The sequence below is a fragment of the Thamnophis sirtalis genome, unplaced genomic scaffold, assembly GCF_051295495.1.
Source record: "Thamnophis sirtalis isolate CommonGarterSnake01/CBP01778 unplaced genomic scaffold, rThaSir2_p1.2 scaffold_14, whole genome shotgun sequence".
Classification (NCBI taxonomy): domain Eukaryota; kingdom Metazoa; phylum Chordata; class Lepidosauria; order Squamata; family Natricidae; genus Thamnophis; species Thamnophis sirtalis.
This window is the reverse complement of record NW_028261394.1, coordinates 49,225,870-49,453,881: the sequence shown is the minus strand read 5'-3', so window position 1 is coordinate 49,453,881 and position 228,012 is coordinate 49,225,870. Positions and strand designations below refer to the sequence as shown.

The window sequence follows — 228,012 nt, the reverse complement described above, 5'->3', positions numbered from 1 at the left end:
TTTTATGATTTAATATTGCTGTAAATGCAGGCTGTATTTTTATTGTTAAGCTCTTCAAATTTGTTCCATTTAACTTGGCTACAAATGGCATAACACACACACACACACACACTCACTCATATATACACATGTACCTACCTAATCATATGCCAATAGTTTTTTTCTTTTGTGGAGCAAATTCTACCCAGAAGGCAAGGACTGGAATGCCAACTTGAAGAGCCAAGGTGGCGCAGTGGTTAAATGCAGCACTGCAGGCTACTGCTAGATCAGCAGGTCAGCGGTTCAAATCTCACCGGCTCAGGGTTGACTCAGCCTTCCATCCTTCCGAGGTGGGTAAAATGAGGACCCAGATTGTTGGGGGCAATATGCTGACTCTCTGTAAACCGCTTAGAGAGGCCTGAAAGGCCTATGAAGCGGTATATAAGTCTACTGCTATTGCTATTGCTATTGCTATAACTATAACTCAGCATCCTTTTGACAGTTTAACATGACTGTTAGTAATATTCACAGTAGATTCATTCATGGAGAACAGGGTGCTGCAGAGTGACAGATCATGAAGAACTCTCCTTCCCTCATTTTTCATGGTTTCCCCCCTATTGGTGGTAATAACAACTGGCCTTCAAGTGTGACATGGATGCCAAAGACATTCACTGGTTTTCACTGTCTTCCGACTATACAGTCGTGCTCAGTGTGAAAAAGGAAGACTTGTGCTGATATGGTCAAAATGGACAGAAGCAGTTCATCAAAACCTATGCAGCTCTCTCAGCTTACTTTTCTGTTAGCAAGTAATATGTTAAGACTGACAGCACTTAGGGTTGTCCCCAAACAACAGTTTTTAAACAACATTCTTAAAAGTTTGCATATTTGTGTGACGGCCTAATAAAGACATTGCTGTAAGATGGATTTGGGGATTTTTCTTATAGGCAGCAAAACTCAGTTGTTTTAAAAGACTGTCAGAGATTGAAGTTGGTCCATGCCATGTTTGGATTTTTTAGACTGTAGCTAATGTCAAAGCATTTAGGATTCAAAAGAAAAACCAAATGGCTTAAATCCCAGGATTGTGAACCAAAACATGCTAGACAGTTTGACTATCTGGTCGTACCTTAAAGAGAACATATGCTTACTATTCATATATCCACACTTTTCAAGGAGAACATGAGGTATTGTTTTGAAGACCTTCCTGTCCAGAAGATAGGGGAACTTTGTAATGAAGTCAGTTGTTAAGGATTAATGTGAAAAAAAACCTGCCAAAGATTAAACAACAGAAGATGAATGTCAGTAGACAGTGGAAATTGCCAAGAGAATCTGAACCTGAGAGAGTTCATGAAAGAATTTAAGAGAATTGTAGGGAGCAATTAGCAGTATCACATCTGTGAAGATGAAACAGACATGTAAAAACAATGTTTTCCAAAAGATCTCTTACCTCAAAGTTTCAATCTCAAATTGGTTTGCTTAAAGATGCAGTTGACAAACAGTAAATAATTTAGCAAAAGTGGAAGGAGATTCTATTTGGTAAGGATAATTACCATCTGACAAGATATTCTTTATATGAAGCTCTAGTGCTAAAGTGTTTTTTTTAATATTCTGTAAGCCGCCTTGAGTAGCCATGGGCGAAGAGGGAGCAATATAAATTTAATGATTAAGTTGCTAGGGATTAGATGACTTAAATTGGGAGCAATTACTAAAGATTTTAATTGAACTACAGCAAATTTGGAGAATGCCACAGTGAACACCAGGCTGAATGAGTTCATTCTACACACCAGCACCAAAGATAGTGCAAACTGTTGCACATTATTCTTAATTTCACATTTAACAAAATAATTAAGATAATCTAGCACAGAATGGAGTGGGAAATGTCAGATGTTCAAGCTTACATTAGAAAAGGCAGAGGAACAAGGCATTGCAGATCCATATTGAATAACTGAGGAATCAATATTAAAAAGGGGTGTGCTTAATTGATTATAGGGAAGCCTTTGGCTATGTTAAACAAGGGTGCTTAGGAAAATGGCAATCCCAGAACATCTTAGTCTTCACATGAAATTTACAGGAAGCCACATTCCTGAAAGAATGTGGAGAGAGACTGGCTACATGTCAAGGAGACCAACAAGGTTGTATACTCTTCCCTAATTCAACCTATATGCTGGATATTTATTGAAGATCAGATTGGAAGATGAGTTTTAAAACTGGAGGAAGAAACGCCAAGCATCTGTGCTACATTGTTGATATTACTCCAATAACTGAAAAAAGGAAATGTTCTGCAAACTCTGATCAAAGTCAATTGGCTACAATTAAATAAAAAGACAATCTAGGAATAGGAATAGAGGCCAGCCCTAGAACTGCCCGTGAAGATCCTGAAGTGCCGTGGATTACTTGCCTCTTTCAGAATTGACTGTCAATAAAGGAACATGCATCACAAAAAAGTAAGCTGCAGGCTAGCACTTGGTAGGCAGCAATGAAGTCTTTGGGGGAAAAATGTTCTGATGTCATGATGTATCAAAATTAAAAGCTGGTTGGATGACTTTGGGCCAGTCACTCTTGGCCCAACCCACAGGGTTGCCAGGAAAATAGGAATATTGTATGCTCATTGCCTTGAGTTGCCTCTGTTTTGCAAGGTGGGATTTAAAAAAAACCCATATGGTAGGTAGTGTTTTTTCCTGTAATACTATAGATGTGAAAGACTACTGATGGTGTGCAGCCAAGAGGAGGAGAGATGTAGTCTTGAGCCTCCCAAGAGCTCTCGGCTTCCTTCCACAGACTAATGCAACCAGCACACAAGACCAGAAGCATGGAACACATACAGGCAATTTATTATCTCCCGGCAACCCACCATTTCCATTGTAACCTGTAGCACCCATAGAACAGAAGCAATTTGCAGGCCACATTCCAGGTCCACTGGCACAGTAAAAAGATCCAATCCAAAGAGCTCACAGGGGAACGGTTCAAGGCAGCGTGCTGGGGCTTGGCTCCTCAAAGGACATTTTGCTGAGCAGCTGGCTGTCCAATTCCATGCCTCCCCCAGGGAGCGGGAAGAAGTTCATCTCAGCAGCCAGTGCTGCCATTGCCGAGGGGTCCTGGCCAAATTGAGCACGCAGCATCATGTCCATTTTCTCTAGCCGCCGTTTGAGTCGCTTTGCTTCACGTTCTCGGATGAGGCGAGCCTGCCGCTTCTCGGGGGTTTCGTTTGCACGTTTGAGACGCATGGCTTCGCGATCCCTCTGCAGGCGCCGTGCTCGCTGCTCGTCTGTCTCCTGCATTCGCTGTAGGCGCTTAGCCTCCCTGTCCCGCATGCGCCTCACTTCCCGTTCCTCTGGTGTTTCACTGTCCCGGCGGCTTTTCTTGGCTGTACGTTCTCGTTCTAGGCGCTGCAGCCTTGCTTCTAGAGGCTCGTTCTGCCTCCGTAAGGCCCACTTGCGCACCCCTGGGGCTTGAGCCTCCAGAAGTTTGCGGTAAGCCACACAGCTGTTGCACACGAGGAGGAGGCCAGCAGGATACACAGCAGGGCCGAGAGCAGCAGCTTTCTCTTCAGTGCTAGAAGAGCCCTCTTGGGGAGGAGCAGGCAGGCAATCTCCAGACAGCACTTCCGGCACTTTCTCACTACAAGAGAGAAAGAATCAGCGAAGGCAAGAAGGAGGACTCTCCTGAGCCAGCTTGCATGTCCTCCAGGGAAAGACCATGAATCTCTGAGGGGAAAGATCTCTCGGGCGAAGCTGCTTTTCCACCCTCCACCAAGGCTCTACTAGGATATCCTATAGCAACCTCTGGGCCAGGAACCTCCAGAATAAGACCTCCGACTTCCTTTTGCCGCAGTTCCTCACCTGTTGAAAGTGGCGTGGCTGGTGAAATGCGCCCCACATACTGCACAGTTGGACAGCTGGTCCTCTGAGTGGATGAGGAGGTGCCTACCCAGCGACCCTGGGGAGCTGAGTGCTCGGCTGCAGACAGGACACAGGTAGCTCTTGGCACTGACTGCAGCCGCTGTGTGCTGCAAACGAGGCCAGGCTGTGAGGTGAAGGCCTCAACTGCCCTGTCCCTACAAGGGCAGGCTGAAGCCAAGCCATGGAAGAAATCCCTCTTCCTTGGGACTGGAGGAGAAACACCCACAAGGCATTCCCTGAGATGGCTGGCGAAGTGGCATCCCACAAACATCTTTCCCAACCAGGATGAGAAAGCCTGGAGAGAAGCAAGGGCGGGGCAGTCAGCTGGCAGAATGGCCCCAGGCACCCCTCCAGATAGATACCTGGTACACGTGAGTCACAAGCTGTTCCCTGCTGCCACATTCCAGTTGACAAAGAGGACAGCGGGAGAGTCCCATCAAGGCATCTGGGTTAGTGCTGAATCCCAACTACAAGAGAGAATATTGATGGAAAAAACAGGCAGAATCATGGCGGCTCCTAAAACGGTCTGAGCTAAGTAACCACACAGGAAAGTCAGGCCGTTGTAAGAACAGAAGAAAAGACACTTCATCTGTGGTCAACTGCACATTCTCAAGCAAGACCACTAACCCCCCCCCCTGGCCTCCCCACAACCTGGCGACAGGTAGGGGAGGAGCACTTGCCTCTTGCGCTTCGATCCCGGGGTTGCCCTCCCCAGGCTGCTCCGACGACCCCTGCTCCTTTTTCACGGCAGCCCCCCTTGTCCCGTCCTCCTCAGAAGCCGGAGAAGAGGCCTCGTCCTGGGTGGTCTCCTCCTCGCTCTCACCTGCAACGCAAGCCGAGGCTCGGAAGGGAGGGCCGCGAGCGCGCAGCCCCCCCCTCCCGCGGGCTATCCCTGCGCGCCCCCTCCCCAAGCGGAGGCAACTCACTGCTGCTGGAGGCTCTCCCCGGCGGGGGCGACGGCAGCTCCTGCCCCGCGACGGCAGGCTGGACGCCCAGCAGCCCCGGGAGGCTCTTCCTCATGGCGGCCCGCCGCTTGTGCTCTTCCAGCCCGGCCAAGACCTGCTCCCCTACGGACAAAAGCGGCAGGGCGCGTCACCCGGACAGCCCACCCGGCCCGGAGGCTCCGCGGCCCCCGGGAAGCGGACGCGGAGGGGCTGCCCGGCCGTACCCGCCCTCCCGCCAGCGCCGCCGCGGCCACGGGCGCTGCTCCGGCTCGGAAGGCGGGCGCTGGCCGGGCCCCCTCCCGCAGCCCCGCCCGTTACTCACAGCGCACTTTATTGGGGGTGGCCTGTTTCCGGCGGGACATGGCTTCCCCCCCGCGGGGGCGCCCCTGCGGAGAGAAGAGCCCCGCGTCACGCCGCGCCGCTCGGGGCCGCCGCCCGCCCCGCTCGGGACCCCGCCGCGGCTCGGCCCTCACCTGGCGGCGGCCACCACCGCCGCCGCCCTCCGTCGCCGGGCTGGGCTCGTGGCGTGGCAGCAGCGGCGGACAAAGAGCCGCCCGGCGGGGCGCCAGCAGAAGATGGCGGCGCGGCGGCGGGAGCGCCCGGCTCGTGCACGGGGACCCGCCGTCTGCCGGGCGCGCGCCGCGCTGGATCCTGCCTCCGCTGGCGGGACGCGGCCTCGGCTCGGTGGAAGCGCAGCCGCCGCCAGGCGCTCGGGTAGGGCGCGGGGAGGCCGGCGCGACGCGAGCAGCCGGAGGGAGTTGCTACCTCTCCTCGGCGGCGCTCGAGCGCCTCCGGCTGCCGCCCCCGCCGCCGCAGCATCTACTGGAGGGCACCGGCGCAGCACAGCGCCCCAGGCGGGGCAGGCGTGAAGGCGTCCCCGCCGCCGGAACTCCGCACCGGGAGCCGAGGCAGCCGCCGGGGCACTGAGGACGGTGGCGCACAGCCCCAGCCTTCCTGCTTCCGTTCCCCTGCAGGGGGCGCCTTCCGCGCGCGGCGCCTCCTCCTCCTCTTCTTCCGGCGTCCGCCCGCGTACTTCCGTGCTGCGGCCCTATCGGAGGTGAGGCGTCTGGCCCTGCGCCGTCGGCGGGACCCCCCCGGCCTGTCCCGGCCGCTTTCCTCGGGAGAGCCCCGGCGGGGAGGGGGAGGGGAGCCAGCCCAGGGCCCCGAGGGGTTCGCGTCGGCGGGTAGCGCCTCAGCCCAAGCAGGCCGGGAGCGACCGGCGTCGCCTCTCCGGGTCCTTCCCGGAAACGGCGGGGCGGTGCGGGCTGCGCAGGTCTCGGGCGCGGCTGACCGGCGCTTTCTGCCTCCCCCACCAGTTGCCTGACTGGCCGGGATGCTGGGCTCCGGGTTCAAGGCCGAGCGCTTGCGCGTCAACCTCCGCCTCGTCATCAACCGCCTGAAGTTGCTGGAGAAAAAGAAAAGTAAGCGAAGGAGGCGAAGCGGCCTCTGCCGCCCTTCCGGCCTCCCTCCCCCCTGCGGTGGCGTGAGGCTCTTTGCCCGTCCGGACCAGGGAAAGGGCTCTGGGCCCTGAAGGCGAGGCCCGGGGGAATCCCAGCTCCAGGCCCCAGGGTCAGAGCAGACCAAGCGACTTTCCTCTCCCCTGTTTTACAGCTGAGTTGGCCCAGAAAGCCAGGAAGGAAATTGCCGACTATCTTTCTGCTGGCAAGGATGAGCGGGCTCGTATCCGTGTGGAGCACATTATTCGGGAGGATTATTTGGTGGAGGCCATGGAGATCTTGGAGTTGTATTGTGACCTGCTTTTAGCTCGCTTTGGTCTCATTCATTCAATGAAGTAAGACCCGAGTAGCAGAAAGAAACTTCAGGGAGAGGAAAGGCAGTGTTCTGGCAACCTTTTCACACGAAGATCTGCTTTTTGAGATATAAACTGTTTGTACAAACTTCTGCTCAATCCCGATAAGATTGAGTGGCTTTGGATGCTGCCCCCCGAAGGACAGCCTAGACAGTCCATCCTTAACCCTGGGGGGTGAAAATTTACGCCCCTCAGAGCGGGTCCGCAATTTGGGGGTCCTCCTGGATTTGCAGCTGAAACTGGAACATCATCTATCGGCTGTGACCAGGGGGGCCTTTGCCCAGATTCGTCTGGTGCACCAATTGTGGCCCTATTTGGATCGGGAGACACTTCAAATGGTTACTGACGCCCTTGTCACCTCAAGTCTGGATTATTGCAACGCGCTGTACATGAGGCTACCCTTGAAAAGTGTTCAGAGACTGCAGCTAGTCCAGAATGCGGTTGCGCGAGCGATATTGGGTGCACCGAGGTACACCCACATTACACCTGTCCTCCGCGAGCTGCACTGGCTACCAATTGGTCTCCGGACGCAATTCAAGGTGTTGGTTATTACCTTTAAAGCCCTACATGGCTTAGGGCCAGTGTACCTTCGTGACCGCCTACTGCCACATACCTCCCAGCGGCCAGTAAGATCCCTCAGATTGGGCCTCCTTCAGATGCCGTCAGCCAGACAGTGTCAGCTGGCGGGCCCCCGGAGGAGAGCCTTCTCTGTGGCTGCTCTTTGGAATCAGCTACCCCCAGAGATCCAGACCATACCCACTCTCATGGCTTTCAGGAAAGCTGTAAAAACCTGGCTGTTCCGGCAGGCCTGGGGCTGTTGACCTCATTGTTGAGGTCCAGCCCCGATTAGAATGAATGTATGTGGTGTTGTGATTTTAAACTGTCTTTTTTTTTCTTCTCTTTTTTTTGTAAGCCGCCCAGAGTCCTTCGGGATTGGGCGGCATATAAATTTTGATAATAAATAATAAGATAATAAATTGCATAACTTTATGTTGTTTCTACAGAGAGCTGGACCCTGGCCTAGCAGAAGCAGTATCTACCCTCATCTGGGCAGCTCCTCGACTACAGTCAGAAGTAGCTGAGTTGAAAATTGTGAGTAGCACTACTAGCTATGTGAGAGGAAACAGACTCTGGGTTATTGCCCAATTTCCCTTGATAATTTTTTTTATTTGCTTGAGATTTAAAATTGGTTCCTCTAAGCTTAGGCCTTCTAACCAAGAAAGAGCTGTGGTGTTTCTGTGCTTCACTTTAGGGCCAGCCAATGAGTTTTTAATTGTGCTATTTCTGTACTAGGTTGCTGATCAGCTATGTGCCAAATACAGCAAGGAATATGGCAAGCTATGCCGAAGCAACCAGATTGGAACAGTCAACGACAGGGTGAGAATGGGAAGAGCTACTGATGACGAGGTGGCGGCATAAAGTATATCTCAAAAGCAAGTTTTACAGAGTAGGAATTTTGGTGATCCATACAAGCGATAATAAGTATCTTCTTTGAATTTTGTATTTTTATTTTTTGGGTGATTTCTGATAAAAACTGTCAGTCCTGCTTAGCTATCGAGGTAACAGATTGTTTTTCCTCCTCCTTGCCTTCTAGTTAATGCACAAACTGAATGTAGAAGCACCTCCTAAAATCCTGGTGGAGAGGTACTTGATTGAGATTGCCAAGAACTATAATGTGCCCTATGAACCAGATTCTGTGGTGATGGTAAGTGGAAGCTTCCTACTCGTGTGATGTGAGCAGTCTGCTCTCGGCTGTCACTTGTATGAAAAAGAGTGAAAAATTCAGCTTTCCTGTATTTCATTTTTGGAGCTTCATTTTATTAGTTATCCACAAATAGTGCCAAGATTTGATTCTAGCTTTTTAATTTTCACTGGCTAAATAGCCAGTTGTGTGAGTCATGACTGCTTTGGAGTAGCCTTGTCCTAAAAAAAGTCACAAAACCTGTGCTCACCCCATCCCAATGGAAGTTTTCACTATATACATCCATGTCCTCCTGGAAAAAAAAAAGGCTTAAAATAACTTCAATCTGGAGAAGGTTCCAAACAATATCTGAAGTACTGTATGAGGACTCCAGCAATTTATGATTTGCTGATCCAGCCCTGAACTGGAGAAGACAATTTTTGTAAGAGTGGTTATCTTTCAAAAATTCCTCCCAAGGAATTTGTTGCAACATAAAAGCCACACCCAAACAGTTTTTGGGGATCTGCATGCTGGTCGATAATCCCGATTCTGGAAAAAAAAACTCTGGATAGATGGGGCAGAACTTCTGGTGGAATCCATACATTCCAATTAAATCCTATGGCTTAAGATTATTTTAATCGCTTATTAGGTGTCATGATTTAGTTTGCTAATGGGATTATTTACATCATCAAGGAAAGCATAGATTCTGATTCATATCAGAATTCTATGAGAAATTCAGGCCATTTTTCTAAGTCATGTGGCAAGAGTGATCCATCGAAGCAAGCCTACAAGATGGAAAATGGAAAGGAATGCACGTAATATTTTGGTCCGGCCAAGTCAAAGCCACATCCGAACCCCATAGAAATATTGTGGCAGGATTAAAATTGGCAGTTTGTACTAGAAAAGCTCAGCTATTACTGTGCTGAAGCAATTCGTCATAAAGGAATAAATAAAATAAATCAGAATATAGTGATGCGAGAAACTGGTTATCGGTTAAGGAAGTGCTTGGTCCCACTAACTGCAGCTAAGGGTAAGACAACCAATTACTGAGTCATGTGGACAACTACTGTTTTGCAGTGGTGTATGTTGGATGATCTTAGGTAATGAGTGAAACAAGTAAAACATCAGTTTTGTTTCTTATGAAGCTCTTAACATTCAGTAGCAAAGATACACAAATGTTCAGGAAAACCCCAAAGAAGCAAACATTGTATTTCCTTTCATTTAATCATAGCTTTGCTTAGCCACCAATCTGAAAAAGTGACTGTATGCAAGCAGTATCTTTCCTGGTTGTGAGATTGGGCCATCTTGTTTCTCAGGCAGAGGCTCCTGCAGGTGTAGAAGCAGATCTGATCGACGTAGGATTTGTGGATGACTTCAAGAAAGGTGGCGGCGGCGGCGGCGGCGGTGGCGGCTTCATGGCCCCTCTACCTGGTCCTGAAGGAGCCTTGCCGATGCCATCTCCACTTCCTCCTTTCTCCTACCCACATCCGAAGGGGATGGTAATTAACTAAACCTTGATTCATACAGGGCTCTGGAGGCGGATAGTTTTGCTTTTATCTGGTTGCTAGCATGTGAGTTTGCAGCAGCTTTTCTTTCTTGCTCAATGAGCTGCATCTGCTTTGCCTAACAAACACTCTGATTTCTGCAGGAGAGCTTCAATGGGCTACCCGTAGGTACCTACCAACCATTCACTGGCCTTCACCCTCCTCCGATTCCAGCAGCTCCTCCAACATATGAATCTGTAAGTGTCACCCAAAAAAACCTAGTCCTCTAAAATTGCATGAAATGAAAACACAGTTCACAGCTGACCCTAAAAAAAAAGTCTTGTTCCGCAAGTCCTACCAAACTTTCAGACTGGCTGCCGTTTGGCAGAAACTAAATTTATAATCTGAGATGGGAGGACAAAACCAAGGCACATTGTTCCTTTCCCCCCCTTCCTTTGCATAGCCATCTTCCTAGTAGCTCTGTGGAACAGCTCACACCAGTGACAGTTTTATTATATTCTTAGTCTCCTCTGCTGCTGCTTTTTCTTCCTTTCTGCTGCTGAGATTTTGGGCGAAGGCTTTGGGATCAAGCGTTAGTTGTGCGATAGTTTCTCTGCTTGTTTGGGTGCCATAGTTGCTTTTCAGAACTTCCCCTTTAATTTGCTACGTTTACCTGCCCTCGTGCTTTTCTCCCTTCCAATAGTGATAAAATATTTTCCGGGGGGGGGGGGGGGGAAGAGGGACAGACAGACAGACAGACAGACAGACAGAGCCTCTTTCCCCGTTGCTTTTCTGTCCTACCCAGCAATAGAGTTTTGGGCTTTGATACTTGAGGTGGAGAAAAATATGCTTCTGAAATCTCCCAGACTGTACAAATAAACAAAGGTATTTCGTGTGCTGCATGCCATGAGCTTCTGCCAAATACACTTGTGCCTGTTTCAGGTAGATGGTGGGAATACTGACAAGGAAGTGCCATCCTTACATGTGACTGGTAAGTCCAAAGATGCTCAGGGAGCACCGGCCGAGGCCTTTTTTGTCACTCTGGTAAGACACGTTGAGCTGCTGCATTTGGCTTGGGGTGAAGTGGCAGCAATTTGATTCCTCCAGAGCTGTAGAAGCTCACACCAGGCAACCCTTGGGAGGCCTCAAAAGCAACAGCACTCTTGTTAAAGCCTTGGACACAAGAGAAAACAGCAGCTTGCTATACCAGGCAGGCTGCTGGTATGTCAGAATGAGTCTCCTGTTGTCTGGGCATTGTTCCTGCTACCCCCTGGTAATCCTGGGAGGAGGAGCCGATGGTTTTCTGCATTGTTTGGGCCAAGGCTTGTGATGTCTCTCCCTCCGCCCTCTGCTGCAGGTCCCCGGGTAACGCCGGAAGCCAAGGGGCAGCCACCAGTCCCCATGCCCCGTTCAGGCGATCGCTTTGTGTTGCCAGAGTTGCCATCTGTGCCGGATACCCTGCCTGCTGCTTCTGCTGGCACCAGCACATCTGCATCAGATGAGATTGACTTTGATGATCTGTCCCGGAGGTTTGAGGAGTTGAAGAAGAAAACCTAAGAGCTGCATAATCCTGTTGCTGCAGTGGGTGCTCTTTCCTCCTTGTCTTCCTCTTGGCCTTTCTTCTCGCTCTACTTACACACTAAATTGTGCTGTCTTGGAGGGTCCTTTGGAGGCCCTTTCGGTGGGAAGCAAGAAAGCTCTCTCCCTCCCCCCTGTGCCTCAGTCACCCCAGATAATCTCTTTTCTGGAGGGGGGTGACGGGAGCAGCATTCCCTTTGGCTGGAAGACAGCACAGCAACTACAGCAGGATGGCTCTAGACAACCTGCTGGAACGGGGGCACACTGCTTGCCTTCTGGGCATATATACTGTGGGAAGGACTGCCTTAAAGCCTCTGCTTGCTTGATGCAGTTATGGCTTTTCTCTGGGAAAGGAGGCCAAAGCCAAGCCTAGCATGAGGTGGGCAGAGGAGCCAGGCACATGCCACGACTTTAGACCTGGCTCAGAGAGACTGGAAAAGAGACTTCCCTCAGCAGGGCCTGGCAGGCTGGGTATGGGGCCATCATTTGACATTTAGGTCTGCAGCTCCCAACTAGTCCATCTTTGGCCTGTGGGACGAAGCCATAGATGGCAGCCCCACCACCACATAGTGACATCTGCTGCTATGATGCCCCGAGGAAAACACTGCTTTCTCATGTAATGCCTCTGTATGTAATATGTCCACATGGCTTTTCTGGGACAGTTTTGATGGTTGATTCCTTCTCTGTTCTGAATAAAAAATGTGATCTTCACTGAGTCTGTTTTGGACAGTATAATCTGATAATCAGGAGACCATGCTGTTTTCCAGTGGTCCCTTTCCGCCACTGGAACAAGTGGAAAAATGGTTGATCCTCATTGTTGCCCACTTGTATTCTGTCATAACTTGTATGTAAGATGAGGAAAGAATATGACTGCAAGAGATTACAGAGACTGAACCGGATGCTGAAATGGCTAAGAAGCCCTCCGGGGATTGCTTGTTCCCCGTTATTGTGGAATCAAATGGATTCCCTCTGCTGTTTGAGGGGGGGGGGGATTTCCCCAGATTGGTACAAGCCAAGTTCATTTCCTTCACAGGGTGAGAAGAGTCAGCATTCTCCCATCAGCAGGGGATTGTTTGATTTTTGACTTTCTGTGTACAGAAGTTAACTTTCTGTGAGAGGCTATCTTTAAAAAATGGTGGAAATAGAATATCTGTCACAATATTTGGGACTCCTTTTTTAGTCTTTCTACATTCTAGTCCTATTTATATTAATGATGCTGTCTCAGATCCCTAGATGGGTGTGATGTTTTTAACTCAAAGAGGGTTAGGGAGGCGTTTCTTTTGACAAAGCTAGACTTTTCCATAATCTGAACTCCTGAGAAGAGCCGGGCCCTCTTTACCAGAGTTTTCATAGCATTCGGAAGAGGAAGAGGCCACGGACGGCAGAGGCTCTTGAGGTATTCAACTTGTTGGCAAGTTTTGGACCCGTAATTGAAATAGTAGCTTTGGTCGAGGATAAGACCCTTAATTGAAAAATGAAGCACCGACCCAAAACTGAAGGAAAAGACGCAGAGAGAGCAGCTGTCGTTTGCTAAAAGGAAAGCGGGCGAAAGGCTGCGTTGGAAACGGTCGGGGAGCCCGGGTGGGTTGGGCAGAGGGGAGAGAGGTCTCCGAGGAAGGGCACGGGCGGGCCAGCCTTCCGCTTCCTCGGGGCTCCTGACTTTCTCCCCCACCTGCATCGGAAGGAAGCGTCGCCGGGGCGGCGGCTGCTTTCCCCGAGGAGGAGCCCGCACCTTTGGCCGGAATGCGGGAGGGGAAGCCAGCCCGGCTCTCCGCCGGGAGCCCCGAAGGAGGAGCGTTTCGCAGCCTCGCCTCCGATCGCCACCTTCGGCCGGGAACGTCGCGCCGTGCCTGACGCCGCCGCGCGGGGGCGACTGCGGGCCCCTCCTCGGCCCGCGCGCATGCGTCGGAGCGCCCCGGGGGATCTCCGTCATGGCCGCCGGGCTGCGGGTGAGCGGAGAGGCCTCTGCGGGCGCCCAGGGCCGCTCCGGGGAAGGGCGGGGGGCCGCCGGGAGGGGCCTGACGCTCCGCTTCTCTCCCCGCAGCGCCTGAAGGAGGCCGCCCTGGTCCTCGGGGGCGGCGGCCTGATCTTCGCCGCGCACCTGACGGCCAGGGGCGACGAGCGCTTCTACCGCCGGTGGCTGATGCCGGCCCTGCAGCGCCTGGTGGGGCCCGAGGACGCCCACCGGCTGGCCGTGCGCCTGCTCGCCCTGGGCCTCGCGCCCCGGCCCGGCCCGCCGGACTCGCCCATCCTGGTAGGGGGGAGGAGGAGGAGGAGGAGGAGGAGGGGAGGAAGGAAGGGCGGCGGCGGGGGCGGCGGCGGGGCCGAGTCTGAGTTTCTCTCCCGCGACGCCCCTCAGGAGGTCCGGGCGTTCGGGCGGCGGTTCCGGAACCCGCTGGGCCTGGCCGCCGGCTTTGACAAGCACGGGGAGGCGGTGGACGGGCTCTTCCAGATGGGCTTCGGCTTCGTGGAGGTGGGGAGCGTCACGCCGGAGCCCCAGGAGGGCAACGCCAAGCCGCGCGTCTTCCGGCTGCCCGAAGACCAAGCGGTCATCAACAGGTGGGCGCGGCGGGGGCGGCGGCGGGTGGGCGGCGGCGGCGGCGGAGGAAAGGCCCCTGAAGCCCTTGTCCCCACCCGCCCCCCTCCAGGTACGGCTTCAACAGCCAGGGCCACGCCGTGGTGGAGCGCAGACTCCGAGCTCGGGAAGCGGCGCAGCGCCGGCTCAGCAAAGGTGAGGCGGCCCTGTGGCCTTTGGGGCAGCCTAGGGAGGGCTGGGCTTCCCCCACCCCGACTGCTCGTTTATTCACGTTTTCGAACAATTCATCTCCCTCAGGGAGGGACTGAGCGATACACAACAGAATGCTGAAATATAGAAGAAGCAGCATTTAAAAGTTTAGAAAATAACGGCATAACGGAGTTGAAGGGACCTTGGAGGTCTTATGGTCCAACCTCTTGCTAAAGCAGGAGACCCTGTTCCAGGGGCCCCCAAACCCCCCCCCCGTTGCAGCCCAATGCCCGGTGCGGCCCATTGGAACCAGACTGTGCAAGCAGCGCATGACAGGGCGAAACAGCATTTGCACAAGTGGCATATGCGCCAATCTGCCCCCCAGCCCCATTGCTGGTGGTGGTCTGCAGAGCTGGAACGATTGAGGACTGCTCTCTAGACCATTTCAGACAAGGGCTTGTTAAGTGAATTATTGCCATTATTAAGTTAGTAACACAGTTGTTAATAAATCTGGCTTTCCCATTGCCTTTACTTAGAAGGTCACAAAAGTTGGTCACATGACCCCAGGACACTGGGACCGTCATAAATATGAGTCAGTAGCCAAACACCTGAATTTTGATCTCATGACAGTGGGGATGCTGAAATAGTCAGAAGTGTGAAAAATGGTCAGAAGTCACTTTTTTCAGTGCCATTGTAACTGGTCACTAAGTGAACTGTTGTAAGCCGAGGACTATCTGTATAAGGGGATTTCCTACCTTTAAGGAGTCTCTCACTTTGTGTCCATAGGGGTGTCTCCTTGTTTATGCATAAATAAATACTAATCTACCTTTCCCACTCAGATTCTATTTGGGCAAAGGGACACAAGCAAAAGAATCTTGCTGATGTTTACAACTAATGGCTTAGCCACATTCTGCATCAGTTGAAACCTCCAGACAGTTTTCAAGGGTAGCCCCATGTAGAGCATTTTGCAATAGGGCATAAATGACCGGAAAGCCTCCCTATTTCCTTATTCTGGAAAGGGTGTAACTGGCATACAGCAAAGGCCCTCCTCACCATAGTTGCCGCCTGCTCTTCCAGCAGGAACTGTAAATCTAAAAGGACCCCAGGTTATGCGTGGGGTCTGTGGGGCATGGTACAAGCCCATCCAAGACCAAAGGGGATAAATTCCTGGACACAGGGGGGATGCTTCTGCCCTCATGGCATTTTCTTTGTTTTTAGCGGGGATGCCCCTTGGAATAAATCTGGGCAAGAACAAGTGTTCTGTGGATGCAGCTGCTGACTACGTTGCAGGCGTTCGCGTGTTGGGTCCGCTGGCTGATTATGTGGTGGTGAATGTTTCCAGCCCAAACACGCCAGGATTGCGGGCTCTGCAGGGCAGAGCAGACTTGCACCTCTTACTTACAAAGGTAGGGTTCTGCCTTGGCCTTGGAGGTTCTCCTCTCTCCCTTACAAATCTCCTCCTTGGGATGCTCTGCGCCCAGCAGACTCGCATACACTTTGAGCTGCTGCCCACTTGTACTCACTGTCAGAAGGAATGTTGGGCCCCAATTAGGGAACAGGCCACCCACTGTTAGTGAATACCAGAGTGGCCGTCTTTGCTGTCATCTGGTCTCCCTCGCATTGGAAGCAGCTTCGCTTGAGTATAGCTCCTCCTCCTCGCCTTCCCAAGAGCATCTCACCTTGTTGTGAGCCTCTCTGTGTGCTGGTACTGTTCTGCCCATTGAAGAGATGGCCAAAGCCTGGAGCTTCAGTGTCATCTTTGTTTCTGGCAGGTTCTTGCTGAGCGGGATTCCCTCCCAGGTAAGCACAAGCCGGCTGTGCTGGTGAAGATTGCACCAGACCTGACAAGCCAAGAGAAACGGGACATTGCCAGGATTGTGAGTGAGGTACTGAGCACTAGGACAAGGGCAGGCTGTTATTCCCTTCAGGAGTTCCTGACTCAGGCAGCCTCTGCTCTGTTTTCATGCTGCTGGTCAGCTGCATCTTCACCCCAAGGATTGTAAGGAAAGGGGAACCATCTAATTCTTCCTTTGGTCTCCTTTTCCAGCTGGGGATTGATGGACTGGTGGTAACTAACACTACCGTGAGCCGTCCTGAAACCCTTCGTGGGGCTTCATGCAATGAAGTGGGAGGGTTAAGTGGAGCTCCCTTACGACAGCTCTCCACCCAGATGGTCAGCGACATGTATTCTCTCACCCAAGGTAATGAGATGAACAAGAGGCACGAGAGGCCATGGCACCAGTTTCCTTTTCTATAAACGCTTCCTTCCTTCTCTTAGGGTGCATACCAATCATTGGAGTGGGTGGAGTCTGCACTGGCCAGGATGCCTTGGAGAAAATACGGGCAGGTGCCTCCTTGGTCCAGATGTATACAGCCCTCACATACCATGGACCACCTGTGGTGGGTGCCATAAAGCAGGAGCTTGAGGCCCTACTGAGGTGAATGGAAAGCTTAAGTTTCTTTTGGCCTTTGGTTAGATCTAAAATACGAGACTTTATCTTTTGTTCTAAAACAATTGGATTTAAGCTCTGTTTTTGTTACTTCGAAATTAAGATGTTGTGTCGTGTACTATCTGTGAGGGAAAAACAGGCTCTCTTCCATCTACAACTGCTTCTCTTGGTAGACAGTCCCTGTTTCTGTTAATCAGCATACTAACACTTAATCAAGAGCTTAAAAGGATGGATACAAAACCAGGAGAAACCAGGACTTGAATACATCTTTTATTAATTGATTTAAAAATTGCCCCTGAATACTTGTAAGGCCAGGAGGATAGCACCACTATCAGCCAGGTGAGCCCTAATGGGAGGGAAGGTTCATGTTCCGGAGCAGAACTCATAGGAAAGGCAAATTCCCCCCCCCCCCAACACACACACACTTCCTTTGGAATCTTCACTCAATATTGGGATAATCAGTATTGGAAAATTAATGGTTGTACTTGGAGAGGAAGAGACTAGTAGAGTAAGGAAGAACATAATGAGGAATATACATTGAAAGGAATTAGATTCTTGCATGGGGTATTAACTAATTAAAGAAGTGGAGCTTGTGTAGCAAAGAACAACATTTAGGAAAAGATAATTCACAAGAGTTGATATTTTCCTTTTTATCCCCAAGAGGCAGAAAAGAAATCACATAATTCTATTTGCCTTGAGCAGAGAACAAGGATTCCAGAGTGTTCAAGATGCTGTGGGAGCGGATCACAACCTCGGAGGATTCCTGGTCAAGGATTAGTGAACTCCCTGGATCAGCAGTAAAAGAGGACATGTGTTGTCGGAGATCCACTGGCTACTTCCTGCCCTTCATTAATGATGTAGGGGGGATTTTGGACCTTAAAAAAAAAGACCTGTAACAAGGGGAAAACAAGCGTTTGTTGGCATACATCCTCTCCTGGGGAAGCGTAAAAGCTAGAACTTTCCTGATGTCATGAGACTGATGCAAGCAGTACCCCAGCACAAGAAGGTAGAAATGGGTCACAGTCGGCGAGGAACATGGTATCAGTGTTCCGTTTGTTGACTCTCAGTCCCTTTCTCCCTGTAAGGTTGGGAGGCCTGTACCACACTGAGTAGAGGAAACCCATTTTGTTATTCAGAAGTTGTTTTGAAAGAAGGCACACAACAATTTTTAAAAATAAAATATTATTGTGATTGTTTCCTCTGGAAGTTTTGAAATATATGTCTCTAAGCCTATCTAGGCAGTAGAAGATGCTGAGTCTCCTTTGAAGGAAGTGTGCTTTGCACCAGGTAAACAGCTTCAAAAATTAATCTATTAAGGGGTTGGTAACAAAATATCTATCCAAATTTATTGGCTGCTCAATTGCAGTGTACTAGGTGGCATACAAAACTATGCATAGAAGCATCCAGCATTGCCTTTGAAACTTAGGTACCTTAGTAGCATGGAAAAAACCATACTCCCTGAATTCTTTCTGCAAAATGGTTTTTTACCAACTGCCCAAACAACTGCAAGTACTTCAAGCAAAGTGAAAAACGTTTCATTAAAGGGGTTTGTTGTCAAGTCTCTTACCAAGGGTACAGAAATCGTGCATTCAAATTCTAGGAAAGTAAACCCTGGTAAGACAGAGTGGCTCTGGGTTTGGGGTTCGTTGGGAGAACCTTTGCTCTTGGATGGGGTGGTACTACCCCAAACAGACCCTGTGGGTATTCTGGGGGTTCTCCTGGACTCGCGTCTCCTGCTCAAAGAGCAGGTGGCGGTTGTGGCCAGGAGGGTCTTTGTGCAACTGCAGGTGGTTTGCCAATTATACCCTTTCCTGGGCCAACAATCCCTACTCAGTCACTCATTCCCTAGTCACTTCGTCTTTATTGCAACACGCTGTCCTTGGGGCTGTCCTTGAGCATCTGGAAGCTCCAGTTGGTGCAAAATGCAGCGACCCGCATGGTTTTGTGCAGACCCCGGTGTGCACGTGGATCCCCTGCGGGAGCCGATTTGCTTCCAAGTAAAATTCAAGGTGCTGGTTCTCATCTTTTAAAGCCCTTGGGGCTTGGGACCAGGTGATCCGAGGGACAGTCTCTTGCCAGTCACATCAGAGCCTGCAGGTCCATCCCCATAGGAGATAACGCCTGGTGGGATCCAGAAGGACCTCTCTCTGGTGGCTCCCTCTCTGGAACATCACCCCCCCCCCCCGAGATTAGAATGGCCCCCAGTCTAATATTATCTTATTGTTTTAAATGAGGCTTTATATTCTGTAAGCCGCCTTGAGTCGCCACGGGCGAATAGGCGGCAATGCAAACTCAATAATAAATACTAGAAACATTAAATCAGCGGGTTAAACAGAGACAAGCAACGGCGCGCTTTCGGCCAAAGGCAGCTGCTCCGAGGCTCCCCCAGGATCGCCTGGTCTTCCAGTGGAGCTGAACCGCTTCCACGAATGGCGGCTCCTTTTCCGGCCCTTGACTCGTGTCTGGCTCCCCTCCAGTGGGCAGACGAGCCCTTCCAGGGGCCTTTGGGGAAGGGGCTTCGTGTCCGAGAGAGGCCCAGGCTCCTTGCTCACGCCCGCGCCGCAGACCGAGCGGCAGCCGGGGCCAACAAGGGCGGAGCTTGACGGAGGGGACTCCGGGCGGCCCAGGAAGCCCAAAGGCGGCGGCGGCGGCTAGACCGGCCCTCCTCGGCTCTATGGCGGAAGGAGGAGCAGAGGGACGCCGCCGCGAGGCATTCTGGGACAGCCGCCGCCGGCCCCGCTCCGTCCGGAAGAGGAAGCGCCGCGCAGGGGCCCATGGAGGAGCGCGCGGAGGCAGCGGCGGAGGCCTCGCTGCACCGGCTAGCCGGGCTGGCGCCCGAGGGGCAGGTGGGGGGACTCGTGCTGGTCAAGCGGCGCAGCGCCGCCGAGGAGCAGCACGTCTTCAAGATCCCAGCGCCGCGCGCCTCCTTGCTGGGCCTCGACCTGCTGGCCGCCCAAAAGCGCCGCGAGCGGGAGGATCGGCCGGCCAAGAGGCCCCGCGGCGGCGCCGACGAGGGCACGGACGAGCCGGCCCGGGAGCCGCCGGAGGAGCCGGGCGACGGGGCGGGGCGGGGCGGCCGGCGGCGCAGGGACAGGTAAGCGGGGCGGGGCGGGGCGGGGGTCCGGCGGGGCTTCGGGGCCGCCCGGCACGCCGCCTGAGCCCCCGCTCCTCCCTCTCCCCCCCCCCGGCAGGCAGTACCGCTCGGCCCAGGTGGAGACGCCGTCGCACCCGGGGGGCGTCAGCGAGGGCTTCTGGGAGCGCAGCCGGCAGCGGGAGCGCGAGCGGCGGGAGCAGGGCGTCTTCGCCTCGTCTAAGGAGAAGGAGCGCCGGAGGGAGCAGGAGCGCAAGCGCGACCGAGGTGAGCCCGAGCCCGGCGCCGCCCCCGCGGGATCCTCCGCCCACGCCGCTGACCGGCCTTTCTCCGCAGAGACCCGCGACCGCGGTCGCCGCAGCGGCCGCGCCGAGAAGGAGGGCTCCTCGGAGAGGAGCAGGAGCGCCCCGAAGACCGAGCCGGAGAGCCCGCGGCAGCCGCCCAAAGGTGCTTGGCAGCGGGGAGCCCACCTGGCAAAAGGGGGGGGGGCGGTCGGGGGCGGCTGTGCCACTCCTCCGGGCTCGGCCGCTGGCTGACTCCTTCCTTTGCGGTGCTCAGATGCAGCCACGCCGTCGCACTCCAGCTGGGAGGAGGAAGACAGCGGTTACAGCGGGTCCCGCCGCTCCCAGTGGGAGTCTCCCTCCCCGGCTCCCTCCTGCCGGGACTCAGAGCGGAGCCACCGGAGCCCTGCTCAACTGCGGGAGAGCGAGAGGCGGGGGGAACGAGAACGGTACGTGAGGGAGGCTTGTTGGTGGATGGCACTGCATTGGTGGGGCCTGAGTGGGGCGGCGAGAGTGAGTTTTGCGGTGGTCTCTCTTTGCAGGTCCAGCAGGAACAGGGGTCCCGAGGAGACGCCTTTGCCCACCCCTACTTATAAATACAATGAATGGGCTGACAACCGAAGGCATTTGGGCGGAACCCCTTGGCTCTCCAGAGGCAGGGGTAAGCGGAAAATGGCGGAGTGTGGAGAGGCCCAGATTTGCCTTAATCCAAGGTAGAATTGACCTCTCACGAGATCTATTTCCAGGGCGATCTGAGGATGGGGAAGACGGCATTGCCTTTGAAACGGAGGAAGAACGGCAGCAGTGGGAAGACGATCAGCGGGTGAGTTGACAGCTTTAATCCCCGGGGTGGTTACCTTGCTATTTGAGGCAAAATGCCTGAAAGGGAAGAAACGGAGCAAAAAACGTCAGAATGAGAGGGAAGCAAATCTCTGGTTGACAAGCTCGGGGGGGGGGGGGGCTGGGGCTGCTTTTCACTTTCTAAGTGTGGGCTGTGGGATTTTCATCGCTGGGTGTGGCATGACATCGGTTCCAGCTGGCCAACCCTTAGCTAGAGACCTCCCCGAGGCCCCTTGGAGATCCCTTTTTGCCTCTCACGGTGTAATGGCAGCCTGTGTGTGTGCGTGAGAGAGAGAGAGAGAGAGAGAGATTGTCCAATTGCTTGTGGTGTTGAGGAAGGGGCTTCTTTGGTGGTGGTGGTGGTGGTGGTGAGGTATTGCGGTGCTGCTCTTAACAGTGCAGCAGAAAAGACCTCATTTTTATCTGGGGAGACTATAACCTTTTTTTGTCTCTTATCAGCAAGCTGACCGGGACTGGTATATGATGGATGAGGGCTACGATGAATTCCACAACCCTCTGGCTGCCTCCTCAGAGGAGTATGTGAGGAAACGTGAGCAGCACCTGCAGAGGCAAAAGCAGACGCGCATCTCAGCTCAGCGCAGGCAGATCAATGAGGTTGGGCAAGGCAGGGCAGGGGCGTCCTAGGCTGAGGGGCCCTGGTGCTCAGCCGTGACCCAGAGGCAGTGGGTCCGCCTGTTCCCTGCTATTGCTGGGAGCCCCCCGAGGCCTGCTTGGCCTAGAAGCGGGGGCTGCTGCCTGATTTGACCTTCTGCTTGGCAGGATAACGAGCGCTGGGAGACCAACCGCATGCTGACGAGTGGCGTGGTGCACCGGCTGGAGGTGGAGGAGGACTTTGAGGAGGATAACGCTGCCAGGGTGCATCTCCTGGTGCACAACCTGGTACCTCCTTTTCTGGATGGGCGCATTGTTTTCACCAAGCAGGTCAGGTCAGGTGGTGCTTGGGGGGTGGGTGGCGGGAAGGACCTTTGCTGCCTTGAAATTATCCCTTTTTTCATTCTTTCCAGCCTGAGCCCGTCATCCCTGTCAAAGATGCCACCTCCGACTTGGCCATTATTGCCCGCAAAGGCAGCCTGTTGGTGCGGAAGCATCGGGAACAAAAAGAGCGCAAGAAGGTGCTGGCTGAGCCCCTTGCTGTGTGGGGTGTGGGCAGGGAGAGCTGGCTTGGCCGTGTGGTGGAAGGAGCAGGCTAGTGAGCGAGAGGCCGTGTGCTCAGGCCCAGCCTCAGGGTCGGCCTCTCAGCCCACTTCCAAGGGTAGTTGGGGTTGTGGGGGTAAATAAAAGGAGGAAGGTATGGTGGATATGTTTACCGCGTGAGATATTTGTAAAAATAATGAAGGCAACTTTAAGGAAAATAATAAGCAGAATAAACAACACAACCTCCCCTGAACCATTAACAGAAGGGAAGGCAGGTGCAGCGCTCGAGCGGCTTGTACACACTAAAGCAGGGAGCAGTTTCAGTTGTGAGAGCCGAGGGAAATCCTGAAGCTGAGGGGGGTGGGGTGTTGAATGACGAGGAATCCCTGGAGAGAAACAAGTACCGTCCTCCAGGTGGGCCAGCACTTTCCCCAAAGGATTAGGTTTTCTGGACTCATCGTTACTGGTGGAAGCCGGAGTTTCAGGAGCCTTTGCTCAGCTTCGGCTGGCTGCCTTGGCTGGGGAAGGCAGTCTAGGCTCCTGTCACCTCCAGCGAGATTAATGCATTGCCCGAGGGGCAGCCTCTTAAGGTGGCTTGCTTCCTGTGACTGGGCCGCAGGGGTATCACTTGAAAGATGCCTGGTTCAGCAGACGGGCACTTAAGGGGGTTTAAGAAATCCCAAGAAAGGAATATTTTCTCTGGTAGGACCCACACGGCTGGCCCCTTGAGAGCAGAACCGTTGTTTGGAAGGGCATTTGGGGGCCTGTGTCTGTCCGATGACTGCTCCTTTAATTGACTTCGATCTGTAGCAGCTGCAGCCGTGTTGATTTCTACCGCTGCTGCGTGCGTTGGCTCTGAACATTAGTTTCTTGTTGCTAGGCTTGTGATTCTGCGGAAGTGGACCACAGAAAAGCGTAACTGCTTGGTGTTGGTTCTTGTAGGCTCAGCACAGGCACTGGGAGCTGGCAGGTACAAAGCTTGGGAACATAATGGGCATAAAGAAGGAAGAGGAGGAGGAATCGGGGCAAGTCCTGGCCGAGGATGGCACGGTGGATTACAGGTAGGATCAAGGCCACTTGTAAAGGCCGGGGGCGAGGGAGGGGAGGGGAGTGACCTGACAAGGGATGAAGTTCTCTGAACCCTCCCCTTGCAGGACAGAACAGAAGTTTGCTGGACACGTGAAAGAGAAGAGTGAGGCAAGCAGCGAGTTTGCCAAGAAAAAGTCCATTGTGGAGCAGAGGCAGTACTTGCCCATCTTCGCTGTTCAGCAGGAGCTTTTGACAGTTGTCAGGTCTGCACCCCCTCCCTCCCTCCCTCCCTCCCTCCTCCAGCCTCCACCAAGGCTTCTCTTGGAACAGGCAATGGGATGGGAGGGCAGCTGCCTCACTGAAGCCAATGCTACGCTGTTGAGAATCCAGTAGATTCTGGAATGGGCCCAGGCAAATAGAATGATGCGGAGCGCCTGTATTAAACAGCGTGTGGAATATCGAGGCATTTTGCAAATTGAAAACTCCGGGAGGGGGTGGAGGGTCTTTACACGGCATCACTGCAGCCAGTGACAGAGCTTGCTGCCTCCTCCTGACAGAGACAACAGTATTGTGATTGTGGTGGGAGAGACGGGCAGTGGCAAAACAACGCAGTTGACGCAGTACCTGCACGAGGATGGCTACACAGACTATGGCATGATTGGCTGCACGCAACCACGCCGAGTGGCGGCCATGTCTGTGGCCAAACGCGTTAGTGAGGAGATGAACGTGGCCCTTGGGGAGGAGGTGAGTGCTGCAGGCCGTGGGGCGTCTGGGCGAGGCTGTGGGCCAGCTGCCTTCACTCGGAGGCCAGCCGAGGCCTGCTTGGTGAGTTTCGCCTGTGGACCTTGTGCCCGGGCCAGGTGGGCTACGCCATCCGCTTTGAGGACTGCACTTCGGAGAGCACCGTGATTAAGTACATGACGGATGGGATCTTGCTACGGGAGTCTCTGCGGGAAGCTGATCTAGACCATTACAGCGCCATCATCATGGACGAGGCTCACGAGCGCTCGCTCAACACCGATGTGCTGTTTGGCCTTCTGCGAGAAGTAGGTGCCTGGTAGGCTTTGCCTGGGGTGTCTGGCAGGGTCCCCCCCCCCCCCCTGCTCCTATCCATCTCCAACTGCTGTGTGCGTGTGGCTGCGGCTGCTGCTGGGTATTGAAGATGGGAGGAGGCGGGGCTAGGATTAGTAGGACCCAGGCTGAAATGGACTCTTAGGGGGTAAATGGGAAACGGATAGCCTTCCAGCCCCACTTTTAATCTCCCAGAATGGTGGGGAGAGGGGGCTGAGCTTGTAAACACCCTGGGTGTGGCCAGCCGATTGCTGGTGGTGGCAGTTGTGGGCAGGCAGCCCCAGCTTTTCTCCTTGGGGGGGGGGACGGGGACTTCACTGCAGCACAGAAGCCACACCCCCTGAGCCTGCATTGCCTGTATTGCATCTTTCCAATTGCACGTCTGGAGCCCCTTTTGAGTTTATCCTGAGAGGGCCAACTGTGTGTTGCAAAAGCTTCTAATGTGGAGCGTGGTCATCTGTTTTGAGGGCTTAGAGGACGGAGGGATGAAGAGCTGCTTGCTTGGGTTTCAATGAAAGTGGCCCTGGGCCTATTCGGGTCCTTCGCCTGCTTAGGCTGCAATTGCCAGTCTCGCTCAGCCTTTATCCATTCAGCCGTAGGGCCAGCAGGTAGACGCCGCATTGCTGTCGGTGGGCAACCCAGAGCCCTCTAGAGATGCTGTTCCCAATGGCCTGGCTTTATAGGAGCTTCAGAGCGGATTGCCAGTCTGACCAGGGAGACAAGGAACATGAGGAGATGAGCGCACTCTTTCACTCTCGGATAACATGGACGCAGCAGCCTTGAGAGTCAAATTTACAGCTTCTGAGCTCAAGAGAGGGTCCCTTCTGAACCTCTCGTTCCACCCGCTGTACAGCTGGGGCCGAGGCTCCGTTCACTAGGCAGCATCTTTTCATCCCTCTCTAAAGGTCTTTTTTCCATATCATTGGGCTTATTCAAAGCAACAGTTTTGATGGTTGCTTCTTAAATATAGCATGGTACAAAGCAGATGTAGGCTGGACTAGAAGACCTCCAAGGTCCTTTCTAAATAGGGGTTCGTTCCTGTTTAGCTCTTCTCCCTCAGGGTGTTGCTAGTACAATCTTCAGAATGAATCTTTGCTCCACAAATGACTGGGAATTCCTCCTAAAGTCCGAATGGCCGGCCTCGGCCGCCCTCTCTGTAGTGCTGCTGGGTCAGGTTTAGTGGTGAGCACAACTGGCTAAAGGTGCACTGGCTGCCCGTTTCAACGTTTTTGTTAGGAGGGTTGCGAAAAGGCAGCTGAGCAGAAGCAGCCTATTACCTGGGCAGCCATGGTACGAACGTGTCCTTGGAGTCTCCTTGGAGAAGCAGAGGATTTCCCCCTGAAACCCTTTCATGGGGCGAGAGGAAGGAAAGGGGTCATTTAGGATTTTCCTGTCATTCTTGGGCAACGATCCCGTCTTTCCATAGGTGGTAGCCCGCCGCTCAGATCTCAAGCTGATTGTTACCTCGGCCACCATGGATGCAGAGAAGTTTGCGTCTTTCTTTGGAAACGTGCCCATCTTCCACATCCCAGGCCGCACATTTCCTGTTGACGTTCTCTTTAGCAAGGTATGGGGTAAGCAAAGGCCTGGAGCAAGGCCGTCCAGGTGAGCCCCGGATGGGTGCATCAGCCTCCTTTTTGCTCTTTCAGACTCCGCAAGAAGACTATGTGGAGGCCGCCGTAAAGCAGGCCCTGCAGGTCCACCTCTCCAGCGCCCCTGGAGATATCCTCATTTTCATGCCAGGCCAGGAGGACATCGAGGTGAGTTCATCTGTGGGACTGTTTAAGATCCTAGTCAGCCCCCTAATTGCCTCGCCTCATCTTGCAGGTCACATCTGAGCAGATTGTGGAACATCTGGAAGAGCTGGAAAATGCTCCTGCTCTGGCTGTGCTGCCCATCTACTCTCAGCTACCCTCAGATTTGCAGGCCAAGATATTCCAGAAGGTACGGCCGGCTGCCTTTGCACTAGTGACGATCTCGGATTACTTGGCAATGGTACCTAGATACTTGAAGCGTCTAACGTGGCTTCTCCCAAGCTCAAGACGAGTAGAACGATTGGCAAGCAGCCTGATCTGCAGCAAAAAATGAGTCTGGGAAGTAGATGGATTTTGTGCCGTGGCTTGAGAAGTCAAACATCTTTCTCTTCTTAGGAAGTAGAAACTAGAAGCCTTTTCAGGAGCTGTTTGATACAGGCCATTTCGGTCAAAGGGATTGCTAGCCTTTATAGGACTTAGCTGCTGAAAGCAAAGATGCTGGAATCAAAAGCCAGCACCTCAGGGCCTTTCCTTGGGGGAAACTGAGCGTTTCAATTGAAGAGGTGGATTAGGAGCTGCATCCTGAAACTTGGATTCTTGGCAGGCACCAGATGGAGTCAGGAAGTGCATTGTGGCCACCAATATCGCAGAAACCTCGTTGACGGTTGATGGGATCATGTTTGTGATCGACTCTGGATATTGCAAACTGAAGGTAAGGAAGCTTGCTTATGGAGAGCGTGAGAATGCTAGGGATGAAGCCCCAGCTAACCCTACTTGTTACATCTCAGGTCTTCAACCCACGGATTGGCATGGATGCCTTGCAGATCTATCCAATCAGCCAGGCTAATGCAAATCAGCGCTCTGGCCGAGCCGGAAGGACAGGCCCAGGTCAGTGTTTCAGGTAGGAGTTGTACGTATCCAAGGGGGTCTCCTCGCAGCCCGCAGTGGGCACCGCAGTAAATGCTTATCTGTGGCTGCCAAATCTCGTTCTTCCGCTGTGGCCAAGGCTGCTCCCCCCCCCACTGAGGTGGTTGCTCTCTTTCTCGAGCAGACTCTACACCCAGAGCGCTTACAAGAATGAACTGCTGACCACCACCGTCCCAGAGATCCAGCGTACCAATCTGGCCAATGTGGTGCTGCTTCTCAAGTCTTTAGGGGTGCAGGACCTGCTACAGTTCCACTTTATGGATCCCCCTCCAGAAGACAACATGCTCAACTCAATGTACCAGTTGTGGATTCTCGGGGCGCTTGATAACACAGGTTGGGTGGAACAATCCTTCCCCACCCCCAGCATGTGGGTGGGGGGGGGCATGTGCTCCTTCTGTGGGGCTTGGCTCAGGTTCCTGTCCCTGCAGGTGGTCTGACGTCGACTGGACGCCTGATGGTGGAGTTTCCCCTGGATCCAGCTCTCTCCAAGATGCTGATCGTTTCTTGTGACATGGGCTGCAGTTCAGAGATCCTGCTGATTGTCTCCATGCTCTCAGTCCCAGCCATTTTTTACCGGCCAAAGGTGAGCCAGGGTTTCTGTTGGTCTTTGCTCTCAGGAACGGCCTTCCTGGTCTGTCACTTTCCTTTCTGCCGTCACTCTGCAGGGTCGGGAGGAAGAAAGCGACCAGGTGCGAGAGAAGTTTGCTGTTCCCGAGAGTGACCACTTGACTTACCTGAATGTTTATCTGCAGTGGAAAAATAACAGTTACTCAACGCTCTGGTGCAATGAGCACTTCATTCACGCCAAGGCCATGCGCAAGGTGGGTGTTGGGGGAGGCCCAAGGGGCGCAGAGCGACCGTGAACGGGGCTGAACCTGCCCTGGCCCTTGCCTTCCAGGTGCGGGAGGTGCGAGCGCAGCTGAAGGACATCATGGTGCAGCAACACATGAGCCTGGCTTCCTGCGGCACCGACTGGGATGTGGTTCGCAAGTGCATCTGTGCTGCTTACTTTCACCAGGCTGCAAAATTGAAGGTGAGGGATTCTTGGCCCCGTCGGTTGCCTTTGGCAAAGTGGCCTGCTCCTCCCTCTGTGGCCTATTTGGAGTGGGGGGGGGGGGGGCCACAAGGCCGCCTTGCAACGTGCTGAGCTCATTTCCCTCCCCATCATCCTCAGACAGATTCACTTCTTTGTGAGCCTCAGGAGGCCAGGTCTGGATTCTACCCAGCACCAAGGAAGCTCCATTTTATTTATTTATTAATCAAAGTTATGTACATTGGAAGTGACTCTTAGCAGCAGGAAATAATAAAACACAGCGTAAAAACAATTGTTAACAAATTATAAAAATAAAAGCATCATTAAAGATTGAACCACACACACACACACTGGAACCACAATAGGGGAGCCACCTTAAAAGGGTCTCCAAGCCGGATGACACAACCAGGTTTTGAAGGCACCCCTGAATATCAACAGGGATAGAACTAACTTGGGGGTGGGGGGAATGCTGCATAAAGGAGGCCTAACTCCTGGGACCCTTCAAACGTAGGTCCGTCTCTGCCAGGCGTTCCCTCGGCTAATCCGGACCCAGCAGTCCATGAAGGAACGCTCTGCAATGCCATAGCCAAAATCCCAGGGCCCTGTCTCAACATGGAGGGCTAATGACCCAAGGCCCCCTGCCCTCCGGGGTCTTCTGGCTGTTGTTCGGTCAAAGGCCCAAGGGGGAAGTGGGGCCAGGCAACGCTGACCTTCCTGCTCTGCTGCAGGGCATCGGGGAATACGTCAACGTCCGCACAGGGATGCGCTGCCACTTGCACCCCACCAGCTCGCTTTTTGGGATGGGCTACACTCCCGACTACATCGTCTACCATGAACTGGTGATGACCACCAAGGTGAGGGGATGCGTTGGAGAAAGGGGGCTGCAGCTGGAAATGCTGGCGGGGGTGGCCGGATCCATTTGGCTCCGTTGCCGGCTCCCTCACCTCTGCCTTTCCCCTGCAGGAGTACATGCAGTGTGTCACAGCTGTGGATGGGGAATGGCTGGCTGAATTGGGGCCCATGTTCTACAGCATCAAGCATGCTGGCAAGTCTCGTCAGGTGAGGAGGAGCCGCGGGGGAACCGTCCAGTTGCTCCCAAAGAATTCCAGCCGGCACTGATGCCCGGCAAGCTGGAAATACTTAAAAAAAAAAACAGAGGCGCCGCTGCTCATCAACCGAGATACAGACGTGAAGTCAGCGTAGCAGCGTTTGGGTTGGGCCTCGTTTCATAGTTAAAGCAGGATGGAAGACGACGGGTGGAATCTCGCATGGCTGCTTGTTCTGTTCCAGGAGAGCCGGCGGCGAGCCAAGGAGGAGGCCTCTGCCATGGAGGAAGAGATGGCTCTGGCGGAAGAGCAGCTCCGCGCTCGCAGAGAAGAACAGGAGCGTTGCAACCCGATGGGCAGCGTCAGGTATGGCCCTGTGGGCTCCTCTCGCAGGGGAGAAGTCCCGAGCCTGGAGTCGTCTCTGCTCTTCAGCCTGTCCTTTGTGCCCCTTTCCGCAGGTCCACAAAGATTTATACACCGGGGCGCAAGGAGCAAGGCCAGGTTGCCACCCCTCGCCATACCCCAGCCCGCTTTGGCCTCTAGCCACAGATGTCTCTGCATTATATATAGCTTCGTGCCGTCTCTGCTGCCGAGATCGGGATATCATTTTATTGTTTATATAAACATTGTTGCTCCTGGACTCTTTTGGTGGCTCTTGGGTGTTTCTTTCAAGCAAGGGTGGCGCTCTGCTAGCAGTGGGACATCGCGACAGCAGCCACGGATGGGGCACTTAGGCGAGTTCCCTCGATAGCAAAGCCTGGGCTGCAGGAAGGGACCCCAGCTCTTCTGCACACGGTTTGCCTCTGCTCCTGAGCCGCCTTCTCTGGCTGGGGCCCCTGGAAAAGTGGAGGAGTGCAATGGGAATAGGAGCAGCCCACTTGTTCACAACAGGAGTATGTGCCAGAGTTGTTGCAGTGCAGCCCGTGGCTCCAAATCATTGTTGTGGAGAGCCTGCAAGCAGAAACGTTGTATTTAGAACCACCCGATGTTTACTGGGACTCGTGGGACCAGGCCAAACCCATCCTGGCCCACTTGGCTCTTCTAGATGCAAGCAGGAGACCCAATTCTCTCCCTTTCTGGATGAGCGGGAGGGAATCGGGCCACGGGGGAGACCAAGGCTGCTGCCATCCTCCTCTAAGGCTCCTCTGCTCTCCTCATTCCCAGAGCAAAACTCTTCTCAGAGGCCATAAGGAGGCTCCTGTAGCAGGAGGTCCAAGGAGGCGTCCTTGAGGCCAGCGGACCCCAACCCCAACCTGGGCCGGCCATGTGGGGAGGGGACGGTTTTATGTGCTCATCCACTATTTGCCTGGCCCAGTTCCCAGCAAGCCGCAAACTGGTTTCGGTCTGTGGGCCGGGGGTTGGGGGCCCCTGCTCTATACCATCCCCCTCTGCCGCTTGGCCAATGAAGGAAGTGGGGGGTGGGCTGCGTCATCTGCTTTCCTGCCAGCCTCTGGTGGTTCTTGCATTCACCTTGATGCGCTCACATACAACGCGCTTCTCCTTGACTTCGTTCTTCAGCCGCCGGTTGTCCTCTTGCAGCCCCTCTAATAGTTGATGCAGAAGGCTGCGGGAAGGAAGAGGGGTGCAGAGAACCCCTTTGGTTCAGTAACCCCAACCCCCGTGCTCACGGCAGGCTTTTGAAAGGAAAGGTGCCTGGAATTTAAAGGTACCCGTAGCTGTTTTTCAGTCCATCCCAAATTAAGCAGGCACCTGGGGCATCTGATTTCACCAAGGGGGGGTGGGTGGGGGGGTGGGTGAAGGACCCCTCCAAATGCTCCCCTCCGCCTCCAGCCTCAAAGAGCAGCTTGGTCTCACTCACTCTCTCTCGCCGGTCAGCTGGGCAATTTGCTTGATCTGCGTTCGCAGCTTGCGGCCCAGCTCCTCATTCATCTGCCTGTAACAAAAGGAGGCGGCTGAGGGAGCAAATGGGAAGACACGCCTCCCTTTTGCCCCGTGGCAAACTCGGCAGAAGCCTCCCGTTCCTCTGCGGTGACCGGGCAACACTCACTTTTGCTCCTTCACCCACTGGCAAAGATCGGCCACCACCAATTCGCTCTCCTGGTGCAGCCAGCGATGGCCGGCGTGGGATGCCTCCAGGGAGACTCGTAAGGATTCTATCTGCCGGGAGAAGAAGAGAGACCCCTGGGATGGTTGCCAGCTGGATCCAGAGCGCTCCCTCCAAAGGGTCGCCTCCTTTCGGAGATCTCCCAGTCAGGCCGGCCGGGGGCTCATTTCCCTCCCCAGGCCCTGGTTGCCCTCCTGGGGCCAGGCGGTCCATGGGAGGAAGAGCAGGGTGTCTGGGCTGCAAGGAACCGTGGGGCTGTGGGGAGAGGGCAGCTGGGACCTGCTGGTGCTGGGGAGATAAGCAGGATGGCTTCTAGGCAGCTCGGAGTCTCTGCATGGAGGACAGAGGCTCCCTGCAGCACCCAGCACTGAAGGGGCGGCCGGGCCCACCCCACTCGCCCCCTCCCCAGCCTCAGGCCTCTGCCAGCATTGCTCCTGCCAAACAAGGGCAGGCAAAGCGTGCCCCCCCTTGGAAGAGAGGCTGGGTGGGGTGGGAGCCCTGGAGAAGCCAGAGCTGCCACTGAGGCTCCTTCTACCGTCAGGACCCAGGGGCTGCCCAGCCATCGGCCCTCTGGGCTCACTCACAGCGGTTGCCTGGTGCTTCAGCTGCAGCCGGGCCTGCCTGAAGTGTCCCTGCAGCAGCCCCAGCACAGCCGTCTGCTTGGTCAGCTGCTCTCGCAGAGAACGGCGCTCTGCCGTCTGCTCCGCCACGGAGGCCTGCAGGGCCCGCCCTCGCCTCTCGGTCTCCTGTAACTGCATGGAAAGGTGGCCCTCAATGCCAGCCCAGCCCTGTGGCCCCCCCAGAGGCCCTGGAGCGTGGCGCAGGTGCCCTCCGGGACAGAGAAACGGCTCTGGCTTCTCCAGGGGGAGGGCATGGTCCCGTCACCTGCTGCCGCAGCATCTCCAACTCCTGCATGGATGCTGCCTGCAAAGGCGGCTGCTTGGACCTGCTCAGCTTCTCCCTCAGCGCCTTCAGCCGTTCTCTGCCAGAGGCTCCTCCCAAGAAGCTAAGAAGAAAGCAGTGAGTCACCCCCCCAGCCCAAAGGCACGTCCCCTCCCAGCCTCTCCTACTTCAACCCAGGGAAGAGACCTTTCCTGCTCCAGCTCTGCTCCAGCTAGGCAGCCTCTTCCAAGGAGAACCTCCGGCGGGCAGCCAACATCCCCAAGGCGCTGAAGCTCCAGGTCCCTCTCCACCGCCTGGTCCTGGGCCACCTCCAGTGCTGCGGAGGAGAAGGCTCGGGTAGGAAGGGTGCGGGGGCCCGGGCCCTTGGACTCCCGTAGCCCAGCATGCTTGGGTGGGTGAGCATTATGGGTCTGCTGTGTTGCACCAAAAGAAACTGGGAAGCTTTGCCTCATTCCTGCCCCTGTTGGCAACCGATGCTTCAGGACCACTTACCCGGGGGGGGGGGGGGGGGCATTAGAAGAACAGGCTAAGCATCTCTGCATAAGGAAGAATGGAACGATTTCTGCCCATCGGCTGGTGAGCAGGCAAGGAGAAAGATGGGGGAAGGGAAGGAGCAACCCACAAACTGGCCCTCTTGGCCCTTGCCTGGTCCACCCTTCCCGACACGCCTCGAGCCAGCCTCCTTACCCGCCCTCCTGGGCTGTTCCGGGCTCTCGGGCCTCCTCGGCTGCAGCACTGGAGCCCCACCAGGCCAAGAGGCCTCCCGTGAGGCAGCATTCAAGGGATGGGCCTGGTCCCAGAAGAGGCTGCAATTAGCCCTTTGAAGGGGCTTCTCTGGTTCCTGGACGGAGAAGAGGGAGGTGAGCGAGTGTCAGGGCACCCCCGCAAAGCCCAGCAGGTATCCCTGGGCAGATCAGCAGCCACTCACCCATTCCTTCTGTGCACCCAGCACAGGGTGGCTTTGTTCCCGCAGGCCCTGCGCTGGGCAGGCGTGGTGCTGCAGCTGCCGACTCTGCTCTGGCGCTGGCTCCTGGCACAGGCTCTGCACAGCCAGTTCCAGGCGAGCCAGATCTGAAATGAGGCTCAGTCAACCGGGACCCCTGGCTGCAGCAGGAGGGACCGGCGGAGGGGGCCGGAGGGGGGCGGGTCCTCTACCTTTCAAGGTGCTGCTGTTCTGCTCGGCCTCCCTTGCCAGCTGCAGCTTCAGTTCCTGCACAAGGGCCTGGTAGGCCTCTGCCTGCTGCTGCAAACCCTCCTCTTCTGCCTGCCGGAGCTTCTGGGCAAGCCCAACCGAGACAAAGGGAGCCGGGTTTCTGCTCAGGCTATGGCAGCCCAGCCGCCCCCCCCCCCCGCTCACTCCAGCCGGCCAGCACGATCGGCACCTACCTGACGGAGCATCGCCTGGCTGAGCCTCTGTTTCCTGTGCTTTGCGTTGGAGCAGCTGTGAGTCGACTTGTAGGATGCAAACTCTCGGCGCAGGGCGGCCAGGGCTTCCTTTTGCTGCAGCAACTGAGACAGAGCCAGGAGGCCCAAGCGGCTCCATTGCCTGTGTGTCCGCTCCCCACCAGACGAGGCAAACCCCACCGCGCCCTCAGCAGCCAAGGCCGGGGGGGGGGGGTGTAAATAAGACACTCACGGGAACCCACGGACGACCAGGCTCTCGTGGCACACAGCGCAAGCGCCACCAAGATTTCTGTGTCAAAGCCAGGATTTAAATCCTTTTCTCACCACAGACCTGAAGCTTGGCATCTGCTGCGGTTCACACCAGTGTCTGCCCCACCCACCCACCCCGGTGCCCCTGGAAAAGGGAAAAGGGCTCTGGCCACTCTCACCTTCCTGTGGCTGGCTGCCAACTGTCCCTGCAGCTCCCGGATGGTCTGCTCTTGCTGGCCTGTGAGCTGCATCGCCCAGCCCATCTCCCGAGCACTCAGCTGCCCAAGGCTGGCCGCTGCTTGGCCGCTGCTCCAAAGATTGACCACCTCTTCTTGCAGACGAAGCACCTGGCTCTCTAGCTCACCAACTCGGCCCAGAGCCGCTCGGTACTTCTTCTTATAGAGATCCCGGCTGTTTTCCAGCATATGGACAGAAGCCGCTGCTTGCCTCAACTGCTCCCACGGGTGCCGCTCAGCTTGAAGAGCGCCCTCCCTTTCTGGCTCCTGGGTCAATGCCTTAGACTGTCGGAGCTGTGGAGTAGACAGGGGCAGGGAATATAAGGTGGTGCCTCCCTGGCTTCTGGGAGAAGGGAGTTCTGAAGCTCACCTGGGCCTGGAGAGCCTGGCACTCCTGGAACAGCATCTCCAGGGCCTGAGGCTGTCCGTGCGTCCAGCTCAGGCCACCCTTCTCCTGCTGCAGCTGCTGCACGGCTACCCGGACGCCCCGCCTCTGCTCTGGGAGGGCAGCCTTGCTTGGACTCTGTGGAAATAGCAACACCCACGATGGAGGTGGGGAGCCTCTTGCCTCTGGAGGGACCACCAGGTTCCTCCTCCCTGGGCAACCAGAAAGGCTCTCCCCTTGGCATCACCACCTCCCACCTGGCTGAGAATCACCTGAGTGCACAGGTAGAAGCCCATCATGCAGGGCTGCAGAGGCTACCTGGGGAAAGGGGGGAGGAGGAGGAACGTTTGTCCAGTGGATGGAAATCTGGCAAGGAAAACCCAGGGCCTCTCCTGAAGCCCACCGGAAGGTCCATCCAAACCATTGGTCCTGAACAAGTGCATGGAAGAGACCCAAAGCCATAAAGCTGAGAAATAGCAACCCGTCTACAGGCGCAGTCTGGAAAGCTGCTCCCCTGGCTGAGAGCCGGCCTTGCAAGAGGGGAGGCTCTCTGGGGATGAAAGCTGTTGAGGCTGGGGGCCTCTTGGTGTGTAGCCCTTCCTCTGAACTGCTCCAGAACAATGCCGCCAGGGAGGTCAAGGACGACACTTGTGGCATGGCTCGCTCAGGGTAGCCTGGTCAGATTTGGCTGGTGCTCCGATTGCCCCCCCCCCTGCTCTGCTGAGGCTGACCCTCTCTTGGTGACCAGGGCCTGCCTGGCCCAGGAGAAACCAAGACACCCGAGGAAGCAAGCGCCAGTCCTCCTGGACGTGGGCCGCGACAGGCATCCAGACTGAGCCTGGGCAACACTTTTGCACCTGCAAGGAGGCCGCTGGCTTCCCGTGGAAGGCCCAGGAGGAACCCCCAAGGCCTGAGGAGGAGGGGGTCGGCTGGCCCCTCCCGGCCTCCCTCCCCTTTCCTTCCAGGCATGGGCTGAGGGGAAGGGAGCAACGTTCCTGGCTGGGAGGGATCTCTCCTTCAGGGCTCCTGGGAGCCCCATTAACCCTCGGGGTTTGTGGGACGGAAGTGCTGAGACCCAACAACCAGGACGGGGATTTTTCCAGCAAAACCGCCGGTCAGAAACAGTGAAATCAGCCATGCTGCTGCCGCCACCTTTTTCTCAGGGAAGGAACTGAAACCCTCCTGAGCCTCTCGTTGCTGGGCCAAACTGGGGCTGCCTTCAGGCCGCCTTGCAGTTGCCAACCATGCCTTGGAGAAGCCGCCGGCTAGCTGGCGCTATGGAGGCAAAAGCTGCTACCACATCGTAACTGCCTGCCTGTTGGGAAGCTCGAGCCAACCAAGAGCCCGGGGGGGAGAGGGGGGGGCTCAGACGGTCCTGCAAACAGGAGGCAACAGAGTGAAGGGCTTGGCCCGGAGTGTCACCCAAGGGCTGGAGGCAAAAATGGGGGGAGGGGGGGCTTAGATATTCTGCTTATCTGCATGGAGGGGGTGGAGGTGCTGCCCCCGTCCCCCATTCCACGGCTCTGCCTGGCCCTGCTCCTTCTCTGGAAACCGTGTCAGATTTGGCCGTCTCTGGGCTTCAATGCAAATGGCTCCACTCTGCCATGTAAAGAGATTGGCACCCAACCTCCTCCCAGGATGTGGCTCCTTTCCTAGCATTAAACCCAGGCAAGCAGGAGTCCCCTTCCGGGGGGGGGGGACAAATGGGGCTCCCCTTTCCCTGGTACTGACCCGGGAGGGGGAGGCTTGCCATTTTTAGTGCTGTAAGCTGCCCATTGTCAGAAGGGGGAGCTGAATGAACGAACAAATGAACGGACGAATGAATGAATGAACGAATGAAACGCCACTAAGCAGCCCCTGGAGGGAGCCGGGTTTTCCAGGCCTGGCTAAGTGGCCACTGAAGCAGCACTTGCTGGTGGAACCGAGGATGATGACTTCCGATGGCTTCCCCATTGCTGAAGGATGAGGAGACTCTTTTCTCAATATCTGGTTTCTGCAAACTCTTTCTGAAACAAACTTGGCTTGATATCAGCTCAGCACTTTGCTCAAAAATAAGCCTCAAGCAGAAGGAAGTGGGGGGCCCCCGAAATTGGCGTCCGCTGGCGAATAGAACCATTTGCCATACTCCACCCCCGAGGCAGGCGCTTTGGTGCCTGAAAGGCCCAGACCTGATTAACATTCATCTCCAACATCATTAAGATGTTTCCTGGAAAATTAATTGAGATACTCATTAAAAATAAATTAAGAAAAATGTGTTGTAGTAGAGTGCTCGCCCTGAGCTCGTAAATCACAGCTCAAAGCTTTGGGTGGCTGTGCAGACAATTAACGTGGGCCAATTTGTTTTACCCTGACTCTGAAAACGAGAAAGCAGAGAGGAAGATTAGATTAGGGCTCTCTGTCTAGCGTATTTTAGGACAGAACGGGGGCACGGTGGGATGTCAGAAGCCTGCCAGGTCCCTGTCTCAGAGGCACTGACAAACTGGGTCTCCACATCAAGGAACGGGCAAAATTCTTCCCCTCTTGCAAAGTCTCCTCGCTCCGCTGGCAGGTGGGACTAGCAGCATGTTGGCTGGAGGAAAGTGCCGCCCTGGAGAGGGCAGGATACCTTGAGTCGGAAGGGGCCTTGGAGGTCTTCTAGTCCAAATCCCAGCCGAAGCCAGGGATGCCTCCATAAGCCCTTCCCAACCTTTGGTTCCGACCAGGGAACCTGGCCAAATTTGCACCATCTGATTGTTTTTCAAAGAGACCCCAGAGACTGATCGACTTTTGCTCCAGCAGGAGACCATTGGAAAAACTGTACCCTTGTCCCTGTCAATCACGGGTGGTACATTGGCTGGCAACATCTCTCCTCCAAAGCTTTTCCAGAAAGGAAGCCAGAGTTTTGCAGCATCTGAAGCACATCTCAGCATCCCTCAACGTGCCCAGCTTCCCCGAGGCGAGCAAGGGCTCCGGATCTTCTGCAGGCTCCCTGCCTTTGCTCTGGCAGGGGCCCTCTCCCACTGGAGCTGGGGCAGCGGCCAAGTGCCCATCCACCGGGCCTGTCCAACCAGCCATGCTGGAGGCCTGCAGCTCTGCAGGAGGGCAGCAGGGGGAGCCCCCCGCCTGCCTCTGTGTCTTCTCTCCCTCTTCCCCCCCCCCCGTCCACCCACCCCCCCAATCCACCCCCAAATGGCAGCTCTGAAAATACACCTTGATTACTAGGCGTTAGCAATAGCAGCAATAGCAATAGCAGTAGACTTAGAAGCAGCTCATGGCACAGTGGCAGCCTGGCAGAAGGCAGATGCACTAAGTGTCTCTTTCAGAGCCCTTAAAGCCCCTTCCTTCTGCCAAGAGCCACCATTATCTGCTCTCTGAGGCGGAAGGGAAAGGGTTACGCAGTGGGAGGGGGGCACCTATGGGGTCAACTCGCAGGACTGATGGGAGAAGGGAAGAGAGGGGGCAGATGCCACGGGGGAGCTCCTAGCTTGCCCCAGCTGTCTCCACTGCCACCGAGGGTCCTCCACAAAGCAGCTGGAGAAAGGGGGAGGGAGGGGAGGGAGGGAAGGGAGGGAGGGAGGAAGGGAGGGAGGAAGGAGGGAGAGGGATGCCTCTCTTGGGCCTATGGGCAGGAGGGCCGTCCAAGTGACGGTCGCTGTGGAGGGTGAGGTTTCATGGGCGCAACTTCCTTCCCCTTCCCAAGGTTGCTCCCGCTCTTTCCGTCCCCCACTGCCTTCCCTCCCTCACGGAGAGGAAGATCCCAATGGGCATCCAGCGCAAGGCCAGCTCCAGGGCAAGCACAAAGTCGCCTCTTTAACCAACGCCATCGCTGGAGCATTCGAGTATCCCAGAAAAGGGCAGGGCAGGAAGGGGCCACTCCGGGCCCAGGGGCTGGCCAGTAGCCAAGAACACAAGAGGGCCCCCCGTGAGAGGGACGGCTGGCGGCTGCTTTCTGCTGGGCGCCAGGGACGGGAGGAGTGGGTAAAGCCGTTAGTGCAGGGGTCCTCAAACTTTTAAACAAGGGGCCAATTCATGGTCCCTCGGACTGTTGGGGGGCCGGACCGGCTGCGTAGGCGTGGCTAGATGGTCATGTGACTGGGTCGGCGTGGCCAATTGAACAGTCCATTGAGCAATGAACACAAATTAAACTTTAATCTGTTTTGCTCCTGGGGTGTTTTATTTGCTTTTGTTGGCATGTTGCTCCTTTTGGTTGACTTTTCTTTTCCCTAGATCAGTTATTTAGGAGTCTAGTGGTCTATTTCAGGAAACTTAGCTTTGAAGCAATTCTTCTCAGACCCAAGGAGCTCGAGAAGGCTCTGTCTCTCCCTCCCTCCCTCCCTCCCTCTCCCTCTCTCCCTCTATCTTCTGGAGGCAGGGGAGGCCCGTTTTTCACCCCCCTCCCACCTCCAGAACCATTCTGCAGGCCAAAACCAGGCAAACCCGGCTCATTTCTTTGGCCAAAAATGGGCCTCATTTCTGGGGAGAGGCTGCAGTGGGGGGGGAATTGCTAACCAATGTGGCCGGGGACTCAGAAAGAGCCACAGAGGTGTCAGAGTTGGGGGCAGGGCCAACACTGAAAGAACAAATTATTGAACCTCAATATGTCCCAGGATTTAAAGTAGCGGAAGGAAGGGGAAATGGCGGAGGGAGGCCTCTGCTCCAAAGGAACGCCCAAGTCCACGTGCAACTGGAGAGCAGAAGCGGTGGGCCCAAGCCAGCAGCCTTCCTCTCTCATCCAAGCAAGGGTGGCTCTAGGAAAGGCCCTGTCCTTGCCAGCTGCTGCTGCTGCTGCTGCCCTGAAAAGGGGGAGGCGGGCATCCCCAGCGGGCACCTGCCTACCCAGGGCCTCCCGTTAACGCTTCTTCTGGGGTACCTGGGGCAAAGAGCTGCCCCCTCCTCCCGCCAGAGACTCCCGTGGCCCAGTCTGGGGAAAGGCCAGGCCAGTTGGGCAGAAAAGCCAGCTCCACATCCCTTGCCCAAAGCGGCTTTCCTGATCTGGCTCACGGCTGTCCTCCGAGTAAGGCAAGAAGAACAACATGGGGGCAGGGAACCAACCATTCTCTCTCTCCCTGCTTTCTCACAGCCAGCCTGGCTTCCAAAGCTACGTGTGAATGGCCTTTAGAGCTGCACATTCAAGGCAGAGAAGCCGGACAGCCTCCCCCAGTGGGCCCTGGCCGTGTGCTGGCTGGCCTGGTCCGCAAGGCAGCCTTTGAGCTGGAAGGATGGGTCACGCGGGAAGAAGGGATTTCCCCTGCATTGGGCAACCAAAGGGTTTTTCTCTGGTGCTTTTCGGAGTAGAGAGGGGAGGATTTGAAAGGCTGCCTCTCCCAGAGCAGCTGCCTTACCTGCAGCCAGGTGTCTTGGAACCCTGACCACACGCTCTGCCCTTCCACCGAATCCCCATGCAGTTTGACTTGCTCCTGTCCCATCAGATGAGCCCTTTCCATCTCCAGGTTCCTCTTGCAATCTTTCCGGCTGGCCGCCACTTTTCCAGCCTGAGGAAAGGCAGAAAAGGGGTTACACTAGAAGCCCCGGATTCCTTCGGCCCTTATCTGCATGGCAGCCTCCTTGGAGGAGACACCGCTGAGCAGAAGCTAAAGTGCAGGGACAGAGAGGAGGCAGGCAAGAGACCAGCCTCAGACAGAGAACCAAGGGCCAAACTTCAGAATCTCCCCACCTCCTTGGTTAAAGACCTGTAAAACTTTGGCAGCCAACCTGGGAACCAGAGCTGAACTTGGTCCCCTTCCCTGTAATAAAGGCCTGGGGCCGGGCAGGGGGCTTTCAGCCAGGACGGATACCAAGTCTCTTACAGACAGACCCGGCTTCTGCCGCTCGAGGCTAAGGCTCTAGGGAAGAGGCCAGCAAGATCCGGGCAGAGGCCAGTGCAGCTCATGTGGCAATCCCAAGTCGCAGGTCTCCTGTCTCTTTCAGGGGCTCGTCTGATGCCCCCCCCCCCCGGTTCATCTCTCTCCTGATCCATCCCAACCAGAATCCCCCTCCCCCCCCCCCCCCAGGGTTGATGATCCTTGGTAGAGAAATCTATTTTCTCTTATCCATTTCATTTGCATCTTCTAACTCCTGTTCAGTCTTTGGCCTAATTCTGTTTTCTCAAAAAAGGAGCAGAGGGATGTGTCCGTATGGACAGCTACCCTCCCTGATTAAAGCACAGTGAGCCTCTTCCAGCAGGGATCCTGGAGGGATCAGAGATCCGACGCATGGACAAGGGGGACACCAGCAGAGAGACCCCATGCAGGAAGAAAGGCCCAGCTGACAGCCAGAGCTGGCCAGGAACTCCAGGTAGCAGGAGGTTGAAGCAGAGGGCTAGGAGAACGGCTGGGTGCCTGCCAGTTAAAGGAGGTGCTCCAAAGACCCTCATAAAAAGGGCAGCTGGACAAGCCCCCCAAAGGCAACCCATGCTAGGAAGAGTTTTTCGGCTTACAGAGGCATCCCCAGAGCTCTGCCTCACCCTCTCTGGCTTCCGGCCCCCGGCTCTTCCAGGGAAGGAGGGGCTCAAGGCCAGAGAGCAGCCGAGATGGGCTACCCTCCCTCCCACAGCAGCCAGTTCTTTCCACCGGAAGCAAGCAGTCCGATTTCACATATTTAGCAGCCTAATCAGAGATTTCACAAGGATTTCTCACCCTTGGCTGCTGGGTTGGGAATGGCTGTTTTTGGCACTGAGCTCCTAGCCCGAAGAAAGGCCCAGGGACCCTCCCATGCCAAGCAGAGCAGGAGCGAGGGGGTTTCTGGCATAACGCATCCCACAGGCCCTTGGAGCTGGGCTGTGCTTGGGACGGCCCTTGGGAGCGGCTTCCAGAGGGAGGCCGTTGCGGGCTGCCACCTTCCCAGACCCCCCATTGGCCGTGGGGCGCCTGTCAGGCTCTGCTTCCTGCTGATCCAACGCCTCACCCTGCCCGGCCGATTCCTGGCCTGTGACAGGGACCCTCAAGAGCCCCCAAGAGAGCTTCGGAGTGGCCCTTCCGGCCTGCAGCCTCGGCCCCCAGCAGAGGGGCTCACCTCTCGCCAGGCCTTTGCCTGATGTATGTGGCAGGTTGGATCCATGGCCGCAGCAGGTTTTTTTAAATACACAAAATGAAATTAAAGGGCTAAAGGGAAGCATGGAAGCTAAACCCATTTCTGCCTTTTGATGGAAAGATCAGCTGAAAGGCTTGGCTCTTCCCAGCAGCTCTGCTTCCCAATCAAGGGACCCCAGGCAGGAACTGCCCCCCCCCCCCGGCCTTCCCTCGCCCCCTACAGAGCCTGGAAGCAGCCCAGCTGAAGGGGGCTCAGAGCCCCTCGGTGCCTCTCCGGACGCTCTGGCGCTCCAGGAGAGGTTGCAGGGTTACTCTTAACCAGGGATGACCAGGCTGTCCCCTCCCTCAGCACCGAGGGGGGCATGGGCGGGGTCCTCCCGGTCCTTCCACATCAACTGGATGGTGCCAACCGGTTGATAGACACACGCCTGTCGTTTTTCAGCTTTAAAAATCAATTAATCTGCATGTTAATTAAAGCCAAGCTGGCAGGAGGAGGAGGAGGAGGAGGAGGAGGAGGAGGAGGGAAAGAAGAGGGAAGGAGGGAGCGAGGCGCAGAGGGCGGGCGGATGGCGGGATGGCAAACTCATTGGCACAGTGCCATCCAGTCAGTGACAACGCCACACTTGCGTGTGATAGCAAGAGTGGCTGGGCAGAGGAGCTCTGCCTGCTGCATTCAGGCCAGCCCAAAGGAAGCTGCCCAGGGAGGCTCCTCCGAGCAGGTAGCCCTGGGCACAGGAAGACACTCTCGGCCTTCCTCTCCGCTCCTGAGAGCCCATCCGTGGCACCATCAGGTCCCCCACCACCACCATCCCCACCCTCCTCTTCAGCATCCGGTGCGGTGGAGTCAGCACAAGAGAAGACAAAGGCTGCCATCTCTGCCCCCTCGGGAACGGCAGGGGGGCAGCAGCAGCAGCCCTGCCCGTTTGCCTCTCCAGCCGCGTTGGGGCGCCTGGGCACCAGTTGCAGTGGGCAAAATGCCAGCAGCTGCCTTCCTCAAAGCTTTCAATCTGGCACTAAAGAGACAAAGAACCCAAATTTGCACCAAGGCAGCCGACGTCGATGGAAAACTAACTCTCAGGTGTGGCTCTTTCTCCGATGACGACGATCGGCCAACCGTCTAGCAGGAAAAAGGCCGCCGTGCCCACAAGGAAAGACAAGGAGAGAAAGCCGGCCCTGGGCTCCTCGGAGGAAAAGGGCTTTGGGCGAAGGACGTTGCTCAGATTGGCAGGAGCGCCAGCGTGGACACAGGGGGGGGGGCACGAAGAAGACACGCGGAAGAGGTAGGTAGGAGACAGACTCGGCTGCTGCGTCCCCCCCCCCCATGCGTTTGGAAGAGGAGGGAGGGGTTTCCATGGGAGAAGGGCTGCCTGTACGGAGGGATGGCTGCCTGTGACGACTCCTTTTCATCCAGGCCGGGGAGATTTTAAAAAGGCTCCCACCCACCCTGCAGCGTCCGCCAGGCAAGGCTCTTGCCAGGGAGAGGGGTGGGGCTCCAGCAAGGCCAGTGCGACCTCCTCCATGAAGGGGAGGAAGAAGGCTGTTCAAATCTGCCCCAGGAAAGAGGCAGAGCGAAATGGAAAGGGGAGGCCCAGCCCCACCCATGGCGAGGTTTCTGAGGACACCCGCTCCATCGGGCCGCTTGTGCTGCTATCAAACGGAACCCCCAGAATAACGTTAGGCCAGGGGAAGATTACTTAGCTCTCCTCTTAGCAGGAATTCCTCCCACTGAAGGAAGCCCGGGGCAGAGAAAAGACCGGCATGGGCAGAATCTCTGTGGCACTGCCAAGCGGGGGGGGGGGGGGGCTCTCTCCTGCCTGGAGGATTACAAAAGAGACGTGGACAAGGACAGGCAGGTGGGCAGGAGGAGCATCGGCTCCCTCCTTCTTCTCCTTCCTCCAGTCCGCTCCTCAGGGCTCCTGCCAGCCGTGGGCTCTCCTGGGCTCTGCCGAGGGGCTCCAGGAGAAGTTAGGGCTGTCCTCCAGTGCAGAAGGGCTGCTCACCCCCATCCCTCCTGCAGCAGAAGGCTTCTCATTTACAGCTCATTAACGCAAGACAAGCAATTTGTGGAGGCACAGGGCAGCAGCAGCGACACCCGCCCCCCCATACCACAAGCCCCCCCCTCCCTTTGGCACGTGAGCGGCGGATGAAGCCACGTCGTTGTCGTCCTGCTGCAGCAGGCCGTGTCCCCAGGGCCATCACTGGGAACCTCCCGCCTTCCGAAGGAAGAGTGGGGAGCCACAGCAAAGCAGGTGCCCTGGGCGTATCCTTCCTTCTTGGCCCTGCTTGGCAACCCCATTTCAGGCTCCGTCCCAGAGGGGGCTTGGGGGAGCAGAACTGCCCCTGTGCCTGGCTCCTCCTGGCAACAAAGCCCCCCCCCCGTCCCCCCCGGCTGGAGAGCTCCAGAGAAGGGGGTGGGTGGGGGCTGGGCTGAGCAAAGGCAGCTCCTGGCCTCCTTTCAGGCCTACCCAGAGGTCGCTGTTGCTCTCCTGAAAGCTGCTCCAGCCGGAGGGCTCCAGGGGGAACAAAGACAACAGCTTCGGGGAGAGGCAAGCGCAGGAATGTGGGCCTGTCCTCTCCCTACACCCCACATGGGCAGGGAAGAGACGGCCACCTGTAAGACCCCTGGGCTCAGACCGACTCTCCAATGGAGCCGATTCCCTCTCAATGGGGGGAGAAGCCCCCCCCCCCCGCGGGTCCCTGCTGGCCTTTGCAAATGCTCCCCCCAGGTGCGGGAGGGGGGAAATCAAATGGTATCCGCTGCTGCCTCTCCCCCTTCCACCCTGGCACTAAAGGATGAAAGAGCAGCCTTGGTGGAGAAAGCGGGAGAAGAGCCGGAAGGGACCTTGGAGGTCTTCTAGCCCAGCCCCCACGCATTCTGGGCCAAGGGCTGTCCTCCAGCCCCCTAGGAGCCTTCAGTGGGGGAGGCAACCGATCCCACTCCCTCTTGTCCCTGTGGGGAGAGTCCCAGGCTGGGTCTCTCTCGTGTCCGGCCCAGAAAGGTTCGCAGGCAGCCGGCCTCAGGGCCAGCAGAGGCGCCTGCTTGGACCTTGGCCCCCCTGGGCCCTTTCACGCCTGTATTAAACAGCCAGGGGTCCTCAAGCTTTTTGAACTGGGTGTGGCCAGACCGGCTGGGTGGGCGTGGCTAGATGGTCATGTGGCTGTGTGGGCGTGGCCAATTTAGCACTCCATTTTGCCTTTGTCCTTGCTCAACCCAAGGAATCTGTTTACTTAAGACCCCCCCCCCCCAAAAAAGGAAAAAAGAGCCCAAACTTTCTTGCCACTTCATTACAATAGCAGCTTCAGGCTCCTTAAAATAGGCCGTTAAAGAAAAGAATAAAACAACAGGATTTCCTTCAAAGTAACTCCTGATCCTGTGTTTCAGATGACCACACAATAAACCAGACTGGACCAATTAAGATTGCAATTAAAACCCCCAAAAGGGGCATTGAGAGACATTGGAAGCGGGCGGAAGGAGGCGAGAATCAACCACACGCACACCCAGCTTCCAATGGTGAATTGAGGAGGGATAATGGTCCTCAGACTGCTGGCTCTGGTTCTTGAAAGAAAAGGGAAGGAGAGATGGAGAACTTGCCGAATTTTGTCTCCTCCCCATTCTATCAAAAGCCGCAGCTCGGCCTGCCAAGGGCCAACCAGGCGGACTCTCCTAGTCTAGGGGGCCGGTTCTAGCACAGAAACTGGACTGAATGCAGATGCTTACGCTCCAAGGGAGCCACAAAGCGTTTGCTGACCTCCCAGGCCGTGAACTGGGAATATCTTTCATTCCACATTTAGAAAAAGCTTTGTCCGTAAAGAATGACATGGAAGGCGAAAAAAGAAATCAAATGAAATTTAAATAACTGGTTTCCTCTGATGCAAGTGGACCAAATGGCAGTTAGCAGCCAAGAGTGGCTCTTTCAACATCCCTACCACCTTCAATCCTGGGGATTCTCTCCTCTCCTTCACACGCCAACAAAATCAAAGTTCAGTAGTAGAAGGAAACAAAATTATGTGTGAGTAACAATGTGCAATTAAATCTTTGCTTTCGTGGAAGCTCCCCCACCTTTGCTGCCACCCTGTTTCCCAACTTTCTGCTCAGGTAATTCTACTTGCTGGATTTTACCTGCTGCAGAAAAAAACACATGTTTCTGTTAATTGATGGGCAACCCCTCATTTTAACTAAGATGCACAGCATTTCCAAAGCAAGCCAGAGCCATTTCCTTTGCAGCTCTGGCTCAGCCAGACAGAGGAAAGAAACATCTCTCTTCCTGTAACTCTAGGAACTCCTATTTCGAATGTTTTCAAATCAATTAATCAAATGGCCCAAAGGTTGGGCATACAGTATGGAAGGTGAACTTGCTTTTCCAGCAATAGTCTCTATTACAACCTGCCTTTGTGGGGGGGGGGGGGGGGGGGTCTGGCTCAGGGCCTCGTCATCCTACCAACTTCCCTGCTCTTCCCTCCCAAGCAGAAGGTGGACCCAGCCATCCACTTCCAATTAATACGGTCACTTCCTGGCTTCTCCCTGACCCCATGCAACCCCCTGGGTGTCCCTGGGAACAGCCAAGGGGCCCCTGGTCCTTCCCATGTGGCTGTCCTTCAGTGGTCCTTCCCATGTGGCTGTCCTATAAAGAACCTCTCTAAAGGATTCCAAGCCAGCCGTTGAAAAGGAGCGCTGCCCCCCCCACCCCCACCCCCCACCCGGAGAGCCTCCTTATTCATTCTGCTTTTGAGATCAGCAAGGGGCGGTCCTAGTGCTTCTGTTGCCCTGGCAACACACTCCTGTAAAATACAGATTATGAAAGCGCATATTATCCAGCTGCTGCCTGAGCAGACTGGCGTTTCCGAATTCCTTATCAGAAGAATTAACGAGGCAAATTGCAGGTTTGCCAGTCTCCTTGCAAGGTTCCTCCGGCGCCCGTTGAGGATGGAGGGAGGAGCAATTCCTCAGTCCCTGAAGATGAGCCCACCTCTCCAGCAGATTCGGAAGCAGGAAGAGGGCCGGCCACCCCGGCCCAGCCACCTGCAGAGGAGCTCCCCCTTGACACTCGGGAACCAGGGACCTAGGAGCTCCATCCCATTGGGAAGTTGTGCGAGCGTCCTGCTCCTTGCTTGCCCATTGGTGGGCTGGCTCCTGCCCTCCCCCGTGGGGGGCTAAGCCAGGCCTGGGAAGAGCAGGCCTCAAACAGCCTCAACAAGCCTCAAGCGCTTGAGAGCCAGGACCAGGAATGAGGAGGAGAAAGGCTGCCCCCCCCCCCTTTGCAGCTCAGTCACCTGGAATCCTTCCAGCTCTTTCTTTAGAGGGCCCTTTGGGAGGGAGGCACAAGATCTTCCCGAGCACAGAGAGCGTCCGGAGAAGCTTAGAGGGAAGTGCCGCTGCTGCGCTCGGACTCACTCACTGTGCAGAGGGAATTCTGGGGCTTCAGGCCAAGTGAGAGGAAGAAAGGTGGAGGCACCCAGCTGAAGCCACAATGGGAGTGACGGTGGCGGCTGGGGAGAGGGAGAGCGTCTCTTCAGAGACCCTCTCCCAGGCAGCAACAGCCCCAACTACCACTCCATGCCCCCCCCCCAAGGCAGGACAGTAAGAAAAAGCAGATGGTCAAGCAAAGGGAGAGGCAGAAAGGCCCACGGATGCCATGGTAACCCTCAGAAGAACCTCCAAAGCACAGGGCAATGGCCAAGGAAACAGGGAGACAGGAAGCAGGGAAGAACCATCCTGTAGAATTAGAGGAAGGTGGGGGGGGGATCACACCTGCCAGTCATGTATGCCTGCAGCCTGGATGGAAAGACTAAGCTGGCCAGGCCTCTGCCCTCTCAGCTCCTCAAGGCCTGGGCTGGGCATGGAAAGGCCGGAATTCCCCCCCCCCCCCGCCCAGCGCTGCAATTCTAGAGCAGCCCCTCCCCCCTCCTTACTGGAGTTCTGGCCATTGTCCCCCCTCCACCCTTTCAGAAGTGGGAGAAGTAGATTTGTTCCGATGGATTTGTCCACTGAATCCGACTTTTAATCCGTTGGGCAAACAGATACACAATCTCCAATCCCAGCCTTTCCTTGATTTCTTCTTTGTTTACTAAATCTGAATATTATCTTCACTAAAAACATGGAAGTAGTTGACATACTACATATATATATGTATCGTACTACCTAATAAAATACCTCTATAAAATGATAAAGCAGCAGTTCTGATTTCCTTTACTTTTGGAAAAATAGCATTGATCTAGTAAGATTCTTTGACAGTAGGAGGGCAAAGGCTCTGGAAGAGAAAAGACAGCCAAGCAGAGAGCAAGAATCCTTTTTTGATGGAGAGAGAGAAAAAAGCTGCCGGTATCTAAGATAAACAACCATTAAACTTTTAGAACAAGCAAAGACCAGAACACGGAATGGGAATGAAAACTGAAGGAGGCCAAGTGGAAAGACAGCCAAGGCCACACGGGAAACGTTTTCTTGGGGATCACAGAGAAAGGCCACCAGGACTAACCTCTAGCTTAAAAGGGAGCCCCTTACGCTGAGGGCGACGGGCATCCTCCCAGGCCAGCTGTGTGTCCCATTAGGCACAACTGCAAATGCGGAGAGACCGGCGCCGGTTCCTAGGGGGGCAGAGGGGCCTGTGGGGCAGCCAAGGCCGCCCCTTTCCTTGGGAGCCGTTGGGACGGAGAGAGGGAGTCAAAGGGTTCCCTCATCCCCGCCGCTCCCAACGAGCCCCTTTCGCGCACGCGGAGCTCCCTCGCCAGCAGCAGGAGGTCCCCGCAAAGGCCCACATCGGCCTCCTTCCGAGGGGGGAGGCGGGGAGGGGTCTCCAGGCGCTCCAGCTCTCAGGGCAGGCAACGGCCCAGAAGCCTTGGCGCCGCCTCCACTGTCGCCTCCTGGCCTCTGCAGGGGAGCCGCCAGAAGGGCTCCCAGTCCCGGTTGCCGCCGCCTGGAGGCCCAGATTCCGCCCTCCGCCCTTGGAGGAAGCGCAGCGCGTGGTCACCGGGGCTTCTGCAGCGCCAGGAGGGCCCTCCGGGGGGGGGGAAGGGCTGGGGGGGGGCCGCTGCCGGAGTACGGAGCCAGAGCGGAGGCGCTCAGCCACCCACAGCCGCGCTGCGCCAGAGGCCGCCCCCGCCACCACCGGAGCTCCGGCCCAGGAGGAGAAGCCGGGGCGGACGCGGGCGGGGAGCCGAGTTCGGGGCCTACCTGCGCCCGCGCAGCCTCGGCCTTCGGACGGAGCGAGCGCCAGGGGCCCCCGGACGGCTTCCCCGGCGCCCTCGGGCCCTGGCCCCGCCCCCCGCGCAGCCGGCCAATCCGAGCCGCCCGGAGGGGTCCGCGCTCAACGGCCGCGGCAGAGCAGAGGCGCCCGCTGGAGACGCCGCCGGCGCCAGCCAATCGGGAAAGGGAGGCCGCCGTTGCCCGGCAGCGAGAGGACGCGTGGGGGCGGGGCCCGCCGCCACGTGGAACAAGCCGTGCGGCTCTACCCGGAAGCGCACCTGGCGGAACCTCCCCCCCCCCCGGCCCGCCTGGAGCCTCCGGCCTCCCTTCGGGCCCAGGTGCCTCTGCCGGGCGGGGCAGCAGCGCCCCAGGCAGTGTGGGACGCAAGAGATTGCACCTCCCCATGAGCAGCACCATGGGTTTTGGAGTACCCTTGGCCAGGCAAAGCCTCTTCCATTTCTTTGCCCTGAATGCCCGTCTCCTTCCACTCCAAAGCAAAGTCCGGGCTCGACCTCTCTGTGCAAATCGATGCCCGGATACTTTTTCTGCTGGGCTGGAAGGGGCCCCGAGGAACGCGCCTTCCTGCTCCCTGAATAGGAGGGAAATGTTCTCCCTTGGGCATCCCCCCCTCTTCTAGGCCAGTCCGGGAGGCCAGTGGCAGGATTGCCTGGGGCAGAAACCGAAGCCATCCTTGCCTAACCCCGCTGGTGCTGTAGTCCCAGGGAGCTGTGTCTTCAGTTGTCATCATCTTGACATGTTGGCTTCAATCTTTTGTTTTGAAAGATCCTCACAAACAAAATTCTGCCAAGAGTGAGAATGCCATGCTGGAGGAGGGCCAGGGGATAAAAAGGAATAGCCGTGTTCACACAGGAATTAATGCTTTATTGAATTGACTCATTATCTGGGCTCACATCATGCTCTGAAGCATAAACTAGCAAAGATAACAGGGGCCACAGAGTCCGAGCCTTGACTAAGGTTGGTATTGGTTAAGGATCGGATAGAGACTAGCAGGGGATCCAGCCACTGGTTTCATTTAAGGATGAAGACGTGCTTTCTCTTAACAGAGAGGGACTCTGTTGGCTTGAGGGCCACAATGGGCAAGATCAGGATTCACTTGAGCCAAGGTGGCGCAGTGGTTAAATGCAGCACTGCAGGCTACTTCAGCTGACTGCAGTTCTGCAGTTCAAATCCGGCTCAGGGTTGACTCAGCCTTCCATCCTTCCGAGGTGGGTAAAATGAGGACCTGGATTGTTGTTGGGGGCGATATGCTGACTCTGTAAACCGCTTAGAGAGGGCTGAAAGCCCTAGGAAGCGGTATATAAGTCTAATTGCTATTGCTACTTGGGGCAGCATTGGGGACCTTAAGAACACCTTACAATTCATGATGAAGGTATCTTTTCTTTTATGTACACTGAAAGCATCTGCACCAAAGACAAATTCACACTTGGCCAATAAAGAATTCTATCTATCTATCTTACAGCTCTGCAAAGAAGATCCAAACTTCGGGGGCCACTTATCGTGGACACCAGAAAAGGATTCAAGGTGCATAGAAGAGTCGGCAAAGAAAAATGGGTTTTGCATCATGTCAGTCCAACTGACCCAAATTTGCCAGTCCTGAACCTTGGTGAGGAAAAGGAAAATCCAGAAACATTCCATCATCCAAGAGTTTAAATGACAATTTAATGCTGGATGTTTGTATTCCTGGGACTTCTAACTGCCTGTAACCAATCTAGAAACAAAACCATTTCTTGACCTGCAACAAAGTAAACTCAGTTAATGGTTCTCTATATAATCACATTAATTTATAAAGTGCTTTGATTTTTGTTGAGTACACAGTGCAGCTGTAGCTATTCAGGCTGTTTATCCAGGTTTTATGATTTGTGTAATTGCAAAATTATAGTCTGTTCATTAAACGTGGGTAACCAAAACCATGATACCATCTGAACAAAGCCAGCAGGCTCCAATTGCCTTTCGCTTTCATTAGCACCCAAGCAGCTTCACTCCATGCATCCTGCCTCCCTGCCACTTCTTAGCTACTTCTCCAGTTCTTCCCCCTTGTCTCAGGGCTAAGAAGCCTAAAAGGAGCACAGGAATCTTATACAAGTATGAGAACGTGTATCAAATATGTTTTTTAAAAATATTACTTCACTGGAGATTGCTTAGCTAAATTCATTCCAATTGAGAAGCAGCAGTTCCATCTTTTAATTTGTGTGCAATTGTGTACCCACACCCATCCTAGGGAAAAATGCTGCCTCTGCACCTGCACAGGGAGGATTCCTCTCCAAACCGTTACTCAAAGACAGCGCTGAATGGAGCCCTGGGGAGGGGGGGGCATGCAGAAGGCTGGCATTTCTGCCCAATGGCATCACCCGCCCACTTGTTCCCCTGCGATGCTAGGGGAGGAGAAGGCAAGCGAAAGTCAAGGCAAATGAGTGGTTAATTCTCAGGATTGAGGTCTGTGTGTGTGTATGTATATATGTACATATATATGTATATGTATGTATATTTGTGTGTGTGTTTGTGTGTGTGTGTGTATGATTTTCACGGGTGTAGGTATGGTGGTCTTGTTGCATTCATGTCTTTTCCCATGTAAGATTGAGACTGTCTTGGCAACGTTGCGGCCAGGTCTCACTCGCCATCTTCAGGCTGGTGTTTTGGGCTTAAAGCGTGGTTGGAGCTGCCGTCTTTCTATAAATCTTGGTGGAGGTGTGTGAAGTGCTGGCTTTGTTTCAACCTGAAGATGGTGAGTGAGACCTGGCCGAAACGTTGCCAAGACAATCTCAATCTTACATGGGAAAAGACCCGAACACAACAAGACCAGCATACCTACCCCCGTGAAAATCTACGAAAATACACACACACAGACACACACACACACACAGTACTGTGCAAAAGTTATAGGCAGGTGTGAAAAAATGCTGTAAACAAAGAATGCTTTCAGAAATATAAATAATGATTGTTTATTTTTGTCAATTTTCAAAATGCAAAGTGAGCAAACAAAAGAAAAATCTAAATCAAATCAATATTTGGTGTGACCCCCTTTTGCCTTCAAAACAGCGGCAAATCTTCTAGGTCCACTTGCACAGAGTTTTTGAAGGAACTCGGCTGGTAGGTTGTTCCAAACATCTTGGAGAACCACAGATGATCTGTAGATGTAGATGCTTTCTCACCTCCTCCTGTCTCTTCATGTCATCCCAGACACACTCGGTGATATTGAGATCGGAGCTCTGGGGGGGGGGGGGGGGGGCATGCCATCACTTCCAGTACTTCTTGTTCGCTGAAGATAGTCCTTAATGACTTTGGCTGTATGCTTGGGGTCCTTGTCCTGCTGCAGAATAAATTTGGGGCCAATCATACGCCTCCATGATGGAATTGCATGATGGATAAGTATCTGCCTGTATTTCTCAGCATTGAGAACACCATTAATCCTGACCAAATCTCCATTTGCAGAAATGTATCCCCAAACGTTCAAGGAACCTCCACCACGCTTCACTGTTGCCTGCAAACACATTATTATATCGCTCTCCAGCGCTTCGACGAACAAACTGCCTTTGACTACAGCCAATTATTTCAAATTGTGACTCATCGGTCCAGAGCACCTGCTGCCATTTTTCTGCCCCCCAGTTCCTATCTTTTCGTGCACACTTTAGTCGCTTGGCCTTGTTCCCACATCGGAGGTCTGGCTTTTTGGCTGCAACTCTTCCAGGAAGACCACTCCTGGCCAGACCTCTCTGGACAGTAGATGGGTGTACCTGGGTCACACTGGTTTCTACCAGTTCTGAGCTGATGGCACTGCTGGACATCTTCCAATTTTGAATAAGCTTGATGTGTCTTTCATTTGCTGCACTAAGTTTCCTTGGCCGACCACTGCCTCTACGATCCTCAACGTTGCCAGTTTCTTTGTGCTGCTTCAAAAGAGCTTGAACAGCACAACTTGAAACCCGAGTCTGCTTTGAAATCTCTGTCTGGGAGAGACCCTGTTCACGCAGTATAACTACCTTGTTTCTTATTGCTGTGCTCAATCTTGCCATGGCATGAAACTGTCTTTCACAACCTCACCTTGGTAGCAGAGTTTGGCTGCTCCTCACCCAGTTTTAAGCTTCCCACACAGCTGTTTCTGTTTCAGTTCATGACTGGGTTTCAACCTACGTGTGACACACCGATGATCATTATCACCCGTTAGGTATAACTGGTTGATCATACACCTGACTATAATCCTGCAAAATCCCTGACTTTGTGCAAGTGGACCTATGAGAATTGATGCTGGTTTGAAGGCAAAGGGTGGTTACACCAAATGTTGATTTGATTTAGATTTTTCTTTTGTCCACTCCCTTTTCTTTTTGCGTAGATTTCTCCATCTTTGGCTAGTGCTGCTTAAAGAGGAATCTGCATCTAGTAGAAAGACAGCCACAAAGAGCAGCTCCGTTTCAGAGCAACACAAATCCACCCGACACCAAGGTGGTGGTGCTGCTGCCGCCGCCTTTTGCTGCTCTGCTGGATACGGCAGTGTCTGTCCTAAGGCAGGGAGCAAACGGCTCCTCTTTCATGGGGTCCCTCCCAGGAGAGGGAAAGATATTTTTCTCTTTTTAATTTTTGCTATCTCGCCCCCAAAATACCTCCCCCCCCCCCGCATACACATGAGTAGCCAGCCATGAGAAACCATGGCTGCAATGGAATCGTTTGAAATGGACCCAGCAGCCAGGCGGAGAGGCTTCTTTGAGGGACACTCCTAGACTCCAGCAAAGAACCTGCCACTTCTCCTCAAGCCGCCCCCACCCCCTTCTCCCTTGACACGAGCTCCCATTATTCTGCAACAACCTCGCAAAGGAATGAGCCCCTCCCACTTTCCGCCACCGAAGTCGGAATTGCAACATCCACAGGAAACGGAAAAGGGCTCCACCGCCCTGCATCCCATCTTCCCCCCTTTTCACTTCCCTGTGCTTATCCATCTGTGTCTGCGATGATTTGTGTCCTGGTCCAGTTTACAGGGAGGGAGTCCAGGGTCGCTTGGGCTGAATGCTGGTCTTGGTCATTTGGCCACCTCTTTGGAGAGCTCCACTCTGCAGACCGGCAGCTGTTTCTGGCCGTGCTCTGGCCCGTCCCTTCTCCAAAACCAGCACCCAGGAGCCCTGGGAGATCATTGGGCCCAGAGAGAAGCCATGCTTGCTTTTTGGCAAGCAAGCAGATCCCATCACCCAAATCCTGGATTCCTCGTGCCTTTGCCATTGTCCTGTTCTGTCCAGCATGCGGGGGGGGGGGCGTCCTTCCCTCGGGCAGAGAGAGAGACTCTGGCACAGCAGAGACAAGAAGAGCTTTGGCTCATTTTTTTTTAATGTACCACAATGAGCAGGAAACATACTTGATGAAATATTTTCAAAGGAGTATATTCAATACCATCTACAATCAACTTAACTATGACAACAAAGTGTTTTGTGACAAAATTTGTTTGGTTTTTTTTAGAGTTCTGTGTGGTTCTGCTTTTGTCCATCTCTATGTATTTTGGTACAATTTGAGATCAGCATTATTACAGTAACAAAAAAGCTAACAAGACGACATTATAGAAAAACACCAAGAACGTCATTTTTGGTTTCACTTGCTCTAGTTTTTGTACATTGCAAAGGCTGTTTAGAGACTTCACCTCATTTATACTTTCTGTTTTATCCAGTCTTGTCCCCCTCCCCCCAACCAAAGGAATGAAAAAATAGTAAAAAGTTATGTGTTTCACAGTGGGCAGGATTTTCAGAGCCATCCACCCGTCCAGACAACCGACCAACCAGAAAGGATTCCACTTCCTCATGTGCCCAAGGCCTAAGGGCCAGGCCCAGCTGGGCACCACCTTGGAGCCAGCCACGTCCGTCTGCATTGCTAACATTCTTGGGCAGGACTATTCCTGGCCTCCCCCTGGTTCCTCCCGTCAAACAGAAGGGCTCAGAGGCGGAAAGGCCCTCAGCCTCAAGCGCTGGCACAGCCCTCTTCGGAGGCCAGGATCGCCATAGCTGCTTGCTCCTCCCCAGAGGGCCCCAGAGGGTGAGGTGCAATCATGGTTGGGCCTTAGCTTGGCTCAAGGCAGGAGCCTGGTCAATGCTTGCCACTGCCCGGCCAGGGAGGACCCTGCTGCCAATGTCCTCCCCGGCAGCTCTGCAGCGTCAGCTCTGCTGAGTGTGGAGGCCTGCAGGCAGAAGACTGGGAAGGACCTGGGGATGCCCCAGGCAGATGGAGGAAAGGCAGAACGGGAGAAGAGGGCAGAGGGAGGGAACCAGGGCAGAAGATAGAGAGGGGGCCAAAGAGGTCAACGCAAGCAGACCACAAAACTGGCCAGGAAAGGCTAGTGTTAAACTAACAAGGTATATACCACATAAAGAACCAAAGATAAAATGAATAGTCTCAGGATACTAAGTCATGTTCAACAGCAACACACTCTCTCAAACCATGAGAACCCACCCACACCACTTTGGATCTAAAGAGGGGGCTGTTCGGGGCAGTCCCGGCGGCCACTGGGGCACAGGGCAACTCAGGGCAAGGGGTTTCCTGTCAGGGAAGGGTGGTGGATCCCCCATCAAGTCATCAGCAGCTAAGAGAGGGGCAGCAGTGGGGAGGCTGCCTTTCCCAGAGCCCCCTTCCGTCAGTCAGGGGGAGGGTCTGGAGCTGGGAAGTGAAAGGGGTGCAGGCTCTATTGGCAGAGCACTTGGGGGCGGGGGGGGGGGTATGGCACGCAGGGATGGCGGCACTGGGCTCAAAACACCTGGCCGCAAACTCAGCCTGGCAGCCGAATCCCTTTCCCTTTGCAGGAGACGGCCACAGAAGGACATCTGGGCTATGGCTCTCCAGGCTCGCCCTCCTCCTTTCTGAGCACGGCACGCCGTAAGAACCCCCCAAGTGTCTGTCGAGGCTCAGGGCGGGAGAAGCACCGAGGCTCCTTCATTCCTGGGCGCCCAAGGGAGCCTTGTGGCCAAAAGAGAAACGAATCCTCGAAAGACGCCTCTTTTGCTCCTTCTGCACCAGCGGCCGAAAGGGTTTGTCTTTGGGTTTTATTTAAAGCATAAACTTCTTCTGGAGGAAAGAAACAAAAGGCCCCCCCACTCGCCCCATCTCGGAAAGTCCTTCAAAAGGAACGTGGGGGCCCCAAGGGCAGAGAGAGAGAGAAAGGCCAACATTTCCAAAATGGAGCCTTTACACAGGGAGGAGGGAAGGAAGCCGAAAGGAGAGAGAGAGAGTTAAGTGCACAATCGACAGGGATACACCTTAGAAACTTTTGAGCTCCCAAGAAAAATATTTCAGAAGGGATTCCCCTTTTTTCCTTTAACTTTATAAAATAACTTTGCAGCCGCCCTCTGAGGAACGAAGGCAGCGACTGATAAGTGGAAGCTTAGGACAGGATGGCCTGGGGAACGGAGGGACGGACGCAAAAGGGCTGCGGCGAGTCAGACTGGGCTCCATCCGGTCAGGACAGGAATGGACAAGACAACATCGAATGAGAAGCCGCCAGCCGGACCATCTACAAAAGCTAAACATACACAAAAGGGTGGGGGGTGTCTTTAAATCTACCATACTGCTTCAGTTCATTTCCAATGGAACAATCTACTCAACACCAAAAATGGTCATATCTATCATAAATACAGAAAGTCAGTTGTTTAGAACTCCAAGTCCTTAACACTCGGCGTGTTTTCTTTTCTGAAAAGGGGGAGGGGGGCTGAATGGTCCCCCTTGAAATTGGCTTCAGCAGAAAAGATGCCCCTAAAATCCCCAGAAAGCTAACTTACTGTAGTTCACATTGTTTCTCTTGAATACTTTCTGCCCATTTTTAAATTAACAACAAAAAATCCTTTCCTTGGAAAAAATCAAAACCAAAAAAAAGAAAAGAAATTATATATATATTTATATAAAACAATGATTCTGAAAACCGAACAAAGTGTGAGCAATTGACCTGAGAATAAAAATGTTACATTTCTTTTTTTCCTTTTAGCAAGCAAGCCATTGGTATCTGAAGGCTAAGATAGCAAGAAGTTTAAAATGGTCCCGGGCGATCTGCTTTCCCACACAGTTATGCTGGCCTCCACTGTGCTCTCAAGGGGGTTGTGCGGGTGGGGGGGCTGATTCCTGGGGGGGGGGGGGTGACAGCCACCTTTGAGAGAGCCACAGCAAACCTTTCGGCCGCCCAGAAGCAAGCCGAGCTGCCAGCATCGGCCTCTGGGAAAACCACCCAGGCGTTTTCTCCCTCGGTTCGTTTTTCTTTTTTGGTTAGAAGCTTTGGGATTGCAGTTAGTCTATTTCTGAAACCGGTTTGTTATTTCTAGATTCATTTTGCAAGAGTCTGTCTTCAAAGCTTACAATCGGAAAGGGTCCACGCTGGGGAGGCCGCCGTCCCGAGGGGAGCTGGGCTCTAGCGGGCCCCCCGCCTCCGGCCCGCGGCCCGAGTCAGACTCCTCCGAAGAGAATTTCCTTGGCATCAGAGAGGGCTGAACCCCTGAGGTGCTGCATGAGCTTGAGGTAACCGTTGAAGATGAGGAGAGAGGCGGGGGCTTCCCCGGAGGGGAGGCTGCCGGAGGCCAGGGCTTTTTGGAGGAGTGGGGGGCAGCGGCGGGCAGGGGGCCGTCCTTGGGGTGAGCGGTGGGCTGCGAGGTAGATGCGGTGCTCGGGTCAGGGAGGCAGGCAGAGTGAGGTAATTGACTGGGGGGCTCTTTGGCGTTTCTGGCTGCTGCTCGGGGGACTGTCTGGTGCTGTCTGTGGGGGGCAGACTCCAGATGCTGCTGGAGGGCCTCTTCCCCACACACCGTGCTCTCACACGCCACGCACTGGTAGGAGCCGCCCCCGCCAGCGAGCACCTGAAGCGCCATCTCGGGCAGAGTCCCCACCGACTGGCCAAAGCAGCAGAGGGATTTCAGGTGGACGTCGGCCGCCTCTTGGCTCCCGAATCCGGCCTGGCATTTCCGGCACACCAGTCTGTACTGCACCGGAGGGACAATGAAGGGGTCCCAGAGGGAGTCCGGGGCGCTGCTGCTGCTGCTGCTGCTTCCTGCGGTGGCGAGCTCTCTTCGGGGGGATCCCTGGCGGGAGCTGCTCTTCTCTTCTGGCCTGGGGGATTCTTTGGCAGGGCCTTTTTCAGGGGAGAGGCCCTCCGTGGGGACGGGGGGCTGGCTGCCTTTGGGCAAGGGCAGCTGCACTTGCCGTTGCAGCGCCTCCTGGAGGCTCTGTTGATATTGCTGGTAGTGCTGCAGCAGGGAGCCCGGGGAAACGCCAAGCAGGGCCTGCGACAGGGCCGGGCCGTAGGGGAAGACCCCTTCCATGCTGTACATGGGCTGGAGGTATCCACTCTGCAAGGCCCCCGGGAGCTGAGGGGCGTAGTACGGAGAGAAGCCGGGCACAAAACACGGGAGGAAGGGATTGGTCAGCAAGGCCAGGGACTCCGTGTTGAGAGCCGCCTGCAGGGCCTGCAGCTGGGTAGGCTCTGCCGAGTACTCCAGCGCAGGCCCCATGGCGGGGAAAGCCTGGCCAGGGTTGGGCGCCTCCCCTTTGTCCTTCTTGGGCCCCGACAGGGCCTCCCCCCGGGTCTTGGAGGGGCGCTCCTTCTCCTTCGCCTTCTCGCTCTCCTTGTCCTTCCGCAGTGGGAGGGGGGTTGTGGAGCCCACGGAGGTTTGTGCTGGCGGGGGGAACTGAGGGGGGCCGTCTTATTTGGGGATCCCGAGGTGGGAAGCCCGGGCGAGGGAACGCTTGTGCCTGGCAGACCCATCAGGGCGGGTTTGGGAGACGTTAAAGCTGGAACAAAGCAGAGAGACGGGTTCAGGGACAGGGAGAGAAAAAGCAGGATTTAGGCCTAAATGGTCAGCATGGCCCTGGTGAAGGAACCCCCCCCCGCCCCCCATAGTAACTTCCAAACACGGAATGTTTAATCTATTAATGTTCACGTACATATGTATCTCATTCGCTTTCTTTTTTCCTGCTGTGTTTTTCTTTTTCTAATTCTGTCATTTTAAAGTTGTCCTGCTGTTTGGTTTATTCACTAAGCAGACATTTAAAGGGAAAGCCTCCACTCCTATTGCCCCGTCATCTCCGAGAGGGACCCAAAGGGGCCCCACCAGACCCCTCCGGGAGCAGCCCCCTCTAGGGCACCCAGAACGGCAGGATCCCACTTGCAGGACAGTCTGAAAAGCTCAAAGGTTCCCGCTGAGATCAGGAAGGTGAGCCTAAGAAACCAGAAGTGGACGTGATTCAACAGGGTCAGGAGATGCACGGAGGGGCCACACCTCAGGCAGGGCATTGTTTTTTCTCAGAAAACAGACACTCAACGCCATAAAGCTCTTGTAGAAATCCACGTGGCTGCTATGGAGCAACGGGAGGGCTGGCAACGGAGCTTCCCCCATGCCGGCCTAAAGAGATGATAAGAAGCAAGGCCACCAGTAACCTCCCCATCCCACCTGCCTCCAGAGGCAGAGGGCTGATCCTTCTCCTCCGTCCTCGGGCTCCCTTCCCCTCCTAGGCTGCAAGAGGCTCTCAAGACGAGACCCCTCCCCACCCCCACCCCCCCCCACCTGAAAAGGAAGTGCCTCTAGCAGAGACTCCTCCTGCCTCCGCAGGGGCGTGCTTCATCCACGTTCTCCCCTCCTCCCATTTTGGACGGCCAAACTGGGAAGTTCGCGAGACAGGTGCAACTCACCTGTATTGGAAGGAGTGAAGCCAGGCAGGGATGGGCTGTTCAAACCTGGTAACAGGACCGGAGGGATGCTCTGAAGGGCTGCTGGGTAGCTGGCAGGAATGTTCAAAGCCTGCAAGGGGGGACTGTCAAACATGCCTTGTTGCTGAGCCGCCAGGCCAAGGGCTTCATTGGCCTTCTTGAGTCGGTCCAGCTCTTGTTGCGCCATCAGCTGGCGGACAGTGGCCGGGTCAAAATACTCCTTCTCTTTGTCCAGCTGACTCCCAACCGTCTCTTTCACTTTGGAGATGTGCTGCTCAGAGAAGATGTGGTCCCGGACAGATAGGCGGGCACCGTACTTGATGCCACACAAGGTGCACTCGGTTTTTGGCCCCTCGTAGCCACTTTGATTAATGCCAAAATGCTTGGCCATGTTGAGCTTGGCTTTCTTTTCTTTGGCTCGGGCGTTCTGGAACCAGACCTGGATAACTCTCTTGGGGAGCCCAATGTCATTGCCCAGGACCTCACACTCCAGCATGGTGGGGGTCCTGTAATCGCTGAAGCAGGCCTTCAGGACTTTCAGCTGGAGGTTGGTCATCTGGGTCCGGAAGCGCTTCTGTCCTGGCCGATCCCCGCCATCCCCGGCTTTGCCTGCCGAGCCGCTGGTGCCCGGGCTAGGAGAGCAGGGGTCTGCCAGGCTTGAGGTCTCGCTGTAATCCACGGTGCCTTCGTTGTCGTACTCCTTGCTGTGGAAGCTGGGAGCTGGGCTCACCAGGCCCGAGGAGAGTCTGTCTTCGTACTCTGACATGGCTAACATGGCCGCCTTGGTCAGACCCTCGCTTGGCCCCAAGCTCCCCCTGGCTTCTGTGAAGACCCCTGTAGCGCTGTCGTTGTCTGCATTGGTCTCGTCCCCCGTCGTCGTGTCTGTGAGGGCTGTGTTGACGGAAGAGCAGTCGTCGTTGTCCAGCTTGGCTTGGTCAAAGCTCAGGTGGACCGAGGACACCGAGGGACTCTCCAAGTCTTCCACGCCTTCCACCTTGATGGAGGACGGGCTCAGCAGGGTCTGCGGAGACAGCTCGAGAGACTTGCTGCCTGGGGAGAGGGGGATTCCCTGGCTGTCACTGCTACTGCCGGGGGCAGACAGCTGTGCAAAGTTGGCCCCGTCAAAGAGGTCTCCTTTCCCCAGGAGGCCCCCCACTCCTCCTCCTTCACAGTCCAAAAGCATGGCTGACAAGGCCAGGTTGTATCCCGCCCGCTTGGCTTCATGCCAGTGCCGAGATCGGATATGGGCTTCCAGGGCGGTCTTGGCTTTGAAGAGGGCCCGGCAGAAGGGGCACCGCCGGTGGGCTTGAGCAGGCCCCACTGCTCGGAACTGCCCTTTCCTCTCCCGGGCGCGGGTGTTCTGGAACCACACCTGCACCACCCGCTTCTTCAAGCCCACTTCGTGGGCGATGTGGTCGAGCATCTTGCGTGTGGGGTTGGAGTCCAGGAGGTATTTTTGGTACAGCACTTCCAGCTGCTCAGGGGTGATGGTGGTCCGGAGGCGCTTATCCCGCTGGGGCTCCTCTCCCCCAGCGCCGCCATCGTTCCCGACTGGGCTGACCCTGGCTTTCTCCTCCAGCTTCCTCTTCAGGCTGCTCATGGTGGCGGTTGGGGTGGAGGGCGAGGTGGCCGAGCTCATGGGCAGCTGGGAAAGGGTCCCAGAGAGCAGCTGGCTAGCCAGCAGTGGGTTACTGGGGTCAAAGAGCATGAAGGGCAGGTCGAACTGAGGGTGGAGAAACTGGCCCTGAGTGCTCAGGAAGTGCAGCTGCTGGTGTTCTTGCCAGTGCTCAAAGGAAGGGAAGGCCAGCTTGCACTGCTTACACTGATACGGAACAAGCTGAGGGGGCAGGCTGGCCAGCTGCTGCGCAATGGGCGTGGCCAGGGGCTTGTGAGGCAGGTGAGACAGCTGGGCGGGGGGAGGGCTTGCCTGGGGCGGGCCCCCCTGCAGAGGGTGGGCCGGCTGCTGCTGGAGGGGCGGGGAGGCCTTTGGGTGCACCGAGCTCAGCTTCAGCTCTTCTTGGTCCTGCGCCGGGACCTGCCCATCTCGCTTTGGTTGCCGCTGCTTGTCTGGAGCCGGGCTTTGTTGCGCGGCGCTTGAAGGCTCCGGGTGCTTTGGTTTCTCATCGGCAGCGTTTGCTTTAGGCTGGCAGGCAGCAGGGCAGTCGCTATCCGCCTCGGTGGTACTCTGTGACGGAAAGGCCGCGCTGGCGGAGGAGGTGGGCGTGCCGTAAGCCTGGGAAGGCATCGGGGTGCTGCAGGTGGAGCTGCTGGGCGTCAGGAGCTCCGTAGCGTCCATGGAGTCTTCGTTCTGGCTGTCCTCCTGCCCGTCTTCGTCTTCGTCCTTGTAGCAGAGCTTCTTCTGATGTTTGATCAGGTCGAAGATGCGCTGGAAGACTAAGCTGCACTTCTTGCACTGGTAGTTCAGGTTGCTCGTCCGGATGTATCGGTCGTTGGTCAGCTCCCGTCGCTCCCCTTCTTTGCCTTCCCCCTGATTCTCGTAGTTCTTCCTGGCTTTCTGGCGAGCGTTCTGGAACCACACCACGATCACCCGAGTTGGGAGGTTCAGCAGGTTGGACAGCTGCTCAAACTCGTCATCCTTGGGGTAAGCGTTGGCGTCAAAGAAGTCCTGCAGCACCCGAAGCTGGTAGTCTGTGAAGCGGGTTCGGGAGGACCTCTTGCTCCCCCAGTACTCGTGCTTCTGAGGCTCCGGAGAAGACGGCCGGGAGTCCACTTTCAGGTCCTCCAGGCTGGTGATGGGAGGGTTGCTGAAGTTGTACGGCGAGTCCTTGTTGCGCTGGCGCTCCTTGAAAAGCGTATTTCGGAACCAGTGTTTGATCACCTTCTGGGGCAGACCAGATTTCTCGGCCATCTCCTTGATCTGCTCCTCACTGGGGGAATTGTTGATGTCAAAATACTGCCTCAAGACCCGGAGCTGCTCGTCGGTGATTCGTGTCCGTGGCCTCTTGTTCTGCTGCTGCTGCTGCTGCTGCTGCTGCTGCTGCTGCTGCAAGAGGCCCTGGTTGAGCTGGTGCTGGTACAGCTGAGCCAGCTCTGCTGGTAAAGAGTCGACGGGGGCAAGCTGGGGCGGCAACTGGGCCGGCAGGGCTTGCAAAGGCATGGTGGGCATCATGAGTGGCGAGAAGAGAGGCAGCTCCATCGGCAGAGGGAGGGGCTGTGTGTGGGGCAAGGGAGGCGGATTGGGGGCGAGGGAGGGAGAGGTCATGGGGGAGGCAGAGACCTGCAGGGTGGGCGTGGAAGGGGGCTGGGGAGGGGCAGCAGTCACGGCGGGGGCAGGAGGGGGCGGTGGGGCCGGCTCAGGCGTCAGGGACGACCGCAGCGGGTAGAGCTGGTCGTAGTGCTCTCGGTACTGCTGGGCAAAGCTTTCCAGCTGCTGGAAGGGCAGGTAGTGCTGGTGGACGTGTTCCTGGTGGGTCTTCAGGATGAGCACGTTGGAGAAGAACTTGCTGCAGGACTCGCACTCCAGCCTCTCCAGGCCGATGCCCTGCTCGACCCTCCCGGCCGCCTTCTGCTTGTTCTCGTTGTACTGAATGACCAGCTCAAACCCAAAGTTCTCCAGCAAAGCTTTGGTGGCGTTCCCACGAGCATCCACAGCAATGCGGGGAGGGAGCCAAGGCGCCTCCTCGGGGCTGCTCCCGGCTGCTTCTGTGGGCCCCGCTGGGTCAGCCTTCTCCTGGGCCTTGCTGGCCTCAGGCAGGGGGGGCTCTTGGCAGGAGGGGCTTCTGCCGCCCTTCTCTGCCATCTCCTGTTCTCGCTGGGCCTCCTTTTCCTTCGCCACAGACTTGGCCTTCTTGTCCGGGGCCACGCTCGGTGGGACGGGCACACATGGAGGCTGTGACAGTGGAAGCGGCGGCTGCTGCTGCTGCTGCATCATCTGCGGGTGGCTTGGCTGTGGAAGCTGGGGTTTCAGATCCTCCAGCAGGCCCAGCGTCAAAGTGCCGTTGGTCATCGGCAAGCGCACCTCGGCGTTCAGTTGCAACTCGGCGCTGGGGAAATAGAAGGGGAAGAGTAGCTGCTGCTGCTGCTGCTGCAGGAGGGCCTCTGGGACCATGGGGAAGTGGGGCAGGAGCGCAGGGCTGAAAAGCTGGGCCTGCAGAAGCGATGCTTGCTGCTGCAGCTCTTGCTGCAGCTGGGCCTGCATCAGAGAGTTGGGCGGTGGGGGCAGCGGCTGGCGGCACGCAGGCGCATCTCCTGGCTTCTTACGATTGGTCTCTTTAGGTTCTGAAGGACTCAAGGGGGCTGCAGGCGAGTGGCTGCTCCGGATGGGCAGGTTCAGAGGAGGCTGCCCTGTGGGGTCGCAAGAAGCCTGGCTGAGAAGAGGCGGAGTAGAGCCGGTGCTACCCGTGCTTATGTTGCTCTGGGGGGCAGCGGAGGAGGAGGTGAGGCTCGTGGTGCCGGCCCCCAAGGGGCTGGGCATGGAGGAGCCCAGGGAAGCACTGCTGTGGCCACTGCCGCTGACTGCTTCCAGCTTAGCTGCTCGCGCCTTGGTCTGATGCAGCACAGAGCGCATGTGGATCTCCAGGGTGGAGCTCTGGCTGTAGGCCACGCTGCAGATGCTGCACTTGAAGGGCTTGTGGTCGGGGCTACTGGTGGCCTCGGACTGGCTGGCGGAAGACTCCTGCAGGGCCCTCTTCAGCTTGTGCAGGTGGGAAACGGAATTGTAGTGGACCAGGAGGATGTTCTTCTGCGTGAAGGATTCTTTGCAAACGGTGCACTTATAGGGGCGGGCTGGGTCCAGGAATTTTTCCAGGGTGAAATTGGGGCCCTTCCGGAAGGGAAGAGCCCGTTTTGGTTCTGAGCCAGAGTCTTCCTGGAGGGACCCGCAGTCGCTTCCCACAGGGCTTTGCTTGTCTTCCTGGTCGCTGTTCTCCTCCTCTTTCTCCTCCTCCTCCGTCGTCATCACGGGGTGGTCCTCAGCCAACGGAAGGTCCCCCACGGCGAACAGTTCGCCGTTGACCAGCAGTCCGCTGTGCAGCTGCTGGATGTCGGCTTCGCTCAGGTCCAGGTGGCTGGCTTCCAGGTGCTTCCTGAGGGCCTGGAAGGTGCGGAAGCTGCGTTGGCAGAGGCAGCACATGGTGGCTGCCCGGATGGCGTGGTAATGGGAGTGCAGCTGGAGCTTTTCGACGGTCTTGAAGGCCAGGCTGCACTGGTTGCAGCGGTACTTGTAGACGTGGCGATCGGAAACAGGAAGCTGTGGCCGCCTGCCGTGGGTCTCACCGAAGTGGGCCTGGAGGGCAGAGGAGGTCCTGAAGCCCTGGCCGCAGCCCTTCTTCCAGCAAAAGAAGCCCGTCTCCTCCTCTCTGGCCCCGGGCTGCTCGGACGCCGCAGGCTTCCCTCCGCTGCTGCCATGCCTCACGGCCTCTGGCAGCAACCGCAGGCCTTTGCCCCCTTCCTCCGAGCTCTCTGTGGAAGGGGAACCAGAGCAAGGACTGGTCAGTGGTGGGGCACCCCTGTGCTTTGGTCCCCGCCTCCTCCTGGCCTAAAGTCATGTTCCCCTCTTGCCTGGCTCAGCTTCCCCTTTGAGCCCGGCCCTCCCTCCCTCCCTCCCTCCCTCCCTCCCTCCCCGCCCCAATTCTATCCGAGCTCTGTGCGTGTGCGTGTGTGGGCGTGTGCTGCTTCCCAATCCCAGCCCCCTGTGAGATTCTTCCTTTACGCCCCCCCTCCCCCTTTCTGGAATGAGCAAGGCAGAGGTGTGGATGCCAAGGCCAGCTCTGAGCTACCGCAGGCCCCAAGGGCCACCCCAGGGCCGAGGCCATGCCAAGGGCCCCGCCACTCCCTCTCAGGGGACACTTTGGCAAGGGCCCAGGGAAAAATGGGACTGACCGGGTGGCTGGAGGGGCTCCTCGTTTCCATCTCGATCCGCTGCCACTGCCGCTGCTGCTGTGGGGAACACGTTGCTAGGCATGACGGCCTCCGGCGTGGTCACCTGCCAAAGCGCCAAAGAAAACCAGGAGACAGCATTTAAAACCTTCTGCAAGGCGGGGAGCCTTCCAGCCCCAACAAAGCCCCCCCGGGGGGGGGGGTTGCACTTCAGCTCCTTCCGTTTTTTAAACAACATGCAAGCCCATCACGCCTGTCCCTGCGACTGCATTCAGACGGAACTCATGGCATCCACGGAATGAAAAGCACTGATGTTATTTCTCCACTTTGCACGATTCAAACTGAATTTGTAACGGTGTTTCTGCACAATTCTGGGGTATCCTGGGAGGAAGTGAAGCCGAGCGGCTGAGGATGCAAAAAGCCCTTAACTAAAGCTAAAGAGGTGAGGACGCGCCAGAGTCCTCAGCAAAGATGGCTGCACCCTTGTTCCTGGGGGTGACTTGGCCCTAAGGGAGCGCAAGCAAAGGAGCACAGCGGGGTCCAGGAAAGGAACAAGGAGGGAGGCTTCAGCTGCGTCAGCTGCACACGGGAGCAAAAGGAACCCTGGCAGGCCCCCCCCTTCTCCCCACCAATAGGCCCACCACTCAGGCCCCCTTCCCCCATGAACCCTTGGCCTGGGAGCCCACTCTGGACACGGACACACCCCCCACTCAGGGGACCTCCTCCCTCACTGCCACAAGTCCAGACTGTAGCTGGGGAGAAGACGCTCCAAGCTCAGGATTAGAAGCTCTTCCTCCCCCATCTCCCAGGCTGGAGAAAAGGAAGTTCCCTCCCGGGTAAACTCCACAGAGAGAATGGACGTCCTGGGAGGCTGGATCATCAAAAGCTCCAACCAGACCCAGATCTTCAAGCATGAAGACCCCTCACGGCTGCCACAAGTCCCAGCAACTCCTTTGGGAGGCCGGCAGGGAAGGGACCATGAGCCACCGGGGGGGGGGGGGGGGCTGCGGACAGTCCTGCCATGACAGCCAGCAGTAGGAAGTGGGTTGAAGAGCCGTTTGCGGAGTCTCTCCAGCCCTGACGGCTACGGGGGAGGCGGGCAGAACCACTCCTGAAAGGGAAGCCCTGCCGGGGGAACTGACCGCCATCCAGGGTTTCCTTCTGGACGCCTAGGAAAGAGGCCGGGAGTCCTGGGGATGACCGTCCTCCTCTCAAGCGAGTGCAAGGAAGGGAGCAGCCTGGATGGCTGGGCAGCCTTTGGCCCAGGGAGAAGGCCTTTCCCAGGAGCCCAGGGCCAGGCTGCTCCCACTGGGGTAGCCTGAGGAAAGGGACCAGAATCGGGGGCTGCTGGGTCCCACAAACTCCTCCATGCCTTTTCCAAGCCCTCCGGCACAGGGGACCTGAGAAATGTTTTCATGCAGGTTGACGAGGGAAGAAATGCAGGTGGCTACAAGGAACAATGGGAAGTCAGCCAAGTACGGAAGGCTCTTCTCTGCAAGGGCGAAAGGCAAGAAGTTCTCCCCCCCCCCACACCCACCCACGTCCAGGGGCGTCTTCATCCCAGGTCCCTCAGATCCCCACTTGGCTCAGTCGGCCCAGGGCTGCTCAGGCTTCCTGGGATCCCTTCTTCTCACACACACACAGAGGCAGAAACAAACGCAAAAACACACACACTGCTAACGCCCCCCCCCCCCCGAGCACCCATGGCCTCCTCCTCCTCCTCCTCCTCCTCCTCCTCCCCTCCTCCTCCTCTCCAAGGGGGCAAGAAAGGCTCTCCTCTCGGTTCCTCCCTCCCCTTGGAATATAATTGGCCCCAAATAAATTCTGCAGCCTGGAGGGGGAGGGGTGTTGCTGTGGGGAGGCAGCCAAAGGAGGCAATTTCCATCACAAAGACCCCCAGGCAGAGCCAGCCAGGAGGAGGAAAACTTCCTTAGGCACAGCATCAAGGTCGCTTCTAATTTGGGCCTCCTAATTGGCCAACGGGGCTCCAAATTAACAACGGCCGAGGACTTTCTCCACCGCCTCCTATCAGAAGGGGAAGGAGAGCCACCTTGGGTGGCTGGGAGGTCGGAGGACAGCTGACGGGAGGGGCGAGCAATGGGAGCAGGGGAAGCAGAGGGTGGGCTCCCCGCAGGGACTTCTGCCCAAGCCTCCACCCGCCCTCTGCACGAGAAGGCTGCAGAGAACCCAGGCCAGCCCCCAGTCCTGAAGCCAGGGGGGCCACTGAGCCAGAACACCCTCAGCTGGTATCAACAGGGCTCCTCATTCCTCCTCCCCCCTCTCCAGGTGGACTGCTCCCCCCTCCCTGGGATTTCACTATGCCCACCCCCCCACCCACCCCTCCCGCAGCACCAAGGGGGACCCAGCCCTTCCTCTCCACTGGAGAAGCCATGGAGGGATGTTGGAATCCAGAGCCCCCGAGCACAGCACACCCTCGCCTGGCCCCATTGCCCAGGAGGTTCCTGGCTGCAGCAGCACAATCTGCCGGGGAACTGCGAGCCCCCCCCACCCCCCCCGCCCCCGGACCCAGCTGGGTATCTCAGAGCTGAGGCTATTTCCAGGGAGTTTCTCGGGTTAAGGAGGAGCCCTGTCCCAGCAGCCAGGAGGAGGGGGGACCTCTGCCACGCCTGTAGCGGCCGCAGCCTCCAAGTCCAGCCCCGGCCCTTTGCCCAGGGCCAAATTGAGATGGCTGGCAGCGGACGAGGTCCTCTTCCCCAGGGGCCTGGGGGCCAGGACGTTCCCGTGGAAAGGGGCCACCTCCCCCGTTCTCTCCTGGGCCCAGTCGTCGTCCACTGCTGGCAAGCACTGCAGCCCAAACGCACCTCTCGCCTCACGGGGGCAGCCCTGGGCACCGTTCTCAGCACAGGGGTCCTCTCAGGGAAGTGGGGACGAGGGGGGAATCCCTCGGAAAGAGCCCCAAAAGGAGGCTGCGGAGAAGGTCACGGTGGATCCTAGGCCTCCGTGGCAGCCGGAGGAGGCCTCCCGGTTCCACAGCGGGGTCTTCTGACCCCTCCAAGCTTCCCTTCCCTCTGCTTTCCCGAAGCTCCTCCTCTCGGTGCCCGCCTGGATGCCTTGAACGTGTCCTGCGGTGGAGGGGCCCCAAAATCCCCCCCGGAACTAACCGTCAAGAGGAGCTTTTCCACACAGTCGGGAGACACGCTGTGCAGGTGGGTCAGGTGCAGCTTCAGGTGGAGCTTGTTGCTGAGCAGGTCCTGACAGAGGGGGCACCTGAGCATCGGCTGGATGGAGTGCTGGGTCACGACGTGCACCCGCAGCCGGTTGACATCCGGGTTGCTGTACTTGCAGTAGAGGCAGTGGTACACCTGGGGGCAGAAGAGAGCAGGTGCCGACAGGGGTGGGAAGGGGACCGGGTGACAGTACAGCCTGCCCCACCAGCCGGTCCCTCACGGCTTTTCTCAGGGCTCCCTCCCCCTCCCTCCCTCCCTCCCCCTCTGTCCCTCCCTCCCTCCCTCTCCCTCCCTCCCTCCCTCTCCCTCCCTCCCTCTGCATGCTGGCACTGGGCTGCCCAGAGACGCGAAGGCAGGGCATTCTTGCTTCAGCGCAAGAGCGAGGTGAGGCTTCTGAGGCGCCAGGGCCACCCCGGCATCTCACCTGCTCTAGCTTGGCCTCGTCCGATGGCGTGGGCCATCTGGGGACAGGTGACGCCGAGTGTCTTGAAAACGAAGGGTGCTTGGAGGGCAGCGAGGGCTCTGCTGGCTCCTTCTCAGCCTGGGGACCTTCAGCTGCCAAAGAGATAGAAAGACCGCTCTGTGAAAACAGGGTCCGATGGCCTCGGTGGGCAGGGGGAGAGGCTGCAGGAGCCTCGGCCCAGAGCACTCCCCCCCCATCCCTGCCTTCCTCCCACTTCAGCCTCAGCCAAGGGGCTCCTGGGGAGGAGCGCAGTTTTCTGTCACCCACAAGGTGAGTAGTTGGGGCTGAAGCTGCTGCCAGCCTCCCCCCCACCCCCACCCCCGCAGCTGGGCCTGAGGATCCTATGGCCAAAAGCCAGGAATCTCCCCATTCGAGCGCCTGCAAGGGGCTCCTGTCTGTACACAGAAGGACTCAGGCTGTGCCCATCCAGTGAACCAGCCCCACCTCACCCACTGGGTGCCCGGGTCACTGGAAGGCTCCCCCCGCCTTCCCCGTCCCTCAACCACCCCTCCTTTCCTGCCTCTGCCATGCTGGTGGTAGGGAGGGGGCTGAAAAGAGAGAAGCAGGTGGCATTCCTAGACTCTCCTAGGGCTGCTCTAGGAATTCTTCTCCTCTTCACTGGCAGCAGGAAGGGTGGACTGGCCAGGAGGGGTTCAGCCCCAAGCAGCCCTGGGCCTCCATACGTATGAAGCCCCCTCTGAGCCCAAGTCCTGCTCCCTGGGCCCCAGCGCTGTGTGCGTGAAACAAACCGGGCCTTGCCAGGGGCCCTCTGCTGCCCTGCCACCTTCTCTGGGTTTCCCACATCCCACATGCTCAGTGCAATGCAGCCACACGCCCTCTTTGTGAAGCCCCGTGGACGGCTCCTCCCTCTGCCCCGTTCCTCTGCTTGCCCACGGCTGGCTCCGAGTGGGTAAAACACCCGAGGGCGATGTGTGTGAATACAAGCCCCCTCTGAAGGGAGGGATTCGTTCTCCCTCCTTCAGCTTCGCACTAGCCGCTTGACGGACAGATAAAGCAGCACTCAAATCCACCTGAGACCCCATCGGAATCTGCGCTCCGGTTGGAAACACGAGGGACAAGATGGGCGGAGGGAGGGAGGCGTACATGGAGCAGCAGGAGCCAGCAAGGCCTCTGCCCACCCTGCTCACCTGCCCACGTGGCCTGGTCCTGGTCAGCCACGCTCTCCACTTCTTTGGCTGCCTCATCAGGGCTTGTGGCCACCTCGCCGAGTCCTTCCGCATCTCCAATGAGCTCCTCTGGAGGGGACGAGAGCGCCAGAGGCAACCTGAGGCCTCCTGCAGCTGGCTCAGTCGCCGGCCCCGCCCAGAGTCAGGAGAGGCCCTGCCAGGAGCCTTTCCCAACCTCTGGGGGCCCGGTGGCCAGCTCCCCATGCTCCCCAGCCCTCAAGAAATGGAAGCGCCTCTTAGGCAGAGAGAAACACCCCCCCCCCGAGGATTAAATCCCAGCCTTCTGCACCCCCCCCCCCCGAAGCCCTGAAGCAGCCTCAGCAGGCGTTTCCTGAGAGGGAGGGGAGGAGAAGCCCCTGGACTAAGAGGGGGAAGGAAAGACACACAATCAGCAGGAGTCACTTGGGGGGGGGGGAGAGAAAGAGGGAAGGGAGGGAAGGGAGGGCTTATTTCTTGGCCACAAAACCAAGAATTCCCAGAGGTTTCTCGGACGGAGGCTCTGGGGAACGTCAGCAGGGCCTCAAAAGGAAGGAAGCACCAGCAGGGGCCCCTTCAGGGCAGAAGGGAGCCTCCTTGAAGCAGCCGAAGGAGCCCACTTGGTGAGAAACGAGGAGGAGGAGGAGGAGGAGGAGGAGGAGGAATTCCATGGGAAAGGCCGCAGCTGAAGGCTCCAGGAAATGACGACCCCCATCCTGATTCTGTCTCTCTGCAGAAACAGGTCAGCCCTCAGCAGCCCTGCTCTCGGGCCCTGGGCCGCTCTCCTCCCACGGCAGATTCTGCAGCGAGAAGGACAGTCCGGGAAGCGGAAGAGCCAACCCCTTCTCTCCCTTCCCTGTGGCGGCAGGGACAGGGGACGGATGGGCACCCCCCCCCTCCGCTTAACAAATGGAAGCCCCCGACCAGCCTTTCCGCCTCTGTGGTGGGAGAAACCCAGCTGGAGGGGGCTCCTGGGACTCTGCAGCCCCCCATGGGCACCACCCCCTACCTGGGAGCAGAGGGCTGCCAGTCTGGGGCGGAGGGAATCCAGGAGAACTGCCCCAGAGGCTGGTCAACAAGATGAAGCAAAGCAGATCATTAGGATGCTTAAAAACCATGGAGGAGAATGCCAATTAAACGTGGGGAGGGGGGAGGAATTCTTCATAAACTGGACCCTCCTTGCCGGTTCCCTTCTCCGTGCCCGCATTGGACCGGCTGCCCCCATCCGGACTCAGCAGTGTCAGCAGCAAAACTGAGTGCCCGGGAGAGGAGACAGGGGAGCCTGTAGGTGGCCGGGATCCAGCCAGGCAAAGGGCCTTGGAGCCTTCTGCGGGTGGCCCCCTAGGCCGCCACCTTCGTGACAGGCTTTTGGGAAGTGCAGGGCAGAGCAACTGGGGCCAGGAAGCCTTCTTCTCACCCGCCTGAGCAGGGGTTCTTGCATTCCAGCCAGCCCCCTGCATTCCAGGGTGCTGCTCTCAGGGCCTCAGCGAACATGGGGAGGTTGGCATCAGAGGTACCAGGACCCCTCTTTGCCTTTGGGCAGGCTGGCCGGCTGCCCACCTGAAGAGTTTTCAGTGCGGTTGAATTACTGGAGATAAATCCTCCCTCTCAAGCCGGGGCACCGCCAGGCCCTAAACAGGCACACGCTGGACTCGTGTTCCCACGCAGGGAACCCTCTTTTGCCTCTCCCGCCCTTCGTGCTGGCAGACATCCAGATTTTAGGCAGCAGAGCCAGGTCTCCTCCCTCCCTCCCTCCAGCCCAGGGTCTCCCTCTGGGATTCAGGCCTCCTAGATGCTGGCTTGACAAAATGACAGTCCTTACCAACACGGCCAGGCTGGCGTGGCTGGGGAGGCAGAGGGCGGGAAGAGGAAAGTGGAGCACTGCGCTGGCTCCCCCCATAGCCCCCCCCGCCGGCATCCCATTCCAGAAGATTCAGCAGCCGAGAAACATGAGCTGTCACAAACCACAATCAAATTGGGTCTGAAATATTTAGCAGTGGCTTGGAAAATGCAATGGTGCAGCTCTGACAGGCGAGATGGGAACAGACACCATTTTCCATTATAATGGAAATATCCAGCCTGCTCTGAATATGTATAACCCAGAAAAATGTATTGATTTTTCTTTCAGCATTAAAAAAAAATTTGAAATACCCCGCAGCTGTCAAAAGCCTTTTGTTAAAAGCTCATCTTCCTGGAATGAGGTTTACCAGAAACAAGTTTTAATTGTGCACAGGCTGCTTCTTCGAAACGCAGCACCTTCTCCCATCCCGTCTCACCAGAACCAGCCCTCCCTCCCTCCCTCAGCCAACGGAAGGGGGAAGCCCCGGATCCGAGCCTTCCCAATCCCCTGGGCCACCTGCCATGTGCCGAGGCAGGGGAAGAATGCCACGGAAGGAGGGCCGGGCGAGCGCCAGGATGGCCACCGTTTCCCGTCCACCTGCAGAAGGCCTGGAGGGAAAAACGGGGAGCTTGCAGGAGGAAAGGGAGACTCCCGCCTTTTGCCTCTTCTCCCAAGGACGCAAGGACCACCGGAGGAAAAGCCTCCAATTAAGCACAGGGGTTCCTGGTTGCTGCACAAGACGGGCGCAGGAGCCCCCTCCCCCCACCTTCTTTGGAGATGTGATATTTTGCACTCGAGCCCCAGCCTCCCTCGGGGCCTCAAGCAAAGGATTATTTCCACCTCTCTCTTCTTTCTCCACCTCCTCTCCAAACTGCCCAGACTGACTCCCGTATGTGGCATCTGCATCTACAGCAGCCCCTTCCTTTGTTTTCTTCCCCCCATCTTCCCCTCCTCCCCCTCCCTTCCCCCTCACTTCTCAGGTCAGGCTCGGAACAAGGCCCTGAACCACCACTCTGCCTCCCTGCCCTCTTAAATGCCACCAAAGCACCTTCTTCTGATGGTCAACCCACAGAAATCTCCCAACTCGAAACCAGCATCCCTAACAGAGACCCCAAGGCTTTCCTGGAAGACTCCAAAGGCCCAACAAGGCTGGATTCCCAGCCACAAGCAGCACCCCAAAAGGGAGGCTGTCACTCAGAGGAAACCCTTCTTAGGGGCCCCTAGAGGGGGCCTTGGCAACCCCCCCCCCAGCTCTGACTGGCCGAGCAGACTCATCCTGGGTTAGGGTTAGGACAGAGCTGATTCTGTTGTAAGAGTGGATCTAGGTTGGATCCAGACAACCTGGGCTGATCCCTGTGGCACCAGCTGAATATTCCAGGTAACGCTTCAAGGTCATTCCCACAAACATACATTACAATGTCCAGCCACAGCGTGACCAGCGCATCAATAAGAGCAAGCAGGACGCCACTTTCCCAGAGGAGCCCAACTGGCCTAGCCGTGGCCTCCACTGGCTGTGCAGGCAGGAGTCATGAACCTCAAGCCAGCCACCCCCGCGGGAGCATGGAAATAGGCCATCCTTGGGCTCAGTTGGGTTCAAATGCATTAACCATTTAGGCACTAGGATATTAGCAGTTAAAAGTATGTCATTCTGGCAAATTATGGCATTTTCCTTTTTCACACCAGGTGTTCTCTGAGTTGGCATAGAACACAAAGCTCCCCTGAATGGAACAGAGAGGAGGTTCATGAGATCGTCAGAGAGACCATTTCCATCCATTCCATGGCAGCCCATCCAGAAGAGCCAGGAAACATTAGCAGCTCCTGGGCAAATGGCTCTTGGGGGAAGGCAGAGAAGGGACGTTTGGGAAAGACCCCCCTCCCTCCCTCCAATTTATCTATGGAATAGAGGCCAGCCAGCCTCTCCCCTGGCTTTCCCGACATCCCAGGAGCAGGATGTTCACTCTGATGAGCTGCAGCATTCCTGGGCAATCCAGAGCAGAATCCAAAAGGAATGGGGCAAGCAGGAGGTGCCTGGACAGCTTCTGCGGCTTCCTTTCTCCAGCCGCTTTCTCCACTAGTGGCTCTTAGGTTTCCCAAGAAGCTCCATGGGAAAGACCAACCTGCCCCCTCGAGGCCAGAAGGGATGTGCTCCCCTTGCTTCTGTCTGGAGACGGATTCCTTCAGCACGTTTCAACTTCAATGGTTGTGGTGTTTTTTTAGAAGAGAAATCCACAGAAGGAAGCCACACACCAATTTCTTTCTCTTCGGCTAAAACCTGCCAAAGTCCCTGACTGACTCTGGAGAGCACGGCCAGCCTCTGCAGCTCAGCTCCTCCAAGGCAAGCCGGGCTGTGGAGAGCCCCCCCCCCCCGAGGGCTTCTCTGCTGGGGACCCTTCTTCGTCTCCTCCCCCTGGAGTGCCCTGCCAGGCTCCAGAAGAGCCTGCGCTTCTCTTGCCTCTCCGTTCTAGCAGCCCCGTGACTGAAAGGAAGCAGTCAGGCGCACCCAGGCGAGGCTGCTGATGGGGCAAGTGGCAGGTGTTGAGAGGGGGCCGTCTAGCACGCAATCCCCATCGCACCTTCTTGAAATGGGCTCAAGCCAGGACTCACAGCCTTCCTTGGGAGCGTCTTTGGAAGGCTGTCGGAACTGGAGCCACCCATTGGATGCTGTCCCCCGTCTGCGCTGCTCCTCACACCAAGAGGCGTGCTCCCGCGATCACACTTTTTCCCGAGTGCAGATGGAGACAGGGGAAGGCGCTTCCATCACTGTCTGCATGGAGCCCTATTGATCTCACCCAGTGTCTTCAAAATTGTTTATAATCAATATGCAAATCACTCCTAGCATCGATCTGGTATTAATTTTCAATTAGAGAATCCACCAGGGGTCTCCCAAGGTCAATACCTAACCGTGAAAAGGAAGTGCCAGAGTGAAATATCGGTGTTGGTGCTCAGAGACCCTTCGGCAGCTTCCCGCAGGCTCTCGTCTGCCGCCCCCACTTCCTCCTGGACAGAAGCAGCCACCGAATGGCTTCCTCCTCTTTCATCTTCCGCCACTTCCGCCTCTTATTTCCCACAAAGGCAGAAGGCCCTGCTCACACCTGTCCATTCTCAGAGCGGACATTTTGTTTGCTACACCTGAACCCAAAGATTGGAGAGTTTGCCATCTATTTTGACCCATCGACTCCACGGAAACTATCAGCTGATGATATCAAAATATCAGGAAACCCAGTGATGGGAAGGGGTAAACTGTCCTCGTGGTAGTGCCAAAGCAGAAGGCGGCGAGGCCCTTCTTGGTTCAAAGAAAGCATAAATCAATGTGTGATAAATGAGCCCTTCTCAATTCGTGGCTTAAGCAGCTCAGACACCTTACGTGGGAACTCAGTGTAAACCACCAAAGCTTCAATAAAGTCTTTAAAACTCACTATAAATGAAATTGTACCAGTATGCCTATAAAATATAAGCCAGTTTCCCAGTGTCTTCTCGAGTTACACAACGAAGATTGTGCTGTTATAAAATTAATTAGAAGAAACTTTACAGCACCTCAGTGGTAGCTGGAGGATGCTATAAGACGACTCAGCGGTTCTCAATCGGGGGTCCTCAGACCGCCAGGGGGCTGCAATGTCATCCCAGGCTTGAAGAAATGTTGTGATTTAAATCTTAAGTCTTGGGGGGGGGGGCGTCCATGGCCACGAAAGGTATTTAAAGGGGAGGGGGGGGGTCCTCCGGGGTGAAGAAAAGGTTGAGAACCTGTAATAAGAGGCTCTAAGTCCCCAATGAGGAAACCGCCGTAAAGTGGCCTTCCTCTTCTTGCATGGACCCACTAAGATTCTTTGGTAGAATGACCAGGGCATATCGGGGTCCTCAAGACAGGGACGTTTGCCAAATGTGATGACAGCAGAATATTTTCCTTTCAATAAATCTGGTTAAAGGTGAATCGGAGAAGTTTATTGTTTTGTTCCAACGGAAGAAAACGTTTATGGTCCAGCCGTGGAATCCTTGATGCCCTCTGAGCTGTTTGCTTTCAGACGTTTCATTACCTGACTAGGTGATATCATCAGTGCACTGGCAATTTTACCCCGTCGGACAATGAGTCATCTACAAGAAAACAGCCGTGCTCAGAAAGCATCAAGGACTCCACGGTTCTTTTAGATTTTAAGCGGCTGCCGAGAGCCCTGGGCGGAGGGCAGAGAAGGTGGCGGGCAAATGGTCTTAAGTGCATTAGATAGGTTAGCACAAAGTGGGGAGGGGGGGGAGGGGGGGAGGGCAAGGCCGTAGACCGAAGGCTGAGAAAGCTTGGGCCCCTCAGGCGTTTGATTTCTGACGGCCTGTAACAGCCCATGGACCACTGCCTAATTGGTTCAGCTAATTGGTCTACGCATAATGTTAATTACCATGTTTCTCATTAATGGATGAAATCTTTATTGGTTTCATTGATTAGCAGGACTCGTTAGCTAGCTTAACCAATGGCAGATGTAACAAGTTCTCTTATTGGCATATCAATTAGCATAATCAATTCCCTCTCCTGCTCGTTAGGAGCTGAAGCCAGAGCCAAGCCAGGCTTCTCCAAGGGAGCCTCCGTCCCAGATGCAAATCCTGCAAATCCCCGGGTGGAACTCCTTCCTCTGTGGAGAAGAAGGGGCCCTTTTGCACGGCATCCTCTCTGGCCAAGGGACCGGATTTCCTTCCTGCTGCTCAGGACGCCCTGAAACGCCACCCTTGCCGGTCCTTGGTTTCGCATGTGCCCTGTGCGCCTCCCCGCGGATGGGCCAGGCCGAGAGGAGAGAAGGGGAAGCCTTGCAAGCAAAGGGAATCGGGGAAGCTCCCCCTCCGTTCTCCAGCAGGACCAGAATCCTCAAACACCCAGCAAGGCAGCAATATCTCCCTGAAGGGAATTCATAACACAGGGCAGACTCTGGTCCTCCTCGCCATACCCCAAAAGCAGTGGCTAAGCTAATTATCCCGATTATCCCGTCCTGGTGCCAGCTCCAATGACCTTCCTCTCTGCCCAGAGCCTGTGACTGAAGAAGCTACCTTTGGAGCACCGTAATTACCGCTTTCCCTTTCAAACTTCTAACTGGAGATCAATGCTGCATTTTAAGACTCATTGATTTACAATTAGCCCAGCTTTCCTACTAAAGCGTTCTCAAGCAGAGTTTACTTTTATTTTATTCTGAAATCTCTGGGATCTGGTTCTTGGATTTCACCTTCTCTGGAGGCTGAAGAGAGAAGAGAGGCATCTAAGTTAGAGAAGGAAGGCACCTGGGCCACACTGAGGGCCAGCGGAGAAAAAGGGACCCAGCCAGTGGAGGAGGAAACAGGAGCGTCCGAGCATCCCTGGCCAAGTCAAGAGGCCCACCTAATTGACCCAAGGAACGCCAAGCTCTTCCCTCCTCCGCCTGCCTCCCTCGCTAGCTGCATCCAGGGAGGGAGGCCGGCCGCCTTTTGCACAGCAGCAGCAGCAGCAGCAGCAGCAGCAGCTAAAAATAGTCGGGAAGGTTCGGCTGTGAGCAGCCAGCAGCCCCCCTGCGGGTGCAGAAGGGAACAGAAGTCAGCAGAGCAACTGAGCCTTTGATGCCAATGGCTTCTCTGGCACAAAGGGAGCAGCAGAGAGGTGGGTTCTCCTGTCTTCTCCCCAGCTGGGCTAAGGGCGAGGGGCTGAGACCCCAATCCTTGACTGCAGCGAATGCAACGTTCTGCAATTAGCTACCAAAAGACCACCCAAATCTCCTGCCCTTGGGCAGCCCTCCCGACATTCAGGGAAGGGCCGTTTCGCTATCAGGAGCACCCGAAGTGTTCCCAAAAAAGAAGCTTCGTTTGCATCTCCTAATAATCCTGCCAGACACTGCGGTGAACTTCGCACCCGCTTCCTTTTCTCATCACTCGGCTCAACTTTCTTCCCCTTCTGCCCCTTTCATAGAAAACAAACCAACCTCACTTTAAAAATATGGAATTAAGGCCCAGCATCACAGGGAAGTCGACAGCACTGATCTGAACAAGGTCTCTGGGCACAGAATCCGAGTCTCCTTCACCTTCTGTGTCGGTTCCGGTGCAAAACCATTGAAGGAAAGGCCTAGGCGATGCATTCCTTTGCATTCCTTTCACACATCCCCCCCCCCCCGGGCTCTCTCTCCCTCTCTAATGGACTCCTTTCCTAGTGCAATGTTTTCTCTTACTAACAGGAACCCATGAATTATATATTCTCAAAATATACACTATCTGAAATATTGCACAAAATTGCATAATTTAGTATTAATTGGATTAATGCAACCACTTAGCATACTTTGGCAGGAGCATGGCTCTGATATGTGGGGGGTTGCCCCCCCCCTCAGTTACATCTGGAGTGCCGGGATGGCAGCAGGAATACCGAGAAAGCCCAGAAGTCAAGAAGCTGCTTCACTGACGACTGAATGACAAGCCTCAACACAAGAAAAGGACGTCCACGGAAAACAGCCGCGAAGAGCCTGCTGGGGCTTATCGGTGGCAAGAGTTCCGTTTGCTTTTGAGACCCGGATCCTGCCAGGAATAAGCAGCCCCGCCTTGCCCAGTGCAACGATGCAGGGGAAACAAGCTTTGCGAAGGCAACACCACCCACATCCACACACCAGTTTTCACCACAGTTTCTGGCTCTGCACACCAGCGGGGTGGAGGGGAGAGGGAACGGTGCCGCAGAGGCAGCGGGCAGGCGGCCTGGTAATGGGCCACCCCTCCTGTAGAGCATATGAGAAAAGCCTTGGGCCCTTGTCAATCCTTGGACGGAGTCATTTCTGGCAGCTGTGGAGAAGCAGCGAACCTCCACTCTTCAGACCGTGGAAGGGGTGGTCGGCCACATCAGTGGATGCCCTTGCAAGGAGGCCCTCTGCCAACACATGCGGTGGCAGCCCCCCCTCCCTCAAAGCCCTTCTGGGGCGAGAAGCCCGTTGCTCCTCCTGTACTCTCTGCCTGTCAGTTTTCATCAGAAAAAGGACCCCCTGGCCTGCCCTGCTCATTAGGAGGGGCCACAGCCCCCTTGAGCCAAGCTGGACAGCCACAAGGGACACACTGGGGCCACACGGGGAATATCCCCCCCCCCAAGAGGTGAGGGGGGGTCCCAACTGGCCTTTTGGAAATGCGTAACCGTAACCCATCTTTTTAACCTTGAATTTTATCTACCTTGCCTTCTAATACTTATATATAGTTTTTAATGTTTTATATTGTACACTGTCCAAAGTCAGTTTGTGAGGGAGATGGGCTGTTTTCTGAATTTGAGGTATAAATAAATATTATCCAACATGTTTCTGATGGCCCCAAATGGGCCTGTATGAGCAGACTGGTCCAACCCGTGAGCCACAGGCTGTTCGTGGGCCCGGACAGCTTGTCGTGCGGCTCTACAAACCCCCCCAAAATATTTAAAAATAAAGGAAATGTGTTATTTATACACATTAACTATCTTATATATTCAATATGAGGCCCCAGACAATTCCTCTTCCCTCAGTACAGGCCGAAGGTTTGGGCCGCCGTGCTCCAGGGCCGTGCGCTCAGTTAAGCCAAGCCGGCCGAGAGGCTCCCACCTACCCCCCACCCACCCACCCCCCCCGGCCTCCCCGTCCTAACACGGCCAACAAACCCGCCGTCTGGAAGAGAACGGCCGGTCCTCCTTCCCTGCTGGGAAACGCAGCCGCCTCTCTCCTCCTCAGGGCCCGTCCTCTGCAGCCCTTTCTAGGCTACGCGCGGCCGGGCGGTTTGCCTGAGGTGAAGAGAAGGGTTAACGCGGGAGGCACTTCATCGCAAGGGCAACTCAAGCAACACTGATGTGAATCAATGTTCCTTTTGTGAATGCATTATTTGGCAGAAACTGGCTTTTTGTATCCCCCTTAACCGAAGCCGGCAACACACAAAAAAAGAGTGGGGGGTGGATGTCCTTCAAACAAAAGGATGAGGTGAAAATAAAGAGAGACTCGCCTGCACTTTATCCTCTTCCCTAGAAGCAAATGCATTTGCTGCTTTTTATACATTAATCAATCAATATCACTGACTGTACATCAGCAGGGCAGCCAAGTTATGAATGACCTTTCTGGCAAAGAGGACATTTTTAATGCTCACAAAATTGCTCAGAGATTTGCAACTTTCTGAAGTTCTGCCTGCATGGCTGCACCTTAAAAGTGAGACTCTCTTAGCAGAAGCTGCTGGTTGGCGTCAGCTGAAAAAGGGGCCACTGGGCGCGTGTTCCCTGTGTGTGCAACCCTATGCCGTCCCAACCCCCAGGCCTCCCTTCCTCTGACTAGCCAAGGGGATCCCCAGCTCTCAGGGCAGCAGTCTCCCCCGCTCTCCCCATAGGAAACCCACCGAAGGAAGGCAGCTCCCCGAAGGCTGCAGCCGGAACAACCGCCAAGGGGGTGGCCTTGTCCCCACTTTATATTTAAAGGTAAACAGAGATTTAAAAATTATCAGTTTTCCCTGAAAATATTTCAGTATTCCAAACTGACTTCGTTTAATGTAATAAATTTGACTAAATGGTAAAGTACCTTCTAACCCTAAAAGGCATTTAGAAATCAGACTCTTTAGGTCCAAACCCTTTTCTTGCCCTCCAGACTCATTTACAATCAACCTCTGGAGAGAGGGGGGAATGTGCTGCACAGGCATCCGTGGGGTGGGGGGGGGTGCTTGATGTGCACAAACCCCATTTGTGGGTGGGTGGGGGGGCAGCTGGAGACTGAAGGGAGGTTGAGGCGGCAGCTCTGACTGCCCCCTTTGTCCCCTTGGGGGAGGGGGAGGGGGAGGGGAGCAGGGGGCACTTGACAGATGAACTGGCTCATTCATTACTGACTAATTTTAGGGAAACAAATGTTTTTGAATGGAAGGATAGAAATGCTCCCCATCCCTTGAAGTCCCTTCCTGGCTGACACGTTGCCTAGAAAACCATGGGGGGGGGTCTCCCCCCCCCACCCCGCCCCGTCTTCTCCCCCCCCCCTTGAGAGCTGAGAGGGAAGAGACCCCCCACCCCAACCAGGCCCAGATCTCCCCGTAGGCAGGAATTAAGGAGGCCCATAGATGAACTGGCAGAAACTGACATCACCCCAAAGGTTCTTCCGTTTTATTTCTTTCCTGTATTTCTGATGCCCATTTCATGCTTTGAGGCGTCCCTTTGGGCTTTGGGGTCACTTGCCTAGTTTTGACTCACTTCAAGCAGCCCGAGAGGTTAATGAGGACCCGCCGTCCGTCGGCCACCTGCTCTTCCCGGAAGGTGCCGGCAGGGCAGCCATTTTGAGAAGGGCGGACTGTATTTACCCAACCACCTGCTGTAATTCTGCAGACCTTCACAGGTGGGATTCCGCCTGCTTCAGTCTTGCCTGGCAGCAAAGAGGAGGCGCCCCCTCCACTGTCACCCTCCCCCTCCCCCCCCCCCAAGGCTGCCATGTCTGCGATCTCCCAGGCATCCTTTAGCAGACAGGAGGGCCGAGCGCTGGGTGGGGGCCCTTCCAGGCCCAGCCCAACAGGGAGAGCAGCCCACGACTGCCCGGCTGTGGCCAGCAGAGGGACCCCCCCACCCACCGCCAGGTTTTCTAGCCCCGAAATTGGGCAGCCAGCTTTCCATCTGGGTGGCAGATACAGCTCTGGGGCAAGTCGACAGCTCCAGCTTCCCCTCTCGCTGCTTAATGGGCGACAGGAGCTGTTGAGGACAAGCGTGGGGAGGAGCCCCCCCCTCCCTGCTCCACTAGCCCCTTCTTTGGGCCTGGGACACCGTGGCTGCCCCACGGCAGACCCCCCCTTGCTCCTCCTGCTCAGCCTGTGCCTTCTTTCCTTGAACGGGGTGGTGGCCTGGCTGCTCAGGGGGAACGGGACACCCTTGCACAGGCAGGCGCTGGGACGCCCTGGAGGAGCCAGACTTCCGGGGGCTGGACCTGGGGCTCTCAGGCTGGCATGGATGGGCCAGAGGGGGAAGAGACAGAGAGGAGGGGAGGAAGGGCCAGCGCCTGGAATCCTGCTTCCCCTCCTGCCTCTTTCTTCTCCACCCCCCCTGCCCAACTGTGTATCAAGCCGTCAGAAGTAAGGCGAGGAGCCCTGGGGCAATTCCTCCTGGCTGCTGCTGGTCAGTTGACATACACTGGTGTGTGTGCACTTGTGTGTGCATGTGTGTCTATCCAACCAACCAAGCAGTCAGAAAAACTGAGGGAGCTCACCCAGGGATGCTGACTTCCTCAGCCTTGGCCTTTCCTGGCTTCCCTGGGAAAGTCTGTGGACACCCGGGCTCAGGCCAAGGGCAACCGGGGTGGGGTGGGGTGGGGTGGGGTGGGGGGAGGAAGGTCCCAGAAGGAAGAGCAGCCCCCCTGCTCCTGGCAGGCAAGGCCGGAAGTGGCCTCGGGTGAAGACTCCTACAGAGAAACCCAGGTTGCTACCCCTGTAGTTGAGTCCTAACAGGAGCTGAATGTACTGCTCCGTCTTCCAGCGTCTCAGGGGCTGCCCCAAAGAAGAGGGAGTCAAGCTATTCTCCAAGGCCCCCGAGGGCAGGACAAGAAGCAACGGGTGGAAGCCAATCAGGGAGAGAAGCGACCTAGAACTGAGGAGGAACTTCCTGACAGGGAGGGCAATTCACCAGTGGAACAGCTTCCCTCCCGAAGTTGTAGGTATTTTCACCACTGGAGGTTTTTAAGAAGAGACTGAAGCCCCTCTGGTCCGAAACGGTGCCAGGGTTTGCTGCTTGAGCAGGAGGTCGGACTAGAAGACCTCCGAGGTCCCTTCCAACTCTGCTTCCAACTTTTGTTCTTCTGCAAATACTGCTTAGCAAGTTCAAAATGGAAAGAAAACACCTCAAAACATGGAACAGTCTCAAACAATGACATACCTACCCACCATCTTTTGGGATAAGCCATGTTTATACGATCACAGAAAATAAATGAAAAATACCAGGCTTTCTAACATAGGCCACAACACGTTTGGCTTTTCAACTACCAACACGGCATTAACTACATTCAAAAGCAACATCACCAAAAATATTATTTCTACACATCCATTAATGTATGAAAGAAGGAAGGGGGCATTATCACCTTTGCTTGCCCGCTGCCTGGGCCATTTGCTAAGCATTCCATTTGTTCTCATGCATATTTTACTTCCATCATATACCATTCTTACCACATTCGGCAATCAAATCCATATTCGTGCAAAACATTCCATAATTCTAGCCTATTTATTGGTCAAATGTTTTCTCTGCACCAAGCTGCTGCGAGGCTAAAAGACAGAATGATGGAGGGAGAGAATAACCCCAAAGGAGGGGAAAGGGGCAAGAGACGGAGCAGGTCCCCTCAGCTGCAGGGGGAGCCAGGGGGAGCCGGGAGACCTGCTCAGCTCTGCCTCCTTCTCTCTCCTCCGCCTGGGCTGAACAGGAGCCGCTCCCTGGAACAGCCGGGGCCAAAGAGGCCGGGTGAGCCTGAAAGGAACAGCAATTCTCGGCAACCAAGCGTCTCTTCCTCTTGGGGGCAGAAAAGCACAGAGGGACCCATCACCCACCACCATCACCCGCGAGAAGGATGAGCAAAGTTGCTCTGAGTCCCCACTTGGGAGGGGGGGGGGCGTCTTGTGCAGGAAGGAAGCCGGGGGGGGGTGGAAAGCAAGGACAGCGGAGGACTGAGCTGGAATCAGAAAGAGAACAGGGGGCGACCAAGCATCTCTTGGGCAAAGCAACCAGATGCTTGGACTCGGGCCAGCTGAGCAAAACCTAAGTAAACCAGCCATGATGATGATGCCCACTGCAGAGGACCCTTGGCAGCAAGGGGGAGATCTGAGAAAGGAAGCAGGCGAGCCCAAAGGTTCAACGCCAGTGCAAAAAGACTGTTTAAAGGATTGGGGGCTCCCATTTAGACAGCAGGCCCACCAAGAGGGCCTCATGCCATTCTGGGCCAAAGGCTGCCCAGCCTCTCTTTGAAGTCCTCCCTCCATGGATGGAGGCAGCCTATCCTACTCAGAATGGGAGGCACAGGAGAGGCCATACGAGGGCAGCCTTAAAGGAAGCGTCCCACCAAGATGCCTTCGTTTCTCCTTGATTTTATGGCAAAACACTCCATGTTTTCCAAATTCCCGCTCCCCATTCCTTTTTGTCTCCGTGCTGACCCAACGCCCTGATGCGTCTCACTTGAACACCGGACTTCGCTTGGGAAAGGACCAGAAGCCTTTGAGCTGCCTGCAGCTTTCCCAGAATCTGCTGAGGAGGCCGAGGGGCTGGGCTCCCTCTCTCACACCCCCTGCCTTCTACAGAAGGGCCTGACCACCATTGCCAAGGATGCCTGCAAAAGGCCAATCGGCCCAAACAAGGAGGAGCCCGGGGCAAGCGACTGTTTAGCACCCTCGACCGGACTGCAGCGGAGGCCTCTGGAAACCACCGGCTCCCTGCCCCAGACCAGCTCGGACCCCAGAAGCACCGAAAACATCTCACCGCTCTGGACAGACTAGAAATCTTAAGCAGTATCGTCCACATGCAATGCTCAGGGGGGAAAGACACGCGTGGCCCTGGAATCCTACCACACAAGCAATGGGAGCAGGACTGCAACCTGCTGGTCAAGAAGGCCACTCACCAATGTCAGCAGCTGGGCAGTGCTGGATGGTGAAGATTTGGCCCAGGTCCTCCTCTTCCTCGGGAAGGCTCTTCTGCAAGCGCTTCAACTTGTGCAAACTTTCGGTTCGCTGGTGCTTCAAGGAGCGCACGTGTTGAACAAGGTTGAGCTTGGCCTTGGTGGAGTAGTTGCAAAGGACACAGTGGTAGAAGCAGCTTTCCCCCTCCAGTCTGCTCTCGTGCTTCTGAAGGTGCTGCAGGGAGAAGCACAGAAGAAGGAGCCCAGGTGAGAAGCGGAGGAACAGCTGAGCTCCCTCTGGAATCTGCATCTGAACCTCCAAAAGAGCCCAAGTGCCCCTTTGCCCCCCACCCCCCCACCCCCTTGGCACTGCGAGAGTATCCTGGGAAGGACGGGAGCCTCCTTGAGGCAGGCAGGGCGGAAGGATTCTGCTTCCAAGAGACCTTTGCTTCCAAACTCCTCCGTGCTCATCCTTAGCCAGCCAAGGGGGTCCTTGGAGGCTGCTGTCTAACAGCCGCCCTGTTGAGCAAAGGCAGCCTGTGGACCAGAATGACTTCTAGTGAAGCCACCGGTTCCTAGGGAAGAACCTGCTTGGTTTCCAGTCCAGTCCCTTGGAAAGCAGCCCTTCTGCCTCTGGGTCAGGCGCTTGGGACACAGGAGCAAAGGGGAAGGAGAAGGAGGGCAGCAACGGAGGAGGAGGAGGAGGAGGAGGAGGAGGAGGAGGAGGAGGAGGAGGAGGGGAAAGTCCTGATTCTTTGCTGCTCCCCCTTTCAGCACAGCGCCCGGCCTCCCAGGGCACAAAGGGGGGCTCCTCAGGCGCTCTGCCGGGGAGCCGCTTGGTGTCGCCAGGCCCGGCCTCTTGGCCCGACCTCCAGTCAACTGCTGCCCCCCCCCCCCTGTCCATCATCTCCTGCAGCCGGATGGTCGCCCGGAAATATTAGTTTTGGGTGATCTATGTACACACACCATACCCCAAATTATGTGGGCTTTTCCTTTTGGGGAAATGAGCAAGTAGAAAAGGAACTCAACAATTCCCCACCAGAAGAGAAGCCTCCCTGATCTTTGGGGCTGGTCTGGAAACCACTAAAATGGATTTATTGAATCCCCCCCCCCCCAATAATCTATTTTGCCTGCTGGAGGTCATTAGAAAACTCCAAGCTAACTCTGAGAGGACAGGCTGATCACCCCCTTCAGCCTGGAGCGTCTCTTCCTCCGGAGAAGATTCTGGTTAGGAGGTTCCGGGGGGAGGGGAGGTGTCCACAGAATGTCAACTCCGGATCCCTTCACTTCTTTTGCAGCTGGATTGAAGTCCCATCTGATCTGCAAGACGTTTCTGTAACCCCCCCCCCCGCCCCCCCAGCCCGCGTATGGGAGAGGGGCTGCAGCCCGGGGCAGGGCAACCTCTCTGCACGGCACCTGAGTCGCCTGCAATCCCCCCACGGCAGCCCTCAGTGTCCGGAGGGGCAAAGAAGGAAACTCTCCTTGCGCCCACCCCCCTCAGGGCCACCCCCACCACCGCGGTCGGAGGAAAGGGACAGCGGAGATGGCGAAGGAGGAGGGAAGAGGGGATTTCTGCTGTGGGTCAGACTTTGGCACCTCTGCTCCTCCCACCATCCAAGGGCCTCGTGCCAGTCTAGGTGGCTCAGGAGGCGGCAGAGAACCTGCCAGCTGGTGGCTCCAGCTGGAGCCCGGAGGCAGAGGGGTCTCTGCTGCCCTGACTCTCAAGCAAGCAGCACCTTGAAGGAGAGGAGAGAAGCCGGGCGGGCAGGGAGGCCCGTTTGCCCCAGGAGACGGTTGATCAATTTCACAGCCGCTTAGATTTCCTCCGCACCCAACCGGTGCAGTTTCAAGGCCGAGCTCCCCCTTCTGCCCCGCTCCCAGGTGGGGCAGGAGGGTGGCAGTGTGCCAAGATACTCTCAGGTGAGCCCCTCCCCCTAAATAACAGGCCCCTCCCAGACCAGTGCCGATCACTTTTCTCCCCGTGGTTTGCTCCACCTCTTCCAGCCATCAGAGCCGGATTCGAATCCCTCTCCCATTCCCCAGGGAGAGCTGGCTGGTAGGATTTTGCTCCGCCTTCCCAGCCTCATTAAAAGCCTACATTGCTCGGACTCAGGATGGAAAGCTCAGCATAGATTTTACTGAATGTTAAATCAAGCAGCAAGCACAGCCAGCAAACTCTGTGGCACTTTAACTTTAAATAATGCAATAATTATTGAATTTCCTTTTTATAACTGAAGTGCTGGAATGTAAACAATGGGGCTGTAATTGCAGGAAGGGGGGATCAATAGAGGCAATCGTTTTCAGCCATGTTAATTGTAAATACAATTGCTCCAAGATGTCAGCCTTGTTCCTCTCGCTCCAGAATCACCCTAACGGATGACAGAGTCCAACTTTCCCATTATAGCTGTTCGTTCCTTTAAGAGGTTCTCAATCAGGTCTGATCAATCTGTCAAGATAATGCATGGAGTAAGTAAGACTCTTCCAAACACAAATGCCCAATCAATAGCCCCAACCGGCTTAATGAGGAGGGGCTACGGCCCCCGGGGAGGCAAGAGCCAGCTCCACCGGCCAGCTAAGCAGATCAGCCCTTAACGAGGCTGCCCTGTAGGAGGGAAGGCCCAAGCCAGGCAGGGGCCCCGCATTGGTAGCCCCAGCAGCAGCTGGGACAGCTGCTCTCCTCCCATGGCCTCCTCGGCTCCTCAAATCAGCCCTTCAGGATTCGGCCCTCGGAGAATTCTCGCTTTGACTGGTTTGTAAACCCGCAAGGCCTCGGCCTGGATATTATAAAACCAGCGGCCTCCCAACAGGATGGCTTGCCGGATGTGGCCCATTCCTGCTCAGCTCCTGTGAGTTGGCTTCAGACATTCAAACACACCAATTATATATATATTTAATGTATATCCCGCCTTTATTATTTTTATAAATAACTCAAGGTGGCAAACAGCAGCAACCCAGTGAGGTGAGTTGGGCTGAGAGAAAGGGATTGGCCCAGTCGCCCAGCCGGCTTTCATGGCTGAGACGCTGCATCATTCTAGGCTGCATCAACAGAGGGAGGGAATCAAGATCACGTGAAGGGTTGACGCCACTCTATAAGGCCTTGGTGAGGCCACCCTTGGAATCCTGCACCCAGGTTTGGTCGCCACGATGTAGAAAAGATGTGGAGACTCTGGAAAGGGTGCAGAGAAGAGCAAGAAAGAGGATTAAGAGACTGGAGGCTAAAACATACAATGAACAGTTGCAGGAACTGGGAATGTCTAGTTTCATGAAAAGAAGGACCAGGGGAGACATGATAGCAAGTCTGCCAATATCTCAGGGGGTTGCCCCAAAGAAGAGGGAGTCAAATTATTCTCCAAGGCACCTGAGGGTAGAACAAGAAGCAATGGGTGGAAACTAATCAAGTAGAGAAGCAACTTAGAACTAAGGAGAAATTTCCTGACTGTCACAACAATTAACCAGGGGAACAACTTGCCTCCAGAGGTTGTGAATGCTCCAACACTGGGAGTTTTTAAGAAGATGGTGTAGGGATTCCTGCCTAAGCATGGGGTTGGACTAGAAGACCTCCAAGTTCCCTTCCACCCCCCCCACCTCTCTCTCTCTCACACACACTCCTAGAACCTAACAGAATTTATCTCTTAGATACTCCCAATGAGCGGCTGGAGCTTGTTCCAACTTAGGGAAGTTTTGAGCACATGTCAAGGAGCTCCTTGAGGTTCAAGTGCCTCTCGTCACACAAGCCAAGAAAACCGAGCCTTTTGCTCAGGGCCCCAAGAAAGCAAGGCCTCCGGGGCCCAGGCTGCGGGTGGCTGCCATTTCTGTGTGCATCACAAGCCTAAGCAGGTCCACGCGAAGGAAGCTGCCCATCCCGCGGGAAACAAGAGCTGCCCTCACCTGGGGTTCCAGAACCCCAGGCCCAGAAAGTCCCCACACAGATGCGAACACACGAAGGAGAAGCCGCTCAGCAAGAGACGAGAGCAGCTCTGGAGCCCTGGGTGAACTCGGCTCTTTGCCTGCAGGCGTTTCATTTTACCCAAGTAGACAGCATCATCAGTAGGAATGAATGTGGGGTTTGGTCCCTTATTCATATACAGTAGCTTGTCCTGCCAGGGATGCTCCGTATCACAAAAGGGACAATAAAAGAACTAAGAAGGAAACAAAAAGCGCAGAGCGAATCCTTTCCAGCAGCCAATGTCCAGATAAATAGGGGCGAATCACACAGAAAACAATTCCCTAATCAAAGGAATCACCAAGAAGAAAACCACATCTCCACCAAAACTGGAATAGCAAGCTATGGTGTATAAACGTACCTCACACCCACTCACACTGATGTTGTTACCTAGTTGGGCAATAAAATGTCTGCAAGCAATCAAACTCGGGGAGCCCCACGGATTCTACAGCTGAACCTTAAGTTACTTATATTCTTTTCTTTTAGAGACGGACAACTCTCCTTCAAGGAGACTTATATAGCAATGATTCTGTCAGGGCCTCCAGCTGGTAGTGTGCAGCTGAATTCCTTGCCTGAAATAAGAATTATAAATTACAATTACAAGCAATTACATGAACAATCCTGCCTTAAATTCCTACAGTAACAGCCTCTGGCCGGATACAAGAGTTCTGTAATCAAACAGCCTTGAGAATATTTGGTGAATAAAACGGAGGATAGCTACACCTCAAGGTTACGACATTTAAAAACGCCCATTTGGCTGAACCTCAATGAGAATTAGTTGACCCGAAAGGAAGAAGATTGTTGCAGTAGTACCTCTTCTTCTCCTTGCTAGCTCTCAGAAGGCCTAGCGCCCACCATCTCTGAGGAAAAGGGGGTCAGGCAGAAGGAGACCCTAAATGCTTGCAGAAGAGACTCTGCTGAGATACATGGACCGAAAATTCAACCCCCAGCAGGTCCTGGCACTCGACGGAGCCCCCTGACCCTTTCATCGGCCCCCGGTGCTCTAAGCAGCAGCAGCAGCAGCAGCAGCTTTCCCTTCCTTGACATGAGCTCAGCTGTAGCACCCACCATCCAAACAACTGTATCAATGGGCAGGGAGCAGGCCCTTCCCTTGCAGCCTCCAGGATGAAGGAGAGATGCTTCTCCGTATCAAGGATTGGAAAAGACAACGACATGATCTGCTGGAGACGTCTCAGCTCCTTGGTCCTGGTGGAGAAAGGAGCCAACGGATTTTCATTCCTTTTCAGTGCCTGCCTGAGTGGGGTCAGATCTAGCAATGCAACCCCACGTGAGAAAGCGTCTTCCTGGGCTGCCGTTGTGTGCCAAGCGCTGTTTAATTAGAGGGAAGGAAGGAAGGCGGCTGTGTGTCCTTCCGCCTGATGCGTAAGGTCACTGAAAAAAGGCCGAAAGGGAGCAGAGGAATGGAGGCCCTGCAGCCTTCCACGGGAGCCTCTCTCCACTGTCAACATTGGGACCTACTGATGGCAACAAGGCCTCCAACGTAACTGGGTGGACGTCACATTGCGCTTCAGGCTCGACGTCTCCATGGATGCTACAGAGCTGCTTCTGTTTCAGCAGGACAGGCGCATTGCGGGGAACGAGAAAATGGGAGAAGAACCGCCCAGATTCCGTTGTAGTGATCAGCCAAGGCTTACGGCTCTTTAGGAAACTCAGATGCAAGACCGGATTCCTCCCAGACCAAGACAACAAACCAGTTTGGAAGAAGGACATTAATGAGGGAAGCTGGGGGTGGAGGGGGGGGGGGGATTATACACCATGCAAAGCAAAACAGGCTTTGAACTATAACGCCAGCAATGGACAATCCTGAGTAGGATCCGTACGTCACGCAGCCCCTCAGCTGCAGGTCATATAAATCATGGGGATTTCGTGAGAGCTCCGAGGTCCTGAACAGCTGCTGAGACGATATTTCTTCTGGCCAGGCTCTCCGCCAGATTTATTTATTTTATTTACCTATTTTATTACCTTTATAAGCCATCCAGCCCCATGACGACTGCGAGAATCATGCCAAATACCAAACTGAAAGTGGGGAAAAACCCCGGTCTGGAGGAACTGCCCCACAGGGCTGGTTCTTCGGCTCTGCTTTCTCCTTAAACACCCCCTGGCTCAGATTCTCTTGCAAGGGCTCCCTCGGTCCAGACTGTTCAGCCGCTGCTTCTGGACTCTTCTTCCGACCCTCCCTATCCAAAGGGGCACTGCTGGTCCAGCCTGAAGCTGCTTCCAGAGCAGAGAAGCTCCTGTGCCCCCAGCTGGCTTCAAATTCCCCGCCTGAATCCCCCCTTTCCTTCCCCACTGACACTCCTGCCAAAATCGGTGGGAAGGGATTGTTGAGGCGCTCCAGCCCTTGTCAACACTCCTAGTCCTGGAAGACCCCAAGGACATCGAGGCAAGGGGGGGGGGACACTCTCCAGGGAAGGCAGCAGCAGCAAAAGGCAAGCCGCTCAGGGGCGTTGGAGGAAACAGCTCAGCCCAAGAGACGGAGGGAGGGGGGGGGGCTCCTCTCCCAGGACCAGCCACCTGCCTTGTAGCAACCTGGATTACGTTCAGGTGCTCCAACGTCCCCTTTGGTAGGGATGATTAGCGGCCTCTCTCCTACGGGGCTGCTTGCCTCTTTCCCAAAAGGCCCTGTTGGCAGCTAGCCAATCTCCTATTCAAAAGCCGGAGGTGAGCCAGGCAGGGAGTGGAGGACGGCCACAAGTTTGGATAAACACGACTGAAAATCTCGACTGCCCACAAATTGACGGAACAGGGGCAGGTGGCGGAAGAGAGGGGCCGGCCGAGGGGAGGGGGCTGCCAACAGGCCCTGGGAAGGGAGCCTCTTCCCCAGACTAAGAGCCACGCTGGCTGCTCAACCGGTGCGATGCGGACAACGCGCACAAGAGGCCTGCTGGGTCCATGAGCTTCAGAACAAGCAGCTCTCGATGGGGAGGGTCCCCCGTCTGTTTTGGGAGCAGAATGCGGATCCTTTCACTGAGGGGGCACAAGTGACCCAACTAATGAATCTGGCAGATCTCGGGAGATTGGCGCAATCTTTATTCTGCGGCCTAAACCAGCTGAAGCCCCAGCAATGCCATCGCCAGAGCAGCTCAGGCCCTGGACCTCATGAGGACCCAGGCCAAGGAAGGGCCGCCCGAGAGGAAGGATCAGAGCTCTGCCCCCGAAGCAGAGGGACGAGGGCAGAGGAAGGGGGGGCCCTCGGGCACTTCCCAGGGAGCGCGGGGTCACGTCCAGCCGTTCAAAGCTGCCATGAAGGCAGGCAAGGACAAGGGGGCAAGGAAGCCAGAAGGGCCCTTCCCCCACCGCTCCCAACAGCCTCCCTGTCAATAGGCTTCGGGTGGATCCCTGGGCTTAGAGGGATCCCCCCTGTCGATCACCACTGCTTAAAATCTAACAGGGCAAATCTCAAGCACCAGGTTGATCTCCAGCCCTCCAGCTCCACCAGGCCAAGAACTGTTTCAGCAGCTGCACCTGAGCAACCTCCGCTGGGTGGGAAACGGTCCGTTGTGTTGGATTTGGATTTTGGAAATAATTTTATAGATGTCTCCTCTTCATTCAACATTAGGATGATTCACGGAGAAGTTACATCATTCACACTTTGTGTCTGTACTTTTATTCTGCCTTGTTAGTGTGGAATAACAAAACTAATGGACAAAAGGCCCCAAGGCCACAGCAAGGCAAACTGGCCCAGCTCCCTCGGGAAAGGAGTCCAGAGTCCAGCCAGAAGGCCCCCCCTGGAAAGGCCTCCCCCCCCCACACTTTTTCTGCCAGGGAGAATGATGCTACAAGCAAAGGGCTGGGGGAGGGGGGGGCGCAGGGGGCTCCTGACACTGGAGCTTTCTGGAGCATTGCCAGCCACTGTAGGCGGGAGGGACGCGTTGTGTTTCCTGGCGGGCTTCATCTGCGTGGTGCCCGGAAGTTAGGGAGCATCAGGAAGAAAGGAGAATGCCAGGGGGTGGCCTGGCGCTCTCTCTCTCTCTCTCACCCGGCCAGCCATTGGAGGGATTCTCTCCCTCCAAGAGGAGAGAACCTGATTACATCCAGGTAGCTGCACTGTAAACTGATTAGGCAAGTGCCAGGCGAAGGACTCCGTTTAGGAGAGGCCAAGGAGAGCGGAGGGAGGGCTGGGGGTGGGGCCAATGAACCCACAGGTCCCCCACCAGGCCAGTCTGCTGCTACACACACCACAGGCAGGCAGCACCCAGCAGTCCGTCCCCCCCACATAAACCAAAGGGGGAGCTGCATCCAGAGCCACCTCCTTGCTCTCGCCAAGATGCAGAAATGAACCAGCAGGTGAAACCTCTGGGGAGAGAAAAGAGGCTGCTGGGAACCCTCCCTCTAGCCCACAGGATGCCAACATCCTCCCCACAGATCAGAGGTGCCCACTGTGGCTTCTGGGGCCGGGGGGGGGGGGGCTAAGATCCAGGGGCAGAGCCTCCGGAGGGGAAGGGAGGAGGGCAGCAGGCAGGGCTGGGAAGCAGGAGCGCAGCCGGCCAAAGCCCAGAAGGCGACGTGTCTGGGGAGCAAAGCTGCCGCTTAGATTTATCGCAGGTGGTGCCCGATTGTTCATACTAAAGCCATTACGGGGTGATTAGAGGGAAAGGTGAAGCTCGCAGTCCAGGGAAAATCGATAGAAACGTCTGGAGCAATTCTGCCACCCCACTGGAAGGACTCTGTGCTGGGGGGGGTGTGGAGGAGTGGGGAGAGGGAGCTGCAGCCAGGCAGACCCAGCGGAGGGGGGGCGGAAGGTGGCCCTGCGATGGCCCTCATCGGCCTTGGGGGCAACAAGGGCCTCAGCAGGCAGGGGCGAGGAGTGGCGCCTGCTGGCCTGGAGCCCCCCCCCCCCCCCCGAGCCCCTGCCCTCCCACGCCCCCCCCCCGGCCGCCTCACCTTGTACAGCTTCAGGCTGGCCTCGTGCCTGTAATTGCCAGTGTGAAGGCGCAGCTTCTCCAGGCTGTTGGTGTAATAGTCACAGGCGTTGCACTTCAAGTGCAGCGGGTTCCCCATCACCATGCACTTGAGGCGCCACTCGTTGGCCTTCCCACCCTCCCGGATGTGCGCCACCAGCTGGTACTTCTGCAGGTGCTTCTCGGTCTTGCAGTGCAGCTGGAAGTTGGCCTTGAGCTGCGTGCTGTAATGGCACAGCCGGCACTGGTAGGCCTCCCCCACGGCCCCCTTCCACTCCTCCTCAGGCAGGGCCCGCTCCGCGTTCAGGTGCAGTCCCAGGAGGTCCAAGGCGTCAGTGGTGAACTTGTTGCACATGGCACACTGGAACAGCTTCCGTGAAGGGTCGCTGCTCTGGTCAAAGGTCTCCCCCAGGTTCACGAGCTCCTCGGGCAGCAGCTGCCCTCCCCCGAGCGGCGGCTCCAGAGGGATCTCTCCCCCCACTGTGCAGAGAGAGAAGAAGGGCAGTCAGAGAGGTTTCCCTGGCCAACTGCCCACCTCCAGGGGACCCCGGGCTCTCGGCCCAGCTGGAGCGTGCCTGGCTAGTCCCCCACGTGGCTCTCCCACCACAATGTAACCCACGAGCACACTGGCGCACGCCTGCCCCACAGGCCTAAAGGGGGCTGAGGGGTGGGCTGGTTGCCTCCCGTTGGCATTCCACCCTGCGGGGCTATTCGGCATCTCCTCCTCTGGCCGGGGCCCACAAAACCCTGCCACATACGACGGGACGCCTGCTGTGCTGTTCTGTGTGATCACGCTAACATCCCCACATCTCTCCACGTCCAACTAATAGCATTGGTTTACTAGATAGTTTGTGTTTTGGTTTTTATTCTATTCCCACCTAACAAAGATCACACGATGAAGCTCTTTGCCATTTTCTTCCTCAGACATTCCTTGCTTTTTGCACAGAGGCACCTGTCCTCTTGATACGGCATACATTAGAACCGCAATTCCCCAATTGTGGGGAACAACAGCTCTGTCCACTGGTCAGAACCAACTGAGTGCTGGATCCAGTTCTAAGCACCAGCAGAGAAATTCAAACCATTTCAAGAAGGGCAACGAGGACCCTGAGGAGGAATTTCTAGAGCAAGAAGTGAGGAACTGGGTCTGCTCGGCCGCAGGAGAAAGTGGCGCAGTGGACATCGCAGCCTTTGCCAAACCCTCACGAGACCCACCAGCTCCCTCCGCCCAAGGGAGGAGGAGGAGGAGGAGGAGGAGGAGGAGGAGGAGGAGGAGGAGGAGGAGGAGTCGGCTTAAGTCACGGGGAGACAAGCTGCAGCTGCTGAACACGAGGTGGAAAACTTTGGCCAGGAGCCGTTTGAGGGCGGGGCGTATCCCCAGGGAAAGGGGTCCGGAGCACCTGGGCTGCTGCTGCTGCTGCTGCTACGGAGGCTTTAACCCTGAAAGCCCCTTTCCCCTATCCTGCAGTCGGGCCAAGGCGATGTGAGAGCCTGGGGCACCCCGGACCGTCCCACACCCCCAGCCAGCCTGTCCCCCAGAGAGGAGGAGGGGGAGAGCAAGTGGGGAGGGTCTCCCAGCGGCCTGAGCAGCTTCATCTTCGCAGCCCAGAGTTCAGGAGGGGCCATCTGTGGTGCCACCCAATTTGCATAGGGAAATGAGAGCTCTGGGTCCTTCAGGGGACGCTTGGCCTCTTCTGCAGCAGCCGAGTCTCTTCATCTAAAAGCTTCCACAAGCGTCCTTGCCACACGCACAGGGACAACGGGGCCCTTTTTCCTAGCCATGGAATGGAAGGACTCGGACAAGGCAACTCTTTCACTCGAGTCCACCGCAAGCCCTTGAAGCAGCTGCACCTCCAGTTGGGTCTCCAGCCTTCCCAGGACCAGGCCTCCCTCGTAATTACAACGTTCAGGTGCAGGCTTTGCCCAGGTGTCCCTGCTAAGGAACCGGCCCTGGGAGGCTCCCACCCTCTGAACCTTCTGAGCTCCCTCCCCACTTGCCCCCCCTCTCCGACTCTGGAGGGCCCACCAGCCAAGCAAGGCTCCCTCCGTCCCGGCTCGGCTGGCCAAGGCCGGGACCCGGGGGGGGGGTGCTGAGCAATAGGAAAGGAAGGCAGGTGAAGGTGGCAATTAGGAGAAGACCCCCAGCCCTCTCCTCAGGGCCTCCAGTGGCACAAACCTTAGAAGGGTCGTGTCCCTTTGGCTTACGGCAAGAGACTGCACGCAGAGGAAGCCCTCTCTCTCCTTCTCCCCTGGCCCCAGCAGCCTCCAAGCGCCACCCAAGACTGGAGGGGAACGAAGGCGCAGAGGGGTCTTGTCACCACCCCGTGCCCACATGGGCCACTTCCTACTGAGGAGGGCAGGTGCCGCTAGGAGGGCTGGGCGAAAGGTAGTCCCTTCCTCTCCCATTACACCGAGAAACACCTGGACGTCTCACCTAGGGATGGGGCCACAGAGGCCAAGGTGTGGCTGGGCTCCACCTGGAAATGGCTGCCGGTCAGGAACTGCGCCTCGGAGGCCGGGCTGTGGTCCATATTCAGGTTCTGGCCCAGGTAGTAATTGTAGAGCTCAGCTTCGGCGGAGAGGCCGTCCAGGCCGAGGGGCACCTGGCTGCTCTTCTGCTGGAACAGCACCATGTTGTGCATGTGCTTCTCGCTGGTCATGTGGATGCGGAGGTTCCTGGCGACGTTGGTCTCGTAGTCACACACCTCGCATCGCCAGGAAGGCTTACTCTTGGGCTTGGTGGGGGAGGGGGCCCCACAGCCGCCCCCAACACTGGTGGCGGCTGCCGTGGCCACGGCCCCGGCCCCCGCAGCGTGGCTGAAGCCTTGCTCCCCGCTGCCGTTCTGCAGGGTCTGCATGTTGTTGAGATGCTTGTCCGACTGCATGTGGATGCTGAGGTTGCCTTTGGTGGTGGTGGAGTAGTTGCAGACCTCGCAGCGGAAGGGCTTGTAGCCGCAGGTGTAGCTCTCGCCCCGGGCGAGCCGAGGGTGCAGCTGCCCCGACTGGCAGAAGGCGCAGGTCCCTCCCGGCTCCGGGTGCTTCTCCTTCATGTGGGCCTCCAGGGTCTGCTGGTACTTGTAGTGCCAGTTGCATTTGGGGCACTTGAGGGTCTTGCAGGAGTTGCGCGAGTGCATCATGGTCATGTGGCCCCCCAGGGAGCGCGAGGACCCCAGCACGGTGTCACACTTGGGGCACTCCACCCCTCCCCCCGGGGGGCACCCCTCCCCCCCCAGATCACAGAGGGGCCCTCCGTGCTGGTGGTGGGGGAGGCAGAGCCCATCCTCCCCCTCCGGGCCCTCGCTGAGTTCAGGGGCATCGTCTCTGTTGGCACTTTCCTCCCCCGTATCATCGGCTGCCCTCTGGCTGCCCTCCCGGTTAAAGCTCAAGCAGCTCCTCCTGTTTGCACCATCAAAGACGAAGGGAGGAGCGGGAGGAGGAGCCGCGGGAGGAGCCAGGCCCCTCGACACCCCCTGAAGCACGTGAGGCATTAAGGGGGTTATGCTTTGGTTTGAGAGAGCAAGATCCTTCAGGCGGCTGCCACTGTGGGCCACCAACCCCCCGGGCTCAGCGGTGGCAGGAAGCTTCTCCTCCGGATCCTGCTCCAGCCTGTGTGGAAACAGCCCTTGGCCACCCCCGCCAGCGCCTTCCTCCTCCTCCTCCTCCTGATCCTCCTGATCCTCCCCGGGCAGTTCCGCCTTCGCCAAGGAGCTGCCCTGCGCATCACTGCCGGGGCCCCCGGGGCCCTTCCCTTCGGAGGAGGCGGCGGAAGGGCTGGAGGAGGGGGCATCCAGGGGAACTGAGGTAATTGGGGTCTTCAGAGCTGAGCTTGTCAGCCCCCCCAGGTTTAAGAGGCCCCCTGGGGCTAAGAGGTCTGCTGCCTGGGGCTGGTCGCTTGTGCTGGCAGCCCCAGTCTGGGCGCCCCCCTCCCCTTCCATATGAATCCCACTGAATTTGCCGTAGAAACTGTGGCCGGGGCTTATGAGGTCGGTTGCGGAAACTAAAGGGTGTGAAAAGTTTTTGTTTTTTGGTTCCAGGAAGCTCACGAGGGGCTCCTTGTCTTTGCCGATCCCTTGGATGATGGCGGAGATGTTCTTGTTGCTAAGAATCCTCCGCTCCTCCTCGCTCAGAGTCATCCGGTGATCGTGCACTGCGTGGCTCACAAGGGAGCGGACAAAGCCGAAGGAGAGCTTGCACAAGAAGCACATCAGGATGGGCTTCCTCTTCCCGTAGAGGACAAAGCTATCAAATTTGGACATGTCCACATTGTTGGGAACATCTTTGGATACGCAGGAACTTTTGGCAGAACCGTCGCTGTTCAGGTAATCCCTGTTGCTTCTGTGGCGCACGTCAAAGACGCGGAAGCTGTGCAGGACGGGGCTGACCCCCACCAGGGCGGAGGTGCTGGGAAAGGCCTCGTCTGGGCCTTCAAACCACTTCCCAAAGGAGGAGGCAATGTGGAAAGTGTTGATGATCTGCGGGTAGACTTGGGGCCCGGCCGCAGCAGAGTCCCCCGACTTGGCTCCTGGGATGGCGAGAGCAGAGTTCGCCAGCAGGGGCGGGAGCCCCCCACCGCCTTGGCTCAGCTGACTGAGGCTTTCTACAATATATGCTGAGCCGTCCGGTTGGTAGACGATCTCTCCGGCCAGATTCTCGATATCGCTCTCCTCCTCCTCCTCCTCCTCCTCTTCCTCGCCAGTGTCGCTCCCGCAGTCCTCTTGCGAGGGGAGCAGAGGATGGGCACTGGCACAGGGGGGCTCCATGTAGGCCTGTAAACTGGCAAACGAGGCCGCAAAGTCGTTACAGCTGATCTCCTTGCTGCTGGGCTCGGGGCTGCACGCGGCAGCGGCGGCTGCACTTCCCGGCAAGCGTTCGCAGAAGGAAGCCCGCTCATTGCCTAGCTGGGCTGCTGCGGTGGACTCTGTGTCATCGGGTGCGGTGGGGAGGTGGTGAGCGCTGCCAAACTCAGGCCACTGCTGGTGCTGAGGCCCAGCGCCCCCGAGGTCCTTGCCTAGGATGACCGGCAAATCACAGCCTTCCATCGTCAGCCCTGCAGCCAGCGTTCATCGCACCTGGCACGGCCGGGACCTAAAAGTGGGCAGGGGGGGGGAGACAAAGAAAGAAGCACGTCACTCCATGCTCCTGGCCACGCCATGCCCCCAGCCCATCTCGCCCCCCCCCCAAAGCCACTCACAGACAGTCTGTGTTTCCTGCAAGAAGCCCCCCACCCTCCCTCAGAGCCCCTCAAGGGCCGACTCAAGAAGGATGATGGGTGGACCTCCATCCAGTCATTCTCCCACCCAGCAACAGCTTCCTCCTTCCCACACCAAGGGTGGGTGGGTGTCTAAATGCTTGGTCTGAAACCCACGCCCTGGCCCTGACCCACGATGCCTCTTGCGCCCATTCTCAGGCACCTTCGGCCATGCAGAGATCCAAGGAGGAGCAGATGGGAGCTCTGCAGGAGGACAGGGGAGGCCTCCCGGGACCAGTCCTGCCCCTGGTCCTAAGCGCCTCCCTTAGCTCCAGCGGGAGGGCTGAGGCGGCCAGGGACAGCTCTCAGCTCAACAGCCAGGAGCCTGCAAGAAGCAGCGGAGGCAGGGGTGAAATCCAGCAGGTTCTAGCGGAAATTGGGAGTAGTCTGGAGAACCGGGGAAGGCCGCCTCCGGCTGGCCCCCGAGTGGGGAGGGAGTGGAGATTCCGCAGTATCCTTCCCCTGCCACGCGCACAGAACCGGCAGTAGAAAGGTTGGAAGGCCACCCACGACCCCATCTTGCCTTACATTTCCCACTAGGGCCAAGGGGGCAGGGAAGCTGTCCCAGAGGGTGGAGGCCCTGTGGGAAGCAAAGACGGAGGGGGGGGGGTGGCGGCAACAATGAACCCTCCCACTTTGAGAGCTACTGAATGGGTTTGAGGGTTCTTTCCTTCCATGGCCTTTAACTTACATTTCGGCTACTTCTTTACAGAGCTTCTGTGTGTGTATCACTTTTCATCTAGGTGCGACTGACCAATTTGGGATGTGCAGCCGAGGAGCCAAGGCTGCTTCCTGGCACAGCCGAGGCCACGGAGGCCTGACTGACAGGCTGGACCAGGGGGCTGGCAGGGTGGAGGGGGGGAAGGGGAGGGGGTTAACCGCCTGATTGCAAAATCAATGTCATAAATGCTTGGTAAGTTACAGGAACAAGCGGGAAGGGGAGGCCACAATTGATAAAGGGCTGCGGCTTTGATGCTGCACTGGGGACGTGTTTATCGACAGGAAGGCCGATCTCCCCTGCAGGCCAGGCCAGCCGGCAAAGGCTTCCCAATTAATTGGGGCTCTCTGGCCACCCCCCCTTCTCCGCCAGGGCCAGGCAAAGCCCTTCGGTCACCGGCAGGAGCCACGCTCTGCCAGCATGCGAGCACACACACACACACACACACACACACAGCCTGCACCCAGGATTATGCCAAGGGGATCCAGCCTCTGGGAAAAAAGCCCCGGCACTGGACTCTAGATCCCTTGCGTTGTTCCGGGCATCCCACACTCCCCCCCCCCCCCCCCGGCAGTCGTTAAGGAAAGGTAGCTCTTACTCAAGGAGGCAGGTCGATCGGCTCACTGTCTGTAAACATGTTTCCCGTAAAATCAATGATGCTCAGTTAGAGAGCACCGAGACTGGGAACCCCCCAGCCTTCTGCCCAGCCCCTGCTTGGCAGCACCCCCACCCCCACTGCCCTGGTGCTCCTGCAACCAGGCCCTTCTGCTCGGGGTGCCCCAGTTCTCTGGGAGGCTTCTGGGTGAGAGCTGAAGGGCCGCTTCCAGCCATCAGCAGAGCAGGAGCCAAGAGAGAATCGAGGGCAGCGCCCGGGCTGAGCGGATTCACTCTTTTAATGTTGAATTTATACCCTGACTTTCTGTTTATTCCAAAAGTCAAGGCAGATTGCAAAAAAAGAAATGCAAAGTACAAAACTAAAGAAAATATAAATATGATTAATAAATACATACATACATTTTCAAAATCAATTTGGTCCAAACCAGTGTGTGTGTGTGTGTGTGTGTGTGTGTGTGTGTGTGTGTGTGTGTGTGTGGATTTTCACAGGTGTAGGTATGCTGGTCTTGTTGTATTCGGGTCTTTTCTCATGTAAGATTGAGATTTTCTTGGCAACGTTTCGGCCAGGTCTCACTCGCCATTTTCAGGCTGGGGTTTTCAGCTTAAAGCGTGGTTGGGGCTGCCGTCTTTCTATAAATCTTGGCGGGTGTGTGTGGAGTGCTAGCGTTGTTTCAGTAAGTGGATTGATTGGCTGTGTGGCTGTATCATGATTGGCAGATTGATGCTGATTGGTGCTGGCTGTGGGTCCGTTGTTGTTTTGTGTTGTAACGGCCTGGGTGGTGGGTGGGGCTCGTTTGTTTACCAGGGCTGGTTTCCAGATGTCTGGCAGGTGGGAGGCATCGTCATGTTTATTCATGTTGTGGGGGTGTTTCTCTATTTCGATAGCTTCCATAATTATTCTCTTGTTGAAGTGTTCAGTTTTGGAGATTAATTTGGTTCCTTCAAAATTAATTTCATGTCCTGTAGCTTTAAGGTGCTGGAAAAGGGAGGAAGTTTTATCTTTTTTTCTTACTGTGTTCTTGTGTTCTTGTGTTCTGCCATGCGTGCATTTATTCTCCTGTTCGTTTGTCCTATGTATGTTGCAGGGCAGATTTTGCATGGTATTTCGTAGTCTACTTGGTTTTCTAGCTGGATCTTGTCTTTGGGGTTTCTTAAGATGTTGGCTATTTCTTGATCAGTGTTGAAGGCTGTCTTGATATTGTGTTTGTGGAGAATTTTGCTGCTTTTATCTGTGGTGCCTTTGATGTAAGGGAGGAGGGCGACGCCATTGTCCTGTTCTGTGTCTCGGGTTTTTTTTGGGGGGGTGGGGGGAGTCTCCATTTGGATTAGGTTGGTAATTGCTTTTCTTTGGAAGCCATTGGAGATTAATATGTTTGTGAGAGTGTGTAATTCAGTTTCCAGGTGGTCTTTGTCGGCTAGGCGTTTGGTTCTGGAGATGAGGGTCTTGGCTACAGAGTTCATCTGTGCAGGGTGGGGATGGGATTGTGCGTTTAAGTAGCGGTTGGTGTGTGTGTTTTTTTCCGGTAGATGGTGTGTCCTAGGGAGCCGTTGGGCTTTCTGTAGATTAGGATGTCCAGAAAGGGAAGTTGGTTTTTTGCTCCTATTTCCATATAACGTTCACTGAAACATTGCCAAGACAATCTCAACCTTACACGGGAAAAGACCTGAATTTCCACAAGGCCAGCATACCTACACCCGTGAAAATCTACGAGAATATTGTTTTGTATATATGATTGATCGTACAGATTATTAGACTAGACTTGGCATTTTTCTCTGCCTATCAAATCCTTCCCAAGGACCTGGGACAGGCAGGGTTAATAGCGTTAAAGGCATCCTTGGGGCAGGATGGAAGTTGTTCTAAGTGAAGCTCCCTTTTGCAATTGACGGCCAATTATCTCTTCTTCGCGAAGGGTGACCACCTTTCTTTCCACTAGATCTCCCATTGCTGGTCCTGGTTGCTCAGCCAAACCTTCCTTTAGCCAAGAACACCTCACAACTCAACATTGTCAAAAGGGATCCTGCTGCTGCACCAACCTCCCCCTTTAAAAGGAAGCCAATAACGCTGGGAGGCTCTGCAATCCAGACTAGCTGAATGGTCAAAGGAAGGAAATCAGCCCAAGTGAAGCTGATCAGCCTGAACCAGCACAAAGCCCACCTCCGGCAGGTAGGGAAAAGATTAGCTGCCATCATGCCAGCCACAGCCAAGGCTCAGCCACAGGGGTCCCTGTGGGCCACCACCTGATCCTGGCGTCCGAAGAAAAGGAACAAAGAGAACACGCAGCTCCATCCTTCCCTGCCCCAGGATTCCCAGAGTTGCCAAACCAACATGCTTCTCTCTTTGGTCAAGGAGATCGACGGATCCTCAAAGTCAGCACTAAAGAAATTCCTTGTGTTCCAGAAGACGGAACGAGCAAGCTCCTTAGGAAGCCGTACGAATGGAGCTCCCTCTACTCACACATGAAGTCATCCATAAATGGGATACCTGCCATATACGGAACTGATAAAAATGCAAACAGGCCAAGAGATCTTCCAGAGAAATGTAAATGCCTCGTTCACTTGCGGCTACCACCGGCCTAGATAAATATCCAATAAGATATTCGTGTGTCCAGAGAAAGTGGGGAGCCTCAGACGACCGGGGTCCCTGGGCTCTTAATGCATTTGTGTCTCCCCTCCCCCAATCCAATAAACAGAACAGGCCCACTCTCAGTTTGTCACCACCTGGAACCGTCTGCCAGGTAGCAGCTATTCTCCCTGGTTCCCAGCACCGTTTAGAAAGGAACCAGGAGGATCCATGCTGCTTGGAGAATGAAAGAAACCAGAATTGCATCACTTGGAAAGCTGGAGAGTCCAGAAAAGATGCAAGTGGTGGCAAATTCCCGTGATCAGGGACACCAATCAAGAACCCAAGGTGGCCCGTTTTCCATCGCCAGGAATTTGGGATAATTAGCAAAAATACATGAGATCAATTCAATAGGCTCACATCTGAGGTAAATATGATCTAGTGGGAGATACAATTTTAGGCTGTGCCATGAATAAAACGTGAAATCACAGGAAGTCATCGTTCCATTCGATTCGGATTTCTTCAGACTCAGCTTCTCCTTCTGGTTCCACTTCTGAACGTGCTTGTCTCCGGGACGGCCATGTGGGACAACTCTGGGCTTATCACGGGCCGGATTAAGCCCATGGGCCGGGTGTTTCACATGTCCGTTCTAAGACTAAGTGGCTCATTCAAATTCTAGGATTCTAATCATGATTACTGTATTTTTCGGAGTATAAGATGCACCTTTTTCCCTCAAAAAAGAGGCTGAAAATCTGGGTGCGTCATACACTGAATACACTATTCTTTTGCCTGCCTCACAAAACCCCATCCCGTTCAACAAAATGACCATGCATAGCCTTTAGGTGGTTTGCAGAGAGCTCCTGGGGGCTGAGGAGGGCACAAATGAGTGAAAAACGGACCTTTTTTGCTCAATTTTGCGCCCCCAGCAGCACTCTGCATGTCTCTTAAAAGGCTACGCATGCCCTTTTTTTGACAATTTTTTTTTGCTCATTTTTGGGGAGCCCCATCCCCCAGACAGGAGCATTCTACAAGCCTCCTAAAGGCTATTCATGCCCTTTGTGGGGGGGAAAACCGGGCCTGTTTTTGCGGAAACCGGGCCGTTTTTGGGAGAGTGCAAAAACTTTTTTTTAATTGCCTCTTCAAAATCTTGGTGCGTCTTATACTCCAAAACTATGGTAGGCTGCATATATCATTTTCTTCAATAAGAAGCAACCATTTCAGTCAACCGGAAGTGGGAAGCAAAGGGAAGGAAGATTCAACTTGCCTCCAGACGTTGTGAATGCTCCAACACTGGAAGTTTTCAAGAAGACGTTGGACATCCATTTGTCTGAAATGGTGTAGGGTTTCCTGATTAGGCAGGGGGCTGGACTAGAAGACCTCCAAGGTCCCTCCCAACTGTTAGTCTGTTATTCTAAGGGAAGCGAATAAAAGGAATCCCTCCTTTGTGCCCTTTGAATTTGTTTGCTTGCAGGTGTTTCATTACCCAACTAGGCACCATCACTCGTGGTGGTGCTCTGTGCAGGGTTCTGATGATGAACCCTCCACAGAAGAACCAGCTCCAGCCAGGCCCAGCAGATGTGAGCTGCACAAAAGGTTCCCCAGCGGCAATCAAGCTAGGACGGAGCAAGGATGCCTCAAGAACCGGGTCAAAGCAGGAGAAGAAATCTGCCCCTCTGGGCAAGAGCAAATATCCAGTTGAACGACACTTGGCCCAGGTGGAAAACCACCCCTCCCCTTCTCATAAAGCCTGGACAAAGCGAAGCCCTTTTACCAGAAAAAGGCAAGGCGGCAAAGAAAGATCAATGAATGTCTGGCAAGGGTTTCTGGCGGAATCAACCCAGCCGGGGAATCCAAGGCCTCCGAGCCGTGGGAGCCCCGTCAGAAAGTCCGGTGGGCAGACGGCGGGAGCAGGAGGCAGGCAGAGCAGAGAAGTCCCAGGGAGTCCCAAAGCAGGCAGGGAGCAGGCCTCCTCCTGCTTCTCTCCCATCCAAGACCGGCACACGGGACGTGAGCCCCCCCCTGCCCCCCCCATGTAATTAACAGGCAGATTTCACAACTGGGAGACAAAGACTCCATGGGCTGAATGGGCTCTTCTTCATTTTATACATCTCTTTCATCTGTAATTGTTTAAACAATCTGATTTATTCACTTTATTCAATTTGTGCACTGCCCAACTGCCAACGATTCTGTGCAGTTCACAAGGTAAAAATGATAAAAGTATAACAATGTTAAAACGGTCCGGCTCTGCAGAACCATCCACAGATGAAACACCTCAACCACAAGACTATGAAGCCGGCTCAAAAGCCCATCAATCCATCAATCCATCAAAAAGTCTCTTCCATAAGATGCCCGCTTGCCTTCTATGAAACAGATGCCCTTTTGGAGCTGAAAACTTTTGAAAAATGACCAGCAATTTCAGCACCTTCCAGAACAACGTAAGTATTTCTTAATGTTCATCCTACTAGCACTGCAATAGTGGTCATGATAATGACGATAATAAAGATAATGATAATAATAATGTATATCTTGGGGGTGATATCTGTAACATTCACATCTGCCCATCCTAGGATTCGACAGGCAGACAAAAAAGCCAGATCCAGTCTGAATATCATCATCATCACCATCATCATTATTAATACTGTATTATAATTAATAATACATCAAGAAATTGCAGCTTCCTGCAATAACACCAGCAGAACTGCAAAAGATTGCGCTACTCGGAACATTGTAGATTTTAAGAAGGTCCTTGGTTGATCCCTAGGATGCTGGCAGCAACCCGTATCAACCATTAACACCAGTCAATGGTATTTGTGGCACATTTTTGAATGTTCCGTTGACTGAGTTTCATATTAAATGAATGATGATAATAATAACAATAAAAATTAATATTATTTAATTAATTACTATTTATTAATTTATCAAGTGCTGAGATTATTAATATTATTATTAATAAAGGCAACAACAATAAAAACAGTAATAATAATCAGCAATAATTTCTCAGCACTTGAGAAACGTTGAAGGAAAATGTGATGGCAGCCTGGCACGGGGAGGGCTTCAGAGAGGAGCCCTCAAGAAAGGAACGGAAGCTTTAATCCCGGCTGCTCAAGAACCAGCACTGCAGGCCAAGGCCATGAAAGCAAAGATACAAAAATCCACTGACAATCCAAACTGCCGACTTTGCAACGACAAAGTTGAAACTGTTTCACACTTAAGATGTGAGTGCAGCAAAATCACACAAACTGATTACAAAGCTAGACACAATCGAGTGGCTAAATTAGTCCACTGGTCATTATGTAAAAAATAAAACATTCTTGTATCTGAAAAGTCATGGGAGCACAAAGTGGAAGAAGTCACCGAAAATGGGACGGTGAAGATCTTGTGAGATTTTCGAATACAGACGGATCGTCATTTGGAACACAATATGCCAGATATCCCGGTTGTCGAGGGCCAAAGCGTAGAGTTTATTGATATCGCTGTACCAGGAGACGCCAGAGTTGAAGAAACAGGAAAAAATCACAAATATTGCGACCTGGCCATCGAAACTATCCGGCTATGGGTGAAACATGCAACAGTGATGCCCATTGTCATTGGGGCACTTGGTACCATGTCCAAGAATTTTAAATCATCAAGAAATTGCAGCTTCCTGCAATAACACCAGCAGAACTGCCAGAAACTGGGCTCCTGGGAACATCATATATTTTAAAAGGGTGCTTGGTTGATACCTAGGACGCTGGCAGCAACCCATATCAACCATTAATACCAGTAAATGGTATTTGCGATGCATTTTTAAATATTCAGTTGACCGAGTTTCATGTTTAATGAATAAAAGAGACAATGATGGCTGCCTAAGTACATGGAAATTTTGAACTTTTTAAACCTGAATATATCCTGACTTTGAAAAAGAAAAAGAAAAAGAAAACCCACCCCAATCAGAACTGCCTCTATACTCAGATGCTACCTTAATAACGCTTCGGTCCTTGGCTTGGACTTGAATGGTTACCAGTCCCAGACCGTGAATTGAAGATTGAAATAATTAATAAATAATAACCACAAACACAACAAACAATAATTCTTCACTATAACTACTACGATTTGTCATTGCCCTTTTTCCTCTCTCAAAGATGCTGAATGATGCTGGAGGCTCAGTCTCCAACCTTCCCCCGCTGTGGTTGCTGTCGGGAATCCCCAAGCGCCGCTTTCAGGCCCCGTTTGGCTCCCCTCGGGCTCCCCTGGTCTTCCTGTGGCCCTCTGGCCCCAGCTGTGCACACGCACTCACTCAGCCCTTCTTCCGGCTGCCAGCGAAGGAAGCTCAGGGTTAACAGAAGCTGACCACAGTGGCATGGCTGTTAAGGCAATCAATAGGACCAAGATATTAAAGCAGCATAAGCTGCATTATTGATTGCCAAGCAGATGATAAAACTGTTTATACGGATAATTGCAAATCTCCTGAAAGAGCACCCCTTGCAAGGAGGCAATCTGGCCTGAGAGCAGAGGTGGCCAGGAGCCCTCCTCCCACCATGGCTCCAGAGCGCCAGGCTCTAGATAGGCAACTTTGCCCAGCCTTTCTCCACTGGGCCCCAAGGCCTCCGCTCTGAGGGAGGGGCTGGGAACAGGCGTTGGCAGGGGCTGGCAGAAGGGTAATTAGAAGGATACATAAAGCTCCAGGCAGAGATCGCTAGGGACTGGCACCAGATTACCATGGCTGGTGGGACAGCCTGTTCTGCCCCCGTCTCCCAGCCCCTTTGGCTGCTCCCCTGGCACCAGCCTCCAGCTCTTTAGCTGAAGCCCGAAAGAAGGCCAACGCACCCGACTGCTATGGGGGATCGGAGGGCTCGGCCAGCACGAAGAGGGGGCCGGAGGAAGCCAAAGTCTCCCCGGGTGGCAAGGGACACTGCGCCACTTGTCGGACGCCCATCTGCTGGCTGTGGTTAAGGATCCTGCCTGCAGCCCGGGTTACGTCCCAAGGGGTCCATGGGGGAGAAGAGCCATCAAAGCAGCCTCTTCATCTCAGTCCTGCAGCGGCTTTTTCCCCCCCGCCCCAGAAACCTCATTCCGTGGCTGGAGGGCCCTCTGGGCAGCCCCTGGGCTGGCTCTTCCCTTCCTGACTGGGACCCGCCAGATCCAGCCCTGGTGAGGCCTCTGGGAAGCCGCCACCACCACCGCCATCCCCGCTTTAGTCCAAGCATTCATTCCAGTTCAGATGCTGCGGCTGCCTTGCCTGCTTCAAAGGTCCTCCAAGCAGCCCCCAAGGGTTCCCTGCCAAGGGCTGCCCTGGTTTCCTGTTTGAGAGAGGGATCTCTCGTGGCTTAAACCGTCTCCTTGATCTCAGCAACCACATCCTGCTGGGGAAATTACGCATCCAGAAGTAAGACCAGAATCCGACATCGTGATTAGATCTATAAATACATCTGTACCTTGAACAAATGTCACAGAAGCCTCTGCGTGAACACTGATTCCCCCTGGCAGGTTCAAAGAGGCAACGGAAGCCTTGCCTGCGCCTCCCGTCCTCCTGGGACGGCCTCGGAAGGAAGGCTCTGGCGGAGCACCGCCACCTCTCCCTCCGGGTGAACGGGTCAGGTGCACCGCAGGAGTGAAATGGCACTTGGGACACGCTTGCATCCAGTGTCCCTTTCCTCTCCAGCCATGGCTCTAGAAGCTTCCTCCAGGTCAAGAACCCAATTGACGGCCACTAGGAACAAGGACTGGTGCATTGGGCTGGCTTCTTGGCCCCTTGGGAGGCCCGTGACGACAGGGGAGGCGCCTCAGCACAGCAGCCAAAACGTCCCTGAGCACCATCCTCCGAGCAGAGCCCAGGCAGACCAAGAGGTGGTGCAGTGGTTAGGGTGCAGTACTGCAGGCCACTTCAGCTGACTGCTATCTACAGTTCAGCGGTTCAAATCTCACCGGCTCAAGGTTGACTCAACCTTCCATCCTTCCGAGGTGGGTGAAATGAGGACCCAGACTGTGGGGGCGATATGCTGACTCTGTAAACCGCTTAGAGAGGGCTGAAAGCCCTATGAAGCGGTATATAAGTCTGCTATTGCTATTGCTAAGAGTCCCCGCTGGCCAGACCCTCCTTGAGTCCACCACTCTCCGGCTTCTTGAGATAAAGGACAGCTGGTCATCTCCTGTGCCATCTTCTAGCATAGTGTTTCTCCACCTTGGCTCCTTTTAGATATATAGACTTCAACTCCCAGAATTCCTTAAACAGCAAGTCTGGCTGAGGAATTCTGGGTGTTGAAGTCTACACATCTTAAAAGGCCTAAGGCTGAGAAACATTGTTCTAGCATTTCAAACCGGGGGTGGGGCAGTCCAGTCTGGGGGAGGCAACTGGACTGGTACGGCCCATGCTTGTTGAATGGCCACCGAATTCTCACGCAGGGAGCGAAGGAGCCTGGAGCCCCTCCGGCTCGGTTCTCCACCTAGAGACGGGGCAGGGCTTGGGCTCGACGGCTCCCCTTCAACATTGGAGACGATGAACAGCAACAGATCTGGCTCCATAGATGCTTATGGAGTAATCCTTGTTTACTGACCACCACTTGGCTGTTAAGCAAGCAGTGCTTATGGTCTCAGTTCCCCCACTTTACAGACCTGCAAAGGCCGTAAAAGTGAAGATCGTCAGAAAGTTGCAAATAGTCAATGCACAACAAGGCAGCTGCTGAATAGGAACTGCCTGCAGCTGTCCAAACCCACCTGAACAGAAGGGAGACCCAGCTTTCCACCGGGAGAACTCTCCAGGTTCCTGCACACAACTGCACTGCCCCTCTCCTACTCTCTCCTACCTCAGCTCTTGGCCAGGCCCCAAACCTTCTGCCGCCGGCCGATCGGCCCATCCTGGACGCCTGCGACTTGAGAGGAGCAAGAGGAGAGAGAGGCAGCAAAGGGACGGGAGGAAGGGAAAGGAGGTGCCCCACTTCTGGTTCCGACATCGCTCACTGCTGGAGGAGCCCAAAGAGGGGGGGGGTACACCAGGGGCTGCTCAACCCCCTGCGGCTGGGTGCAGCCTCTGTGAGCCCTGCTTGGCTGGCATCCTTTCAGCAGGAGGAGGGCTGGGCAGGGCCCTGGCCTGACCTTTGCTGGCAATCTTCAAACTTTCCGTGTAAAGTGATCTAATGCTGGGCAGAGCAATTAGCACCGCAGCAGTAATTGCGGCTTCTAACAGAGCCAGGCCAAGAGAGCAAACGTTCTCCGCTCGGGTCTGCCGGGGACCCTGCGCACACACCGAGGCATCTACTGGCATTCAAAAGGACAGACTCAGCAACATTTCTGCAAGGCGCTAGCACTTTCTAATCGCTTAATTAAAGGAAGTTGACAAAACGGAAACTCTGGAGGCATTCAGAGCCACCCCCTCCTTCATAGCGCCGCCAGAGCAGCCAGTGGCAGCCCGAAGACAAGAGAACCACCCCCAAAAATGAAAGCTAACCGTGCCCACTTGCACCACAAGGGCGCCGGCCAGGGCAGAACAATGGGGCTGCTGAAGATACTTTGTGGCCCGATACAGCGGCAGCTGACCACACAAGCGCTCCATCTCGGCCACGAGGGCTTAATCTCCCACCGAAAGAAACATGGCAGTCAGCCACAGACTGACTCCCTGAGAACTAAACGTGGGAAGCCAAGATTTATTCCTAGAAGGAACTCCCCCCCCCTCCCTCCATAGGTTCCAATTTGATTTTTGGAGCCAGCACCGCCTACAACTTGCGAAAGAAGGAATTATCTGAAGCCTCTCCTTGCCATTCTAAGAAAGAAACCCAGAACAGTGTATTTTTCATGGCCTGGCATCAGGAGGAGACACGGCAAGGAGGAAGCCCATTCCCGGCATGGACTTTATGCTCAAAGCAAGGCCGGTGCCAGTGCCAGGGTGAGCCATGCCTTCTGGAGGCCGAGGCCAGCCCAGGTGCCCTGAGCAGGACGGGGAGAGAAGACGGGGAGAAGTCCCTGCCTCTCGCCCCGGAGGAGCATCAGGAAGAGCTGATCACGCAGCCTCACAGTCCAGCGGGAGGAGCCTGGTTCGTGCAGCCGGCAGCGCTCCAGAGCAGCAGCCCCAACGCAGCTTTCGGCTCTTGCACCGGACTGGGCTGGATGCCCACAAAAAGCCCTCTCACCTACAGCCTTGAAAGGGGCAGCCGTCTCTTTAGCCCTCCGCAGCCGTGCAAGGGCAGCTCCGCCCCCCACCCCTTGGCTTGCAGAGCAAGATGCCCCCCCACCCCCCAGACCTAAGAAGAGCTGGGGTCTTAAATGCAACCCTCCCCCCTTCACGCCTCTCGTGGATTCTCTAGCAGCCCCTCGCCAGGTCTGGCGGGAGAGAAGCGGCAAAGCCTCCGGGGCCCCGTCCTTCCTCCAATGGCCGCCTGGGCCCTCCACTCTGTCCCGCCCGAACTCTTCGGCTTCTCCAGATTTCACGGCGCCAATCCTTAGTGAAGGGGAAAAAGGGCAGCCCTGCCTGCTTGGGTGAGTGGCAGCAATGACAGGTCGCCCCCAAGAGGAGCCACTCCGTGGGGGAAAGACGCTGCCTTGCCAGGACTCCAGCTGCCCGGGGGCTCTCCTCTGCAGAGGACTCCAGCCACCTGCAGCCCTCATCATGGCGGCTGAATGTTCTTCTCAAACTCAAAAGGGAGAACGGCTTCCTAGGAAGAGGAGGGGGCCTTCCCGCTTCCCCCGGCTGCACTGGCTCTCCGGATGCCCCCCTTGGAAACCCTTCCTTTCAGACGGGGATGCCAGCACAGGAAAGAAAACCTTGAAAATACCCTCTTGGGAATTGGAAATTTCCAATTTTCCAAGATCGGTCAATGCCCGTCCTTCTAACACGGAGGGAAACTGCAACAGGTGTAGGGGGGGAGGGGGCTAGTCCACATCCCAGACTGCCCAGAAAAACAGTCCTAGAGATGTGGCAGCCCCTGGGGGAAGACTGCACCCCGCAGCCCAGGAAGGGAAGTCCCAGCTTGCCTCCCGGAGTCCAGGCGCTGGGGCTGGGAGGCAGCACCGCAGCCGCGCAGGGCCTGGCCAGTCGGCGTCAAGTGTCAGTCAGGAAATTGCTATTGGCTTCTCAATAAGCAGGCGGTTCAGCGGAGGTTTCCCCCACACGGGTGAGCCTCGCTCAGACTCAATACAGCTTATCAATACCAGCATCGCCCGTAATCTCGGCCCCTCAGCGCTTCCCCGCGGAAGACAAACTCTACACGATCTCGGCCCCAAACCAGGGAGCTCCCAAGCAAGCAGACCAGGACCCTCGCCCGAGGACCCCTGGACGGAAGCCTTGCTGACCCCCGAGGGACCCCACTGGCCTTTTGTGAGCCTGAAAGGAAGCAGGCGACTCTGGAGGACTCCATGCCTTGGCTGAAACCGGGAGCCCTGGGAGGCCGGCCGGAGGGTGCCGAGGCCCCAGAGGTGGAGGGGATTCTCAGCTGGGGAAAAAGAGTCTCCATCCGCAGGCCCAGCGGGAGACTCTGTTGGCTGCTCTCCTGCACCAGGGGATGCCTTGCTGCCCACTGGGCAAATCTCGGCTCTGAGGGGTCAGGAGGTGCTGCATCGTTCTGCCTCCCCCCCCCCACCAAAAAAACCCTCTGGTCCATTTTGAAAGAAGCAATGCCAATCACGAGCGTTCTGCCCCTCCGCACCGGAAGAGCCAGGGTTGCTGAGTAGAGCAGCCGATCCCGTCCAGATAGCAGGGATGGGAGCTCACCGGGAGGGCTCCGAGGGCAGCTTTTCTCAGGCACCCCAAGGCCGGGCTGGGGTTGCTTCTGTGGGGAAAAGGGAAAGGGCAGCAGGACAAGCAGGTGCCCCAGCTGCTCCCCCATCCAGTGCAGAGACCCCTGCCATGCCCTCTCTGCCGCCTCTCTTCTGGGCCCCAGACCGTGCAGGGGCTGCCCATGCAGGGAGGCCTGGGGGAAGCGGGGAAGGACCCTTTCTGCTGCCACTGATGGAGCTGGAGTTGGAGCCACTGCTGGAACTCACTTGGGGAATAGCCTTCAGCCAGCAAAGCCATCGCCGGAACCTTTGCCATGGGGAGCCCCTCCCAAGCCCCCCCCCCAAACACCTGAAAAGAAGCAGTTCCGAAACTGGGCTGGGGAGGGTCCCCTCTGCTGCCAGGGCAGGGCTGGAGCAGAGAATGGAAATCTCTGGGGGTGGGGGTGACTCAATGGAGCATTTCCCCCCCTCCCACTCTGAGCATGCTCGTCCCCCAGAAGGCCCAGGGACCCTTTCTGGGTCCCTGCAATGTTGACCTGCCCACTTGGCCAGAAAGAAAAGTCGGCTGCGGAGACCCCGGGTCTTGGCCCAAACCCTTCCCAGGAGCATGAAGGTTATCGGAAAAGCTCCCGGGGGGAGGGGGGGCAGAGCCACCCCCCCTGGAAGGCCTGGTTTTATTCCGCCTGTGCTGCGAGGCTCTCGCCTTCTGTCTTTCCCAGGTAACTGGAAGGCTGTAATTGGTGAGGAAGGCGATTAGAAATATCGGCAGCTTCTAAGTAAGACTTTAATTTACTGGCAGATCAATAGCACTAGGGTTATATTGGCAAAATGTCTACAACTCTATTGACTCCCACAATTCCTCTTATCAATTTATCAGAAATCTGGAGGCCAGAAGATCTTGTTTGGAGAAAAAGGCTGGGAGGAAATGAGCCAACCCCAAACAGAGACTCTGCTGGTAAATGGACCAGCCACCATCCTGGGAGGAGGGAGGGAGGGAGGGAGAGCAGCGGAGCCCCCCCCCCCCCCAATCACTCAGGCTCACCTGCTATCCAGGCAGGAGGGCCATTCCTCTTCCAACCATTCCCCAGATAAGGAAGGAAGTCTTCCTTATCAATTCAGGCTAAGGGCTCCTCCTCCTCCTCCTCGGGCTGAAGGCTCCAACCCACGAAGGAAGGAATGCAGCTCCCCCGGGAAGGCCCTTTGGCAGCCCCAGGAGGGAGACGGCGGGTGCCAGGAGCCCAGAAGCCCCCGGGCAGGACAGGGGGAAACGCTTCTAATGCCATCATCCCACAGCGCCCGGCTCGCTCTGGCCATCCCAGGGCAAAACCTTCCCTGACTGCTTTGCAATCCGACGAGACGCAGCAGACCCTAACAGGAAGTGTGGCTGAGAGGACTGACCACGTGGGTAAGCAGAGGCCGTCTGTCCGGACCCACCGCTTCCTGCTCCAACAGAAGGCCAGATTCATTTCCCCAAATGAGCACTAAATACGTTCTTAAAGTCACCAAGCCAGAATTCCAGAAGCCAAGACGACCACTGCCCTCAACCCACACTTCCAAACCCATCCATACTTTAACAGGACCACAAGCACCCCCGACCCCTCAGCAGCACCAACAGTGGTGGGGTACGGCCGATACACACAGGCGTACCGGTGGCAGCTGGGAGCAGCGGCAACCGTACCGGAACAGTGTTTGGGTGGGCTCACCCACCCTCCCACGTTCCTTACCTGCTTTCTAGACCCCTCAAGAGGGGCAGGAGAGAGGGGAGATGGGTCCTTGCAGAAGATGACCCTGGCCCTAGATTACTCAGGGCAAAGTTGGGAGCAACGGCGCTGGGCCCATCTCTGGAATCCCTTTGGTGGGTCCCAGTGTCGTTGCAGCCACCCAAATCCCAGAGCGCCCCTGGGAACTGCCTCCGGATGCCCACAAGCAGCCTTGGAGCCCTGGCTGAGAAGAGCAGCTGTTTTGCAAGCAGAAGTGGGGAGGAGGAGGAGGAGGGGGAGGAACCCACCTCTCTTCAAGGTTACAACCAGAGGCCCCAGGCTGCGGAAAACTGCCTGCCTTCCAGCTACGCTCTTCCCTTGTCCCCCTGGCCAGGGGGATGGAAGTCCGGAAGGCATTAAGTCCCCACCAGCCACCCACCAGACCAGGGGTGAGCTGGGGACAGCCGCATCCACTCATCTGGCCGGCCAGAGGAGACCAAGCAGCTGGAGAAGAACCCACACATCCAGCTCCCACAACTCTCCCCGTCTCAGGTCTTCCCAAGAAGGACCTCAGCCCCCACGCTCTCTCCACTCTCTCGGTTCGCTTTGGGGGTCCCTCCAGAAGATGCACGGGGCTACCCGGTCCCCCTCCCAACCTGAACCAAAGGGGCAGCAGCAGCAGCAGCAGTGCCAGGAATTTGACCCCCGTCCAGCCCTTCGGTCTCCTTTGAAGTGCAGATTTGAACTTTTCACCCCGTGGATGTCCACAGCTGCACCTCCCTTGTCCCAGCAGGGATATCTGGAGCCATGGGGGCTCTGCCCCATCCTCAAATTTGCAAAGCTGAAGGTCAGGAGGCCAGGAGTCACTTGAGGGGGGGGGGATTCAGTAAGCCCCCATCTTGCTGGAGAGACAAAGCCACAGAGAAGGAGGAGGAGAAGGAAGGCAGCTGCCATAGACAATGCTCCATTCATCGTCAGCCCAGCTTCCGTTCTTGCAAGGGGAAGAGAGCCGCTCCGGCAAAATGTTCAGTGGCTGCAGCCAGAAAACCCACCAGCTCAGGATGCCTGAGGAAGGCCGCGGGTGGGAGGGGGCTCTCTGGGAGAGGCCTCAGCTGAGCCCTGCCTGCAGACCCCGTGGAAGAGGGCCCGGGGGGGGGGGGAGGGGGCTTCTGCAGGACTGGGAGAGAGTCACTTCTCCTTCCTCCAAGCAGCCTCCAAGCAGAAGAGGCAGCCGGCTGGGCTCAGAGAAGGGCCCAGAAGGAGCGGCCGAGGCTTCCCCGGGGCTGAGAGGAAGTTCAGCAGGAGGAGAACCTCCCTGCGCAGCCCTGGGAGAGGCAGAGCAGCCACAGAAGCATCCCGAGTCCCGCTCCTGCCCACGGGGCCTTCCCAGAGGAGCAGCAGAGCCCCAGGCACACGCGCTGTCCGCCAGGTAGCCTCCCCCCTCCCTCCCTCCCTCCCTCCCTCCCCCTGGAACGGAGCCAGCCAGCCCAGCTGCGGAGGAATGCAGCAGGGCAGCTCTGCGCTCCCAGCCCCCCCCCCCGGGTCCCTTCGGCTGCCAGACAAGAAAGACAACCAGAGGGGGGAGGGGGTCTCACTTCCCCAGGAGGCCCTGGCAGCCCCCAGCCGGCCAGACACCCTCCGAGCACGTGAGGGCCAAGGGCAGGATGGAGGCTCCATGGAGCAGGGACCCCCTTCTAGCCCGCTGGCTGGGAGGCCGGCAGCCCCTCCACTCACTCAGGCATAGGGGGGGGGCGGCTCAACCCCTCCTCCTCCTCCCAGCCGCAGCCCGGCCTTCGCTTCACAGAGAAACAGATGTAAACAAAGGGCCTGACGGTGAAGAAGACGGGAGACATGCAGAGCAAAGGCTGGAGCCAGAATTCGGGCAGAAACGGGCACTCCTCACTTGACACCCCACCCCCCCCCCCGCCTGCAAACCACAAGAGATCTGCCCAGTGATTGTGAGGAGGACTGGAAAGGGCCACTGAGGGGCCCCCAGCAGCCCCTCCTCGCTTTGACCCTGCTAGGGAAGGGCCGGCCCAGCTGATCCTGCCAAGTCCTCCCAAGGTTTCTGGCCACTCAACAAAAATGGGCTCTCCTATATTTTAGAGCTATTATTCTCTGAATAGGAAGAACAAACCAGAGGAAAAGTGACGCCCTGTTTTCTGAACCCAACCAAGAGCCAATTCCTCCTACATGCTTACCTACAAATGAACGTAAGAATTACTTCTGAAAATGCCTTTCTTCATTCTTGCAACCACAAGAACAAAGAAACGGATGTTCTGAAATAATTCTTACGTTAATTTAGCAAAACGCGTCCTGTTAAAAGAAATATTGGGGAGAAGCCCCCAGCGGTCCTTCTCCTTGAAAGGCCCCAAACGTGGTCCCTGGAGACCCCCTCGCAAGAGGAAGAAAGCGCTTGGCCGGCAACCTTTAGGCCTCTCAACCTGAAGCAGGCCAGGCTCCACCCAACCATCCCTGGGTGCCCAGCTCCACTGTGAGGGCCTGTCTGGGAAGGGGGTCCACCCTGCGATCGGCTCCGCCAGCAGCAAGAGGGAAGAGCCCCCTTTTCCTCCTGCAAAGTGATCAAAGCACCCACCCCAGGCCCAGCCCCCCAGCCCCCACGACCAAAGCCAGCTGGAGGCCCAACATTCCTGGGCAGAGGGAGCGGAGGGCACCCCCCCCCGCAAGGCCATTCCCCTCCAAAGAACAGGGCGCGCTGGGAGTCCAAGCACACAAAGGCAGCAGCAAAGCCCTGAGCCAGGAGGCTGAGCGAGGGGCCCCCCCAATACAGCGGAGGATCTGGCGCCTCGGCCCTCCCCATCAGCCTTGCCCACAGGAGGGACAAGGCAGGAAGGGGGAGTCCCCCTTCCTACACACACACACGCACACCCCATTTCTCCCACAGCCACGGCTGGGTGGCCCCTTGAACCTGCGAGGGGCCAGGAGAAGAGCCCTCCGACCTCCTTCCCTTGCAGAGCAAAAGGACTCTCCTTATCCACTCCCAGCAACTGCAGCCAGTGCCCGCGGGGGGGGGGGGGGAGCCAGCTGGAGGAAGAGCAACCAGCCTCCCTTCAGAGCTGCAGGAAATAAAGTGAAAAGCACTAATTAACTCAGCAGCAAGTTGCTACTATTTGCATACAAATGCAGCCACATATCACAGCTAACAAGCCAGGACAAGGCAAGCAATTAACATATGTAAATCCACCCAGGACAGCAGCTTCAGGGAGGGTCACTGAAAGGGGGCAGCCTGCCAATTCCCCCAGGCAGAGGAGGAGAGCCTCAGTCTGGGCAAACAGCCATCACAAGCGGCCCAGGCAGAGGGGAGCCCAAGACGAACTGGGCCCCAGCAGCACCCCCCCCCTCTCACACACACACACACACACACACACACACACACACACTCCCAGCCCCCCCCCCCCCCGCCCCAGTGGAGCAAACTAGCCAGGCTACTTCTCTGGAAGAGGAAAGGCAAGACCAGGCACGGAGTTTCCATGCGCCCAGGGGAGTTTCCCCACCCACCCACCCACCCACCCACCGTGGCTGGCAGAGGCTGCCCCTGACCAGAAGGGAGAGAGTGCTCTGCAGGCCTGCATGCTCATCAGAGCCACAGCCATAAGGCCACCCGGTCCACTCCAAGGGGGAAGGAGACGGGCAGCGGGAGAGGAAACAGCCCAGAGCAACGGCCGTTCTTGTCCGTGGGACCAAGCGTGTCTCCGTGTCAAATCAGGCCTATTCCGAATACAGCAGACCCTCATTTCAGGCCTTAAGCAATAACAGCTTTTATTCGCTTTGGAAACAAGACACCAAAGAGGCTGGTTCACTGCTTGGAAGGCCTCCTGTGCAAGGCCCAGGCCAACCCTCCACGCGCTACGAGTCCAGGGTCTCTTCCCCTGGAAAATCCCACCGCCTCCCCCAATCATGAGGCTGGCCCGGTTCTCAGAGGCCCCAAAGGCACCTGCAAGGGAGAAGATGGCACCTCTTTGCTCCCTTTGGGCCAAGAGCAAAGGGCTCCTCCTCAAATACTTTCTCTCATACCCTGATCCAAAAACTGCACCTTCTGGGCCAACATTCCTGAAACGGCAACTAACTTGAAAGAGACGAGTCCTGTTCTTCCCAAGCAAGATTTGAGCAGCCAGCAGGAGATGAGGAGCTCCTGGCTTGCACAAAACTCTCCCACCTCACCTGCATCCAAGGACCCCCCTGGCTGCTTGACTGGTCCGGCCCAAGACGCTGCTTGCTAAGAGGGGGGGGGGCTGCCTGCACTCCCCTTCCCCTTCAATTGTGATTCGCTTCCAGGTGTCAGGCCAGAATGGAGGAGAGAGTGGTGGCCGGGAGGACTTGTTGGGTCAAAGCCCAGCTTCCTCGCCCAGAGACTTTCCTGAGCCGGTCTGAACAGGGAATCCAGCAAGGGGCTACTGGAAGCCAGCGGGAAAGTCTGGAGAATCATAGTCATTGACAGGTTCACAAAATATAAATGGCAACTATCCAATCCATCCATCCATCCATCCATTATAAAAACAAAAAGATCCAGCAGCACCAGAAATATAAATTAAACAGACTCTGGAAAAGGGAGCAGGGGGGCGGCAGCCACAAGGTGAGAAGGGGTCTGAAGAAGGGGCCCACCCCCAGAAACCAAACTTAGGAGGAGGACCCCCACCTCCAGCCAGCTGAGGAGCAACGGAGGCCTCTTAGCTGCCCCTCCAAGAGTTGCCTCCCGGCCTCCCCCCCCTCTGCCCCCACTGCAGTCCGTGTTCCTCCATCGCCAACTGAGAAAGGGCCATTCTGAGACCCCGTTGGCTTTGAGGATGGGAGCATTTAGTGTCCGCTGAGGTCTTCCTGCTTCTGTTTGGGCACATTTTCATTTCTGGTCGTTTATCAATCACCCCAGGACTTTACATCAGACGGAAGAGCCACTTCTAGAAGGCCCTTCAAAGAGGCAGAGATATATTCAGAAACCTCCGAGGCCAAAGGAGGGGAGCGAGGTTTTGAAAATAACAGTGGGAGTCCTCACCCCCAGGACGCGCCCAGCTTCACCTCCAGACGCCAGAGCCAAAACCTGCCTGCACCCCCTTCTTCATCCGCAGCCGGCCTCATTCATCCATCACCCTCGCCCACCTTCTGCAGCTTCCCTTTCACTGTCCGATACAATAAATCTCTCGGGTTTTCGGAACTGGCTCCTCGCATCCATGCTTTCATCAGAACGTTAATTAATCATCATTTCAATAAAGCCTGGTTTCCCTGCGCTCCGGATCTCGGTATCCAGATTTTATTTATTTAAAGAATTTAGATTTCTACTTATTTCATACACTGATTCTAGGCAGCCCTCAACAGCCAGTAAACACAAGAATGAGGGCAAGACCCCGCTCCCAGCCAGGGGCCAGACCAACCCCACGATTGCCCTCCTTTGCCCTCCTAAGCCCACCGCTTGGGGGAAGGGCCTGGAGGCCTTTCCCAGTCTCAGGTGGGAGGATACCCAAAAGGAGCGAGGAGACACAAAGAAGGGGACCTCCAAGGTCCCAACAGATGAAGATATTTAAGGGAGGCAACTTGGAGTGTGCCCACCCTTTCTGACCTAATGGGGCAGAGAGAGGGGGGGGGTCCCACAAATCTTTTGTCCTATACCGTGCAGTGCTTTAAAAATTAAAAATAGCCCCCTAAATTGCCTCTGCAAAGCAACTGGGAACTGGTGCTGCTCATGCAGGTGGGCTGATTCAGAACCAGACGACCTTCAAGGGCAGCCCCGTGTCGAGGAAACTGCAGAAATCCATTTGGGGGTGACGAAGGCATGAGGGACAGTGAGCACAGGAGGCACATCTTCATCCTCTAGAATCCAGGAATCCCTGCTTAGCCCAAGTCTCGGTACTCGGCCACCAGCGGTCTTACTCCTGCCCTACTCGTACCAGCCTAAAAGCCTGAACAACAACTAACCTCAGCTAATGGAAAGGTCTACAGGTAAGTCCTCAACTTATAGAACCCAGAATTTCAGTTGTAAGTCACTGCAGTTGTAAGTCAAGTCATCATGTGACCAGAGTCAATTTTAGGACCGTTTTATGACTGTCATTAAGGATTAAATTATAAAATGTGGCCAGGTGACTACGGGGGCTGCAACCCAGCTTGTAAATGCTAGTTGCTACCCGAGTACGATCACAAGATCTTGGGGGTGATGCGGCAGTTGCAACTTTGAGGACACATCATATATAACTTTGTTTTTAGTCTGCTGTATCTTTGCACTGTCGTTAAGTGGCTGGTTGTAAGTCAAGGACTACTTGTATGCGTGCAGTTTTACTGCAGGATCAAAGGCCAGAGGCAAATCCTAACTGAGCAGAGCAAAAGATTGTTGTTCACAGGAACAACCCTTCACCTTTCCTCCAGACGTTGTGGGAGTTTTTAAGAAGAGATCGGACAATCCATTTGTCTGAGATGGTCCCGGTCTCCTGCTTCAGCAGGGGGTGGGATTAGAAGCCCTCCAAGGTATCTGGCATCAGGAACCCACCACTGGCACCCATTTACACTGGCCAGGGACCCATGGGGATGAAAGCCGTTCCCTCTCCGTGGTGCTTCTAGGGACCCCGGGGCCTATGGGCAGCTCAAGGATTATATGGCCAGGTGATAAAGGTTTAAGGCTCTTGGATGACTCTGTAATAATTAATGAAGTGCCATTAGGTGGTTTTTTAACTATGGATTATTCTAGGCAAAAGGACAGCAAAACAATTTCAGTCAGATGAGAACTATGATATGTTGGAAGTAAGACTCATTAAGAACTTTGATATTTGATATGGATGTAATGACTGTGGAAGAGATGCACAAAAGCTCATTATAACCACACTTTCTACAAGATGTAATGTCAGATGACTATTTTTTTGTGTGTGTTGTTCGTTTAATAAAAATTAAAAAAAAAATTGTATTAAAAAAAAAAGGATTATATGGCCAGGTACGGCTCTGCCCAATCCCACCTCAGCTTCTGCTCCCTAAGGACCCCCCCTCCCAAAACTGGAAGGGGGGAGCACAAGGGGGGACAAAGGGTTAACTACCAAGTCTTCTCAGAGAGTCCCATTTTTAGCTTCCCGGTGCTGCTGCTGCTGCTGCCTTTCACCCACCCCAAACAGCAAAACCAGATCTCCAGGCAGCTGATCCCTCTCCATGCAGGCTTCCTACCGTGGCCACAACAGCCACCATCTTGGCTTCTCCAATATGCCCCCCCTCAGAAGCGAATGAGCCCCCGAGGGTCTGATCAGCACAGCTCCTTCTGCGCAGAAGCAGAGCGCCCCTCCCTGGGGAACTCGCCCGTCCCTCCTCTCTCGCGTCCACTTCAAGCTCAAGAGAGGAAGCAGCCACACTTGGGTCTCCCTCCAAGCCAGGACCACCATTGCTCGATTCCGGCATCCAACATTGTGTAAGCCCAGAGTTTATGGGTTAGCCTGCTCTGCAAAGTCAGGCCCTTGTGCTTGATTCAATAAATCATGGTTATGCAAGTGCTGGCTGCGTGCCAGGGGCAAGCCCAGCTTCAGAAAAGATATTCAAAATGCAGCGGCCGATGCGAGTGCCAGCAGGACGAAGCGGCCCCCGCGGCCCTGCAGTGAGCAATCCAAGCAAGGAGCACCCTTGGCCAGGCGCCCTAATGGTGCTGCCAAGCTCCCTGGCATTGAGCTGCGCCTGCTTCAGAGCGCGTCATTTCCCGGAGCTCACGGAGGGATCAGGGCTGGGAAAGCCTCTGCAGACACGCTTCCTCTGGAGCCCTCCTGCAATCCCCCGCGTGCGACCGAGGGAAGCCCTTTTCCGGGGCACCTGGGTCCCAAGGAGGGCAACAGGCCACGGGGGAAAGTTCTCCAAGCAACCGAAGGAAATGCAGCAAAGGAACCTTTGGGAGCTACGAGGGCAAAACCACCCCAGGAACAAGACGGAGGCCCCAACAGAACCTCCGCAGCTGAGGGTTTTTATTGCTCTCTGAGCCGAGATCTCTGCCTGCCGACTAGGGAACACGGATCGGTACGGAGGACGTTGCTCAGCTGGGCAATGAAACTCAAAGAGCACCAAGAACTTCGTAGATGTCCACCACCAGCCTTAAGCCAAATTAAAAGTCCCATTACCCTTCGGAGCAGCTACAGGCAAGGCAGGGCAGAGGCTGCGGGGCCCCCAAGTGGGGACTGGCCCCTGGGGAGAGCGGCTGCTCTCCTGCATCTATTTCCCCCTGAATTAATCCTGGTGCTTCTGCTTCCCTGATTGCTGCCTGTGAAGGTGTGTAACTCCTCCAAAGCGGGCTAGAAGGGGAGTGGCAGAGATGCCCTGGAGCTTTGGGGGGCAGCTGGACTAAGGGAACATCTGACAGGGTCTGCTGAGCAGAGGTGCTTGCCACAGTGGAGTGATAAAAATTGAGCCATTCGGAATGGTAAAAGAAGTTTGTCCTAAGAAATCGGTTCCAGATACTCCCCCACGACCCCCCAAAAGGGCCCTGGATGCCCTGAGGGAAGGCCTGGCACAGCCCAGGCCAGAGCCAGGGGGGAGAGCCGGGCTCACTGCGGCTGAGGAGAGCCTGACAGGATGGCTGCTCGGACGAGGGGGCTTCTTCTGGGTGGTCAGCAGTAGCCCAGATGATGTCCTCCTTTAGCCTTAACCTCTCCTGCCTTACAACGTCTAGTTTGCCAGCACTTGTTGGGGGGGAAGTGAGTCGGGTGAGAAAATCCTGTCGGACATCAGCAGAGGTCAGCCTAAGGTTACCGGGAAGCTCTGGAGCTCCTCGTGGTACCAGAGGTCCTTTCGGTGCACTTATCCAGCCATGACAGTTCTGCCAGGCACAACCGAGGCTGCAGGTGATGAGGACGGGTCCTCTTCGTGCACCTGCCAGCCAGGAGGAAGGCCCCTGCCAGTCAGCAACAGCCACACGTTGCCTCCACCTTTCAACCCCGCCAGGAGTGTCAACAATCCTTCGAGGGGTTCACAGACCCCAAGAAGGCGGCAGCCCTTCTCCTCTCACACTGAATCCCCAGGAAAAGGCAGGCCTGTGGCCCCTTCCCTCCACGGCCCTCCTCTTTCCCCCAGAGAGCCTCTTGGCCGGTCCCCCTGCCCAGGTAGGGCATCGCCCAGAGGCCACGCCTGCAGCCTGGTCTGTTCCAGGTGAAGAAGGCGCCTGGGCAACACACTGCTATGGCCTTTGGGCCTTTGGGCAGTTGCGATGGCCGTTGTCCAAAAAAGCCCAAGGCCCCAGCTGGGCCCCAGCGCCAGAAGGGCTGCAGGGTGGGAGCCCGTGGGTGTTCCTGGGCTTGGGCCGGAACCAGTAAATGCCTGGTTCCAGCTCTGCGCTGGGCCACAGGAGCCCGATGGCCCCTTATCAACCTGCCTGTCAGGGTCTGCTGCAGAGGCCCAGTCAAGGGAGCCAGGATCTTCCCTTCCCTTCCTGAAGAAAAGGGAGATGATGCAGCCCAGGAAATCACAACTGCTCAGTTGCCAGCACAAAATCATTCAGCCCCTCGAGGCCTTCTCACGCAGTGGGAGGCGGGTGGGGGGGGGACCGACTCCCCCCCCCCCCCCCCCCCGGCCACAATGGGATCAGCTAAGGAGGATTTCCCCAGGACTTGGAAATGCTCAGAAGGAACGTTCCCATTCGAAAATTTAACTCCTCTGGCAACTCCAAAAACCTCCAAAACCCCTCGACACCCACAGCCACAAGTCCTGGGAAAGGCTCCCAAAACAAGAACACGACCCCACCTAATGAAAGGCCGTACAGATCCTAACCAGGCCGCTTTCCTAGTCAGCACAAGGAATGTTCTTCATTTTGCCACCATCATGGAAAAGCAACTTGAAATTCTTCATTACAACAAAAAATGGTGGAACCAGTTGAAGAGCCGCCTTGGTGCCCTGTGCAACCTCCTCTCAAGCCCTCTGCCCAGACCCCTTTCTTGTGCCCAAGAGCGATTGGAGGCAGGCGAGGGCATTGGGCCACACCAGACTCTCCCTCCTCTCCTTCCTGAAATGGCCCAGCAGGAATAAAACCCAGCCAAGGTTGCACCGGCTGCATAGGGCCACATTCCCCGAGAAGCTCCCATCGGCCTCCTCCTCTTCACTTGTGGTGGTTGTGGAGGCTTCATTCACAGACATCATCAGCCCTGGGGGGGCCTGGAAGGAACTGCTGCCCCATCCCCGGCTGAGGTCTCTCTTCGGGGCCAGGCACCGTGTTCCTTCCCTCCCTCTGCTGGGCTGCAATACGGGAGGCCCATTCATCTCTGTCCTTCCTTAACTGGGAGGGGGCCCTTCAGCAATTCCCCCCCCCCAACCAAGCACGGACCACTCTCTTGGCGACCCCAGCTGGGTCTCTCCACACACCCGTAATTACTAGGCTCCTCAGCCAACTAACATCTTTCTCCCACAACAGTCCATGTGTATCCGCTCATTTCTAGAACCACGGCCAAACAACCGAGTGCTTGCAGAAGGCTTTGCCCTCTGATTTTTCGGTCTCTCCTGACACGGCATCTAGTCGACCCCAAAGCTATTTAGGGCCCAGCCTTCCCTGGAAATGGAGCACAACTGCCAGTCAGCTGCGAGTCCATGGCTCAGAAATGTTTCAGCCGCAGCATTTCTCATTCTGATATAGACAACTGGGTGGGAGATGGGATACTTCAAGGGAACCGAGAAAATGAGATTTTGAAACCTTGGGTTGTGGTAGTAATGACTCTTTTCTTTGTAATAAAAAAAAAAATTGCAGCATAATAAGGAAAGCTGTAATGGCAGAAATAACATTAAAGAAGAAGAACACTTCAAAATGTAGAAAGCAGGAGGTCAGGCTTTCAAAACAAGGCCTTGCCTCATCTAGGCAGCCGACGCTGCGTTTTTCCACGGGTCAAAACGACAGCCTGGCCCACGAATTCAGCCTACCTTCCCCGTTCATCCCCCCAGAATTCCAGCACAAGGGCAGCAAGGGAAGAAGGCTCAGCCCCCTCCCCACCAGGCTCTGTTTGAGGGGAGCTGAGGCAATGGTGGGACCTGAGGTTTCCAACCAAGGGGTCTGTTAATTAGCAGCATCTGTGACCATCAAGGGGGATCTGCCACACATCCAAGGGCCCAGAGGCTTCCTAGTTTCTGGTGTCCTGAAGCAGAGCGAGGGGCTCCAGTCACCCAAGCCTGCTCCGGCTTTAGACATCGCCTGGAGAAAAAGGCAGGACAGGATCTGGAAACGCCCTGGCCTGATCCAGGGACTTGCTCTGGAACAATGGCTTCCCATTCCTTCAATAGAATTCATTCAACAGCCCCCCCCCCCACCATGGCACCTGCGAAAGGGGAGAGCCCCCTCCCCAGAAAGAGGCCTTTCAAAGCCCAGGAAAGGTCTGTGCCTTTGACCCCCTCCCACACACACATCGGCCCAGGGCTCTCCAGCCTTCCCACCGCTCTCCAGACCCCCCCAGGCCCCTCTCAAAGCCCACCCCAGGCAGGGGCTGTTGCTCCTCCGTTCCTCAAAGGCAGGAGCGCTGCTGGGGCAGGGAAGTCAACTGGCCCACAACGGAGAAAAGGATGGGGGGGGGGTCGGTTAGAGACCGGGACTGGTGGGGCCCAGGAAGGGCAGCGCCTTCTCTTCGCAGCAGGCGCCGCCGAGGCTGGCCTGGGATTTGCAACTGAATGGAAGTTGCCTTGGGAAGTAGGGAGGGGACACCCAAACAACCACGGCCACAAAGGGGGCATAAAAGGACCCAACACCAAAGGGACATTAACGCCTCCTGACGCGGCGGCGGAAGGCCCGATATTTAGCAGGACTCGGCGGCCGAGCCAGGACTCGCTCCGCGGCGGCTGCCTGAGTGGAAGGAGGCGGCAGCGCTCGCAAGGCCTACTCCAGCCCCGCGAAGGACACGGGCGTCCCTCGGCCTGCGGCGGCCCCAGCTCAAACAACACCGACAACGGCTTGACGAGAGCCGACCCGAACTCCAGGCGACCCGGGGCGGCGGGCGAGGCCTCTGGAGAAGCCGAAGGCTCCGGCCGGCGGTCGCTCGTCCGCGGCTGTCCTGCCCGTTGTCCCTCCCGTTCGCCAGAAGACCCCCGTCTCCGAGCCTCCCCCGGGGCAAGCGGGGCGGGGAGCCCCACGGCCGGGAACGGGGCTTTTGGCTGCGGCTAAACGTCGGGGACCGGAAGCAGCGACAGCAGCAGCCGAAGCCGCCGCACCGAGCCGCCCTCATCAGAGCAGCCGCCTTCCGCACGAGCGTCCCCGGGCGGGAGCCTGTCCAGAGCCGCAGGCGCTCCGGCTCACGGGCAGCTCGGACGGCGACAAGGCTACTCCTCGCCCGGCCGCCCGAGGCCTCTGCCTGCGGCTGCGGAGCCTGGCAATCGCCTGCTGGGCGAGGCTTTCGCCACGGAAAGCCCGGCAGCCTCTTGTGTAACGCAAACCGCAGCTCGGGCGCGGAGCGGGCGGCGGAAAATGCGTGGCTCGCAGCAATGGCCGAGGCTGCCCAGAGTTGCCCGCGGCGGCGGCGGCGGCGCTCTGGCCGAGGCGGCCGGGATTCCTTCCGGCCGAGTTTTGGGCCGCCGCGAAGCGGCTTAGCAAAGCGGCTCGGCGAGGAAGCGGCTCGGCTCAACTTTGCGGTTTTCGGGCCGGTGCGGGAGCGGCGCGGCTGGGGACAAACCACGGCCGCTTCAGCGCAGGCGGGACCTTCCGGTGCGGGGAGCCACCGTCGCCCGGCCGAGCGGGAGCCGCGCTTAGCCCGGGCCCAACTGGCCTCGGCCGGAGAGCGGCCCGGAACGGCCGACTCGGCACCAAGCGCCGGGTGGCTCTCCGGTCGTCCTGCGGAGGGCCGGGGCCCGAGCACAAGAGGGCGGCCGACCGAGAGCAGCCGCGGCCCGACGCTTCCGTGGCTGCCAGATCGATTATGCAGATGGGCCGATCAATTTGGCTGCTCTCGGCGGGGCCCGGGGCGCTCCCGCTCCCAACTGCCCTCCGCAGCCGCCGGGAGACCGGCGCCCGGCCCGGCCCGCAGCACCTGCCCGCGGCGAGAGGCGCCTAAAGTTTCCGCCGGGGGGGGAGGGAGCAGCGGCCCCGATCCGGCGAGAAGGGGCCGGGCCACCCCATGCAAAGCAGCCCGGGCGGGGCGCATCGAAGTTGCCACTTACGCGGCGGCGGCGGCGGCGTCTTCCCTCCTCCTGCGCCCGTCCTCCTCTTCTTCCTCCTCGGCCCCTCCTGCTGCGAGAGCTCCGGCGAGACGGCTAATCCCGGGCGGCGCGGGGGGGGAGACGGATCCCATGAAGGCTGCAGGCGCGGCGGGCTCCTAGCTGCAGTCCGGACTGGCGGCGGTGGTGGCGGCGGCGGCGGCGAGACGAGGCAGAGGAGAGGCGCGGAGCAGGCGCGGCGGCCGGAGCCGGGCGGCAGCCGCTTCCACTTGCGCCACCGGGGCCGCTGCTGCCCCCGCCGCCGCCGCCGCCGCCGCTGCCCAGCAGCAGCAGCAGCAGCAGCATCGTCGCCGGGAGCGGCGGCGCCCCGGAGCGAGGCGGGCGGGGGCCCGGGCGGGCGGGAGCCGGACGGCGGGGCGGCCGGAGCAGGAAGCGCCCGCGTTCAGATCTGCTGATTGGGGAGGAGGAAAAAAACTCTTTGGATCTTTATTCTGCTAATTAGTTTCCTGCAAAAAATGGCTGATTAGTGCAGTGCGCATGTGCCTCATTACCCAGGCACGACGGGAAGGGCTAATTAGCCACCTTCTGGATCAATAAGATTCAGCCCAGGCGGCGGGGGAGGAGGAGGGAGCGCGGGCAGGAGGGAGGGAGGGAGGGAGGGAGCGCGGGCGGGCGGGCGGAGCGGCGAGCGAGCGAGGGAAGCAGGGAGGCGGGAGGGACGGGCGGGCGGAGGGGCGCGGGTGGGAGGGGAAGGGCGAGGGGCGCATTCCAGCCGTTTTCTGGCTGGAGCCGAGCGGGGAAGTTGCCGGGAAAGTTGGGGTTCGGCGGGAAGAAGCTCGGCCAGACGCGGCCCCGATCCGGCTTCCAGCGGCAGCGCCCCGGCCCGGGAGGCTTCCGCCAGGCATCCTCGGCGCGGGCAAGGCAGCCGGCGCGGCGGGGCGCCTCCTTCCGGAAGACGCGGACCCTCCCCGACGCGGCGCTGCTCGGTCTGGAGCCCGGGGAGGCGGCGTCCGGTTCGGACTTGGCCGCGGAGCGGCGAGAAGGCCCGGCGAGGGACCGCCGGAGGTCGGCTGGGCAGCGAGGAGGAGGGGCGGGCGGAGGGGGCTCTGCGTACGGTTCTGCAGGAGGAGTGTCCGCCTGGCCGGCGAGGCAAAGAGCCCGGAGTCGGAGCGCCCAGGGGCTGGAGAGAAGCCCGCAGCCCCCAAGAGCCAAGTCACAGCCGCCGCCGCCAGTGGGCCGCGAGGAGGGCCGGGGCTGGTGGCCGAAGGACACGGAGGGGCCTGGCTGGGCTGCCTTGAGGCGGAGCGGCGGTCTCGGCCGGCGCTGAAGAGCTGGCGGGTCGCCGCGTCCTTGGGCCGGCTGCCTCGCGACGCTTCCCCGCCAGAAGCTCTTCCTGGGAGAAGCGGCTCCGGGTACGTGGCTTCCTTTGCCGGCTGGGGTCGGAGGAGGAGCCCGCTTTCCTCCCGGGGCTTCTTTGCGGGCCGCGGAAACGCTGGAAGGATCGGGGCGAGCGGGTGGCCTTCGCCCCAGACTCCGCCGCTCCCTCAGCCCCAAACGCCGCTTCCTTTCGAGCCAGGAAGGCCCTTCTGCGAGCCAACTGCCTCCCCGGCCTAGAGGAGGCCAAGCTGAAGGGGCAGCCGTTGCTCCAGGCCGGAGGGAGGCCACCTCCCGCCCCACAGAAGCCCCTCCGGCCTGGAGCAGAGCTCTTCCAGCAGTGGGGGGGGGGGGGCGTCCTCCGGTCAGTGCATTTTGACTTCCTCCTAAGGAAGAAATTCCTTTTCCAAATTTCATACAAACCGCTTTTTGGAGCATTGTGGTTATTAGACTATGTTTAATTAACGCTTTTGTTGTAATTTTAATAATTTACAAGTATAAATGGCTTGCAACTTATTTGTCAGAAACCAGCCTTAATGGTGCTCTGGCTTCAGCTCCTGCTGATTCGGAAGAAATGCCTTAGATGAGAGTCCTGGCGTCAGTTTCATTTTATTCTAATAAACGTAGTCATTGATCCTAAGAAGGTTTTGGTTGGTTTTTAAATCAACACCACAAGCTAAGTTCAGCCTTGTATCTAATGCTGAAATACAGACTCCAGCAGAGTCGCTCTTAGAATTATCAAATGGCTGCTTAATAATGTGCACGTTGCTTCTGCTAAACTGCACCTCATCCACATGTCATAGGAAACGGAGGGGCAGCAGGTCCACTCAAAAGGGGGGCCTGGCCGCACTGCTGTCGAGGCTCTTGGGAGAAACCAAAGGGAGCTGCGGACTCTTGGACTCTGGATGCCGGCTTTTGGCTCTCGGCGTCCCTCTCCTCCTCGGAGGAGGCTGCGGGAGAATATATCGATCCCCAGGACAGATGAAAACGATGGAGGAATGTCACAGGCAGGAAGGGGAGCCTTTGAGGGATCGCCCCCTGCTTGCAAGCCCCTTGGGAGAAGCTCTGGGGCTGCTATGGGGGCCTCCAGAAGCCCAACACTTCACAGCTTCCTCTGGCAGTCTGAGCACATGCCCCTCTGGGTGACAAAGAACGCTGCAGGTGCGCCTGGGCCTCTGGCTACCTTGAAGGGCTTTGGAAAAGATGAGGGAGTTTCGAGGGAGGTGCGCTCTGCTGCTGCAGCTGCAAGGAAGACCTGACCGGATGGCTCTGCCTGACTGCCTTAACCAGCTCCATCAGGAAGGAAGGAAGTGGGAGGAAGGAAGTGGAAGGAGGGAAGTGGAAGGAGCTATCTCAGATTGACTGGTGGTGGTTTCAGCAAGTCCCCCCCCCCCCCCCGGCCTTAAGGGAAGCAATCTGCCCTATTGCCCGCAAGGCTTTCGTCCTGCCGGGGCCTGAGCCAGCACACCACCGCCAGGGGCACCCGGCATGCTCCCCAGCTACTCCACCAGCACTTGGGGGTTTGGAAGGGCTCCTTCCTGGGAGTGCGGAGGAGAAGCTGCTCGTTGGTTTCAGCACAGGGACTTCTCGGGTTTCTTCCCTGGAAAAGAATGCAATGCTTGGGCTTCATGCTGCAGCAGCCCATCCAGGCAGCTGGGAGCAGACAATTCAGTGGGCTTTGCAAGCACCAAAATCGTGGCAAGCGGAGAATGAACCACTGGGAGGAATGGAGAACAGACGGGGGTTTGTAAGATGGCCCCTGAGAGAGGAGGCACCGCCAGGAGATGAAGAAGAAAATGCTCCCAGAAAAGCATCGGATTTCAAGGGCTGCTGCGGCGGATGCATTCACACATCTATAAGCAGGGCATAAACGAGTGGGAGGACCCTCAACAGTCAGAGCTTCAACCAGGTTTGCCATTCATCCATCACTGGAATAAGACAAAAGCTCTGATTTCACGGTATGTTTTGCTTAACGCTGGCATTTTGAACTCTGCTCAGAAGTGATGCTATTTAACGTATCTACGGCATCCTTTGTACATTTTATAGTACTTATCACAATCATGACAAAGCAGAAACCTTTTCACTGCACAGTCTGCACATTTAATGTCTCCACTGCCGTAAAAGCAGAAAATGGAACTTGGCTCCCTCGGCCTTTCTGGGCAAATCAGCAGGAGGAGCCCCGCGGCTCCTGCCCAGACAGCCACCTCCAACAGGGAAGACGTCCACGTTGTTGGGTGGTGAGCAGCAATTTGGTGCTCCGGCTGTTTGGGCCCACTTGGGCTGGCAGGGAGCTGCCCTAGAGATATTCTTTCCTCCCGAGTGGGAGAGGAAGGGGAGGAGGTTGGCTCCTCTTGCGGGCAGAGCACCTGCAGGCACCGGATGGGCCTGGAAACTTCCCAGCCCTCCTCAGCCGGGGGGATCCATTGCTTGAGTTGACACAGAGCCTGCCTGGCAAGCGAGTGCCCACATCCAGGGCTTGCTGGGCCTCCCACCAGGGCTTGGTCTGAATCGAACCCTGTTGTTGAGGTTGTTCTCAGGCCAGACGGTTCTCTCGGGCCAGTGTGGCCCCTGACCTCACGCTCATGCATTTCTATGGCGCATCAGAGCAAGTGGATCATGCGTTGATCGTTCTGATGTAGAACTGGGGGGAAGCCCTCCAAAGGGGGGATCCGTGCGCACCTTGCGGGACCCCTGCCATCAGGTAATGCATCATGATGTTTTCCCCTTCACAGAGCTGGGTGTGGCCTGCGTGTGATGCATCCGACCCAGTTTGGCACCCCTGCTGAGGAATCCTCCACCTATCCTGTCCCCTTCCCCACAGCTGCACCAAAATGCTCCCGGGGGGGGGGCAAAATGAAGCGCAGCCAGTCCAGGAAGTGGCCCAAGGGAGCATTTGCACCTGTGTGCTGGATTGCCAGGATCTGCCAGCTCCCCTCCACCTGCTAGACACTGGTGTCCCCACAGCTGCTGGTGGAGATGGGGACACCCCTGGTGACCTAGAAATGAACTGCGCAGGGCTTAATTCTGGGTAGGCCCAGACACGGCTGCTCACCCCCAAAGGCTCTGAAAAACGGTGAATGAGGAAGCAGCAAAAGGCTGGGACAGAACAATTAGAGCCCACGAAGGCTTCCAGCTCAGCCTTTCTCTCTCCCGGCCAGCCACAGAGCTCATCCCAACAGACTCCAGGGAAAAGGGCTTCCGTCCGGAATCTCCCCGGCTCCTGCTTGGCAAGGTCTGTCTTCCCTGTTCCTGAGGCCAAGGTGCCACTTCCAACCTCTGGCTGCGGTGGGCCAGGGGACTGTCCAGCTTGCCCTTGAGGGTCTCTGCAGGAGCCCAGCAGGTCGGTCATTCCGTTGCCAATTGAGGGCTCTCGGGGGGGGGGGGGAGGTTTTTGCCAGTATGCAAACAGAAATCCATCTTCCCAAAGCTTAAACCTTATTTAGAATAATTGTCCAAGAGGCAGGGACGGAGCACCTCAGAAGAGCTGACTCTTCCCGGGGGGGGGGGGGGGGGGGAGGGGGGGAAAACCTGCAGTGCTTCCAAAGGTCCTATACCCCTCCTGGGGTTCTTTCCCAGCCAATCCGGCTGCAAGGAAGGCTGAGATTCTTCTACCTTTTGTCATTCAGAGTTGGCTTTGGTGGGCTTGGCCGGCAGCTTCCTTCTCCTCCTTGCAGAGCGACTCCTGTCCCCTCACTGGCCAGGAGGCCCCATCGGCATTGAGGATGAAGCTGTGCCCCTCCGCCAGCTGTCCCTGCCTGCCCAAAGGAAGACCTGCCAACCAGCCTAATATTCTGCCCCTCCGTCCCCTCCATCGCCCCTCTGCTCCCATCCCATCCCTGGACCTCCTCTTCCCCTCCAGAGTCCATGGGGTCAAGGGTTGCCCTGGAACTCCTCCCTCCCTGCTCTTCTGCAGACTGAGCCTCCCACCCCAGGGGCTCCAAAGGGGCCCCTCCCTTTCTGCCTGGGCTCCCTTAGTGTTCGGCTGCAGGGTCATCAAACCACTTTTTACACCTCACCACCCACAACTAGCAACCTCTCCAGTGACGACAGCTAAGAGGGGCAGGACAGGAGGCCGGCGCAAAGGCTCAGGAGAGGCCCGCCTGCAGGCAGCCTCAAACCCTCCCGGCACCCTCCATGCGAGGGCTCTTCCCTTTCATGCGGGGGAGGCATCTGCCGCCTCGACCCTTCGGCTGGCCCTGGAAGCTTGGCAAATAAAAGCTACACGCTCCCCTCCTCCGTCCCCAGGGAAAGAGAGGGGCCCAAGGGCCTGGGGACTCTTCCCCGGACCACCATGTAAATATGCTGAAAAGGAAAGCCAGGGAGTCCCCGTTGATCTCTCCTGCTGGGGAGAGGGGAGGGCGTCTGGAGGTACTTCCACTCCTTAGGGAACCGTGTCCCTGGCGAGGAGGCCAAAGAGTCTCACGCTGGGCTCTGACTGGCCTCGTGGGGACGGGCCGTTGCAGTCCAAAGGGGGGCTGCCCTGTACCCCATTGGCAGCCTGAAATGATGCCCCTGCCCTGGCAGAGCTCCTAGCCTCGAGGGCGCGGCAGACACACGGCACTCGCCACAGAGGCCTTTGGCCGGCCCTGAGGAGCCTCCTGGTGGAGCCAGGAAGAGCTGCCCAAGGGCAGTCCTGGGGGGGGGGGGGTTCTTCCCAGAAGAATCCACCACCTGCGGGCAGGCAAAGGACGACATCTTCCAGAGTCCCGTTTGCACTGAAGCAGCCGAACTGTGCCCACAAGGAGAGGCAGGAGAATTAAATGAAAATCTCAGCAACTCTGGCACGCCCGCATCCGAATGCAGGTACCCCCTGCCTGGAATCCAGGAGCAGAGAAGGGCCTTCATGGGCGGACGTGGGAGAAGAGGCTGCCTTCCCCAGAGGAGCTGAAGGGGGCTGATCAGCCAGATGCCCCCCCCCCTCTCCAGCTCCTCCTCCTCCTCCTCGCTGCTTCTCTCCACAGCGGATCAAACGTCCTCCTCCCGCAGGCCCACCGCTGACCAACGGCCCCCCTCCCTCTCTAGCTGAGGCACCAGGGCTGCATGGGGAGGGATGCCCGAGAAGCCTGGAGGATCCTCCCGGCTGCAACACGGCCGCCGAGGGTCAGGAGGCCGCGCAGCAGCTCAGCCTCTGCATACGAGGTTTGTCTCAAGCTGGCACAGGCAGCCACCATTCAGCCCGAAATTTATATTGCTAAGCAAGAGAAGTGTTAAGTGAATTTCGCCCCATTTTACAACCTTTCTTACCAGTTCTTAAGTGAATCACTGTAGTTATTAAGTTAGTAACATGGTTGTTAAGTGAATCTGACTTCCCATTGACTTTGTCAGAAGGTCACAAAAGGGGTAACGACATGTCTATAATGGTCGTAAGTATGAAAACAGTCCTGCCACTTTTTTCAGTGGTGTTGTAAGTTTGATTGGTCCCTAAACAAAAGGTTGTAAGTTGAGAACTACTTGTACTGAACCTGCTCATCTATAACAAAGACTAGAGCGGGTACAATCCAGAATCAGCTGAGCAAGAAATCATGAAAATGGCTCCCAGGAGGATCCCTACCTGCTCCCAAAGGCCTGGACTTCCGGCTCCTCCTCCTCCTCCTCCTCCTCCTCCTCGCCCGCGTGAGATCCAGAGGAGACGACGGCAGATCCAGAGGCATCAGGAGAGGGGAATATTGGCTCTTTGGTGTATGTCTGGAGGATTTTGTCAGATAAATCCTTGGATTGTTTCAAAGCAAATGTTGGTTCTTGTCAAAGTTGGGGGCTCTTTCGGTATGTGGCTCTCCGGCACGTTCTGCCTGCTGCTCCTGTGCCGCTCCATGTAGGCCTTCTCCTAGGAGCGCCTCATCCTGAAAGGGAAAGGGAAAACTCAGCTTCCTCTGCGTGCCACCCATCGGCCGGCAGCTCAGGACTTCCCTTGTCAAGCCAGGCAATGCCACGGGGGAAGCCATCGGCGTCAGGGCTGCATGCCTTCGTTTGTTTACTTGCGTGCATTTGTTGTCTTGAGATGCATCGTGCCTCTCTCCCCACATCTAACTTTGAAAGGCAGGAGGGAGGAACGCCTTTCCCCTGAGTGGAGGCAAACCCATCCCACACCTGGGAGCCTTTCCATGCTCCTGGCTACCTGAGCACTTCATCAGAACTTCTGCGCTCTGCTGCCAAGAGCAACACCAAATGCATGCGGGTCACCTAACAAGCCTGGAGCATTTGGGGGCTTAAAACCAACCCCCCCCGCCAATGAGTTTGGAAAGCAGCTGGGAGCCAGAGCTGGTCTTCCAGTGGGAGCATCCTCATCTAATGCATTGTTCAGCATTCCCCTTGCTCAGCTAGGAGCCACATCCGGTGCCTTGTGACGGCCCCCAGGACCCCGGGAAGAGCTGGCTCTGGGGGGCCCCCCCCATGCCTTTGGCCAGGAGAGGGAAGCCCCTTTTGGCTTTGCCACGCCCAACCCTTGTCTCACCGTTACTCACTGTAGTCCTGATGTTTTAGTCCTTGTGAGCGACCTAAAGCAATCAGGAGTTGGGCAGCACGTAAATTTGATTGGGAAATAAATAATCAACCTCTAACTCTAGATTACTCTGTGGCCAATTAACCAGTGGAACAGCTGTCAGAAGTTGTGGGTGCTTCACTGGAGGTTTTTAAGAAAAGACTTGGTGGTCACTTGTCTGAAATGCTACAGGATCTCCTGCTTGAGCACAGGGCTGGGCTAGAAGACCTCAAAGGTCCCTTCCAGCTCTATGCTCAATAAAGTCTTCTTTTGCTCTTTGTGGTGTTATTTTCTGGTCTGATCTATCTAGAAGGGCAAACAATTGTGGTGAAATATGTTGTCTTTATATTCAAATTGTATAAATAAATCTACATTTACAAATATTATGAAAACATGTGCTCATATGTCCATACATTTTATTACTTTGAAATGTGCCTCATCATTGCGAAGGGTACTAGGTATGTACGTACGTGTGTGTGTGTGTGTGTGTGTGTGTGTGTGTGTGTGTGTGTGATTCATTTCTAACTCTCTATTGGCCCATCTGTATCTCAGCCTCTGCGTTGCTGTCGTTCTTCAAGACCTGCCTGCTTAGACAGTCCCACCCATTAAGAAGTGCTTGGGGTGCTTTCATCAGAAGAGACTCTACACAGGTCTGGCAAAACAGGCTAGTTTGGAGGAGCTGGCAGTTGTCAATCGGAAGTAAGGGCTGCAGAAACTGACACAACCACTAGGTGGCAGAAAAGAGATTGAAAACAGCCTTGTTTGCTGCCCTCTACTAGGAAATCTAAAGTTTCGCACCTCAAATCTGGCAGCTCCTCTCACAAGGCAAGAGAGAGAGATAAAAAGGAAGTTGACACCGCAGAGTCAATTTGTAAGTCACAGTTTGCTCAGTAGCTGAATTTTCTGGGTTCACATTACACAAACTGTAAATTTACCATATCGGCTGGATTTGCACAAGATGCTCTACTAAAAAGGGGTGGACTGTGCTTCGTTGGTCATGCAAACAACTGCAGGGGTAGCTTTCCCAAGCACAGTCAATGCAGAGGCATATTTCTATGAGAACGGTCTCCATGGATATCAGTTAGCAGAACGTTACAGAAAGGATGAAGAATGGAGTGTCATCGTAATGCAAGCTCTTCCAGTGTGTGGCTCATCGTCCCTTCTACACTCTCAGGTCAACGGAACCTAGAGGAAGGAGGGCCTTGCCTTCCACGGCTCCAGCTCTAGCAAAGGGCTCGGCTTTAAAATCCCTCTCTTCTTTTTAAACATGGGACGCATTGCTCTGGCTGGCCGAGAAGAGAGGCAGATCATTCAATCCTTTTTAGAGGAAGAGAGAAAACGGAGGAGCTGGAAGAGCCCCCCCCCCCTCGGGCTTGGAGTCTCCCCGGCTGCTGGTCACCTCGCTGCTTCCAAGCGTGGCTGTGGAGCTGCCCGCCCTGCTCTTTCGGCCAAATGGAGTCGGGCTTCCCACCAAACCATTTCTCCACGTCCTGCACTCTGGAGTGTTAGCAAAGGAGACTCTAGGCACGAGGAGGTTTGCATTAGGCACTCAGAGAAGAGCCGACTAAAACTCGGCCGAGTGGTTCGGCCTCTTTCTCGGACTCGGAATCCTTGGCATCTCACGGAGAGCAGCTCCTTTTGCCCTCTAAAGTTCCTGGGAGCGACCGCTCCCTGGGTACCTCGGATTGTCCTACAAACAGCCTAGAGGGGTGAGATGGGAAACCAAATCCTGTGCCCATCGTGAGTCTGACCCCCCCCCCGGGTGCTGCCTGGACTGAGCATTAGCTCCGTGTCCTGCGTGTGGGATCTGTGGGAACGGAGAAGGGAGGGGGGTGCTTAGCTCTCTCTCTTACCTTCCCTGGGTTCTTTTTCTGTACTCTTGAAGGATGCTGCTTGCCCTAGGAGGACGCAGGGGGATGGGTGAAAGAAACAAGCCAGCCTGCTCCACTCTGGGAAGGAGGAGGGGCTCTTTGCTGCCCTCTTGTGGTCACCTGGATTTGGGCAGCACCTGTTGCTCAGGAAGGTTTTGCTTCTGACGTGCTCCAAGGCTCAACGGATCACAACAACTCAACAGTTGGACCACTTCCATCCCGAAGTCCGGTGCAAGAGGCTCTGTGATCGGACTCACTGCCAGACAACGTGAGAGGGAAAATTCCTCTGAAACTCCCCGGCCCCAAAGCCAACACAAGAGCAACAGCAAGAGAGGTAAAGCTGCCTTTTTACCCCTTGATTAACTCCTTTTGGGCACCGCATCCAGCCTCCTACAGCAGTAAACACACCCACCCTGGGCAATTCTGCCTCTGCCCTTGCCAGGAAAATCTATGGGGCCATGGCTGCTCCTTTCCAGCAGGGACAGCCTCCAGTCAGTGGGCCCACCGAGCGCTGAAGAGGGGGCCGAGGGCTGGCACGGATGGCACCTTTGCTCTGGACCTTCCACGGACATGTGAAAGGCGAAGAAGGGACCTTCTCCAGGAGGCTCTGCCTGGAAGGCTCCTGCCTCGGCTCACAGCAGCAGCACCCCGGCTGGGCCTGAATGGCCGGACGCCCATTCCAAAGAAGGGGAGGGCAGAAGCAACGCCAGGATAGGCAGGGGGCCGGAGTGTCTTCTTATTAATTAATTAATTAATTAATTAGACTTATCTACCGCTTCATAGGGCTTTCAGCCCTCTCTAAGCGGTTTACAATTTTTTTTAGCAAATTGAGTCAGCCTATTGCCCCCACAGTCTGGGTCCTCATTTCACCCACCTCAGAAGGATGGAAGGCTGAGTCGACCTTGAGCCGGTGAGATTTGAACCGCTGAACTGCAGAACTAGCAGTCAGCTAAAGTGGCCTGCAGTGCTGCACCCTAACCGCTGCGCCACCTCGGCTCTTCTTTTTCGTCGCATCACGTCCTGCAGGCTGCACGTGTGGCACAGAAGCGGAAGCAGGGAAGAGGGTCCTTGAGGGCCCGAAGCTCTCTCCAAGTGGAGACCTGGGTCATGGACTAGCCTGGGGTCATCGCAGGCCTCACCTTGCGGAGCCTCTTCCTACCTGTTGGAAACCGGACTGATCGATGCAAAGCAAAGCCGCCGTGCCTGAGCTGTTATGCAGTGCTTAGTATCGATCCGAGCTAAAAGCTGCCAATGGGAATGGGGAGGCCCTGACAAGCGGAGAGGAGGAGAGGGCTTTTGCTGGCGGACTCAGGCAGAGGGAAGCCCATCAAAGTCAGGGCTGCTACTTGAACAGCTGCTAACCAGATTTGGGGGGGGGGAGAGGGGGCAGAGTGTTCCCTCTGTTTCAGAAGTGAACTATCCAGCCTGTGCTGGGCATTGGTGGAGCCCAGAAAGATTCAGGGCTGCCAGGGGGAAAGAGCTGAGCCAGCCTACATCCAGGGACGTGGGGCATCAAGAGCCCCTGGCCAACTGCTGCCTTTGCAAAGGTTCCCCCTTGCCCTGATTCCCTGGGAAGGTCAGGGGCATCTGAGGCCAGGGGAGAAGCAGCAGCAGCAGCAGCAGAGAAAGTGACAGCTGGAGTAGACGGAACTGGAAAAGGGGGCGGGAAAATGGAGAACAAACTTTTACCCCAAAACCAGGGATGCCCATTCTATCTGGCTGCGTTCTCTTTAGAATGAAGAGGTGTGGTGCCTCATTCCCAGGCCTTCGGATTTATTCCCGCAGCTTCTCCACCGCCTCAGTGGCCACAGACAGGGGCTTCCAGCCCCACCGGCATCGTTTCGGCTACTTTCTATTCGTGCAGAATAAGTTATTGTAGAGTTGAAAACATTTCTTCTCTTGAACCAAAGTTAAAACCAATGCAGGCCTTATCCCAAGCGACGCTATTAGCCTGGCTGGCCAGGCCACTCGATGTTCTCAAAGGAGGAGAGGCAGGAAGGGAGAAAAAGGACGACATTGGCTGAAGATTTGGTAAGCCAAGAAGGTGGGACGCAGGGCCAGGGTTCGATCGGCTTTCTAAGCTGCATGCAACACGCAGGACATGGCTGGAGGACAAAGCATGGCTGAAGTATCGAGCCGCTCAGGCCATGCTTAGAGGAAACCTCCAGCCGGGGCTCGAGGCCTGCTGGGGTCTCCTAAGGCCTTAAAAAAAAATATTGATGTTTGAAAGTTACAAATGGATTAAGAGTCCAGAGTGATTTAAAATAAAATTTTGACATTAAGACTCTTTCCTGAGGGAAAATGCTGTGGTTTTGATTATTTAAAAAAACAGGATCGGGTAGGATCCTGAAGCTTGGACACTAGAGGGAACCAGAAGGAATTAAAAATTACAATTAAAGGAAAAGAACACTTTTATTTAAGTGAACAATAGACCCAGAAGATCATTTTAAGAGTGTCTGCCATTCTAGATAGAGTCTTTAAAAGATCTTATGGAAGAGGAGGAGGAAGAAGTTTCAGCTGATGAGACTGGTTTCAAACGGGATTTTAAAATGAGGGGCTACACTGGAGATGCAAATGAAATCATCTGAGGCTTTAATAATTAAGAGGGAGAGACAAATAACAAGCCAAAAGAGTCACCTCGATAACTTTCATTTATTGGATTTACAAAAGAAGTTTGCTAAAAGTTTTAAAGGATGCTGTGAGAAGGAATGAAATGTGCTCTTCAGAGAAAGGGGCTACGCCTAAGGGTCTTCCTCTACTTCAGGAGTTGCTAGAAAGAAGAGCCGAGGGGTCCCGAGCAGAGACCCCTTTGGGGATTCATTTAGTCACGGTGTGAGGCTATACCTGGCGGCTATTTTTAGTTAAAAATCAATAATTGAGGTATTATTTTAATTGCTTTTATTTTTTGAATTTTGTTCACTGCCCAGAAACAATTAAGAGACAGGTGGCCATGCAAATTCACAAAATAAAAGACAGAGAAACCACGAACAGGGAATCTGACTTGGGAGAAGAGATTTAGAGACTTCACTGACGGAGCCGATAGGGTGGGTGCATCAGCCAGAGAGAGGAGCGGCTTCGGCCTTGGCCGGGTTCTCCCAGCAGGTTCTCTCAAAGGGCCCCGGGGCCAGCTGGGGCCTCCAGATGTTAGGCACTCCAGGCAGTGGGGTTGATTGGCTCCCTGTGACAGACTATGCCAAAGGGGCCCAATGTGGAGGTCACAGACGGAGCCAAGAAAGGGGACTCCAACGAGGAATCCTTTGGGGGCTTAATGGGCTCTCAGAGAGCTGCTGCACGTACTGGATTTCCTGCCAGTCACCTTACAAGTCAAGCCACAGAATGTCAGACATTGAACCGGAAACTGAATTAACCTGCTGAAGTCTTCAGCGAGGGTCTCCCGTCCCCTTTCTTCTGGCCTCCATGGGGGGCTCCCCTCGCTCCAAGCACTGGGAAATCTCGCTTCTTCACCTTTCTTCCTCCCCAATGAACGGCTGGCGACTCTGGCGGCTGCCCCGGCTGAAGTCCATCTCCAAGCCCAGGAAGTCAACTTTCCACAAAGGCAAAAAGACAAAGCTCTGGGTTAGGGGGCAGTTCTAGCAGGTTGCATTTTAAAATCAAACGCAAACTTTGGAGCAGGGCAGGGAAGGCCCTGGTGGAGACTAGCCGGGCAGGCTGGCATTTTCCATCAATTGGGCAGCTGAGCCCCAGGAACAGGCGCCCTGGCTCCCCCTCTTCTGCCAGCCTCTGTCCCTGTCCTGTCAGCAGGGCCCCCACTGGGCTGCTCCCTGTGAGCCTCCAAAGGAAGGGCTGTCTTGTTCTCAGTTGGAAAAGGAAAAAGCGCACACGCACACACACACGGCGGGGGGGGGGGAGACAGTCTGGTCCTGGCAGATCCCAGGTGCCCCCGCTAGCTAAGGGTAGCTTTATGGGTTCATTGAAACTCTGAAGGATGCAATCTGAGTCAGTCACTGGGGCTAGAGGTTTCGGACTCCTGCTGGGACACATCTGTTTGCCTTTGTCCACTGACCTCTGCATCCCAGCCCCCCCCCCCCCAGCCAGCAGGACCCTTAGCATCACCTGGGAGCAGAGCTGCTGTGCCAAGGAGCCCAGCCAGCCAGCTGTTACATGCCTTGTTTGGGCTGACAGCGACTGTCCCTTTTTTCAGTCGTCCTCCAGCCTAACCTTTGCTAGATTGAACAGAAGCATCTTTGGATTCCAAGAAGACACTTGTCTGTTTCTGGAAATACCTGTCATTGGATTTAAGCTATTCTTCGCTGACGTTGCAGCTTCCAAGTCAAGCTGCCCACCAGACCCCTCTCTTACGCAATCATGGAGAGAGAAGGAGGAGGAGGAGGAGGAGGAGGAGGAGGAGGAGGGAGCGAGGGAGGGGAGGAAGCTCCCAGGCCTGTCTAAAAACCAACCCAGGGAAGCCCACGGAGCTCTACTGAGAAGACCCCACCGCCGGTGAAGAGCTGGTCCTTCAAAAGAGCCAACTCTCTCCTTTTATTCCCAGACACACAAATGCCCGATTCCCACCAGAGCTCTGCCAGCTTTAAAACGACTGAGGGAAACCCTGGCGTGGAAACATTTTTTATTTAAGCTGTTGGGAGCAGCCTGAGCCCCTCGTCCTCCCCAGATGAGCTTTTGACCCAGGGCATGGCGAGTCTCAGAGGAGGAAAGGGGGCCCAGAGGTGGGGGTGGGACGAGGGTTAGGCAGGTCGATCGGAAGACTGACGCTCTCCTCAGGGGGAAGGAGCCTCAATTATCCCACCCTTCAAAGCCCTTTGCCACCCGGACAGCCAAAGGCCTCCCAGAGAAGCCCCGTTTTATCAAACCCACTTTACACGCGGAAGGAGGATCTGAGATTTCTTAGAGCCAGAATAATTCGGAGTGGCAGATACGGGCCATCCCCCTTCCTTCCCCTTCCTTCAGAAGAAAGGGGTCTCTGAAGGCAACCCCATCCTTTGCCGCCCCTTTTCAAGCCTCGGAGGAACAACGTTGATGAGTACAGAAGACGGGAAAGGGAGCCTGTTTCAGGGGTTCTTTCATGAGCCTTCTCCAAGCGACAGAAGCAGCCGTCCTCTGAGACACCCCAAATTAAAGGTGTATTTCTGGGGCTGTCAGCGGAAAGGCCCACCAACATGGCAGCAGGGACCCTCTCTGGGAGGAGGCTGGGCTGAACCCAGCTGCAGCCTGGCAGGGCTCTTCCCGAGGAGAGGAAGCCTTCCAACAATCACGCAGAAGAGCAGCCCGAGGCAACCTCCAAAGCCCCCTCTAAACAGCCTCTAATTAATTGTTATCCTGCTACTCCAATAAGCCCCAGGAGGGCAGCAAGCCAAACAAAGGGGGGGGGGGAACCTCATTTCCTCATTCAGAAAATCTCTGAGGGCAATTCTTCAAAACTGGGCAGCTCCAAAGGAGAAAGTGGGGCCCCCAAGTCCTCCAGCTGGATTTCCCTGCCTTTTCCTTCAAGGTGAGCAAAGGGCAAACAAGCCTTTGTCCTCCTGGGGATCAGGTCAGCTTGGCTTTGCTCCAGCCAAGCCTTGGAGGACTCCGCACACTCCGGGGCAGGACAGCAATTCCCCCACCCCACCCCGGACTCCCACAGTTGGCTCCCAGAGGCAAAGGTGGGGAGAAGTGGGCTCAGGAAGGCCCCCTAGTCACACACCTACTTCAAGCTCAGCCATGATGGTAGCACTTCTCCCACGTTCCATGACTTCAAAAGCCAGACCGTGGAATCCATCATTCCTCTTTGGACATGGAGGAGGCCTTTCCTAATACGCCAGCAAATCAATCCTGCCCTGGCCGGGTACTTCCCTCCACCCCTGCCCACCTTCAGAGGGCTCCGCTCTCTGCCTCTGGCTGACGGACTGGAAGAAGCAGCCTGCCTCTGAGGCCTTTGCCACCTCCCAGGCAAGGACTCGTCCCTCCCAGCCGTGGGGAAATGATGAAAGGAAGGGGACGCCGGACCCACAAGACCTGGAGGCAGAAATCCGTTTCATTAGCTAACTCGGGAGCAGAGCAGATGATCAGCCGGTGCCCACTTAAAGGGAGGCAGGAGAATCTCAAAGGAGGACCAGCGGCATCTCCCTTGGGATCCCAGCTGCATTTCTACCTCTTCCCTGACCAATGGGGGTGATTCTGCTCCAGTGTACAAGACCCTCCTTCCTCTTTGACAAAATGAAACCGAGGCCTCAGGATTTTTCCACCCGTTGCTCTCTTGGCTGCTCCGCTGCAGTACTTTTCCATTACTTATTGATTTTTCAACATGCTGTCTGCGTGGCTGTAATTTACACAGGTTTTGATGGCTCTTAGCAATTCTTAACACCTGAAGGTGGGATCCTGGAGCTCATCCAGGACAGGAAACGTAAAGAACTCGAGTTATAAGAATGACAAAGCAGGACACTTGGTAGCCAAATAAAAGGTGGCGTGAGCACAAGGCGGACCTTACACTAAGCCAACGCATGCCTCCTAATTAGCAAGGCTGGAAAAGGCAATTGACAGAGGGAATAAAAGGAGAGAAATCAGTGCAATAAATTTTAGCTAAAAATATTAGGCAACATCGGACATCAGGAGAAACTTCTTGATACGGAAGGCAAAGCAGTATTCCTTTCACAACCAGGGACCTTTTCTGGTGGGAATCTCTTCTGTCGCAATGGCCTCAGCCGTCCTTCATGGGGAAAGTATTCCGCGTTTCCCATGATGCCAATTCTCACAGCAAGATGTCCTCGGTTGCAGGAGCACCTTCTCTCCCCTGGAGCATCCTGTGTCCCCCCCCGGATGGGCCCACTCAAAGCCCTGACCGGACTCTGCTTTGTCAGAAGCTCCGGAAAGGGGGAAACTCCCTCCTTCTAGGCACAAGGAAGCTGTGGGGCCGCCCGGCTCTGGTTCCCACCCCTGCAGAATCCAACAGATTAAATGGCCAGCAAAGAGCCTGGGTGGTTTCTCTGCTGCAGCACCAAGGCCATTTAGCTCCCCCCGCCCCCCCCACCCCCATATTTCTCTCTCTGTGCATAAAGTGACATATTAAAATTGGTATGAATAATGCAAAGAACACTTTTCAAAAATCAATAGGCTGCTTTAGACTGTTCTTGTTTGTTGAATTTCTGAGTTATTGACCCCGGATCAAGAGCCAGGTTCTGATTTATCAAGTTCCTTTAGTAAAGGAATACTTTCTGCTAAGCCTGAAAACTAGCCTTCTGCTGAAGTCTGCCAAGCCGCTCGGCCTCTGCCCACCCTAAAGCCACTGCCTCTGGCAAGATCTGGGCGAGGGGCAGGATTGGCTGGAGAAGTCTAAGTCGGCCTGTGCCCCGGCCCAGATGGGCCCCCTTGACCTGCAGGCAGCAGCTGGGCATCCGCTCCAACTGGGCCTTGAAAGGACTGGCTCTGCCTTCCCCAGCCAGAAACAGGCCTTGGGGGTGCGGCTTTCCCCACCTTCTTGGGTCGCCCTCCTCTCAAGGCGGAAAGCGCAGAGGCAGCCAGGATGGCTCAGCTGGGATGGTGGCAAAGGAGACCCATTAATTAGGCTGCCCACTTGAACTCCCTTAACCCAGGCCCAGAGGCCCTCCTCGCACTGACCTCTCAGAGCAAAAAGCTGGCTTTCCTGGCCACAGAGCTAAGCTTCCCATTTCCTTTAAGGTCAGGCCAGGAGAGCAGGGCTCAGAGCGAGGAGCAGAGGGCCACATCCTGCCCTGCTCTGCTCTGCCATTCACTGTCCCCAAGCCCTGAGGCTGCTTTGCTGAGGGAATCTTCCCAAATCAATGGCTTTCTGGCAAGGACTCTCACGAGGGTTGTATAAACTTCATTAGCAATGATGAATATTTACAGCTTTAATTCCACTTCCGCCAAGCAGCTTTTCCTTTTTGGTGGGGTCTCCCTGTCGCAGCCCCTTCAGGGCAGGGAGGCTTCTGAGCCGGAGGGGCAAGCCTGCTCCTGCTGGGAAACCTCCGAGCACCATCCGTCCTCGTCCTCCCAGAAACTGAGGCAAAGAAGAGGGGAGATTCTGGAGTCCTCCACCATCGAGGTTCAGTTGTGCCAGACGCAGAAATAAAGGGGACTTTTCAGGATAGAAAAGCCATTTATCACCTATATTTAAAGTTGGATTTGCTGATATTTTATGGTATTCGATATTATTTCTATTAACATTTTATGCTGAAATTACAGAATGATTCGCGAGTGCTGAATTTTTGATTGCCTTTACACTTGCTGGGATACGATTAAAGTTGATTTACGTTAATAGCACTGTAAGAAGATATTAACAATGAAATTCCAAAAGCACTTAGCATCCGATAATTGGAATTAAATGGCAAAAAGAAGATAATGAGGGGGATGGAAAAGGAGCAGTGGGCTTGGCAGCGTTTCCCTCATTGGCCACCACCTGGGCAGGCTCGCTTCAAGGAGCCTCCGATGCCACCCGGGCCGGCTCAGCAGCGGCAAGGAGCTGCAGCCGGCCGCCTGAGACGGAGGGACGCTGGGCTCCTTTCAGGGCGAACCACGCAGCTCCGCTCCTGCCTTCCCGCGCGCTCCACGGCGGCCACGGCCGAGGAGGGCTGCCTCGGAGACCCTCCCGGCGGCACTGGAGCCAGACGGGCGCTGTTGGCGACGGACCGAAGAGTTTCTCGGGGCTTCCAAGGTCCGAGGGCAAGAGCCTCCCGGCGGGGCTCTCCCGGGGGCCGGGCAGACGGAGGCTGCGACCCGGAGGGAGGGCGGGCCGGTCAGGAGAAGGTCGGCGAGGGGAGCTGCGCCGCGCTGCCCAAAGGCGGCTTCCTCGGCAGGCGCCGCCACCGAGCCCAGGAGCGCAAGCAGGGCGCCTTCCCTCGCCAGGAAGCGCCGCTGGAAACGGCCCCGGCCGAAGAGCAAGCGGGCCTCACCTTAGCGCGCCTCGGCGGGGAAGCGGAGGGGGCGCTTCTTCTGCGTCCGCTTCGCACCTGCGGCTGAAAAAGAAGGGAAGTGCTGGTGGACTCAGTTCCTGGGCTTCCGCTACGGCCTCCCTTGCCTTTCCTTTTCCTTTCCAAATCTTCCCGGTTGTGATTTCATCAAAATTGTCCCGCCTCGGAGTGAAGCCCTTGGCTTCTTTGCGGCTTTGCCCGTTTGATGGACTCATTTGCCCTCCAGAAGGTGACTTTCTAACCTTCCCGGGCTCCATATTGTGCCCTTTGCTCAGCAAAAGGACACGTGCGAGTGAAGGCGACTCTTGAAAAGTAACAGAACATTGAAAGCCCACAAACACTGAACTGGAGAACAAGGTCTCTGAAGGCCTTCAGACAACGAGCTGCCTGATAGGACCAAGGCTAAAGCCGAGAGCCTCCCCGTCCATCCCTGGGGCTCCCACTCATCCTGCAGAGGCTCCTGGTCCACTTCTCCATTACTCCCACCACTTCTCCTCTCCTGACAGGCACCCTGGGACTGGCAAAGGAGGTGAAAGGGGGAGGGGAGGGGAGGGGAGGGAGGGAGGGGGGGACAAGGCTATCAGTCAAGGCCTACTGACTTGAAAGAAGAAAGGGGACCAGTTGCCTTGGGGATGCCTTCTTGTCAGCACTGTCTCTTATGGGCTCCTCCTCCTCTTCCTCTCACCATAGGTACTGGCCCTTATCCCGTGGGAGGTCAAGTGGGAGAGGCAGCCCAGGGATGAGCTCTGGAATCTCCATGGGGCAACAACGATGTCTGGACAGCAACTGCTTTGGAAGTTTCCAGCCCCAGGATTCTAAGGGTCTGACGTTTCTCTGTTGGTCTATCAGCAGAAATGAGAGATTCCCTGATTCTTTATCAGACACACAGTGGGGCTACAGTGGGGAGAAGGCTGGACCAGCAGAGGAGACCCAGGAAAGCCACCTGGGTGATTTGGGCCCAGTCAATCTCTCTCACTGGGGGGGAAGGAAGGAAGGGTCTTGAGTTCTTGGAAGTAAAGGAGTAAAGGTCAATCCCACAAATATAATAAATAGATTGTAAAATGATTAACTGCAGAACCAGCTTTTCCCCTCCCACTGAGCCAATGTTCCCTATTCCCCACTACAGGTCCAGTCCTCCAGAAATCCAGCCTCTCTGGCTAAACTTCAAGAAGCTGCGGGCCACCACCGGCGCATGGCTCCAGCCCTGGACCTTCCTTTCCCTCCAAGAGATTCCCGGAAGGAGGGGCCTCCTGAGCCCTGGGGGCCAGCCTGTCATTCAAACCTTTTGACACGTCTTCATTTTTGTTCCTAGCCCAGCAGGAGCAACCAGTCCTGCAGCCCCATGAAGCGAACCGAGGAGCGTTTGATCTGAAATTGTTTTTCAATAGCTGTATCTTCTTCTGTGTTATTGCTTTACATGGCATATGTTTGTACAATATTGAAAATCAATAAAAGTACAAAAATGTTCCATCTTCTTTTAAAAATGAAACTACCTTGCTAGCATTCTGAGCCGACGTTCGGCTTTTCCCTTTTCCTGTTTCTGGGGGTCTTTGAGGGCCCCAGCCAGATACTCAGCAAAGCGGGCAGAAAGAGGGGGCTGCCCTCCAGGCCCCAAGAGCAGCACCTGGCAAACACTGGGCCTCCCCCCCCCCCCCAATTCAGGCTTCATCTTGCAAAGGAGAAACTTTTGCAAGCCTTATTTTCAACACCTTTCAGCCGTTCTTCAAGGGGGGAAGGCCTGCTGCACAGCCAGTCTGGCGGCCTCGTGCCCTTCAAGGCCTTGTGCCCTTCAAGGGTGGGATGGTGCAACCCAACTCCTGTTCAAGAAGATGCCAATCTGGCAAGCATAAAGAAACCTGCCCGCAGGCATTCGGAAAGCTTGAAGAGGAAGGGATCAATTCTGAATGACAGCAAGGGAGGTGAAACCAGGGCAGGGCAATAGCATCAGCCATGATTAGCTTTACCAAAGCAAGCGGAGGGGTGTATATCAGACGCAGAAAGCACCTGGCTGCCACCTCCACCCCACCCCAGTTCCTGCCAATCTGCTGATTAATTGCAGGTGCTCATTGGAGGAGAGAGTAAGGGAAGGGTTTCTGAGCATACCAGACAATGTTGGCCAGAAGCACCCACGTTACTTGGCTTTTCCTTGTGGGGAGAGCACAACGCTGGCTGGTTGCACTTTCTGAAATCCCAAGAGCATGAATTCCCAAAGGCCGGATGCTGAGCGCCAGTGGCTGTGAATTACGGCAAGAGTTTGACTCCTTAGAACTTCTCTGAGCATCTGCCTGAAGCCTTCGAAAATGGAGCTCCTGAGGTCTCCGTCAAGGGTGCTGGACAAAGCAGACCAGGGGGGGGAGGGGGGCTTCGTGGTTGTCTTTGTCCCTCAAGAGAGGCAGGGAGGTTGGAACCATCCCCAGCCTCACCACTGATTAAAATTACACTTTCCTTGGTCACATTTTAAATTATGCACAAGCCTTCAGGCGTCCTCTCTTCCCAAGGCTGCAGAGTGACGCTTGAGACCCAAGGCTGAGATCAAGCTGAATGATGGGCTGGATTCCAGTGAGCAAAACCCAGATTACAGCTGGATCCCATGTAAACACAACTCCTTCCTCCTCCTCCTCCTCCTCCTCCTCCTCCTCCTCCTCCTCCTCCTCCTCCTCCTCCTCCTCCTCCTCATCTCCCCTTCAGGGATGTAGCAGGTGTCTCTTCATTCCCATAACCAACAGGATGGGGGGGAGGGAACCATTTCCCCTGGGCATGGGGTTTTTTTGGGGGGGGGAGCAGAAAGGCCCTTCACTGCAGAGCCCTGTCGTCTCCTACATTTGCTCAGTGAGGACTAGTGTTCCCAGAAAAATAATTGTATCCAAAACCACCTTTAGGAACTGAGGAATAATGAAGATGACCACCCAATTCCTTCAGCCTGGCAGAATGCACTTCTGTTAACCGAAGGGGGATGAGACCAAAAGGTTTGCTTCTACTCAGAGGGGCCAGGTTGGGGTCTCCCTTCCTCGCTCTCCAATCCTCGCCCGGCGTCCTTACCGGAGGTTCTCTCAAGTGCTGCCCATCTGCTCTCAAATTGCCCCCAGAGCCCACTGGAAATTCCCTCCGATGTCTAACAAGCTTCAGACACAACGGAGGTTTAGAAAGACAGAGAAATCAATACAGCGGCTTCCACCAGTCAGGCTGAGGGATTAGCCGTCCCAAGAAAAGCATTGACAGTTGAAGGAGGGAATCATGACTCTGAATAACCTGGGAGGTTTATAAAGCTGGAGAGCCCCCTTTGGCCCTGATAACCTCCTTTGGCTGACCAAGGGAGGCTGTGAAAATATTCACTTAGCTTCCTCCCCTCCTCTGTCAATGAGGGCAGCCCTCCACCCCTGGGGTCAGTCGGGCTGCAGAAGACACCACCACACAACGCCAGGGGGAGAATCACCATTGGTCAAAAGGCCACCCTGAGCTCCTCCCGGCCAAGACTTCAGGCTTCCAGCAGCTGATCCTGGTCTCTTCCCACTGGGGTAGCCAGATTGTGGCATCTGAGAGCTCGGTGGAGGACATGGGCTTGTTTCCATCCATCAGGAGCTCTTAGGCTGGCCAGCAGCAGGGACCCTTTCAATGGGACCCTTGGGGAGCCCTCTCCAATGTGACGCTCAATCTGAAGCCCTTTTACACCAGCTTGGACTTTTCTCTTGCTTCGCCTTTCAGCTAAAACTGAAGCGTCTAAAATGAAACCGTTTGATGTGAGCTGAGCTCTTCCGGGCGGGACTTCCCAGTGGGAAGAGTCATTGCATTTATACCCTCAGCTTTGCCCTGGAAGGTGGTGCAGAAAAACCGAGGACGGCCAAATCAGGGCCCTTCGCAGGTGGCAGCGAAAAAGAAGCCCAGCTCAGGCCTTCCTCTAAAACCTCCCTCTGGGAATGTTGGACGGGGAGGGAGAAAGGAAGACTTGCTCCTCCAGAGTTTCAGCAGCTGCCAGCTCAGTTCCACCCAGGGCTCAAAGAGGGATCTCCTGCCAGGTTCCTTCACACCCTATTTTTCCAGGCGCCTCCTTACTTGAGGAGGGGACCGAGGGTAACGTGGAGCAAAGGTTCTTGACGAGAATGTGGAGCTATAAGCCCAGGACTTGCTAGGCTTCAGCTGAAGCCTCTTGTTCCCCGACTGTCGCCCTAACCTCCCCCTAAGAGGACTCGGGAGAGGAAATGACACCCCCCCCCAAATCTGCCACACCAGGGGAGAGATAGGATGGCCCCCAAGCGGCCTTTGTATGGACGATGGGCGGCAATGTGCCACGGGGAAGGAGTTGGCAGGTGCTGAGGTGGTGTGGATTTTTCTTCTCTCACCACCTGGAAGTGTCCATCCTCCATTCCCAAGAAGCCCCGTCTAGACCACAAATAAAAGAAAATCACGGGAAAGCCACCTGAGAGGGAGAAATGAGCGGCAGGGATTCCCAGAGCTGCTTCTGATATGCCAGGGTCTCTGGAGGCTGGCTGGCAGCCCTGCACAGGTCTCTTGGAGGGAAGTCCCCGGGGGCAGCATCCCTACGGCTCCAGGGGACCGAGGCCATCCCACAAGGCCCCCTAAGAGCTCCTGGCAAGGCCCCCAGGCCGAGGGGGGCGGAGGGGCGGAGGGGCAATGTGCTCCCCGCCTGGCACCCCCCTCCCGCAGCCACTCCCGAGTGGAGTAGAAACAGAGGTGATTTACAAAGTCCTTGACAAATGCCTCTATTGATTGGGTATTAACGTGTCTCGTGATTAATACAGCCTTCGGAGTAATTAGTGCAGAAGATCTCTTACATCTCAAGACGTTTAAAGAACGCATCTGCAAACACCGAGGCCTGCTGTCAGTCTGCCTCATCCCAGCCCTCTTTGGGCTTCCCAAGGCAGGCCCTTTCTCTCTCTCCTAACCGCCCTCTGTAACCAGCAGATACCCGTGAGGGCGGGAGAGGAAACCCCCAGGCCCCGCCTGCCCAGGACCCCACAGCCCAGCCTGGCCCCTTCCTCCTGCACCGGCATTGCTGGGGGTGGGGGTGGGAGCATGAGCCGTATCCCATTTTCCAACACATCTGATCTTCCTTAATTGCCATGTAAACCACATGCTGGTGTGGAAGCTGCTCGGAAGGCCCCGGCATCAGGCAGAGGGGGAATCCATTATCACTTAACACCAGCTGGAATGAATTGCGCGTCTGACGCCTGCACCCCCCCCCCTCCCTCCTCGCAGCAGCTGAAGGAGCGGAACAGCTGCTCCGTCTGGGCCGCCTCTGAGCCCCCTCGGCACCAGCACTGGGCAGCGCCCGGCCTTGGCCAAGGAGAACGGGCCCTGCTGACAGATGAGAGGAGAAGCCCAAGGAAGTTGTGCCCGCTTCTCTGGGGCGCTTAGGACAGTCCCACCTGCCGGGAACTCCTTGCTTCTTGTTCAGGAAGCCTCAGGTCCAGAGAGGCCAGCCGGGCCATGCGGCTGCCTCTGAGGCCAAGGCCGCCTCCCTACCAGCCAGGAAGCTCAGAAGGGGCCCCACTTGCTTGACTCTCAGGGGCTGCAAGGAAGAAGGGCTCCCTCCTCCGAGCAGGATCTCTTCGGTCAGAAGGGCCCTGAGTCAGCAGAAGACACAGTTGTGTCTTTGGAGGTTGCTCTCACTTCTCCACCAGCAGAAATCCCACAAACAGCAACCCCCCCCCACCTTCTCCTCCTGACTCCGAGGCTCTGGCAGCCAGGAGACACTCCCCCGCCCCCCCCCTGGATTTCTAAAGGGGAGGGGAGGGGGTCATCCCTTCCAGGGGACAGGCCGGCCATCAAGGGAGGCTCCCAGGGTTACAGGCGGCAGGAACTGTGGGCGTCCTTGAGGGGCCGGAGCAGGGCAGGCCAGCTGCTCTCAATCCAATCTGCCTTACGCTCCCCCCCCCCCGCACTCGTTACTGGTGGTGCTTTTTACCGCTGCTGACTCCGTGCTCTCTATGCCATTATCCTCCCTTTGCTCCTCCTGGCCCATTTTATTTCATTGCCAGGAGTGAACTTGAAGGCAGCCTTCAAAACACCGGAATTGTTCGGGGTCCCTGACATCAGAAGTCCAGAACAACACGGGACTGCAAACCACTAGGAACGTGATCAGCTGCTTCCCAAAACATGAGCTGCAGGTAAAGGACACCTCTTGTATTTGTGTGTCCCAGGACAAAGCCACAAGCTTCCAGATACTTTAGTTTGCACTCCGTGAGGATTTCCCCAAATCCTGTCTTTTCTACATCAGAGCTCTGGGGGCTGTTTTGGAAGGCCTGCGCGTCTTCAAACACTATGCACCCCAAACCCTCCGGTAGGAAATGACCCAGGAAATGACCTCCGCTTTCTCTCCGGGAATCAGAAGAAGGTCCTCCGGGGAAGCTGGCGCATCTCTGCTAATGGAAGGTTTCAGGAACAGAAGAGCCACATAGGCATCCTGGCGTTTGCCCCAAAGGCTTCGGCTAATTCTTTGGTGCGATGTTTGTTTGTTTTCTGAGTTTGTCATTTAAGATCTTTCTGCTGCTAACAATTAAGAAACTTCCAGCTAATTTTTGAAAACGTCAGCATCTCATTTCACAAAAAAATAAATAATGATGCGCAATCACTGTCCTGTGCTGCCGGAACAAGTTTGTGGTATCATTCAACAGTATCATACTATTGTGTCTCATTTTAATTATACCCTATAATTAGCCTCAGCCATGGATTACACAGAGTCAGACCCTGAGCTAAGGGGAAGGTGATAGAACTTTTAAGAAACCCATTTGGGTTGGCCGGAAAAGGCAGCCTGAAGCGGAAGCGGAAGTGGCTGCTTTCAAGAGGAGGTTGGCTCGGCCCTTTCGGACTGCAAGTAGAGCTCCAGGAGGCGGCCGCTCTTCTGCCCCGTCCTTCGCCCAGGGGGAACATGGACCACGGCCACAACTCCCTTGGGCTGTGTGACGGAGGGAAAGGCGTAGCTGTGGGCTGGGAGAAGAGAGAACCAAACCTTTTCTCCCAGCAGGCCTGGTTGTGTCTCTGGGAGACTCCAGCGGAGATGAAGGCAAGTGAAGCCGTCTTATTTGGGGCATTTTTTCTCGCTTACAACTATTATTTGTTGGTGGTTGAGCTCCTGTATTTGCAGTTGATCTTTTTTTGTCTTAAAAGCATCTCAGCTACTTTGGGCTTATCTATAACAAAAGAGTAAAAAGCGCCTGGGAGAGAAGAACCTTTTTGAGAACCTTCAATACTCTGGTTGAGTCTGCAGGTCCCCAGGCTTCAGTTCAGACACCCAGTAAGACCTTGAAAGATGCTCCCTCCTCCCCTTCCACCCCTCCCCATCTCCCTTCTCGGAGACGTTCAGATTGTGGGTCTCAGAGGGAAGGAGGCGAGGGAGGGGCTGCAGCACAGAGGATGAGCCCCTTGGACTGCCCCTGGAGGACCACTCCCCAGGCAGAAGGCCCCCTTCCTGGCTCCGAGCTGGTCAGCCTCAGCAGTGGGACCTGGTTGCTGTGCAAGGAAAAACGCCCTGGGCTCTGGAGAGCAGAAAAGGCCCTCCCTCCCTCCCTCCAGCCAGCCCCCCTCCCGCCCCACAAAGGCAGGCAGTCATCCACGTTCAAAGCCCTCCTGGAAAGCTAGTCAATGGGAAGCTGCCTTCTCTGCTTACACAGCAACTTCCAGGTTACACCGAAGGCTTCCTGGCAACCAAGCCCCCTTTGCAGATCAAACGGGATGCCACTTGTGGGGCGGGGGGGGAGGAAGAGGAGGAGGATTTCCAGGAGGAGCAGGAGGGGCCCAAGCACCACGGACCCCTCCCCTGCCAAATGTCCCTCCCTCCTCAGGGGGGGGTGTTTAGCCACTTCCTGCCTGACTCTGCCATTGAGCAGCCCACGGCAGGCGCTTGAGGAGGGGGGCATCTGGCAAGGAATTGGAGGAGAAGCAGGAATTCCTCAGCCCCCAAAGCTGCTCCAGCCTCTACAGGCACTTTAGGGCTGGCAATTGGTGGTGCGTAAGAAAGCCACGCGGAACCCTCTCCAGATAAGCAGAGATAAAACTGAATGGCTTTTGCTTGATTTAATCTGGGCTGCCCTGGTGGGGAAAGGGGAAAGGAGGGCAGAGGGGGGGGGGCTGGGATTCATGAGCAACTGAAGCGGAAGCTGCTCCTGCCTTGTTTACATACCAAGCCGTAAGAAAACCACAAGCGACAGGGAAGCGCACATTTCAGCAGGAACAGCCAGGAAGACCTCATGCATTTTGATTCGGAGGCAGAATTTGCACACACCTTGTCCTGAAAATGGGGGTGGCGGGGGGGGGGAATAGTAGGCATCCTTCTGATTATTTCTCTGGTTGTGGAAAAGAGGTTGCCAAGGCCAGGGGGACGGAAGCCACACGGATTCCCTCCCAGCAGAGGGTGACAAAGCTAATGAGCCCCTGGTGGCCTGGGGGGATGTTGAAGGAAGAGAGCAGGGATGGCTTCAGCATCCTCCCTGGGCTGCAGGTGGCACCAAGAGTTCTGCCAAGGCGCATTGGAAGAGTGCAGCTGAGGCTTCTGGCTGAGCCCTCAGGCCCCCTGCATGCAGATGTGCAGGCTGCCGCCCTGTTTCTGCCACTCTCTCGGTCCAGGGTCACTGAGAGAAACGACCGATGCTGGGTATAGGAAGCGGAATTAAAGGGCTGCAAGGGGGAGGGGGGGCTTCCAGGCTGGCAACCTGCAGAATGGAGGCTGGCAGACACCCAATTTCCGTGCATTCCAACCTGGAGATGCTCCTTAGAGAAAGAGAAAAGAGGTGGCACAATGCAGGCTCTCAAGAAAGATAACAGCACTCGCTGTGGCTGCTGCTGCTGCTGGCGGCGGCATTAAGTGTTAACTGTCCGGGAGTAACTAAAAGCCCACTAAATGGTCATCACTTAGGAAGAGAGCGGGAGAACCCGGGAGGAGTAGCGCTCTTTAAAGAGGACAAGCAGCTCTGAGTAATCCAATTTAAGAGAGAGAAGCAGAGGCTGGGAGCCCCGTCCTTTCCCCTCTCTTCAAGTGTCAACCCCAATCCTGCAGGAGTTGCCTAATATACGCCGGAATTGCAAGGTGGGTTTCCGAATGATCAGCCTGGCCCAGCAGGCTTCATTGCCAGTGGAGGCCCCTGTCTTTGCTCAGATGGTGCTGAATCAATGCGTGGCAAGCCGGACAGGCGCTGATCAACCCCAATAAGAGGTTGCCCACCACCCTGGCCTCAACCCCACTTGGCTCCTCAAGACAGCATATGCATATAGATATATATATTAGATTTTACAACCCCCGGTATGCCCAAATATGGGAAAAAATATTGGGTTTCTGCCTGGATGGTCTCTTGTGATGAGCCGAAGGACAGAGAATAATAGCAATAGCAATAGCAATAGCAGTAGACTTATATACCGCTTCATAGGCCTTTCAGGCCTCTCTAAGCGGTTTACAGAGAGTCAGCATATTGCCCCCAACAATCTGGGTCCTCATTTTACCCACCTCGGAAGGATGGAAGGCTGAGTCAACCCTGAGCCGGTGAGCTTTGAACCGCTGACCTGCTGATCTAGCAGTAGCCTGCAGTGCTGCATTTAACCACTGCACCACCTTGGCTCTTAGAATGGAAGTAGTGATCTTCCTCCCATATTTGGGCATACCGGGGGTTGTGACTTTATATATATACCTTTCACCCTGGCTTGGCTGATAAGGAGTCGAGCTCTGTAGCTCAGTGGTTAACACATCTGCCTAAGAGGCAATACAGCACAGGTTCGATTCCCAGTAAGGGTATGGCTAGCTGATGAGAGCTAAATAGCTTGAAATAGATCTATACTAGTCTCCCTTTATTTATTTATCAGCACAAATATAACATATAGATATAGATAGATATAGATAGATAGATATAGATATATACACACACACTAATGAAAAATTAAATGGAACAGGAATACCGACTTTCCATCAACTGATAGTTGATGAAGATCAATTTTTAGCACATCTTGTGTTAAGAGACAAATATCATCTACCAATATTACCAATGGCAGTAATTACAGTTACAACATTTGTTAACCACACTGTTTACCCCAGGAGAATTTTCAACTTCTGAGGCCTCTGAGCTATTAGCAACAGCCCTTAGACTTATATACCGCTTCACAGTGCTTCACAGCCCTCTCTAAGTGGTTTACAGAGTCAGCATATTGTCCCCAACCATCTGGGTCATCATTTTACCCACCTCGGAAGGATGGACGGCCGAGTCAATCTTGAGCCGGTGAGATTCAGACTGCTGAATTGCTGGCAGTTGGCAGACACCAGAATTAGCCTGCTATACTGCATTCTAAGCCCCTAGATATTTTTTTAAAACTAAAAGACCCCCTCCCATTCATTTCTATGAATGTTATAAATAAATCAATTTGACATGAAGATGCTAACAGGTGAGTGGAATAAAGAACTGGCGGTTCTTATACTCCCTGGAAAATGGGAGTGTTTTAACTTCTAGGCAAGACTGTCAATAGGCCTCCAATGACAACTTAAACAACCAAAAGTAAGAGTTAGAATTTATGGGGCTCCTTTACATTTATGTAGAAAAGGACTGTTGAAAACTGCATTTTGCTAGAGATGTGATAAAGATAACGCTCCTTTAAAACATGCTTTTGCAATGTCTCATACTTGCCAAGTTTTGGGGGAAATTATTGGCTTATATAAATATACGATAACTGTGCGACAAAAGCTAACGTTTTTAGGGGATTATTCTCTTTTGAACTATATACCTAATACTTGGAATTTGACAACTGGACGCCATAAATGGATTCTCCGTTCCCTTAAGGAGCCCCAAAGACTGATGCTATGATGGCCAATGTGGAAATATAACTGCATGGATTAAAGGCCTGAATGGACTCGGTGGCATCTGTGAGTGGGACTTCGTAGGTTGACAAATATAATGAAACAGGAGATTCATTTACACAAAGTACAGTTGGTTTAAATGTTACAGTTATATAAAGGTATCATAAATATAAATGTAATTGAATAATAATTGTATTTGATATTTACAGCTAAAATCTATTAGACCTTTTCTTTCTTTTTTTGCTATATTTTTTCACTTAAAAACACTTGATGTGTTTGTTTGTTTTTTAAATTTTCTTTGACGGTGCCTGTGGTTTTCTTCCATTTCCCTCTCCCTATTTTAAGAGCAATAAAAGGGGTTAAAAATGTGTCTGCCTGATGTCCCTCACACAGACCAGAACGTTTCCTGGCCATTTGCTCCCTGCAAGCCCTCCTAAGAACCGAGGCGGCAGGGGGTGTTTGCATTTGGAAAAGTCTTTGGTACCATACATCGGTCATTCTGTAAGGATGTGACAACGGCTGACACAGAAACAGTTCTGTGATTGTCACACAATCAGTCACATGACGGTCAACTTCCTGGCAAGCAGAGGAAATTAAGCATCGCAAGGGGCCAGCGATGGTGGAGGAAGCCTTCGGTTGGCCGAGGACAAAGACTCACTTCGGCCACCTGCTCTAATCCAGTCTCCCACCATCCTTCCAATGGGATGTTCTCCTCTGGACTGACCTTGACAAGGGGAGCTTCCTCAGCATCACCAGTGAACCTGGAGCCAATGGCCATCGCTGGCCCACCTGGGGCTCCAGTGAGAGCAGGAAACTGGCCAATCCGTGAGAAAGACAAGGCGTCCCCATGGGTCTCTTTCTCACGCTGCCTGGCCACCCCCGGCCGACGCGGCCTTTGGCAAGGCATGGCTGCCTGCGCTTGGGGAGCCTTACTCCTCATCCGCGCTGCTTTCTCGGAAGCTGGTGGGAGACAGCCAGGTCCCAGTCCTATTTTTCTGTCTCCAGTAAGCAGGCTGCAATCCATCACCTCAACTATCTCCTGGCATCAGAGCTGGGATTTTATCCTCATGCCTGGTAAATCGGTCTTCATTTAAAATCTCCTCTCTTAGTCCTAAATGGAAATCAATTCTGCAACTTTAGCAAATAGTTAATTACTCCACAAAGACGATTGATTGGCCTTTGATCACCAGAAAGCTCTGTAGTGCTATTAGTCTCTTTCATTTGCGATTAAACCACAGAGAGAAAGAAACAAAAACTAAATTAGGCTGCTCCTGTTGTAGTGCAAATATTTAATGACTGGATCCTCTATGACAGGCAGGTGTGATCAGAGGATGCCTGTTCTGACAGAAACCCATCCTACCCCAGTTCAACTCCAAATCCCAAAATATTTTGGGAGAGAGGCGGGCCAGGATCCTTCCCATGTGAGTTCAGGCTTCCTGCTTTCCTCTCCGCTCCCTATTTGGGGCAGGAGAAGCATAACCGTGGGCCTGCCTGCTTTTTGAGCCCCCCCCCTGCCCAGCCTTTCAACAAGAGCTCAATCCCTCTGCAATTCCCCTGGAGGGATTTTCCTTTCAGTCAGGTTGGAAGTGAATTTGGTTAAAAAATAATCTTGGTCATTAGGATTGTTCTCCCCAAACTCAGGACTGAAAAGGAACGTTTAATTCCTAACAAGAGATTATTAACAGGCAACGGTTATATTAACCTCTAAGCCACAAGCTCTCATCCCTTATCATATATTTAATGCATATACTTAAACATACATGTATACATACATACATATGTTGCTGGGAGCAAGGCGGAGGGAGAAGAAAAGGAGAGTTGAAATGTGGCCAAACATTTTGCAGGGCAAACTGTTCTCTGCTGGGCGATGCCCGTGTTCACACTCAGCTGCCAGGGAGGGATAATGGGCCTCCTCGTGGGCAAAGGACTGCCAACCAGCTAAGCAGAAGGCTGGGCACAGACAAGGCAGGATGGAGGTGGAGAGGAGAATTAAATGTTGCCAAGCGTAATCCGATCAAAAACTAAACGTAGGCAAGCTTTTTTTAAATTTTACTTAACTAGGCAAATGTCTGGTTAAGTAAAGTTAACATCCATCCAGACTGCAAACATGGCTGAACACGTCCGAGTTGCTGAATAACGGAAGAGCTGGCAGAACATTGAAAGATCTGCCTAGATGAGGGATTCTCAAACGGTGCTGTGTAGGGAACCTTCGTCCCCAGAGACGGAGGCCAGGCAGCAAGTGGCACCTGGAGCAGGGGGGTCAAACTCAATTTCATTGAGGGCCGCATCAGGGTTGTGTCTGACCTTGGGGGGGGTGCGTGTGGCTGGGGGGCATGGCCACTCAGTGTCACTCATGTCAGGGGAGCCTGTGGTAGTCCAAGGGCTCCGCCAGAGAAAACGCAATCCCAAGCTCCGTTTCCACTGGTAGAGCCACCCTGGGCCTTTGCTGTTTCCAGGGCGGTCCAGTGGGCCAGATGTAAGCCCTCCGTGGGCCGGATCCAGCTCCGGGGCCTTCGGTGGCACCCCTGCCCTAGAGGAAATAGGCTCCTTAGTACCGGGATTCGGAGCCAAGGCAGGTTCCCCAGTGCAGCCTGCTCACTGTGCAGGAAGGGAGGGCGATCAAATGTTCTACCCCTAAGCTCAGGAGTCCCTCTTTTACACCACAAGAACAGCCCCATGGGACACCAGATTCTGGGTCTGGCTGTGCAAGTTTTTACTTTTTTTTTCCACAGCCAGAAAATATTCTCCCCACACATGGACAGTCTCGAAAGATAGTTTCAAGCAGGGAGCGTGGGTATCCTAGACCAAGCTAAGTTTTAAAAAAGCACGAGAATTTTTGGAAGCCTGGCATTCAGACAAATCAGCCATCAACAGACACACAGAGATAATCACATTTTCACTCTATTGAAAAGAGACAAGGAAAAAAGGAAACAAAAGGACCAGAACACATCCCTTCCAGCAGTCTGCCCACAGATAAGCAGGGATTAACACTAGACAAACAATCAAACAGAAAGTGAAGGAGAAAACCACACCCCCAGCAACACTGGCAGGGCAAGCTACTGTATATAAACAGGAAGTAAACCCCACTCCCTTCCAGCACTTATGATGTTCCCTGGTCAGATAATGAAACATCTGCAGGCAAACATCTGCAGGCTCAGGCAGTAGTCCGCAGTTCCACCTGAGCTACAGATCTTCTACTGGAAGGGCTACGGTACTTCTTTCTTCTCACCTCCGCGTTATCTGTGCATCTGTGGGCCTGCCTGGAGCTCTGGCCCTAAGGAGCACAGGGTCTTCCCCATGGCCAGAGCCCCGAGGCAGACGTGCAGCCCAAATGCTCTGGGCTCCGTGCAGAACCTCTGGGCAGCGCAGGAGACCATTAACTTGCACTGGAATATTTCCACAGCCCTCTCCGGAGTCCGGATGATACATGACTTCTGGCTCAGCTTCATGTCTAACATATTGTGCCTATCATGCGGAATTGATGAGAACCACCCAGAATCAACTGAATGAAGCGAGACACGGAATTCCGTAATAAACGGGTTTCTACATGCAAAAGAGCTGAAGCCAGATTCCCTTCAGGGACGGAGGCAAAGTGGCACCAATAGGGCAGCATGTGCCACGTCTGGTATTAATCTGTCTCATTTAGACAGTGTTTTGTGATCATTATCTCATTAATCCCCACAAGGCCCCTGCCAGGCAAGTAGGTCATCTCTCACAGGCCCACTGACAACAGGGAGGGGGCGGAGGAGGAGGGAGGGTGAGCTGCGTCATGCCAGGCAATCAGCCCACGTCCAAGGGGGCGGGAGGCCAGCCCAAGGACGCCCCTCTGGAGCCACTCGCAGGGCCTCTTACCTGGGAAGGGGTGGAGGTGGGATAAGAGGGCCGCCTGAGCAGGGACCCCGCCCGGACCCTGTGACCCGTGGGCCTCCTGGTGGGGAGGCTGAAAGGGCCTTTCCCCCTTCGCTGCTTTGTGCCTTTCTGCCCCCTGGCACTTGGGCAGAAGCGCCTGCAGAGGGAAGTGGTGGGACGAACTGCAGCTTTCCGGCCTGATGGCCTGGAGAGAAATTGTGAGGAGCTCCGTCTGGTCCCTCTGGGGTTCATTAAGTGACTGGCTGTTCGCGATGGCTTGTCACTTCTGACCTGAAAACATTAACATGAAGGAGGCCAGGGCAGCAAGGCCTTTAAGAGAGGACCTCCACAAAGGGCCTGCAGAGGGACTCTGCCCTCCCACCCCCACCCCCCACCCCCCACCCCCCACCCCCAGGTCCTCAGGGTGTTATTACAGGCTGGATTGCTAATTGACTGGAGATACGCGCGGCTTCTGCTCCAAAGCTTGTAAAAAGAAGGATGCCCAGACCACCATCCTGGCAGCACAAAGGCATTCCTGGCTCCCCTCCAGGCTTGGAAGAGGCCCCAGGATCCCACCAAGGCCTCAAGGCCGAGCTGGGATGCCCGCAGCCCCTTCTCCAGCCCTCCCTTGCTGGACGAAGGTCTCCCCCCACCCTGACCTCAGGTAACATCTGGTGCCCTTCTCTGGGAGGTGCTCCTGGGCTGCACAAAGAACACCTGGGCAGGCATAAGAGCTGGAGGGCAGCCCTGGCAGTATCACGGTGGGGAGGGGGGGGGCTGCACAGGCCCCACCTCTGCCCTGGGCCCCTCCTGCTGCTGGCTGCCTTTTGAGGGGCGTTTCAGGGCGTTTCAGAGGAGCAAATCAAAGAAATGTCCGGAGACTCCAATAGATCCAGTTCGGGGGTCAGGGGGAGGCCTGGAGAATTCACAGCGGGAGGACAAACTTGGTTTCTGAGAAGGGGCTGCTCACAAGTGGACGTCCTGGATAATTTACTCGCTTGCAGTCCTGCAGTCATTGAAGCTCCATGTTGCAAAGTTTGAGCAATGTATGAGGCATTAATTTAAAAAAGGGTACAAAATTCGAGTCTGCGGTGTCAATAATAAGGAAGATTTATTATTAATAGTTCTTCCGATGCTTTAAAACCTATCCTGGTCTATATGAAACACTCTGAAAAAAACAGGACAGCAATCGGATGCCAGGCTGTTCAATGGCGGCTCTGAGGGGAGCTTCCCACTTAGGAAGGCGGCCCATCTTCTAAGAGGCCAAGCCTGGGGGCCGCGGGGGGGGGGCAGCTCAGAGGCCCCTGGCAATAGCCAGCCCAGGACACAGGAGCACCCAGGTCAACAGACCCCCCAGGAGGAAGAGGAGGAGCCGTCATGTCCTCGAACACATGAACCCCCCCCCCCGATATCATTAAGTTTAATTCTTGGGCTCCTAGGCCATCCGGCCCATCCAGTCGCTCCCTAGAAGAACCAGGTGAGGAAGACGCGAAGCCGAGGGAGGAGAATCCGTGGGCCACCCCTTCCCTGCCCTGCGACAGGCAGCTCCTGTGCCGCAGGGGAAAGGCCCCGCTCAAAAGGGGAGGGGGTGAAGGGGGAGGGCAAACACACCTCGCACAACTGACAAAATGACCATCGTGGAAGGAGGAGGCTATTGGCCATAAAGGTCAGCAAAGGCAAGTATTTCTTCCAACACCCTGGAAGCAAGAAATGGGCTAGAAAACCAGGCCAACCCATTTGTCCTGATTTTTGCATGGGATTTTTTAAAGGGTACGAAATAGTGATGGATGGGGAACTGATGATGAGTGGATCCAACGGACGCCCTCCTCCTCCTCCTGGCCTTGGCAATGGCAGCCCACCCCATTTCACCCCCTCTAAGGCGGCCAGACTCCCAGTAGGAAGAACCTGCACTAGCCCAACGGCTCCCGTCAGCCTGACAGAGCCTGGCCCGGAGACCCCGGGAGACCCCTAGGCCGCCCTGCTGAAGGCGGCTCTGCCTGCTGGTCACCTGAAGGGGCCTCCTTGAAAGGCAGCCCTCCTGCGGCTTCCCCTCTTGAGCTTTGGGGAAATACCTCCATTGCCCCCTTTCTATGGTCCTTTGGCTGGGGTGAAGCTTCTGAAGGGCCCTTTCACTGTTTCACACACGATTGTGTTGGCTTTAATTGCTCCTTATTTGTGGGCTGTCCAGAGTCTGTATGATTCCGTACCTGTAAAAATGAACGTGTGAATGAATGTCCAGTGGATTTTAATACACTACTTTATTACATTTATTCTGGTCTCCTGCTCCAGGGGAGGCTGGGCAGCTGATAGTTTCCACTGTTTAAAGGGCAATGGAGAATTTCCAGCTTCCCAAGTGGACGTGGAGAGCAGGAATTGGGTCAGAAGACACATTCACCCTCCCCGGAGAACGCAAACAACCCGCCTGTTTGCAGAGGGGGAGATCTCTGCTTTCAGCCTTCTCTGGTTTTATGCTCAGCCTGGGGCCTGATTTGAACATTTCCTAGATCTGTACAGTCCACTGCGGTGGCGGCACATATTCGCTAAAGAAGATGGGCTGGCCGTACGACGAGGCTTAAAAACACCCACCAAAGATGGAAGCCGAAGAATTTTAGCATGTTATGCCGATACAGCAGCTGGTATTATAACTGGTGAAAGATGCTACAGGAAGCGGCTCATAATGGTGCCAAGACCCAGGGCAAGCCGGACACGGGAGTGGAGGGCACCGGGGGTGGGGAGATAGGATGTGTGCCCATGGCTGCCCTCTTTCTTTAGTCGGGCAAGGGGCTGGCCAGTCGAGCCCCTTCCTGGCCGTTGGGTGGGCCTCTTAAGCAAGGGGAAGGGGAGGAAGGCAAAGAGCAGAGCGCAGAAGAGCTTCCGATGCAAGAAAACCTGCTTTCTCTAGAGCTGTGTTGGGGTGGGGAGGTGGGGCGTCTCCCCCATCAGCAGGACTCAAAGGAGGATGGGCGGGCAGGCAGGCAGGCAGGCAGGCAGGCAGGCAGGCAGGCAGGCAGGCAGCTTCTGCCGGTTGCGGCACCGTCTTCCAGCGGCAGCACGGCAATGGGTCCCTGGATGCCACCCTGTCATTCTGGGGAGGGAGAGGCTTTTGCTGCCCAATGAACCCCGGAGGGAGATGCAGAGCACCGAGGAACAAGGGTGAGGACAGAGGCTGCAGGAGGCCCTCGGGAGGCCGCTCGGCAGGCAACGTAGCAGCCCCTGTGAGTCACGGTTTCCTCTGCCTCCCGACTTCCTTTCCTCCAACGGCCCAGCTCAGCCGGCAATGCAGGCTGCAGGTTTCATTAGCATGAACTGCAGAGCACAGCAAACCCCCACGGCGGCTGTGGGAACAAGGCCTTCAGTGGAGCACAGAAAAAAGTTAAATTGGAGGTCAACCAAGCCGGTCAGGTCAGCAGGAAAGGGGGCTGGAAGGATCCCTTTGTCAAGGCCCTGAGAGCTCCCTCCAGCCCCGGGGGAGCCGGGCCATTGTCTTCAGTGGCCTGCAGATGTAGGGAGGGAGGTCCCACATGCCCAGAGATCCTTTCCCTCCCTTCTAACCCCAGGAAGATGGAAGGAAACGGCGCTGATCCTGAACTGCTTCTCCTTCTCCCAGGTTGATTGCCACGGTCTGATTTCCACTACGTGAATTAAGAATGAGCTGCTCCCTCTGGAGATCTGTCACCATGGAATAACAATCACCTTACGTCACAAAGATGCTTAAAACCCTGAGGATAAACATGCTGGGAGTCTCCAAAGCACCATGGGGGGCCCCCCGGCTGAAGAAGAACCAAGGAAGACGGGGCCAGAAGGCGCTCGGACCTTTTCATTTCTGTCTCTTTCCAAAGATGCCTTTCCTCCTCCTCCTCCTCCATTCCACTCCCGGTGGCTTACAGACTTCATGGAGAACATCAATCAAACAAGCACTTCATTTATAAAGCACCATCCACAAGGAAACAGTCCTACCACTATAAAATTTACCAATTAAAAACTACACAGCACTTAAAAGTACACGAAAGCAATGAAATCACTACACAGCATAATATATTTACAGAAACAGTAAACACAGTTGCAAAGTCCTAAACCTGTACGGTTTATAGCAAAAGAGGATCTCCCAGTCTGGGAGAGAGAGAGGTTCCCGCAGGATGGGCTCCAGACCAGTGCAAAAACTCAAAGACGAAACCTCTGGTCCCAGGGACCAACCCAGATCGGATGCGGCAACATTATCCGCATGCGCTAAACAACAGCCATTCTCACCTTCTCTCCCAACCACTTTCGCCAGTCAGCCTGCTTTATTAAACAAACAAAGTTTCCACATGGAGACAGGGGGGACGGGGGGGGGGGGAGAAGGTTCCTGATCCTGATCCCAACACACACGGGATGGAGCGACCGGAAAGACAGAAACGGAATTAAGTGCCTGTCCTGGGATGGTCTGCATAAATAGGGTCCCACCAAGACAGGTGCTGGGACCGGCAGTGCCTTAAACACCTAACAGCACCTTGAAGGCAGCTCTGGTCTTACACGGAAGCCCTGGTGAGAGGAGGAAGCATGGGGAAAAGTTCAGAAGAATGGACACTGCAAAACCCTGGACCAAGGTCAGCAGACAAGGAGAGAAGAAAGGGGGGCCAGGTGACAGAGCAGCCAGGTCTGAACAAATGGAAGGCTACCGGGGGGGGGGGGTCAAAGGAGAGGAACTGCTGGAGGCAGCTTGGGGGCCTTTGCTGCTGGGAACTCCTCATCCTCGGCCCTCATTCGACGCTCCCCTGCTTCCCAGAAGGACCCAACTACTATGATGGACCAGAACTACGGTTGAGAGAGAGAGAGAGAGAGAGAGAGAGGTCTCCCCTCTGCTACGTCCACCATCAACGTAAGTCTTGCAAGAGTTTAGTACAATCCTGGCCAGGCGGCTACTCTCAGATTTTCGAAAAGTAAATCAGATGCAGACAGGAGCGTGAAAAGTGATATGTGGGTCAGAGGTGGAGCCTAAAGTTGTCCAGCCCAGAGCCAGGCTCCAGAGGGGCGGGAGGGCTGGGGAGTTCCTGGCCGAGTGTCTGAGGACCATGGAAAGATAAAACCCCTGCCTCTTCTCCTGTCTCTAAGCCTGGTAGAAAGAGAAAGAGCGGACGTCCCCATTTGGCATCCACTCAAGGGGGCCTTGGACTTGGGCCCACAGCCTGTGCAGAGGCGAACTAGGAGGATATTTGCGTCCTGCAGGTAAATTCTCACCACGTTTATAACCTACCCAGAGAGAAGCAGCAGCCAAAGGAGAGTGAAGCCGAGGCCCCCCCGGGGTTCCCCAGCAGCCCCTCTGGCTGTGCAGCACCCTTTCCAGCAAGCAAGGCCCAGCCTGGCTGTTTGCACAAGGCTCTTAATTAAATTCCTCCTGCCAAAAGGGGTTCACAGAAGTGCAACAGTGACCGTGGACTTCCTTCAGGGCAGCAGTCAAGGCCCCTCTCTCTGCCGGATATTGCTTCATGTCCAAGTGGGAGGGAGGGAGGGAGGGAGGGAGGGAGGGAGGGAGGAGGAGGAGGAGGAGGAGGCGGAGGAAGAAGGCAGGCTCGTTGCCCGTTGCCCCTGCTTCCTCCTGTAGATTGCGGAGGGTGGAGGCAGAGCAGGTCCCTCCCGTGAGCCTTTGATCCCTCCCACCTGCACTGCCACCCCCTGGTTGTGGCCATGGGGGGGGGGAGTTGAAAGGTCATGCCTGCCCAGTGCAAGGAGAGCCCAAGGAGAGTGGACACGCAGGGCACTGGGGGGGGGGCTGCTTCAGCTGTGCCCTTCTTTGCATTATAGGGGTGGAATAAAATGGGCATCCCCAATTCCTTTGACCGGACCTGATCTGTGACCCTCCTGGGCCCCTTGGTGGTCAGTAGTGACCAGGAGGGCTAACTGGGCTATTTCCAAATCCAGTCAGAGAGCAGCCCTCCAGAGTGGCCCAGTAGCCCCGGGCTTATCCCTCACTCGCCTCAAGGGGGACGGAAGAGATGCTGCCCCCAAACTTTGCAGAAGGAAGGGGAGAGACACGATCCTTGGAGACAGGACTCCGGATCGCCCTGGGATGGGCTTGCAAATATACAATCTGCGCTGCACATTAATTTTAGCTGCTTCTCAGGCAAATTATTTGACTGGCAATCTTAAATATGGGCTTGCCTGTTTTGGCACAAAAGCCTATATAAAATCTTAGAAGAGGATGGAATTCTTCATTGGCGAAGGGCGATTGGAGACACAAGGGATTTGTCTTTGGTGCAGATGCTTTCAGAGTACACAAAGGGAATAAGATACATTGATCAAGAACCATAAGCCCAATGATAGTCTTGGGGTACAAATAAGCAATCAGGGAACAATCGATATCAGTATGAATCATAAGGATACAAGCAACAAAGTTACAGTCCTCCAGTCATCCGTGGGAGGAGATGGGCCATAGGAACGAGGAGAAGACTAAGAGTAGTCGTAATGCAGCCTTAGGGAATCGTTTGACAGTGGTGAGGGAATTATTCCTTTAGCAGAGTGATGGCGTTTGTGGGGGAAACTCTCCTCGTGTCTAGTTGCCTTGGTGTGCAGTGCCCTATAGCATCGTTTTGAAGGTAGGGATTGAAACAATTTCTGTCCAGGATGCGAGGGGTCTGTAAATATTTTCTTTTTAACTCGTGCAGTGTAAGGTCCTCAATGGAAGGCAGGTTGGTAGCAATTCTTTCTTCTGCAATTCTGATCATCCTCTGAAGTCTCCGTCTGTCTTGATGGGTTGCAGAACCAACCAGACAGTTCAGTTTATTAAGTTCAGTTTATTAAACTTGTATGCCGCCCTATTCCCGGGGGGGGACTCAGGGCGGCCAAGAAGCCAAAAGGGAACAGGGGCCATACAAAGAAGGCACTTGGAGTCTGGAAACGGCTATACCTGGGCGGGGGGGGAGGGGGGGAGGCAATAGAACCATCTAAGCTGTTCTGGCAATTTTAAGCAAAGCTGGTGAAGGTTCTTTGACGTCTTTGGAGTAGCCGTCTTTGGAGCTCTTGGCTGGGGTCTGGCACAGGAAAAGGCTGCCAGGAAGCCAGCTGCCCCTCCAGCACTCTAGCCAACCGAAAACCCCGGGACAAACGGATGGGTGCAGGTGGCTGCATTCAGAAAAGACTTAATGAGTAGGTGTCTTCTGCAGTGGTGGTAATTACCAATTTTCTCTATTTATGGAAATGTCACAAATATTGAAGTGTGGCGTTATTATCTCTACACTGATACTGATTTAACATGAATATGGAAATGTATTAATTATCTCAAAAGCTGTTCATTAAATTCTGAAAGTTACAAAACAACATTTATGTCATTTATTGCTGCAAAACCCTACGTTTTATCAGTCTTCTTTTATTGATAGGGGTTAAGAAGAACTTTGCTCCTTATACAGGACAGATGTGAACTCCAAGGCAAAAGTACCAATCACAATGAATTAGGTAACCTATGCTTTTGATTTATAAATAAATAAATAGACAAATAACTCTATAAAATCCAAGCCATCCCTTCAAAATGCATGAAGGCTATCGGAAGAGCCTTCAAACTGGATCCCCTCAAAGGGACTTCTGGCCCAGGACCTTGTCCTTCCTCAGCCATTACTACCAGATGCTTTCTGCACACCCATCCCAGCAACTTTATTCGTTAATTTAATAGCTCCTGAATGTCAAAACTGCATAAATCCACCCAAGTTTTCCGTCATATCCTTGTAGACGCCTTCTAATGTTGCATGCCACCTCTCTTGCTCTTCTATAAAGCCATAAGGATTCCCAAGAGTGATACGGAATCAGGCATGCCGTCTCTCACCCACCTGAAATGAAGGAAATGGTGACTTGGACTTAACAAGTCAAGGAAAACTTCGATCAAATGAAGGCAACACATTAGAACATAGAAGTACGGGAATAATGAACAAGCAAACAGATGGTTGATCAAACAACTAGCATAAACATGGACTCAAGTAACTAAAGCAAAGAAACGCTGCCAAGTTCACCCGTGCAACCGATTTCAAGATCCACCCATCAAACGGCGCCTTCTCCTTCGGCCTCTTCCTGCCCCTCCCCTACACAGCTGGAGTGTCTTCCCCAATTGACCACACCGGGCGGCTTCCTTTCCTCCAGCCTCGGGAAACAACTGAGGTGGAACTTCTACACACTTACGCACCAATAGGCACGGAGTGACGAACGGACGGAGCGATATTCTGGGGGGTCTTTGAAAACCCAGCCCTGTGACACCCCCCCTCAATGCCTTGCATCCTGACTTGACCTCTTCTACTGGCATTCCTGGGGTTTCGTCGGCTGCAACCCACAGATGTTCAGACCTTCTTTTCTGTCCGGGAATAAGGGCACATTCGGCTTCTTGCTGTGGGAGACCCAGGGTTGTCTCCCACTGGGTCCAGCTGCATGTGCTGTGAGCCTGGCGCATTGGGAGCCCCCGCCCCCCTCCTCTGCTTTCCGATGCCTCCCCCCCTGCACCTGAGAAGGTTAGCTCTGCCCCCGCTTGGAACTGCTGGTTGCTGCACCCGTCACGCCTCACCCTTGGCCCCCGGCAGCACCTTCCGCCTTCCCGCCTGCCCACTTCAAAGGAGCCAGCTGGGCACCGTTGATGAAGTTGGGGCTGAAGCTCCTGGCTGGGATCCTAGCTAATGAGTGGGTGATGACAGGCTTTGCTGGCAGTGGAGCAATTTAAAATAGAGGGACCCAAAAAGGATTATAGGCCCTTCTCTGCTATCAATACAGTCAAAATGGATTTACACCAAATCCATATGCAACTGTCTTTCTTTTTCTGAAATGGATAAAGGAATATGCTGATAGAATAAACAGTTTCCAACATTTTAATTGTTAATTCTACAAGAATCAGTATTGTAATGACACCATTTAACAAAAGCAAGGCTGAATTCCCTTATAGCAGCAGTCTTTAGTACATTAAAGTGCAATAGGTAAAATAATTATCAATGAATTAAAAGGCCTATATAAAAGTCACACGGAGTTACCCCATTGGGGAGATGGAAAGATTGGGATCCATTCGGGGGCAGGGTGGCAAATGCTGCGCATCCCCAGGGATCCCGTGGGAGATAGGAGGGACGTGCAGGGGGCTCAACGGCTCCCGCTCCCACCAAGCTGTGCCAGGAGGTGCCACCAGTTTGGCATAATTAAGAGCCATTTAAGAAGCAACCTCCGAATAGAACCAAAAGCACTTTTTAAACTATGCTGATGTGGGAGATTCTCGGCCGGAGAAACGTCCAGGTGCCCCTCAATCCAGGGCAAAGACAGAAAGGAAGGAGGCAGATTACAAACTTCAGTCACATTTGAAAATTTTATGCTACAGTAATTCACTTTATGTAGAATTAATGTGCTTGACTGAACGTTTGTGTGGCAATTTACTTATAATTAGCATTGTATGGGGAACAGATTTCACCATTGCCTTCATGCTGGGAATTCCACGCCAGAGTCAGAAAGAGAGATGAAATAGAAAAGCATAAAATGCCCCCTTTGAAATATTAATGAGCTTTTAATTTACTGCTTTAAAAATACATATTTCATCAATACCTATACATTGAATCATTATTTCAGCTTTTCCCTCCAAAGTCACATTAAGGCTCTCGGGAACCTTGGTGGCCTTTAGGAAGCTCCAGCGAGGGAGGAGGAGGAGGAGGCGGCTCTCGCTTGCAGAAGCAGCCCCAGGGCAAGAACTGCAACGTGGCACCGTTCCTGCAAGGCCTTCCCCTCGGGAGCTGCTGGAGAGGCCTTGTGACGATGCCTTGGCTGCCCGGCCAGAGGTCCAGGGGCTGGGGCTGCAAGAGATGCAGGCTCCACTTCCACTGGGGACTCTGCCCGGCCTACCTCACAGGACTGATGGCAGGAGAGAACACAGACCCTACGTTGCCCCGAGGCTCTAATGAGAGGAAGTGTCCGAGTCCCGTCAGCCAACCCATAGCTGACCCCCCCCCCCAAAAAAAGAGCTCCCAGGATGTGGAAATGCATTTGACCCCAATGTTTTCTGCCTGGCTTTTGTTAATGTATCGATTGTAATGTCTGATTTGGATTTCAATATTATTGGTGTTGCCTGTTTGCGTTTTGTCTTCCCTTGTACATCTTCCCTGCTGCAAACTGCCAGGACTCTGAAGGTATTACATCCAATAACAATAACAGCAGCCGCAACAAAAACCCAGTGAGAATTAACACCCCCCCCCACAGACACAGAGACCCCCAAGAAGAGGCTGGGGCTGAATAGAAGGAAGAGGCGGCCCTGAGGTGTCCTTTGGGGCACTTCAGGTGAAGATGAAAGAGCCCTGGGAAGGCAGAACAAAGGCAGCGTTTCCACCTCTCATTCTTAACAGCTTTCCTGGGATTCTCTCCATTCACCACCTCCCCAATGCACACACACACACACACGCGCACACACACACACACACACACAGACACACACACACACACACACACGGGGTGAGCTTCTGACACTTGGAACAACGGAATGCTCAAACAACAACAGCGTATTTATTCTATTTATTCTAGGAAGCTCTGGAAGTTCTGGAAATTATTACTATTTTCCGGGTAGCTCTGAAGAGTTAATTGCTCTGAGAAAAGGAGGCCTGGTGGCAGGGAGAGGTTAAGCTCAAGAGCAGAGCAAAGGAAATAAACCCAATTGTGCAAAATTAGAAAGCAAATATAGGCGAACGATTCCCTGCAATTTAATGCCCAGCTTTGGGGGAGAGGACGTTCTCTCTTTTATCTGCAAATGTTCCTTTTCAGGCAGCTCTTCAGATCTCCTGCACTGAATTTGGTCCTGAATCTCCTCTGGCCGTTGGCTCTGGAAACCAATTTGCTCAGAGAGAATGGGAAAAGCACAAGAGGCCCCAGAGCCTTTTCCTTGGGGAGGAGGGGCTGCCTTCCCACCCAGGCTGCTTTATATCCCCAGGGTCCTGCCTGACGCGAGCAGGGGGGCGTGAAGAGGTTGCCGCGGGACACCCTCCATAACCGGCAGCAAGGACGCTCCAGCCAAACCACTAACCAACATAGTCAGAGGACGATTGGGCCTAGGCTGAAAAATGGCTGCCCACGGCTGAATCCCCACGGCCTGTTTGACGGCAGATGAAGGATCACCTTGTTTTTTGATCGTGCCGTACAGGAGAGACCCAGGAGGCGGGTGGGAGACCCAGATTTCCTCTGCCTGTCTGGGGCGGCCTCCAAAAAGCTTCCCCCAGAGCCTCCTTCCTCCCCTCTTCTGTAGCACCATCACAGGCATCTCATCTGCCTCGTCCTCAGGAGGACCCAGCCGGTCAACTGTCCCACCCCAGCCATGATTTACGTTTGATTTGTACCAATGGGGAGAAGATTATTTCTGATTTCGATGCCACTTTTGCAATGAGGCGGTTCAAAGCCAGAGAAGGCCCTTCCCTTTGACTGTACGGAGTATTGATCCCAACGCTATTTTCCTTTGCAATAACCATTAGTCTGGTATTATTTGCAAACCTGTAATGTGAACCGGGTGGTGTAATTTACATTTCTGCTTTTCTTATTTGCTTGAGCAAAGCAACCAAAAAGCTTTTTGCCTTTCAGTCCATCTAGATTGTCAATAAAATCAGCGGCAGAGAGAAACTTGTGCATATGCTAAACAGTTTTTCCCAAGTCAACTAGAGAGGATAGAATTGTGAATCTGAATTCCCAATTGAATTGTGAAGTTGCATCCCCCCCCCCAAAAAAAATCCCCAGTATGGCCAAGCTCTCCCCCCAGAGAGTTCTCCAGCTGGGCTGTAATGCAGCCCACCACCCCATTCCTCCCCTGCCTGTCATGTTCCCCGTTGGCAGCTTCCACCACAATGGATTACAAAATCCCAAGTAACCAGGAGTGTCATTGCCCAGGCAAACTCGGGCAAGACCAGGGCTTGGTTTCCCACCCTCCAACCAGCTCTGCCCCTTCTCAACCGCATCGCCAGCGTCCTGACCCCGAGCTCCCTTCGTCCGTGGCCTCCCGCGAGCCCCTTCGTGCCTCAGGTGCAGCCAGCCTGCCAGACAAGTGTGCTTAAACTTTGCATCTGATCAAGTTATGTCTATTGGATCTGAAACCAGCGAGTCAATTCTTCCAAGTCCCTAAGTGGCGATTTGTGGTAATGTCTACATCAATACAAGGAGAGCAGATTGCTGGCTAGTCCATGGAAGGCAACTGCCTGCCGGGCGTCAATGGAGAAGCGGCCTCTGGGCTGCTCCAGCCTAGAATGCTGGGGAGCACAAAGAGGGGCTGGGCAGGGGGTCTTGCTCCTCACAAATTGGGGGGCAGAGCCCCTAAGCTCGCTCAGACCGAAGCCCCTCAGTTCTGAACCGACTACTTCCACGGTCAACCAGATTCCCCCACCCCTCCAGCTGCTTCCAGCAGAGGCCTTCCCGCCCTTCTTGAGGGTGCCCTTCCCTCCTCCTGCCACAAGGACAGGGCTGCTCCAGCGGGTGTGGTGGCAGCTCCTCCTGCACGTGGCATTTGGCACCCCTTTGGCCCTGTGATGGAGGCCTGCCAGCCTGTGCAGGGGAAACGATGGGACTTGGGCAGGCGGGGGGCAAGTCGATGTCCCCCATCTCCATGCAGATGGTAACCAAATCTCAGAGGCCTGGTCCCAATGTAGACCCTGGGAGACCCCCCCTCACTCCTGTTCCTCTCCTGCCCTTCTCCCTCGCAGTGAGCGATTTGCCCTGTTTCTTAATTCCACAACTACATTTGCTCAGGAGTTTTTGCAAGGAATTTTACACTTTATGTCATCTCTCCAAATACTTTTGGAGGCTCTCAAAGAACCCAGTTGTTGATTGTTCTAAAACTTTTCTAAGAAAACGTAGGAATTTCAAATCAATCCCTTATGATTTTATTCCAGTAAGAACAACCTTGGGGCCTGTTGGGCCAACGTGGGAAAAACACCACTAGACAGAACTTTCTGCTGTTGGTTCTCCAGGCCTTCTGTCTCAGAAGGGGCCCTAAAGCCACGTCAGGGGGGAGGAAATTAGTTTTCCCCAGGGGCCACGTGAGAAACCGTGATGGTTGTGGAGGGCCAAACCAAGAGGCTGAAATTCATTCTGTTCAATATTAATTTACCCCTTTATAAAAAGCCTGGTTTTGATTAGCTTTTATTGGCAGGAACTCAGGTTCCCTCTTATTTACATTTGACTTCAAATCTCCGACTGACCTCACACAGGGAGGGGGCCGGATGTGGCCCGGGCATCGCAAAGCGCCCCGGCCTGCCCAAAAGGGATGCCACCCGGAGAGAGCCTTGGGCCTTGGGCCTTGGACAGTCGTCCCCCCACCCCCCTCGAGGTTTCTGAGGCAGGAGAAGCAGCAGCTGCTCCGTTTTCAGTCTCATATTGCAGCCATCATGAAACAGACATGTGGATGCAACGGGAAGTAAAGGAAGCCACCTGGGTCACCTGAGCCCACCTGTCCATTTCGCCTTCAGGTAGGACAAATGAAAAGAGAGACTGCCAGCCTGGCCTTGTGGTGGGGAGTTCTAATCCCGCCTTAAGTACAGAAGCCAGCCGCATGGCTTTGGGCCAGCTTCTTCCTCCCAGTCCAACCCACCTCACAGGGTCGTTGTGGGGAAAAGAGGGGGAGGAAAGAGGGCTACCTGTCTCCACCATCTCCAGTTATTTATACAAAGTAATAAAGCTGGGACATTTTTTTAAAAAATGATATTACTTAGGAAGTTCTAAGAGCATCGTAAGCAGGAATCAGACTAAAAATTACATACAATTGAATCGCATTCACTGCTGGGAAAGAACACGCTTGGGCCCTGCCGTAGCCTTAACCAGTTTAGCCCTCACTCGCTTTCTCTCCCTGGTGCATTTCTGAATGCCAGCAATTCATAACCATCAGTCAATAACCAGGCCAGCCGCACGGCTGCACCCAAAGGAAAGGAGTCGCCTGTGCCCGGGTCCGTCCCGAAAGGAACAGGAAGGCCAGAAAGAGCCCAGAACGAGGCTCCGGCTGTGCTCAGGATGGAAAAGCCCAAGAGGCCCTCAGGCGGAAGGGCCCCTTCGGAGGGGAAGGGAGTGGAGCCAACGCAGGGTCCTTCCAAAGGCAGCCTCAGGGACCTCTGGCCTGGCTCTCCCCAAGCGCTTTGACCTGTCCACACACGGCGTAGAGGAGCCTTTGGGCCTAACCGCCTCCTTTGCTTGGAGGCAAACCTGGGAAAGCTGCCCTGGGCTCCCCCAGCAGGCCCTGGGCGCCTTTCCTGGCCATCGGAAGGGTCAGCGCAGCCACAGCAGAGGAAACGGCTGGGAAGGCCAGACGCCTGGCTGCCCTTCCTAGCCCTCTGTGGGCTTCTGCTTCCCCCCAGGGCCACCCTGCGGGCTCTCTGCGGGGGCAGGGGTGCAACGCCCAACACAGGCAAGGCAGCCGCCAATAAAAGTGGGGAGGCAGCCCCCCTTTCTCTCCGCCAGCCCCAGCACCCTCCCCTGGCCCAGGGCTCTCCGCTCTTGGGCAGGCAACTGGGCTACCAGCTGAAGGGCTTGGACGTGGCTCTGCGGTGGGCAGCTCAGGCCACGCCAGGCCACATCGCCTCCTGCTGCCAAGGGCCACGGCAGCCCTCCAGGCCGCTCCTGAGGCTCCCGAGCACCTTCTTCCTCGGGGGTGACAAGAGAAGAGGAAGAGCTTTCCTCTCACGCACACACGTCTTGGGAAGGCGAAGGGGGGGAAGAGGAAACCGAAAGACGAGGTGTCCAAAGCCCCCCCCCCTCTTTTGCCAGCAGTCATCCTGAGGAGACAGAGACCAGCCGGGTCACCTGCGCACAGGCATCCTCAGGATCCCCGGCTCCCAGCCACACAAAAGGGGATCCTTTGTGCGGAAGACAGCGGCTCCAAGGAGAAGATGCCGAGGGAAGGGAAGAGCAGCACAGAAGGAAAACAGCCGGAGGCTAGAAAGCAAAACACTCGACCCACCTGGGGAGCCAAGGAGCCACAGGGTGACATCCTGGCCAACTCATGGCCGTGGCTGGGAAAACCCACGAAGAAGCTGGACCCATCCCCCGCGATGCTGCTCTGGACGCTCCCTCCATCTCACGGAGGTGGAAGTGGCGGAGGAATGGGGCTGGGGGGGGGGATCAGCTGGGAGGGAGGGCAGCATTCTTAAGATGCGTGCAGCAAATGAAGGAAACAGTTGATACCTTTAGAGCCGTGTGAGGAGGAAAGAGGGAGGGAGGGAGGGAGGGAGGGAGGGAGGGAGGGAGGGAGGGAGGGAGGGAGGAAGGAAGGAAGGAAGGAAGGAAGGAAGGAAGGAAGGAAGGAAGGAAGGAAGGAAGGGAGGGCAAAAGCTTTCTATTATTCTGGACACTGACGAGGCACATGGAGGCTGTTGGAAGATTAAATTAAGTATTATATCTGCTGACCCAATTGCCATGGTTACCGGACAGCGGAAAATATTAATCAAGCCAAACCTTTCCTACTGAGCGTAAAGGGAGGCAGGGGAAAGAATGCTAAATACAAATCTACACCTAGAAGGGCAGGCGAGAAGCCATTTGAGATTGCCAAGATGAGCCTTATTGTCTTCCACCGCCGTCATCCTGGTGCTGGCTACCCCAGAGAAGCTCCGTCTTCAGGGACAAAGATGCAGCAGCCCCAGGCTGCTCTGAGCCCCCTTCCCAACGGAGACCGGCCAGAACGGGCTCCTTTCCCTGCGGGTTGGGAATGGCCGAGAGAGGCCAGAGGTTCTGGGGCTGCCCTGAGCGGCACCACCACCATCCCTTGAAACAGAGGGAGGGTTGCTGCCCCCCCCCTAAACCTCCATCTGCCCAGCCCTCCCTCATCAGCAGCCACGCTGCCCCCCCCCCCCCGTCTGCCCCCCACTGCCTATTGGTCAGGCCAGCACAGGAACTGCTCCCCAATTGGCTCCTTTGGCTTCCTGAATTGCCGCTTCCATTAACCCGTCTTTTTCCCTTGCTTACCCACGATTGGCCTTTCAGCTGAGATTCCCCACCCCACCCGCCCAGCTCCTGCCCATGGACGCTTCCCCGAATCAAAGGCCTCAGAGTTGATTGACCTTGACTGGTCTCTCCTTGTCCCTTCCTGAGTCTGAGTTGCTGCTCCTAGTTGGACCCTATGCCTCCCCCTGAAGAGACCCCCCAGGACAGGCAGGCCTGCTACAACTGCAATAATCCAGATGACCAACGCAGGGCAGCAAAGCAGTACAGAAACGGTTAACTCTTTGCTGCCATCTAGTGGTGAGCTGATTTAACCCTGCAACACGGTTTTCTGGCAGCCACCCATAGTGACTATTCTTGGTTTAGCCCTCAACTGTTCTTGGCGTCAGGGCATGTCTACACCATAAAGGGGGGTCCTCCTGAGTGAGCGTACGTTGCAGATGGCGGCACATGGGCCAACGTGCACATCTCCCAAATCTCAACTAAGTGTTGGGTGGTGATGCACGTCCTACACGCTGATTGGTTGATCCAGCTTCCTGTTGGTGCTTTGCTGCTTTGAGGGCCCATGGCCAGAATATTCACACTTGCAAAAATATAAATGCAACAGCTACGCGACTCTCTCCGAACGACAGACACGTGCATTCCCTGATCCGCAGTAATGCAGGTCCAACGACTTGCAATGGGTGGAGTGGGAGATTGGGGGGGGGGAGAGAAGGCCTTCCTGCACCCCAACGCCCTAAAAAGCACCAGCCTTGCCTGAAAAGAGGACCCCCCCCTCTTTCTCCGGAATAGAGGCTCTCCGCAGCTCACCTGGGGGGGCTGGGCTGTCCAATACTGAATCGCACCGGAGGGGGAGCAGCCTGGAGTGCCTGGTTTGGGCCATTCTATTCAGGATCAGCAACTAGAATTCTAAATATTTCTGCAGGTGTATGCCTGCAAAAATATATTTAATAACAACGTTTAAAACGTTTTCCTGCATTTCCCGTTACAAAATCAGGTCCATAAAATACACGAACCCTTTGCCTGGCTTAGCTTCCAAGGGGAGGCCAAGAACAGAGATGGTCTTGAGGGGTTCCCTGGTTCTTCAGAGAATTTCCAAAACTGCTTCCCAGAGTCCTTGTCTGGTCATAGGAAACCCAGGAGGCTTTGCAAGCGTGGCCTGAAGAAGGAGCAGCCACAGCCAGAATTCGGTGAAATAACAGGGGAGTGGAGCTGAAGAGCCTTTCGTTTTGGCTTTCCTCGGATGCCGGGCAGCTACACAAACGTCTAAGGAGGGGTGCAATTTCCTCAGAGGAAACTGTCCATCTGTTGATCCAGCAGACAGGCAAGGGAGCAGCCAGCTGGAACCGCCAGCCTCCCTTCCGCCTCCTGGCTCCGTCACGGAGCCCCACTGACCTCCCTGGGCATCCCCTGCTCAGGGCCCGGCTCAAGCTGTCTTGGGCTCACCAGTCCCGCCACCCTCTCGGCCCGTTTCCAGACGCAGCCGGGCTGCCGGAGGACTTGGGCCAGAGGCAATTCTGCCTGTAATCCTTTCTTGGCTGGAAAATGATTACCCCACGATGGGCAGTGTGGATGGCTCAGGGCAGCTGTGTCATATAAATTGTCAGCAATGACCATAAGCACTCAGAGAAACCATTTAATTCTTTACTCCCGCCACCGTGGGCTGATATATTCTTTCAAGGTCATTACCCAGGGCTAGACGGGTCGCGTGATAAACGAGTGACAGGCCGGGGGGGGGGCAGTGGGCCTTACATTAATTAGACCGAAAGACTACAGAGGCAGAGGGGCTGGGGGAGGGGAGGGGGAGCGGAGGGCCTTTGTTTCACCTCCTGCAGAGGAGGAGGAGGAGGAGGAGGCTGGCTCCCCCCCTCCCGGCTTCGGGCCATGGCTCTTCAGAGATCCACTGGCTCTTCTTGCTCCAGGGGGGGGGGGGATCTGCCTCCAGAGAAGGGAGGTGCCCGTGGCCTTCAGCCGGTGCAATGAGGGAACGGAGCACTTCAGGGACGCAGTTGCTGCCAAGGAAGAGAACTTCCCAGCCAAACGGCTTTGGTGGAAGCAGCCTGTGGACCAAGCCCAGCAGCCGCCATGGGGAACAGCACAGCCGAAGGCGCCAGGTAGACTGCAGGGGCTCCTGGAGGGCCGGATCCTCAGAGCCCACAGGCTCCTCAAAGCGAAGGTCCACTGTAATCCATCGGAGGAGCTGGAAGGGCTCCCGAGAAGAGGACCAGGAGGACCAAGGAGATCCGGTCATTCTGGGCCGGTCACCGACCTTTTCAGGCCAGTTGGGGTGAGAACAGAATTAGACTCCCGGCAGGGGTGCCAGCTCCGGGCTCCACAGAAGACTGCAGGCTTTGGCAGCCGGGCAAATGTAAGGAGCCGAGCCACGGATGCTGCCCCCTGGTGGCTGGTTTCCAAAGAACCTTCTGGAATGAAAGGAGGCCCAGGCCTTCTCTTCACCTATATACACCTATTTTGTTGGGGATAATATTCTCACCCACCCCGACTTCCTTCTGCAGGCTCCAGGGGCCTTCAGCCTGCCTTGGGCGGAAGAGTGGGCCTGCGCCGACTAACCTCTTTTTCGTGGGTCCCTCCGGCCCACCCTTGTTCCACGCAGCCACTTCGGATCCCACTGATCCCGAGGCAGGAAATAGGTGGGTCCTTCTGATCTGCGCACTCCCCCCCCCCCGGCCTTCCACGGAGGTTTATCCCTCCAGGCCAACTCCCTGCCCTCCATTCCCCCAAAGTGAGCCAAGATCAAAGCCAGGGCTTCCTTTGCTCCCTCCACCACATGAGCCAGAAAGGTTGGCGCCAGCAGCAGCAGCAGCAGCCGTGGCTGCCAAGAGACATGCCAGCCATGCCAGCTGGTCAGAGGCAAAAGAGGGGGATGAGGTCCCCCTAAAGGAACCCCGGAAACCTAAAGGTATGCAGGGCAGGCTGGCCGGGGGCCCACCGTCCCAGTGGCGGAAAACCCCTGGGTGGGTTCTGCACAGAGAAGGCTCCCCATTTGCAGAGCTCCACCAGCACGGAGCCCTGGCCCCTCCCAAGCCGGCCTTGCCACGCTCCGGTGGTCACAAGGGCGGCCCACCCCCCACCCCCTCTGCTCATGCCATCTGGCACACCTGCTTCACCCTCCGTCTCCTAGGAGGGAAGCGGCAGGTGCCAGCGGGTCTTTGCCCTTGTGGGAAGCGCCAATGAAGCGGCTGGCGGGAGGCAAGAGCGGGAACCCTGAAACCAGCCCAGAGCAGGGAAGCTCACCTGTGGCTCGGGAGGGCGAAGGCAGCCTAGGCTGGCTTCTCCTGCGGCCATGAGAGCCAGGCCAGCCGGGCACCTTTGATGACGATTTCTGCCTCCCCAAAAGCCCAATTTTTGCTCAGCAACAGGCTTCTTCCTGTCCTGCTTAGCAAACGCTCTTACAGAAAGGCCTGAACGGAGGAAGGGGCATCCCGGCTGCTGCTGATGCTCTCCTTGGGGCTGGAATGAGCTGCCCATCCTGCTGAGACTCTGCTGGCCTTGCCTGAAGTGGCACCTTCTGGCGCCTGGGATGCCAAGGGGCTGGCTCAGTGCACCTGGATGGTTCTTGTACACCACGTACGCGAGCACGGGTAGGCGGTGCGGGCCCTGCCTGCAGCCGTGGGTGTTTCTAGGCTGCCATTCTGAGAGCCCACCCTCATGGCCTAAGGAGGGGGACCAGCTCCAGCTCCCACAGATGCACCAACCCATCCACCCAGGCAGAAGCAGCCTGGCAGAGGGTGCCACCTTGCCTGCCCTACATTTCCAGAGAAGTCAATGCACAAAACGTCCAGGAGGATTTGAGGTTGATGCCGACTTGCCTCCAGGAGGAAAAAGGCACAGGCGGTTCCTCAAACACATGTAAACATCCCTCTCATCCCACTGGAGCCGCAGACCAGAAAGAGGGTAATAAATAGAAAATGCACTCACACACCCTGGGATGCCCAGGCCAAGCGCCTGCACGGCGGCTTCCTTCGTGGCTGCTCAGGAGATACTTGGAGTGCGGGAACTGCTCACAATCCGGCGGTGTGATCCACATCCATGAGTGGTAATATGCCTGCTCCTGTTTCACTGCCTCTCCCTCTGCCTCCCCCCCCCCAGCCAGCCCATTCCTCTTGTTCTCATGTTCAGTGGTTATTTTAGCTTAATGCAATGAGATCACGCGGCTCCCTTCATTAGAGAGCCTCGCCGGCCGCCTCCTGCACCTATCGCCGCTTTCAAAGGAGATGATTTAAGAAAATCGGCTCTTCTGGGCGAATCGGGCTAAAATGGCTAAAACGCCATTTCATTGTCCGACCACTGGAGCTCCAGCACAGGTCTCGGCCCTACTGGCGGGGGTGGGGGGGGGTGGCATTCGTGTTCCAGTCCAGGGTGCAGGAGTGATAAAATATAGATAGGGGATTTCTGTGTGCCTGGCCTGTGTACTTGGTAACAAAAAAAAGGGGGGGGGTCTTCCTGGTGTTCCCCTTCTTCTGAGCTCAGAAAGGCGGGGCTCCACCAGCCTCCCAGACAGTCCGCCGAGACCTGGCTAAGTCCCGGGGGCAAAGGACAGGCAGCTGAAGGGCTCCCGGGCACGAGGCCGCGTTTGCCAAATGTGGCACGGGCTGCTGAACGATTCCTCAGCCGCGAGAGCGAGCAAAGGACTCCACCCTGCACCGCTCGCTTCTCAGCCCCAAAGCCGCCTGGCGCCGCCAACGGAGATGCTCGGCCCCAATGCGGAGGTCCATCTGCTGCCCGCAGCCCCTCAGACATCTGCGCTCGTCTGGACTTGAACCCTGGCCTCTCACCTCGGGCCCGGGATCGCCCCCCCCCCACCTCTCCCGGCGGCGGCGGCGGCGGCTCCGAGGCTGCCTGGGATGGACGGGAGCGCCCCTCCTGCACCTGCGGGAGGGGCGAGGGAGAAGAAAGGGCGAGCCGATGGCCCCTCCCTCCCTCCCTCCCCCCTCCCTCCCGGCAGGTAATGAAAGGGTTGCTTTCAAGGTTGCGTGGCCAAGAGACAATTTGGCCTAATGAAACATTGATCAGCCGCGCTGAAGGGCGCAGGAGCCGCCGCCGCAAAGCAGGCAAGCGGCGACTATTGTTCTGGCTCGGCTGCGGTTGCTGGGCGAGAACCTGGCCATTTGCTGGCGGTGCCTTTCCCTCCTTGAACGGCGCGGAGGCCCAGGATGCGTCAGGCGGGGCCCGGGGATTAATCGGGGGGGGGGGGAAAGGCTATTTGCACGCGCGCCGCTCTCGTGCGCCCCCCTCCCCCGCCCCCCCCGCTTCTGCCGAGCTCCGCGTCCTCCGTCCTTTCCCAGGAAGAGCCGCCAATGGGCGCCGCGGATGCGGAGGGGGGGCAGGGATGGGGGGGCAGGAAACTGCTGGGGATTGGCGGGGACCCTCCTGCCACTTGTGCCGCCGCAACCGCGCTCTCTCCCGCAATGCCGCCCCGCCAGGCGCAGGAGGAAGGCTCCGTGCCCGGGAAAGGACCGGACGCCAGTCGGGCGCGCGGATGTCCAAGGCCTCCACCTGCCCCGGGACGGAGCCTTGGGAGTGCTCGGGGTCCCCTGCTCCGGCTCCGGCCGGTGGTGGGAGAGGAATGCCGGGGAGGGGCGCGCTCCGGCCCCGCTCGGCCTCTCCTCGGGGAGGGCGCGTCGGTTCATTTCCTCCCCTTGTCCGGAACGTCCCGGCCGGCCTCGCCCCTCGCACCTGCGAGCCCAGCGGCGTGGCTTTGTGCCCTGGAAACCGGGCGGCTCCCGAACAAAGGCCGCCTCCCCGTCACCTTCGCCCGGCTTTTCAAAAGAGCATCTCCCGAACACAAAGTAGCAGCGGGAAATGGCAATTTTATGATTCCTAATCAATCAAAGGGCTTATTAACTCAATGTGAAGCCAGATTAAAATCTTTAATTATAAATCGTGCTAAAAGGAAAAACAAAATGTACTTATGGTACACTGAAAATTCCGGATATTAACATCGTTATTATTATCTCTGGCAATATTAAATTCCCTCCCCTCCCCGCACTTGCAACGGGGCCGCCTCTTTCTCTTCCCAAAGAACAAGAGAACGGAGCAGCACCTCGCCCCCCCTCCCTCCCTCCCCCCCTCCTTCCCTCTCAAGGCTTATTAAAATGTATTCTTTTCTATTGCACACCAGGCAGTTTGCAAGGAAGCCGGCTGAGGGCGGGGGGGGGGCGTTCAGGAAACCCCATTACAGCTGCACAGGGAGAGCGGCTGCGCTTTATTAAGGGAGGCGAGCTGAAGTTGGGGGCTGGGGGGGAGGGGTGATGCAATCAAATGTGAAGCATTTCTGCTAATGAAAGAGGCATGCTTGTCTGCGCAAGGCCCGGTGATTGGCAGGAGTGCAGATTGGGAACCACAGGAAGGGCCTTTCCTCAAAGCCGCGGTGTGAGAAAAGGCGAAGGGTGGGGCTTTTATCAGGAGGACATTTGGGAAATGACCACAGCAAATTTAATCACAGTTGGAAGGAGGCTGAGGGGGGGGGCGAGGGGGACGGGACCGGAGCGGCGCAGAGTCACATGTTTTATTTATCTGTTCAAAGTCACGGTCATCCCATTGTGTGCACCCCCCTCCCTCCCTCCCTCCCTCCCTCCCCATTCTCTCGTTTTGGAAGACAACAAAGGCCAAAGGCTTGGCCGGAACGAGCAGAGTCCAGCCTTTTCATATTCAAATCATAAAAGCAAAATGCATCCCGCATTGTGATGCTAAAACCCGCACTTTCCCTGCATCTGCCTGACTGGCCGCTTGCCTTCGCCCCCGTTTTTATCTCGCTTCTCTTTTTCACGCGACCATTTTAAAAACATGCTTTCCCCCAGTCTGGGTGAGGAAGCATCCCTGGAGACTGCCAAGAAAGGGGGCGAATCGGAAATCCTGCCTCCCTGCCTCCCTCCCTTCCCGGCCTGCCTTCTCAGAGCTGCCCGTTGCTTCCAGATCTCGCGGTCAGCCGCACCAGTTGGGTCTGCCTGCCTCTCCCCCCACCCCACCCCACCCCACCCCCGGCTTAATGGTCAGCAATGCAGATTCTTGGGCCCCGCCCCGCCCCCCACACCCACAGAGAGAGGGGGGGAGGGAGAGATTAATGCTGTGTGTACAATTTTGTATCTTTGTATCCTGAGAGCGTCGATTCCAAAACGGATCCAAATTTGATTTAGGAACAAATGTCAAAACCTTCCTGCTTTTTGGCATTTTGCCCAACCTTAGGGTACTCCTCAGCTGCCAGCAAAGTAGCTGTTGGCTCTCTCTGCAGGTGCCCCGGCCAAGGAGAAATCAAAGCACCTCACAATCCCGGGGAAGACGTGGGAAGATTATCCCGAAGAAAAGGCTTTCCTCGGGGGGCTTTTAGGACCCAGACAGCAACAGACCCGATCCGAGGAAATTCACGCGCGCCTCTTCTTTCCCCCGAGAAGTTCTCCCATTCACCAGGGGAAGGGTGGGCGTATCTGATCCTTCCTCCTCCTAGGGAATGGGGCACATTCTCTCTTCCCCGTCCCCACACCTTTCGGCACCGCGATTGCCCGGCCGGCCACCCATTTTAGCGAGGAAGGAGATCCCACCGGGTGGGAGCCCAAGATGGGTGGTGGCTGCCTCGACCTCTTCTTTTTTTCCCTCCGGAATCGAGGCGCTGGTTTTGGCTGCCTCGGTTTGCTAAACCTGACTTTTGACTTTCAGGAAATCTACGTAGGCACCCAGTTCTAGTGAAATAGCAGGAGCCCTGAATGTTTCTATAAAGTAAAAAAATCTACTTACATTATTTTAAATATTACTGCAGAAGATCATACTATGTAAGAGGTTGAAATAGATTAAAATCCCAAGTAGAATACAGGAGGCTCAAAAATAATAACAAAATCGCCAGCAACATATTTTCACGATAATTCAGAGAAGCAACTAAATGTCAAAACAGTTGATACGCTCAATTTATATTTTTAAAAAGCAACAGTGAAGCTTGTTTTCTCCAGTTTATTTTTGTATTTTATTCCCAGAAATGAATACTAGCTTTAGAAATTATTAAAATATTTGCCAGCATATTAAAAACTAGATTTCCTTTAGTTCCATATTATTCAAATTATATTTCAGTAGAGAGAGAGCATTTCTACTATATTTTTCTTCTCAAAAAATTAATTTTAAACATAAAGATTAGAGATAGGAGTCTGCTCTGCTAATTTATCTGTACAGTGTATCCTGTTTCAATGCAAATATTTAAGAGATGATGACATTTTTACGTGGAAAATAATATTGCAAGAGAAATAAACTTTGTATTTATAGGGCTGGATTAACGACCACTAATTTAACTGGATTTATATTTGTTATAGAAAGAAAAAAAACGTTTCTCTGGTATTTTGAGGGAAAATGACAATGCAGACGTTTCCCCCACCCCACCCCAGGAAAAAACAAATGAGAAAAGGAGATTTTGAAAGCGCTATTTAAAAAAAAAAAAATTAAATGGACCCTTAAAGTATTGCAAGGATTCCTAAGGAATGCGCGTTCTGCTGCCTCCTAAACAAAACCAGCAGGTTTCCCCTCGTTTTCACACACCTATGGCCGAATACGCCGTTCGGAGCATCCCCCCCCCTCCCTAGCGACCGCGGGGCCAGAAGGGAGGCGGCCCAAGGGTTTAATCTGAATTCATTTTGGCCGGTTAAATCTTTCCTTATTGTTATGCAAAAGTCAGGCGCTCTCTCGGTTCGGACTAAATCGTTTATCTTTATCATTTTCCTGCTCCTTGGACAGGCGGGGGGGGGGGGGGGCGTCGTTTCGTTTGCCGTCCGAGGGCAATGAGCCGATCGGAAGGGCGCAGCAGGGGGAGGGGGAGGGGGCTCCGGGGCCGCCAGCAGAAGATGGTCCGAACGAGCCTCGAGCCCAGCAAGGGCTCCCTGAAGGACCAGCGGCGGGACGGCCCGGAGAGCCCGTCCGTAGCGCTTAAACAAGTGCGCGCGCGAACGCCGGGTGGCCAGAGAGCCTTCAAGGGCGCTCGGCTGGCCGTTAGGGCCGCGGATGGAGCAGGCGAGCCACTTCCCAGGCCGCCGGGACGGTGGACTTGACCGTGCCCGCCGGCTAATCCAGCCACAGATGGCCCTGACCTCGCCCGCCGCCAAGCAGCCGGATTAGGCGGGCCGAGCCGGCGCCCCCTGCGAGGGAGGCTCTCCGCATTCCAGAGGCGCCCGAGCCGGCCCCTCGCCGCGCGGTCAGCTCCAAGGCGGGCATTGGTAGCTCTTTCCCGGCGCAGGAGAAAAGGGGAAGGCGAGGTCTCCTCGCTCCTTTTCTCCGGTGAACATCAAAAGCCAGGAACTCGCGGCGTGAACTTAATTTCCAGGAAGACCCACAAACCCTTAGAATTACTAATCCAGATATTTAGACTTCAGGCCAAGCGGCTCCCAAACGAGCCCCAAATCGAGGCTGCTTCCACCTTTTCAACCGGCGTTTGCTCGAATAGGACCCGAGTCCTCGCTCAGACCCGCTTTCCTAAATGTGGAACCAAGCGAAAAGATTGGCAGCCTTTGAAGCTGATCTCCGCTTCCCTTCGGAGAATAAACGGGCTCTGCCTTAAAACCCCGAGCCGCCTCTGTCCCGGACTCTCCCCGCCGTTCCTCCCAAGCCCTCTGGATTTGCCCCGTTTCTCCGAAATGGTCCCATAGTTTTGCAAGCGTTGAAGTGACGGACGGGAGAGCGCGCGAGGCCAAAGAACGGCTTAGCCCCCCCTGGAAAGCACAGCCGGTCCCGCGTGCCTTGGACGGGGTAGGAAAGCACCGGCCGCGTGCAGTGAACGAAGGATGCAGAAAAGAAGATCAAACGACTTAGAAGATTAAACACATTTTTATTCATTTCCCGTTGTTTTTTTTTTTAAGTCAGCTTTTTAATGGAAGAAACTTGTACATTCCGTAATCTTTCCAAGTCGTCCAAATTTAGGTCTGCCTTAAATATCCCACTAATTGACACAACAGCGAAGCTTCCTCGCACCTCTTTTTGTGTGCTGAAAGCGCCGTTGTTACTAAGCAAGAAAAATGCCTTTCCCCAGACTTCAAAAGATCGCTTCGTTTTTCTGGTTTCCGTAAAAGCCTCATTGCTGCCCTTTAATACTTAAATGAGAAGGAAGTTGTTCTTCTGCCGCGTTCTTCATTATTAGCCCCCCCCAAACGGTACTTTCAGAGGGGAAATTGTATCATTCATATGCACACACACACACACATCCAGTGTGAGATTATTATTCTGTTGTGTGTCCCCCCCCCTTGTGTGTGCATCCCTCTCCACATTCATGGATGGTGTGTTCGAGATGCTTCAAGCCCCAGAAATCTCTAAAACGGCTCTTTCCCACAGTTCCCTTTTCCTTCCCTCCCGGCTTCCCCTCTGACAGCTACCGGAGCACTTTTTCCCACAGAAACAGAAAAAAACAGAAAGAGAAAAGAGCAGAGCGCCCCCTTGCCCCCCCCCTTTTAACTGGTCTTCATGAAGTCAGGTCCAATCCGGCATCCTCTGTGACCTTCAAGCAATGGATCTGCCTCCTTGTCCGTCAGGATGGAGAGCAAAGAGGTCACCTAACAGGGCTTTGGAGCTTCATCATCTCCACTGCCTCAACCCTTCAAATTTGTATCATCTGTATCGCCTCTATCATTTTTGTTCTACGTGTGTATTTATATTCCTCCTCCTGCTCCTCCTCCCAACTTACAATGAAGCAAAAACATACACAGCACAACACATGAAAAGAAGTTCAAATAAATAAAGCAGATTATTGGTGGCCTCCAAGCTACACAAAACCTCAGAAGAAAGTGGGATTTGCAACTGATCCCAAACATCACTGACCAGAACTTCTCCAACAAAGAACATTACATTCATGTTCAAAGTAGCAAAGATACATACATTCAAAACAAATCCTTAAATTAAGAACACAAACGCTGTATGAAACGAAGACCAAATTTGCAGAAATGTACATCAACTTAACATTCAACACCCTCTCCCTCAAAGTGCTGCATTTACTCCCAGTCATTCCTTTTAAGCTTAATAATAACAGATTAAAAAGGAAGCCACCATCACCCCGACCTCTCTTTTCAAGCCACCCCATAAGCAGGATCCTTCCACTGGCCCCGATGATGTCCGAAGATGCCCTCCCCCCCCCCCGCAGCCAATCTGGGGAGCGTCTTTCCTATCCCTCCTCAGACCTTGGATGCCATTAGGATGGAATATGAATTGCCTGACTGAATGGGTTGGAAACCGTTTGTTTCTGAAAGCGACTTTTTATTGTGGCCCAGAGATTTATGGAAAGTCACCGAAACAGGATTTGTTCTGGAGGAGTTCCTACCAGCTTTCGCTTTTACAAGCAAATGAAATCACAAGTCCAGTGACATCTTAAAAATTAACAAATATTAATTTGTTGTGACATAAATGTTAAAGAATGATAGTTATTTCATTACTCAAGAATGTAGGATTTACAAAAGCTCATGAAACGATATATGCATTCATCTTCAAGGGGCTTTTGGTTACATTTGACCGTTTCTGAGCCATTTGTTGGTTTGGTGCTGCTCTGGTCCTGAAGCTGCACCGTAACTGGAAGATTCTTTTGCCAGACCCCTGTCACTAAGACTCCCTGTGCAGGGCACAAAGGGCAGCCCATGAGGCTGGGTGGCTGCCTATCCTTTAAAGCAACCTCTGGGGTACAGGAAATGCTCAAATGCCATTCCTCACTTCAGCAGCAAAGAAAGAAACTCTACAGATATTTTATTTCCAGTGAAAGAATAAAATTAAACAATGTAATATGTTACCTCAATTCATTTTAAATATCTCCTTTGAGAAAATAGGTGGACCTCCTCCCTCGGCCAAGAGCCTTGTTGACAAACAAGCCTTACTCCATCTCCCCCCACACACACACACACACATTGTGCATTCAAAGCACAAAGTTGCTCAGAAGTTTTTAATGCCCCCCAAAAGGATTTCTGCTGTGATGCAACTCAAGACAATGAGCCACTTTGTAAACAGAAAGCATTGTTTTTCACAATAGTCCCCGTGGCCTTAGAAACAGTGGATGAGAAATGCAACCTACAGGCCTAACCACAAAAGCTATTCTATGTCTTAGTGAACCCCAAGCCTTTCCGAAAGAGTTCCAGCTTCTCCACAGGTACAGAATTCAGCTCCTTGATTTCTTTGGCAGTTGGTTTTATTTCTCAAAGGCCTGCCAAGGTGAAGCTCATCAGAGTAGAGAGATCTTCCCCTTGAAGGAGCCTCCTCTCCAACCCTCCCACCGGTGTGAGCAGGAGGTTGTGAGACAGGCTAGGGGAGAGGGGAGACCCCCCCCCCAAAGTACTTGTTCATCTACTTAAAGGAGGCACGTTGTGTGATATTATACGTTGTGTGGATGTCCTGGAATGGAGGAAGGGCTGCTCCTCCACCTGTCTCTAGCAGGTGCCAGGATGCTTTTCAAATGTGCCCTTTGCCAGGTCTACCCTTCTGCACAGAGATTTGTGCCGCTGTGTTTTCAGCCCAGGCAGCTGAATAAAAGAAAATACGGGCAGGTAAGAGGGAGTTAAGTAAATCATGTTTTATTCTTTTCTTTTGTCGATATGTTTAGTTCTCTTCCTGCCAAGATTCATTACGCTCCGCTATCTTGCAAGAGACACATATGGTGCAGTGAAATTGCAATCCAAGAAAGCTTGTCCCAGCCTGTAGAGACATCATCAAATAAGATTAAAGCAAAGAAAAAATGAAAAGATAGAACCGTTTTTTTAATTTTCTTTTTTGTCCTAGAGAGAACATCTGATGAAAGTCAGGGAGGCCCTCGAAGGCTTCTAAGGGTCTTTCTGTCCTTCTCTTTCTGTCCTTTGCCTGGTTAGGGAGGAAGCTCCCAGCAAATCTCTCCTTTCTCTTCCCAAGCCCAACAAAAAGGGGGCTTAATCATACGGTTGTCAGCCCCCCTCTGATAAATAGCACTTAAAGGTCCCAAGCAGATGAGACCCTCCCTTCCGCTCTCTTTCTCTCCCCCCCTCCCTCCAGCGCCGGCTGCACCTGGCCAGCCCCTCCCTCGTGCCAGAGCTACCACATCCTGCTTGCATTTTAGAGGGTGGGCTTTGGAAGGAAGACCCTCTCTCCTGCTTAGGAATTGCCCACACAGCAGTGGGCAATTCTATCCAGGAGGGATCTGTTCCCACACAAAGCAGGAAGGATTTAGTTCAGCTGATTTCTGCTTGTGATCAGTTACCCTGCATTGCTCCCTTGGGAGACCCAGTCCGCATAGCTGAACCCACCCACCCACCTAGACTCAAAGCGGGTGGGGGGAGGTCCTGCTTCTTCCCTGTCACTGAAAGCCCACACACCCTCTTGACAGAGGGAGCTCTCTGCCCAGCGAATATTAATATTCCGGAAAGCCCATAGAACGAAATAAAAGAGGAGGAAGATTGGGGAGGAGGGGGTTTGACAGCCACAACTCATACTACCATACCAAATATGAACAAAAAGCCGAGACCTTTTTCATCTGGGCCAAGGAATGCTTCTGCTGTGCCTGCCCTACCACTTGCCTTCGACGGAAGACGGCGGCAGGACGTACTGGCTCTGAAGAAGCTGCCCAAGGGCCACGGGGGGGAGCTCCGAGTCTCCCCCCACCCCCACCCAGCCAGCCAGAGGAGACCCCTGGGAAACCTCAAATACCCCCCCCACCTCATAACGGAGGCTGAGGGGAAGCATTGCCATCTTCCCCATTCCTCGCTGTGGCCTCCCTGCCTAAAGCGGCCTCCTAAAGCTGTTTCAGGTTTCCCTGGTTCATATTTTTAATGTTTGCCAGAAGAAATTATCCTCGTTTATTCCAACTGTAAATTGAGGGCAGAAAGAAAAAGGGAAGGTGTGCCTGGGGTGGGGGAAAGACAGACCAAGTGACCAGTCAGTGATGCTGGGGGTCCCTAAGGGGGTAAAAGGGGCCAGAATTACAAGGGAGGCGAAGCCAGGGTTGGCTCAGCACTGGGGAGTTAGACGTTGGGCAGGTTTATAGGCAGCAAGGATGCCCCCCCAAGCCTTCTTCTTTTTTCCCCAGCGGCTCTGGAATTCAGCTATAATTGGCCCCCACTCAAAACCCCTGGGATTCTGGGGGCAGGGCTTCCTCAGCTTTTGGATGGAGGAAGGTGCCTGCCTCCCAACGCATCTCCCAAATCCAAGACAAAGTGGCATTTGGTGCCTTTTCTGTACAAAATCATGACAACCATGAGAATGGACTAATTTCACAGTAGATTTGGCATGGAAACGTCTTACTTGCCTTCCCCCGTCCACCCCACCCCTCCGGCCACCCCACGTCCTTTGTCCAGGCCAGGCGGTGAATGGGGGAGCAGAGAGGAGGAGATGCCAACAGGGAGGCCACACGGTGAGGAGGACGGAGGGGGATTTCTGCCCAAAGTGGGAGGCAGCATCCCTGAAAGAGGGAATTGCAATGCAACCGCGGGGACCCCTTTGCCCCAGAACCCCTGCAGGAATGCTTTCCCTCCATTATTCGTCTAGGGGAGCCCTCGGCTGCAGCTGCTTCCCACCCAACCCGACTTTTATGAGCCACTCAGCATTTCCCAAAGAGATCCACAAAAGGATCTACATTTTCCGTCACTTTCTTTGGCCGCATGAAAGCCACTGGATCAGGGAAATTCTGGCCTCGGATCCTGATCCTCTGTTCAATAAGTTCCCCCCATGAGGAGGGAGGAGGAGGAGGAGGGAGGAGGAGAGAGGGAGGAGGAGAGGAGGAGGAGGAGGAGGAGAAGGAGAAGGAGAAGGAGGAGGGGGGGAGGAGGAGGGGGAGGAGGGGGAGGAGGAAAGATCTGTTGGTGAATGGGGAAGGAGGATGCCGAGGTGCCCTTCTGCCCTTCACCCAATCTGAAGGACAGGAATGGAGGAAGGCCCCGGATGGTTTCAGACAATTTCATCACTTCAAGCGATCTAAGCCTTAGACAAACACATCGGAAGGCTCAAAGAGAGAGTCCCAGCACCCGGGATTCCTCAGTTTCTCAGGCAGTTTTGAATCAAGTAGTGGCTAGATTTAAAAGCTAAGCAGGGCTGCGCCTACTAAGTACATGGATGGGAGACACCAGGAAGCCTGTAAGTTTTAGCCTAGGCTGGAAGGTCTGAGGAAACCTCCTGCAATCAGGTGAGAACAAAGGGCTTCCACAAAACAGTGAGAGTTGTGAAGCCACCAGGACCCTCCTCTGACCCAGGGACACATTATGGCCGCCCTTACGCCACAGTTGGGAGTAAGAATATTCTAGGCAGAACAACCAGCTTTTAAACCTTGATCTTTCTCAGCATGAAATAAAGCTATAAAGCTAGGAAACTGTGGGGACGGTGTGCCACGTGGGCCAAATTCTGTAGAACCACTGTAGAATGGAGACACCTGGAGCCACCCCGGCTGCTTCGATTCTGCACTGGGGGCCTCTGGGCCTGCACATTCTCCCCTGCGACCCCCCCCCCACGAGCACTGCCCTCCCCCACTCTGGGGAGACCCTGGGGGAGGCCAAGGGGCTGCTGCCGCTACTGCTCCCCCCTCGGTTTCTCCATGCGCTGCCTCCCCCTGCAAGCGAGGCTCCCTCCTGAAGGGGTTTCTCTCTGCTGTTTTACAAGGCAAATATTACCTCTTCTCATTTCCAGGGCAGAGCGTTATTAAAAGCCGGTTGTAATCTTAGAAATTAAAAGGCCTTCCTCTGCGTGACATTTCATCTCTTGAAGTCCCCGGGGAAGGGAAACCTCACACGCTCCTGGTCTCCCTGGCTAAGGACTTCCTTTCCTCTCCCTGGGAAGCCTGGCCTCCCGCCGCCGTGAGCCTTGCTGGCTGGTCTGCAGGGGCACCGGAGGCTCCAGGGGAAGGGAGGAGCTGCAGAGGCCAGGCAGCACATGGTGACCACAGAGGGGCAGGTGAAAGAGGGTCCCTCACCCTGAGATTGCCTTCCAATACAGTTGTTGGAAAGCCCAGGCCATTTTCCTCAGCATTCAGATAGACTGCTCCTACCTAGGATGACCCATTTAGTCATCCCAGTTGATGTGTAATAGGCTTCCCCATGAAAGGGGTACATTTTTCTTCCCTGGAGGTCTTCAAGCAGAGCCCCCCCCCCCGCCCCCCTCCCAACCACACTTTAGCAGGTTCTGCACAAAGGCCGAGTTGATTAGATGACCTCTGAGGTCGCTTCCAACTCCACAATTCTACAATGAAACCCCAATGATTGGAGGCTTCACACAGAGTTCTTATTATTTGGGAATGGCAGAAATTCCGTCCCACTTGGATCTTGTTCCAAGCTCTCCCCCCCCCCCCCACCATCACCACCTCCAAGGCCACTGGGAGATTCCGCGCATGAGGAGGTCAAAAATAGACTCTGCAGCAACCCATCCATAATTTAACACTTACTTCTCAAGCGCCCTCGGAATTATTTTGTAACAACAACAAATTGGTTTCGAAACCATACATTATAGATTCTGAAATTAGGTTGGCCAAGAAACCTGGCCAGCAAACATCAACCTTAGAGGGTTCCACGATGGAAGAGCAAACCTTACGCTGGAACAGAGCGGGGAGGGGATGCAGACAATTGGTCCTCCTCCCCAGTTCCTCACGGGCTCCCTTTATTACCCTTAATCGACATGCTTAACAAGAACAAAGCAATCACTAGCTGTGGAAATGCCTGGGAACACAGTCGCAAAGGGGGCGGCTCTGGGGTTTGGATCAGGCAGGAAGGACCCCTGTGGCCCTCTGCCCCAGCTGGCCTGGCTTTGCAAGGATGCCTCTGCCTTTCCTCATCACAGGGGGGGGGGCTACTTGTGACCTGGCCCTTCCCCAAAGGGTTAATCCCACCACCCGGACCTCGGGTCCAGCTCACCCGCTGCTTCTGCCATGGGCCCTGCTCTTTCTTGGGTTGCCTTCTGTTCCAAGTTAAACATGGCCTGAGTTACAATCCTCTTTCTCCTCCCCCCCCCCCCCAAGATAAGACACAACAGGCATTTTGTGAAAGTAGAGGAGGGGATGGCTACTGATGAGCAAAGCTGGTTTTTCTAAATGTCCTTTTATTTTCAAACTTTTATATCACTTCAACAAGGAACATGCTTCCCTTTTTTGGAAAGTTGCTTTCCCTAAAGGAAAACCATTAAATAAGGTTTTAAAAGAGATAGAAAATTATATCCCTCCTATCAGAAACCCCATAAATTCCAAATGCAACCCTTATTTGGGATGAGCCATTAAAGTGATTTGCTTTGTTAGCCACTCATACTTAAAAGTCATTTAAAATTTATTAAATATGATAAAAACTCAGATCTAAACATTGTTTTAAGCTGTTTGGATTGGTTAAATCCATTCTGATATTTCAGACAAGTGCATTTTTAATTAATGGGGAAATGTAAATTGATTAAAACTACCTGTTGTAGTTTCAATGATTTGGTTGTATATATAAGCTGGGTTTTTTAAAATGGAAGAACAACTTGCAAGCCATTAAGATATTTTAATATGATCAAAACAATACCATGCAGAGCCATGCTCTATTTTATGCAGGCTTTTTCCTGAAAAGGAAAAGAAAACAGAATGGAATTTTAACAGTTTTAATTATGGAAATTCCAAATAAATATAGATTGGCTCACCTTCCCTTTCTGAGTTCAACTGTAAATGGGTTTCGGTCTTCTCAAAAGAAATGTACGGAGTTACATTCTATATATGCATAATATAATGTGGAAGTAATGAATGAAGTTATTTTTAAGAACAGCAATTATTTCTAGTTTAATGAGTATTATCTGAAAATAAATGTTAACGGCTTAATTTTTGATTTCTTTAAAAACCTCTTTTGATGCTATTTAGACTAAAACCTTGAAAAGTGGCATTTGCAAAGCAACTGTTAAGAAACAATTGTCATCTTAAATTTTAATGACAATTTTGAATAATTATAAATGTATATCCCTTTATCTTCAGAGTGATTAAAAAAAACAAATGTTAAGTATCAGATAGTGGAAAGAAGTGGAAAAATAGTTTCCAGACCTTATTTGGGTAAAGAATGAGAACGAAATTAGGATTGGTTAAAAAACAAGCAAATTGCACAGAAACTTTAATGGGTATCTCCATTTGTCATCTGGGAAGCAAACTGGGATGCTTAAAACTTTCTGCTTATCTCAACTTTGGTAATGCCATTATTTCTGTGTGTTCAGCTGCGCACTCGTTTAAAATGAGCTTCACACGCATCTCTTTTATAGAACAGCCTCACTGACATGCAGACTCTCGGTACGGCACCACAATTATTGTTCTTTAAAAAGGAGAGAGTGGAGTGCATCAGGACTGCAAACATCTGGATGACCACTAAATGGCAGCACAGAAGTCCGAAAACCCTTTGCTACCTTCTAGCGGCTGTCCAGAACTTTGCAGTCCAAAGCCAATGGGCACATGAAGGCCATGTTATTGTCCAATCTAGTTTGACTGCATTGGCAAAATAGAAAAAATGCTGGCTCCACTAGAATCCAAAAGTATAAATTATAGGGATGTAGATGTAGAAGAACTATTTATTTTTCTTTTCTGGTTTCCTTCGGAAGACTCCAAAGCAGATTTGCGTGAAAATGGGGGGCTTTTTTGCAAAACGTACTTCCCCACATGGCACCTGTTAAGGGAGCAGATTGCTCTATCCCTTCCAAAGGATGCCCCCACTTTCCTTGGCTCACGTCTTGCCCCGTGGCTGAGCTCCATCCGTCTTCCTTCTGCACCCCAGACAGTCCCGCCAGATCTTCTAGGCAGGCGTGAAATCCTCTTACCTTCGATACCGGTTCGGAACCGGGAGCAAGCGCAGAGCGTCCGTGATGATGTCTAGGCGGGTGGGCGGAGCTTCCCGCCGCCATTACTGGTTCGCCCGAACCAGGGTGAACCCGCATAATGCCAGCTCTGGTCCTGGGGGGGCGCAGGGAGGGACGGCTCTGGTGCTCAGCCGTTCCCCTGACAAGCCGAGTGGGGTGTGAAGCCCTGGTTAGCTTTAAACCTGAACCGCTCCTTGCCTTCGACTCAGAGGGAAGAGACCTCTGCCCCCGGGCGCATCTCAGCCGCTTCCCAAGGAGACCCTTTGCGGCCATCAATCTAAGGCGCAGCGAACAGGCGTTTCCAGCCAGCAGTCGGGGCAAAGGCAGCTGCCGAGGGCGCCTGAAGAGGCTGCCCTGAGTTCTAGTTCACTCTGTGCCTCTTCCACCTTCAATGTGCTCCTTACGCACTGCGGATTCTCTCGGCCGTTTCTCCGTTCAGAGCCCCTAAGAGGAGAGACGTCTCAGGCAAGGCACTCCGCCTGCCACAACGTGGCACTTTCGCTTTGGGGGGCATCAGCACAGGCTGCGCTGAAGCTCTGGGAGCCGGCATGGCCAACCGCTGCCACCCACTCAGGGCCTGGGAGGAGGAGGAGGAGGAGGAAGCTGCGCACCCTGTGGCCACCAAGTCCCTCTTTTAGGTCCCCCCCCCTGGGTGCCCGGAGCAAAGCGGCTTCCGTGCCCAGGTACCCCCAGCAGGCCCAGCCTGTTCGCAGGACAGAGTCAGCATTTGGAATCAATTCCTCCATCTGGAGGGACCAAAGGCCAGAAATGGGGTGGGGGGGGGGAGAGGATGCTCAAGGTCTGGTCCATTTCTTCTGCCGCCATCTGAAGCAGATAAAGAGCAGCTCCTGGTGCCCCCAGCTTCACTTCCTCTTGGTAAGACGGGGGCAAGCGGGGTCCTGGTCCCCTTCATGAAGAACTTAATTCTCTTCTTTCACAGCAGAAGCTCTCTGTCAATCAAGCCTCCCGACGCTTGCAAAAACAAGGCTGTGAGCAGATGTGGGGCTCTCAAACGTCCCGCCAACTGATGCGGGGTCTTCAGCCGGAATCCCAGCCGCCTTCCTGGGCCCCAGGAGATGGAGGGAGGCTTCAAAGCAGCTGGGAAGGAGAAGAGCCAGAGCCACCTCGCTGGTTTGGACAGAGACCGTTGTTTCCAGGAGTGTCCTTCCCTACTCTGGACGCCAGGACAGGGCAGCTGCGTAACTCCAGCCTGCTCTCTGATCAGCAGCCCCAGACTTTGCCTGTGGGGTGAGATCCCAACTGCCGCCCTTGGGCTGCACGGCGGAAGAGAAGCAGAAGGGGAAAAAGGCACCTGGCTTTGTCTGGTCTCCTTCAGCAAAGGAGCCCCATCTATTATGTGGGGAGAGGCTTTTCCAAAGGGGCCCAAATCATCCCTTTTCCCCAGGTGGAGCCAGGATGGGGGCAAAAGAGGAAAGGCGGAAAAGCCACCTCTCCTCTCCCGCCCAGTCTCTATAGCTCCCTGGGTGGCTGGAGGGAAGGTGTGGAGGCTCTTGAATAAGACCCTCGGCATCTTCAGGGGGCAGAAATAGCGCCAAGCACACGAAGCCACAGGCTGGCAGGAGGCAGAGCCCACCCGTGCCACCTCTCGCCCTGATCTTGCACGGCTGGCAGAGAGAGCGGCCTGCATGGCCACGGGTACAGAGGGGAGAACCATGTGCTGCCCCGTCCTGGAGGGACGTCCTGGGAAGGGCCGATGCGTTTCCTCCACTGCTGCCTTTCCCCTCCCTGCTCCAGTCCGGTGCTGGTTCTGGTGAATTGGCCCAGGTGAAAAAGGGGCAGCAGCCAAATCCAAACTCCAAGGCTGCTTCAGAAAAGGGCTTAGAAGGCCGTGCACACACTTCCTATTCACAGTCCAGCTTCTCAAGCATCTATTATTCAAAAAGCTGCACAGCTCATCTTTAAGAGACGCCTGAACCTTTGGTTGGTCTCATAGCTCTCCCCCCTCCCCCCCCCAGGTGGATGTTGCCTATTGATCTGAAGGTCTTCTATCTGCTCTTCAACACCAGGGTAACTCACACCAGGAAAAAAGTGGGGAGGGGGGGAGGGATAAGGAAAGAGGAGGTTTGAGAGACTAAAAGGCAATCACAGTAATTGGCACACAGACACAGATACGCCAAGGAGGAATAAGGCAGCTGAGGCCCCCTCCTAATCCGTTCCCCACTGTAGTGACTCAAGGAGAAGAGGGCAAGGAAAGGTTCTTTCATGCTGCAGCCAAAGTTTAAAAAGCCCCCGGTGGCCCTGATCCTTCGGTCCCAGCTCCAGCCGCCCTTGATTTCCACCCAGAAGGTTCCTTGAAGGCTTTAAAGAAACTTCTCTTGCCTGACAAGATGCGCTAAAGGGCCTCTCTTCCTCATCAGCTTTTCTCCCCTCAACAGAGCCTCCCTCTGCGTGGAGGAGGAAGGCAAAAAACGCTTCCGTGGACCCGGGGAAGGCCGGAAGAACGGTGTTAGCCCACAGTGGGGCCTCCAATTCTTGAGTGGGCTGGGGAAGGACAATTTCCCATGGGGTTCTTCCTCGAGCTAATTCCCCTGAAACCGGAGGGTTTCAAGGCCATGAAATAAGTCCAATTTCTTCTGCCTCTCTGATATTTGTCCCACATATCAGTCACTGTTGACTGCACCACATTCTTTGCAAATGAAACTTCAAGCAAACCTTCACAAGCCACGTTCTTCCTTCCCACAAAGTTTTGTGTTGCAGGCCAGCCACACCAGCAATTTCATGATGGTTTTAAGGAGGCTCCTGAATATCAAGGGACGCCTCCGGTGTTTGATGATGTCCATCCATCGTATTCGAATAGGACCTTGACGTCCAATTGAGGGGACGTTGAGGCTTGGGCGTGAATTGGATTAGAGGGAGGGGGAGGAGCGCAGAGTCCGCCTCCCTCTCCCTTCCCAGATGCCATCTTGCTCCATTAGCGGGACAAGAGTCGAGGCCGCTGGAGATGGGCTGGGCGCAGGGGTTCATCGGGGCGCCTTTCGTGTCTTGCCGTGCTCTTAGCGTGCCACATCGCTTGCAGAGGCCGCCTTCATGACCGTTGTCCTATTCTGGTAGGTTTCATCCACTCAACCCGTCGGAATCTGTCTTCATATGCTCGGGAGAGACCGAAGGTCAATGACCCAACGGCTCCTCTCAGCCTGCTTTGACCAGCCTGTCCAAGCCGTTGCCTGGGGTGTGACCGCTGCGCATGCTATAGCTACTAGGAGCCACAGGTGAGAGCTGAGTGACAGGTGGGGGACCGAAGGTGGACGAGCTGCCCCAAAAGAACACGACATGCCCTTACACCAGATGTGTCACCCATCCCTGAACACCACACACACGCATACGTTTGTTGGGAATCTTTTGGGCTGGAAAGACTTGGTGGGTTTTGTGTCTGCTAAGGTTGGCTGTTGCCATGCCAGTCTCTTCATTGTCAACACAAAATGAAAGCTCATCGGAAAGGATTAGCTTCAGCTTTTAAACATTTCTAAAACATCAAAGAGGTCAACGGATCCATTTCCTTATCCAGCATATTTACTTGATGAAATTTGTGTTAGCGTTGCCTTTCTACTTCTCATGTGAGTTGGCCTTAGAGCTGGACATTGATCCCAGGCGAAGGAGAGCAGACAAGGGCATCCTGGGATGGGCTGGCTTGGCATCAGCCACAGTTTTGGCAGATACGTGTCAGGAACGTGGGAGATTCACAAAGAGCACAGTGTGTGTGTGTGTGTGTGTGCGTGTGCGTGTGCGCAGAAAATATATTAGAGGTTCCACCAACATTAATCATTTAGTTCAAATCACCATGCAGTCAAATGGCAGTTTTATATCCGGTACTTCCCTGAATCTCAGTGGATGCAAATAAGTTCCTATTACTCTGTCGGGAAAAATAAGAAGAAAAGGATCCAATGTTTGGCTTGACCTTTGGGAAACATCAGAATAACTTGGCAAAGTCCAGATGCACGAAGGACAAAAGGGATGATGCCTCTGTATTATCTTTGGCAAGAGATCCTTCCAAGTGCAGAGGGAGCTTTGGCTACCGTGGGTGGGAAGCTGGGAGAGTAAGAAACCTTGTTCGAGGGCTCCTGCGTCCTACTAAATCTCTTTCTAAGCTGTGATGTAGAGAGAAAGGTCAGCCCAACCCTCCCTTCCCTTTAATGGATGCCCAGAGACTCTCTTGGGAGGCTCACCCTGCAAAAGGAGGAGGAGGAGGAGGAGAATCCGTTTCCTGCACCCACTCGATTGATCTTAAGCTCCCACCTTCTGCACAGTAAGCCGGGGGGGGGGGGGCAGACCCCTCCCCTGAACAAAAGCCCTTCTCTTCTCTTGCGGGATGAAAGGTGGGGACAGTGCTGTATTAGCCATAAGACGGCCTGTCTGGGAATGCAGCTGCGGGTGTCACTGAGCAATTGACTCCTGTGTCCAGGGGAATTTGAAAAACAGGCAGAGTTAAGAGAAAATAAGAGAGAATTTAGGGCAAGGGGAAGCACTGAACTCCCCTTCTTAGCCAACAGACAAACAACACAAGTGGACACAATTGTCTAATAGCTCTGTGAATGGGCAAAGTGCCTGTAACTCTACATCCACAAATGGTCCAAGGTGGTGAAGCAGGTAGCCCTCCTCCTCCTCCTCCTCCTCCTCCTCCTCCTCCTCCTCCTCCTCCTCCTCCTCGCAGAGAAGCTGCTCTTTGCTCACCATTGTCATGTGAGACACCCAGCCTTGATCTAAGGAACTGAAGGGATCAGCCCTGCCGCCAACTGCAGGCAGTTTCTCCCAGCCAATCTCTCTCCCTATCCTGGCAGCCCCCTGGCAGAAAAACCCTGGCTGGGGCAACTGGAATCTGGCACATGTCTGGTGGTCTCCATCTCAAGCCTGCCCTGCTAGGATCTGCTCCCTTGAGAGGGGGGTCTGCGGGCAACTGCACCAAAGGCGGAACCACCAAAGAGGGCCCCTCTCCCTGGGAGGGGCTGCCTGCAAAGCCCCCTGAAGAAGAGCTCCTGTGAGACACCTGAGGGGGGGGTCGTAAAATTCTAGAAAAACAAACTGGCACAGAAGTAAATTTGTCACTACTAATAAAAAAACATATTTCTTAAAGGTATATTTATATTACACTGTCCTTGAAGCTGAAAAAGGACCAAAATTTTGGCTTGGTTTTTTGGGAACATCAACATAACTAGTTTCAAAACCATTGAAAGGATCCCCCTGCGGGGAGGCTGAGGGATGAGAACAATGGCCTCTGCTTGGGGGGGGGGAAGGGGGGGCAAGATCCCTGGCGAGCCTAAGGCAACCTGGCTCCATCATTTGCCATATACAAACCGCTTCATGTGATGCTTCTGTTGCTTAAAGGCAGCTGAATTTCAATGCTCCCACCCCACATCCTTCTTGCTAAAGATGCTGCTCAGATGGTGTTTCATTGCATCCATCCAACAAGGAATAAATCCAGGACAAAGTGTTGACATTTTTCTGTATTAACGTGATTCCTTTAAGCTTATCTTCACAAATGTCTCACTGCTGCATGGGCCTAGGAAATGCATAGCTACCTTTATCAATTATTGCATGCTGCCTCCCACTAATGCTATTACTACCACCACTACTACCGCCACACGTAGTAACAGTAATGGTAATAATAATACTCTAGGAAGTAATTGAGATGGAGGGAAGAGAGGGAAATTATGGTGTTCATCCCAGAAAAAACATTGCTTTCCTTCAGCTGTTGCATTTTTTATGTTACCCTGCAACTGAGGCTTTAGGAACTATAAATCACTCTTTTACTGCGGGTGTCCTAAACTTAAAGGGGGGGAGGGGGGGAGAAAAGAAGGCACTTCTCCCAGGCAACAAGGAAAAGAGTGGATTCAACTGGATGAATTGATAGGAAAACCAGATCGTTCTTTTATACAAAATTGACAGATTGAAATGAAATCAGCGGCTGGTGTGTAATCTGTTCCCGAATGCAGCTGCTGAGTTCTTGGGGGGGGGGGGCTTCTTCAAAAGGAGGGGGGGTGATGCTCCTGGAGGAAAGCTTGATCCAATTTAGCAGAAGGTCAGATTCAAAGGTCTCCCTCTGCAAACATCCTCCGTTGGAGCTCAGCTGAGCGAAGGTCGCTTCTATTGCTCGCCTTCTGCATCGCTTCCCCCCCCCCCCCCCGCCCGAGCTTTGTCTTGTTCCTTGCAGACAAAGGCCGGCAGAGGCTCTGGGTTCCTGCACCCTTTTTCTCCAGCTATCCCTCCGTCGGTGGGGTGGGGGGGTGGGGGGGGAGAGATGTAGAGGAAAGGGTTCTGCTTCTGCCTTTCTGGGATCCGCAGCCCTGGTGGTACCACTTGCTCACTGACCCAACTGGGGGGGGAGGGAGGGGGGGTGTTGGACGCAGCCCTTGGCAATACCTTCCCTGCTTATTTTGCAAAGGTTTAATTCAAATGGGGAATGACTTTGGAAAAGAAGCAGCTGAGAAAAATCAGACCTTTGTTCCCTTGATTACCAATTTGTTGAAATTCAGCAAAAATGCAAACCACTCCAGAAAGGCAAATCGAGATATACGAAGGGCCTAAGGGGGCAGAGCAGTTAGCAAAAGGGCAACAAAAGCTGATAATAATAATAATGCACGCCTAGGACACGGCTTCACATGTTTGTGAACATGAAGGTGTTCGGGGAAAAACTTTCCTTCTGATCCACATTTTTAATCTGTGATTAATGAAATGTTTGATAAATAAAACCAACGAATCCTTCACAACCTCTTAACAAACAGAAGATGTGCCCTGTTTTTATGACCAGACCTAAGATTTGCAAAGTACGCAAACAGACGGCCCCACATTCAAAGCTGGATAAAGGGATGCAACTGTATTATATAACACTGGAGGGAATTAGTTAACTGCCTCTTTTTTCCTCTTTCTGCTGTGTGAAACCGGAAGCTATTTGCTTTTTTTCCCTTTAGCTAGGAAGGAAAAAAATGAAGTTCCCCTTTAAGAAAAAAGATGAAATTCATAAAACCAGCCCTTTTCCAAGGAGGGAGTTTTAACCATGACCCTCCCTCTCCTAATGCTTTATCCTTTCAAAGTGCACACTGAGAAATGGGCCACAGTTGACAAGGAAATTAAGGAGACATTAAAATAATTTCTGCAGCCCCCTCTCTCTCACCATTTATTTGTTGGTGCTATTAATTAGAGAATGTATGTGGCCTCCCATTCACTTTTGGTGACTCTAAGCGGCTTGAAGGGTTATGGACATTTGAAACAGCCTACAAAATGCACAAGACTTCTAATGTTTTTCTTGTTACATTCTGACACAGGTTTGTCTTTTGTATTTGTATTTAGCATGCTAAAACTGATGACTGGGATGTGGAAAGGCTGCACCCAGCAATGAAGAGACTGCCCTGCTACACAGAGGGACCAGCTCCTCCTGGGAGCCCATCAGCTGAGGAAGGATCCCCGCCTAAGGGTCCAGAGATGCTCCACCCATCCAGGCGCTTTTCAAAAGGCAGCTGGACTTTCCTGGTTTTTCTCCTGGAAAACATTTTGCTCCTCACCCAAGAAGCTTCTTTGTACATGACGTACAATGATAATAATATATCTATGTATATTTGATTGATAATTTGTGATTTTATATACAACTGAAAGTGGCGATTATGGAAAGAATGCACAAAAGCACGCTATATGTAATTGATGAAGGTTTTATGTTTTCTGTTTGTCTTTGTTCGTTTAAAAATAAAAACTTTTACCAAAAAAAAGGACCTGTGGGACATAACCTCCTCCTCACTTGGGGTCTCTGGAGTGCAGCATTCCTAATGCACTAATTAGTAAGGCATCCCAAAAACACATGACGGTGTAATCCAGTTGCAAAGAGGAGGACAAGAGAATAGAGGCTGGAAAGAGGCAGCCAGTAAGGACCAGTGATGAACTTGTGAATAGTTCAGATCTTTGCTCTCACCCGGCTTCTGTTGCCTGGGCATCATTGCAAATGAAAGTGAACAATTTGATGCTCTGAAGAACAGATAATTCCGTTAGGCACACAAAGGAACACAAAGTGTTTAGACCTCCTAAGACAGACAAACTGAGAGAGAGTCCCTTCCTATGAACCTCCAGGAGTCCCTCCCTGCCTTCTATTGGTTCACCTGAGGAAGAGATGGGCTGGGGAGGGGCTTTAGCCCAAGGAGGGAAACACATGTGGCAGCAGAAGAGGTGGGCACGTCCTGTGGCCTGTTCCTTGACCCTCTAGCACACAGCTCAAGCCCTGACTGATGCAGACTCTCCTTCCAGTCTCGGATCCACAACAGATGCTGCCAGGGTCCTGCCGAGAGCTGGATCCCACCCCCCATTCTGTAAAGCCAGTGTAAGGAGATCTCCCCCACTCCATGGTACTTCTGCCTTACTTTCTTAATGGAAAAAGCTATCTTAGCACATCATTTCTATATGAGACAAGCTATACGCACACTATTTTACATGAAATCTTTATATCCTATTTCCCCCCCCCCCCGAAGACTGAGTGAATCAATCAAAATAACTGAAAGCTCATTTAATAAAAATAAAGGAATGCAAATGAATCAGAAACCTAAAACATTAGATTGATGGGCACATCTTGGTTGCTGTAATTATCAAAGGTGTATCATTTTCTAAACTCTCATTGCATTAAATGGGTGATGTACATTTATTGAAAGTAATTAGCATCTTAGTGACAACGATTTGATTGACTGAACGTCTCTCCACATAATGAAGTGCTGCTGCATTTGCATCTGGAAAGACAGACAGATGAAACCTTCTGCTGGTTGACGCTCTGGATTATCCCCAGAATTTCATGGAACAGCAAATCCCTCCCGGGTCCCCTGAACACCCATGTCTAGGCTGCTCCCTTGTCTCTTCCTCTTCTCACATTCATTAATGCAGGATACTGGCCAGTCAACCCTCTCTCTTCCTGCCTGGAGCACCGATGGAGAAGACCTTCCTTAAAACTCTGAAGCAAACTGGCATCGTGGAACTTCCCGTGAGGAAGGTGGCGTATTTTGGAGAAGCTCTAGAAGATTTTGCTCAGGAGATTTTGGTGTCTGACGAAAGATAAAAGCCAAAACCAGAGACCCAATCAAGCCCAAAGCTGCGATTGGTTCACCTAGAAAGGGCACATTGTCCTGCTTCTCCCATAAGCATGTTTTGAATTCCCAGCAGGGTCTTCGAGAGCCACCGCAAAGCTCCAATTCCAGCTTTGGCGCCACCATTGGTTTCCCATCCAAGTCAACTGTTTCACTTTGCATTTAAAAGCCACTCTGAGCCTTAATGCCAAGATCTGCTGCTCCTTTCAAGTTGCTAGTCTTTCCCTGAATTAAATGGCAAGATGTTTTTCATAGACAGCTTTCTAGAAAAAGATGGAAAGGTTGGGAAGGATCTTGGCACATGGGAAAGTCCTGGACTTGGCTGCTCTGTGGCTAAACTGGGGCACCTTTTGCATTTATAAAAAAAAAAAAACCCACCCCACAACCCAAGAACCTTTCCATACTTTCCGTTTTCCTCCTCAACTCCCCGAGGAAGAAGAGGGGACCTCATGTCAAAAGCCCTCCCTTCAGAACAATAAATAAATAAATCCACCAAAACCTCCCTGGGCTGACCAACTGTAGCATAGGTAATTCAAGAGGCTGAGAGATGCCAGATAAATCTGATTGCTGTAAAAGACGGGGAAAGGTCTGCCTTCCTCTGAGAATTCGAGAAGAGGTCGAAAACAAAACAGCCCTTTGCTTCTCATTCAAGGCAAAAAGCCACAGACCCCTCCATCGAAACCCCACCACTCATGGCCCCCATTCCAGGCCCTCCTGCTCCTCAGAGACCCCACGGGCTGAGAGGGTCTTTAGCGAGGTTCCCACGGGTCAGCCACAGCACAGATGGGGACTGCAAAGAAAGCGACGCAGGATCCAAGAGCAGCCCAGAAGTTCTGGATGTGGAAGAGAGACCACCGCCCCCCCCCCCCGGTGCCTTGGGGAGGGTTGAAGAGTACAATGCAGGAGTGGGCAGCTGCTCTAAGACAGCCAAGTGACCAACTTTACAAGGAATGTTACTGCCACTAAATATAAGAAAGCTGCCATTGCAGAAGCCAGGATTCTAGCGTCTTATCTCATCCCTCAAATGGGAATTCACTAATAAAGCAACTTTGAAAAATGATTATGAGGAAATAATGTCACAATTGCAAGTAAGACTTGGTTTTCAGAGAACATAATTAATTGCTTTTCACCATCACCACTGTGATTGAGGAAAAGAATGAAAGGGTACTCTATCAACAGACGTATCTACTGGAGACCAGCCTCAAGAATAACAAAACAAAGGTTCAGTAAAGCTGAATTACCTTCTGTGCAAGAAACCAGGTCCACACCTGGTGTAGAGTTCCAGCTAGCTACTGTATTGTGTTCTGCCTGTATTAAGGAATCTCTCCTGCCTGTTTGCCTTCCCTTGGGGACAGGGAGATAAGGTTCCATGGAGGAACTCAGTCACAGCTGCGCAATGATTCAAGGCTAATCCCCTGTTTGAGTCCCCCTTGCCTGGCTGGGCATTTCCCAATATCTTCCTATGCTAAAACATCAAAGTATCCCTTGCGAATGGAAGATAAAATTCACATATCCTAGCGTTTCCTTCGCTCAAAAGCGCCCATCCAACAGGGAAAGTACAGTATTCCTGCCATGTTTACTTCATTACAATATTTGCACTTGGTCATCATTTTGTAAATCGTGTAAATGTTGCAATGGGTGTCAGTTCTGTGAGATGTTTGATTTAACCGACAATTGAAAATAATGGACTTCTCCTCCCAGCTGGTATATTAAATCATAATTTCACTATAGGGTCAGAGTTCCGAGTGACACACTCATAGTTGCCATATATATATTTTTTAATTTTGCATCAAAACAGAACAGAGCTATTTATGGAGACTGTTATGGCTTAGCAATAATCAATTTGTTAAAACAGTATTTCAAAAGACAAACCATTTGTAGATTGGCTATAAATAGATGTGAACAACAGCATTTTGGGTTCCCCAGCAAGCAAATCTGCTGAGCCTCATGAAACTTTGCATCAGGTTAGCTTAGCTGCTATCTTTGCAATGAAAACTACGGCCTCTCTGGGGATTCCCCAAGCTCAAAGGAACCTCTTGGTTGCGTATAGTGCACAAAAGGCTCCTCCTGATCTCTGCATGAGGCTGCTGGGTTTTCCCAGAACCAAGCCTGGCTGGATCAGTCTGTCCACAGTGTCCTTCCACCAGCACAACCCCCTCCCCCCCCCCTAATAAAGGCTCATGAAGGACGTGGCACTAGTGCAAAAATACTGACCTTCTGCCTCTAATAATGACAAGCTCCTCCAGTTGAGTGAACTCCCCCCCCCCACAAGGCCTGTGGAAAGACCAGCCTCTCTCCTTAAACTGTAGGAGGCATCCAAGGTCCCCATTCCTCCTTCAGCCGCCCTGTGAAGCCTCCGTCATGCCTGGGGAATCTCGTTCCCTCCCAGAGATCAAGCAGGGAGGCTCCTGGCTTCCTCTTCCACCCAGGGGGACCGTGGCTTGTGGCTGGGACTAGGTCAGCCTGGCTAGGGCAACACAGAGATTGGGGGAAAGAAGCCCTGGTGTGACCAGGTGATGGGTCGGACGTTTTCAGTGCTGCCTGGGACATCCAGGCCAAGCGAGGGACGCCGACACAAGGCAGGCCTTCCCCTCCTCTCCTCATGCCCCCTGTCCCTGCCCTGTTCCTGCCCTCCCAGCGTGGGACTTTGGAGTTGAATGGTCCTCTTTCCCAAGGGGGCCTTTCTGGTGGCTGGCATAATGTTACTTCTGATGACGTTTCTAAGCTACATTTTAGGGTTGAACGAAACATAAAAATGAACTCATCTATTTCAAAATGTCCTTCAAATGAAAAGCATAAATTAATTTGAAACAGAGCAACTAATAAAACATAACTCAAGTATCTTTAAAATGGTTCTTCTTAAAAGCCAAATAAATTAGTGAGGAAAAAGCAGAACTCTGTGGACAGATCCAAGTCAGCAAATATTTTAATTTAGCTCCATCTGTTCTGAATCACTCATAATTCTCATGTCTAATATTTTGCCTCCTGTTTATTAAATTCTATTTACGAACCTGATTTATATGCCCCCTTCCTGGTTCTTAAGCATCTGCCATCATCCTGATGGCCCTTTGCTAGCAAATGAAGAAAGTTGCATTTCATGCCTCTTCTGGCTGTGATGCCCCTATTTCAGTCTGCATTTAATTCCCCTATGATGCCCCCCCCCCAATAAAATCCATCTGAGCAGCAGGATGCTGGTTGCAATTTGCTCTGAGAATCTAACCGGTTCCTCTTTCACATTTTTGGCAAGATCAGATTTGTCACTGAGATAAATCTTACACACAAATTGTACTTTAATTTCAGGTGCCTTTCCTTCTTATCCTTCTTGGGACTTTTACTTATCTACATAATTCTAAAGAATGACCTCTGGTGTAATTTCTGGCAGTCAAGAAATGCAGAGATCAAGCCTGAATCTTGTTACCTATAAATTATCTTTCAAAGAAGAAAAACAACATAGTTGCAGATACTGAAACTAAAAACTGAAGTTTTTTATGTTTTATAAAGAGAAAATAAAGCTGATGTCTTACTTGGAGGTGAAATCTATAGAAATAATTTATGCAGTTTTTAGACCGCTGCTCCTTCTGCCTGTCTCTCACCTGTTAGCAAATGGGGATGTCCCCCTGGGGTCCCCTTAGATCTTCTCATAACCACTTGCCAACTCTTCACCCGCCTTTCCCCACACCCACCTCCGCTGCAACTGCCATGGCCACAAGGGGCAGCTACACTTATTTGTTCCACCTGCTCTCCTGCCCATCCACACAGGGCATCCAAAGCTCTCCAGCTTTTCTACTCCACCTGTGAAGCCTCCATGCACAAAAGCACCAGGACACAAGACCTCAAAGGTCTCCCCAACCTTTACATGGAGGCCCATTTGCTCTTCCTTCTTCCATCATTTCATCCACGTGGAAAGATTTTCCTTGTTTACTTATCCAGAAGCACCAAAGGAGCATGCAAAAAGGGGATCCAAACCCTTCCCTTCATCGGCCTTACATCTCTGTAGCCGGTGCTTGACAAATCTTTCAACCCAAACTGAGACAGCATCCAAGCCAAACGTCACATATAAACAGGGGAAGATCAGCAACCCTTCTGGCTCTTTTAAGAGGGTCCTGAACAAATATACAAACAGTAACTGGACCACACTTTGAAATCACAGAGTTTTGTAGTGGCTGTGCGTGTGTATCTATGTAAAATGCAAAGATAAATTCTTATTACTTCTTAGTCAAGCAATCACAGACTAAAAATAAGCATTCTGCAACAACATGCAATTAAATGTCCTTTTCTACCTGATGAATTCTCAGACCACTTCAAATTCCGGTAGATTCATTTCTTTGAAATGGAGACACTCCGGGAGCGACATTCCTGGTCTGCTCCTGCTTGCCTGGCCCACCCCCTGCTCCAGTGCCAGATGTCTGGGTAATCTGGAAGACGACCAACACCCTCTGGACATTAATTACCTTAGGCAGAAGTCTCGGGTCCAGGAGACTAATAAGGGAAGGAGGGTCATGATTTGAAGGGGATGGATGGACGGCTTTGATTTATTTACCTTTTGGAGACATCTATTAGAGGGTTGCTCTGCTAAGGAAGTCAGTTCCCACACTGCAGGGGAAACTAACAGGACCCTTCTGGAGTGTTTGAAGTACCCCAAAATAAGATTTGGGAAATGTATCAAAAATGAAGCGAGCCAAGGGCACTTCTGTGCCAAGCTGCTTTCTGAAGTTGCCCCCTAAACCGCCTGACACCAGAGTGGAGAAAAAGGGCCAAGCGACTCATGAAGAAGGATTTTGAAGGCTCTTTCTTTCCCCTAAGAGACCAGGCTGCAGGTCTGCCCATCCGTCTCTTTCTCTCCCGCAGGTTCAGTGGAGAGAGAAACAAATGGTTCAAAACCAGACAAAGGGCTCCAGCATTGGGCTTCCGTGTAACCCACAGTGAACAGACCTGTCGAAGTGACACCGGGGGGGGGGGGGGCCTGTAGTGAAATGCCCTGCCTGGAGCAGCAGGGACGGGGGTGGCTCTCAGGCAACCCGGCTTCCCTGTTGACTCCAGAGGGACCCCTGATCTCGCCATTCCCATGCTGGAGTTTGCAAAGGGAAACGTTTCAAGGAACAGCGCAAAAAGGAATGGCAGAAGGAGTCCGAGTCTCCCTACCGATGGGATCCTTTAGAAACAAGGGAGGATTGTCCAGGGGCCCAGAGCACCCTGCGTGGTGGCAGAAGCCCCAGGCCCAGCCCGGTGGAGCCAAGGCTCCCATGGTCGTTATGGGCCAGGACAACTCCTCTGAGTTCAGACTCCCCTAGTGGCGCCAGCGCTCTGCCGTTGCGCGGAATGGAAAGCCACCACAGAGACCAGTGTCTGGTGCCCCTTTGGCTCTGCGGTGGGAGCCGTTTGTTTCAGAGGTCATAAATTGGGGGGCTCTTCTGTCCCTCCATAAATCTAGGGGTGGTGCAAATGAGGGGCTGCTCGTTAGGAAGAAAAGAGGCTCCCTTGGCAGAGGCAGCCAGTGCTAACACTGAAGCCCTCATTAAAAGGACCCGTCCTCTGTTAAGCAAGAGGTATAATTTAAGAACACAACTGTGGCCTCCATGGCTTTAGAAGGATGGGAGACAGGAGAGGTGCTGGGAAGAGGTGATGGGGGGGGATCACCAACAGCAGAGGCTCCTTTGGCCCCTCCTGGGACAGAGACAGAACTAGCAAGGTTTAGAGGTCGCAAGAGGCAGGGGCCACTTTGGCTCAGTCCACGCCAAAGGTGGGGGAGCAGAAGAGACATGCCCTTGGCCCCCTCTGGAGTTCAGTCCTACGGGACCCCCTTTCAGGGTGCCAGATGGGGGGGGGCTGTTTCAATGGCAGTGAGCTCTGCAGGGACCGAAAATCTCCCCAGAGGATTCTTTCTCGTCACCATTCAACAAAGCTGCCACTCCTGTCGACGTCTTCTCACCACTGGGATAAGTACCATTACATAGCTCTTTGGTAGAGGTTGGCAAGGGGGGCTCCATAAAGGGCACAGGCTGCTTCTGCCCATGCGCTGCCCCTTCGCCTTAAATGCACCCCTTGCAAAGCAAGCCCCCCAGCAAAGATATTCCAGCCCACCTGGCTGCTCTCCTCTGCAGCCCCTTCAGAGAGGGGCTGAAAACCACACCTGCAGAGCCTTCATATATATATATATATGGGGGGGTAGCCTGGAAAAAGGACCACTTTAAATCGCTGATTGCTGAAAATGACATAAGCAGCTGTCTATAAGTTAACTAACCTAATTATGTCCCATTAAATTTAATGGGGTTTATTTCTGGCTAGATAAAATAGAGTTTGCAAAGTTACCAGAACATTTGAGCAAGTACATAGCAGCAGGCAATAACTTGCACACTTTTATCTCAGCAGTTTCCTTTAGTAATAATGCTGGGTGATAGACATATTTTACCTTTTAATTCTATACAATAGGCTACGTTTTTATGGGGCGCATTTGAATATTTATGGTTTGCAGTGTCATGTTCGGTACTTATTAAGATAGTTGCCTTCCCAGGGCTTTGTGGACGGGTATGGGTCATAAATCAAAAATAAGAAAATGCACAAAGAGCAGGGAAATTCTATGATCGTCTGGTCTTGAAACAGGGTCACATGAAGCATCTTCACCACCAGAGTGTCAGCATTTTATCTTACTCTACTTGTAAGGAAATAGTTCAAGTACATCAGAAGTAGAAATTAGAACAGCTAATCAAGCAACTCGACTGGCTTTCCCGGACAGGGGCCCCATTTCTGTTCTGCCGGAAGGAGCCCTGCAGGAGCCCCCAGGCATTGCTGGAAGAGGCGGCCCAGGGGCCCTGGCAGGCCAGAGAGCCCACGGAAAGGGCAAACCCCCCAATCGGTCTGATCAGAAAGGGGAGAGAGACATGGGAAGGGGCAACAGCCAGAAGAGGCCTTTCCTGGGTCCAGTATTTGCAAAACTAATTCTAGGGCCTGTATTCAAACATATAGGCATATACTCTTATGCATACATACATACATACATACATACATACATACATACATGCGTGGTCTCTTGAAGGTCATGAAAGCAACCAAGTTCTTGGCCCTTTCTGAAGCCCCCTTTTGCCAGAGGTCTGGGCTCTCAGAGCCAAGGACAGGCACCCCTGGTAGGAGGGAGACATCTTTTGCACCACAGCTTACTGTGTGGCCCTGATAATGGCCCCATTTGCTGCCCTTGTTGCACCAGAGATATTTTTGGAAGCAAGCTGTTCTCCTCCCCCCCCCCCCTCCATGGACAGCAAGATCTCGGCCACCTCCCTCCAGAACTCCCCCTCCTCTAAAAGTGGGATTCTGCTCCTGTGGCTGCTCCTTAATCCCGCAGCCTTTCACAGTTGGAAAGGGAGGGCCGAGGTTTCAGCAGGCTTTGGCCGAAGGGAGCCCAGTCCCAGGCCAGAGCCCAGGAAAAAGCAGGTAATTCTGCGACCGAGGCTGCCACCTTCTCTGCCCTCCTGGAGAAGGAGAAGCGCCCCACCTCTCCCCACGCTTCTTCCCACTGGCAATAGGGGTCCAAGAGAGAGAGAGACCTCCGGCTGTGGCTGGCCTTCCCAAGGCCTCCTCTATGCTGCCCAGAGGAGGCCTCCTGCTCCATTAGAGGGTCTCCCGTGGGCTCTCTGGCCCCCTCACTAAGATTGCTAAGGCTCAGGGGCAGCATGCAAAGCCCCTTGAGAAAAGCCCCCTCTGGCCCACAACTATCAGAACATGGCACTGGCTGAGGAAGTCATGCCAACGTTCATCCCCCACTTTTAACAGCTCTCTCACCTGAGTTTTGGGGCCAAGGACGTTTCCTTAAGAGGGGCCAGTGGAGCAACATCCCAGAGGTCTGGGGCTGCATTCCTTCCCCCCCTCCAGGCAGGAGCACCAGGTGAGTGGACTGGAACCTTTGGGGACGCAGTCCGTGGCCTGTCACCCCCAAGGACCGGAAGGGTGGCCAGGGAACCAAATTTCAGCCCCTCTTCATTCCCAGTCCCAGCCTCACCGGAAGCGCATGGAGCCTTGCCAGAGCCGAGTACCAGCCCAGGTCCACCACCCCCACCCGCCCTCCAGAGCAGCTGTTTGGTGGCCACACAGACCCACCAGCCTGCCGGGAAGCGCTCCGCTGGCCTCAGACACCAAGGAGAATCCTGTCCCAGCCACTCTGAGGGTCTCTTTTGTTTGGGGAGAGATGAGGGAGAAAGCCCCCCTGTTCCAGAGCATCGTTTTACATGCTGGGATAATGAAGTCCCCAAATGTCTTCAAAGGCTCCATTTCCCACTTTTAACTCACGGCCAGCAGGGTTCTTTGTGAGGCCTCCCGAAATGGGCATCCTGAGCCTCCTTCAAACAAAAGAGTTGTGAATTCATTAAACTGTTTAATTATGCCGTGTTATTTTGGACCATTAGCCAGCATGCAGTCAATAAACCGTGGGATGGTCTTTCCCCAGAAGACCCCCTGGTCGCTTCCAGTCTTTATGCCCTGACAAGGGAGCCCCCCCGTCTCCACTCCCCACTCCCCTTTTGCCACCCCATCATTATTGGCCAGTTGCCCAGTCCCGACTTTGCCTGATCCCCCCCCCCTCGTGTTAACTCAGGAATGCGTGCCCCCCCCTCCCCATCCGACTGAACCTCGAAGTCTCCCAAACAGCCGCAGCTGCGTCTCACTTGGCAGCCAGGCACGGGGGGGGGGGGGGGGGGAAATCCGCTTCCTTTTTATACTCTGGTAAATTTGCCTTTTACATCTCTGTCTCCTCCTCCGATGGGCTTGTTATTGAGCTCCCTGTCCACAAATTCCATTGATCTCCGGCTGTGACTCAATCCATACGGCCGTGCCTGACACCAGCACAGCAAGCGAGCGATAGAAATCCTGTTCAGGCTACAAACTTATTGATTGTATAGATTTCTCCCAAAGTTGTGATAATGATACATCATTGTTAAATTTGGTAGAACAAACTGCTTTCCCAATCTGTCAATGCACGCGTGGAAACCAATTCACAGCCTGCTTGCGAAGGCTTTCCTTCCGTCTTCAGAAGGGCGGCGGCAGCGGCTGCCGCCCACGATGCCCTCCTGGCCTGGGGCACCTCTTGGGCCAGACAGCCTGCCCTCCTCTTCCTCTAGGGAGGAACCTGCTGATCAGCCAGGTGCTTCTAGAAGTCTGCTTTCTCGTCCTTCCACATTCAGCCCCAACGCGTGGAAGGAGGCCTGCACCGTCTCTCCTGATCTTGGCCTGCTCCTCTGAACAAGGCCCCTCCAGGGGCTCTTCTCTCAGTGCCCCCCCAGAGGAAAGATTGCAGGCGCATCATGAAAACCACTTCACATTTTACTAGCTGCTCCTCCTCCGATGCCCTAAGCCTCCCGGAGTCCCCTTGAAGTGTGCTGGGCAGCCACGTACATTTCTCTGATAAAAAAATAAGAAATAAAACAAGGAAGGAGGGATGTTCTGAAACAGGTGGAGGAAGGGACATTCAAGTATTCCATCCGCACTCTTTCTGCTGGCATTTATTTCCTTCCTTTCATTCCCACCTCTCCCTGGCCTCTTCTTTCTTCTCCCCATTGTGGGAAGGGGAACTCCTTGCTCTGTGGGATGGCATCCACCTTTCAGGCCCCTTTTGAATGCAGACCACCCAGCCTCCGCAGAGATTAGCAGAGGGCACGGCTCTCCCACTGGGCAATTTCCACTCCCTGCTTATCGTTAGCTATCGGATTCAGGAAGACTTGGGAAAAGAAACTCGCTTTTTAAGCAGGACAAAAACGGTTTTCATTCCCAGGCATCTGTGCTCCAAAACCAAGGCCCTCTCCTTCCCCTCCTGCCATGGGACTCCCGGCTGCTCCATGCCAGAAGGGCTCCTGTGTGGCCTTTCCTCTTGCCTGGGCCTGGAATCCCCCTTCTGCAGCAGCATGAAAGGGTCAAGGCAAGCGCTGGCCCTCTGGATCCGGGGCCCTTCGTGAGCAGGGCCTCCTTCAACGGAGGAAGGGAGCTTTCCCAAAGGCCACCCACAGAAGCCCTCAGTCAGCCCTTGGCCTCCAACCGCAGCCAGAAGCTGTAGACGGTTGGCTTCTTTGTTTTTGTAGGGAGCTCTGGAGACCCCCTGCTGCTCTGCGCCCCTGGAAGGAGGCAGGCCAAAGGGTGGGGGTCCCGAAGGAGAAGGATCCCCTCTCCCCCCCCCTCCATTCCCACCTCAGCCTGGTTGGAGGGGAAGCCCTGCCCCAAGCCTTCCGTTCATCAAGAAGGCTGTGACAAGGGAAGGAAAGAAATGTGGCCCAAGGAAGCCGAGGATCCCGGCCTCAGTGCTCTGGGCTCCTAAGGGGAGGAGAGGCTGGCGGGAGTCTCTCTCCCTTCCTAAGGGAAGGTCCGAGGTTGAAAGGGAAGGTATGTTTGCTTATAGGGGGGAATCTTACCCAGTTCATTATAGGGGGCAGAAGGCCCTTCTTTCGGGTGGGAATCGCTTCTATGTCTAAGGCCGGCAGAAGAGGGAAAGAGCAGAAACAGTTGAGTGAAAGCAAAATGTACTTGGGAAGGCCCTGCATGCGCTGCTTTCCACATCCCAGTGCCTCCCTAGTGGAAAGTCCAACAAGCATTGCGGTCACAAACAGAAACCGAAAGGAGGATGCACCAACAGCCACCAGGGACAGGTTGCCGTCTTCTTCCAGGCATTTAAGAAACGGACAAACGTCTCCAAGTTTCCAATACTTGAAGCGGATTGTTTGAATGTATTGTCTATTTTTCTTCTTTGTGGTGTAAGGTCTGACTGTGTCATTGCACAAACACCAGGCACGAAGGTGGTGCTGCCAAGGGACTTGGCCAAGGAAAGCACCTTTCAAACTGCTCATAATGGGGATGAAATCCCAGGGCAGCAACACCCCTCGGTCTCCACAGCTTTGGAGTGGGAGACGCTTTCTGCCCTCAGGAGCAACGATGGAGACAGCTGGTTTGAAAGAAGCTGCCTAATGTTGCATACAAATGATTTGCACAATTAAAAACAATCATAAACCTTCTACACTCATAAATGGCCTTCCCTGACCCCCCCCCCCCGTGGCTCCCCCCACTTCTTGAAAGGCATGAGCTGCTTCTTCACACTGTACCCCCCCGGTGGGTGTCTCTTGCCAACCCTGCCCTGCCCCATGAGGGCCCGGGTGTTCCTCCTGCCACCTGCACCCATGCCAAGGGCCCAGGGCCCAAGGCAGCTCCAGAGCACCCGGGGGCCTCCCTGGGGAGCCTTCGGCGACTGCTGCCAGCAGCTGCAAGCACAGGGGTGGGGCAGGCGGGGAGCTTCTGCTTCCTAGATTTGGCCAGTATTGCATTCCACTTAATTCCTACATATGTTCCGACACAGTATACACTCGTCTGCTAACAGCTGTGCATACAGAGCACATGTGTTCTTGTGGTTTACAGTGGCTGGTATAAAAAAGTGCTGGCAGTTAAAGGGAATTTGTTGTGCTTGAAAAACGTCCCACCCAAATTTTCTTTATTTGGGCATCCTATTGTGGTGTCTAACAGGCTTTCCCTTGGCCCACACGCCATAGACTCTCCAAAGGCCAATTGTGAGGAATAAATATTCCCAATGCCCTCAAGTACGCCAGCAACGTCAGCTCTGGTGCATAAGGACAGAAGAGGGGAGGGGACAAGAAGGCCTTTCCATCCGCTGTAGGATTCCGTTGCTGTGGGAGCAGCAAGGTCCTCTTTGCCACCCCAGAGGCTCCTTCTAGCCTTTGCTCCCACGGACTCTCCTTGCTCTCCTGGCCGAGGGCCTGCTTGCTCCGGGCCCCCCAGCCGCTGGATCGCAATGGAAAGGTTTGCCTCTCGCAGAAAACCTTTCTGAAGCAAGGGCCCCTCTCGGCCCCCGGGCAGAATCCCTGCTTCTTGAAAACGGCAACAGCCCACCTGTGCGCATCCAAAGGTGGTTCCCCCCCCCACTTGACACCCAGAATATTATGTGGAGTTCAGGAAGAAAAAGAATCCACCCTTGGAAATTAACCGTGTCAGGCTGTCTTCATATATCAAGCTAATCTGAAAGGGCTTTAATTTTAATAAAGGATAAAAAAAGGTTTCTTTGCTAGATTAAACTTGCAATTGTCATTCATATATTGTTTATAAGGTGCTCATCTCCTTAGTATTTTTTATTTTGTATACTAGTTAGCAGCAAAGACTTGTCTGCATGTATCAGAAGGAATGAAGAGCAAAATGTCCTTAGCTGTCAGTTTTAATAAGGGAAGTCAACTTGCCTCCATTCAGGTTAAATATTGCCCTGTCACATTTCAATGGAGTCAACAGAATTTTTAAAGAAAACTCAAAAGCACAGTGTGTGCAAAAAAGAAAAAATATCTTCCTTGTCACTGAATGTCAAAGCCCCGTTTTATTTGTGAGGGAGGGGAGGGGGGAGGTAGGACAGAAATTTCTTTTGTAAAATGAGAAAAATTACCGCTCATAATTGGTGCTGACATGAAAAGGGGCTCTTTTTGTGAGAAAGACAAAGAAAATCTCTAATTTAATAATCACCTGCAAAGTGTTATTGTGATGGGAACAAAACATACACCGAGTCATCTCTTTTAATCAACCAGCTCCTTCTTAACCAATCCAGGCGTTTTCTGAGGCTTCTGCAGCACACGAGGAACCTTGGCGTGAATGTGACCGGCCAGGCAGGGAAGGGACCCTTGGGGGAGCCTGGCACTCCGTCAGGCAGCCCTGGGGCCTTCCTTCCTCCGCAGGGGAACAGGAGCCAGGCTTCTTCACACCAGACCCCAAAAAATCCCCAAACCCCCAACCATCCACATTTCATATCTCAATGTTAAAATGGTACTTATTACATCTTCAGAAAGAACCACTGTAAGGCAATAATAATTATTTATGCCATATTAATAAGTAAAAGAGGGACGGCAGCAAAGCCAGTCAGTTACACCTGGAAGACCCCAGGTCCTTCCTGCCCAGAAGCAGATGCAACCGGCAATCCAGCCTCAGCGGGTAAAAGGTGCCCCTTGCTTGGGCTCCTTCCGGGAAAGATCCCCGCCTCTGAATGTGCTTCTCAGGGGCATCCAAAAGTGGTTTCCCCCCCTGGAAGAAGGGCCGGTTGCTTTTAGAGAGGACAGCCTGACCCATTCCCAGGGGTGCCCAAGCATCACAGTGCTAGTGCTAACCTCACCCAGGGGTCCCAATGAGGCCCCTGGCTGCTAATGGTTGCAGACCACTCCCCTCCCCTCCTCTTCTCTGGTGAACCAGTAATCCCTGCCCTGGGGGTGCCAGTGGGCCCACCAGACACTTCAGGCAGCCTGAGCCCCAAGGCTCTTCTTCCTACAAGAGAGCGATGCTCTTGATAGGAGGGGGCCCCAGCATTTGAGCTGCTTGGAGCGCTGGGACCAGAGTGATGCTTCAGGGACAATTGCCCTGGGATGAGCGGGTGGGAGGACCTGGCCTAGCCATGTTGCCGTGGTCGGCAGGCAAAAGCAAGATGAAGCCCAGACGAAAACTGCTGGGTCTGTTGAATAAAAGGGCCGGCCTCAGGAGCAATTCCTGACCCCAATCCTGCCCTGGGGGTGCCTGAACAACCCAGCTAGAGCCTTAGGTGAGTTGGGTGGCCCATAAATCTAATAAATAAATCAATAAACTGTTCATCTGAGCAGAATGGGAACCCCTTCTGAGGACAAACTGATTGGTCGTGCAAATTCAGTAATTATTTTAAGGGATCCGAGCAGCACAAAACCTGAGTCCTTTTGCATTAAAAAAGACTCAAACCTGAAAGCGGTCTTGAGCACTTAGATGGGCTAAAAATAACAGGATCATAGAGTAACAAATCCTTGACATAGAAGAAAGAAACAAAATGCACAGGCTAGAATCAGGAATCCTTGGCAATCCTATCACTATTTGTAAACAAGAAGTTCTTAGAACTGCCTCCTCTCTCATGATTGAGTCAGCAGCATGGACGACTGTAATTTTAGGCACCTTCGCAGAAGTGGCATTTCCAGATGCTGAAACGCAACAGTTTCATTATTCTGCACTGGTCAGATCTTTATGGGATACATTTCTGGTTCTGGGCATCATGTTTTGGGATACATTGAGATAAATTGGAAGCGATGCACAGAGGAGCAAGGAGAGCATCCACAGAACTCTGTAGGGAGAAAGCAAAAGATGTGCTTTGCTTTGAAAAAAAAAGATATCTGAGTGGGATGATAGCACTTTTTAACCATATAAAAGGATGCTACGCAGAGGAAGGTTGACGTATCTTCTCTAGTGTTTCAAGTGCCGGACACAGAATAATTTTCTTAAGTTGCAGCACAACAGATTCCACTTAAAATGTCAGGAAAACATTTTATGGTAGAGCAATTCAGCAATGCAACCAATTACTGAAGCAGGTGTGAGGCCCTTCACTGGGTATCTCCAGGCACAGTCCAGACAGTTCTCTGTAAGGAGGCTTTCATCTGGGCAGCTTTAAATGGTCCACTTCAGCTGTAGGAATCTCTGGACCTCTGGACCTACCCTCAAAATTCCTCACCTGCTAACTAGCCAAAGGAGGAGAAACGGAGGCGTGTTCGAAGGGAGACTTCCGGGTCCCCTAGTTGGTGTACCAGATTGTTCAATGCCCAATCTTACCCAGTACGCACTTTCTCAAGATTTCATCTCACCAGGCACTTCTTGCTTTACATTTCCACTTTCTTCTGACATCGCCCTATGCAGATAATTTAGCTCTGGTAATTTAATCCCTATAAGCCACTATGCATTAATCTTTAGAAGGCCCCTGTTGCATCTGTTAACCCAAAGGGCATAACATCACGACACCATGATACTTTGTGACATACAAAAGTAGTTTTTAATTTGTGCTCATTATCAAAGCCATTTTGCCACAGCTGTTCTTAGTGCAAAGTGCTCACAAATCAAAGAAAGTGCAGGGCATCACTGGGGTGCAAATAGATTTAAAACTGGCATCGCTTAACGCTGCCAATTCACGTATAGCAAGCATTTACTCTCTTGGCAAAACTGTGAAAATTGGTCTCTTATTACCCTTTAACAGACGTCAACTGAAGTCAGCCTCTGCCAACTTCCATTCTGACTGGCCTGTGGAATTCAGCCCTGATCTGCTCTCCCTGGGAAGGAAGGAAAAGGCAGGCTGGTGCCCAAACCCCCCAAACGGGCCCGGGGGGGGGGGCTTCCGTGGGCTCCCTCTCCTACACGCAGCGTGCTTTCTGGTCCTGGCTCTTTCCAGGGTCTGAGCAGCACAGCCTTCTTATTCATACTGCAGACGGTCTTCAGAGCCCCCTTCCTCTTAAGGCCCCTCTCCCACCACCTTCGGAAGAAAACAAAGCATGGTTCAATCAGGACGCTTCACCGCTGGCTCAGTTCATGGGCACCCACTAAGCAAATCCCTCGGCTCAGTGGCGGCCATTCAAAAACTGCGCAATATCTAAGGCTCTTCCCATCTCTTAGTTGTTGAAGGAAGAATGAGGCAGTACTCCAAAGTCATTTAGGCATCAGGAGGCTCTTTGAGGTGAGTTTTGATCCATGACCTCGGAAGCTCCGAGGACAGCCCCAGGTAGAAGAGCTGGCGAGTTTTGAACTCCCCTTGTAGTTCCCAGCGCTGCTTTCTCACAAAGGCCTTACAATGGCCATGCGTGAATAGGTTCAAAAGGGGGCTCACATCAGGAGTGCGGTCACCTGTGGAGTCTGTGTTGCACACAAAAATTGGCAGCTTTTTCTTGGGGATCCACTTTCTCCGTCGCCTTCAACAGTTTTGAAACCAATCTCTTTATTCTTTCCCAATATCTTTCCAACCAGCTAAAGCTTCTGATGAGAACTCTAATTGGGTAATTTGAGGTCGGCTTCTGTCTATCGTGACCCTGGGGTCAAGGCAGGTCTGCCATCTGGTATTTGAAATATGTTGGGTGCCCTTCCAAAGTACGGTGCTCTCTATAATAAATTTCCATGATTAGCAGAATCTATTTCTCACATTTCTAATAATGCCAGGAAAGGAGTTTTATTTGGCGGTAAAACTGGGCTATTTCATTCTTAAGCTATAAAGCATATTTCTTTATTTGAAAGTGAAAGTGTGTCCTTACAGTGAATCTGTTCAATTCAGAGCAGAACAATTATTTTAGCCAATATTAAATAAGAGCCAAAGATATCCAGCACTTGTTTCACAATAGTTCATGAAGCTCCTGGAAATCCCACAAACTGAATGTGAGTGGAATCACATTCTTCCCCTCCTCTTCTTTGGCATCGGCCTTGAAACCTTACTGCCTCCGATACCGATACGCATAGGACCTATTTCTGAATGAAGAGATGCTCCTGTTTGCTTACCTAACTGGAATCCTTCGACATTTGGCTCCACCGGATGAGTCAGCTTCCAGTACTTGGGGAGGGAAATAAAACCGTCTCTGTATTTGCTTTTTTCATGCTATCCATACTTTTAAAGACCCCCAGCCCTGCCTCTTTTCTTCACCATAGTTCAAACATTGCAAGTTGGAATTTTCTCCTATGGTACCTGCTTTTGTCCTTTCTGCCTCTTTTCCAGCTCTCTTATTCTTTCTGAAATATGATGATCAACTTTATTGAAATATTCTATACATTGTCATGGATTTGTGAAAAGGCAGTATGATCCAACAGTTTAATTTTTGATTACTTTAATGAAGCACAATATAAATTTATTTCACTATTGCTACCAATTAGATGGACTTTTTTTATTCAAATGTCTCACCTGAAAAAAACTATTTCCTTTCCTGATCCAGCACAGGAAGCTGAAGCCCAGCCAGAGTACACATTCTTTCCACCTTTTCCTCAAACAGCTTCAGTCTTTCTTCCTCTTTAGCAACGTCTGTCAATTTTTGTTGTGGTAACTCTAAAACCTTTGTCATCATTAGGAGCCTTCCCTGCTTAATCCTGACACCAGAAGAATCAAACTGTTTTATTCCCAACGAAGAGCACGAGAAGGTCCCCACTGCCAAACCTGCAGCTTATTCAAAAGCCAGCTTACTCTTCACTTTCACACATACAGAAACATGGCCAGCTTTTAACAGTAATCAGTTCAAGCACCGCTTTCCCTCTTATCTCTCAACACCCACATTTGCTCAGGGCATTTCCTGACAGATGTTTTGCAAGTCAAAGTACCAGCACACTCTTCCTCCTCCTCCTCCTCCTCGCATTTGCTCGGTCTTTCCCAAAGAGCTTAGTGAGATGTGAGTTGGGATGGCAATTGCATATTAAGGGAGGGAGAGACTAAAGAGGAAGGAATCCTTGTAAACATCATTAAGTGAATCACAAAGTCATTAAGTGAATCTGGCTTCCCCAATTTGCTTATTGGAAGCCAGCTGGGAAGGTACCAAATCATGACCGTGTGACTGCAAGCCACCACAATCATTGTAAGTGTGAGGCCAGGTGCCTCAACTGTGGCCATAGGGATGGTGTGACAGTGGCAACTTTGAGGATGGGTTTGAAATACGTTTTCCTGAGGAGGCGGCTGTAACTTTGAACCATCATTAAATAAATGCTTGGGAGTTGAGAACTACACATAGTAGACAATTTCTGCCTTTCAGGTTCACCCTTCAACAGTAACGGAACAAGCAGGATAGAAATAAAACAGCACTTGAAAAATGCATTCAGGTGCCGTAATGAATATCAGAACCAAGCAAGCCAGGAGGGCATTCCAAGAGCGTTGGGCACCTTTGGACTTTGGTATTGGAGAAACCTCCTGAGAACAAACAGCTGGATCACTGAGCAAATCTAATGCAGAGTTCTCCCTGGAGACACAGATGACCAGCTCAAAGGGTCCTACTTTGGCTACATCATGCCAAGACCCAACTCTCTGGGAAAGACTCCCAATGCTTGGAAAGACGGAAGAGAAGATGAAGGTGGAAGGGCTCCGATATAGCGCTGATGAGTTCACCCTTGAGAGTCTTGAAAGAAGGGGTTGGGGATAGATTGTCATTCAGAAAGCCTATTTATGTCATCACCAGGAGTCAAAAATGTCTTCAAGGCACATAATCAATCAATCAATCAATCAATCAATCAGTGCTTATAGAAAGCCTGTGGCTTTTCAGCATGGAAGCTTTTTTGGGAGCAGCATTTCTCTGAGAGACTAAACTTCTTTCCTTCCCCAGAAACTCTGGCTTCCGCCTGCCCCGAATGTCATCTTGGGCAAGGACTGGCTGATTTACCTTGAGAAATCTTCATGAGAGGACGGCTTTGAAGGGTCTCCAAGAGGATGGAGGCAATATCTGGAAAAATACTAATATAAATACTAATATGTTTTTTTCAAAAGGCACCTGGACTTTCTTGGGGGGGGGGGAATGTTTTGCTTCTCATCCACGTTCAAAAGAAACTTCTTGGATGAGAAGCGAAAGGTTTTCAAAGGAAGAACCAAGAAAGTCCAGTTGCCTTTTGCAAAGCACCTTTGGGGCCCCCATGGCCAGGATGAAGCAGCATCTCCGTAGACACATAATGTAAGACGTACAGTTGCACCTGCAAGAAACAGGGCTATAATCACTAAAGATCTGTAGGTTGCAGGTAGTTGAGGAAAATAAATGTGCCCAAGAGGAGTAAGAAAAACTCCGGAAGTCAGCTGAGAAGACCATGTAAACAACTCCTTTGAAATTAAAGGAATTGCAAAGCTTGAAGATTAAGAGCCAAAGTATTAAGTGGACTTTTCAAGCACAAGGAAGTTATGAGTCACTCACTCACTGAATGCATTGCACACTTTCCTTCAATCTTCCCTCACAGAAACGCTCTGTAGTACGATGGGCTGAGGCTGACCAGCCAAAAGCAACCAAGGGGGCTTCTGTGGCCAAGGCAGATTGCAGCCTACCCATATTGGCTCCCAAAAGCTTTTCTTGTCCAATCCTTTGGCTTAACTCCATCAGACATCAACCATCTCCATGGACCTGCCTCACACGCTCTGTCCCTGCTTCTGAGTTGGATGCTGAAATTCTACTTCCTGAGTCAACAGCAAAAGAACTTATAATCCCTCTTCTGGTTAGTCAGCAACTGGCAGCCCCTGGCCAACCTTTGAGCTTAGTCATGTTTTGTGGGAAACCCCCAGGAGATCAATATCACAACTTTGGTATCTGGAAAAGCATCTCTGGAGGCAGCCCTGGTTGACGCCTTTGGTACCAAGGCCACCAAGAAGACTCGCATCGTCTCCACAAAGTCAGCAGAAGCCACTGGAGGTGAACTTCCAGCCATTGTTCCACCGCTGAAGGTAGGTTGAGAGAAAAGCCATCCTTCCCCACGGCAGCCTCTCTTCTCCCCAGAGGACGTGGGCCGCTTGGCTTCCTCTGTGCTGCAATGGGGAGCCATGCCTGTCGGGGGAGGGGGTCTTTCAGTCAGTAAGGAGCACAAGCCAGGTGACCCCCCGTCAGAAGGGTCTTCCTCTTCTCCCATGGGGCCTTTTCCAATCAGATCCTGGGAAAGACTCAGGCTCCTCCTGCCCAAAAGGACGCGCCCAGTTCTGCAGTCACAGCTTTACCTGGCAGGGAACATTCAGCCCTCTAAAAGCCAGAGCTGGCGCAGTGGTTAGAGTGCAGTCCTGCAGGCCACTTCTGCCGGTCACCGGCTGCCGGCAGTTTGGCAGATCGAATCTCACCAGGCTTAAGGTTGGCTCAACCTTCCAGCCTTTGGAAGTGGGCAAAATGGGGGCCCAGATCGTTGGGGGCAAAGCAGGCTGACTCTGTCAACCGCTTAGAGAGGACCGCATAGCGCTGTGAAGTGGAATGTAAGTCTTATTGCTATTGCTAAGGCTCTTATTCTTGCTTTCTTTTCATCCACATAGTCTTTTCCTAAGGTTATTGTGCTTTGAGTATTCCTCTCTCCATGAGTGTTTTTCAGGAGAGGAAAGAAGAAATAAGGTAAACTTGGGTCAACTTGGGTCCCTTTCAATTTCTCCTTTCTTCATCAATAGTAAGAAAACCTTGTAGCTATTTTAAATTCCAAGGATGCGTTGGGCCTAAAATGGAGGGGAAATTACATTAAAAAGAAAACCACGACCGCACTGGAACGCCGGCTCTCCCTGTAAGACCAGGGATTGGGATGTGGCTAAAGTTAATTGCATTTCCAGATGACAAACCTCTCACCTCTGAACTGAGTGGCTCTTTATAAAAGCCATCAGTAATAAACTGTAAATCTCAGCCAGGATTGCAAATAAAGGTCATCCCCTTCCTTTCCCAGCCCTTGCGAGGTTCCTGTCTGAAGCCTCTGGCAGCTCACGGAAGAGGGAAAAGGCTCTTCCCTTGGCCCAAGAGGGACCCTAACGCCAGGCAGAGAGGCAGAATCCCCTGAGCAGAGGGGCCTCCCAAGCAGCCCTCTCCCCCATTACCTGCCCCTCTGTTTCTCCTCAGGCTAATCGGGGGGGGGGGGGGGGCAAATCCATCCCTCAAAACAGAGCTTCAAACCAAGCCCCCCCCCCCCCCCCGCCACAGCAACTCTACAAGGGCAGGAAGCCTCTGCCAGGGGAGTTCAAAGAAAGCATCCCCAGGGCCTGCTTTCCTTCCAGGGTTCCCTTTGCACGGGGCCTTTAAAGAGAAGGCCCGTGGCCTGTCTTCTCCCTGGGAATCCTGGACGGAAGGCCGGAGCAGAAACGGCAGGATCTTTTTCGTGCAGAGCTGTGTTCGAAAACCGGGGTATGTGAGAAAGAAAGCACCCGGAGTCTCCCGATGAGCGTTGTGGATTTTGTTCCATTTTCAACTGCCTTCAGACACGAGTTCACCTCAAAATAAGCATCAGGAATTGAAAACGACATCCAGACACACAGATCTTTTGAGATCCTCACAAACATGGACTGTTTCTCATTCCCGAAAGACCAAATAATTCCCATATAGCAAAATCAAAGGTCAGGGCAAAATAAGTCTGAAAAGATCAGGGTGGGGGGTGGAGAACCTGCCGTGTGAGATAATCACGGATTCCCCCCCCGGCCTCCTTTGGCACTGCAAGGATGGACGGAGCCCTTAACTGTCTGCACAGAGAGGCAGCCGGCCCAACTCAGCTAACTCCACGTCCTGTTTCTAAGTTACAGTAGTTCAAAATAACTGGGCAATCATAGAATGCGCTTTCTCCCCCCCCCCTTTCCCTTTTTTTCCTTCTAGGAAGACCTCGGAAAAGGATTCCTCTTCTCCCGTCTTTCTCTCACCCTCAGGGAAAGAGACTTCAATGGACACTAAAGGCCTCAGAAACACATCGACTATGAATTGATTACAAAATGCAGTTCAAAATAAGGGATAAAAACATTCAGAGTGAAGGAACAAAAGCAAAAAAAACCCCACCCCAAGTTAAAGACTTCCCTGTCCTTTATTACTGCGCTGCATTCCATCAAAACGGGTGCAGCCGTTTCTTCATTTGAGCACCTATTTGGGGGTTTATCGCTCATCCATGAAACTCTGCTCAGGTATGAAATTTATCCTTGCAGTTTTCACCCGAGCAACATATTTAATTCCTAAATTTGAAGAATCTGCTGTGGATTTCTATAGATTTACCACAGGCTGCTTTGGGAAACTGGATCCCAGATCACATGCGGGATGAACTGTACCAATTACATAAAGACCCCCGAAGGTGAAAAGGCGAGACGGAGGCAGCCGAAGCTAGAAAGAAAGAGGGAAGTTCTCCATTGCAAAAGGAACTGGAGAGCCGTTTCTTCCATTCTGGCATCAGAACAACAAAGGTTACCAAAAAGGCCTTGAACGATGACTAATCCGCAGTACAGATGCAAACGGACAAAAACAGATCAGGGAAAACTCCTGGGAGATGAAGAGTTAACTCTCCCCACTTTACTTTTTCACTTAACCTCTTGATATCAGCTACTGGTGTAACAGAATATGGAACTATGGCCTGTCACTTGGCCCTTGACGATTGAATGCCCCCATAAACCTTGTGAACAAAGACCGAACCAGATGTCGCCACTTCTAGGGAGCCAGAGATGATGCCCACCAGACCCCTGTCTGAGAGAGAGAGAGAGAGACTCGGGCGTACCCCTCCCTGGAGGTGGGGGCAGAACCAAAGCGAGGGGGCAGAAAAAACAGAGTTGGCCTCTGCTCTTGTTCTCCTATTTCAACCTTCTGCAACCACTCGGTTTCGGCAGCGGTTGACCCTGGGCTGATGTAAGAGAGGCCTGAAATGGGCACCCAACCCAAGCTGGCTCCTGCTTCAACTGTTCCCTTGGGCTGCTTTTTAAGAAGTGACTAGTCCCCATGGCGGAGAGATGCATTTGAAAATGCCTTGCTCACGCAACCTTCTACAGAGAGGACAACCCAGAAGACCTCCGTGGGCTGGCACTGGGCCAGGAGACCGGCAGAAGGCAACTCCAGGCAACTGCAGGTGTGTGAGGAAAGGTAAGTGACAGGAAAAGCCCACTTTGGAGAAACCATCGGGCCCTCTTGGGACAGGGAGGGGGAAGAGTTGGTTTCCAAAACGGGTGCCCTCCCCGCCAATTTCCCCCACGGTTTCCTGTTCACAGAAACAAGAGGCTGCTAGGCAGGAAGGAAAGAGGCCCCCCATCCAGTGCTCCCCATCTTTCTGGATGCAGAAAAGAACCGGAGTCAAAAGCCAGAAGGCAGCCCCTCCTTCCCAGGAGCACCACAAATACCAAACAGGAGACTCTCAGGCCAAAGAATGCAAGGGGGGACAAAGAGCAGCCATCATAATCTTAGAAGAGGGAAGGTTGGGCCTTTACCTGGAGAGGAACAGCAACAAACAGAGGCATCAGGAAGGCTGGCAGGGATGGATTCGCTAGAGGAGCCCCCATTAGGATGAGGTGACGGAAGGAGGTGCTGAGGTCCTTGTGAGAGCCACGCGTGCCCATCGTTCACACCACCACAGCTTCATGGGGCCTTCGAACAGTCAAGCAAAGGATGTGAACCGTCCACAAGTTCTTCCTCCTGGATGGAGAGTCTGAAAACTAAGCCAAGGTCCTCCCTGGATTTGTGATGCAGACAGGAGCAAAAGCTTCCTCGTGCCCACCATCATCCCAGGCCCCTCCACTTGTTTTCCAGGACTTGATACATCCCGAAGGAAGGGAGACGGGTCTAGGCCCAGGATGCCTCCAAGGTGTATTTATCCCCAAGCTGCAAGGATTTCTAGCTGGTATCAGAAGAGTCCACTAAATAACAAGCAAAGAACCTCCTTGGGAAGGCTTGGATTCCTTCTTCCTCTTTGTTGCTCCCAAAACAGCCACCACGGTGTCAGACGGAACAGCACATCAGCAAAGGGGCAGGGAAGCAATTGTGGTGCCCAGAGCAAACCACACCCAGGACTTATTCCAGGAGGACAATTTCTACTCCTTTCCTTCCACTGTACTGATGCTGTACTTCTCTAGCTGCATAATCAGTTTGCTTCTGGAATTGCCCCCTTCTCCCGGTGAGTTTTGAAGATACAATAGCAGAGTTGGAAGGGACCCTGGAGGTCTTCTAGTCCAACCCCCTGGGGCCTAGGCAGGAAACCCCATATACCGTTCCAGACAAGTGGCTATCCAGCATCTTCTCAAAGACTCCCAGTGTTGGGGAATTCACAGCTTCTGGAGGCAACTTCTGTTCCACTGGTGAATTGTTCTAGAGGGGCCCCTTTGGCTGCCGCTGTAGCTCTCGCGCTGCCTGGGGTCCGGAAAGGCCTACCGAGCCACAGCAACCTCTCTGTTCCTACCGATGTGGGAACTTTTACTCACCAGCCGCTCTGCAAGTGACTGTGGATGCAGAGCAGCATCTTGGTCCCATTTTACGGATGGAAAGGCTTGACTGAGGTTTTCCAGGCCAGAGAAAGAAGCAACATCGTGGTTCCTTTTCTGCATCCTAGAGAAAAAAATCTGCATCAGTTAACCGTATGAGGGGGGGGGGTCACTCAGGCAAACATACCACGTTCTCTGCAGGGGTTCCTCTACCGGTTGGCACCGGTTCGCCGTGCGCGTGCTTTGCAAGTCCACTTGGACCTCCAAGGCAATGGGATGCGCATGCGCAAAGAAGATGGCGGCGACGGCAGCCGCTTCTTTGGCGACCGGAGGACTTTTCTGCGGCCAGACGCTGGCCTCTTTGAGAACCAGTGTGCAAGGAGGCGGGGGTTGGGGGGGCATCTTTGCCTGCCAGCCGCTTCCCAGCAGCAGTGGCTGGCTGGGGGCTGCCGAAAACTCCGGTCAGCTTGCCTTCCGGACTGGTTTTGAATCCCGCCACAGATCCCACCTTCCTTGGATCTTGGTTGAGGGCATTTGCTTATGAATAGACCTATCTCTCTCTCTCTCTCTTAAGCGCTGACATCTGCTGTGGGCTATTGAGGAGGGTGGAGCTATTAAGGAGTCTGCTTCCTGCCTCAAAAAAACATGTTTCTCCATTCCTCACCCAGGGAAATGTGTAATATTCTGCCTCTTAAATGTTTCCTAGGATATTTCATTCTTCTAGGAGACAGGTCAGCGCTAACCTCCGACAGACCTTTGCAAGCAGAGGCGAAGGATTAAAAATGCAAAGCAGAGGGAAGGCGGCTTCCTCACCCACTCATCTCCCACCCTCCTCCGCTTTCTTTCCAGGAAAGGAAGTTGTTATGGGCCGCGTGAGGAAGCTGAGGAAATAAGAAGCCCTTTTGGGGAGTGAGGTTGGGCCCAACAAAACGAGGGGAGAATCCTGTGCAGGGAGGGCTCTCCCCCCTGTGCCCCTCCCTCTGCTTCAGCTCCTTTAAACTCTGGGTCCCACTGGCTGGAAAGGCCCCCCCCCCGGGCTGGGCAGCAGCGTCCGGACACCAAGGCCGCCTTTTGACAGGCAGGAGAGCCCGCCT

General features: G+C 54.3%; 6 protein-coding genes and 2 long non-coding RNA genes across 13 annotated transcripts; 4 read left to right on the top strand and 4 right to left on the bottom strand.

Annotated features, from left to right (window-relative positions):
* Window positions 1-2,784: 2,784 nt before the first annotated feature.
* On the bottom strand, window positions 2,785-5,827 carry ZNF821 (zinc finger protein 821). 3 transcript variants are annotated; one of them, XM_087729401.1, is made up of 7 exons: window positions 5,585-5,822; window positions 5,142-5,205; window positions 4,802-4,942; window positions 4,556-4,698; window positions 4,238-4,342; window positions 3,816-3,982; window positions 2,785-3,594 (listed from the first exon to the last, which is right to left on the bottom strand). In XM_087729401.1, the coding sequence occupies exons 1-7, from the start codon at window positions 5,636-5,638 to the stop codon at window positions 2,940-2,942; spliced, it is 1,329 nt and encodes a 442-aa protein (XP_087585527.1). In that variant the 5' UTR covers window positions 5,639-5,822; the 3' UTR covers window positions 2,785-2,939. The 3 variants fall into 3 exon arrangements, with proteins under 3 accessions (XP_087585527.1, XP_087585528.1, XP_087585526.1); XM_087729402.1 differs by lacking the exon at window positions 5,585-5,822 and adding an exon at window positions 5,293-5,423; XM_087729400.1 differs by lacking the exon at window positions 5,142-5,205 and having other exon boundaries at window positions 5,293-5,827.
* IST1 (IST1 factor associated with ESCRT-III) lies at window positions 5,818-12,083 on the top strand. The gene is made up of 10 exons (XM_087729403.1): window positions 5,818-5,876; window positions 6,136-6,240; window positions 6,431-6,611; window positions 7,634-7,721; window positions 7,923-8,006; window positions 8,224-8,334; window positions 9,627-9,809; window positions 9,959-10,051; window positions 10,737-10,785; window positions 11,152-12,083. Exons 2-10 carry the CDS (start codon window positions 6,153-6,155, stop codon window positions 11,349-11,351), a joined length of 1,077 nt encoding a protein of 358 aa, XP_087585529.1. The 5' UTR covers window positions 5,818-5,876; window positions 6,136-6,152; the 3' UTR covers window positions 11,352-12,083.
* Window positions 12,084-13,261: 1,178 nt separating this feature from the next.
* DHODH (dihydroorotate dehydrogenase (quinone)) lies at window positions 13,262-17,743 on the top strand. 3 transcript variants are annotated; one of them, XM_087728511.1, is made up of 9 exons: window positions 13,262-13,321; window positions 13,417-13,626; window positions 13,732-13,931; window positions 14,021-14,103; window positions 15,316-15,503; window positions 15,870-15,974; window positions 16,145-16,298; window positions 16,376-16,535; window positions 17,250-17,743. In XM_087728511.1, exons 1-9 carry the CDS (start codon window positions 13,304-13,306, stop codon window positions 17,323-17,325), a joined length of 1,194 nt encoding a protein of 397 aa, XP_087584637.1. In that variant the 5' UTR covers window positions 13,262-13,303; the 3' UTR covers window positions 17,326-17,743. The 3 variants fall into 3 exon arrangements, with proteins under 3 accessions (XP_087584637.1, XP_087584636.1, XP_087584638.1); XM_087728510.1 differs by having other exon boundaries at window positions 15,870-15,983; XM_087728512.1 differs by having other exon boundaries at window positions 15,870-15,983; window positions 17,209-17,743.
* Window positions 17,744-19,282: 1,539 nt separating this feature from the next.
* On the top strand, window positions 19,283-29,414 carry DHX38 (DEAH-box helicase 38). Of its 2 annotated transcripts, XM_014057356.2 has the most exons (26): window positions 19,283-19,641; window positions 19,739-19,905; window positions 19,975-20,085; window positions 20,197-20,368; window positions 20,462-20,580; window positions 20,666-20,742; window positions 21,219-21,374; window positions 21,540-21,701; window positions 21,785-21,892; window positions 22,857-22,975; window positions 23,069-23,206; window positions 23,501-23,687; window positions 23,804-23,989; window positions 25,441-25,581; window positions 25,664-25,774; window positions 25,842-25,958; window positions 26,373-26,480; window positions 26,557-26,669; window positions 26,820-27,028; window positions 27,124-27,278; window positions 27,361-27,516; window positions 27,594-27,728; window positions 28,457-28,582; window positions 28,692-28,787; window positions 29,019-29,140; window positions 29,233-29,414. In XM_014057356.2, the coding sequence occupies exons 1-26, from the start codon at window positions 19,322-19,324 to the stop codon at window positions 29,315-29,317; spliced, it is 3,696 nt and encodes a 1,231-aa protein (XP_013912831.2). In that variant the 5' UTR covers window positions 19,283-19,321; the 3' UTR covers window positions 29,318-29,414. The 2 variants fall into 2 exon arrangements, with proteins under 2 accessions (XP_013912831.2, XP_087585258.1); XM_087729132.1 differs by having other exon boundaries at window positions 19,739-20,085.
* Window positions 27,875-48,303, bottom strand: PMFBP1 (polyamine modulated factor 1 binding protein 1). Its single transcript, XM_087729133.1, has 15 exons — window positions 48,192-48,303; window positions 39,338-39,487; window positions 34,002-34,154; window positions 33,575-33,925; window positions 33,129-33,251; window positions 32,898-33,018; window positions 32,671-32,813; window positions 32,430-32,583; window positions 31,929-32,058; window positions 31,725-31,845; window positions 31,424-31,591; window positions 30,783-30,892; window positions 30,594-30,668; window positions 30,245-30,338; window positions 27,875-29,725 (listed from the first exon to the last, which is right to left on the bottom strand). The coding sequence occupies exons 2-15, from the start codon at window positions 39,437-39,439 to the stop codon at window positions 29,657-29,659; spliced, it is 1,914 nt and encodes a 637-aa protein (XP_087585259.1). The 5' UTR covers window positions 39,440-39,487; window positions 48,192-48,303; the 3' UTR covers window positions 27,875-29,656.
* Window positions 48,304-48,772: 469 nt separating this feature from the next.
* Window positions 48,773-49,982, top strand: LOC148042849 (uncharacterized). The gene is made up of 2 exons (XR_015698468.1): window positions 48,773-49,178; window positions 49,684-49,982. It is a non-coding gene; the product is annotated as an uncharacterized LOC148042849 (long non-coding RNA).
* Window positions 49,983-53,504: 3,522 nt separating this feature from the next.
* On the bottom strand, window positions 53,505-126,877 carry ZFHX3 (zinc finger homeobox 3). Its single transcript, XM_087729020.1, is given in 11 exon segments — window positions 53,505-57,852; window positions 57,855-57,956; window positions 58,855-64,293; window positions 64,714-64,816; window positions 67,833-68,033; window positions 68,323-68,453; window positions 69,510-69,617; window positions 83,901-84,132; window positions 92,746-93,242; window positions 95,194-97,844; window positions 126,368-126,877. Coding segments are annotated over 10 exon segments (10,743 nt in total). The 5' UTR covers window positions 97,799-97,844; window positions 126,368-126,877; the 3' UTR covers window positions 53,505-56,527.
* Window positions 126,878-133,411: 6,534 nt separating this feature from the next.
* LOC148042848 (uncharacterized) lies at window positions 133,412-226,013 on the bottom strand. The gene is made up of 3 exons (XR_015698476.1): window positions 225,932-226,013; window positions 139,456-139,631; window positions 133,412-133,578 (listed from the first exon to the last, which is right to left on the bottom strand). It is a non-coding gene; the product is annotated as an uncharacterized LOC148042848 (long non-coding RNA).
* Window positions 226,014-228,012: the final 1,999 nt, after the last annotated feature.

Bases quoted from the DNA above. Each gene is read 5' to 3' on its own strand.
- DHX38 (XM_087729132.1), top strand. From the start codon at position 19,322: ATGGAGGAGCGCGCGGAGGCAGCGGCGGAGGCCTCGCTGCACCGGCTA. The intron at 19,642-19,738 runs GTAAGCGGGGCG...CCCCCCCGGCAG, and splicing joins GGCCGGCGGCGCAGGGACAG to GCAGTACCGCTCGGCCCAGG. The intron at 23,207-23,500 runs GTCTGCACCCCC...TCCTCCTGACAG, and splicing joins GAGCTTTTGACAGTTGTCAG to AGACAACAGTATTGTGATTG.
- DHODH (XM_087728510.1), top strand. The intron at 13,627-13,731 runs GTAGGGGGGAGG...GACGCCCCTCAG, and splicing joins CGCCGGACTCGCCCATCCTG to GAGGTCCGGGCGTTCGGGCG. The intron at 15,504-15,869 runs GTAGGGTTCTGC...TGTTTCTGGCAG, and splicing joins TGCACCTCTTACTTACAAAG to GTTCTTGCTGAGCGGGATTC.
- ZNF821 (XM_087729400.1), bottom strand. From the start codon at position 5,638: ATGCTGCGGCGGCGGGGGCGGCAGCCGGAGGCGCTCGAGCGCCGCCGA. The intron at 4,343-4,555 runs GCAAGTGCTCCT...TCTCTCTTGTAG, and splicing joins CCGGGATCGAAGCGCAAGAG to TTGGGATTCAGCACTAACCC. The intron at 3,595-3,815 runs GTGAGGAACTGC...TCTCTCTTGTAG, and splicing joins AGCCACGCCACTTTCAACAG to TGAGAAAGTGCCGGAAGTGC.
- PMFBP1 (XM_087729133.1), bottom strand. From the start codon at position 39,439: ATGGAAAGGGCTCATCTGATGGGACAGGAGCAAGTCAAACTGCATGGG. The intron at 34,155-39,337 runs GTAAGGCAGCTG...CTATTTCCACAG, and splicing joins TCCAAGACACCTGGCTGCAG to AGTCCAAGCAAGGCTGCCCT. The intron at 32,059-32,429 runs GTAAGGAGGCTG...TCTCCTCCGCAG, and splicing joins GGAACAGCCCAGGAGGGCGG to CACTGGAGGTGGCCCAGGAC.
- IST1 (XM_087729403.1), top strand. From the start codon at position 6,153: ATGCTGGGCTCCGGGTTCAAGGCCGAGCGCTTGCGCGTCAACCTCCGC. The intron at 6,612-7,633 runs GTAAGACCCGAG...TTGTTTCTACAG, and splicing joins GGTCTCATTCATTCAATGAA to AGAGCTGGACCCTGGCCTAG. The intron at 10,786-11,151 runs GTAAGTCCAAAG...CCTCTGCTGCAG, and splicing joins GCCATCCTTACATGTGACTG to GTCCCCGGGTAACGCCGGAA.